This window comes from Bos javanicus, chromosome 28, assembly GCF_032452875.1.
Source record: "Bos javanicus breed banteng chromosome 28, ARS-OSU_banteng_1.0, whole genome shotgun sequence".
Taxonomy (NCBI): Eukaryota; Metazoa; Chordata; class Mammalia; order Artiodactyla; family Bovidae; genus Bos; species Bos javanicus.
The window spans coordinates 18,952,062-19,240,419 of NC_083895.1; the positions used below are offsets into that span (position 1 = coordinate 18,952,062).

General features: G+C 38.8%; 1 protein-coding gene and 2 long non-coding RNA genes across 6 annotated transcripts; 2 read left to right on the plus strand and 1 right to left on the minus strand.

Annotated features, from left to right (window-relative positions):
- Positions 1–40,282: 40,282 nt before the first annotated feature.
- Positions 40,283–45,527, minus strand: LOC133240379 (uncharacterized). The gene is made up of 2 exons (XR_009734211.1): positions 44,609–45,527; positions 40,283–43,670 (listed from the first exon to the last, which is right to left on the minus strand). It is a non-coding gene; the product is annotated as an uncharacterized LOC133240379 (long non-coding RNA).
- Positions 45,528–45,997: 470 nt separating this feature from the next.
- Positions 45,998–213,742, plus strand: CABCOCO1 (ciliary associated calcium binding coiled-coil 1). Of its 4 annotated transcripts, XR_009734210.1 has the most exons (9): positions 45,998–46,081; positions 59,311–59,414; positions 80,918–81,087; positions 102,369–102,507; positions 107,619–107,691; positions 205,282–205,404; positions 205,817–205,957; positions 211,951–212,462; positions 213,366–213,742. XR_009734210.1 is itself a non-coding variant. In XM_061405080.1 (8 exons), the coding sequence occupies exons 1-8, from the start codon at positions 46,001–46,003 to the stop codon at positions 212,023–212,025; spliced, it is 906 nt and encodes a 301-aa protein (XP_061261064.1). In that variant the 5' UTR covers positions 45,998–46,000; the 3' UTR covers positions 212,026–213,742. The 4 variants fall into 4 exon arrangements, 3 of the variants coding, with proteins under 3 accessions (XP_061261064.1, XP_061261065.1, XP_061261066.1); XM_061405080.1 differs by having other exon boundaries at positions 211,951–213,742; XM_061405082.1 differs by lacking the exon at positions 45,998–46,081 and adding an exon at positions 78,909–78,986 and having other exon boundaries at positions 59,326–59,414; positions 211,951–213,742.
- An 11,993-nt stretch (positions 213,743–225,735) lies between these two features.
- LOC133240380 (uncharacterized) lies at positions 225,736–230,622 on the plus strand. The gene is made up of 3 exons (XR_009734212.1): positions 225,736–226,235; positions 227,080–227,237; positions 227,718–230,622. It is a non-coding gene; the product is annotated as an uncharacterized LOC133240380 (long non-coding RNA).
- The last annotated feature ends 57,736 nt before the right edge of the window (positions 230,623–288,358 follow it).

Consider the following 288,358-nt stretch of genomic DNA (forward strand, 5'->3'; position numbering starts at 1 on the left):
TGATTAGACTCTACACAGAAAGGAACACAGTTCAGTTAATCAAGTATGTTACATACCAATCCTTGTTTCCTTAGGCTTCCTCATGGCTTCCTTTCTGTGATGGGATATGGAATTCACACCACCAATGTAAAAACCCTGACCATTCTCACTGATGACTTTCAAGCTTACAGAGCTTCTGTTTCTAGAATTAAAATACTTCTTGTATCTGGCATAGCAAAAGAGCTGCTGCTATTTTGATAACTGAAAGGTTTAACAGTTGTACACACCAGAACTGATTTTGGTTTTACTCTTGTCATTTAAATGTACATAATTTGTACATACAACCTTATCCTTATAGAGTTGGGCCCTTCAGACTGACTGGAATCAAGGAAATATAGTCCTGCAGAAGGAAGGGGCTTCTCACATTGTCTAACATTTCTCTGCAGGCAGCCAACCCTTAACTAGCATCCCTGACCAATAGCTATTCAGCATCCCCATGGTCACCTTCAATGATAAGGGGTTCAGTATTGGAGACATAGCTGATCCCACTGTTGAGTATTACTAGTTGATGATTCCTTCTTTGTTTTCAATAGGCACCAAAGCTTCATGTGCAGTAATCTCTACCCTGTAGCCTAGTTTTTTCTTTTTTTCTAGAGCACTTACTATGGACTGGATGTTTGTATCCCTCAAAAGTCACATGTTGAAACTCTAATCCCAAATGTGATGCTATTTTGAGGTGGGGTCTTTGCGGGGGTAATTGGGTCCTGAGGATGGAGCCTTCATGATGAGATTAGCGCCCTTATAAAGAGAGACAGAAGCAATTTTGCTTCCTCTCTCACTACCAAATGAAGATACAAAGAGATGGTCTTTTGTGAACCAGGAAGAGGGTCTTCACCAAGAACCCCACCATCCTTGCACTCTAGTCTCTGAATTCCAAATTCCAAAATTATGAGAAATATGTTTATTGTTTAAGCCACACCATCTCTGGTATTTTTGTTACAGCAACCCAAACCAAGGCAGAACTGATGAAGAACTTGATATGGAAACCATTCAAATAAAAACACATATAAAATTCCCTTCTCTAGCAAAACATGCCCAATTTCTCTTGCTGTCCTTCACATCCATAGTTTTCAAGTATTTCACCTTTCCTTCAAATTTTTAGCAATCACTTCTCCCTGTCAGTTTCTCTTTCTGCCTCTAACCAGCCCATGTAATCCTGGAAATAATCATTTCCTAACTTGTGTTATAGATGAGATGGCTGGATGGCACCACCAATGCAAGGGACATGAACTTGAGCAAACTTTGGGAGATGATGAGGGACAGGGAACCTGGCGTGCTGCAGTTCATGGGGTTGCAAAGAGTTAGACACGACTAGGTGAGTGAACAACAACAACTTGTGTTATAACAAACACACATACCTTCCTACTCAAAAATTCTAGATTCTAATAAATCCACAGGAGAAACCCACTGCAGAATACTTATCAAATTATTCTAAACAAATTACTCTATATAACTCAGTGGGAGAAGAAAAAAATATATATATGTACTTGCTAAAAGAATGAACATACTATTATTTTTTTTAAGTTTGAAAAGATAGAATCCAAATGATAATAATTATTCTGGAAATAGTATAGATACATTTTTCTGTTTTTGCGTATTTGAAACTTTTTTCTACAATGAGCCAGCATTTTTTATGTAACTCTTTTTACAACCATTGTAAGAAAGACCCTGTATTTTTTAAACGATTTGTCAGTTAATTATTATGGCATAGGCAACTTCCAAGTGTTTAAACTCTGGGCATTTAAAACTTGGAAATTATATTTCAAAACCATTTAGTGTAAGACAATTATAGTTTTATAATTGATGCAGAATCATGAGAAATTATCCATGATCTGAAAGTAAAGGCAAGGATCTTGAACAAAGAATTCATTGGAAACATTTGAGCAAAAGCACTGCCTCTGGGTACATTGTTTTAAATCCATTTCTTTGAGAACCTTAATGTGGAAGATACACATACAATGATGTTAGCCTACGGTAATACGCAACAGAAAAATTTTATTATACTTGGAATACTTATAAGCCTCCTTAGATAAAAATGTCCAAAGTAGCTGCATGAATTGAGACATCTGGAAAATGAAGACATTATGTGTTGACCTAGGATAATTTGCCATGATGCTGGTGATTTTCTATTCATTTTCTTCAGTACTTTTCAAAAGACTATTGTATTTAAAAGCCAAATTGCTGGCACCATGCAATTTGAAAAAAAAAAATACATCAAGTACACAAATTACTGAAGAAAAATACTGCCTGTAGTTTCCAACCAAGTGAGATCCACAGAAAATGTCATGTCAAAATCCTGCAGGGTCATCCTTTATACATTTGTGGATGAATTTACTACCTTACTACCCAGACCATCCCCACATTATAAAGCAAAGCTGCCTATGTAATGGAAGCTTATGCAAACATTGATTTCTTGTGGTTAACTTCCAAATGTCTTCAGATCATTTCTGTGCACTCTGAAAGTTTATCTCTTCCCCCGCAGCAGCAGATCAGAATGTTAATATAGAATTCTTGTGTGTCCATTTCTGTTGACACAATGCCCAGACTATCAGTCGCTATTAATTCCAGGAGAATAAGGGCAGGGCAGAGGCCAGGCAAAGTGGAATCCCAGCAAAACAGGAAAAAGAATAAGTGCTGTCGGATCTCTTTTTGTCGAATAGTTCAGTTGGGTACCACTGATCCTTTAAAGTCTGTGTTTCCACTACCTTCAATTACTTGTTGAAAGGAGCACAGATTGGCTGGTACATGTCATTGTTTGTATAGCACAGAAACATGAATTAAATCTGTCAGTCTTTTGATCTGCATGCCAAGTCAACAGTGTAGTCATTGTAAGTACTTATCAAAAAAAAAAAAAAAAAACTCCTGTATTCTGCCATGAAGAGAGGAAACAATTTTTGCCCTTTTGCCTAATTTTGTCACTCTTCCTGTTAGATTCTTTTTAAAAGTGACATTTATTTGTCAGTGAAAACAAAAACAACAACAACAAAACCCTCTTGTCAGATACAATCTTAATTATATATTTTGAGGTCTGTGAAGACTTGAGTTACCTCTTTCCATTCCCTACGTAACCACACAAGAGAGAAAGGTAAATAGTAACACAAGGAAAATACTATTTTGCATTGGTCTTTGTAGGATGGTGTGCCATTTCTTCCCTTAGAACGTTTTATAAAATCAAATACTGTGGAAGCAGACAGAACATAAAACAATATTTTAGGAAGAAAATGGAGAAGACAGTGAGTTCCATACAGGCTGAAGTTCAACATTAAAAAAAAAAATCATCTACTGGAAAAAATTAAGCTGGTACTCTTCATTTTATTTAATCACCAAAAATAAACATTCTTGTCATGGAAAATGCTTCAAACAAGAGGAGATTTCTCTCCAAATCATGTCTTAGAAATCTCAGAATTAGAAGCTCCCTACTTTTTTATTTAGCTTGTATTATGGTCAATATTAATAGAAAGTGTGCCAAAATGTTACATTTTAATAGCCACAAATAATTAGAAGGAGATGGATACAATTAACAGTTGAACAATCTCTAAATCTCAATTTATTAACTGTTCCTTAGATAACTAATAAGTAGAGAATTCATGTCATCCAGTCATTTGTTGTGAAAAGGGATGAAGAAAGCTACAAGGAAGGTAAGAAAAGTAGACCAAATGATCTCAACAATAAATTATATAATCGAACTCTGAATATAGAGTAGGTAGGTACTTTATGACTGAAAATCATTTTTGAATTCCTTATCTCCACAAGACAAGTTGAAGGTAAACCAATCAGTGTTCAGTGTGGAACACTTAGTCATTTATCTCTGGAGCTTTGGGGTAAACATCTTTTATGACAGCTACATTTATTTTATTTGATGAACTTGAGGGAACCCCGCCATCTGACCAACAATTAATATTCAAACGAATGATGTGCTAAAAAACCAGGATGATCATAATTGGAAGTTACTGAAAGTTACCTCTTTTAGACTGAGCTGAGAACAAAGATGCTACTGAATGTGTTGTCTTGGGTCTTTTTGTCTGGCTGACCTTACTGTAGATGAAAAATCGGTGACAGCTGTAGCTGTGCATGACACAAAGATCGCTCTCAGTATTCTGTATAACACACACACTTCAGCTCACTTTGCTTTGTTTCCAGAGGTGTTTTATTCTCGAGTTTCAAAGCTGAGAGGCAAAAAAAAGTGCCAACTGGAAGTCAAAAACGAAACAGCGAGGAGATACACTTTAATAGATTCATCTGCATTGCTTTGTTAACAATCTGTGATTCAGATTTTTTTCTCCATTGCTTGAATGAAGTACATCTGAGTCACATAAAGACAGTCTATGAATAGAAAATTGTCAAAGAAAGGTGAATAATTTGAGGGCCCCCATTTCCAGCAAATAAAGTTTCCAAGTAGCCATGGAAGAATTACACATTTTGTTTGGACTAGTTCTACTGCCAGCTTCCAGGGTTTAATTACTTATATAAACCAAATATTTTATCCTTCAAAAGTAGGGTAAAAATTGTGTGTGTGTGTACGTGTGTGTGCACGCATGTGTGTGATATGGTATGTGTGTGTGTGTGTGTGTGTGTGTGGCTGTTTCCTTTCATGAGTAGTCTGTCCAGAACTTAAACCAATGTGAATCTGAAAAACAGTCTCTTATGTCTCTAATGCTTTTGTCAATCAGCAATGCCTCTGTTTGAACTTACTTGCTGAATATCATATGTCTGAATTCTCTCATATAAAAACAGTAAGTATTAAAAATATTCAATCTGACAAAGATTTGGGGAATGTAAAACTTCAGGATTCATAATGTATGGATGGTTTTTTAGTGAATTAATATCAATGGGTTAAAGGAGTACTTTTAAAAAATGCACTAGTCAGCAGAAAATCATGGATATTTGAGTCTGAAAATAAAGGCAATCCTATTTTCTATACCTTGGTGGAAGGCCAAAAATATAACAGATCCTCCTACATAGTAACACAGAAAATCTGTCCATTAATTAAAACAACAGTTGCCATGATTGTGAGACTGTTTTCTAAGTTCCTCAGACAGCATCACAGTGGTTGATTTCCTCAGAAGAAAAGCTATGACAAACCTAGACAGCGTATTAAAAAGCAAAGACATCACTTTGAAAACAAAGCTCGACACAGTCAAAGCTATGGTTTTCCCAGTAGTCATGTACAGATATGAGAGTTGGACCATAAAGAAGGCTGAGCACCAAAGGATTGATGCTTTCAAACTGTGGTGCTGGAAAAGACTCTTGCAAGGAGATCATACCAGTCAATCCTAAAGAAAATCAACTCTGAATATTCATTGGAAGGACTGATGCTGAAGTTCCAATACTTTGGCCACCTGATGCAAATAGCCAACTCACTGGAAAAGACCCAGACGCTGGGAAAGACTGAGGGCAAGAGGAGAAGGAGGTGACAGAGGATGAGATGGTTGGATGGCATCACCACTCAATGGACATGAATTTCAGCACACTCCAAGAGATAGTGAAGGACAGGGAGGCCTGGCACGCTGCAGTCCATGGGGTCACAAAGAGTCAGACACAACTTAGCAACTTAACACACACACACACACACAAGATTCTGGAGAATCTTGATGCAACATCTTAAAGTTTAGATAAATTGAGGCCCTATAGCTTAGTAGTTATAAATTTGGAATCTGGAACCGGATCGACCTGAGTTAAAGTCCCAATTCTGTCACTTACTGGCTGTGTGACCCTAGGCAAATGACTTTATTCTCTGAACTTGTGTACTCAACCATTAGAAGTGGAAAATAAAAGAGCTTTGCAAGTTTGTACAAAAGAGCTTTTGCGTTTGCTGGAAGGATTAAGATAGAAAACTCCTCTAAAGCGCTGGCAGGTAGTATGTACTTAGCAGAAGTCAAGGACTTAATTATTACATTAAAGGTTCCATCAGTTGTCAGATGACTCCCTGAGGGAATGTGGCTCATTGATTGGTCACAGATTAGTCCTTCACACACACTCAGTGAAACTTTTAGGAGTTTCCGGAATAAGAAACACAAGTAAGAGGAGGGAGGCAGAGAAAAGAGCCAGCAAGGAAGGAAGTGAAGGTGGAAGAGAAAAACTCCGCTAACCAACTAATGTGATGTTGACATTGAGCCTTTCCACCAAAAGGATGTTAAGCTTTGAAATCTAAACTGTGAAAAGAAACTCTAAATGTCTCCCAGACATTTTCTCACTTGCCATTCCAGAGATCCTGAGGAAGACTACAGGATTTCTAGTTCTTTTAGAAGCAGAACACAGTAATGAGAGAACCACACCTGAGCAAAGTCACAAAGATTATGCGAAGTGTAAGACAGTCCAAGTGATGTGAGCAACAGGCTGCTTTGGGACTGGCTCTGAATTCCCTTCTGCTACCAGAAGTCGGCAGCCTCAAGAACATATTACACACACACACACACACACATGTTCACATGTGTGCATTCACACACAGGCAGGCAGGCACAAATGCCATGTTGATTTCAGAAATGATTCCAGCACAACCATTTCATTACCAGATAAAACAGCTTAAGACTTAAGAGACAAGAATTTGATCCCAAGCTAGCACTTAGGACACAAACACTTTAATATCCATAGTCAACCCAGAAACCCTTTATGATATAATACCTAACAGCTCACCAAATGGCTTCTCAGAAAAAAATAATTATAATTAAATATCAGTAAATGTCAAGACAGTAAATAGCACCTTTTGTTCAAGCCAAAAAAACGATTTCTCTATTCCTTGCTACATCCAAACTGTTGGCAATTCTGTGTTCTCTGCTCCAAAATCGATCCCAAAGCTGACTGGGTTTCACCATTTCTAATTCCAGCATCAGAGTCCAAGCCCCACTCTTTCTCACCTTGTGACCCTATAGCTTCTCTTACCTCTTGAGAATCCAGACTTTAAATAGAAGTCAAAGACATTGTTTTAACTGTGAATCAGAACACCTCATCTCATACTCAATTTCCTCCAGGGTCTTCCCAAAGGACAGAGGAGTTACCCTGCTGTTCAGTTTTCCAAAGTCACATCTTAGCTGTCTCCCCAGCCCTCGGTTCCTTCAAGGGAACTGTGCTGTCCTCTGTGCCTGGAATACTCGAGTCCAAAACGTCCCAAGGCTGTTTCCTTGACATTAGCAAGGTGTCATCTGAAATGATATTCCTCACAGGGACCACTCAGGGAAAGGGTGATCCTTCTCACAGTCATTACCACCTAGAAGGACACTGTCTGGCATGTATTTTTGTGGAATAATCATGTGTTGAGTGGTTACTCTGGACAAGTAGATGGTAAGCTTTTTGTACAGATTCTCTTATTTAATGCTCTCCAACATGCTGGAAGAGTCGACTCACTGGAAAGACCCAGATGCTGGGAACGATTGAGGGCAGGAGGAGAAGGGGTGACAGGGGATGAGATGGTTGGATGGCATCATCAACTCAATGGACATGAGTTTGAGCAAACTTTGTGAGATAGTAAAGGAGAGGGAATCCTGGCATGCTGCAGTTTGTGGGGTTGCAAAGAGTCAGATACAGCAGTGACTGAACAACAAAAACATGTTGCAGGCAGTACAACAGGTAGTCCTACTTTTACAGAAAGAGCATGAGACTGAGATCAATTAAATAATTTGTCCAATCAGATAGCACGGAAATGATGGTACCTGTATTTTAAAAAGTTAAATCTATTGAGACTTTAGTAGTTTATGTATAGTAGTTTATGTGTAGAAAAATGTTCCCATTTTAAATATAGAGTTTTGATAAACGAATGCACCTTGTAACCACCCCCACAATTAAAACCTAGAGCACTGCCATCACCCCCAAGATTCCCTTGTGCCCTTCCCAAGCTAACCCCCAACTAAGCCTGGCCCCCAGCAGCTAATGATCTGCTTTCTGTCAATGATAGATTAGATATAGCCTGCATTCCCTTGTGGCATCCATATTTAAATCTTCATTAGAAGCCATATTCAGCTCCCTAAAGCCATTTCTTTTAAAAAATATTTATTAACTTTTCATTTGGCTCCATCAGGTGTTAGTTGCAACACACAAGATCTTCACTGCAGTGCACAGGCTCAGTAATTATGGCCTGAGAGCTTAGTTGCACCACAGCATGCGGGGTCTTGGTTCCCTAACCATTCCTACATTGGAAGATGAATTCTTAACCACTGGACAATGAGGGAAGTCCCCCTAAAACAGTATCTGAAGTTTACATCTTCTTTAATGCATGACCAGGTAACATTCAGTAGTTTAGATTCAATTGCTATGTATTCCAAAAATTTTAAAACAAAAGCTAACTGTGCAAGCATGAATGTAGATAAATAATAATGAATATAAATAAATGAATAACCATCACTTTTAAGGTACAAAAACTACACAGAGACTCACAAATTAGGTTCAGATTCTGGTTTTGCCTCTTACTAATTTGTTGACCATAAATTAGTCACACACCAAATCTTAGTTTCCTGATGTACATGTAAAAATAAGTATACCCACAATGGGCTTCCCTGGTGGCTCAGCAGTAAAGAATCCACCTGCAATGCAGGAGACCCAAGTTCAATCCCTGGGTCGAGAAAATCCCCTAGAGGAGGGCATGGCAATCCACTCCAGTATTCTTGCCTGGAGAATCCTATGGACAGAGCCGAGCTGGCTAAAGTCCATAGCGTCACAAAGAGTTGAGCATGACTGAAGCGGCTGAGCACACAGCACAGCATACCCACGTTGCATTGACAGTTAAAAGATTATGAGATCATGTAATTAATGCAAGGCACAGGTAGGTCATTGATAACTGTTATTACTCACTACTATTGTTATTTCTATTCCAGAAGCTAGGCCATACTGCCCTAAATTCTTAGTACTGTTTGTCTTTTCAAAGTATCGCAGTTGCCTTCTGAGATACAGACATCTCTGTGAAATAGGTAGAGGAAGAAAGTATGACTCATATTGTTCAGATGCAGAAACCAAAGCAAAGAATAATCAAAGTGACTTGCACAGGCATCAAATAGACTATTGGCAGAGTAGGGTCAAGAACTCAGATTTTTCCAAAGACTCTCAAAGTAATTCATGTACATTATTCATTGCCACTATATTTTAGCTAAGTTGATAGAAGGAAACGGCCCTCATTGCATTTGCTAAATGGGGAATAGAAAGCAGGAGTGCGCTAAATGACTTATACAAATTGTAAACGTTAAATAATGACAGAGCAAGAATGAAAACTTCTGCCTGTGGATTTCTGAGCTTGCCTATCCCACCAACTTTAAAACTGGAGCTTTACAAAAACAAATTACTAGTCAGCACATTCAAGAAAAATGAAGAGATAAAGAGACAGAAGGGAAATAGAAAAAAAAACTCTGAAGAAATTTGATGGAATAAAGATAAACACTGAAAATGGTTAGAAGTTGTGAATATGGCCCATATGTTCTTCTGGAGCCAGAAATTACCCAGACAAATAGGTGGGAATATATGCCTGCTAGACAGACAATGTACCAGAAATACCCATTTAGGGATATAGTAATCAATGTGTTATCAAGAAATGTGTCTTTAGGATCATGGAGAATATGCTATTTCCAGTGATGCCTTCGAAATTTCAAAATTCTTGGTCTGTGACTGCATAAAATGAGTTATTGGCTTGAACTAGAACAGAGGAGACAGACTTGCAATGCAAAAAAAAAAACAAAAAAACTTGACTCTCTTTTAGCCAGCTCCTTGCAAAAGAATGTTGTGATAGTTAGTGAAAAAGCACTTTCTAAAATAAGATGATCTGTTTTGGGTACAGAACAATTCTTAATATTTCAATGTTTAAAAGCAGTAGTTTGCAGCAGTCTTTAAAAAATTATTAGGGTATGATGTTCCAGAATTCGTGTGCCCCTTTTCTGAAAGCACAGAGTGGAGAGGAGGGTTTTGCTGATGTAAGTCATGAGCTATATAAGGTTTACTTCTTGAACACTTGCTGGCATGGACTTAATTCCACTCCCTACATGCTAACCTACTTTTCTTACCTTTCAGGTAGAGCAGAGTAAAAGCTGTACCTTCATGTTTTTGATGGAGATACAGAACTTTGTTCTTTAAGAGAGATACTTTCTGAGTATTTTAAAGGAGATCTTATTTCCAGGAGGGCTTAATGAATACCACAGGTGTTCATATGTCAAGAACACTTTAAGACCAGTCCTGCCTAGAGGGAGAATGACAAATCTTCGTGGGAGGTGTTTGAATTATGCTGGAATTCAGAACATGCAATGACGCATGGCAATATTCAGTTCATTCCCATGCCCGAACTCTCAAGAAATAAAAAGAGCAAAACAATACTCCATGTTTCTACATGTTTGGAATGTGTGGGATTTGTGTGTGTATATGGTTAAGGTGGGAGAAGGAATGTCTTCATTCCTTACTGAGGTTACCCTGTCACTCTCTGAGCTCCGTAGTTCAATTTGAACAACTGATCTAAGAGAATAAATAGCAGGGGAAGATAGACACTCAAAAAAATGTAGAAATCAGTAAAAGTTATCATTGAGGGCTTTTTTTTTTTTTTTTCATTGAGGGCTTTTGATGGGACCACAGCCACCCTTCCTCTCCAACGTGCGACTTTTTGATTCTCTGGATGTGCTATTCCCCCATCCTAAGCCACACCCACACAGTGTTGTATTCCACCCAAGAGCCATAGGCCTGAACTTTCCTGAGCTCCTGTCCAAATACTGAACTAGACCCAAAATATTGTACTAGCCTTTCTCCACAAGACACAATGACATGTGATTGTAAATGCATCTATTATGACTTGAATAGCCTCTTTTCAAATGTGATATCATGCCAATCATTCAAAATAGAGTGTTCATATACAAATCTGATTTTGTGCTTTTCTAGTAGAACTGAAAGATCTAAAAATACTGGGCTCACCATCCTCCAACATAGCAAACTCCAAAACAGCTGCCCCCCACCTCTTTCAACAGAATGGGCACACTACTCTTCCCCAAGCTTTCAGGGGGCACCTGCAGGTTTTTTACTGTTTCCTGGGGGCTCAGGGCAACAGAATGGGTTGTTTCCCATCTGGAAGCACAGAGGGAGTTGAGCGGTCTGGGGCTGCGACCTCTGACTAGAAGGTAGGTGAATGTTGACTGTAAACCTACAGGCACAACTAAGTCCAGCAGATTCGGGAAATCTTTGTTTCATTGTTTTACCTTAGAGCAAAAACTAAAACAACAATAGGAAGGAATCTTAGACCAAACTACCCACAGCCCCATCACCTAAACAAATCAGCATTGTCTTTGAATGTATTATCTGGTGACCTTACCTGACACATTCACCAATTCTGTATTGTTGGTAATGGTGTAGAATGGACTGTGTTACTACTATGTATGTTCCCTTCACATTATATTAATACTAGGAATAACTTAAGTGTTCTGCCTCCTTTAAAAAAAAAAAAAATCCTTTCAGTACTCAAGCTGCAGCTGCTGTTTAATCTCTAAGTTTTATCTGACTCTCTGTGACCCTATGGACTGTAGCCTGCCAGGCTCCTCCGTCCATGGGATTTCCCAGGCAAGAATGGAGTGGGTTGCCATTTCCTTCTCTAGGGAATCTTCCCAACTCATGGATTGAACCTGTGTCTCTCACATTAGCAGGCAGATAGGTACCCAAGGTACCTATGCAAACATATACCAATGTCTATAAACATACGTATAAAAGCATTTTGTTAGGGAAAAATGGGATTATGCTATGAACATTTCTCTGCAGTGTTCTTTTCTTGTATAACAATGTACCATAAATATAGGGAAGATTTATGCCACTTAAAAACCTGTGACAAAATTTCAGAGCATTCTATGAAGCCTTCTGCCTCTTTATGGAGGTTCTGTCTCCACCTATAGGGCCCCACACACCCAGGACTGGGACGCATCTCAGGCATGGCTCACTGGGAAAGCCAAATTATCAAAAAGCCTGGGCTTTGGCATCAGACACACCTAAATTTGAATGCTTTCTCTGCCATTTACTGGGTCTGTCACCTTGGCACCAGGCCTCCATATAATTAAGGAGGAAAGTGGAAAAAAAAAAAAAAAACTGTCTTAAAACTCAACGTTCAAAAAACTAAGATCATGGCACCCGGTCCTATCATTTCATGGCAAAGAATTGAGGAAAAAATGGAAACAGTGGCAGATTTTATTTTCGTGGGCTCCAAAATCACTGCAGAAGGTGATGCTTGCTCCTTGGAAGAAAAGCTATGACAAGCCTAGACAGTGTATTAAAAAGCAAAGATACCACCTTGCCAACAAAGGTCTGTATAGTCAAAGCTATGGTTGTTCCCAGCAGTCATGTATGGATGTGAGAATTGGATCATAAAGAAGGCTGAGCACCAAAGAATTGATGCTTTTCAACTGTGGTGCTGGAGAAGATTCTTGAGAGTTCCTTGGACCGCAACGAGATCAAACCAGTCAATCCTAAAGGAAATTAACCCTGAGTATTCATTGGAAGGACTGATGATGACGCTCCAATACTTTGGCCACCTGATGCGAAGAGCTGACCCATTTCCCTGATGCTGGGAAACAGTGAGAGCAGGAGAAGAAGAGGGTGACAGAGGATGAGATGGTTGGATGGCATCACCGACTCAACGGACATGAGTTCGAGCAAACTCAGGGAGACAGGGAAGCCCAGCATCCTGCAGTCACCATGAGTTTTTGAGCCATGGCTCACAAAGAGTAGAACATGACTTAGTGACTGAACAAGAGCAACAAACAGTAGCCCCTCAAATTTGATACAAGTCCACCTTCAAGTAATTTACCTGGGATTTAGCCATAAAACAATCTGAAAATAAGCTATTTAACAAAGCATATATGTGAATGTATTGTGTGATGTGTTATTTTATTTTGAATTATATTGAGGAAGGGATGCCATAATCTCATGGAACATAATCCAGCTGTTCCATGAATCTTAACCATGTCTCATGTGTGTGTGTGTGTGTGTGTGTGTGTGTGTTATTTTGTTTTAAATTTTATTTAGGAAGGGATGCCATAATCTCATGGAACATAATCTAGCTGTTCCATGAATCTTAACCATGTCTCATATGTGTGTGTGTGTATTGAGATAAAATCTATTGTTTCTAAATGAAGCTGACCACATTTGGGTTCATGAAGACTGCAGGAGACAAACTGATGGGAAGGTTTCATTCAGGCAGAGGCTAGGTGTTCCTCAATTGTTTCCCCTCATGCAGCCACCATTCCTCTCTATTCGGCCCATTTTCCCTACCACAGACCTCAAGGTTTGACCCCTGACAGCCTCCCTCCATAAACTTTCCTCATCTCCCTCTTTCTGTCCTCCTCATCTCCTTTACCATGTTCTTGTTTTCTGCATTTTTTGGTACCTTTATCTCCACCTCCAGATGGAAAGCTCCTTGAAGGCAGGCACTGAATCACCGCATTCCCAACTTCTACTCACTAACTGATACACACTGTAAGGCAGGCAGTGAAAACAGAGAGCTGCTTCCAGTATCAGTGCTGAAGGCGGCTACCATCTTCAGCTGTTGTCGCTCTAGCTTGCATTCCCTTTTCTTAATTTTTTTTAAAAAATTTATTTACTTTTAATTGAAGGATAATTGCTTTATAATATTGGTTTCATTTCTACCATACATCAACATGAATTAGCCATAGGTGTACATATGTCTCCTCCTTCGTGAACCTCTCTCCCACCTTCCACCCTCTAGGTGGTTACAGAGCCCTGGTTTGAGTTCCCTGAGTCATACAGCAAATTTCTATTGGCTATCTATTTTATATATACAGCCACTATGGAAGACAGTATGGAGATTCCTTTAAAAACCAGGAATAAAACTACCATACAACCCAACAATACCACTTCTAAGCATATACTTGGAAACCAAACTCAAAAAAGACACGTGTAACCCAGCGTTCATTGCAGCACTATTTACAGTAGCTTGGACATGAAGCAACCTAGATGTCCATCAACAGATGAATGAATAAAGAATCAACCTATCTTTTTTAGCTCAGGCGCTGGAGTCCAAGTGTTAAATGCCTCATTAGCACCTTTCTTTTAGTGACTTGGAAGAACTAAGGTTCTCAAGTGACTCTGAAGTTGACCAAGGTGCAAGGCTGTGGCAGTGGGGCAAGAACCCACCTCCCTGGGGTCTGAAGTGAGGGCGAAAGCAAAAGCGGTTGCAACTTTGTTTCTGTCCTAGTTCTTAAAACAGCTCTCATTTGGGGCTTTTCAGTTTCAAGTTGTACACTCTGGTTTTTTTGTTTTTGTTTTTGTTTTTTTAAGGGGCCAAAGTGAATTCTTTCTGCACTGGACTACAGCCCACCAGGCCCTCCGTCCATGGGATTTTCCAGGCAAGAGTACTGGAGTGGGGTGCCATTGCCTTCTCCGGTTTAAAAGAATACACAGCCTTAAACACTAAATAGGGCAGTGCTATAACTCGGGTTGCTGAAAAAATTAGGGGGCTTCCTGGGTGGCGTTAGTGGTAAAGAATGTGCTTGCCAATGCGGGAGACTTAAGAGGTGAGGGTTTGATCCCTGGGTTGGGAAGATCCCCTGGAGGAGGAAATGGCAACCCACTCCAGTATTCTTGCCTGGAGAATCCTATGGACAGAGGAGCCTGGCGGGTTACCGTCCATTGGGTTGCAAAGAGTCGGACACAAATGAAGCGACTGAGCATGCAAGCAAAATGAAATTAAGATAGGCAATCATAAAAGGGATTTTAATATATAAAAAGACTCATTGCCATAATTTGCCTCCTAAATAATAACACCCAATGAGCTGTAGCATATTTTATCTGAAGTTTTGGCTGCCTTTATTTACTCCATGAAACGGGGCCCAGAACCTACATTATTGTATTAAGTTTGCAAAGCTATCAAGATGCCCTTGAGTAAGATTCATCATCTTGTCCTAAATTCTCCACACGCTCCACTAAAAGCCTAGTGGCAGACTGAAGGGATTGTCAGAAAGCATAAAAGGCAAAATAAAAATTTTATGCTCTTTTAGGCAAGTGAAGATCTGCCCTCTAGCAATTTATGATATTAACTCATTAATCCTCACAACCTATCTAGAGGATGGATTTCAGGAATGAACAACCCTTGTCACCTCAATCGCTTTTAAAACCTGCACCAAACACAGCACTGTCTATTTTCCTGGGTTGGTCTGAGCATCGCCTCAGAGCCCAGGAAGAGCTGAGACTGAGACAGACAGGATTCAGAAGCATCTCTACAACTCCCTTCTTTCCCTATCACCAGGGCCAGCAGCTGCACAGGACCCGGTGCTTGGTTGATACACTGTGCTGCCATCTTGAATTTTTTTTTTTCCAAATGAATATTGATCAAGAAGTACTGCATTTTCATTCTACACTGGGTCCCACCAATTATATAGCCAGTCCTGCCTGTCACACATCCTGGGTGAAAAGACATCAGTAGTATAAAACCTAGGCCTGGACGTGTTTCCTTGCTCTCCATACTGATGCCCATAACAAACATGTCCACCTGCTCTGCTGTGGCATCAATCCTCTAGTTTGCAATGCTTGTTCAAAATGAAATTGGACTATATGCTTAGAATTGTATATAAAACTTAAGACCATATTCCTTCTCAACTGTATTCATGCCACATTTATGTTTTCTCGGTTTGAAATTTACTTTAGTGTGTTTAATTATTGCCACATAATACTGTACCTTCTTTGGCTGTGGCATCTCAACAATGTGCAATTTCTAATAGTCAGCATGAAATCATAACTTAGAAAAACATTGCTGAGCTAATTACAAAGACTATCAAAATACATCTACATCTTTTCTGGGCCACCGTCCATATCTGAATCATAATAAGTGTGAAAATGTTTACAAATCATTACAAGTTTTCCACCGAGTTTCGCTCTGTGTTGGGACCAATCGTGTTCTTTCAGTCATTTGAGTCGACAAGCTGGATCATCTCCAGTGAGAATGCCAGTTTTAGAAAACAGCTTATTAGAGATTATAAAAATCAAAAGACAGAATTAAATAGACCTGAAAATGCAAAATGTAAGGAACATTCTTCGTGTAACTATTAGAATACAACCCTCAGCACAATATTTATTTTGCAAAACATTCCACTGAAGTTAAAAAGGGAAAGAATTGAAGGAAAGTAGCCAGGTACTTAATTTGGTATATTTTGATGAATTTATATGTTTTTTAAAAACCCTATTTAGAAGCCTGGAAATTAGGTGGTAAGGAAGTTAATAGTTCATGACAAAATAAAGGAAAATTATTTTAGTAAGTATTCACCTAGTATTTATGACATTGGAACTGAGCTGCTACATCAGAATTCTGATTTTTCATTACTTCACGTAAGATTCATTGTACCTATTATGTACAAGGTATTGGAAGAATCCAGTAATGCTCCAAATTTCTTACTCCTTCACATGTTAAGCCTTAACAACTGAACTAGACATATATTTTGAGGAATAATGAACCCATTTTTTTCCTCTAAATAGTTGGATATTATATATTTTAATTCAAGGAAGGAGGATTTAGTTTTTGCATTCTGATAAAAATGCTGTGTATATGGTTGGATGGTGTCACCAACTCAATGGACATGAGTTTGAGCAAGCTCCAGGAAATAGTGAAGCACAGGAAAACCTGGTGTGCTACAGTCCATGGGGTCACAAACAGTCGGACACAACTCAGCGACTGAACAAAATATATATGTGTGTGTGTGTGTGTGTACATATACATATATATGTGCATGTATATATATATGTATATATGCTTGAGTCTAAAAATGAGCTTTAAATATGTGTATGTATAACTGATTCACTTTGCTATACAACTGAAACTAACACAAGTCAACCATATTCCAATAAAAATTTTAAAACATAAAAATGAACTTTTGGGAGTCCATGAAACCCCAAAATTGTTCATGAAATTTTGGATGAGGAACGTTTTTCTGGTGTCAGCACTTGTAGTTTCCATGATTCTCAAAGAATTCATGATTCCTGGTCCTAACAGACTTCCCATAGTACTGCCAACTTCTGGGCTTCTCAATCACTATCCTGAGAACCTGGTGCACTCAAAAACCATGAAGTTCAGAGTCAGGCAGATTCCTTATTCTGAAAGCTCTCGGAGATTGTCTGGTTGTAGCATTTTGTGCTCTTGGCATCACTTGGTTCTGTGCTTATTTTCCCTGTGAGTGAGGTGTGTACTCTCCATGGGGATGCAAACTACTTTGGAGCCATAAATATTTTTAGTCTACTGCAGCTTAGATACATGTTGTATCCTCAGACATTTATGCAGTGTGATCCATAGTGTTTAGAGGATGTCAGAATTGAGAGCATTAAATTCCTTGATAGAAACAGAAAACAATTTCCAACTTGACTAATATTGTTAAGTAATGTGTGAAACAAGAAGGGTTACAATGTTGATAATGTTATGATTTGCTAAAAGTGGAAATTACTTTTGTGGTTGAAATGATTCAAATGAATTCATTCCAGTCTCACTTCTATCTTGCTTAGTATTTTTTTCTGATAGAAAATTCAGCTACTTTTCAATAGAAAATAAAGCAAATTATTTGTCTTTGACTTCAAAGTTTCACATAACATTCTTCAGAGATTCTGCAATGTGCTATATTTAATATAATTCACCTAGACCTCCTGTCCAGTCAACAATAGTAAACTCTTCCAAAGGTCACTGCTTGGGGAGAAGATTGAGAAATTTTGAATAAGTGAAATTCTTTAACTATATCCTTGCTTACATGCTTATATCCATAGCTATTATTTATCTGTATAAAAGCAAAGAATTTGATGATATACAATGAAGGCCCATGATTACCTCTGAGAGTGTATCTCAAACTTGGAACATACTACTAGGTCAGAGAGATGTAGTAGACATTTTGGCCTTCCCATTATCCATTGTCTTTTTTTCTTAGTCACTATACTCTAATTTCCTTTTGAGTATTCTCTCAACACAGCAACATTTATATATATATATATATATATTATATATATGTATATATGTATATATATATATATATGAGTACAATTGCATTGCCTTGTTGTATTAGTTTCTGCTGTACAATAAAGTAAATCCACTATATGTATACATATATCCCCTTCCTCTTGAGCCTCTCTCTTGCCTCCCCCCATCCCACCCAGTCATCACAGGGCACCCAGCTGAGTTCTCTGTGTTATAGAGAAGCTTCCTCCTAGCCATCTATTTTACACATGGTAGTGTATCTATGTCAACGCTACTCTCTCAATTTATCCCGCCCTCCCCTCCTCCAGCATGTCCACATGTTAATTCTCAATGTCTGCATCTCTATTCCTAGTCTGCAATAGATTCATCTGCACCATTTTTCTAGATTTCATATATAGCAGCAATATTTTCTGATGAGAAATTGACTCATCCCCAATACCAGACATGTTGATGACTGGCCAAAACCAGTCAGCAAGTCCAATCTCTGACATAATAACCAGAGTCCAGCAGGAGTCAATTAAACAATATTTTGCTGAGAATTTCTCAAGAACTAAGTTTCCACCCTCTTCTTTGAGAACTTCCAGGGAGATGTTCTCTCTTTTATTACTTAATATGAATTAAGATGCTTTCAGTTCCCCAAAGCTGAGGCTTTCTTGGTTGAAGCAAACATTTTGGCAGGCAGAGAGGATAGTCAGAAAGAAAATGGAAACATTGATAACACTGTTTAACCCTCTGAATCAAAACCTCACTTGAACTCTAACCTACCTTCGACTCACTAGCAAGTCAGTAAAATACCTTTTCAGTTCTTTTTTTCTGCAAAATACAGATGAAGTTATGAAGTCTGTAAACCTAGAAAACTACAGGCAAGCAACATAGAACACGTTGACAAATTTTGTCTCTAAACTATCACTTTTTCAATAATACAGAGTAAGAAATATATTTAGAGATAGTAATATAGCCTCAGACATCTTTCCTAGATTCAGCTGCCCAATAAGCATTTACGGAATGATAATGAGAACAATATTTATCGACAACTTGGCATGTTCACATACACAAACAAAAGCTATTTTTCTTGTGACAAAACAGGCTTAGGTTAAGGTATTTGTCAAATGTCACCAAGTCAGTGGCAGAGGCAAAGCTTGAATCCATGTCTGTCAGACAAAAAAGCTCATGCTCTGAACCCATCACTTACCCTAACTTCAGTGGCCTAAACAGTTTAAGTTTAAAAGTGCTTGTAAGACTCCCACGGAGGTCCAGTGGGTTAAGAATCCACTGCCAATGCACGGGACACAGGTTCCATCCCTGGTCCAGGAAGACCACCACAAGTACTGAACACGTGCTCTAGAGCCCTTCAGGTGCAACAAAAGAAGCCCTGGAAATGCGAAGCCCACGCACCAAACTAGAGAAAGTCTGCATACAGTGAAGCCTCGGTACAACCATAAATAAATATATAAATAATTTTTAAAAGGTAGTTTGCATCCTTATTAGACATCTATGCCTCACTCACAAGAAAAATAATCCAAGAATCAAATGATACAAAAACACAGCAAAATAATAATAATAATACAAAGAAATAATGAAGTTGTAGAAACTCAGAGAAATTTCAGCGTCTTATGCCATGAAGCAAGTGGCAGCATGGTGCCAGGAAGAGATGTGGCCTTGTCGCAGGAAGCTGAGTTGATTACTCTGGACCTCAGTTCCCTCTTCTTGCAAATGACCTGGTAAACTGAATAATCCTTAGATTCCCTTCCAGTGTGTAGAATCTGGTAAGCCTCATCAGAGGAAAATGTCGGAGCAACTGCATGTTTTGTCTTTAAATATGGAACTCATCTATTTTGAGAGATAATTAAGTAGATATTCCTTTTATAACTTTATTAAAAGGATTCTATACCATGGTTAAACAATTTCAATCCTCAGAAAAATTAGTCCATGGAATAATACAATCAAGAAAAATAAGATGGTCTTCCATGTATATGACACTGAGCTAGTTCTGATTTTTATAACCAACTGCTGGCTGATTCTGTTATACAGTGTTACTTTGTACAGGTCTTTAAAATATGTTACTTATAACACTGGGAATTTTCCTGCCAATAACTTCATGATTTTGAATTTCCAATAGGAAAATTAGGAAGAAGATGAGTATTCTATGTTGTCTTATTATTTTAATCTTAATACACTGTTTTTCAAATTGGCTCAAGAGCTGTAGATCAAATTCAGATGTTAAATGGAAACTCTACACTGATTGACTGCTTTCAAAGGGACAGAGTTGGCTAAATATGTCACAGTTGCTTCTTGATGATGACCTTTCGGGGGGAAAACTAAAATCAAGTCACAGAATTAGGATCTGATCTAAGGTTTTCAATAATAATACTCCATCTTCCTAAGACATCTACCAGTGTGCATATAAACCAGCAAACCTGTCTATACCTTCCATCCCCAGAGCTCTAGCCCCTACTTTCATTAACTGTCAAAATTACTAATGGATGGGTAGGTATTACACAGAAGCTCTTTAGAGGAACACAGACTTTCAGAAGGGGAAAAAAAAATCAGGAATATTTTGCAACATTACACAGAATGACCCAAACTGACAAATTGACATATAGTATATCAATAAAATATGGCCATAGAGCAATAAATAAGCACAGGAAATCTGTAGATGACTGGAAGCCACATGAACAATCTCAAGTCTCTTGGGTCCTAACTAGCATATAGAAGTCATTTGTTAAATGAACCTCCAACCACTTAAAATCTGATATGCAGCTCTGAAGAGTAAGTTACATCCTGGGAAAGTTAAGTTAATTGAACCCCCTTATGGCTCTATTTTTATCAATTTAATGAACTTTGAAGAATTTGAAAATGATGCAGGAACCTGTGAAATCTCTAGTGATTTATAACTTTGGTGTAATTCTCCACTAAATTTGCCCCACAGAGTACCACATGACAGATATTTATTGAAATGGTCAATAGGAAAAATTATGTTGACATGAAAATCATTCAAATATTTGTTAAAACAGCTTTAAAGAGGCCCACAATTCTGCACTGAATGTAGCATTGGATATCCACAATTAATATATTAAATGGCAGGTGCCAGTTAATTATTTACACAGTTACTGACAGATCACCTAAAGGCCTAAAAGAATTAATGCAATTACCTCATTTACACTAAGGTCATACTTAAACTATGAGAACTGATCCTCCAGCATTCATTCATTGATGATAGATCCAGCTGTCATTACTTCTAAAGAACTAGATACATTGGTCCCTATTTCTTCCCACTTTCCAGGAACATATTTATTGAATAAAGTGCATATTGGGTAATATTTTTGTATTGACTTCACCACTCTCCCATAAGAATTTTCTTTCCTAAACAGATTGTTTATGTCTGTCTACCAAACATATTTTACCTTTTCCTATCACTAACCATAGTTACATAGCATTGGATTGGCCAAAAAGTTTGTTAGATGCTATGGAAAAACCCAAATAAACTTTTTGGCCAACCCAGTATTTCCTTGAGCATGCTAAGTCACTTTAGTCATGTCTGACTCTCTGCGATCCTATGGACCGTAGCCTGCCAGGCTCCTTTGTCCATGGGATTTTCCAGGCAAGAATACAGGAATGGGTTCCATGTCCTCCTCCAGGGGATCTTTCCAGGACAGGGATCAAACCCTTGCTTTCATCTCCTGCACTGGCATGCAGGTTCTTTATCACTAGAGCCACCTGGGATGCCCAGTATTTCCTCACCTGGAGCTATAACTCCTCAACCTTGCCACATTGGATCCACCCTTTAGACCCAACTCTAGTCTTGCCATTACCTCTATTCCCACTCAAGGACCTTCCCTTTCTTTCTGTTATTTATGTATGTGGTCCTCTCCACAGCTAGTTCATAAGCAGCTTGGAGAAAGAAACTAGGCATTGCCTCTTTTGGCATCCCCCGAAGTATATAAGACTATTTCTTATAACCTGTGCTCACAATTTAGATCCTGGGGGTCTGACTTTGAAAGACAGCATACTCTTTCTGTTTAACACTCGATGTGCAGTTGATCCCAGATTTTGCTGGACATGCCACTCTGTATTTGTTCAGCCATTTCAATCATTGCTTTTCAAATTATATACGGAGGTGAGAGATGACATCAAGTAGATGACTTTTTAAAGAAGTTTGGTTCTAGGGACTTCCCTGGTGGCTCAGTGGTTGAGATTTCACCTTGCACTGCAGGGGATAAGGATTTATCCTTGATCAGGAAGCTATGATACCACATGCCTTGCAGCAAAAAGACCCATAAAAAAGAAACAATGTTGAAACAAATTCAATAAAGACTTTAAAAATGGCCCACATAAAAAAATTAATAAATAGATAACAAACTTGTTGCCTGGGGGAAAGATAGGAGGAGGGGAAAGATAGGAGGAAGGGTTAGTGAGGAAGTTTGGGATGAACATGTACACACTGCTGTATTTAAAATGGACAACCAACAAGGACCTACTGTATAGCACATGGAATTCTGCTTAATTTTATATGGCAGCCTGGATGGGAGGGGAGTTTGGAGGAGAATGGGTATGTGCATATGTATGTCTGAGTCCCTGTGCTATTCACCTGAGACTATCATGGCATTGTTAATCAGCTATACCCCAATATAAAATGAAAAGTTCAAAAAAAATTAAAGATAAATTTTAAAACTTTTTTAAAAGATTGACTATGAAGGAAAGAATCAAGCTAAGTCAACTGCCTAAAGAGAAGCTTAGATCAAGGACAAGTATCATGTTTTATGGACTGGATTTGGGGGGAAACTTGAGAGTGCAAATTGCAGGAAAGAGGATGGTGGAGCAAGAGAGACTGAGGTGATGCCTAATGGACCAAAGTCTAGGAAACAGTGAGAGAGGATGAGATCAAGGGAAAGAGTTTTATATCCTTTTTAAAGATACACATTTGTGGGCTAGAAAAAAAAAAGGAGGAGCACAGCCATGTTTTCAAAACAAAGCAATTTAGGTGGATGCCCAATTGAGGCTTCATGTATGATGTGAACAAGGTCAATAACCAGCATCATTGATGGATATTAACCATGTTCAGAGTGCTCATCATCTACCAGGCACTGTACCAAAGGACTCACATACATCGCCCCATTCAATTACCACCCTGGCACCTTAGCATGATAATACCATGAAGATATTAAACTCAGCATTAACAACTTCCACTAGGAAAACTTATCCAAAGGGTCATATTTTTTTAACTGAGTTGTAGCAGGAATGTCTTGATGCCACTTATAAGGCAACTGAAGGGAAGTGTTTACAAAGTGACTGCCTCAGAATAACTCCTTCTGACAAAGTTCCCATGAGGCAGTTCCTGGAGTAACTAGCAGTGCTGTTCTGGAGTCATAATAAAGCAAATGATTCAGTCAGTTGAATCCTTCCATTGTGTGATTAACAGAGGCACAGAACATTACACAGATCATCAAACTGCAGTGTGATCATAGCAAAGTCCCAAAGCCTTAGCCTGAGAGCCTAGAGGACTGGATATATACCACTGTCCAGAGGAAAACCAGCCTGACCAGTAAAAATGCTTCATTAGAGGAGAATCCAGGAACAGGGTTTTCTTATTTTTGCTGTTTTGTTTTACTATTTTTTCTTAACTGCACAGGTAAACCAAGCATCATTAGCCATTTAAAAAAAAAAAAAACAATGTATACATTACCTTGGGGCTTCCCTGGTGGCTCAGCAATAAAGAATCTTCCTGCAATGCAGGAGATGTGGGTTCAATCCCCAGGTTGGGAAGATCCTTTTAGAGAAAAAAAATGGCAAACCACTCCAGTATTCTTGTCTGGAGAATTCCATGGACAGAGGAGCCTGGTGGGCTACAGTCCATGGGGTCACAAAAAGTCGGACAAAATTTATCAACTAAACAACAACACCATACATTACTCAGTTAACCCTTTATATTTTTAAACAGTTATTATTAAGAAATACTTGCCACAAAGATATGAAGTATCTGGATATGTGTCACTGATAAGTCTCAATTAACTTAGGTATTTATGTTCTGAAATCATAAATTAAAAAATTCATAATCACTGATTAATATATGGAAATGCAGCAAAAACAGGAAGGGTTAATAATAATACCACCAACAGTCATACTTATGGAATCAATGGAATGTTTTATAATACACAGAAAGAAGTATAAATAAGTAACATTTTTAAAGAGAGCCCCAAACCAGGAAGTGGGCCTAAGAAGCATAGCTTCTCATCAAGATCACTTCCTCATAACATCAATGTCCATTCAGACTGCCCTGTACTATCCCAGAACACTGGGAGTTTTAAAAACAAACCCTAAACTCAGGAGGTTAGTCTTACCTCATACCTCAGACACTACTTCACTAACCAGTGCAAAGGGAATCCTAAAATCTAAACAGAAAGACTGAGACACTAAAACACAGAGAACAAAATACAAGTCCTGACAACACCTATACTATTCCAAACTTCAAAAGAAAACAAAGCTAAATCGTGGTGAAACTGCCAATGTATATGTGCATATGTTCAGTCACTAAGTCATGTCCAACTCTGTGAAACCCCATGGACTGTAGCCTACCAAGCTCCTCATGTGATTCTCCAGGCAAGAATACTGGAGTGGGTTGCCATGCCCTCCTTCAGGAGATCTGACCCACGATTGAATCCACATCTACTGCCTTGGCAGGTGGACTCTTTACCACTGAGCCACCTTGGAAGCCCATAAATACACACACACATATATATATATTCATATTTGTTGCTTTATCTCATACAGTAGAAAGCTTAGATTACAGCCAGATTTTATGATTCCATTCAACACGTATAGATTGAGGTAACACTTATCATCATAAATTACATTAAATGAAGTAGGATTGATTCATGGTTGGCATCAATTTTTTCCATATTACTACTTTCCATGAACATTGCTGATACCAACATACACACAAACACACCGCAATCATAACCATAAACTAAATAACTCCATACTCAGAATAGATGGCTGTTAGAAAATACTCACACTAATTGATAATGACATCATGCTGCTATGCACATTACAATGTAAATGAGGCTTCCAGACTCATTTATGGCTCTTTTATTCAAAGTTTAGTACTTATTAGTTTTTTTTTCATGGTTTAGAAGGTTCTTCTTAAGGCTGTGGGATTACTTATTCCTGCTAATTTTGCCCCTTGGAATTGGACCAGGAGTACCAATTTTTGACTGTATTTTAAAACAGATGCTTAGCAGCAATGAAACAGAATTGAAATGTCTAATGGAAACCACATTAGTGAAAAAAAACAAGCAAAGAGAAAAACTGATTAACAGATTTACTCAGGCAGCCATTTGGCTTTATGAAAAACGTGAATTACTCTTTGCATCAAAATATAACAGCTTCCGTGCTTTTGTCTAGGTATGTGTGAAGAGAGCATCCAAATGAACACTTTTCTTTGGTGATATATTTTGAAAAGTGGTTTAAGATCCATCTTAAACACATCTGTAAACTAAGTGACTTCTCAGGCTCATATGAAAGATCTAGGAATACGATACAGAACTCTGAACTTCCCCTAGTGTTTATAAAACTTAGCCAGATTTAGCAAAACCTGGAAAGAAAACAATGCTTGATATAATGCCCAACTTTTCTTTGGCTTCTATTAGTGATGATTCACAGCAAGACCACATGGTTTCCTGATGTCTCAACTCCTTTTTCTAAGAGCTCATGTTTCTAGAGCCTCTGTTAGTCTCCTCAATGCTAGAAAGTAAAGAGAAAAATTAGAGAAATGCAAAGTTGGGGCCCTGATGGAGATGTAGAATATACTTGTTTTCTTTAAGTTACAGAAAGCTGATCGATAACACTGCTGCTGCTGCTGCTGCTGCTAAGTCGCTTCAGTTGTGTCCGACTCTGTGCAACCCCATAGACGGCAGCCCACCAGGCTCCCCCGCCCCTGGGATTCTCCAGGCAAGAACACTGGAGTGGGTTGCCATTTCCTTCTCCAATGCATGAAAGTGAAAAGTGAAAGTGAAGTCGCTCAGTCGTGTCTGACTCTTAGTGACCCCATGGACTGCAGCCTACCAGGCTGCTCCATCCATGGGATTTTCCAGGCAAGAGTACTGGAGTGGGGTGCCATTGCCTTCTCCAGATCAATCACACTACATGGTGGTAAAATTTTAAGTACAAGAAGGCTTACTTTGCTGAGTTTAGCTCATAAGAACATTCCTTTATAACAATTGCAAATTCCATCTATAAATCACAGCATGTAACTCACTGCCTAGATTCTGCACCTATTGCACTGTTCATGATGAAGATGGGAGAAGACTTTATGTGTTAAAGAAACAGGCTGAATAGGCTTAAAAAATATAGATGAGGGGATATATGTGTACATATACCTGATTTACATTGGTGTACAGCAGAAAAGAACACTGTAAAACAATTGTACTCCAATTAAAAACTAAAATGAAAAAACAGACTACCAAAAATTAATATAATGAAGGAAGAGAAAATACTTTATTACCAAAAATAATTTATGGAGCTGTAAAATTGGGATCAGGAATGATGGAAACTTTGTGAGAACTCGGCCGTGATGACCTCACCAAGTGATATCACTAGTCATTTTTCAGTGCAGTAGTAATTTGGCAGAGGGATGGTCTGACAGTGGCTCTACATTTTGCTTAGCTGAGAGCTTCCCTTGTAGCTAAAGACATCGCAAAATTGAAAGAATTAAGCTTTGTTTTGCAATTCACAATTCAGCCCAGGTGGGCCACTATTACACAATAACTGTGCAGCTGTTAGCATCATTGCCTAAATTGCCCTTCCTTTTTAAAATTTACAGTATAATCTGCTCAACCAATAGATACTAATGTCCAAAAACTCAGCTCTTATTTACCATTTACTCCCTATAAAGGTCCAAAATAACTAACAAATCATTCTCAAAGGAATTCCAATTATGCTGCTTGTTCCCTTAAAGAGTATAAAGGAGTAAAATGTCAGTATTGTGTGTAAGACATAAAGTACTCACACCTGCTAACAATACATACTGTATAAAGCGCTTAGCCTGTTATGCATTTCTGGAAATCATTTCAGAAATTTACAAACATAATTTTTGGCCTATCTTCCCACCATTGTAAAGACTCGCCATATGCTACAATTTTTATCTGAATTGCCTGATTCTTTAGTCCTGATGTTAACAGGGTGGCAGTGCTCTACAGGCACATAGATTATGTCAAATACCTAGATTTTTGTCAGTTAATGCTTATAAAAATTAATAGTTTCTGCTAAAGCTTTCTGATCCCAGTGAAATTGTTCATTTATTTAACTGATCATATTTGTATCCACAGTGGTCATGTATGGATGTGAGAGTTGGACTGTAAAGAAAGCTGAGCACCAAAGAATTGATGCTTTTGAACTGTGGTGTTGGAGAAGACTCTTCGAGTCCCTTGGACTGCAAGGAGATCCAACCAGTCCATCCTAAAGGATATCAGTCCTAGGTGTGCATTGGAAGGACTGATGCTGAGGCTGAAACTCCAGTACTTTGGCCCCCTCATGCGAAGAGTTGACTCATTGGAAAAGACCCTGATGCTGGGAGGGAATGGGGGCAGGAGGAAACAGGGACAACAGAGGATGAGATGGCTGGATGGCATCACTGACTCAATGGACATGAGTTTGAGTGAACTCCGGGAGTTGGTGATGGACAGGGAGGCCTGGGGTGCTGTGATTCATGGGATCGAAAAGAGTTGGACAGGACTGAGCGACTGAACTGAACTGAAGAAGTGTTGAACACATCCAAAGAGCTTTGGTCAGACAAAAATTGTTAAGCAGATCATGTGTATATTCATTTGTTTTCAAGGCTTTTAAAACATTATTTTGGAGTTCTAAGTGCCTTCAGAGAGGACAATAAATTAAACAAATTAGTGAGAACTGAAAGGTCAAACTCCAGTGTAGTCTATGATTTGTTAATAGATAGTAGCTAAAATAACACAGTAATAAGACTAATAGTTTTTATAATACACAGGTGAGACTGACTACAAACTAGAAAAGCTGTTATAGAACCAGTACATGGGTCTGCTTGCCTGTGTACAGTAAAGTCAATCTACTGACCCTGGTTTGTGGTGAAGGAAAGTGCAGCACTTACTGCCGTGCCCCAAACCAGGAGTCCAGAACAGCTAATGCTTAAAGAGCCCAAACTCTTCCTGATGGGTTTCAGCAAAGGTGAGGGCAAGGTGAGGGAGGGGAATCCTAGGGTGTGTGATCAGCTCATGCACAGTTCTGATTGGTTGATGGTGAGGTAACAGGTCAGCATAACTGGAGGTAACAATATCTAACAACCCTTAGATTCTGGTAGGTTTGGGATGGTAGTGCTTATGGTCATCAACTACTTCATTCCTTCCATTTGGTGGGGGTTTTAGCATCTGTAAAACATCTCAGGAAATGTACACCAGGTACTGTTATCTAAGTACTTCAGAGTGGAGCTAAAGCAGAGGATATGGGAGAGGGGCCTGTCCCAGGAAGGCCCCAGAGGGACCTGCTGTTAAACTCCCTCCTATTCTTTGCTACTTCTCCATCCTGACTAAAGAAGGGAAATGATCTCTCTGGGTCCATCCTGCTGAACAGGGGCAAAAGTCAATTTTTCAGGATTAGAGGAAAGAAAATCATTGACTTTCATTTCAAAGAATTCTTGAGTCCCAAGAAGCTTAGCATCAGTATTTTGTATTATGAAAACATTACCTCTCTTTTTGATGGTTTTTGTCAGAGTACCCAGAGAAACATTTGAAAATTAGTAGACACATTACAATTAGGAAAATGGTCAAAATGCACCCTTGTATTAATAGTATTTCCCAAAGGAATCTGCCTATTCCAGATGGCAACCAGGACAATAAGTTAAGATCTACAAATACCTTATAAAATTATTATATTTATTTGGGTTTCAATTTCTCCAGGGGTATTACATATCTAAAGAATCTAGTGACTTCTGCTGGGAGACTATAGCTTAAGATTGTCTTATTTATTATAAGAGAAAGGTTTCATGATACAAGAGGAGACCTTCAGACAATAAGGCTGCAGTCAGCAGCTGCTAGCAGATATTGTTTTGAGAACACCTGGCAATGTCCCTTAATCTTAAACAGTTTGGAAAATTCAAGCTCTCAGCCATCCGTGAACATATCTGAAATTGTGTCCACAATGGCTGTCTAGTTTTACCTAGGGTGTCTGAACCATAGCTGCTCCATTTTGACTTTTAAATCCTCGCCCTTCTCAATTGCCACAGCAGATAGCAAGGTGTATTTAATAAGCAACAAGTTTGTCAGAAGTGTCAAAAAATTTTCAAAACATTTGGTCAAATTGCATCATAAGGTACTGAATATATATCCATTTAATCAAAGTGACAAAAGACTTGAAAAGCAAATACAGATCTCTTCAATTACATAAATTGCAGCAATATTTTTTGAACCCATCTCCTAAAGGAAATAAAAGCGAAATAAATAAATGGGACCTAATTAAACTTAAAAGCTTTTGCACAGCAAAAGAGATCTGTAACAAAATGAAAAGACAACCTTCTTGGGGTAAAATGTTTGCTAATGATATGCCCAATAAGGGATTAATATCCAACATATACAAAAAGCTCATACAACTCAACATAAAAAAAAAAAACTAACCACATGACTAAAAAATGAGCTGAAGAATGGAATAGACATTTTTCCAAAGAGAAAATGCAGGTGACCAAAAGGCACATGAAAAGATGCTTAGCGTCACTAATCCGAGAAATGCAAATTAAAACCACAATGAGCTATCACCTCACACCTGTCAGAATGGCTATCCTCAAAAGGAACACAACAAATGTTGGCAAGGATTCGGAGAAAAGGGAACCCTTCTACACTGTTGGTGAAAATGTAAATTGGTACAACCACTGTGGAAAACAGTGTGAAGGTTTCTCAAAAAACTGAAAAGAAAGCTAACATATGATCCAGAAATTTCACTCCTGGGTATATACCCAAAATACCCAAAACATTAATTCCAAAGATACATGCACCTCGGTGTTCACAGCAGCATTATTTACAACAGCCAAGATACGGAGGCAACTTAAGTGTCCATCAACAGATGAATGGATATAGATGTGGATATGAATGTGTGTATATATATACACATACATCCAATGGAGCTATAAAAAATGAAAATTTGCTATTTGCAGCTACATAGATGGATTTGGCGGAGAAGGCAATGGCACCCCACTCCAGTACTCTTGCCTGGAAAATCCCATGGATGGAGGAGCCTGGTGGGCTGCAGTCCATGGGGTCACTAAGAGTCCGACACGACTGAGTGACTTCACTCTCACTTTTCATTTTCATGCATTGGAGAAGGAAATGGCAACCCACTCCAGTGTTCTTGCCTTGAGAATCCTAGGGACGGGGGAGCCTGGTGGGCTGCCATCTATGGGGTCGCACAGAGTGGGACACGACTGAAGCGACTTAGCAGCAGCAGCAGATGGATTGGAGGGCATTATCCATGGGGTCGCAAAGAGTCGGACACGGCTGAGCAACTTCATTTCACTTCACTTCAAATCTGAAAACTACAACAAACTAGTGAATATGACAAAAAAGAAGCAGATTCAGATATAGAGAACTAGAGGTTACCAGTGGTGGTGAGTTACAACCAATGCTCCATCAGTCAGAGATGAAGCCACATGGCCATGCTTGATCCAAAAGGGAGAATCCCTAACCAATGACTGGTCAGAGAGGAAACCAAAATGACTGTCCAAAAGAGAAAATTCCAATCAATACTCTGCCACAGTGTCGTTACACGCGATCTCCGTTACTCACCAAAGATGTCTGAAGCAGCCAAAGCGATTGCCTTGTTTCCTTCACCACAAAAGCACTGTGGGCCAAGGACGCCCGAGTTGTGGCAAGCACTGGGGGCTGTCCCTGAGGAAAAGACGCTCTGTTAGCTGCTGCACAGGCCCCGGGAGCCACCATAAGCCAAGGTGAATGTGCCACGGGGGACGTCCCTTCAGGACCATGCCCACCTCAGGTGCCAAAATTACCAAACCAAAGTTGGGGTCTCTCAAGAAAAGCCAATTTTTGACTTGGGTTGTCCTGAAGGAAAATGCAGAGTTTCTTGTAAGAGGAAGAGTCTGGGACTGCTAAAGCTCAAAAAACCTGAACACTTACAGCTAGACAGTTTTAAAGACAAATTGCAGGGGGAGGAGGGGAAAAGGGCCTTCCTCCCCTGGTAGGGGAGGTACGCGATCAGCTCGTGCGCAACTCTCTGATTGGTTGATGGCCAGGTAACAGGGCGGGGTCACAGGTTTTAACATTATCAATCCTCAGGATCTAGGGCTAAGTGCTCCCGCTGTCAAGTAGTTAATTCCTCCCGTTTGGTGGGGGTTTTGGTAACTGTAAAGCTTCCCTGGTGGCTCAGCTGGAAAGAATCTGTCTGCAATGCGGGAGACCTGGGTTGATCCCTGGGTTGGGAAGATTCCCTGGAGAAGGGAAAGGCTACCTACTCCAGTATTCTGCTCTGTAAAATTCCATGGACTGAATAGTCCGTGGGGTTGCAAAGAGTCGGACAGGACTGAGCAACTTTCACTCACTCAGAGCAACTCAAATGTTCTTCAGATGCTATTATTCAGGTACTTCAGGGAGGACCAGAAGCAAAGGATATGCGGGAGGGGTCTACCCTGGGAAAGCCCCATAGGGTCCTGCTCACTTACAAAGTCTTCTACCAGTAGTCTCTCTTAAGTGATCTTTTGGCAACTTTTGTGAGATTTATCAGAAGGCGGAACATGTTTGGGAACAAATTTCTGCAATATCATGTTTAAAATTAGTTACAAAGCAAATTTACTCAGCCTCACACTTCTTTGCATTTTCTTTTTGTAACTGAAACTGGGGTCCAGCTGGTGCCACTCGGAAGCTATTAAAGAAGACAGTTTAGTGGAAAGAAATCTTTGTTTGATTTTGGATGCCAGCAACTGGGGGTTGGGGGGTGGTGGATGCCTGTCCAAAGGCAAACTCCCCTCCCCATACCACCCCTGCAGACACTCAGGGGGTAAGAGCTTTTTAGACAGAGGGAGGAGGCTACATGCAGAAATAGCACAATCAGCTCTGACAGTCATCATCGGTGGTCTGACCAGAGTATATCTTGATTGTTTTAAGTATAGTTAAACTTCAGTTCCAGGGTGGGTTTTTTTTTTTTTTTTCTTTTCTTTTCTTTTTTCTCATTTCTTGAGGCTAGTTCTTGGATTGTGGTCAGACCGTAGAGAATCTGCCTGCAATGCAGGAGACCTGGGTTCCATCCATGGGTTGGAAGATCCCCTAGAGGAGGGCATGGCAACCCACTCCAGTATTCTTACCTCAAGAATCCCCTTGGACAGAGGAGCCTGGCAGGCCTACAGTCCATGGGGTCGCAAAGAGTTGGACACGACTTAGGGATTAAGCATAGCATATGCCATGGCTACAGTTTGGTCATCATGTAGTTAACTTCTCCACGTGGGGTCTCAGTATCTATAAGACAGCTCATAATATATGGCTGAGAATATTATCTATAGCCCTTGAGAAGGAACTAAAGCTCCTCCACTATGCTTAATGACTAAACTATTATTATTTGGTCTCTTTTGACTGTTTTCCTTTGTTTCTGCATTTTCTCACTTTTCTGACTAAACTACTATTTGGCTAAAGTTTTTTCACAGACAAAAGGCAAGCATGGTGGGAAGGGATGTGGCAAGGACAATGTGGTCCTGCTCCGTTTCACTTTATTGCTCACACTGGAAAGGTGGGTTTAATACCTATTTTCTAACTGAAGTAATGTTTCCCTCTGATATAGGTATTTCTACTTCAAAGTATTTCACTAAAAAGCCTAGGAACGTAGCTGACATAGTTTGTGATTATAATCTCCATGAGCAATATCTCAGTGTGTGTTATTAAAAAGTTATCTGATCCTGATACTGTTGTTTTCTGCTTCTCCCAAACAGCTTTTCTTCATTAATTATTTATTTTATATATATGAAATGTTCACTGCCGAAGGACTTCTGGGCTTGTGCATAAAATTTAATTCTGCAGCTAAAATCCTCTTAAACTAAAATGAAATTACCAAGTTAATGGAGTGGTATAATCAAACCAGAGTTAATAAATATGGTGTGGCCTTAATAGATGCCATAAGAACAAATGTCAATAGATATTGACAATTTGCCATGTGAAAGCATGACATTTATTATATTTATACTCATGTTGTCACACATTTATTATTTTTACGGTCCAGCTCTACTGAATGCATCGAAAGCACAGTATTGGACCTCATGGAAATAAAAGAAACAATTTTCCACTTTCTAAAAGTAAGTTATCTAGGATTGTAAAAAATAACACACATTCAAAGTTCACCAGAAGGGTTAGCCCATCAAAATGCATACACACCCACCAACACACAGTATGAAAATGTGCCTTTAAATCTGGCACAAAAACAGGAGTCTTAAGAGAGGTTTTTAGTTATAAATATACTAGACAGTGTCTGTTGCATCTCTTTGTCTTTCATTCTTCAGAAGGGAAAATATTTAAACTCGTGGGAGTCTTTTTTTTTTTTTTTGCATGGAAGCACATAATCCTTTGGAGAAGACATGGTTGGCTGTTAACTTCTCAAATCTCCCTGCATTTCAAATCTGCTTACATTTCGTACATTTCGTATTTCAGATTCTGAATTCAAGAATGAAAGTGCATCCCAAACTGATTACAAAGTCTATGGACCCTTTAACTTAAATGTGTTTTACCAAATTCTGCCTCATTCCTAAACTATATGAAGAGATGCAAGGACTTCACACAAGTGGCCACACGGCCTTTTAGATCTCATTGCTCATAAGCTTCTTGTTTATATATTCAGAGAAAAAGTGATAAACTGCTAAATAACAGAATTGTGGCTTTTACTTGGATAAAAATTTAAAAATCACATTATTGATTTATTATATTCATTAAAAACACTGCTTTGCACTTTCTCTTACAAAAATTTTTGGTGACTAAGGCAATGTTTTGTAAACAGGATTTGGGCAGTGGAAACAAAATATTTTTAAAAAGAAAAATATGAGAAATCCCTTATTAAGAATCACATTAATAACTCCAGGAGGTTTGGGCACAATGGTTTGTGGATAACTGAACTTTGAGTGCCGAAGAATTTATGCTTTTGAACTGTGGTGTTGGAGAAGACTCTTGAGAGTCCCTTGGACTGCAAGATCCAACCAGTCCATCCTAAAGGAGATCAGTCCTGGGTGTGCATTGGAAGGACTGAGGCTGAAACTCCAATACTTTGGCCACCTCATGCAAGCAGTTGACTCATTGGAAAAGACCCTGATGCTAGGAGGGATTGGCGGCAGGAGGAGAAGGGGACAACAGAGGATGAGATGGCTGGATGGCATCACAGACTCGATGGACATGAGTTTGGGTGAACTCCTGGAGTTGGTGATGGACAGGGAGGCCTGGGGTGCTGCGATTCATGGGGTCACAAAGAGTCGGACCCGACTGAGCGACTTCATTTTCACTTTTCACTTTCATGCATTGGAGAAGGAAATGGCAATCCACTCCAGTATTCTTGCCTGGAGAATCCCAGGGATGGGGGAGCCTAGTGGGCTGCCGTCTATGGGGTTGCACAGAGTCGGACACGACTGAAGCAACTTAGCAGCAGCAGCAGCAGCATTATAACTATAAACATATTTACTTATTATAACATGCATTTGTCTATAACTATAAAAACTAACATAATGAGACTGTTTCAGTCTCAGTAATGAAATTATTCCAAAATTCTGACTTGGTTTCATAATATTAAAAAAAAAAAACTTGATCTACATAAGTAACTACAAATGGTAGGTTAAAAAAACCCATAACTTCCTATAATCTCAGGATATTCTTCATTTAAGTAATTCAGAGCTTAAAATAAAATCAAGGGTTAGTCACTAATTATATCTCAATTCAGGCAAAAAAACATCTAAACCGAACCAACAACACTAGAATTACATTTTATATGACATTACATGACCATGTTATAGGTTCTTTTTTCAATATGTTGTCGAGATTCCATCATGATGATAACATGCAATCGGCAGACATTCCCAATCCTACCTCATGCTACACATGAGCTATTTTAGAATTTTCTGTTGAACAGAACCAATGCCTGAATTTTCTTAATCATGCAAATTTTAAACATTGAAATGGCAACCCACTCCAGTGTTCTTCCCTGGAGAATCCCAGGGACAGGGGAGCCTGGTGGGCTGCCATCTATGGGGTCACACAGAGTCGGACACAACTGAAGTGACTTAGCAGCAGCAGCAGCCAATGAAACATTTGTACAATGTTCAAATATATGCACAAAAGTGGAAAAAAATTTGCACATGTGCAAAAAGTACCTAATCCTCAGTTTAACAGGTTGAGAACCTCCAATATGTTAACATGTGAATTATTATATATTTAAGTACATGGTTTTAAACAGTTTTAAATATAAGGCTAATAATAGATGCTTTGAAAAACTAATGTCAAATCAAATGTCACTGCAACCTTCAAACCCAGTTAGAAAACTGTTGCTTGAAACATAGTACAGGATGCATGATTTGGGCCCTTGATCAGAGAGTCTTGAATTTAAATTCTATAGCCTCCACTAAATAGCTGTGTTACATGAAGTAAATAATTAACTTCTTTAAGCTTCGGTGCCTACATCTGTTATGAAATTTAAATAAGAAATGCACAGAAAACAGTTAGCTAGAATGCTAGTTATGATAATGGTGATGATAAGCTTGCACAATTGTCATTTTTTTTCCAAGGTGAATCCTGACCATCCTACTTGAAATTTCAACATGCATAGATTCTCCCAACCCCACACTGCTGATCTCCCTTCAAGCTGGTCTGTTTTTTCCCATAGCACTTGGGTGTGCTAAGTTGCTTCAGTCATGTCCGACTCTTTGTGACCCTATGGACTGTAGCCCAACAGGCTCCTCTGTCCATGGGATTCTCCAGGCAAGAATGCTGGAGTGGGATGCCATGTACTCCTCCAGGGGATCCTCTCAACTCAGGCATCAAACCCAGGTCTCCTGAATCTCCTGCAACTCCTGCAGGTTCTTTACCACTAGTCCCACCTGGGAAGCCCATAGCACTTATCACTCTAATAAACTATTAACCATCAACCAGCAGGATATTATTTCCATTTAAAGAAACATCACATAAAATATTGAGCTCATGTCTTAAACTCTCAGATATTCATAGACAAAAAGCCTTCCAAAACACTAATTAGTGGGTTCTTATATCTTGAAATAGAATCTAGGTGTACTACCTCATTAGAATGGAATTTTTGGGCAGAGAGTTTTTTGTCTTTTTTTTTTTTTTCCATTTAGTCTTCTTGATATATCCTGTAACTGAAATACTATGATGTAAAATTAATAATACATAAATGCTGTGATATAAACTCAGTACATCTTATGTTACATAAGGGAATAAGAGAAAAGAAAACACACACAAAGGTGTTCATAACAAGGAGAAAATACTCATGACGATTATAATCTTTGTTTCTGTAAATGGTTGGTAGTGAAGGTTTGTGGCTACGTTTTCACTATCTTTTATGTATTCTTTTTGCCTTCAGCAAGCACTTCAGCTGGTCACGGTTTTTCAGCTGATGGGGTGAACATTCCTGAAGGGTCTGGGCCATCAGTTGTCTGGCCTGGATTGGGTTTTGGTGGTTTTCTGTTGATCTTAATCCCAGGTAATATTAACTTCCTCAGTGGCTCAGATGGTAGAGTCTGCTGCAGGTAGACTTGGAAGATTCCCTGGAGAAGGAAACGGCAACCCACCTCAGTATTCTTGCCTGAAGAATTCCATGCACAGAGGAGCCTGGCGGCTACATTCCATGGGATTGCTAAGAGTGAGACACAACTGAGCAACTAACACTCACTTTCATAGTAATATTGATATTAACAGAGGCCCTAAGGAATCTCCTATATACCTGACATACTCTCTTTACCCCCACCGTAGAGTAGTATCCCAGTTTCCTCTTGGTAGTCAAGTCAATCACCTCAGCCAATACCATAACTCCCTTCTTTGTCTGTTGATTCAGGCGTATGGGGTTCAAAGTGGCTGGGTAGCAGCCTTAACATCCAATTCAGTGGGGTCATTGTTGTGTCTCCTGGTAGAAGTATTTGTCCCCCTGGAACTAAATGCATGCACATTCAGTTACTCAGTCATGTCCATCTCTTTGCAACCCTAGGGACTACAGCCTGCCAGGCTCCTCTGTCCATGGGATTCTCCAGGCAAGAATACTGGAGTGGGTTGCCATGCTCTCCTCCAAGGGATCTTCCTCACCCAGGGATCAAACCCATGTCTTCTGCATCTCCGGCATTAGCAGGCAGGCAAATTGTTTGCCACAGGACCACTTGGGAAGCCGCTCTGGAACTAAGACCACTAGGCTGACAGAGCGTAAGGACACGGAAACAAGAAAAAATATTTGGCTAGTGGATCATTCAGAGAACGCAATGGCACCCAACTCCAGTACTCTTGCCTGGAAAATCCCATGGACGAACGAACCTGGTAGGCTGCAGTCCATGGGGTAGCTAACAGTCGGACACGACTGAGCGACTTCACTTTCACTTTTCACGTTCATGCATTGGAGAAGGAAATGGCAACCCACTTCAGTGTTCTTGCCTGGAGAATCCCAGAGACAGGGGAGCCTGGTGGGCTGCCATCTATGGGGTCGCACAGAGTCAGACACGACTGAAGCGACTTAGCAGCAGCAGCAGCAGTGGGTCATTAGGATATAATAATTGTGCCACTCCCATTTCCACTCCTTGATTCCTGGACACATGTATCCTGACTGTGGGAGAAAGAGTACCATATATTGGATGCTGATTCAGAGCATGTACAACCATCTGGAGAAACTTGATCCAGGCCTGCAATGTAACTGAGTCTTCAAAAGGTCATTCCACTGTTTCATCAAGCCAGCTACTTCAGGGGATGGGGGGTGGGGAGCAGATATAATAAGACCAGTGAGTTCCATCAGCTTGGGCCCAGACCTGCACTTATTTTCCTGGGTAGTAAGTTCCTTGATCAAGGGTGGTGCTATGTAGAATACCATGACAGTGGATTCTGATGAATAAATGAGATAATGTATGTAATTTTCCTTCCCTCGAATCATAAACATGTATATACATCAGAAATGTTTAATAACAGTAATACTGTGTACTTGCCAAAGTGAACATTTCAGACAATGAATGCTTTGGGAAATTATATTGTAATAGAATTTTCAGAGATGAAGTTTCCTTAGAGATTACCTAGTGGATTTGAAACTTTTTAAAGCTCAAAGTCTTTCCTTCTAACAAAATTCACAAGAAAGCTATTATGTAAAACAGGTAAAATTAGACTTGCTATGTTTAAAAGTGGAGTGGGGTGGGAGGCAGCACAGAGAAGGGGGCAAAGCTTGCTCAGCCAAGGCACTTTTCAGAAGCCCCCAGGATAAATTTTCTCAAAAATATATCTGAAGAGCAATGGAGTCCCCTACCATTAATTAAATGGCACCCAATCACTTTTAGACAGTTTTAGAAGGAAAAAAAAATCAGTGAAACTGTTTTGATCATACATATTTCACAAATTAAAATGTAGGATAAATTTTGATTTTTACAAAAATTATTTATGTCTAACTCAAATCATGTGTTTAAAGAGCTTGCTTTGCACTTCAAAAATTTGCATGCATTTGCCTGGGTGAAGGAAATAGGGTATGGTTTTTTGTCAGCTGAAGTATTTTCATTTTAGGTGTATATTGTTGCTTAAATTTGTTAACTTGGTTTTTTGCATTAAGTTGTCTGTGTGTGTGCACGAGCACGTGTGTGTGTGTGTATTCGGTCGCTTGCCCAGTCGAGTCTGGCTCTTTGTGATCCCTTGGGACTGTAGCCCTCCAGGCTCCTCTGTCCATGGGATTCTCCTGGCAAGAATACTGGAGTGAGTTGCCACACACTCCCTTCAGGGGATCTTCCTGACCCAGGGATCAAACCTGCATCTTTTCATCTCCTGCACTGGCAGGCGGGTTCTTTACCACTATTACTACCTGGAAAGCCCCAGTCCACAAGAATGGATTAAAGACTCTAAAGTAGTTCCCTGAGGAGAAATATCAATAACCTCAAATACACACATGACACCACCCTTATGGCAGAAAGCAAAGAAGAAATAAAGAGCCTCTTGATGAAAGTGAAAGAGGAGAGTGAAAAACTTGGCTTAAAGCTCAACATTCAGAAAACTAAGATCATGACATCTGATCCCATCACTTCATGGCAAATAGATGGGGAAACAGTGGAAATAGTGGCAGACTTTATTTTGGGGGGCTCCAAAATCACTGCAGATGACGACTGCAGCCATGAAATTAAAAGACACTTACTCCTTGGGAGAAAAGTTATGACCAACCTAGATAGCATATTAAAAAGCAGAGATATTACTTTGCCAACAAAGGTTTGTCTAATCAAGGCTATGGTTTTTCCAGTGGTCATGTATGGATACAAGAGTTGGACTATAATGAAAGCTGAGTGCTGAAGAATTGATCCTTTTGAATTGTGGTGTTGGAAAAGACTCTTGAGAGTCCCTTGGACTGCAAGGAGATCCAACCAGTCCATCCTAAGGGAGATCAGTCCTGGGTGTTCACTGGAAGGACTGATGTTGACGCTGAAACTCCAATACTCTGGCCACCTCATGCGAAGAACTGACTCATTTGAAAAGACCCTGATGCTGGGAAAGATTGAAGGCAGGAGGAGAAGGGGACAACAGAGGATGAGATGGTTGGATGGCATCACCAACTCAATGAACATGAGTTTAGGTAAACTCTGGGAGTTGGTGATGGACAAGGAGGCCTGGCGTGCTGCAGTTCATAGGGTCGCAGAGAGTCAGACATGACTGATCGGCTGAACTGAACTGAACTGAGGCCCAAAGGGTAGCTTCAGGGGCTAAGGGACCCACCTTAGCCATCAAGGCTTTTGGTGTAGGAAGCCAGCTACTGTACACCCTACTTGTAATCCTGAAGAAAGGAAACAGGGAGAATAAATGACCCTGGACCTCACTCTCCTATCATTAATCTGCTGGTGTTCCCACTGGCCAAAGGTAACCACAAGTCTCAGGCTGACGAACTTGGTGAATCCAGCTGATGGGTCAGCCTTCCAGGGCACAAGGCCAAGTAGAGAAGGCAAGGAATGGATATTTGGGACAAATAGGATAGGATGTCCACACACCAAGGAAGACAGGACCTGGGACAGCCCTTGAGAGGACGGCTTTAGGAGAGCACAGGCAATTAGAGACCAACTGTAGGACATGGTGTGGTTAAGGAGAGGTGACCCCATTTTTCTTTTAAAAGATCATCTGGAAGAAAAGGAACAAGTTACAAAATTATCTTTTTTATTTAAATGTAGTTGATTTATAGTGTGCCAATCTCTGCTGTACAGCAAAGTGACTCAGGTACACAGGCACATGTGTGTGTGTGTGTTTAGTTTCTCCACTCCATACACTATAGCCTGCCAGGTTCCTTTGTCCATGGGATTTTCCAGGCAAGAATACTTGAGTGGCTTGCCCCTTCCTACTCCAGGGGATCTTCCCCACCCAGGGATAGAACCCACATCTCTTACATCTCCTGCATTGGCAGGTGGGTTCTTTACCAAGAGTGCCACCTGGGAAGCCCAAACACATATATAATTTCTTTTTAGTATTTATTTCCTTTATGATTTATCCCAGGATATTGAATATAGTTCCCTGAGCTATACAGTAGGACCTTGTTGTTTATCCATTCTAAATGTAGTTTGCGTCTACCCCAAACTCCCAGTTCATCCCTCTCACTCCACCCCTCTCCCTTGGCAACCACAAATCTGTTCTCATGTCTGTGAGTCTGTTTCTGTACAAAACTATCTTGAAGAGGTCTCTGGGTTAGGAAAAGAGAGCATTTTCTGATTGGAGAAAAAGAAATTTCATCTTAAGTGCATAAGGATTCACTGTAAAGTGAATAACTGGATAATAAAGAATAACAGATATGCTCACAATGAGTTTTGAAGACAGGATGCAGTATTACATGAACAAGTTCAAAATCATACCAACTGACTGAAAATCATTACACTTCCCCCACTGCAACCAATAATTAGTTAGTCTCAGAATACATTCTACTACAGTCGGTTTACTATCCCATTTCCTATAAGCACTTTGTTAAGGTGAGACTAAAATGTTCTCACATATGACTTGAACAGATTAAGGCACTTAATTGAAATGAGAAGACCTGATTTGAGAAGTAGGTAAAGGTTAAGAAAATGAAATATATTTCAGAATTGATTAGCTACTGGAATACTTTCTTTGCTAAAAATTAAATGTGTAACAAAGAGTAAAGGGAATTATTTACAAAATAAAATGCTTGTAATAGCTTTTCTTTCTACATCTAACAATTCAATGTATCTCAAGGCTAAAATACAGTGTGTTATGTAAATTCCATCTCCACAACTTTGTGGTCTCTCAGTACTATTTCAAGAACAAACTGGAGTTTTTCCAGCCTGATCCGCTTAAGACTATCATGGGTGTCACTTAAAAGATTCAAGACCTCAGGAATGACAGTGTTGGAACTACTAATATGTCATTAATCTCATTACTGACATCATTTCATTTATTGTTGAAGAACTTCTCTTATACTTAAAATGAACCAGTAACACGTAAATCATGAGGAGTGGAGTGAAAATAGTTGCTGACCCTAAGAAGACAGTGGAAATCTCACCATCAGTTTTCATTGTCTTATATTGCTACACTAGACCATCAATACCCAATAAAAAATTATCTAGCCCTTTCCTAAATGTTTATTTTTTTTTAATGTATTTATTTATCTTATTTTACTCCATTGGGTCTTACAGCCTGAGTGATCTTTCAGTTGTGGTACTCAAACTCTTAGTTTCAGCATCTGGGATCTAGTTCCTTGACCAGGGATCAAAGCCAGGTCCCCTGCTTTAAGAGCATAGAATCTTAGCCTCTGGATCACCAGGGAAGTCCTGGTATTATTTTAAACATTCAAGGCTCAATTAGGGCTTCCCTGGTGGCTCAAACAGTAAAGAATCTCCCTGCAATGCAGTAGACTTGGGTTCAATCCCTGGGTCGAGAAGGTCCCCTGGAGAAGGGAATGGCTACCCACTCCAGTATTCTTGCCTGGAAAATCCCATGGACAGAGGAGCCTGGCGGGCTACAGTCCATGGGTTCGCACAGAGTCAGACACAGCTGGGCGAGTAACACAAACAAGGCCTCAACTGATAAAATTATAAAAATATCCCTCTTCAAGAAAATTTGATTTCACTTGTAAAATCTGCTCCTCATAGGTTTATCAGCATGTAGACTGGAGTACTTTCATTAGAATGAGGGCCAATCCAATTGGGCAAAAAATACTATCAAGCTACCCCATATTTCACTTTGATGTGCTTAAAGTCAGAGGTCATTTAAAAAACTAATTGTAAACTACAAGACCCATATGTTTCCTTTTCCCTACTGGCCCTAGAACAATAAACTAAGATAACAAATGGAATTTTGCAGGCTTTAGTTAGAAGCCTTTATCTTCCAAAGAGACTTGAGAAGGAAGATATAACTGACCTTTCCATGTAAGAACGCATATCAACTACTGAGATTTGTCTTTCCTGTTGGCACCTCCCTACAAAAGAAGTGAGACGTTAAAATCAGCTCCAACTTGTCCAAATTAAAAGTAACCTTCAGGCTAATGGGTTTTCAACACCACTCCTTACCAGGCCAAAAAAAAAAAATGTGCCCCATAAAATTAAATTACCTCCTCGAAACTGACTTCTCTAATAAATTACAAGATTAAATACAGTAAAATTGAAATTACTACAAAACAATCCCCGCCCTGCCCCCACCAGAGGTAACCCTCCTGTCATTGGTAGAATTTCAGTTCAGTTCAGTTCACTTTAGTCGCTTGGTCATGTCCGACTCTTTGTGACACCATGAATTGCAGCACGCCAGGCCTCCCTGTCCATCACCAACTCCCGGAGTTCACTCAAACTCATGTCCATCAAGTTGGTGATGCCATCCAGCCATCTCAGTCTGTCACCCCCTTTTCCTCCTGCCCCCAATCCCTCCCAGCATCAGGGTCTTTTCCAATGAGTCAACTCTTCGCATGAGGTGGCCAAAGTACTGGAGTTTCAGCTTCAACATCAGTCCTTCCAATGAACACCCAGGACTGGTCTCCTTTAGGATGGACTGGTTGGATCTCCTTGCCGTCCAAGGGACTCTCAAGAGTCTTTTCCAACACCACAGTTCAAAAGCATCAATTCTTCAGCACTCAGTTTTCATTATAGTCCAACTCTCGCATCCACACATGACCACTGGAAAAACCATAGCCTTGACTAGATGGACCTTTGTTGGCAAAATAATATCTCTGCTTTTCAATATACTATCTAGGTTGGTCATAACTTTCCTTCCAAGGAGTAAGTGTCTTTTAATTTCATGGCTGCAGTCACCACCTGCACTGCTTTTGGAGCCCCCAAAAATAAAGTCTGACACTGTTTCCCCATCTATTTCCCATGAAGTGATGGGACCAGATGCCATGATCTTCGTTTTCTGAATGTTGAGCTTTAAGCCAACTTTTTCGCTCTCCTCTTTCACTGTCATCAAGAGGCTTTTTAGTTCCTCTTCCCTTTCTGCCATAAGGGTGGTGTCATCTGCACATCTGTCCGTCTTCAATGGAGTCCTCCACTTGTTCTGGGGTCCAAAACCAAAGAGAGGTGAAGAAAATGTAAAAACTGTAAAAGACATGACAGAACAATTAATGGCCAGGAAAATAAATCCGAACTTTGAGAAAATTAGAACTACAGTTTAAAGAAATAAATGTTTTAGACATTAACTAAAGGCTAAATTTAAAGAATGCAAATGGTTTTTACTTTGCAGAAGGTTAGCCATTGTTTTCAGTTTCTCCGAAGTATGGATCAGAAGGAAATAATTAATTAGCATTGTAATGAGTTTGTAAGGTGGTAGCTCTTAAGTATTAACTCTGACAATCACTAAAATTGTCTGTATTTTCACTAACTGATGGACTCTAAATAGGGTTTTAAAATAGAGTTGGAAATCATAAACACATTGTTGACTAAATATTCTGTACTAAGAACTAGTTTCTTTAGGTGTAAAATACTAAGAAGAGGAGGACTCTGCAATCCACTTAAAAGACTGACCAAACATATACAAACGTAGAGACAATTCATGAACCACAAGTTGACATTACAAATTGTGAGGCTAATCTTAACAAGTAAGACAAGGAAAGGCACAATTATCATGAAGTTATATAAAGGTAAATTGTTCAGTTTGGTCTGAAAGGCAGGGGTCAAATATAAGAAGAGGTCCATGATGGAAGTATTATTTTGGCAATGGTTGTACAGGATGGACTAAAGAGAAAAGTACAAACTAATACTAATCTTAATAATACAGAACTACAGTTGCTAGATACTGTCCTTAATATTTCCATATATTAACATGCTAAATCCTCACAATAATGCAATAAGGCCGACACTGTCATTATCTCGTTTGACAGAGGAGGAAAGTGAAGCATTTAAATGTCTGATATTTGCAGTAAGTTTCCTGCATAGCAACCCCATGGAAGTTAATAAAAGTAAAACACGTTTCATTATCGAAGCAGATACTATCGTTCAGAGAAGAACACTCACAAGAAAGTGAAAGTTGCTCATACCTGTCAGACTCTTTGCGACGGCACGGACTGTATGCTGCTGCTGCTGCTAAGTCGCTTCAGTCGTGTCCGACTCTGTGCGACCCCATAGACGGCAGCCCACCAGGCTCCCCCGCCCCTGGGATTCTCCGGGCAAGAACGCTGGAGTGGGTTGCCATTTCCTTTTCCAGTGCAAGAAAGTGAAAAGTGAAAGTGAAGTCACTCAGTCGTGTCTGACTCTTCACGACCCCATGGACTGGAGCCTACCAGGCTCCTCCATCCATGGGATTTTCCAGTCCATGAAATTCTCCATGCCATAATACTGGAGTGGGTAGCCGTTCTTTCTCGATGGGATCTTCCCAATCCAGGAATTGAATCCAGGTCTCCCACATTGCAGGAGGATTCTTTACCAGCTGAGCCACCAGGTAACCCCAAGAATACTGGAGTGGGTAGCCTATCTCTTCTCCAGCGATCTTCTGGACCCAGGAAGCGAACAGGGGCCTCCTGCATTGCAGGTGGATTCTTTACCAGCTGAGCTATCAGGGAAGCCATACAAATACTAAAAATATTGTTTTTAAACGTTTTTATTTGGAAAAAAATCAAACTATAAAGTAGAAATAATAGTATAATGACCATGCCCCTCCCCCCCCAATCTTGATTCCTCTACTGTACCTCCAATCATTATCCATCTACCCTTCCTTATTTTGGAGTAAATCGTGGACATTTTATCACTTCACCATCACTAAATCTTTTAGCATGTTATCTCCAAAAAATAAAGGCTGTTTTTCCTTCTAAACATAACAATAATATCCTAATATTTTAAAATTACAATTTTTTCATGTAAAATATTAATTTCAATAATATACCTCACTTTAATACTTACTGGGGGCTTCCCTGGTGATTCAGTCGATAAAAATCCGTCTGCAATGCAGGAGATGTGGGTTCGATCCCTGAGTCAGGAGGATCCCCTGGAGAAAGGAATAGCAACCTGCTCTACTTGCCATGTATTAGTATTACACACCCACATTTGGTGGTGGTAGTTTAGCCGCTAAGTCGTGTCTGACTCTTGCGACCCCATGGACTCTATCCCGACTGAGCCACCAGGGAAGCCCCACTTCCCCGTTTACTAGTTCAACTGCTTTTTTTCTTTCCCTTTTTTCACTCTTACTAAAAGGAAAGTCTATCTCGATTCAGTTACTCAAAGCCCTGCCATAGGCTTTCCCGGCACAGCGCCCCGCAGCGGTAGGGCCTGCTCTCCGGCTCTTACAAGCCTGGTCCTGACCATTTCCCAGGTGGGCATGGGGCTCGGGACCGGAAGCAGCTAAGCGTGGGCTCAGTTCCCCAGCCCAGCGACCCCGGCCCCGCCCCCTCCCCGGTTGCCTAGGCGACGAGGGGCCGCAGGGCTGAGGCGGGATCATGGCGACGTTTGTGGGGACGACACCCGGGGGAACGACTCCCGCGGGAATGACTTCGGCGGGAACCACACCCGAGTCGGAGGTACGCCGTCTCTGCCCGGTACCCGCGACCCCCGAGCGCCGGACCTCTCCCGCGGGCCTAGGCTGTTCCCTCGGAGGCGCCCCATGCCCGAGTTGGGTGCTCGGCCCCGAGTGGGTGCGACGCCCAGGCGGCGCGAGCTCTCAGGGAGTGAAGGGGGATCCCCAAGCCACCGTCCCGCGCTCCCCTTGCCCTGTCGTCCGACGCCCCTCCGTGCCCCCGAGTGTGAACTAAAAATCCCTCCATTGGACGGTTCTTTGCCCAAAAGGCCTCACAAATAAGCGCTTTCCCTAGGATTCTCTACTTAAAAGGGAATTTTGAAAAATTTAAGTGAGAGCGTCTCCTTTGTAAATGACTACTAATTCTCTTCAGATATCACAGTTCTGTTGCTCAAAAGATGTCATGGAATAATTACTCTTCATTGATAGTGGATTGATGAATATTTGAAGGCCAATGTTTCCCGTATTATTTTACTGTTTCTCTAAATAAGTAAATAGTTGATAAATCGGACAAAGGAGGAACGCCTAGAAAATCAACCTTCCGGTTATGGCTGAGTTGCTCATTAGCACCTTGTCTTTAGGAAAAGACTTTAACATTCTTAGGCCTCCAGTGGTTTCCTGTGCAAAATAAAGATTTCTTCTCCGGCCCCTCCCAGCACTAATTCTCAATAATAAATGGGTTCTAAGTAACTGGGATTACTCAGACGCTTTGTATCCTGAGATTTTAATTAAAAATATTTGCCAGATACTACTAAGAAATGTTTAAATCTTCACATACTGAGTCAATCATGTTATTCTAAGAACTTTTTTCTTCAGCTTTTTTTAAGACTCTGAAGGTGAATAATAATGTTATAATTAACATTGCTGGGTTAAACTCACTTATTAGTCTAAATAGCATTTATTTATTTTTTGTACAGAAGATGTGTATGAGCTGCAGTTTTATAAATGAGGATACACAGAGCCAGTAATACAGTGCCTTGCCCAGAGATATGCAAGTCATTCCCTACGGGTTCTTCCCAGTACTGTATGCAGACCACTAAAGCTGCTGACTCTCCTATGAACCTTTTGAAATTAGCATACATTAAAAATACATTTTAATGTGATAAACTGGTTACTAAGCCAGTTACTCTCTTGTGATCTATAATGTAAGTAATACAGTTTCAAAAGTGGCATAGGAAATTTCCCAATTAAATCATGGTATATAAATATATACAAAAACTTTCTTGTGAGAATATACCCAGTACTTATCCATGTATCAATAATAGAAATATCCTTTATAAGTAACTGATAATTTGAAATTAATGCTCTTCAAAAAAAAAAGAAAGAAATACCCCTTAATTTTTTTTTAAGATGCAAAAAAACAAAAAACAAAACCGTGTTCCAGGGTGAAGGGTAATCACTTTTTATAAAGGATAAGTGAAACTAATGAACCAGTTACAGACCTTAGGTGATTATCTGCCATCTTAGCATAGTCACTGAGCTCTTTTGTTTAACTTCTTGGAGGAGCAGCAGGTATTCCTCATGGCAGTCAATTTGGGATATGCTTAGTCTTTTAATTAGTAACATACTGAAAAAGTAAAGTTGGAATTTGGACTCACTTAACTGTTCGTTTGCTAAGATTAACAGTCTGCATCTTGGAGGGTTCATTCTAACACCAGAGTTCCTGTAGTTCATGGATAAGACAGTTGATCTTTAGTGTTGTGTCATTCATTAGAATAAATCCTGCCTGCCACCCATTTACCCCACTCCAGTACTCTTGCCTGGAAAATCCCATGAACGGAGGAGCCTGGTGGGCTGCAGTCCATGGGGCCACTAAGAGTCGGACACAACTGAGCGACTTCACTTTCACTTTTCACTTTCATGCATTGGAGAAGGAAATGGCAACCCACTCCAGTGTTCTTGCCTGGAGAATCCCAGGGATGGGGGAGCCTGGTAGGCTGCAGTCCATAGGGCCACTAAAAGTCGGACATGACTGAGCAACTTCACTTTCACTTTTCACTTTCATGCATTGGAGAAGGAAATGGCAACCCACTCCAGTGTTCTTGCCTGGAGAATCCCAGGGATGGGGTAGCCTGGTGGGCTGCCATCTATGGGGTCGCACAGAGTTGGACATGACTTAGCAGCAGCAGCCACCCATTTGTGCCCACTGTGGGTTTCAGGGGTTAGATGGAAAAGATAGCAAAAATCTCTCTTGGTATCTCTATTCACAAGGCTACTTCTTTTCAGTTAGGTATTGAAAGGTTCTTGTAAGGTGAGATTCTTTCCAGAGTTGATCCCTGGAAACCTAGTAGTATAGCATTATTTCTCAATAATTTGTACCCAAATTGACTTAGCCAGTGGACCATTCAGTCATCTGAGCCAAACAGTAGTGAAATATTTCTTTTTTTGCCAAGTTTGTTGGAAATAAAGCATACGCTTTCAATAGTCTGAGGTTTCCCACTTGTTTGTTGTCATTACCTAAAATTAAAACAACTATATGATTGTCTCAATCATATAGTAGGCACGCAATAAAATTTGATAACTAATTGGAATTATAGAGGGTTTGAGGTATGCCAGGTATAATAGTTATCATAGATCGAACTCTATAAGATAACCTTGAACAAGCAGACATGAGATATGGCTCCAGAAAAATATTTTTATTATACATAATTATACATATTATACATACATATTATTACATAAACTTTCTTGCCAACTTTCTGCATTTAATAGTACAGTTTCTTTAGTAACATGGGAATAAATGCCTCTTGCATAAGGCTAAAGTTTTGGGAGAGAAACATTTAAATGCAGAAAACCAGAGAAATGATGACAATCTGAAAATAAATATTTGCTACTTAAAGATCTGTAAGTGAAAGGAGTTTATAAATGCATATAAGTTAATTTGTACATGAGTATATAAATTCAGTTCATAAACTGACTTTCTTAATATCTTCAAAAACACTGTTTGGGATATGTAATCATTTAAGTATTAATAGTATAATTAAAAGGGACTATACTCCAACTCTGGAGAAGGCAATGGCAACCCACTCCAGTACTCTTGCCTGGAAAATCCCACAGACGGAGGAGCCTGGTAGGCTGCAGTCCATGGGGTCTCAAAGAGTCTGACACGAATGAGTGGCTTCACTTTCACTTTTCACTGTCCTGAGTTGGAGAAGGACGTGGCAACCCACTCCAGTGTTCTTGGGCTGCTGTCTATGGGGTCGCACTGAGTCGGACATGACTGAAGCGACTTAGCAGCAGCAGCAGCAGCATACTTCAACTCACATCAGAGACGTAAAAGAAAAAGTAAGTGATTGTTTCCCAGTTGGCCTTCCCAGGTGGCTCAGTGGTAAAGAATCCGCCTGTAATGTGGGAGACACGGTTCAATCCTTGGGTCAGGAACATCTCCTTGAGGAGGACATGGCCACCCACTCCAGTATTCTTGTGTGGAAAATCCCATGGACAGAGGAGCCTGGCAGGCTACAGTCAGTGGGGTCTCACAGAGTTGAATGTGACAGAAATAACTTGGCACACATGCACGGGCTTTGAAAACATCCCACCCCATTACTGGCAGGTCGGAGAGAAACACTTGGGGCTCAACTTGAGCACCAAGATGATCAGGTTCCTACAACTGGAATATCATTCTAGAGGGATTTATTGAAGCCATTCACACCACGTGATATAGATAGTATAGGACAATGGACAGGATGCCAAAAGGTTCCTCAAAAATATTGTTGAGAAAATAGTACTCAGTCAGTTCAGTTCAGTTCAGTCGCTGAGTCATGTCCGACTCTTTGCGACCCCATGGACCTCCCTGTCCATCGCCAACTCCTGGAGTTTACTCAAACTCATGTCCATTGAGTCAGTGATGCTGTCCAACCATCTCATCCTCTGTCATCCCCTTCTCCTCCTGCCTTCAATCTTTCCCAGCATCAGGGTCTTTTCAAATGAGTCAGTTCTTCACATCAGGTGGCCGAAGTATTGGGGTTTCAGATTTAGCATCAGTCTTTCCAATGAATGGAGAAGGCAATGGCACCCCACTCCAGTACTCTTGCCTGGAAAATCCCACGGATGGAGCAGCCTGGTAGGCTGCGGTCCATGGGGTTGCTAAGAGTCAGACACGACTGAGCGACTTCCTTTCACTTTTCACTTCCATGCATTGGAGAAGGAAATGGCAACCCACTCCATCGTTCTTTGCCCGGAGAATCCCAGGGGCGGGGGAGCCTGGTGGGCTGCCGTCTATGGGGTTGCACAGAGTTGGACACGACTGAAGTGACTTGGCAGCAGCAGCAGCTTCCAGTGAAGTGAATATTTAGTATCATTATTTGTCAAACACTTAGAACCTCTGGAAATACTGATAGTGGATGTGGAGGTATTCACAGATGTTTGGTCTTTTAGTAAGTCTTTCATCTTACTATTAAGTTTAGTAAGTCCTTCATCTTACTATTAAGTCTTCCAATTTGCTATCTTATTCCTATCTATTTCCTGCTTCTCCCTACTCCGTCCTCGCTTTCAGGTTGGACAAATCATCTTCAATCTTTTTCTGATATTTAAAGTTTTATTTTACTAAAGTTAGGTATCTAACACAGCTAAAATTAATTTTTGATAGATGTATATTTGAAATGGGGATCTAATTTTGTTCTAGTGTGAACCATCATGCTAGTTTCATTCACTATAAATTAGCTTTTTTTTAATTCATATTTTACTGAGAGTTCTGCTGCTAAATTCTTACAAATGCATATTTATTATTTACTTATATAATCATGGTTTTAACTTTTAATTTGACTAAAAAGTACATGAGACTTGTTAACTATAATTTATCCTTGCATTTATGAAATTAACCTTATCTTGTCATAATGATAGCTTCTTATTATTTTTGTACAATGCTGGATTCAACATTCAAAGATGTCACTTTTAAAAAATATTTTTAAAATTTTATGTATTTATTTGTTTTGGTTATGCTGGGTCTTCATTGCTGTGCTCAGTCTTTCTCTAGTTGTGAGTGGAGACTACTTTTCTGTAATAGTTGCCGTACATGGGCTTCTCACTGTGGTGCCTTTTCTTGCTGTGGACCACAGGTTATGGGCTTGCCAGCTTCAGAAGTTGTGATGCACGGGTTTACTTGCCTCACAGCATATATCAGTGATGGAACCCATTTCCGCTGCATTGGCAGGCAGATTCTTAGCCACTGGACTACCAGGGAGACCATAAGATATTTTTAAGTAGAATTTTTGCATCTGAGCTCATTAATGATTTTGACTTTAGTCACATTTCTGTGCTAGTTCAGGTTTTTGTATATAGACAATGCTGGTTTCTAAAAACGAATATCTACAATCTATAATCATTAGACTAACAGAATTTATGTGTTCTTGGTTGTTTAGTAGAACCTCAAGTGTAAAACTATCTGGACATGTGACCTTTTAAAAAGTAGACTTCCAGTTTAGTTCATGTTTGTCTGGTCCATTTTCTCCTTTACCCTTGGTCAAATTTATAACATATATTCCTAGAAAATCACCCATTACCTGTAATTCTCAAATGTGTTCATTTAATGTGGCATATATTTATTTCTTCTTTAATCACCTTTGCCCAAAATTTGCCTATTTTGTTCATTATTTTAAGGAACTAGCTCTTGCTTTTACTTATCCTTCTTTCATTTACTTTTTTTTTTCTTTTTTAAATTGTCTCTTTATGATGTCCAGCACTATAGTGATGAGAGTGAGGCACCCTCCTTGGGTACAGAATTTAACGGATGCTAAAAAATTCCGTAGTCAAGAGAAAAAATTTAATGTAATATTTAAAAAATCATAATAAATGCAAAAACCCATAATGGATTTAAATTCTAAATAAAGACAGAATTGTTAATACTAATTTTTCCTTTTTGCCTCAGCTCTAACATGGCTCAACACAGAGCTGATCTTAGTTCATTTATTTTCAATCTTGAAGAAAGCCTTTCAGAGTGTGGAAATGGTAGACTACTCTATGTTCTCTAAGGCTATGAAACCCCTCTTAGGCATCTTTGGTGAACTGTGCTATACATTTCTTTAGTGAACATTTTTTAAGAATCTTTTAAGACATATCAGTGATGGATACAAAGATGCCCCCCAAAGATAAAATTCTAAAAGAAAGACGTTATGTTCAAATGTGAAAAGTTTAGCTGACATTAGAGAAAAAATTCACAGAAAAGATTATCTGACAAAAAATAGCAGCTTACAATTTTAATGCTTCTGGAATAACAGCTAAAATCCACCAGGTGGTGAAATAAAATGAGTTACAGTGCAGTTTAGCTCACATATTCTCCTAGTCAGAGATGTAATTTTACAGAGAAAGTGATAATTACATATTTACATTTTTATTAGCCTATTCATGAATTTTCCATTGTATCTTTAATTTTTACAAATGAGAATGTATGTATTGAAAGATTAAAGATATTTAACCACCTTACATCCTTTCTAGTGCACGGCAGTGTGTAAACAAACAGAAGAAAAGCTCTCATTTAAAATAGGTCCAGGAATTCAATTTAAAACAAAAGAAAACAAAAAACCAGAGGCAAACCCTCCTACAAAATGATTATCTTAATCTATCAAGTTTTAGTAGAAGAACGAGGCACTGGTATTAGACTCCTTAGCTAGAATTATTATTGTATGAAAGATTAAGATTATACTCTTTTTTACAGTTCTTATGTGACCTATTTTCTCCTATTAAGAAAATTTTCAAGTCTGAGACAATTGATCTGAATGTCTGTATATCTTTCATGTATATCTTTATTCATTTTTAATAATGATAACAATTGTGTTTGCATTAAAACATATCAAAATGATGTTTTAACATGAATCTAATTTTAGGTTTAAATGTCTTGCTGTTAAGTCACAGAATTCATCAGTATATTAAAGGCATCATGATATCTCCAAATCTACGTCTGGCTTTTCATCATGGTCCATCATCTAACAATGTCATCACAGGATGAAGATGAATTCAGACACAGGTTGATTAACAACCTATGTTGACCTAACTAGGAACTACAGAATTCTCAAAAGAAATAAAAGATTGAATGACTGTCCCTGAGGAATTTACAACCTAATGGAATTAATAGTACAGTAATAATTATAGTTTACTGCTAATAATAAAAAATGCATGTAACTAACAAATATTTAAACAAATATATACAATATATTATGAACTAAAATACTATCCTGTCTAAAAACTGCATGCATTTAATTCAATTTATAAGCATCTGAGTGCCTAGTAGGTGCAAAGTATTGTATTAGGTCCTAAAATATTTTTTCTTCTTGAATTTATAATCAAATGGATGACCTAGTTTAGGTTAATTTGCTGACTCTATACTGAATAACGGAGAAGGCAATGGCAACCCACTCCAGTACTCTTACCTGGAAAATCCCATGGACGGAGGAACCTGGTGGGCTGCAGTCCATGGGGTCGCTACAAGTCGGGCACAACTGAACGACTTCACTTTAACTTTTCACTTTCATGCACTGGAGAAGGAAATGGCAATCCACTCCAGTGTTCTTGCCTAGAGAATCTCAGGGATGAAGGAGCCTGGTAGGCTGCAGTCCATGGGGTTGCACAAAGTCGGACACGACTGAAGTGACTTAGCAGCAGCAGCAGCAGATACTAAATAAAGATAGTTAATAAAATAGCATATTTTACTTTTCAATTGAATTTTTAAAAATAAAAATATAATAACCTAATAGTAAATTACAAACATTAAACTGATTATTATTTCCAGTGAGTGTTAGCTTTGCGGTTTTCTATTCTTGAAAAAGAATAAAGAAAATTTGGGATGTAATCTTATTAATTATAGCAGAAAGTTTCCTGTTGTTCTTATTTATTGGAGTTCATTGACATGGAAGGATAAATAACTGTTTGTTGAATTAAAAACATTTGCCCCACTCTTGCCCAAATCTCACAATACTTTTTAAAAATTTATTTATTTTAAAAATTTTAAAGTTTATTCGGGCTTCCCCTGGCTCAGATGGTAGAGAACCAACCTGTGATACAGGAGACCTGGGTTCTATCCCTGAGTTGGGAAAATGCCCTGTAGGAGGGCATGGCAACTCATTCCAGTATTCTTGCCTGGAGAATCCCCATGGACAGAGAAGCCTGACGGGCTACAGTCTATGGGGTTGCAAAAAGGCAGACACAACTGAGTGACTAAGTACAGCACAGCACATAGTTGGTTTATAATATGTTGATTTCTTTTGTGCAGAGAAGTGACTCGTTATACACATATATATTATTTTTAACATTCTTTTCTACTACATTTTGTCACAGGATATTGAATATAGCTCCCTGTGCTACACAGTAGGATATTGTTTTTTATCCATTCTATATATAATAGTTTGCCTCTGCTAATCCCAAACTCCCAATTCTTCCCTCCCAACCCCTCCTCCTGTTTGGTAACCACAAGTCTGTTACCTGTATCTGTGAGACTTTTTGTTTCATAGATATATTGATTGTGTCTTATTTTAGATTCCACATGTAAGTAATGTCATATGATATTTGTCTTTCTCTTTCCGACTTTCTTCACTTAGTATGATAATCTCTAGGTCTATCCATGTTGCTGCAAATGGAATAATTTCATTTTTTTTTATGGCTGAGTAATGGATGACTCTACATATGGACATCACCAGATGGTCAGTACCAAAATCAGATTGATTATAATCTTTGCAGCCAAAGATGGAGAACCTCTATATAGTCAGCAAACACAAGACTGGGAGCTGACTCTGGCTCATATCATGAACTCCTTATTACAAAATTCAGACTTAAATTGAAGAAAGTAGGGAAAACCACTAGACCATTCAGGTATGACCTAGATCAACTCCCTTATGATTATACATGGAAAGTGACAAATAGATTCAAAGGATTAGATCTGATAGACAGTGCCTGAAGAACTATGGACAGAGGTTCATAACATTGTACAGGAGGCTGTGATCAAGACAATCCCAAAGAAAAAGAAATGCAAAAAGGCAAAATGGCTGTCTGAGAAGGCCTTACAAATAGCTGAGAAGTGAAAGGCAAAGGAGAAAAGAAAAGATATATCCATCTGAATGCAGAGTTCCAAAGAATAGCAAGGAGAGATAAGAAAGCCTTCCTCAGTGATCAGTGCAAAGAAAGAGAAGAAAACAATAGAATGGGAAAGACTAGAGATCTCGTCAAGAAAATTAGAGATACCAAGGGAACATTTCATGCAAAGTTGGGCACAGTAAAGGACAAACAGTATGGACTTAACAGAAGCAGATGTTAAGAAGAGGTGGCAAGAATACACAGAAGAACTATACAAAAAAGATCTTCATGATCCAGATACCACGATGATGTGATCACTCACCTAGAGCCAGACATCCTGGAATGCAGAGTCAAGTGGGCCTTAGGAAGCATCACTACGAACAAAGCTAGTGGAGGTGATGGAATTCCAGTTGAGGTATTTCAAATCCTGAAAGATGATGCTGTGAAAGTGCTGCACTCAATATGCCAGCAAATTTGGAAAGCTCAGCAGTGGCCACAGGACTGGAAAAGGTCAGTTTTCATTCCAGTCCCAAAGAAAGGCAATGCCAAAGAATGCTCAAACTACTGCACAGTGCATTGATCTCACATACTAGCAAGGTAATGCTCAAAATTCTCCATGCTAGGCTTCAACAGTGTGTGAACCGAGAACTGCCAGATGTACAAGCTGGATTTAGAAAAGTCAGAGGAACCAGAGATCAAATTTCCAACATCCATTGGATCATAGAAAAAGCAAAAGAATTCCAGAAAAACATCTACTTCTGCTTCACTGACTATGCCAAAGCCTTTGACTGTGTGAATCATGACAAACTGGAAAATTCTTCAAGAGATGGGAATACCAGACCACCAAGCATGCCTCCTGAGAAATATCTATACAGGTCAAGAAGCAACAGTTAAAATCAAACATATAACAATGGACTGTTTCCAGATTGCGAAAGGAGTAAGTCAAGGCTGTATATTGTCACCCTGTTTATTTAACTTCTATGCAGAGTACATCATGCAAAATGCCAGGCTGGATGAAGCACAAGCTGGCATCAAGATTGCCAGGAGAAATATCAATAACCTCAAATATGCAGATTACACCACCCTTATGGCAGAAAGCAGAGAAGAACTAAAGAGCCTCTTGATGAAAGTGAAAGAGGAGAGTGAAAAAGCTGGCTTAAAACTCAACATTCAGAAAACTAAGATCATGGCATCCAGTCCCATCACTTCATGCCAAATAGATGGGGAAACAATGGAAACAGTGAGAGACTATTTTTTTTTGGTTCCAAACTCACCGCAGATGTTGACTGCGGCCATGAAGTTAAGACACTTGTTCCTTGAAAGAAAAGCTATGACCAACCTAGACAGCATATTAAAAAGCAGAGAAATTACTTTGCCAACAAAGGTCCACCTAGTCAAAGCTGTGGTTTTTCCAGTAGTCGTGTATGGATGTGAGAGATGGACCATAAAGAAAGCTGAGTGCTGAAGAGTGGATGCTTTTGAACTGTGGTGTTGGAGAAGACTCTTGAGAGTCCCTTGGACTGCAAGGAGATGAAACCAGTCAATCCTCAAGGAAATTATTCCTGAATATTCACTGGAAGGACTGATGCTGAAGCTGAAGCTCCAATACTTTGGCTAAGTGATGCAAAGAGTTGACTCACTGGAAAAGACCCTGATGCTGGGCAAGATTGAGGGCAGGAGGAGAAGGGGACGACAGAGGGTGAGATGGTTGGATGGCATCACCGATTCAATTGACAGGAATTTGAGCAAGCCTCAGGAGTTGGTGATGGACAGGGAAGCCTTGCTGGCGTGCTGTAGTCCATGGGGTTGCAAAGAGTTGGACACAACTGAACTGAACTGAATGCAGTGTATTAGTTTGCTCTTTTGGTCAGGAAGTCTTCCCGGAGAAGGGAATGGCTACCCACTTCAGTATTCTTGCCTGAAAAATTCCGTGGACAGAGGAGCCCAATGGGCTACAGTTCATAGGGTTATAAAGAGTTGGATACAACTGAGCATACACTCATGGCAACTCTATTTTTAATTTTTTGAGTAACCTCCCTACTATTTACATAATGGTTACACCAATTTACATTCCCATCAGCCATGTTTGAGTTACCTTTTCTCCACATCCTCTCCGGCATTTGTTATTTGTAGACTGTTTAATCATGGCCATTCTGACTGGTGTAAATCTCATAGTCTTCGATTTTCATGAAGCTCCTGGTGTCTTACCACTTTCTCAGTCTCCTTTTTCATCCCCCATTCACACTTCTCTTTATACTCTTGACTTTGGGCAGTTTCATTCATTCTCATACTTGCAGTGACTCCTAAACCAATATCTGTAAAGTTGACCTTGTGACTCTAGCATTTCTAGTTAATCTCGAAACATTTCTTGCTATTCATATTCCACCTAAAATTCAACCACTGAAACCAAACTCATCATCTTGCCTTCTTAAAACTAGCGTCATCTTCTAAATCTCTTATTTCTTTTGGTGTAATAAGAGTGTTTGTGTGTTAGTTGCTCGGTCATGTCCAACTCTCTGTGACTTCATGGACTGTGTCTGTGGAATTCTCTTGGCAAGAATATTGGAGTGGGTTGCCATTCTCTTCTTCAGGGGATCTTCCCGCCCAGGAGTCAAACCCGCATCTCCCACATTGCAGGCAGATTCTTTACCATCTGAGCCATCAGGGAAGCCCAATAAGGGTGTCATGTATATTTTTATGGATTGTACTCTGTACAAAAGGACTCAGCTGAGGATTGAGCAGAAGGTGGAACTATTCTGTTCACAAGTGGTACACTTGGGTGCAGGGCTGTGTCAGACATATCTTTTAATACTCTACCCAGAGAGGATTCTTTTGTCTGGTTCGTGCATGGGGGCATATTTGCTTTTGGAGGCCCTGAGTCTCATCACCTTTTTCTTCTAGTCACCTATTTCAGAAACTCAGACTCTGCATTCATTCTTTCCTCTTTTTAGTCCCCCATATATATGTTGCATTTATCTTTATACATTTTCATGCACACTGCTAGGAGCCCAGTGCAGCCAATGCTTCATTCCTGAACTGTTCTAATCATTTTTTCATTTAACTCTTCCTTTTTATCCTTGCTCTGCTCCTGTCTTTCCTTCACCCTGCTACAGATTACCCTTCATTGAAGCATAGTTTTATTTTGTCATTTCACTGCTCAAAAACTTCACAGTCCATTTCTGCCTGTATTATTAAGAACAGACTCTTCAACCTGACATTCTTCCAACAGCCACGGTCCAAAATATGTATGGTGACTTGTGCAATATCTTGTGTCTTGTAATCGCTTAGTAAATGTTTATTAAATTATTTAAGATCGCCTGTGATATTTTCCCAACACCCACCTTCCACTTAGGTTCAACTTGTACCCTGTGTGTATGCTTGGCACCACTGTGAATTACTGATATTCACAGAACTGGTACCCAACTGTCCTGGATTTATCACCTTGGTGTTGCTGATTCATTCACCTGGGGCACTATCCACATTCATGCTCCGAAAATCTATTCCTCTCTTTGGACTTTCTTTGTTCTGTTCCTGTCCTTGTCCCTTCCTTCCTTTAGACTGAATGACAGCTATTTTTAAATTTTAATCTATTTACTTATTTTTGGCAGTGCTGGATCTTTGTTGCTTTCTGCGGGCTTTCTCTAGTTGCTGCAAGCTCAGCCACTCTCTAGGTGTGTGCACCGGCTTCTCATTGTGGTGGTTTCTCTTGTTGTGGAGCACAGGCTCTAGAGCGTGCAGGCTTCAGCAGCCGTGGCATATGGGCTTAGTTGCTCTGCAGCATATGGAACCTTCTTGGACCAGGGATTGAACTTGTGTCCCCTACATTGGCAGGCAGATTCCTATCCACTAAGCCATCAGGGAGGTTCTGAATGACACCTTTATTATGGCTCACTTATAATTTTATTTTCTTGTTTTAAAATCACCTTTCGTTTGTTCCTTCCACAAGATGTTGAGCTTCTTTTGGGTAACAAGTCTTTGTCTTTGCCTCCTCTTGTACCCCAGGTTCAAAGAGGAATATATAGATATTCAAAAATGTTTGTTATTTGAAAACCATCACCCAGTTTTAAATATGCACAGAAGACAGATTGACTAACCATTCAGCTTTGTAGAAGAGATACCATTACTTTAAAATTTTTTCCTGATAGCAGTAGACAAAAGTAAGAACAGATTTTGGTATTATTAGGATTAATATGTGAAATGTGATTGAAATAATTATTCCACTTTTTTTTGTAGAAAGATGCTGAATTCCAGGAACATGAAAAGATTCTGTCTCCAGATTTTCTTTCAGTTGCCCAGATCACTGAAATGCTAGCAGAGGATGTAGATGGAGTTCAACAGTAAGTACTTTGATATCACAACCAAATGTGGAACAGTTCTAGTTCTGCATCTATAAATGGCATAATATGTTATTACACATTTTAAACCTTTTTTCAAAATATGTGTTATTATGTTGTGCACGGATACATATATATATAAATATATCCAGCCTCTGGAACACAAAAATTCTCAAACTGACTTTTTGCACTGCTCAGCAGTCTTCTTTATGGGAGAAGTGGATTTCAAACCAACTTGTTATCTTAACACAGAATAGGGATTTATTGTTAAAAGCAACCATTAGCATATGACATCTTCTTTTCTCTTTCATTTGTAAAACTGACAGTATACATAAGAACCTCTAGGTCTTCCATCTCATCATGACAAGAGTAAGATGTATTTTCTGTAATATTAATAGTCAATACATGTATAATTTTGGTAATCCTGAATATTAGCCATCCACCTGTGATTTTTATTGGATACGAAGCTATACTAAGTATTGTAATCTCATACATTTTGTTTAAATATGGTAATATAACTGAATCTGTAGGCATCAGTTCTAATACAGGTACATCTTATTTTTAAAGCCATTGATTTCTACAGTAGATCATTTACTTAGAACTCTTAGATATACTCAGATATATTCACCACACAAATGCCTAAATGGTGTTTTTAGTAACATTCATTTTAATTATCTCATTCTAATAATGGAAGCCTGATTAGTTGTAATATATGGGGAGTAGTAATGATGTGATGGTGTTCTGGACTGTAATGTTCCAGGGTAAGATTTCTGTAGGCCAGTCATCTGGATGCGAGCAGAGTGTTGTAAACCATAATGGCAAATAGAAAATGACTCTGTCAGTGGTTATCATTTGCAGATCATAATATCAAATACTACAGAATAGAGGTGATTTATGGCTGAGAAGGAAATATGACAAATTTACTGGGTGGAGGAGAAGTTTGAGAAGGGAAAGCATATTAAGAGCAGGCAAATGACACTGACAGGCCTTTTCCTGAGATGCTCTTCACCTCCACTGCCTTCAAATCCTGCTAGAAATCTTGGTGGTCTGTGATTTGGCCATACAGCTTACTATCTGCATCTTTAGAAATAAGAGTCAATTAAAAATTTCATAGATATCAAGTAAGAATTTCAAGGTCATTTTACCATTTTTATAGAAACAGATAGTCTTTGGGAATTCTTATTTTTTAGTACCAGAATTAATTAGAAAAATTCATTTATTGTATTAATTTCACTGATTACTTAAGTCAACCATATTATTTTGGACTTCTGGGTAACCCCAAATGTTGTTATTGAAATGTAAAAAATAGATATTTAATACTAGGCAGATAGAGTAATATGATGTAAATGACACATTTAATATAGTTTATAATTTAATTGTATTTAATAGTAAATAAAATATATTGTTTAAAAGTAGTTAATAAAACTTATTACACAAATGCTTTTTAGACTTATGTATTTCTCATCACATCTTAACCGTACTGTTTATATAACAATCTTTTTGACAATTTTTTTCAACTATTGTCTCTTTTTTGTTAAATATCTAATTTCTAAAAGTATTTTTCATCTCTAAGAGGTGAGATCTAGGAGAAAGTAAATGATTCAAGGAGTGATACAGAAGTTAGCAACATAGAAACAACCCAAGCTAAACAGCAGGTTGACCTAAAAGGTCATTCTTTCAGGATATGTCATTGACCATCTGATTAACAGAATTCACCTGAAGTAATCTCAGATTATAGGACATCAGTTTTGGATAAATGACATCAGTATTATGCTAGGAACCATTTCTTAGCAGAGTAATTTTCTTGAGATTTTTTTTACATGATTTTTTTAACAGTAATCCTGAAATATTTGCAATCAGTCATTTACTTTCCATTTAAAATAGCATTATTATAAGTCAGGATTATATACCTTTCAAAATGACAAAAATATAATTGAAGTATCCTGTCACCAACTGGCAAAAGTATGCCAAAAATCATACAATCTAGGAACCTAAGAAAATGAAAGTGTTAGTCACTCACTCCTGTCTGACTCTTTGCAACCCCATGGACTGTAGCCTGCCAGGCTCCTCTGTCCATGGAATTCTCCAGGCAAGAATATTGGAGGGGGTAGCCATTTCTTTCTCCAGGGGATCTTCTTGACCCAAGAATCAAGCCAGGTCTCCCACATTGTAGGCAGATTCTTTACCATCAGAGCCACTAGGGAAGCCCCTGCAAAGCTATAGTGAAGTGAAGTCATTCAGTTGTGTCCGACTTTTTGCGACCCCATGGACTGTAGCCTACTACTGGGTTCCTCCATCCATGGGATTTTCCAGGCAAGAATACTGGAGTGGGATGCCATTTCCTTCTCCAGAATATCTTCCAACCTAGGGATTGAACCCAGGTCTCTCGCATTGTAGGCAGATGCTTTACTGTCCGAGCTACCAGGGAAGTCCTGCAAAGCTATAAACCTACTTAAATAAATTATAGGACATCAGCACATTCCCTTACCTTTTAACATTAAAAATTTTGCTCCATAAAAGCAACCAATCAAATGAAACTTTAAAGTAATATTAAAATATATTTCTGGAATATAATTCAAGCAAGGATAAATATCTAGGTACATTTCTCATCTCCTAACTGCTGTCATTCATGTTTTCATGTAACCCTGATTTTATTTACAGATCCATGCAAATCCCTTAAAAGAGAGAGACTAAATTGAAAATAACTATTTAAACATAGAAATAATGTGGAGTGATCTTTTAATAACCTTTCTATAACTGGTTTCCATGAGCTGTTCAGCTCTTGCCTTAAGGCTTATTTCTGCATGTCATCATATTCAAAAAATGAAAGATTCCAATTTCAAGAGCATACAAGAATAATGTAATATTTTTACTGAAATTCTTGGTGAGATAAGTAGGTAGTTACATCACCTATCACTATAGCAAAACTTCCTAAATCACTATTAAGCATCTTTTTCTTTCCCTACTTTCTCCTGTGGTACATCAGTGGCCATCTCACTATTCTCTCTGTCCCCTCTCCTTATCCCTAGAGGAGAAGCTTACAAATTTGCCAGTAAAATGCATGGAAACTTTACATTCAAACCACAGCTGTATCTTGTTCCCAGCGTCTCCCTGCACAGTTTCCTTTGGAGTGAAATAACTAAGAGAATAGAAATGTTAAATATTTAGCCTGCAGCTCAAGTTGAAGGTTAAGATTCGAATGGTACTTAGGGAAAGCAATGGAGGACACATTAGGGAAAGAGAGCAAAAGTGGAGGGACCTCAAGGAGATTTCACCAAAATATTCTCAGGCAGTTGTCTATTAATATACAGTTAAAACATTCAAACAATAAAAATGTAAAGCAAAGGACACATGCAGCTATTTAGGTCAGATATTTAATTGAAAAAATAACATGCAGATTGCAGATGAAGAATACATTTGGAAGGAAACCAACTTCCGGAAACAAAAAAAATCGTTAGACAAAGCTGATGTTTAAAGAGGACACTGATTCCATAAAACAAGAGATAAAAAAGAGATTATAAAATATGTTTAAAAAGAGCTGTTAGGACTAAGACTGGAGAAGGCAATGGCACCCCACTCCAGTACTCCTGCCTGGAAAATCCCATGGACGGAGGAGCCTGGTGGGCTGCAGTCCATGGGGTCGCTGAGGGTCGGACACGACTGAGTGACTTCACTTTCACTTTTTACTTTCATGCGTTGGAGAAGGAAATGGCAACCCACTCCAGTGTTCTTGTCTAAAGAATCCCAAGGACGGGGGAGCCTGGTGGGCTGCTGTCTATGGGGTCACACAGAATCGGACACGACTGAAATGACTTAGCAGCAGCAGCAGGACTAAGACAAGAAACTACAGTAAAAAATAAATCCTGGGGAACAAGATGGCGGAGGAGTAGGTGGATGTGGAGTTCATCTCTCTCCACGGCTACATCAGGAATACACCTTTAGACACAGAAGTGCATGCAGAACACCAGCTGAGAGCAGACAGGAGTACCTGACAAGAGGAAAAGAATGTATAGAACAATGCAAAAGTCGGTAGGACGAAGGAACTCGTGGGGGAAACAGGAGTGTTAGTAGGACTGGACCTGCCCTTGGCGTGTGGGGGAACTGAAGCAGGCATCCAGTCCCCACAGGGGCAATTGTCTGAGTCAGAGGAGAAACATTTAAGGCTGAGAGTGAAACAGCTGATCTATGGAAGCCTAAATGGAATGAGAATCAAACAGTCCTTGCCACAGCTGTACATACCCCAGAAAGGGACAAGGGTTCCCTGGAAGGCGCAGAGGCTGGTAGTGTGGAGCAATCCCAGGGCAGGGGCTGCTGTTGACTGCAGAGAGACCGATTGAGGGGAGGTAAGGGAGGAGATTGTGATGGGAAATGCCTGTGGAGGAAAGCCTGGCAGCCATGGAAGCAAGGTGATACTGCTGAGTCACACATAGGGGGTGGAGCCATCACCATAGCCTTTCTATCTCCACACACTAGGATTGGCAGCTGAACAATACAGAGGCTGGCCCATCAAATGCCTGATGCACTGAACTACAGAGCAGGACCCCACCCAGGTTGCTGCTCTAAGTGACTGACACGCTGATCTACAGAGTAGGAACCCAGCTAGGGCGGCCCCTCTATGTGCATGATGCACCAAACAACAGAGAAGGACCCCAGGCAAGGGAGCCCTCTAAGTGCCTGAATGGGCGGAGCTACAGAGAAAGACTAGCCAAAGAGGCCTTCTGATTGCCAGCCAAAAAAAAAAAAAACTCGAAAAAAAGACTCTGATGGGGCCATACTCCTGTGGCGGAAGCAGTCCACATCCCTGCACACTTGGCACCGCCAGAGTCCCCACAAGCCAAGCAGCTGCACTACCTTCACGCTCAACTCTCACTGGGGCAGAGCTGCCACAGGCATAAAAAGCTTTGCATCTGTGCAGGCAAGGTCACCTGGGTAGTATCCAACTCTATGTGACCCTGTAGACTGTGGCCTGCCAGGGAAGGGGGTTCTCCAGGCAAGAATACTGGAGTGTATTGGCCAATACTGGTTGCCATACCCTCTAGAGCACTATATTTCCTGCTGCCCTAGCCACCAACTCCCCTGAGTACCTGGTGCTGGCAGAACCCCTGCGACCCAAGCAGCTGCATCACCTCCACACCTCACAGGGGCAAACCCGAGTCCTCCAGGGCAGCCTCAGGAGCAAACCCCAGTGGACGACCCTCATACAGAGGTGGAAATAAAACCACAGTTGAAACCCAGGGGAAGGGTGGCTAAGGAAGAAGACCCAAAACCTTCCCGCCAGCTGTACAAGCTGCAGACTGAATCCATACGATCAACTAGGCAGACTCTGTGCCTATGGACACATATAAAAGATCATTGAGAGCTCCCACAAAAGAAAACACGCTAGTACTGATAGCCGTGGACATTGGAGGCAAGAACACACAGGAGTAGCACCAGATTAGAATCTGAGCTGCCCCCACAGCAGGTCTAGAGATCAGCACAGTGTTGGAGGGCATCCTAGGGAGGTGAGGTGGACTGTGACTCCCAGTGAGGGAAAGGACTCTGATAGCAGTGACTCAAGAAAAACATTTATTATTCTTATGTTTTGACTTGCTCTGTAGATTCTTTTGGATTCCCCTCTCCCCCTTTTTCCCCCTATGTTCTAGTTGTCGATTTTATTGGCACTATTGAGAGAGTCATTTCCTAGGCAGGTTGATAAGGAGTCTAGGGGTCCCCAAGGAGAGAGGGGTCTGGAATTCTCAAGGAGGAAGAAAGGACAAACTTTTTTTCCTTCTCTACATTCCTTAGGATTATATAACAATAATGTATCCTGCCTGAGGACAGCCTCTGGATTAAGGACAGTCTCTGGATTAAAGCTTCTGGCTAATTCTGTTATCCTAAAATGTAAATTATGGGAGTAGGTCTGGTGAGGTCTTTACAACCTCCAGACGTTCTTTGGATTCATTGGAGAGTATATAACTTCATTGTTAACACTAGCAAGCGGGTACTCTTTCTGCTCCCTTCTTATGCCTATGTCAGAAGCTTTCTCTATCTCCTTTATACTTTAATAAAACTTTATTATACAAAAGCTCAGCGATCAAGCCTCGTCTCTGGCCCCGGATTGAATTCTTCTCCTCCGGGGGCCAAGAATCCCGGTGTATTTGCATGATTCAACAACAACCTTTCACTATGAAATCTAATTCAGCTCTTGAGCTTTTTTTTTTCATTCATTTTTTATTGCTTTTATAAACCACTGCCACTATATTGGGCTTTTGCAGTTCTGTGGGGTTTTCTTTTTTTTCTTTTTCTTTAGTTTTAATTTTTAAACCTATTATTATTTTTGTACATTTATTCATTTGTTGGCTTTTCCTCCTGTTCTTTTCCCCTTGCAGTTGATCTTTACTGTATATAAATCTTCTTCATCTACCTCTATTTAACTTTGCATATCTATTCTTTCTTTCCTTTCTATCTTTCCTTTCCTCTCAACATATTTGGTAGTTTTATTTGCATTGCTTTATTCCCCAGTTGGCACCTTGCTTTAGTTTTGTTTTCCAGTTTGTGCTTTAGTTAGTTTTGTTCTGGTAGATATAATTTTTGGTTTCCTTTGTTTGCTGGGTCAATAGGTTGTACTTTATTTTTGTTGGACTGTTTTGATTCTGCTTATGAGTGTATCCGTATATGTGTATATTCAGTCACGCTTTTTATTGTTGCTGTAAACCACTGCCTGGACATGGGGCTTTTGCAGTTCTGTGGACTTTTCTTTTTCTCTTTCTTCTTCTGTTCTTTTTTTTTCTCTTTTTATAATTTTAATTTTCATTTCTTCAAACCTATTATTTTTTTTCTTCTTTTGTTCCTTTGTTTGCCTTTCCTACTGTTCTTTTCCCCTTGCAGTTAATCCTTAATGTATGTAAATCTTCTTCATCTGTTTAACTTTTCATATCTATTCTTTGTTTCTTTTCTTTATTTCCATTCCTCTCAACGTTTTGTTAGTTTCATTTTCATTGCTTTATTCCCCAGTCGATACCTTACTTTAGTTTTGATTTACAATTTGTGCTTTAGTTCGTTTTGTTCTGGCAGATGTAATCTTTTAGTTTCCTTTGTTAACTGGGTTGATTTACTGTACTTTATTTTTGTTGGACTGTTTAGATTTTGCTTATGGGTGTATATGTATATGTATACATTCAGTCACACTTTTTATTGTTGCTATAAACCTCTGCCTGTACGTGGGGCTTTTGCAGTTCTGTGGAGTTTTCTTTTTTTCTTTCTTTCTCCGTTTTTTTCCTTCTCTTTTTTATAATTTTAATTTAAAAAAAATTATTATATTTTTACTACATTTATTCCTTTGTTTCCTACTGTTATTTTCCCCTTGCAGTTAATCTTTAATGTATATAAATCTTCTTTATCTACCTCTATTTAACATTGCGTATGTATTCTTTCTTTCCTTTCCTCTCAACATAGTTGTTAGTTTTGTTTTCATTGTTTTATAACACACTTGGCACCTTGCTTTAGTTTTGTTTTCCAGTTTGTGCTTTAGTTAGTTTTGTTCGTAACTGGTAAATATAATTTTTTATTTACTTGGTTGGCCAGGTCAATCTACTGTTCTTGATTTTTGTTGGACTGTTTTCAGTTTACTCATGGCTTTATATGTGTATGTGTATATTCCATTATTTTAATTATTATTTGCCTGATTTAATAACTGCCATTTGTCTGGGGTTCATCTTTGGTTTCTCGTTTTTGGATATTTGTTTTAATCTCACTTAATGCCATAACAAACCAGTTGTGGAATCTTAATTCCTGACCAAAGATCAAGCCCTGAGCCTTTGGAGTACGAGCACTGACTCCAAGACCCTAGACTACCAGAGAACTAACCCTAGGGAGTATGAAATACTGAGAACTCACAGAAAGGAAACCACGTAAATACAAGACCTGGCATCACCCAACCACCAGTAACACCCTATGCAGAACCCCTCATCTAAACAACAAACAAAACAAAAATACAAACCCAGTTATCAGCAAATAGGATTGCCACCCCATTCAGCCTTGCCCATCAGGGGAAAAACAAACAAACAAAGAAAAACTCAGCACAAATCTCATAAGAAGCTTACACAAGCCACTGGACCAACTTTCAGTTCAGTTCAGTTCAGTCACTCAGTCGTGTTTGACTCTTTGCGACCCATGAGTCACAACATGCCAGGCTTCCCTGTCCATCACCAAGAGCCCATCTTTGCATGAAGTGTTCCCTTGGTATCTCTAATTTTCTTGAAGAGATTTCTAGTCTTTCCCATTCTGTTGTTTTCCTCTATTTTTTTGCATTGATTGCTGAGGAAGGCTTTCTTATCTCTCCTTGCTATTCTTTGGAACTCTGCATTCAGATGCTTATATCTTTCCTTTTCTCCTTTGCTTTTCACTTCTCTTCTTTTCAGAGCTATTTGTAAGGCCTCCTCAGACAGCCATTTTGCTTTTTTACATTTCTTTTCCATGGGGATGGTCTTGATCCCTGTCTCCTGTACAATGTCATGAACCTCCGTCCATAGTCATCAGGTACTCTGTCTATCAGATCTCATCCCTTGAATCTATTTCTCACTTCCACTGTATAATCATAAGGGATTTGATTTAGATCATTCCTGAATTGTCTAGTGGTTTTCCCACTTTCTTCAATTTAAGTCTGAATTTGGCAATAAGGAGTCCATGATCTGAGTCACAGTCTGCTCCCGGTCTTGTTTTTGCTGACTGTATAGAGCTTCTACATCTTTGGCTGCAAAGAATATAATCATTCTGATTTCAGTGTTGACCATCTGGTGATGTCCATGTGTAGAGTCTTCTCTTTTGTTGTTGGAAGAGAGTGTTTGTTATGACCTGTGCGTTCTCTTGGCAAAACTCTATTAGCCTTTGCCCTGCTTCATTCCATACTCCAAGGCCAAATTTGCCTGTTACTCCAGGTGTTTCTTGATGTCCTACTTTTACATTCCAGTTCCCTATAATGAAAAGGATATCTTTTTTTGGGTGTTAGTTCTAAAAGGTCTTGTAGATCTTCATAGAACCATTCAACTTCAGCTTCTTCAGTGTTACTGGTTGGGGTATAGGCTTGGATTACTGTGATATTGAATGGTTTGCCTTGGAAACGAACAGAGATTATTCTGTTGTTTTTGAGATTGTATCCAAGTACTGCATTTTGGACTCTTTTGTTGACCATGATGGCTACTCCATTTCTTCTAAGGGATTCCTGCCCACAGTAGTATATATAACTGTCATCTGAATTAAATTCACCCATTCCAGTCCATTTTAGTTCGCTAATTCCTAGAATGTCGATGTTTACTCTTGCCATCTCCTGTTTGACCACTTCCAATTTGCCTTGATTCATGGACCTGGCATTCCAAGTTCCTATGCAGTATTGCTCTTTACAGCATTGGACCTTGCTTCTATCACCAGTCACATCCACAACTGAGTATTGTTTTTTCTTTGGCTCTATCCCTTCATTCTTTTTGGAGTTATTTCTCCACTGATCTCCAGTAGCATATTGGGCACCTACCGACCCAGGGAGTTACCCTTTCAGTTATCTATCATTTTGCCTTTTCATACTGTTCATGGGGTTCTCAATGCAACAAAGTGAAGTGGTTTGCCATTCCCTTCTGCAGAGGACCACATTCTGTCAGACCTCTCCACCATGACCCTCCCGTCTTGGGTGGCCTCACATGGCATGGCTTAGTTTCATTGAGTTAGACAAGGCTGTAGTCCATGTGATCATAGTGGCTAGTTTTCTGTAATTATGGTTTCAGTGTGTCTGCCCTCTGATGCCCTCTCACAACACCTACCATCTTACTTGGCTTTCTCTTAGATTGGACATGGGGTATCTCTTCATGGCTGCTCTAGCAAAGCGCAGCCGCTGCTCCTTACCTTGGTCAAGGGGTATCTCCTCATGGTCGCCCCGCCTGACCTTGGACGTGGAGTAGCTCCTCTTGGCCCTCCTGCACCCACGCAGCCACAGCTCTTTTGACATGGGTTGTTCCTCTAGGCCACCTCCCCTGACCTCGGGCTTGTGGTAGTTCCTCTCGGCTGCCGCCCTCACCTTGGGCTTGTGGTAGCTCCTCTCGCCGCCGCCACTGACCTCCATCATGGGGTAGCTCCTCCTGGCCGCCGCCCCTGACCTCGGACATGGGGTAGTTCCTCTTGGCCACCGCCCCGACCTCAGATGTGGTGTAGCTCCTATTGGCCGGTACTATGTTGACACAGCCTGGCACTCTTGGTTGCTGCCCCAGACCTTGGGTGAGGGGTAGCTCCTCGGACCAACTTTAGGAGGTCAGAAACCAAAAATAAAGAATTCAACCTTGAAGCTTGGGGATAGGAGACCTCAAAGATAGTCAGGTTTTGAAAAAATGAAAAAAGCAGAGAAATACCACACAAATGAAGGTACAAACTAGAAACACAGAAGTCCAAATGAATGAAGATGAATTAGGCAAACTACCTGAAAATTAATTCAGAATAATGATAGTAAAGATGGCCAAAAACTTTAAAAAAGAATGGATAAAATGCGAGAATCAACTAACACAGACCTAGAAAAATTAAAGAATAAACATACAGAAACAATCAACACAATTACTGAAATTAAAAATACTGTAGAAGGAATCAATAGGAAAATATCTGAAGCAGAACGAATCAGTGAGCTGGAAGATAAAACAGTGGAAATAACTTCTGAATAGCAAAATAAATAAAAAGAATGAAAAGAACTGAAGATAGTCTCAGAGACCTCAAGCAATATCAAATGCACCAACATTTGAACTGTAGGGGTCCCAGAAGAAGAAGAGAAAAAGAAAGGTTATGAGAAAAATTTTGAAGCGATTATATTTGAAAATTTCCCCAACATGGAAAAGGAAATAGTCATTTAAATACAAGAGCCACAAAGAGTCCCATATAGGATAAACCCAGGGGAAAATATGCATGACACATACTAATCAAACTAACAAAGACTAAACACAAAGAATATTAAAAGCAGCAAGGGAGAAGCAACAAGTAACATAGAAGGAAAACCCCATACAAGTAACAGCTGATCTTTCAGCAGAAACTCTGCAGGCCAGAAGGGAATGGAAGGTTATTAAAATATTGAAAGGGAACAATCTACAACCAAGATTACTATACCCAGCAAGGATCTCATTCAAAAGTGATAAAGAAATAAAAAGCTTTTCAGACAAGCAAAAGTTAAGAGAATTCAGTATCACCAAACCATCTTTACAACATATGTTAAAGGGACTTAGATAGTCAAGAAATAGATGAAAAAAGATCTACAAAATCAACCCCAAACAATTAAGAAAATGGCAATAGGAACATATATATCAATATTTACTTTAAATGTAAATGGATTTAATGCTCCAACCAAAAGATACAGACTGGCTGAATGGATACAAAAGCAAGACCCATATATATAATGTCTACAAGAAACCCACTTCAGAATTCAAGAGGTCAAAACCTCAAGTGAGGTCACTTCAGACCTCACTTCAAACCACATATAGACTGAAAGTGAGAGGATGGAAAAATATATTCCATGCAAATGGGAAGCAAAAGAAAGCTGGAGTAGCAATCATCATATCAGACAAAATAGACCTTAAAGATTACAAAAGATAAGGAAGAAAACTCCATAATGAACAAGATATCAATCCAAGAGGAAGATGTAAATATCTATGGACCCAGCATAGGAGCACTTCAGTACATAAGGCAAAAACTTACAGACATAAAAGGAGAAATTCACAGTAACATAATAATAGTAGGAGACTTTAACACCCCAATCACACCAATGGACAGATCATCAAAACAGAAAATTAATAAGGAAACACAAGTCTTAAATGATACATTTGATGAGATGGATTTCATTGATATCTTCAGGCTATTCCATCCAAATCCAGAAGAACACACCTTTTCAAATGTACATGGAACATTCTCCAGGATAGACCACATCTTGGGTCACAAATCAAACTTCAGTAAATTTAAGAAAATAGAAATCATATCAAGCATCTTATCTGACTACAATGCTATGAGACTAGATATCAATTACAAGAAAAAGATGTAGAAAACAAACACATGGAGATTATACTGTAAGTTTCTAAATAACCAACCAGTTACAGAAGAAATCAAAAGGGAAATCAAAAAATTTCTATAAATAAATGGCAATAAAAACATGACAACTCAAAACCTATGGGTTGCAGCAAAAGCAGTTTTAAGAGGGAAGTTTATAGAAATACAATCCTACCTCAAGAAACAAGAAAAACATCGAATAGACAACCTAACTTTACAACTAAAGCAAGTGGAAAAAGAACAAAAAAACCCAAAATTAGTAGGAAAGAAATCATAAAGATCCGAGCATAAATAAATGAAAAATAAATGAAAGAAACAATAGTAAAGATTAATAAAACTTAAAGCTGGTTCTTTGAGAAGATAAACAAAATTGACAAACCTTTAGTCAGACTCATCATGAATAAAAGAGAGGAGAATCAAATCAACAAATTAGAAATGAAAAAGGAGTGGTTACAACGACCATGCAGAAATACAAAGGACTATAAGAGACTATTTTGACAACGATATGGCAATAAAATGGATAACCTGTAAGAAATGGACAAGTTCTTAAAACAAGTTCAATCTTACAAGACTGAACCGTGAAGAAATAAAACAACCTAATTACAAGCACTGAAATTGAGGCTGTGATCAAAAATCTCCAAAAGAAAAAAGCCCAGGACCAGATGGCTTCACGGGAGAATTCTATCAAACATTTAGAGAAGAGCTAATGTCTGTTTTTCTAAAACTCTTTCAAAAATTGCAGAAGAAGGAGCACTTCCAAACTCATTCTACAAGGCCAGCATCACCCTGACACCAAAGACAAACCCAAAAAAAGACACACAAAGACAACACAAAAAAAGAAAACTGCAGGCCAATATCACTGATGAACATACCTGCAAAAATCCTCAACAAAATTATAGCAAACAGAATTCAGCAACACATCAAAAATCTCATACACCATTATCAAGTTGGGTTTATTCCAGGGATACAAGGATTCTTCAGTGTTTGCAAATCAATGTGATACACCATATTAACAAATTAAAAGACAAAAACCATATAATCTCAATGGATGCAGAAAAAGCTTTGGACAAAATTCAGCACCCATTTATGATTAAAAAATCTTCAAAACTAGGCATAGAAAGAACCTACCTCAACATAGTAAAGACCATATATGATAAGCCTACAGCAGACATTATTCTCAATGGTGAAAAACTGAAAGCATCCCCACTAAGATCAGGAACAAGACAGGGGTGTCCACTTTCTTGACTGTTATTTCAAAATAGTTCTGAAAGTCCTAGCTACAGAAGTCAGAGAAGAAAAAGAAATAAAAGGAATCCAGATCAGTAAAGAAGAAGTAAAGCTCTCACTGTTAGCAGATGACATGATACTGTACATAGAAAATCATAACAATAGTATCAGAAAATTACTGGAGCTAATCATTTAATTTACCAAAGTTGCAGGATACAAAATCAATACACAGAAATCACTTGTATTTCTATATACTAGCAATGAAAAATCAGAAAGAGAAATTAAGGAATCAATCCCACTCACCATTGCAACAAAAATAATTAAATATCTAAGAATAAACTTACCTAAGGAGACAAAAGAACTATACACAGAAGATTGTAAGACACTTATGAAAAAAATCAAAGATGACATAAACAAATGGAGAGATACTCCACACTCCTGGGTAGGAAGAATCAATAATGTGAAAATGACTATACTACCAAAGGCAATCTACGGATTCAATGCAATCCCTATCAAATTGTCAATGGAATTTTTCATAGAACTAGAACAAAAAATTTCACAATTCATATGGAAACACAAAAGACCCTGAGTAGCTGAAGCAGTCCTGAGAAAGAAGAATGGAGTTGGAGGAATCAACCTTCCTGACTTCCAGTTATACTACAAAGCTACAGTCATCAAGACAATATGGCCCTGGCACAAAAACAGAAATATAGACCAATGGAACAAGATAGAAAGCCCAGAAATAAACCCAAGCACCCATGGGTACCTTATTTTTGACAAAGGAGGCAAAAATATACAATGGGGCGAAGACAGCCTCTTCAATAAATGGTGCTGGTAAAACTGGACAGCTACATGTAAAAGAAGGAAATTAGAGCATGTCCTAACACCATACCCAAAGATAAATTAAGAATGGATTGAATACCTAAATTTAAGACCAGAAACTATAAAACTCTTAGAGGAAAACATAGGCAGAACACACAATGACATAAATCAAAGCAAGATCCTCTCTATGGTCCACCTTCTAGATTCAGTTCATTACAGTTGCTCAGTCATGTCCGACTCTTGGCAACCCCATGGACTGCAGCATTCTAGGCTTTCCTGTCCATTACCAACACCCAGAGCTTAGTTAAACTCATGCCCATCAAGTCGGTGATGCCGTCTAAGCATCACATCCTCTGTCATCCCCTTCTCCTCCTGCCTTCAATCTTTCCCAGCATCAGGGTCTTTTCCAGTGAGTCAGTTCTTCTCATCAGATGGCCAGAGTACTGGAGTTTCAGCTTCAGCATCAGTCCTTCCAATGAATATTCAGGACTGATTTCTTTTAGGGTGGACTGGTTGGATAGGGACTCTCAAGAGTTTTCTCAAACACTACAGTTCAAAAGCATCAATTCTTCAGTGCTCAGCTTTATTTATCCTCCAAATATCACATCCATACATGACTACTGGAAAAAGCATAGCATTGACTAGACAGACCTTTGTTGGCAAAGTCATGTCTCTCCTTTTTAATATGCTGTCTAGGTTGGGAATAACTTTTCTTCCAAGGAGCAAGTGTCATTTAATTTCATGGCTAAAGTCACCATCTGCAGTGATTTTGGAGCCCCCCAAATTAAACTCTGTCACTGTTTCCGTTGTTTCCCCATCTATTTGGCATGAAATGATGGGACCAGATGCCATGATCTTCGTTTTCTGAATGTTGAGTTTTAAGCCAACTTTTTCATTCTCCTCTTTCACTTTCATCAAGAGGCTCTTTAGTTCTTTGCTTTCTGCCATAAGGGTGGTATTGCCTGCATATCTGACGTTATTGATATTTATCCTGGCAGTCGTGATCCCAGCTTGTGCTTCATCCAGTCTGGCATTTTGCATGATGTACTCTGCATATAAGTTAAATAAGCAGGGTGACAATATACAGCCTTGATGTACTCCTTTCCCTATTGGAACCTGTCTGTTGTTCCATGTCCAGTTCTAACTGTTTCTTCTTGACCTCCAGCCAGATTTATCAGGAGGCAGGTCCAGTGGTCTGGTGTTCCCATCTCTTTTAAGAATTTTCCACAGTTCATTGTGATCCACACACTCCAAGGTTTCGGTGTAGTCAATAAAGCAGAAGTAGATATTTTTTCTGGAATTCTCTTGCTTTTTCTGTGATCCAGTGGATGTTGGCAAATTGATCTCTGGTTCCACTGCCGTTTCTAAATCCAGCTTGTACATCTGGAAGTTCATGGTTCACATACTGTTGAAGCCTGGTTTGGAGAATTTTGAACATTACATTACTAGCTTGTGAGATGAGTGCAATTGTATGGTAGTTTGAACCTTCTTTGGCATTGCCTTGCTTGGGTTGGAATGAAAATTGACCCATTCCAGTCCTGTGACCACTGCTGAGTTTTCAGATTTGATGGCATATTGAGTGAACACTTTCACAGCATCATCTTTCAGGATTTGAAATAGCTCAACTGGAATTCCATCACCTCCACTAGCTTTGTTCGTAGTGATATTTCCTAAGGTCCACTTGACTTCTCATTCCATGATGTCTGGCTCTAGGTGAGTGATTACACCATCGCTGTTATCTGGGTCATGAAGATCTTTTCTGTATAGTTCTTCTGTGTATTCTTGCCACCTCTTCTTAATATAATATCTTTGCTTCTGTTAGGTCCATAACATTTCTTTCCTTTATTATGCCCATCTTTGCATGAAATGTTCCCTTGGTATCTCTAATTTTTTTGAAGACATCTCTAGTCTTTCACATTCTATTGTTTTCCTCTACTTCTTTGCATTAATCAGCGAGGCAGGCTTTCTTATCTTTCCTTGCTATTCTTTGGAACTCTGCATTCAAATGGGTATATCTTTTCTTTTCTCCTTTGCCTTTCGCATCTTTTCTTTTCTCAGCTATTTGTCAGGCCTCCTTGGACTACCATTTTGCCTTTTTACATTTCTTTTTCTTCAGGATGGTCTTGATCACAGCCTCCTGTACAATGTCATGAACCTTTGTCCATAGTTCTTCAGGTACTCTGTCTACCAGATCTAATCTTTGAATCTGTTTGTCACTTTCAGTGTATAATTGTAGGGGATTTGATTTATGTCATTCCTGAATGGTTAGTGGTTTTCCCTACTTTCTTCATTTTAAGTCTGAATTTGTTGATATGGAGTTCATGATCCGAGCCATAGTCAGCTCCCAGTCTTGTTTTCACTGACTGTATAGAGCTTCTGCATCTTTTGCTGCAAAGAATATAGTCAATCTGTTTTGGTATTGACCATCTGGTGATGTCCATATGTAGAGTCTTCTCTTGTGTTGTTGGAAGAGGGTGTTTGCTATGACCAGTGCGTTCTCTTGGTATAACTGTTAGCCTTTGCCCTGCTTTGTTTTGTACTCCAAGGCCAAATTTGCCTGTTACTCCCGGTATCTCTTGATTTCCTACTTTTGCATTCCAGTCCCCTATAATGAAAAGAATCTTTTTTTGGTGTTAGTTCTAGAAGGTCTTGTAGGTCTTCGTAGAACCATTCAACTTTAGTTTCTTCAACATTACCTCCTAGAGTAACTGAAATAAAAACAAAAGTAAACAAGTAGGACCTGATGAAACTTAAAAGCTTTTGCATAGCAAAGGAAACTCTAAGCAAGGTGAAAAGACAACCCTCAGAATAGGAGAAAATGATAGCAAATGAAACAATTAACAATGGATTAATTTCCAAAATATACAAGCAGCTCATACAACTCAGTGCCAGAAAAACAAACAACCCAATCAAAAAGTGGGAAAAGGACTTAAACATACAAAGAAGACATAGAGATGGCTAATAAACACATGAAAAGATGCTAAACATCACTCATTATTAGAGAAATGCAAATCAAAATTACAATGAGATATCACCTCACACTGGTCAGAATGGCCATCATCAAAAAGTCTACAAACAATAAATCCTGGAGAGGGTGTGGAGAAAAGGGAATGCTCTTGCACTGTTGGTGGGAATGTAAACTGATACAGCCACTATGGACAACGGTGTTCAGATTCCTTAGAAAACTAGGAATAAAACCACGATATGACCTAGCAATCTCACTTCTGGGCGTATACCTTGATGAAATCAAAATTTTAAAAGATACATATATTGCATTGTTCATTGCAGCACTATTTACAATAGGTAGAATATGGAAGCAACCTCAATGTCCTTCGACAGATGAATGGATAAAGAAGTTGTGGCATATATACACAATGGAATATTACTCAGCCATAAAAAGGAACACATTTGAGTCAGTTCTGACAAGAAGGATTAACCTAGAACCTATTATGCCGAGTGAAGTGAGTCAGAAAGAGAATGATAAATATCCTATTCTAATGCATATATACGGAATCTAGAAAAATGATACTGAATAATTTATTTGCAGAGCAGCAGTGGAGAAACAGACATAGAGAATAGACTTAAGGACATGGGGAGGGGGAGGAGAGGGTGAGATATATGGAGAGAGTAACATGGAAACTTACATTACCATATGTAAAATAGATAGCCAAGGGGAATTTGTTATATGCTTCAGGAAACTCAAACAGGGGCTCTGTATCCATCTAGAGGGGTGGGATGGGGAGGGAGATGGGAATGAGGTTCAAAAGAGAGGGGACATATGTATACCTACGGCTGATTCATGTTGAGACTTGACAGAAAACTACAAAATTCTGTAAAGCAATTATCCTTCAATAAAAAATAAAGGAAAAAAAGAATAAATCCCGTATCTTGCTGAAAATAAAGTCAGTAATGAAAAAAAATTTATGAAAACATTCAAAATGCAGATTATAGCAATTAGATGTTAGAGTATATATCCAGCATAGTGAATCAGAGAAGTAATTAAACTTCATAAAATAAAAGCTTTGATAGCAAGGAAAATAAGAAAAGTTGCTGTTCAAAAACTGTTTCTTAAACAAATACACTCTTATTGTAAATTTCCCCTCTTCCCCCAAAAAACCAAAGCTTTAAGGATATAATTCAGAATAAAATGCTACTGGGTTTGTTTTAGTTAATCCATGTATTGGTTAAAGTATTGTTTTATTTTCTATGTGGCTAGCTAGTGCTGCCAGCATTTTTTTTTAACTTTTTAATTTCTATTGGAATAAACTAGCATCATTCTTGAACAATTCGTACTTCCCTTACTGATTTTGAAATATTACCTCTCATATTCCTGTTTCCATATATATTTGGTCTGTTACTTTGTTTTCTAACTGTTTCTTGGCCTGTTTATTGATTCTAGTAAAATACCACAAGTTTTTACTACTATAGAAGTTTTCTTACTGCTTTTCACCTAAGACTAAGTGGTACTATAAACATTGAAAAATGAATCTTTCTGACTGAGATCCAATGCAAATGCAAGATGGCTGGCTAGTAAGATAACCTCCCTCCCCAGAGTGCCTGCCCGTTCTTTTCTGCATCTATCATTTAATTTCTCTGCTTGACAAAATGTATCAGTTGTGCATGCTTTTATTTTCTTGTAACATACTGATTGTATTGTCTTAAAAATAAAGTTTATGCACATGTACACATATGAGAAGGCTGGATGGCATCACTGACTCGATGGACATGAGTCTGAGTGAACTCCGGGAGTTGGTGATGGACAGGGAGGCCTGGCGTGCTGCAGTTCATGGGGTTGCAAAGAGTCAGACACGACTGAGTGACTGAACTGAACTGACACATATTTGTGTATGTAAACTATCACATAATGGGACATTGAGAGAGAGAGTGACTACAGTGTTGGTTGACTCAAGTCCTCAAAATTATCAGGAAGTAAGGCTTAATCTTGGGACTGATTTTTCTAAAATAGCTGCCAGTAGCAGTCAAAGCTATTTATTTATGCTTTTGATTTTTGTTCCACAGAAGAAAATTAACCTTACCTTTAGTTATGCATTAACTAGAACAATTTAGGACAGTACCCACTGTAGGTCAATAATTATAAAGAATGCCATATACAGAAAGGCATTATATAGCATTATGAGAAGGGAGCTATGATTACTGTGAAAAGACTCAGATCTCACTTTGGGGATTGGGGTCTACTCAGATACCACTGTAAATGTTTCTGAGTTGGATGAGAGTGTGTTAAACATGACATCAGCTTTATTTTTTCCCAAACTTGTTTAATCTTGCTGTATTCATTATTCTGATCATATAATTTATTTCAATATTATAAATAATAAGGGCTATCTTTTTTTTCAATAGCTGTATAAAGTTGTCACACAGACACATACACACACTCTCTTTCTCCCTCAGAAATCACATATAAGCATCAAGGAAATACCAATTCCATCTCTGTACTAACAAGGAGAATGAAAGTCCAGACTGCAAAATGTGAGTATTACTGCCAGAAACATGGTAGATCTAGCCAGAAACATGGTAGATCTAGCAGAAGTGTGGGGAAAAGTACAAGGAAGATCACATAGTTGAAGATCTGAGAATGAGTTTAAAAATACACTTATTCTCCCAGGTGAAGTGAAAACCCTGAAGTGCCATTCCAAGAACACTTGTTTGCAACAGCAGGACTATATTATAAGGTGTGGAGCAGATCCTATATCTATAAGAAATAGATTATTTATGTGGTATAAGGACAACTTATTGTACATCTTTCATTTTTCCCACTAATTGAATAAAGCCTAAAAAGTAAAATAATTGACATAAACTTATTTCATATAGAAAATAGCTTGTAATATGACCAGGTTTGAGCATTAAACTAGGAGTATACATACAAAGACATTGCGAGGATAAAAATGAAGAATAGGAAAAAGAAATGTCAGGCAAAGGAAGTACACGAGAAAAATATGTCCATGAACAGACAAAAAAAAAGCTCAAATATTTATCATGAATTAAGAATAAGAACTCTTGTGAAGTAATCACAAGAACATAAGACAGAGATACAAAAAAATCAAGGTAGAGATAAAAAGAAATAAAAGGTGATGAAACTTTTTTTTAAAAAAAGTAGAGAAGGAGCGATCTCACAGAAGTGAAATTTATAAGTAGCCCAAGGGAGAATTAACAATGCTGAAAATACAAGGGACATAGAAGACAGTAATGAGAAAAGCATATAAAATGAAAAGGAAATTGATTTAAAAATTTTTGAAGATAAAATTACAGTATTAGAAAAAATGAGTAAAACATACGTAATTGGAATTCTTAAAAAAGAAAACAATAAATATTTAACAATCCAGTTCCAGAACACTGCTAGAAGTAAAAGAAACTTGATTGTATAAATGGAAAAAGACATTGAATTTGAAAGAAAATAAAAAGTTACGACATTTTACTTCAGAGATAAATAAGAGAAAAAGGAACCTCCCGACAACTGTTGGTGGGAATGTAAACTGATATAGCCATTATGAAAAAAAGTACAGAGATTCCTTAAAAAAACTAGGACTAAATATACCATATGACCCAGCAGCCCCACTACTGGGCATATTCCCTGATAAAACAGTCCTAAAAGGCATATGTACTGCAGTGTTCATTGCAGCACTATTTACAATAGCCAGGACCTGGAAGCAACCTAGATGTCCATCGACTGATGAATGGATAAAGAAGATGTGGTATGTATATACAATGGGATAGTACCCAGCTATAAAAAATGAATTTGAGTCAGTTCTAGTGAGGTGGGTGAACCTACAGCCTACAGAGTGAAGTAAATCAGAAAGAGAAAAACAAATTAATATATTAACCCATATATAAGCAATCTAAAAAACAGTATCAATGAACCTATTTGCAGGGAAGGAATGGAGACGCAGATGTAGAGAATGGACTTGTAAACATGGTGGGAAAGGGAGAGAAAGAGTGGGATGAATGGAGAAAGTAGCATCAACATATGAGCAGCTGGTGAGAAGTTGCTGTATAACACAGGGAGCCCAGCCTGATGCTCTGTGATGACCTACAGGGGTGGTATGAGAGAAGGGAAGGGAGGCTCAAGAGAGAAGATATATGTATAATTATGGCTGATTCACATATTCTATGGCAGAAACCAACACAACATTGGAAAGCAGTTTTCCTCCAATTAAAAAAAAAGAGGAGAGGAGAGAAATTTAGAAGAAGAAAGAGGAAGTGGAAAAAAAAGAATAATAAGAATTTTCATGTGCTCTCTCTTTTGAATGCTGTTTTGAATTTAGGATGTTGATATAATCATAGATTTTTTAGATTATGAGCATTATAGAATCTTCATTCAAGAATAGTATCTGTTTTCAAAACTTAGAAAAGGAACTGTCAGTGTTTAATCAATTTTAATATCTGGATTTTTCTTGTTACAGGAAACTAGAAAAGTTTTTGAATTTCAAAAATCTTCAAACCTGTTTAAAGGAAGCCAGTCTACTAGATTATTATGTATCTGGATTTTTGTGGGCAAAAGGAATGGACTTCTCTGTTATTCAATATTCAAAATTTATGACTTTACTAGATATGCTACTTCATAATCTTAGAAGTAAGTACATTACTTTTTCTTTTTTTAAGAAAAGAAAATTTAGTCCACTGTCTAAATGAATTTTCTCAAGCAAAAGCTCCTAATTTTATTGTAAATCCTACAATGAAAATTATGTTTTTTCCTTGGATATATATAGAAAGAATATACTTCATAACTTCATTAAGTTGTAAAGTGTTAATACTTAATAAGGTTAATGTTCTCTTAATAATGAATTTGCCAGATATATTACTTTAATTTTGAAATCTCATCAGTGTCATCATCCCAAAAATGTCAAGTAGTTCAGATTTATCTAGATATTTTTTATTGTTTGAGCTGTTTTCATCTTATCTTACATTTAAATATTACTGTAATATCAGGTTTGCTGTTAAGAGGAGGTACTTTGGTCAGTATCAAAGCCCCATGAAATAGACATTAGTCCCATACACTTAGATTTTGTGAGTTTTTTAATTTACTGAAATGAGTTACTATGGAAATTTGGAAATTCTTCCTTGGAGCAGTTTTAAATGTGATGACTTTTGTTTGAGAATAAACAGAGTTACTTTCTTGGAAGGAGGAAAAGAAGGAAATCTATCATTACTTATTGCCAACTTTGTCCTAGGCAGTATATTTGGTTCCAATCTTCAACATAGATTGTAAAATGCAGAACAACTGCAGGGGAGGTATCATAACCCCTATATCACAGTTGAGCAAGCGGTCCAAGGTGCATAGTTGGTAAGTGGCAGAACAGGAACATGAATCTTACTGTGTAATCAAAAGACCATGAACACAATAAATGTCAAGATATTTCTAACTCCACTGAAAGACCTGCTTGTGTCTACGGGAGGCAGCTTTGCTTCCTTCCTTCCTTCATTTCCTCCTCCTTCCATTTTGTCTCTTCTTTTGATTATTTGCTTGTTTTTAGTTTCTTTTTTTTAAAAATTTGGGGAGGTAGAAGACCTTTCTACCCCTAAAGTATTGTCACCATTGTCCTACTAAAATTAATGGAGGACTTTTGGTCACACAAAGCTTATTTTGTTCCTTGTATCATTTTCTAACTGTTCAGAAGCAGGGGAAATACTGTGTTAGCAAAATTAACTGAGGAATCACTCACATCATATGTATTCTTCCTGCTCCTCATCACTCTTAACAAGGGAAGAATTGGTAGTTTTTTGTATGTGAGGAAGAAAAATCCATATTTTTTCTTCTCTGCAAATAGGAGAATTTCATTTTTTCTTTACTTAGGTATGTGGTGCCATGTTAAACACTAATAATGTACCAATAGAAGAAAAAAATAATTATATTTGACAATGAGAAATATTGTATGATATTAATTGACTGATTTCAGATTATTCTGTACCTAATATAAAACTAAAACAAAAACTGAAGTCTTAGGTAGTTAGTTTTGAGAATTCAGTCTTTTCAGTACTATTTTATTAAGAGTCCTGATAAATAATATAACATTGTTTCAGTGTCAGTTGTTGAACTATAATCTTCCAAAAAAGAATTCTTAGTAAATCATCACAAAAACAGACTTTGGCTGTTTTTTCCCTCATGACACAAATATTTGTGGAATCTTTGAGTACTACAGGTCTCGAAATAGAAATAATATTATTTGAATACTATTGTCAAAATTACTAGGCAGACAAAGAACTATGTGGATCTCATCCTGTATGGAAAATATTAGTAACTAGATACTAACAATAAGATGAAATGGATATTGAGATTAGATGACAAAGACTTCAAAACAGCTACAAGAGCTTAAAAGAACTGTTGTGAACATTGTTGAAATAAACGTTAAAATATAAAGCATCATGAAAGAAACAGAAGGTATAATCAAGAAACAAAATTTTAGAACCAAATTGTACAATGACCAAAATTAAAATCTCACTGAATGGAATCAATAACAGAATGGAGACAAAGGAAAAATCAGTTAACTTAAAGATGGAAGAGCAATAGAAATTATCCAATCTGTGCAATACAGAGAAAAATTTAAAAAAGATTGATAAACAAATGAACAAAACCTCAAGGACCTATGGACAACGGAAGTTCTAATATACATATCATTCAGAGTCCCAAAAAGATAGGAGAAAGAGTACAGCAGTAAACAAGCATTTGAAAAAGCAGTAGTTGAAAACATCCCAAATTTATCAGAAGACATAGACCTGTAAATTCAAGAGGCTGACTAGGTCACAAATAAGGTAAACCAAAAGAAAAACATCAACTGTCTGGATCTAATTGCCATTTACAGAATAGTATACCCCAAAACAACAGAATAGTCATGCTTTCAAGTGTGTATGGCACATTCATCAAGGTGGACCATATCCTGGGTCATGTAACAACCTTAAGTTTAATTGCAACCATACAAATATATTTTCTGACCATCATGGAATTAAACAGTTAACAACAGAAATATGTAAGGGAAATCTCTGAACACTTGGATATTGAACAGCACAATTCTTAATAGTCCATGAGTCAAAGAGAAAGCCTCAACAGATATTAGAAAAGATTTTTAAGTAAATGAATAGAGCATGGATCAAGGAGAAAAGAAATAAATAATAAACAGAAGTCAATGAAATTAAAAATGGAAAACCAATAGAGAAAATCAGTGAAACAAAAATCTGGATCTTTGATAAGAACAAAATTGATAAACATGAAGCAAAACTGACTAAGAAAAAAGATGGCAGGTACAGGTTATTATTATCAAGTATAAAAAAGGATATCACTAAAGACTGTGCAGACATTAACAGAATAATAAGAGAATATTAATTATATGTACATTAGAAAACAAAAGTAACTGACCAGTTTTCAAAAACCTCAAACTAATAAAATTCACCAGATGAAGTAGATATCTTGATAGTCCCATAACTATTGAAAAAATTGAATTTGTTGCTAAGAACTATTGGAAAAAATTCTTCAGGCCCAGATGTTTCTACTGGAAAATTCTGTTAAACATTTAATGAAGAAATACCACCAACTATATATGACATCTTCCAGAAATAACAGAGGAAAGAACTCTTTGTAACTCATTTTTTGAGGCTAAAATTATCTTCATACCAAACCTGACAAAGAGAAGAAGGAGGGGTGAGGAGAAAGGGAAAAGAAGAAAAAGTTGAGGAAAGGTGGGGGGAAGTAGGAGTAAAAGGAGGAGAAGAAATTACAGAGCAATGTCCCTAATGAACATAAAAGCATCTCAACAAAATATTGTCAGAATTAATCAGGCAATTCATAAAAAAATAATATAGATTATCAGTTGGGCTTTATATCAGAAATTCAATGCTGAATGGTTTGGTGTTGAAAATGTGATTCATGTAAAAAATTGAAAGAATAAAAGAGCACATGATCATGTAAATGGATGCAAAGATAGCATTTGACTAAGTACAACACCCATTCATTATTTTTAAAGTCAGAAAGTTAAGAAAAGATGTGATTTTTGTCAACCTTATAAAAGACATCTACCGAAAAGCCACATCATACTTAGTGGTGAAAAGCAAAATTCTTCCCTTGTAAGATCAGGATCAAGGTAAGAATGTCTGGTCTTACCTCCTATTCAACATAAGAATTGGAGACTTAGCAATAAGTGCAGTATACTGAGAAAAAGAAATAAAATACAGGCAGACTGGAAAGGAGGGAATTATACAGTGCCTGTTGTCAGATGAAATGATTCTCTATATAGCAAATCCCACAGAATCAAAAAAATTCCTAGAACTAATGAATTTAGCAATGTTGCAGGAAGAAGGTCAAAATACAAAAGTCAGTTGTATTTCAATATACTAGCAATATGTATTAGATACCAAATTTTTAACAAACAATTTCATTTATAATAACTCAAAAAATGATAGAAGTATTGATACAGAAGTATAAATCTAACAAAATGTGCACAATCTATATGCTAAAAACTACAAAATGATGATAAAATTAAAACCTAAACAATTGAAAAAATATACTGTGTTCTTGGATTAGAAATCTCCACATGATAAAGATGTCTTCCCAAATTGATACATAGATTTAATGCAGTATCAATCCAAATGCCAGCAGGATTTTTTCTAGACATACTCACTGATTTTAAAATTTATATGGAATCTACCTAAAGAAACTAAAAACCTATATATAGAAAACTATAAAACACTGGTGAAAGAAATCAAAGAGGACACTAATAGATGGAGAAATATACCATGCTCATGGATTGGAAGAATCAATATAGTGAAAATGAGTATACTACCCAAAGCAATTTATAGATTCAACGCAATCCCTATCAAGCTACCAACAGTATTCTTCACAGAGCTAGAACAAATAATTTCACAATTTGTATGGAAATACAAAAAACCTCGAATAGCCAAAGCGATCTTGAGAAAGAAGAATGGAACTGGAGGAATCAACCTACCTGACTTCAGGCTCTACTACAAAGCCACAGTTATCAAGACAGTATGGTACTGGCACAAAGACAGAAATATTGATCAATGGAATAAAATAGAAAGCCCAGAGATAAATCCACGCACATATGGACACCTTATCTTCGACAAAGGAGGCAAGAATATACAATGGATTAAAGACAATCTCTTTAACAAGTGGTGCTGGGAAATCTGGTCAACCACTTGTAAAAGAATGAAACTGGACCACTTTCTAACACCATACACAAAAATAAACTCAAAATGGATTAAAGATCTAAACGTAAGACCAGAAACTATAAAACTCCTAGAGGAGAACATAGGCAAAACACTCTCCGACATACATCACAGCAGGATCCTCTATGACCCACCTCCCAGAATATTGGAAATAAAAGCAAAAATAAACAAATGGGACCTAATTAACCTTAAAAGCTTCTGCACATCAAAGGAAACTATTAGCAAGGTGAAAAGACAGCCTTCAGAATGGGAGAAAATAATAGCAAATGAAGCAACCGACAAACAACTAATCTCAAAAATATACAAGCAACTCCTACAGCTCAACTCCAGAAAAATAAACGACCCAATCAAAAAATGGGCCAAAGAACTAAATAGACATTTCTCCAAAAAAGACATACAGATGGCTAACAAACACATGAAAAGATGCTCAACATCACTCATTATCAGAGAAATGCAAATCAAAACCACTATGAGGTACCATTTCACACCAGTCAGAATGGCTGCGATCCAAAAGTCTACAAGCAATAAATGCTGGAGAGGGTGTGGAGAAAAGGGAACCCTCTTACACTGTTGGTGGGAATGCAAACTAGTACAGCCACTATGGAGAACAGTGTGGAGATTCCTTAAAAAACTGGAAATAGAACTGCCTTATGATCCAGCAACCCCACTGCTGGGCATACACACTGAGGAAACCAGAAGGGAAAGAGACACGTGTACCCCAATGTTCATCGCAGCACTGTTTATAATAGCCAAGACATGGAAGCAACCTAGATGTCCATCAGCAGATGAATGGATAAGAAAGCTGTGGTACATATACACAATGGAGTATTACTCAGCCATTAAAAAGAATACATTTGAATCAGTTCTAATGAGGTGGATGAAACTGGAGCCTATTATACAGAGTGAAGTAAGCCAGAAGGAAAAACATAAATACAGTATACTAACGCATATATATGGAATTTAGAAAAATGGTAACAATAACCCTGTGTACGAGACAGCAAAAGAGACACTGATGTATAGAACAGTCTTATGGACTCTGTGGGAGAGGGAGAGGGTGGGAAGATTTGGGAGAATGACATTGTAACATGTAAAATATCATGTAAGAAACGAGTTGCCAGTCCAGGTTCGATGCACGATACTGGATGCTTGGGGCTAGTGCACTGGGACGACCCAGAGGGATGGTATGGGGAAGGAGGAGGGAGGAGGGTTCAGGATGGGGAACACATGTATACCTGTGGTGGATTCATTTTGATATTTGGCAAAACTAATACAATTATGTAAAGTTTAAAAATAAAATAAAATTTAAAAAAAAAAATAAAAAATAAAAAATAAAATTTATATGGAAAGGCCAAGGAGCTAAAACAACTAAAAATTTTTTGAAAAATAAGAGTAAAGTTGCATAAGGCTTAACACTCAGTTTAAGAATTACTATATAGTTATAGTAATGAAGTCAGTGTGAAATTAGTGAAGGGATAAACACAAGTATCAATGAAACAGAAGACAGAATTCAGAAATAGAAAAATGATCATCTGACTTTTTGATAACTATGCAAAAGTAATTCAGTGGAACCAAGTCTCCTTTTCAATAAATATATTGAAACAACTGCTCATCTATATTGAAAAGAGTGCACTTCAGCCTAAACTTTTCACTTGATGCGAGTTAACTCTAATTGTTATAAACTTGAAATATAAAACTATAAATCTTTTAGAATAAAACAAGAGAAAATCTTTATGACCTTGGGTTATTGAGACGTTCTTAGATGTGAACCCCAAAACAGTACCTGTGAAAGGAAAATTTATAAATTGAACTTAATCAGATTTTAAAATTTTTGTTTTATGAGAGTCATTGTTAAAAGAATGAAAAGTTGCAGACAGGGAAAAATATATTTGCAAATCACATATCTAAAAAAGGGCTTGTATCTGTAATGCATGAAGAACTGTCAGAACACAGCAATAAGTTAAAAAATCCTATTAGAAATGGACAAAGCCATCAAAAACCCATAACTTCTGTTTAACCATCAGGCAAACTAAATTGAGGAACATTGTACAAAAATATTTGACTGGTCCTTTCCAAGCTGACAAGGTTATTACAAATAAGAAAAGTCAGAGAAACAATCTAGGGGGACCTAAAGGGCATGACAACCAAATGTAGTTGGTGTCCTGGATGATGTCCTGGAATATTAAGTAAAAATTATGGAAATTAATAAAATAAGGGCTTTAGTTCATTGTAATGTTTGTGTGTGAAGTCGCTCAGTCGCGTCCAACTCTTTGCTACCCCATGGACTCTAGCCTACCAGGTTCCTCCATCCATGGGGTTTTCCAGGCAAGAATACTAGAGTGGGTTGCCATTTCCTTCTCCAGGAGATCTTCCCGACCCAGAAATTGAACCCAGGTCTCCCGCATTGTAGACAGATGCTTTACCGTCTGAGCCACCAGGGAAGCTCATTGTAATGTTTAAATTTGGTTTATTAGTAGTAATAAATGTACCATGATAATGTTTGATATTAAAAATAAAATATACTGTGTGGAGGGTTAGCAAGAACTCTCAATATTATTTTTGTAATTTTTCTATAAATGCAAATCTTTTACAGAATAAAGTTTACCTTTTTCTAAAAAAAATGGGAAAGAATCTGAACAGATGCTTCACCAAAGAAGATATATAAAGATAGCAAATAAACTCCTGAAAAGAAGCTCAACGTCCTTAGGGAAATGTAATAAAACCATTGTGATACCATTACATATCTGTTAGAATGGATAAAATCAAAAATACTGACAATATCAAGTGCTGACAAGGATTCAGAGCATCTGGAACTCTTGTTCTTTGTTTGTGGAGATACAAAATGGCACAGCCACTCTGTACAATAGTTGGCAGTTTCTTAGAAAATTATATCCCATTCATCCCTCTCTAAAGAAACATTCATTACTTTCATTACTCTAAAGAATGAAAATCATATATTCACACAAAAACCTGCACATGAATGTTGTCTAGCAGCTCTGTTCATAAGTGCTGAAAAGTAAAAACAAATTCAAATGTCTATCAGTGGATAAACAGGTAAATAAACTATGGTATATCCATACAGTGGAACACTACTCAGCAGTTAAAGTAGTTGAGCCATGATACAATTTGAATGAGTCTCAATAGCATCATACTGAATTAAAGAAGTCAGTCTTAAAAGATTGTATTCTGTATGATTATGTCTATGGGAAATTCTCAACAAATCACGATAGCAGTGGAGAACAAATCAGTGTTTGCCAGAGGTTGAAGTGATGAGAGGGCATAAAAAGATAGTATGAGGGAGCTTTTGGAAGTGATGTACCTTTTCTGTATCCTGATGGTTACATGGGCTATCCAAGCATTTAACTTTCTAGAACTGTGCACCAAAAGGGAAAGTGAATTTTACTGTATGATGGTGTTAAAAAATATTTATGTATAAAAAATATTTGTACATAAATATTTATGTATAAAAACATAATATGTATAAAATATTTAGTGGAAGAAAAATATGTGCTCTAACAACAACAATAAAAGACTAAGCAGGAATAAGCTTTAAAAAGGCAATGTGCAGGCCCTATATGAAGAAAACTTCAGAGCATTTTTAAAGTCACACAGGAGGCTTTTAACATTTGGAAAAACTTACAACATTCTTTTAAAAGACTCAACATCATAAAAATGTGAAGTCTTATCAAGTTAATTTATAGCATTAATATTCCAATAAAAATGCCAACAGTATTTTGTTAATATTTTTGTCTAGGAGTGAGTTTCTAGGCAAGATGATTCTAACAAAATATGGAAAATAAACAGGACGAATTGCCAGAAAAACTGTCTTCAGAAAATGTAATAAGCTATAGCATATCTTAGTAGTAGTAGTACTAGTAGTAGTACTTCTGTAATTTAGTAATAGGAAACCTCAAGTATTTGAACACAGTGGTGAATCACTAGATAGACAGACCAAAGGAACAGCAATTTAACCAATAGAAGTCAGTATTCAGTAAAATGACATTTCACATCTGTGATGGAAAGATAAATTATTCAATAAATAATACTAGGACAACAGTATCCATCAAGAAAAAAATAAAATGAAATTGGATTCAAACCTGTGTCTGTCTGTTAATATAAACCAGAATACATTCCCAATGAATCAAATGCTTAATTTTAAATTAAGTGAAGCCTTAAAAATATTAGAGAAAAACATGGTTTAATTTATTTACAACCTTGGATGGGGAAGATCTTTATACTTCAAAATTCGGAAGCCATAAAGATAAAATTTGATATATATTTGATATAAATTTCATTTATAAAAGTCAAAAGTCTGCAATGGAAAAATACCAAAATAAAAATTAGAACCTGGGGTAAACATTGCATCTCAGACATCAACAAACAAATTCTATAATATAAAAAAGAGCATACAAAAGCAAGAAGAAAAAGACCAATAGCGCAATAGAAGAGTATACCAAGGCTATGACTAAATAAATACGAATGATTCTTAAATAAATGAAAAGCTCAGTCTTAAAGATAAGAAAAATGTTAATTAAAACTACACAAAAATGTTATTTGTCATATATCAAATTGACAAAACTGTAAAACTTTGGTAGCATTTTCAGCTGTCAAAGCTGTAAGAAAACAAGTACTCTCTTGTGTTGCTGATGGAAGTAAGAGCCCCATTATGAAATGTAGGTTAGCAGCTGTCTATCAAATTTACAGATGTATTATCTCTTTGACAAATGTATTGACTCTTCCCAGCAATTCAACTTTTGGGAACTTATCGTGCATATTCACTGGCACACACATAGCCTGACATATATGTAGTGTCATTAGTTGCAGTAATGTTTGAAACAGCAAAAAATTAGAAACATCAATTGAAAATATTGGTGTGAACTCTTGTTTAACATAAGAAATATACAGATGAATAGTTGTAGAGTTCAGTGTAAACATATATTCATAAACTTCTCAGCTCTATTCACAAATAGGGCCGAAAAGCAATGATATCCAATAGCATTGAGCGTACCACCCAGGACTCAGGCCTTGGTTTATAATTTCATTTTCAAATGAAAGGAACTAGGGCTCCTTAGAAAAATGGCTGATTGTAGACCTAGAGCAGGGAACATAAAAGGTGAGCGTGGGGCATCTTGTAGTGGCCAGAAAAAAGTGCTTAGAAATAAGAATGATGGGAGTATGTCCAAAGAATGGAGAAGCCAACTGAAAAAGCTCCCAATATCCACAGAACAAATTGAACAAGATAGCATAGTATTGAATTATAATCCAAAGTATGAAATTAACTTCCATGAATCCATGCTGATGAAAATTAATGATTGAATAAATAATTGGAATAAATGAATTAATGCTTGAATAAATAATTAACTACCTACAAATGGCCATGGGATAACATGGCTTTGGCAACCTGAAGTGGTGTTGGTGGCCTGGGAAGTGGCTTCACAAAGATCACCCCAGAGACGGAGATGGGAGCAGGGTAGTGACAGATTGGCCCCAGGACAACCACCTGGAGAAGGGAATGACAGACCACTTGAGTATTCTTGCCTTGAGAACCCCATGAACAGTATGAAAAGGCAAAAATATATAACTGAAAGATGAACCTCCCAGGTTGGTAGGTGTCTAGTATACTACTGGGGAAGAGCAGAGAAATAGCTACAGAAAGAATGAAGAGGCTGGGCCATAGCCAAAAGGATGCCCAGTAGTGTTTATATCTGGGGGTAAAAGTGAAATCCAGTGCTGTAAAGAAAAATATTGCATAGGAACCTGGAATGTTAAATGCATGAAAAAACGTAAATTGGATGTGGTCAAACAGGAGATGGCAAGAGTGAACATGGACCTTTTAGGAATCAGTGAATGAAAATGGATGGGATAGGCAAATTTAATTCAGATGACCATATCTACTACTGTGGGCAAGAATTCCTTAGAAAGGATGGAATAGGCCTCATAGTCAACAAAAGAGTTTAAAATACAGTACTTGGGTGCAATCTCAAAAATGACAGGATGATCTCAGTTCGTTTCCAAGGCAAACCATTCAACATCACAGTAATCCAAATCTGTGGTGCAACCAGTAATGCTGAAGTTGAACTGTTATTTATTTATTTTTTTTTTGAACTGTTATTTATGAAGACCTACAAGACCTCCTAGATCTAACACACACAAAAGATGTCCTTTTCATCACAGGGGACTGGAATACAAAAGTAGGAAATCAGGAGTTACCTGGAATAACAGGCAAGTTTGGCCTTGTAGTACAAAATGAATCAGGGCAGAGGCTGACAGTTTTGCCAAGAGAACGTACTGTGCACAGCACAGCACAGCACAGCACAGTACTCTTCCAACAACACAAGAGACAACTCTACACATGGACATCACCAGATGGTAAGTACTGAAATCAGATTGACTACATTCTATGCATCCTAAGACAGAAAACCTCTATACAGTCAGCAAAAACAAGATCTGGAGCTGACTGTTTCTAGATAATCAGCTCCTTATTGCAAAATTCAGGCTTAAATTGAAGAAAATAGGGAAAACCACTAGGCCATTTGGGTAGGACCTAAATGAATCCCTTATGATTATACAGTGGAAGTGACAAATAGAAACAAAGGACTACATCGGAGAGAGAGTCACTGAAGAACTATGAACGGAGGTTCATAACACTGTACCAGAGGTGGTGACCAAAAACAATGCAATGCAAAACCAAAAGAAATGCAATAAAGCAAAGTGGTTGTCTGAGGATTCCTTATTTGTAGCTGAGAAAAGAAGAGAAGCAAAAGGCAAAGGAGAAAGGGAAAGATATTCCAAATTGAATGCAGAGTTCCAGAGAACAGCAAGGAGAGATAAGAAAGCCTTCTTAAGTCAACAATGCAAAGAAATAGAGGAAAAAAGCAGAATGGGAAAGACGAGAGATCTCTTTAAGAAAATTGGAGATACCAAGGGAATCTTTCATGCAAAGATAGGCACAATAAAGGACAAAAATGGCAAGGACCTAGCAGAAGCAGAAAGGATTAAGAAAAGGTGGCAAGAATACACAGCGGAACTCTACAAAAAAGCTCTTAGTGACCCAGACAACCATGATGGTGTAATCACTCACTAGAGCCAGACATCCTGTAGTGTGAAGTCAAGTGGGTCTTAGGAAGCATTACTACAAACAAAGTTAGTGGAGGTGATGGAGTTCCAGCTGAAGTATTTGAAATCCTAAAAGATGATGCTGTTAATTTGCTGTACTCAATATGCCAGTAAATTTCGAAAAAGCAGTGGCCACAGGACTGGAAAAGGTCAGTTTTCATTCCAATCCCAAAGAAAGGCAATGCCAAAGAATGTTCAAATTACCATACAATTGTACTCATGTCATTTGCCAGCAAGATTATGCTCAAAATCCTTCTCACTAGGTTCTACAGTACCTGAACTAAGAGCTTCCAGATGTACAAGCTGGATTTAGAAAACGCAGAGGAACCAGAGATCAAGTTGCCAACATCCGTTGGATCATCGAAAAAGCAAGAGAGTTCCAGAAAACATCTATTTCTGCTTTATTGACTATGCCAAAGCCTTTGACTGTGTGGATCACAATAAACTGTGGAAAATTCTGAAAGAGATGGGATTACCAGACCACCTAACCTGCCTCTTGAGAAACCTGTATGCAGGTCAGGAAGCAACAGTTAGAACTGGACATGGAACAACAGACTGGTTCCAAATAGGAAAAGGAGTATGGCAAGGCTGTATATTGTCACCCTGCTTATTTAACTTATATGAAGAGTACATCATGAGAAATGCTGGGCTGGAAGAAGCACAAGCTGGAATCAAGATTGCCAGGAGAAATATCAGTAACCTCAGATATGTAGATGACACCACCCTTATCAGTTCAGTTCAGTTCAGTCGCTCAGTCATGTCCGACTCTTTGCGGTCCCATGAGTTGCAGCACGCCAGGCCTCCCTGTCCATCACCAACTCCCAGAGTTACTCAAACTCATGTCCATCAAATCGGTGATGGCATCAGCCATCTCATCCTCTGCTGTTGCCTTCTCCTGCCCCCAATCCCTCCCAGCATCAGAGTCTTTTCCAGTGAGTCAACTCTTTGCATGAGGTGGCCAAAGTACTGGAGTTTCAGCTTTAGCATCAGTCCTTCCAATGAACATCCAGGACTGACCTCCTTTAGGATGGACTGCTTGGATCTCCTTGCAGTCCAAGGGACTCTCAAGAGTCTTCTCCAACACCACAGTTCAAAAGCATCAATTCTTCGGTGCTCAGCTTTCTTCACTGTCCAACTCTCACATCCATACATGACTACTGGAAAAACCATAGCCTTGACTAGATGGACCTTTGTTGGCAAAGCAATGTCTCTGCTTTTGAATATGCTATCTAGGTTGGTCATAACTTTCCTTCCAAGGAGTAAGTGTCTTTTAATTTCATGGCTGCAGTCACCATCTGCAGTGATTTTGGAGCCCCCAAAAATGAAGTCTGACACTGTTTCCACTGTTTCCCCATCTATTTCCCATGAAGTGATGGGACCAGATGCCATGATCTTCATTTTCTGAATGTTGAGCTTTAAGCCAACTTTTTCACTCTCCTCTTTCACTTTCATCAAGAGGCTTTTTAGTTCCTCTTCACTTTCTGCCATAAGGGTGGTGTCATCTGCATACCTGAGGTTATTGATATTTCTCCCGGCAATCTTGATTCCAGCTTGTGCTTCCTCCAGCCCAGCATTTCTCATGAAGTACTCTGCATATAAGTTAAACAAGCAGGGTGACAATATACAGCCTTGCCGTACTCCTTTTCCTATTTGGAACCAGTCTGTTCCATGTCCAGTTCTAACTGTTGCTTCCTGACCTGCATATAGGTTTCTCAAGAGGCAGGTCAGATGGTCTGGTATTCCCATCTCTTATGGCAGAAACCAAAGAAGAACTAAAGAGCCTCTTGATTAAAGTGAAAGAGGAGAGTGAAAAAGTTGGCTTAAAGCTCAGCATTCAGAAAACTAAGAAGATGGCATCTAGTACCATCACTTCATGGGAAATAGATGGGGAAACAGTGAGAGACTTTATTTTGGGGGGCTCTAAAATCACTGCAGATGGTGCCTGCAGCCATGAAATTAAAAGACGCTACTCCTTGGGAGAAAAGTTATGACCAACCTAGACAGCATATTAAAAAACAGAGACATTACTTTGCCAACAAAAGTCCATCTAGTCAAAGCTCTGGTTTTTCCAGTAGTCATGTATGGATGTGAGAGTTGGACTGTAAAGAAAGCTGAGTGCCAAAAAATTGATGCTTTTGAACTGTGGTGGTGGAAAAGGCTCTTGAGAGTCCCTTGGACTGCAAGGAGATCCAACCAGTCAATCCTAAAGGGAATCAGTCCAGAATATTCATTGCAAAGGCTCATACTAAAGCTGAAACTACAATACTTTGGTCACCTGATGCGAAGAACTGACTCATTGGAAAAGACCCTGATACTGGGAAAGATTGAAGGTGGGAGGAGAGGAGGATGACAGGATGAGATGGTTGGATTGCATCACTGACTCGATGGACATTAGTTTGAGTAAACTCTGGGAGTTGGTGATGGACAGGGAAGCCTGGCATGCTACAGTCCATTTGGTCACATAGAGTCGGACATGACTGAGTGACTGAACTGAACTGAGATGCAGAGTACATCACGTGGAATGCCAAGATGGATGAATCCCAAGGTGGAATCAAGATTTCAGGGAGAGATATCAACAAACTCAGATATGCAGATCATACCACTTTTAATGGCAGAAAGTAAAGAGCAGCTAAAGAACCTCTTGATGAAGGCGAAAGAGGAGAGTGAAAACCTGGCTTAGAACTCAGCATTCAGAAAGTGAAGATCATGACATCCTGTCTATCACTTCATGGCAAATAGATGGGGAAAATGTAGAAACTGTCAGATTTCATTTTCTTGGCCTTCAAAATCACTGCGGATGGTGACTGCAGCCATGAAATTAAAAGATGCTTGCTCCTTGGAAGAATAGCTATGACAAACCTGTACAGTATATTAAAAAGCAAAGGTCCAAATAGTTAAAGCTATGGTTTTTCCATTTGTTGTGTATGGATATGAAAGAGTATAAAGAAGGCTGAATACCGAAAAATTGGTGCTGGAGGAGACTCTTGAGAGTCCTTGGAGAACAAGGAGATCAAAGCAGTCAATCCTAAAGGAAATAAGTCATGAATATTCATTGGAAGGACTGATGCTGAAGCTCCAATAGTTTGTCCACCTGATGGGAAGAGCTGACTCATTGGTAAAACCCTGATGCTGGGAAGGGTTGAGGGCAAGAAAAGAAGGGGATGACAGAGGATGAGATGGTTGGATGCCATCACTTTCTCCATGGACATGAGTTGGAACAAACTCCAGAAGATAATGAAGGACAGAGAAGCCTGTCGTACTGCAGTTCATGGGGTTGCAAAGAGTTGGCCATGACTTCGTGACTGAACAACATCAAATAATTAACTGGGGCAAAATAGACAAATCTCCCATGTGGAAGTCCCAGTAATTTTTATAGATACATCCCCTGGAGGAAGGCTTGGCCACCCACTCCAGTATTCTTGCCTGGAAAATCCCCATGGACAGAGGAGTCTGGCGGGTTACAGTCCATGAGGTTGCAAAGTCACAGAAAGGACAGAGCAGCTAAGCACATCACTGCATCCTCAAGAAGTTGAACACCTTTTCCCATTTCTTAAGAATGTGCTGCACACCTCATTTCAAAGAGGACAGTATGAAAAGGAGGGAAAATGGTAACTTTATATAGGGAAGCCTGATAGATACAACCTCAGCAGGTCCAAATACTAGCACTATTAGTGATGAGCCATGTTAAATAGCAATGTGATGTGGGTGGCAAAGCACGCATAGTAAGGTGTGTGCATGCTCAGTCACTCATGTCCAATTCCTTGCAACCCTGTGGATGGTAGCTCACCTCGCTCCCCTCTCCATGGGATTCTCCAGCCAAGAATACTGGAGTGGTTTGCCATTTCCTCTTCCTAGGAATCTACCTGACCCAGGGATCAAACCCACGTTTCCTACATCTGCATTTGTAGACAGATTCTTTACCACTTGATATAGTGTGAAGAAAATGGCTCTGTAGTCTTCCTCCCCAAAACCTTTATTCCTTATCTAATCATGACAGAAGTATCAAATTTATACCAAATTTAAGTATACACTGCAAAATACCTGATCAGTATTTCTTGAAACTGTAAAAGCCTTTAAAAACAAGGAACGTCTGAAAAATTATGCAATCTCAGAAGATGAGATGAGTAAATGTAATGTGTCTGGAGGGAATCCTGGGACAGAACAAAAAAGACTTTAATAAAAACTAAAGAAATCCAAAGAGTGAACTTGAATAATAATATAATATTTGCTCATTAGTTGTGCCAAATGCACCATAGCAATGTTAACAATGGGGGAAACTGTGTATAAGCTATATGGGAACTCTTTGTGATATTCTTGCAACTTTTCTGTAAATCTAAAACTACTCTGAAAAAACAAATTTATATGTAGGGATTACCCTATCCCTAAATCATGATACCATGCAGCTGTAAAAAAGGAAAGAATGAGGAAGCTTTCTAGATATCATATGTTGTTACTGAGTCAAGCAAAGTGCAGAGTTGTATTCTTTTGTTTAAAAAAGAGACAAGAATAAGTCTTCATATGTTTTTATTTGTTATATATACAAAGAAGTGCTGAAATGATGTAGAAAAAACTAATAAAATTTTATGTGCAAAGGGTATAGGAACTAGACATATGGACAACAGGATTGGAGTAAGTCTTCTTACAGTACACCTTGACATATATTTTTTGAACCATGTGAATGTACCACTTATGAATTTAATTGTAAAAAGAAGTATATGACATGAATAGTCTTAAGCTTTGCAGCCTGTGAGCTAAGAATTTATAAACTAGAAACAGTAAAGGAAAGTAGAAAAATTTCATGAATCTCACATTCCAAATTTGACAAGAGATTTCCATTTTAAACTTTTTCCATAACTTCCAACTGCATCACAAATATTTCTTTGATGTGAAACTTTATATTGCTAATGTCAGTCCAAAAATGAATTTTTAAAACTTGAACAGGATCCATTCAAGTACTCATAAACTATGAGAGAGTGAAAGTACATGTGTAAAGGCTAACCAGAAAAAAAGCAAGGGATCTAGTTTTTACCTTCTGATAAAAAAAGAAAATCCCCTCAAACCTTTCAACCTGAAAAGGTTCTAACTACCATCAGGACAGAATGTAATCTTAGCCAGGTATGCCAGGGAAATAGGTAAAGTATGTTTATACTTAAACTAAAAGGTGGTAGAGTCCTGAGTGCATAGTGAGCACTCCCATCCCATTCTGCAACATCTTCATAGAAAAAGCACTGAAGAGCAATCTGCTCTGAACTGTAGCATGGTTGATGGTTACTAATAAAATTCTAGTGTGGAAACTGCATTTTATACTGACTCACTTCTAATCTGTCCCTTGTCTCAGATTTTGCTGCATTATCTATGAGACATTCTGCAGACAACCCACCTGGAGTCAAATTAGATCAAAATAAAGGACTATGGAACATAAGATTTGTACAATTATCTTTCGTGAAGTCGCTCAGTCGTGTCCAACTCTTTGTGACCCTATGGACTGTAGCCCACCAGGCTCCTCCATCCATGGAATTTTCTAGGCAAGAGTATTGGAGTGGGTTGCCATTTCCTTCTCCAATAATATACATATTGAGGTCTAATTTTTCCAGGACCTGACCAAGCATTGGATATAGACAGACAGTCTGGATATTTGGCCTCTGTCAAGGTCAATGGGCCAAGATTAATTCTCCTCTATATAACATGAATTTATTAAATAATCATAGAACACTTCTTAGTTCTATTAAGTTGAATTGTTTTTCTTCCAAATAGGAATAATATTAGTAAATATTTCATAGAATTAACTTGTGTCACTCATGGTGCCATTTGCTTTCCAAATACTGTCACTTAATTCATCCACAATCTTATGATATAGTTCTATTAATATTATTCTCCTTATTTTAAAAATTATAAAAATAAATGAGATTAAGAGATGCCACATCTGAACTCCAGCAAGTGAAAGCCCATCTTCCTGACTACCTCAAATGTGCCTGGTTTGGGGTTGAATTCTAGAAAGCGCTATCAGTTCAGTTCAGTCGCTCAGTCATATCTGACTCTGCGACCCCATGAATCGCAGCATGCCAGGCCTCCCTGTCATCACCAACTCCCAGAGTCTACCCAAACCCATATCCATCAAGTCGGTGATGCCATCCAGCCATCTCATCCTCTGTCGTCCCCTTCTCCTCCTGACGCCATTCCCTCCCAGCATCAGGGTCTTTTCCAATGAGTCAACTCTTCGCATGAGGTGGCCAAAGTATTGGAGTTTCAGCTTCAACATCAGTCCTTCCAATGAACACCCAGGATTGATCTCCTTTAGGATGGACTGGTTGGATCTCCTTGCAGTCCAAGGGACTCTGAGGAGTCTTCTCCAACACCACAGTTCAAAAGCATCAATGCTTTGGCACTCAGCTTTCTTCACAGTCCAACTCTCACATCCATATACATGACCACTGGACTAGACTTGTGGTCAGACCCTTGACTAGACGGACCCTTGTTGGCAAAGTAATGTCTCTGTTTTTGAATATGCTATCTAGGTTGGTCATAACTTTCCTTCCAAGGAGTAAGCGTCTTTTAATTTCATGGCTACAAGCACCATCTGCAGTGATTTTGGAGCCCAAAAAAACAAAGTCAGCCACTGTTTCCCCATCTATTTCCCATGAAGTGATGGGACCAGATGCCGTGATCTTCGTTTTCTGAATGTGGAGCTTTAAGCCAACTTTTTCACTCTCCCCCTTCACTTTCATCAAGAGGCTTTTTAGTTCCTCTTTACTTTCTGCCATAAGGGTGGTGTCATCTGCATATCTGAGGTTATTGATATTTCTCCTGGCAATCTTGATTCCAGCTTGTGCTTCTTCCAGCCCAGCATTTCTCATGACATACTCTGCATATAAGTTAAATAAGCAGAATGACAATATACAGCCTTACCATACTCCTTTTCCTATTTGGAACCAGTCTGTTGTTCCATGTCCAATTCTAACTGTTGCTTCTTGACCTGCATACAGGTTTCTCAAAAGACAGGTCAGATGCTCTGGTATTCCCATCTCTTTCAGAATTTCCCACAGTTTATTGTGATCCACACAGTCAAAGGCTTTGGCATAGTCAATAAAGCAGAAATAGATGTTTTTCTGGGACTCTCTTGCTTTTTCGATGATCCAATGAATGTTGGCAATTTGATCTCTTGTTCCTCTGCCTTTTCTAAAACCAGCTTGAACATCTGGAATTTCACAGTTCACATATTGCTGAAGCCTGGCTTGGAGAATTTTGAGCATTACTTTACTAGTGTGTGAGATGAGTGCAATTGTGCAGTAGTTTGAGCATTCTTTGGCATTGCCTTTCTTTGGTATTGGAATAGACATATAATATGTATGTTTTCAGTTTACCAAGAGTTTCCCATGCATTCCTTATTCGATCTTCACAGCAGCACTATTAGTTTGAAAATTGATATTATTCTCATTTACAGATAAGCAAATGAAACTCAGATCACCTCCCTAGTAAATGGCAGTTATGAGGTACCAATCTAAATCTTCCAACTAATTATATTTTGGTTTTTGACTCCCCTAAATTTTCAAGGATAAATTTTATTTCTAACAGCTTTTACTATTTAATTGGTTTAGTCTTTTATATTTTAATCACATCACTAAAAGTGATTTTTTAAGGAGCAAACATTTCAGTTAGATAAGTAACTTTCATATTTTAAAAGGCATTTCCTATTGAAAGACATTAGACATAAAAACAGTTTTAAAGAGTCAGTTATATTTTAACATAAGGAAATAGCCGTATAAATTTATTTTTGTGCCTGAAAGTATAATTACATCTAGAATTATAATCATCTAAATTTTTTCTCTGCATCTCTAATTAATATCATTTTATTAATAAAATGATTCAGATTTTAGTCCATTCATTTCTTAGGTAATCTTATCCAACAGATTTTTCATTTCTGAAATTGCTCTCACTATTTTCAAAAGAAGTTTGTCATGAAAAAAGAAATAATTCGATAATAATTGAGCTCCACTTAAAATGATATAGGAAAACCTAGTTATCTAGCAATAATTCTATATCTCTGACAGATATAAAATAGTATCTGTAAGGAGGCTATGAGAATTAGACTAATTGTCATTCATTAAACTAGATTTTAATTGTTATGTAGTTGTATGCTTTTCTAATTCCTACACATAGAATCTAGACTAAACAAATTACAAGCTGGTGTTTATAGTGTCTCCCAAATTTTTAAATTACTGTCATTTTATTAGTAATTTGGGGACCTAGCACTTACATCCCAGGAAAAGTTGCTGTGTAACTCAGAAATAAATGGGTCCAACAATCAGCCTATATTCTCATAACTTCCAGCACTCTCCCCTTCTACCTCCCTGAAAAATCCACACACCCCATTAACAAGACGTGGAAACTTTATTAATGGTTTGGTTGGGCTTGGGAGGATGAGGTTCACATTGTTCAGCACAGTTCTCTCCTAGTCCCTCATCTAGGCCCCCAGCTGACAAGTGCCTTCCCCAAGCAAGCAATCCAGCCTCCATTGTGCTGCTGCTGCTGTCACTTCAGTCGTGTCCGACTCTGTGCGACCCCATAGACGGCCTTTCAAATCTCCAGCTTCATGCTCTTTGGTGTCATGTCCATACACCCTTCACTTATCAGCAAAGGACAACTGAGACACTCCAGTTACCTGGATTCATCCTCAGCACGCAGGGAGCCATGACGGTCTGTGTATGTGTATTTTGTATTTGCCTGCCACAAGTAAAAATATGAAAAGATGAAAGTTAATATTTGTAATATAGACATTGTAAAAGTTTAAGTCTCATGCTTTTGACACTTACCTACTTCTTTTTCAACTGAATGCCTTAGGAAATAGTTTTACTTTGTTGGTTGTTTGCTTTTAATAGTGAAATAATTGACTTGTTTGGTGTAATGGTGACAAAGTGGTGCCAGTGTCACTCTTTTTGCACTGTCATCTTGCTCTCACCACCACCATCAGGCATACGTTTGAGAAACAGCATATATATGTCTGTAGCTTGGAAAAGAAAAATGAAAAGTCTTGATGTTTTACATAAAAATCCATATTCCTGGTGTCTTTGAAACTCTTCAGGCCCAAATTCCCACATGGTAACAATCAGCTAAAACTGAGTTATTAGTCAACTCTAACTCTGTTCATTTACATTTTCAGCTCTGGGTTTGGTTTTGCTGTCTACCATGGCCAAGTCTACCATGTAGGCCTTCCTTACCAGCTAATCTAACCAACCTTTGGGTCATTTCCATCTATACTCTTGATCTAAGATCATAAAAAGATTTTCCTTTCCCTTCTAAAGTAATTTTTTGAGGGTTTTTTCCCATCTTAAAATGGAAACAAACTCTTTAGACATTTGAATCGTGTTTATGGTAATTTACTATTGTTCGGTTTGTCACCTGCTGTTCTTTTACATAAAATGTAATTATTAGCATAAACAAACAACAGTAGTATTACCGTTTGTCCTCACAAGTACTGAAATTTTTACACATTAAGGACATCTTTGGTTATTTTGTTGCCAAAACATCCATAAAAATAATGCTTAAGACTTCTATGGATTTTTTTTTCAGCACTGCATATGTCCTTAGAAGATAGCATAAAATGGCTTGGAGAAGTTATGGCTGAAATAGGACCATCACACAAAAATGAAAAATGGAATATCTTTGATGTGAAACAAGCCAGTGCTATTGTTGATTACTTGAAAATCAGGTAGGGACTTTATTCAGTAGCATTTAGTTTTTTATTTCAGGTTTTCTAGAAAAGGTCTATTAAATAGAAACTGAATTTTTAACTAAGTTATACATTTACAAAATTTATACAGTAATTAAGTGAAGTGAAGTGAAAGTCACTCTTCATGTCTGACTCTCTGCGACCCCATGGACTACACAGTCCATGGAATTCTCCAGGCCAGAATACTGGAGTGGGTAGCCTTTCCCTTCTCCAGGGAATCTTTGCAACCCAGGGATCAAACCCAGGTCTCCTGCATTGCAGGCAAATTCTTTACCAACTGAACTATCAGGGAAGCGATACAGTAATTAACCCAACCAATAATTAGATAATAGTCAAATCATTCATCCAGTAGATCCAGGACATTGAACATTTTGGTTAACTTTGCGAATTTAAAAAATCTTTGTGTTTGATAAGTATAATATCATTGGGATATACTTCTTGTCTAAGAATTTTTTCTCTGAATCACTAAGTACTACTGTTCTTATTAATAAAGTGATTTTTTCAGATTATTCAGATTTGATCACAATGGATTCTTTAGGTAGTTGATCTTGACATTAAAATTTTACATTTTATAGAGTAAAATTTATTTCCACTTAAACATTTATTTAAATAGTTTGTATTAGAAATTGAAGAGATTTATGTATGTATTTCCTCAGATTTATTATATGCCCTGAAATATTTTGTAGTATTGACCAATTAAACTCATTAAGTCTTTCTCTTTGCTTTGAAAATGATGAGGGTTGGAGGAAAAGTATTTTTATTACAGTGATTCTTCATTGTTGAACTAAGAAATCTGTCTTTTTATATGCTCTGTCACAAGATCTACATGAGAGTCATGCATCTCTCTCAAGGGATGTTTTTAAAGTTAGCAAATATTTAAACAATAGTTGGAAAAAAAAAATCTTTCTTTTGCCTAACTAAAAGTTTCTGCAGAATATCTTTGTTCCTCCATTACTATACACTGCAGTACTTTTCAACTTTAAAAATTCTAAAATAAATGGTGCTACATGATGGTCTAGACGTGCTCGTAATTTGCTTGGCAAGGATCCTGGTTGTAGTCTGAAAGTTTTTTTAAAAATTAATGTGTTTAATATGATAAGGTTTATATACTGGTTTCTGGCATGCATTAATAATGGTGTATGATGTATTTTTATGTAATAACATTTGATATATAATAATAATATGATTTCTTAATGTAATAACATAACCTCCTAATGTGTGTTGCACTGAGAACCACAGTAGTCTTCCTATCAACCAGATTAAAGGGAGATCCTATGTGGGGAGAGAGAAGGGAATGGAAACCCAGAATTGGAAAGGAAACAGGAATAGGAGAAGGAAAGGAAAGGAAAAGGAAAACCTGTTGCCCAACATCCTTCTTCTCATCAGACTTTGGAGATCACTAGGGAGGGGAGTTTAGACCATTCTTCTTTCCTTTCTCTCTCTATTTGAGCCTTCTAGGTCTCTCTTGCACATTTTTCAGCTGAACTCTCAGCCTAAGAGTTTTACTTTGGGCACAAGGATGGATAATTAATCACAACAGCAAAACCCAAGCACCTTCTAGATAGTGAAAGATGGCAGCTCTTTTCTTCTTCATCTCTCCGGACAAACATTCATCAACATGTTTCTTTTCATTTTATTTACATTCAGAAAATGGTTAAGTGAGGAGAGGTATCAGTATTAGTCACCTTTAGATCCTAACCAAGGTAACTTCACAAACCAAAATTACCTAGTAATTTTGTAAAAAGTAAAAAAGTAAAATTTTGTAAAAGGTAAAAAATCTTACCTCTCCCCACCCCACCCCCCACAATTGGAAGTTTAGTCAAATAAAGTAAATCAGAACTAGTTTTTCTTTTTTAAAAAAAAAATTTACTTACTTTTTGACTGCACTGGGTCTTCTTTGCTTTGCACAGGGTTTCTCCAGTTGCAGTGAGTGGGGGCTATGCAGCAAGCAGGGCCTACTCATTGGTGCAGTGCACAGGCTTCTCACTGCAGTGGCTTCTCTTGTGGAGCACAGAATCTAGGGTGCGCAGGCTTCAGTAATTGTAGCACACAGGCCCAGTGGTTGCGTCTCACAGGCCCTAGAGCATGCAGGATACAGTAGTAGCAATGTGCAACCTGGTAGGTGCAGCTCATGGGCTCTAGAGCACAGGCTCAGTAGTTGTAGTTCATGGATTTAGTTGCTCTGTGGCATGTGGAATCTTCCCAAACAAGGGATTGAACCTGTATCCCCTGCATAAGCAGGTAGATTCTTATCCACCACTCCACTAAGGAAGTTCCAGAACTAGTTTTGATGCTATTAAATCTTTATGTCGTGATTTCAAAGAAATTATATGTTTTAAGTGTCTATGTCACATAGAATAAAATATCAGTTGGTAAGTAGGATATCTGGAATTGATACTGACATTGTGTAAAGAGAAATGTGCTTTACTACAACACTTGTTCACAGTGTCACATAGATCCACAAATATTAGTTTAATGGCAGTTAAATCATATAAGAGTTACCATTTTAATGACTACAGAGAAATTTTCTAAATATGAAGCTAACTCATGTATCAAAAATATAACCATGTTTCATTTTAGCCTGATAATTAAGTTTAATCAACCAGCGATAGCCCTAGTCAATTTTGGGAGAGTGCTTTTTATAACATGACTTATTGCACATGAAACTTAACTGACAACAAAATTGAAATTTCATTTGATGCTCTTAATAAGTCTACACCATATACTCTATCAGTATAAAGTGTTTACGAACTAAAAAATAAATACCAAAATTCCTTCCCAACATGGCTATGAGTACTGAGTAATCTGAGTAATATATACGTAGCTTTTTAACATAAGACATCATTTAGATATCCATCGGCTTCAAGGACACTTCTGTCATTGTATATTCTATGTCTTCTGTAGAAATCAGGTGAAGGTAATGTGCACAAACTTATACCCAATATAAGAAAAGCAGCACTGTCCCTGTTTGCACACGTGCACTTCCTGGTGTGGAGCCAGGTATCTTGACCCATTTTCATTCTGAGTCCTCTCCTTTTGATTTAAGACCAAGACAGATGTTTGGCAAAATAATCTAGGGATTTGAGTCAACTGGAAGTTCAACGGTAGAGGTAAAAAACACATTCCCATTTCAGAAGTGATACTTTGTTCCCATATAAGTCTCCCTGGTAAAGTGAGAGAACCCCAGCTGTGGTGGGGACCAGATCAAGGCACTGGGGGTGACTTGACCAGAAACTGAGTAAGTGCCTCCCTTAGGTGGCCCCTCTCCTTGCCTGTCTCACTATAATCCTGACCTTGCCCAACTTTGCCTCTTTGACCACTGCATCCAAGTCATGCGTTTTATATTCATTGTAAGAAGTGAATTTCTTTTTTAGTATGGGATAATCTAATAATGACTTCCCTGGTGGTTCAGGTAGTAAAGAATCTGCTTGTAATGAGGGAGACCCAAGTTTGATCCCTGGGAGATCCCCTAGAGAAGGGAATGGCAACCCACTCCAGTATTCTTGCCTGGAGAATTCCATGGACAGGGGAGTCCAGTGGGCTGCAGTCCATGGGGTCACAAACAGTTGGACACAGCTGAGCAACTAATACTAATCTAAGAACTATATGCAATAAGGAGAATAAAGTGGAAAGATTATGAAATTGCAGGAAGGAAGATTTATGAATTGACTTAATTGAGTGACACAAGATAGGGAAAGTAAAGTTTTATATCAGTTAACTGAAAAGAAGCCAAGCTCTTTCCAAAATACTCTACAGTCTTATTTTTCTACTCAGAGTCAGTTATTGACAATGTAATAGTTTTAATCTTAAAGCTTTCTCTAGGTAACCAACATAAGGGAAGGTGGATTTGAATGTATTTTGCTTCATTGAATCATCAAATGTCACTAATCTTAATGTATTTTCTAGCCAACAAATCAAAGTAATGTCAAAATCTAAGTTAGTTTCTGAATGTTGATGACTAATTTGAATGTAGTTAAAAAAAAAAAAAAAAACATGACTGATCTGCACACACATCACTTTTTAATGGATTGTGTTAGTAGTAAGATCAACTGCTAATATAACTCAGAGAGACCCAGCTGCCTGAGGATTTCTTCATTGATTTCAAATGAATTGAAACTTTGATCCATTACAGCATTCAGAAGCCATTATTATACATGCTCTGTAGCTACATTTTGCAAATGTTAATTTCTCAGTTATATTAAAATCAATTTTCTTAAATAGCAAAAGGCACCAGAGTGAAAGAGAAACCGCTAAGACAATTTTTTGTTCTTCGGCATTTCACTGTATTATGAGTCTATTAATTTTCCCAACCAGCAGGAAGAGAATTAGAAAAATTCAAATATTATCACAAACAGGATATTAGAAGTCAACCTTTCAGTAAATTTTTAACTCTCAGTAGCACATTGCTGAGATCTTTAACCTTACTAGAAATACATATATTTTAAGAAACTCCTATTTTTTATTTCTTTATAGGTTTTATACACTGACCACCTAGTCTTTAGGGTAGGATCTAAAGAGATTATCTTTCTTAAGTTAATTCCTGCCTTTGATGTGTAATCAAATATTCTTTAAGAAAATCAGACATCTTCTAAACAGTAGTTCAGTTAACATTACATCATTTTTCAGGTGTTATTAGAGATTAATCTTGAAACAGTTTGAGAACATGAGAGGTATAATTGATATGGAAGTAGCCTAGAATTCAGTGCTATTCATATGAGAGGAAATTGATTCCAGTTTGGAACAAAACATGAAAAAGAATATGAAGGTTGGTGTTTAGGTATATTGCATTATTTGGTCATGAGCCAAGAAAAGTCAAGATGAAATCTACCCCAAACCTATCCATTCATCACAGATTAGTTTACTGATACTAACTGTGTTATATTGTCATTGTATCAGAAAATAAGCCTTTAAATTTCTTAGCATTTCTGGGCAACATATTTTGAAGTAGTGGAGGTGACTGATACCATATTAGTGTTTAATGTCTTTAGCTTGGTCAATGCAGACAACTTTCCTATATTAAATATTCTTATATATTTGCTTTTTTCCCTGAAATAAATTTATCAATTTTCCACATTTATTTTGTGTTTCAGCTTATTTCAACACTACAAGCTGTATGAGTTTCTGTTCTTCTCTGCCAGGGAAGAAATTGTGATAGGAACTGAGGTAAGGAATTTATCTAGATGGAACCAATTAAGCTGAATCACTTAATGCATGCTGATCAGCATCTGGATCTTTAACTGCTTAAAGCAACTTCTTGTCAAGATTACTCAAGTGTTAATATAACCAACTAGTAGTTTGCAAAAAGAATAATTACACAAAGTGAGCTTTGGATTAAGAAAATAAGCTGTCTTTTGGCATTAAAAGCATTGTTAATCACATATACTTTATGTATTTATGGATTATTTGACAAAGCTCAGTTGGATAGAGTATGTGTGTCTTCATACAAATAAAATCAGGAAAAGTGAGATAAATTAATTCAGTTAAAGCTCTTCTAATTTCACATTTATTTTCAGTGTACTCATTGTTTAAGGCCTAATTCAAATCCCACTTTCTCAATGAAGCAAACCTTCCTTAATTACATCGCATCTCAAAGGAAGGGTTTAGAGAAACTCTTTAATCACATTCTATTATTTTATTCCAGTTTATCTCTTTCTGCTGAATATTGGCTACTCTTAGCACACCAACAAGCATGTATGTTTACATCACATTATATGGTTTTCTGATTGTTTCCCAGGGATTGATATAGTTGACATAATCCAACTGTAATTTCCTTGAAGCCACGAATAATGAGCTGTTTTATTATGCAACATATAGTATAATGCAGGGCACATAGTAGTGCCTCTTAATACTACATAATTCATGATTCAGTGACAGTGCATATAATAGCAGTTCTACAAGAAATGGTTTACCTCAAGATATTTTTGAACACTCTTACATATAATCACATATTCATAATTACTAGAAATGAATCCACGATAAGAGAACATCTTATGAAGGCTGTGCTGTACTTAGTCGCTCAGTCAAATCCAACTCTAAAGATGCCATAAAAAGTGCTCTTTAGATTCTCAACTAGAAAAATAGGAGACGGGAATGGTCATAAAGTGAATAAGGGGATATTTACATTATCTGTATAATTTTCCTAATATTAAGAAGCAGATGCAATGTGCCAGCCATTTGGTCTTCCCTAGTATTGTTATTCTGCAGTTTATAAATTGCTGCCTTCATTAAACACCTGAGTCATGGTGTCTCACTCTCCATTTGGGTACTTGTTCTACCGTTGGCCTTTTAAATGAGCTGAAGGAAAACAAAGAACCCTTTTTGCTTTTGACTTGCCTTAAAATTTCTTCTTTGCAGTCTCCTCATTCTGTATCTTAAATTGTCACTTGACAAAAGTTTCACTGAAAACGTTTCCATTTCAGAATTAAATCATATAGTATGACAGCATTATAATAATCATCTGTTTGGCGTACAACCCTATCTTATCTACTCAGCAGAACTTTGGGAAAATGGTAGTGGCTTCCAACGGCAGCATACACAGATGTTTAGAATCATGAAGGAAAAAAAATTTCGTGAAGAACTCCCTTTCCCTTTGTTAATTACACAATCATAACTTTCTTTTCTGTTGTAAGGTTATATTTAGGTGACATTTATGCTTATGGAAAGAAAAAATGGAGAAAGTAGACAAGGATTGATCCATTTATTTTCTATTGTCTTTTGCATTTTCCCCAAGTTGACCAGAGCTATAAATAGATTCCTTAAGGAAAGGATGTTGGGTCTTCAAGAATTAGATCATTCATGTAATTTTAAAGGATTAACCAAAGCAAATGTTATACTACAGTTATTTTATAGCATTTTAGAAGTTTCTGATAGTGTTTGGTGCAAATACCTTTTTTTAATTAAAACCTTTCATAGAGGCCTGGTCCACTAACGTAATTATTCATGCTGACCTCAGGGCTCTGGAACCAAACAAGGGCCATACAACAGCCATGTAAGTGTTCCAAATTTAAATCTCAGGCAAGCATTCAGGTTAAGTAACACTGACAAAATTTAGTTTGTTTCTTAGTTATGGATAGATGATTATAACAAAACATATAAATCACCTCTAAGAATAATTGCTAAATAGTAATTTTAATTATTAATAGAGAACATAAATAAATCATACTCAATCTTTTCTTGGGTTTTAGTTTAAAGAAAATTGAATTTGTATTTTTGATTTTAACAGTTGTTTCTAGCTATTTCTACTCACCTTTTTTAAGAAATTTCATATTAGGTCATAGAGGCACCTTTTTGTTAACTCATTATTCTTGACCTGAGATTTTTAATAATCTAGAAATCTAATGTATATAGTTCTATAAGCAGCATGTTTTGTAGTTCCTTCAATAGTTCGCATATAAATATATGTTGAAAAAGGTAGTAAACAACTAGAATGAGCTAGAATAATGACAGGATGGAGCAGATAACTATCTATCTACAACTACAGGTATCTATCTGCTGTCTTCCAGCAGATAGATACCTGTAGTTGTAGCCATCTTAGAGGATGACAATTTATTTATAGAGATGAGAATTTCCTTTTAATCACCCAAGCCAAGAACTCTCCAAGTCTGTTGTTTTGGCAATACGATTGGATCACAGATCCACAGATATAACAATTATAAGGGAACCAAAATCTCCTCAAGGCAGCAGTCCCCAACTTTTCTGGCACTAGGAACTGGTTTTGTGGAAGACAGTTTTTCCATGGACCAGGTTGAGGGGGATGGTTTCAGGATGATTCGTGTATATTGCATTTATTGTACACTTTGTTTCTATTATTAAATGGGCTCCACCTCAAATCATCAGGCATTAGATCCCAGAGGTTTGGGACTCCTGCCTTAAGGGATGAGGACCCACCCAGAAACCTGGAAACTGTCCTTTGCTTTTGTTACCTGAAAACTAGGAGAGACAGTGAATACTTGTACACAAAGAACCCTATTGGATAGTAGCAATGATGATGATCAAAAACTTATAGCAGATACCCAAAGACATGGTTCTAACCAGCTATCTACTGCCGGGCATCTACTAAAATGAGATGATACAGTTACAACATTTATTCATTATTCCACATGTTTATGTGATCCAGTTCCTATTATGCTCTAGGCCTTGTACAAAAGTTCTAGGGGTACACAGTGACAAGCAATGATCCTTGTCCTCATGGAGTTTATTGTCAAATGAGAAGAGAGAGATGATTAAGTAATTACAATATAGGGGGGCTTCCATTAACAAGTGAAGTCTAAGAGGAAATCTAAAGGCTGTGACTGAGTTAGCCAGAAAGTATATTTTTTTGGTGCAGGCGAAAGAAATTCCACTCAAAATAGTTCAATTAATTAAAAAAGGGGAAGATATCTTATTATGTCATGTGCTTGTGTGCTTGTCACTCAGTCATGTCCGACATTTGGGACCCCATGGACTGCAGCACAGCAGACTTCTCTGTCCATGGAATTCTCCAGGCAAGGATACTGAAGTAGGTTGACATTCACTTCACCAGGGGATCTTCCCAACCCAAGGATTGAACCCTGGTCTCCTGCATTGCAGGCAGATTCTTTACCAACTGAACTACCAGGGGAGTCACTAACAGGTAAAGGCAGGGGTGAAAGCTGGACTAAAACTAACTGGATCTCATAGTCAACCATGTTACTGAGTGCATATGTACATGTGGATCTGTATATGCATGCATGTGGTTCAGTCTCTCATCTCTCCTAGACTTTTTTCATTTCTTTTTTCTGAAGGGCCTTGTTCCCTTCTATTGCAGTCAGGCTTCCTCCAGCCAGTGGTGGACATGAAAGAGACAGCTCCAGTTTAGCACCTCCAAAAGAAAGAGACATTCCTCCTCCCAATATTATTTTCTGTGTTTGTGTTATATGTCTGCTCTCAATTAGTCACTGTGACCAGAGGAGTGATACTATTAGAAGACCCAAGATGACCATATTGAATGAGTGAAAGAACATGAATAGATCCCCAAAGAAGCAGGAAGAACTTTTCCAAAGGGAACAGTGGTTTTATCAAAAGAATAAACTAAGCACACATGTACAATTCCTCTTGCATCCCAAATCCTATAAAAGACCAAAATTTTCAAAATTCAGAATAATATAGATAAGAGGTTTGATGACATCTAAAATGATAAATTATTGATTAGATGAAACTGTAGCCCCATATGTATTGAAAAGACACTACAGAGTAATGCTACATTTCTTTAGGCACCCTAAGTTGATACAGAAATGAGAGAAACTTTGAGAGGGAAAATGATGAAAGCATTACTTTCAGGTCAGTTTTCATTCCAATCCCAAAGAAAGGCATTGCCAAAGAATGTTCAAACTACCACACAGTTATACTCATCTCACATGCTAGAAAAGTAATGCTCAAAATTCTCCAAGCCAGGCTTCAATAGTACGTGAACCGTGAACTTCCAGATGTTAAAGCTGGGTTTAGAAAAGGCAGAGGAACCAGAGATCAAATTGCCAACATCTGTTGGATCATCAAAAAAGCAAGAGAGTTCCAGAAAAATATCTACTTCTGCTTTATTGACTATGCCAAAGCCTTTGTGTGGATCACAACAAGCTATGGAAAATTCTTAAAGAGATGGGAATACCAGACTACCTGACCTGACTCCTGAGAAATCTGGATGCAGGTCAAGAAGCAACAGTTAGAGCTGGACATGGACCAGACTGGTTTCAGATTGGGAAAGGAGTACATCAAGGCTGTATATTGTCACCCTGCTTATTTATCTTCTATGCGGAATACATCATGAGAAATGCTGGGCTGGATGAAACACAAGCTGGAATCAAGATTGCCCGGAGAAATATCAAAAACGTGAGATATGCAGTTGATACTACCCTTGTGGCAGAAAATGAAGAGGAACTAAAGACCCTCTTGATGAAAGTGAAAGAGAAGAGTGAAAAAGTTGGCTTAAAACTCAACATTCAGAAAACTAAGATCATGGCATCTGGTCCCACCACTTCATGGCAAATAAATGGGGAAAGAGTGGAAACAATGACAGACTTTATTTTGCTACTGCTGCTAAGTCGCTTCAGTCGTGTCTGACTCTGTGCGGCCCCATAGATGGCAGCCCACCAGGCTCCTCCGTCCCTGGGATTCTCCAGGCAAGAACACTGGAGTGGGTTGCCATTTCCTTCTCCAGTGCCTGAAGGTGAAAAGTGAAAGTGAAGTCACTGAGTCGTGTCCAACTCTCAGCGACCCCATGGACTGCAGCCTACCAGTCTCCTCCGTCCATGGGATTTTCCAGGCAAGAGTACTGGAGTGGGGTGCCATTGCCTTCTCCGACTTTATTTTGGGGGGGCTCCAAAATCGCTGCAGATGGTGACTGCAGCCATGAAATTAAATGATGCTTGCTCCTTGGTAGAAAAGTTATAACTAACCTAGAGAGCATTTTAAAAAGGAGACACATTACTTTGCCAGCAAAGGTCCGTCTAGTCAAAGTTATGGTTTTTCCAGTAATCATGTATGGATGTGAGAGTTGGACTATAAAGAAAGCTGAGTGCCAAAGAATTGATGCTTTTGAACTGTGGTGTTGGAGAAGGCTCTTGAGAGTCCCTTGGACTGCAAGGAGATCAAACCAGTCCATCCTAAAGGAAATCAGTCATGAATATTAATTGGAAGGACTGATGCTGAAGTTGAAACTCCAATACTTTGTCCACCTGGTGCAAAGAACTGACTCATTGGTAAAGACCCTGATGCTTGGGAAGATTGAAGGCACAAGGAAAAGGGGACACCATAGGATGAGATGGTTGGATTGCATCACCGACTCAATAGACATGAGTTTCAGTAAGCTCCAGGAGTTGGTGATGGACAGGGAAGTCTGGTGTGCTGCAGTCCATGGGGTTGCAAAGAGATGGACACGACTGAGTGACTGAACTGAACTGAACTGAACTGATGAAAGCAAGTAGAGCAGCTGCACCATTTAGCCCATTTACCTTCTGCTGCTTGTATAGGACACTGGGATTCTGTGGCGTTCATTCCCATGCTAAAGAAACTATTGTGGGTGTTGACACTAAAGAGGAGGGCAGTTCTAAAGTGGCCATTGATGTTCAGAAGTGACAGTGAGTACACCCTGAATGCCTCACCTACCTAACATCATTCTTTATGCCTCCCCTACAGTATCTAAAGGCAAGCTTGGCAAACAGACATCCACAGACAAATGAACAAGGATCATCTAATTTGAAGGTCAGCTGGCAGCACAAAATCAACAAGTAGTTGAGGAAAATAAAATTATAAGAGAGGCATGAAACTCTGTGAACAGGTCAAATGATAGCTAAGGAACAGAGTTAATAGAGCAAACAGTAGAAGATCTAAACTCTGATTAATAGTCTCACAAAAGTTTGAAAGTTTATTGTTTTCTTGATAAATGAACTGATAGAGATCTTGTTTGTTTAAAATGAGATTTGAAAATGTTTATAAAATATCAATTTTCTGTTGATAGGCTTGAAAATCCAGAAAAAGCAATATTCAGGGAACTGTAAATTTTACTTGAGAAATATAAATTTACTTCAGAGTGTAGAAAATCCTAATAGAATGTTAAACATATAAAATATTGAACACTCAACACATAAAAATGCCATCAGATGTAGATTTTATAGGCTACTTCTACCAAAATTTTTTTTAACTTTTATTTTGTCTTGGGATATAGCCAATTAGCAAATAATGTTGTGATAGTTTCAGGGGAACAGCAAAGGGATTCAGGCATATATATATATACATACATATACATATATCCATTCTCCCCAAACTCCCTTCCCATCTAGGCTGCCACATAACATGGAGTAGGTGCTATATTGTAGGTGCTCTTTGGGTGTCCAGAAAATTAGGAAGTTTGGGATGGACATGTACCAAAATTTCTAAGAGGAAATATTTCCCTTTTATATGTTATTATAGAGCATAGAAGGAGATGGAAAGCTTTCAACTCATTCTCTGAAGTTAATATAATCCTGAGAAGGTTTTAAATTTATCCTTTGAATTGGTAACGAATTATAATTAGAAATAGAAAAGAATAACACAATATTGTAGGCAATCACAGTTATGAAAATATTATAGATGCATTAATCTTAAATAAAATATTATGAAGTGAAATATGGCAAAGGATTAAATGTTCAGATAGTGTTTATTCCAGATATGAAAGGATGGTTTAACACTGGGATATCTATTAATATAATTCAGTACATTATCAGATTAAAGGAAGAAAAAACCAAATGATGATCTCAATAGATACAGTAAAACATTTGATAAATATCCATTTCTCATTTTAAAAAGACTCTAGTTAGTCCGTAATGTAGGTTTACACTCTTAACTGATAGAATATACCAAAAACTGAAATCTCTCTAAAATGTCTTAATGAAACCATTAAAATACCCACAAGGAACAAGACAAGGCTGATTATTTTTACCCAACATTGGATTTTTAGTTCCTCACCAATTTGATAAAACAAAAAAAGAAGTCAAAATTAGAAGAAAAACGGAGGTATTGAAAAACAAGATACAAAGCTGTCATTGTTTGCAGATGGTATGGTAAGAAACCATCATTAAGAAAAAAATATTTTCCTGTATTTTGGTAATAGCCTTGAAGAAAAGGATCACATTGGTAATAATGAAAACCATAGAATATGTAGGAATGAACCTAACAAAATGTGCAAGAATAATACAAAGAAAATCGAGCATTTTATTTGTTGAAGACTTTAGATCTTCTATCCTATAGAATTTACTGACATTTGACTAAATTCTACCTAAATTTGACTGCATTTCTATGGTATCTCTTCCTTATTTCCAGAACACAGTTAATGTTGGAAGGCTAACTAGATTTCACTTCAGATATTTAACAAGAATGATTTGAACGTGGTTTTGCACAATCTTATTAAGAGGCAAATAGTGTCTGGTTTTCTTTCTTTTTATTTTCTTTTTCTTTTAATATTTTGTCATTCTTTCTTCATTTATGAGATCAATATTTCTAGAAACAGAAACTTTCACTCTTCAATTATTTGATTAAAATGAGATACAGTTCATATGGAAAAGAAAGAACAGGTTTCTTATTCTCTCCCTTTCTCTGAAAGTTTTCAAAATAAAAAGTTGGATTTTTAGTATACTTCAAAAGTGATGGTGGTGGACTGAATAATTAATTTCCCGCCCATCATTTCAAGATGCCTACATACCAATTCCTGGAACCTGTGGATATGTAATCTTACATGTGAAAGAGATTTTGCAGATATGATTAAGCTGAAGGCTTTGAGATGGGAGGATTATCCAAGTAGGCTCAATGTGATCATGTTCCTCCTCAGAGGAAAAGAGCGGAGAGAGAGAGTCAGGTGACAAGGGGAGAGATTTGAATATGCTAAATTGTTGGCTCTGAAGATGGAGAAAGAGGCAAGGAACCAAGGAATTCAGGTGCCTTCTAGGAGCTGACAGAGAAGGCAGTGGCAACCCACTCTGGTACTCTCGCCTGGAAAATCCCATGGACAGGGGAGCCTGGTAGGCTACAGTCCGTGGGGTCATGAAGAGTTGGACACGACTGAGCGACTTCACTTTCACTTTTCACGTCCATGCATTGGAGAAGGAAATGGCAACCCACTCCAGTGTTCTTGCCTAGATAATCCCAGGGACGGGGAGCCTGGTGGGCTGCCATCTATGGGGTCACACAAAGTCAGACACAACTGATGCGACTCAGCAGCAGCAGCAGCTAGGAGCTGAATAAGGCAAGGAAATAGATTCTCCTGTAGTGTCTGAACTGAATGGAGCCTCTTCAACACATTAAGTTGAGGACTTCTGACTTCAAGAACTGTAAAATAAATTTATGTTAATTTAAGCCACTGTTTGTGGTAATTTGTTGTAGCAAGAATAGGAAACTGAAATAGATTTTATTTTGTTTTTGTTTTGTTTGATCCATTAATTACTATTCTTAATGCTCAGTTTGACTCATTTTGACCAGTAATCCCATTGGTTTATTTGTGAATCCCTGTCAGAATATCATCCTGCTTTAATTACCATACCATAGTAGAATTTCTTGCTATCTACTATGGCAGTGCCTTCTTATTGTTACCCTTCTTCATTATTTGGTTGATTATATACTTGATACTAAAATACTGTAAAAGAAAAGAGGAATACTTTGATGAGCTTATTGGTAATCTGGAAACAACTGAGGAAAGAATCTCTGAGCTAGAGGATATTATCAAAAGAATCCTCAAACCAAAAACCAAAGAAAACAAACACTGAAAGAGAAAATAAAATGGAACAGATTATCTAAGGTCTACAGGACAACTACAAAAGGTATAACATACATATAGTGGGAAAAGCAGGAGTAGAAGGAGAGAAAGGAAAAGAAGAAATATTTGAAGCAATAATGAATGAAATTTTCCCCAGATGAATTTCCCTACATCCTGGGAGGTCAGAGAACCCCAAAGATGATAAATGCCAAAAAATTATACCTAGGCATGTAATTTTAAAACTATATAAAATCAAAGATAAAGAAAAATTCTGAAAGGAGTGGGGGGGGGGGGGGACTCAACCTACAGGAACTAATATAAGAAGTACTTTCAATTTCTCTGAAACTGTATAAGTAAGAACTGAGTGAAGTGTTTAGTGTTGAAAGGAAAAAACTACCAACCTAGAATTCTATACATTGTGAAATTACCCTTAAGAAGTGAAAAAGGAGGGCTTTCTCAAACAAATAGTCCTGAGGGAATTTGTTGCCAGTAGACCTTGCTTGCAAGAAATGTTAGAAGAAAGTTATTTAAAGAGGCGAAATAATATAGGTCATAATCTTAGATCTGCATGAAGTGAAGAAGTGCATTCAAAGAGGGAATAAATGAAGGTAAAATAAGAACTTTTGATTTTCTTTTTTCTTAATTTATCTGAGTAAAATTTATTTAATAATAATGCATTTGATTTTACATATATATATATGCTTATGTATAAGTGACATGAATTTCATGATGGATATAAGGGACAACAGAGAAGAAGTAGGTTTATTTTGTTTTTATAAGGTCTTTACCCACGAAGCAGTATACTATTATTAATATTTAAAATTGGACTTGGATTGTCTGTAAGTGGATATTGAAAACTAGAGAACACCACTAAAAAAGTAATATGCTAAGAAATGGAAACAAAATGTAATTATATAGAATTTTCAATTAAAAACCAAAAGGGGCAACAAATAAAAAGCAGAAACAAATATGGCATGTATTAATCCAGCTATATCAAATTTAATGTCAGTGGTTTAAATGCATGAAAAAAAAAAGATTTTCATAAAAACAATACGATCATCTCAGTTGATCCAGAAAAACCTTTTGACAAAATTCAACACTAGTTTATGATAAAAAAAAAACTCTCTAGAATGTGGGCATATAGGGAGTACACTTCAACATAATAAAGGCCATATATGACAAACCTGTGGACTTAGCTGGTGACTCAGATGGTAAAGAATCTACCTGCAATGCAGGAAGCCCAGGTTAGATCTCTGGGTTGGGAAGATCCCCTGAAAAAGGAAATACCACTCTAGTATTCTTGCCTGGAGAATTCCATGGATAGGGGAGCCTGGTGGGCTATAGTTCATGGGGACACAAAGAGTTGGACACAACTGAGCGACTAACACACACATACACACATGACAAACCTATAGCTAATACTGTACTCAGTGGTGGAAAGCTGAAAGCACTTCCTATAAGAGCAGAAACAAGGATGTCCACTTTCACCACTTTTATTCAACATAGTTTTGGAAGCCCTGGCCACAGCAATCAGAGAAGAAAAAGAAACAGAAGGAATCCAGATTGGAAAATAAGAAATAAAACTGTCACTATTTTCTGATGACATGATACTATACATAGAAAACCCTAAAAATGTTACTGGAAAACTACTCCAAATGAATTCAGTAAAGTTGTAGGATGCAAAATTAACACATAGAAATCTGTTGCATTTCTTTTCACTAACAATTATCTGTCCCTGCATTCCTATACAGTAAGAATGAAAAATCAGAAAAGAGAAATCAGAGAAACAGTCCCATTTACCATAGCACTAGAAAGAATAAAATTCCTAAGAATAAACCTACCTATGGATACAAAAGACTTGTACTCTGAATATTATAAGATGCTGATGAAAGAAACAGATAATACAAGTAGATGGAAAAATATACCATGTTCTTGAATTGGAAGACTCAATTGTCAAAATGACTGCACTGTCCAAGGCAGTCTACAGATTCAATGCAATCTCTATAAAATTATCAATGGCATTTTTCTCAAAATTAGAACAAAAATTTTTACAACTTCTATGGAAACACAAAAGACCCCAAATAGCCAAAAAGCAATCCTGAGAAAGAAAAATGGAGCTGGAGGAATCAGACTCTTTTACTTCAGACTATACTACAAAGCTACATTTATCAAAATAGTATTCACACACACACACACACACACGCACACAGAAATATAAGTCAATGGAACAGGATAGAAAGCTCAGAAATAAAACTGAACACCTCTGGTCAATTAGTCTATGACAAAGGAGGCAAGACTATACAATAGAGGAAAGACAGTCTTCAGTAGATGATGCTGGAAAAACTGGACAGCTATGTGTAAAAAAAAATGAAATTAGAACATTCTTTGACACCATACACAAAAGTAAACTCAAGATGGAAAAGCAGTTTGGCATGCAGCCAGTTTTAAGGTCATTGTCCAGTCAGAGGGAGAGAGACTTAGTGCCACCTCTGAAGCCTGAACAAGACTACTTCACTAGCTTCCCCAACACAGGTATGAAGAGGACATCACAGAGTGATAAAAGGGTTAATTCTCCAAGAAAACATGACAGTTCTTAACATATGTGACTTAACAACAGGATATCAAATTGTGTGAGGCAAAAACTAATAGAATTACAAATAAAAAATGGATAAATCCTTTATCATAGTTGGAAAGTTCAGCACCCCTCTATTCATAAGTACATAGATCTAGCTGGCAGAAAATCTGTTAAAGACATAGTAAGACTCAACAACACTATAAGTCAACTGAATATAATTGACATCTATGGACTACTTATCCAACAATAGCAGAGTACACATTCTTTTCAAACTCACAAGGAGCATTCACCAAAATAGACCATATTCTATACCATAAAACACACCTTAACAAATTTAAAAGAACAGAAATCATAAATGTCTGCTCGCAGATCACAATGGAATTAAACTAGAAATCAATAACAGAAAGGTAACTGAAAAATCCAACAATTTGTAGTAATTAAACACACTTCTAATAACACTGGCTCAGATAAGGCATCTCATGAGAAACTTGAAAGTATTTTGAGCTAAATAAAAACAGCTAGTCAAAATTTATGGGATACAGCAAAAGCAGTGCTTAGAGGGAAATTTATAGCATTGAATGTATATATTGGAAAACAAGAAAGATCTAAAATCAGTAATCTAAATTTCCATGTTAGGAAACTAGAAAAATAAGAACAAATGGAATACAGAGTAACTGAAAGAGAAATAATCTGCTCCTAAAGAACTGGAGCAGAAATTAATGAAATTGAAAACAGGAAATCAATAGAGAAAATAAGTGAAACCAAAAACTGATTCTTTGAAAAGATCAATGGAATTGATAAGCCTCAGCTAAGCCAATTAAGGAAAAAGAGGGAGGACACAAATTACTGCTATCAGTAATGAAGGAGGGAACATTACTACTTCCCTATGGACATTAAAAGGATAATAAAGGAATTCTGAGAACAATTCTCTGCCCACAAATTTGATAACATTGATGAAATGGACCAGTTACTTGAAAGACAAAGTGTGCCAAACCTGACAAAAGAAGAAACAGATGATGTGAATAAATGAATAAGCCTATATCTATTAACAATGGCAACCCACTCCAGTACTCTTGCCTGGAAAATCCCATGGACGGAGGGGCCTGGTAGGCTGCAGTCCATGGGGTCACTAGGAGTTGGACACGACTGAGGGACTTCACTTTCCCTTTCCACTTTCATGCATTGGAGAAGGAAATGGCAACCCACTCCAGTGTTCTTGCCTGGAGAATCCCAGGGACGGGGAGCCTGGTGGGCTGCTGTCTATGGGGTTGCACAGAGTCAGATACGACTGAAGTGACTTAGCAGCAGCAGCATATCTATTAACAGACTGGTTCCAAATAGGAAAAGGAGTACGCCAAGGCTGTATATTGTCACCCTGCTTGTTTAACTTATATGCAGAGTACATGTGAGAAATGCTGGGCTGGAAGAAGCACAAGCTGGAATCAAGATTGCCGGGAGAAATACCAATAACCTCAGATATGCAGATGATACCACCCTTATGGCAGAGAGTGAAGAGGAACTCAAAAGCCTCTTGATGAAAGTGAAAGTGGAGAGAGAAAAAGTTGGCTTAAAGCTCAACATTCAGAAAACGAAGATCATGGCATCCGGTCCCATCACTTCATGGGAAATAGATGGGGAAACAGTGGAAACAGTGTCAGAATTTATTTTGGGGGGCTCCAAAATCACTACAGATGGTGATTGCAGCCATGAAATTAAAAGATGCTTACTCCTTGGAAGGAAAGTTATGACCAACCTAGATAGCATATTGAAAAGCAGAGACATTACTTTGCCAACAAAGGTCCGTCTAGTCAAGGCTGTGGTTTTTCCAGTGGTCATGTATGGATGTGAGAGTTGGACTGTGAAGAAAGCTGAGTGCCAAAGAATTGATGCTTTTGAACTGTGGTGTTGGAGAAGACTCTTGAGAGTCCCTTGGACTGCAAGGAGATCCAACCAGTCCATTCTGAAGGAGATCAGCCCTGGGATTTCTTCGGAAGGACTGATGCTAAAGCTGAAACTCCAATACTTTGGCCACCTCATGCGAAGAGTTGACTCATTGGAAAAGACCCTGATGCTGGGAGGGATTGGGGGCAGGAGGAGAAGGGGATGCCAGAGGATGAGATGGCTGGATGGCATCACTGACTCGATGGATGTGAGTCTGAGTGAACTCCGGGAGTTGTTGATGGACAGGGAGGCCTGGTGTGCTGCGATTCATGGGGTTGCAAAGAGTCAGACACGAGTGAGCAACTGAACTGACCTGACATCTATTAAAGAAAGTAAATAATTAGTAATCTTCCAAAAGACAAGACACATGGCTTAGATGGGCTCACTTGTGAATTGTAACAAACAAATAAGGAAGAAATCATACCAGTTCTCTACAAACTCTTGCAGAAGACAGAAATAGAGGAAATACTTCCTAACTATGAGGCCAGCATTACCAAAGTACTAAAATTAGACAAAGACATTACAACAAAAGAAAACTGTAGACTAATCTCTCATGAACATAGATGCAGAGGTACTTAAAGAAAATTTAGCACATCTCATCAATCCATGTATTCACCATGACCAAGTGTGATTTATCCCAGGTATACAAGGCTTATTCAACATTCAAAAATCAATTACTATAATACTTCAAGGCAAGATAAAAAATGAAAAATCACATGGTCATAATAAATAGATTCAGAAAAAGCATTACATAAAATTTGATACCCACTTGATATAAAAACTCAGCATACTAGAAATAGAAGGGAACTCCCTCATTTGATAACAAATATCAAAAACCTACAGCTAACACCATTAAACCATTCAATCCTAAAGGAAATCAACCCTAAATATTCATTGGAAGGACTGATGCTGAAGCTGAAGCTCCAATGCTTTGGCCACCTGATGCAAAGACTAACTCATTGAAAGAGACCCTGATGCCAGGAAAGATTGAGGACAGAAAGAGAAGGGGGCAACAGAAGATGAGATGGCTGGATGGCATCACTGACTCAATGGTCATGAGTTTGAGCAAATTCCAGGAGATAGTGAAAGACAGGGAAGCCTGGTGTGCTGTAGTCCATGGGGTCGCAAAGAGTCAACCACGATTTAACAACTGAACAACAAATATCATTAAATTAGAAACTCAAAACTTTCCACTAAGGTAAAGTGTACTACAAGGCAGGGATATCTCTTCTGTGCTATAAGTTCTAACTAATAAGAAAATGATATAAACATTATAGAGATTGAGAAAGAAGATATAAAAATGTCTGTTTGCAGATGACCTGACTGTCTTTGTAGGAAATCTGATAGAATTTACAAAAAAAAAAAAAATCCTATGAAAAACACAAGGAATTCTCGAAAGAGTACAGGATACAAAGTTAATATATAAAAGTCAATTTCTTTCCTATGTATCAGAAAGAACAAGTGGAATTTGAAATTTAAATCACTTTATTCTTTGTATTAGCACTCAAAAAATGAAATACTTAGACATAAAACTGACAAAATATATACAAGATTTACATGAGGAAAATAAGAACCTCTGAAGAATGAAATGGAAAAAAAAAAACACTTGATAAATGGAGCGATATTCCATGTGTGGGTAGAAAGACTCAATATTGTGAAGATATCAGTTCTTCCCAACTTTATGTATAGATTCAATTCAATCATCATCTAAACCCCCAAAATTTATTTTCAGTTCAGTTCAGTTGCTCAGTCGTGTCCAACTCTTTGCAACCCCATGAATCACAGCATGCCAGGCCTCCCTGTCCATCACCAACTCCCAGAGTCTATTCAAACTCATGTCCATCGAGTCGGTGATGCCATCCAGCTATCTCATCCTCTGTTGTCCCCTTCTCCTCCTGCCCCCAATCCCTCCCAGCATCAGGGTCTTTTCCAATGAGTCAACTCTTCGCATGAGGTGGCCAAAGTATTGAGTTTCAGCTTCAGCATCAGTCCTTCCAATGAACACCCAGGACTGATCTCCTTTAGGATGGACTGGTTGGACCTCTTTGCAGTCCAAGGGACTGTCAAAGGTCTTCTCCAACACCACAATTCAAAAGCATCAATTCTTCAGTGCTCAGCTTCTTCACCGTCCAACTCTCCCATCCATCCATACATGACCACTGGAAAAACCATGGCCTTGACTAGATGGACCTTTGTGGCAAAGTAATATCTCTGCTTTTCAATATGCTATCTAGGTTGGTCATAACTTTCCTTCCAAGTAGTAAGTGTCTTTTAATTTCATGGCTGCAGTCACCATCTGCAGTGATTTTGGAGCTCCCAAAAATAAAGTCAGCCAATGTTTCCCCATCTATTTCCCATGAAGTGATGGGACCAGATGCCATGATCTTAGTCTTTTGAATGTTGGGCTTTAAGCCAACTTTTTGAATTTCCTCTTTCACTTTCATCAAGAGGCTTTTTAGTTCCTCTTCGCTTTCTGCCATAAGGGTGGTGTCATCTGCATATCTGAGGTTATTGATATTTCTCCTGGCAATCTTGATTCCAGCTTGTGCATCATCCAGCCCAGCATTTCTCATGATGTACTCTGCATATAAGTTAAACAAGCAGGGTGACATTATACAGCCTTGACGTACTCCTTTTCCTATTTGGAACCAGTCTGTTGTTCCATGTCCAGTTCTAACTGTTGCTTCCTGACCTGCATATAGGTTTCTCAAGAGGCAGGTCAGGTGGTCTGGTATTCCCATCTCTTTCAGAATTTTCCAGTTTATTGTGATCCACACAGTCAAAGGCTTTGGCATAGTCAATAAAGCAGAAATAGATGTTTTTCTGGAACTCTCTTGCTTTTCCGATGATCCAGCGGATGTTGGCAATTTGATGTCTGGTTCCTCTGGCTTTTCTAGAACCATCTTGAACATCTGGAATTTCACGGATCACATACTGCTGAAGCTTGGCTTGGAGAGTATTGAGCATTCAGTTCAGTTCAGTCACTCAGTCATGTCCAACTCTTTGTGACCCCATGAATCGCAGCACGCCAGGCTTCCCTGTCCATAACCAACTCCCAGAATTCACTCAGACTCATGTCCATCGAGTCAGTGATGCCATCCAGCCATCTCATCCTCTGTCGTCCCGTTCTCCTCCTTCCCCCAATCCCTCCCAGCATCAGAGTCTTTTCCAGTGAGTCAACTCTTCGCATGAGGTGGCCAAAGTACTGGAGTTTCAGCTTTAGCATCAGTCCTTCCAAAGAAATCCCAGGGCTGAGCATTAAGAGTTAGCAATATGTTTTTGGATCTGTCTCATCAGGCAAAGGAAACAAAAGCTAAAAAACATAAATGAGGCCTAGTTGAACTTAAAATCTTTTCCACATCAAAGGAAATCACCAAAATTAAAACACAACCTACTGAGTGGAGAAGATGTTTGCATTTTTATGCAGGTTTTTTTTTTTTTCCTTCTGTTACTGGCTTGTATGAAGTCTTTTTATTTTTGGTGTATTAACAGAATGGGAAAAACTAGAGATATCTTCAAGAAAATTAGAGATACCAAGGGAACATTTCATGAAAAGATGGGCTCGATAAAGGACAGAAATGTATGGACCTAACAGAAGCAGAAGATATTAAGAAGAGGTGGCAAGAATACACAGAAGAACTGTACAAAAAGATCTTCACAACCCAGATAATCACGATGGTGTGATCACTGACCTAGAGCCAGACATCCTGGAATGTGAAGTCAAGTGGGCCTTAGAAAGCATCACTACAGGCAAAGCTAGTGGAGGTGATGGAATTCCAGTTGAGCTATTTCAAATCCTGAAAGATGATGCTGTGAAAGTGCTGCACTCAATATGCCAACAAATTGGAAAACTCAGCAGTGACCACAGGACTGGAAAAGGTCAGTTTTCATTCCAGTCCCAAAGAAAGGCAATGCCAAAGAATGCTCAAACTACCGCACAATTGCACTCATCTCACACGCTAGTAAAGTAATGCTCAAAATTCTCCAAGCCAGGCTTCAGCAATATTTGAACTGTGAACTTCCTGATGTTCAAGCTGGTTTTAGAAAAGGAAGAAGAACCAGAGATCTAATTGCCAACATCCACTGGATCATCAAAAAAGTAAGACAGTTCCAGAAAAACATCTATTTCTGCTTTATTGACTATGCCAAAGCCTTTGACTGTGTAGATCACAGTAAACTGTGGAAAATTCTGAAAGAGATGGGAATACCAGACCACCTGACCTGCCTCTTGAAAAATCTGTATGCAGATCAGGAAGCAACAGTTAGAACTAGACATGGAACAACAGACTGGATCCAAATAGGAAAAGGAGTACGTCAAGGCTGTATAATGTCACCCTGCTTGTTTAACTTATATGCAGAGTACATCATGAGAAACACTAGACTGGAAGTAGCACAAGCTGGAATCAAGATTGCTGGGAGAAATATCAATAACCTCAGATATGCAGATGACACCACCCTTATGGCAGAAAGTGAAGAGGAACTCAAAAGCCTCTTGATGAAAATGAAAGTGGAGAGTGAAAAAGTTGGCTTAAAGCTCAACATTCAGGAAACGAAGATCATGGCATCTGGTCCGATCACTTCATGGGAAATAGATGGGGAAACAGTGGAAACAGTGTTAGACTTTATTTTTGTGGGGGCTCCAAAATCACTGCAGATGGTGACTGCAGCCATGAAATTAAAAGACGCTTACTCCTTGGAAGGAAAGCTATGACCAACCTAGATAGCATATTCAAAAGCAGAGACGTTACTATGCCAACAAAGGTCCGTCTAGTCAAGGCTATGGTTTTTCCTGTGGTCATGTATGGATGTGAGAGTTGTACTTGAAGAAGGCTGAGCACCAAGGAATTGATGCTTTTGAACTGTGGTGTTGGAGAAGACTCTTAGAGTCCCTTGGACTACAAGAAGATCCAACCAGTCCATCCTAAAGGAGATCAGTCCTGGGTGTTCATTGGAAGGACTAAGGCTGAAACTCCAATACTTTGGCCACCTGATGCAAAGAGTTGACTCATTGGAAAAGACCCTGATGCTGGGAGGGATTGGGGGCAGGAGGAGAAGGGGACGCCAGAGGATGAGATGGCCGGATGGCATACTGACTCGATGGACGTGAGTCTGAGTGAACTCCGGGAGTTGGTGATGGACAGGGAAGCTTGGCCTGCTGAGATTCATGGGGTAGCAAAGAGTCGGACACGAGTGAGTGACTGAACTGAACTGAACCCTTTATGAGTCACATTATTTCCAAAATATACAAACAACTCCTACAACTCAATAACAAAAAAAAAAAGAGGAAAAAGGCCCAACTGAAAATGAACAGAAGACCTAAATAGGCATTTCTTCAAAGAAGACATACACATGGCCAATAGGCACATGAAAAAATATTCAAAATCACCAATTATTAGGAAAATGCAAATCGAAACTACAATAAGGTACCACCTCACACTGGTCAGAATGAGCATCGTTAAAAAGTCTACAAATAAATGCTGAAGAGGGTGTGGGAAAAAAAAGCAACCCTCTTACACCCTTGATGGGAATGTAAATTGGTGTATTCACTATGGAAAATAATGTGGAGATTCCTCAAAAAACTAAAAATAGAGCTGCTGTCTGAGCTTACAGTCTCACTCTTGGACATATATCCAGACAAAACTATAATTTGAAAAGATAAGATTCACCCCACCATTCATTGTATCACTATTCACAGTAGCCAGGACATTCAAACAACATCAGTGTCCAACAGATGAATGGATAAAGATGTGGTACAGTGTTCTTGGATTGAAAGACTCAATATTGTAAAAATGATTATTACTACCCAAAGTAATTTATAGATTCAAAGAAATCCCTATCAAACAACCAATGGTATTTTTCACAGAACTTGAACAAAAAATTTCACAATTCATATGGAAACACAAAAGACCTTGAATAGCCAAAGCAGTCTTGAAAAACAGACCTGAAGGAATCAACTTTTCCAAATTCAGACTATACTACAAAGCTACAGCAATCAACACAGTATGATACTGGCAGAAAAACAGAAATATAGACCTGTGGAACAAGATAGAAAGCCCAGAAATTAACCCACGCACCTATGAGCACCTTATCTTTGACAAAGGAGGCAAGAATATGTAATGGAGAAAAGACAGCCTCTCCAATAGGTGTTGCTGGGAAAACTGGAGAGCTACATGTAAAAGAATCAAAGTAGAACACTTCCTAACACCACACACAAAAATAAACTCAAGATGGATTAAAGACTTAAATGTTAGGCCAAAAACTATAAAACTCTTAAAGAGTGTATATATAAAGCAGTATACTCTTTGACATAATTACCAAGATCTTCTTTGACCCACCTCATAGAGTAATGGAAATAAAAACAAAAATAAGTGGAATTTAGTTAAACTTTAAAACTTTTGCACAGCAAAAGAAACAATAAACAGGATTAAAAGACAACCCTCAGGTTGGGAGAAAATAATGACCAATGAAATAACTGACAAAGGGTTAATCACCAGAATACATAAGCAGCTCATACAGCTCAATACTAGGGAAAAAAACAGCCCAGTCAAAAAATGGGCAGAAGACATAAACAGACATTTCCCTAAAGAGGACATACAGATGGCAAAAAACAAATGAAAAGATGCTCAACATCACCAATTATTAGAGAAATGGAAATCAAAACTACAGTGAGGTATCACCTCACACCAGTCAGAATGGCCATCATCAAAAAAAAGCTACCAACAGTTAATGCTGGGGAGAATGTGGAGAAAAGGAAAACCTCCTATACTGTTGGAGGTAATGTAAACTGATACAGCCATTATGGAGAACAATATGGAGATTCCTTTTAAAAACTAGCAATAAATCTACCTTATGATCCAGCAACCCCCCTGCTGGGCATATACCCTGAGAAAACCACAATTCTAAATGACCCATGTACCCCAGTGTTCAGTGCATCACTATTTACAATAGCCAGGATATGGAAGCAACCTAGATGTCCAGTGACAGATGAATGGGTAAAGAAGATGTGGTACATATATACAATGGAATATTAGATGGATGAACCTAGAGCCTGTTATATAGAGTGAAGTAAATCAGAAAGAAATACAGTGTATTAGCATGTATCTATACGGATCTAGAAAAATGGCATTGATGAACCTATTTGCAGGGAAGGTGTGGAGACACCAATATAGAGGATGGACTTGTGGACACAGTAGGGGAAGGAGAGAGTGAATGGAGAAAGTAGCATCAACATGTATACAGTATCGAAGTGTAAGATAGATAGCTGGTGAGAAGTGGCTGTGTAGCACAGGCAGCCTGGGCTGGCATTCTATTATGTCCTGGAAGGATGGGGCGGGGGAGGGGGGAGGGTTTAGCGAAGAGGGGATATATGTATAATGATGGTTGATTTACAGTGTTGTATGACAGAAACCAACACAACATTGTAAATGCTAAGAAACAAAAAATAAAAGAAGATATTGTACATATATACAATGGAATACCACTCAGCCATAAAAAGAAAGAAAGAATGCCATTTGCAGCAATATGGATGGACCTAGAGATTATTATACTAAGTAAGTCAGAAAGAAAAAAACAAATACCATATGATATCACTTATATGTGGAATCTAAAATATGATACAAATGAACCTATCAAAGAAGCAGAAACACACTCACAGACCTAGAGAAAAGACTTGTGGTTGCCAAAGGGAAGGTAAAGATTGGGAGTGTGGAAATAGCAGATCCAAACTGCTGTATAGAGAATGGATAAACAGTAAGATCCTATTATATAGCAAGGGAACTATATTCAATACCCTGTGATAAATCATAATGCAAAAGAATATAAAAAAAGAACATGTATATGTATAACTGAATCACTTTGCTGTACAGTAGAAATTATCAAAACATAAATCTATACTTGAGTAAAACTAGTTTTTTATTACATTTTTAATGAAATGATTCTAGATAGAAAGTGAAAGAAATAGAAAAGAATGAAAACAAGTAAAATGTGACAGTAGATCTGAATAACACTGAATTATAATACACCTGTGTTTTGTGTGGCTTAAAATATTACATAGAGAATTAAAATAAACTGATGAAAGTGAAAGTGAATTCTCTCTGTTGTGTCCAACTCTTTGCAACCCCATGGGCTATAGCCTGCCAGGCTCCTCTGTCCATGGGATTCTCCATGCAAGAATACTGGAGTGTGTTGCCATTTCCTTCTCCAGGGGATCTTCCTGACTCAGATCTCCTGGGTTCACTGCCTGAGTCTCCTGCAGGAAGACTCTTTAAAAGTCTGAGCCACCAGGGAAGCCCAGATAAACTGATAATACTTAATAAATTGAAAGGATGGTAAATGAGTCTGGAGAAGGAAATGGCAACCTACTCCAGTATTCTTGCCTGGAGAATCCCATGGACAGAGAAGCCTGGTGGGCTACTGTTCATGGGGTCGCAATGAGTCAGATATGCCTGAGTGACTACACACCTTATAAATTGAAAAGAAGCTAAATGAGTTAACGTATTGCTTCTGACAGTTTTTGAGGAGTCAAAGTATTGATTTATAAACATTTAATAATTTGAGGATGCATAATATTGAAAAGCAGAGATATTAATTTGCCAACAAAGGTCCGTCTAGTCAAGGCTATGGTTTTTCCAGTGGTCATGTATGGATGTGAGAGTTGGACGGTGAAGAAGGCTGAGCGCCGAAGAATTGATGCTTTTGAACTGTGGTGTTGGAGAAGACTCTTGAGAGTCCCTTGGACTGCAAGGAGATCCAACCAGTCCATCCTAAAGGAGATCAGATCAGTCCTGGGTGTTCATTGGAAGGACTGATGCTGAAGCTGAAACTCCAATATTTTGGCCACCTCATGCGAAGAGTTGACTCATTGGAAAAGACCCTGATGCTGGGAGGGATTGGGGGCAGGAGGAGAAGGGGACGATGGAGGATGAGACGGCTGGACGGTATCACCGACTCGATGGGCATGAGTCCGAGTGAACTCCAGGAGTTGGTGATGGACAGGGAGGCCTGGCGTGCTGTGATTCATAGGGTTGCGCAAAGAGTTGAACACGACCTAGCAACTGAACTGAACTGAATCTCTAGGATAAGCTTTGGATAAATAATGTTAAGCTAGTAGAAGAGAAAATGGAATAATAAAAATCCATTGAATTAAAAAGTGCTAAATTTAAAATCTCTCATATGAAAACATGAGAAAAGTATGGAGGAAAGTAGTTTTTAATTTTGAGATTAAATTTAGTTGTAGGATTAACCGCCTAAATTTTTTTTAAGGTTTAAGTAAGATACTACAAAGAAAAATGTTTTTAAAAAGGCACTTGAAAATTTTTGCAAACAACATATAAAGGTCAAAATTATTTTATGCATAAATAGTAAGCACAGAGAAAACAAGTAAAATACAAACAAGACAACAGCAACATTGTAAAGAATTGAACAGACTGTAAATTTTACTGATAAGAAGATATAAATATATTTAACCTCACTATTTATCAAGGAAGTACAAATAAGAAAAACTATTTTCAACTGTAATATTGGCTAATATCAACAAGATTGATTAACAGCCAGTATTAATGAAGATGCAAGAAAACACAGCTCTATGGCAGGGGATTGTTGAGAAGTTAAATTTTTAAAGCCACTTTGGAGAGTAGATTGGAAAAATCAAATGTAAATATCCTGTGTCCACCAAATTCTAATTTATAAGTATCTTTCATTTGGACATACTCATGTTATATAAAGATGTTTATTCATGAATATACATCAAAGTATGGTTTATAACAGCTAATAATTTCAGAAGGGAAATGACTAAATAAAATGAAGTATAATCACACTATGAAAAACTAACTAGTCTTTAGAAGGAATCCAGCAGATCCACCTGTATGGTTATGTTAGGATCTCAAACATGCTTAAAGAAAAAAGAGCAGTAGAACAATGTGAGTAGTGTTTCCACTTATTCTTATAGGCAGATAAACATGAAAATATATAGACCTGTATATACATTTAAATGATGGTAAAGACTTGAAAGGCTAGAAGATTTATACTAATCTTTAACATGGAAGACCTTTGGGCAAGTGAGTGAAAGTAGGAGTTGGATAGGATTTGAAGAGGGATATTTTATTCTGTGTATTTCAGATTTATGGTAACCTGCAAGTGTGAATGTCTTCATGTATTACTTGTACAATAATTAAATTGTTCCCTAGTTCATTCCCAAGTAGTGAGGTGCATTTTGTAAATTAAATGCAGGCATATAAGCATGCTTCCGAACTAATATATTGACAGAGAATTATCATCTGGTTGTTTACAAAATGAAAAACTGAGTAGAAAAAACATAGGTGAACTCTTGATCGATAAAATTTTTAGATACTTTACAAGTATGTTGCTGACATATTTTAAATTTAAGTATAAACTTGGTTTAACTGAAAAGTCATTTATAGATTAAAAATCTGGTGCTGTGCTATAATATCCCAAATTTTCCCTAAGAAATTAAAATTGATATCATGAATTATGTATACATAGCACATTTTAAAAATATTTATCCAGTTTAATTTCACCAGAGTGACAACACATCAAATCTTGGATCATTTGTACTTTCAAAGGTTTTATTATATATATATATGTGTGTGTGTGTGTGTGTGTGTGTGTGTGTGTATGTGTTTAAACAGATGCACACACACATATACATATTTGTATTTAAATATAAAAAAGATTAAGTCTGCTTTAATAGTTTCCCTAATTTACACATGTAATAGGTATAATTTTATCTCTTAACTGTTTAAGCCAAAATGCTTAATTTCAGACTTTATAATATGGACGTTTTCACACGCTCTCCCTTTGCACAACTCCAGAGGGCACTGTTCACATAATGGTCTCTGTGATTAGTGGAGTTGTGCATTACGCAGCCTGCACAGCTGAAGGTGGAGGCCCTGTTTTCACAAGTGGTACTGTGGCAGAATCTGATTATTATAAATATGACATACTTAGAAAGATATTTAAAGAGAATGATAAATATACCTAAGTGGTTACCTTGCCTAGAGTCATATTTTGGCAGCCTTTCAAAACCTAAAATAATACCACTTATAGTCAGCAAATATAGAAAATTCAGACCTCTCTAAAGTCAGTGATGTCAATTGTATATAATTTTATGTTCTGAGCACTTATTCCTAATCAAAAACAAAATAAATAAAACACTTTTTTCTTCCTTATTTCAAAACCCACACAGATTATGGGTGTTAATGACACTGTACTTAAAATGTTAGCTTTTGGCGGGGAAAAATAACCAGATAGATATATGAATTTTATTTTCTTTTTTTAAACTATAAAGTTATGGTGTCCTTAATAAACAAAATATGACACTTATGTAAACGCTCAGCCTTTTAAGGAAAAACAAAAAGCAGAAACAGCATTGCGTGTCTGATCGTATTTTGGAACAGAGTGTGGCAACTGAAGCGTAGCTATGAAGATATCTTTTTTCTCTTTAGTTTACCCTTGAGATGTACCTATCAAAATAATCTAAACTTATCCAGATGATGTTTTTAATCTTGAAAAAGGCTTTTTTTTTTTTCCCTTGTTGGATGATCCTATTAGCAAACTGCTGGAAGGGAAAATCATACAGGACATAATTTGTAGCTTGACCTACTCACATTGGGTGTTGCTAAAGAAAATCAATCAGAAATTGTTGTGTTAAAATAACTCTATCTGCTCTACCTGGCATGTGTGACTGACTTTAGAATCTATCATTTAAAGAAAATGGTTGATGCTTGAGAATACAATTTATCAAACAACTTCTTTTTCTGCAAAGCACAGGAAGATAATCATCCCGCCCTAAATATCAGTCTTTTAAGAGAAATTCAGGGGATCTGTCTCCAGTATAAAATAATTGATAGATGGCAGGAGCATAATTTAAAAATGGTTTCTGTCACCAATCATATGGCACCTAAACTCTTGAACCTGTTATTCAAGTCTTTCCATCTGTTGGCCCACTAACATTAATCTCAGTTCCTCTGTGACCAGTTCTCTGATGAACTAGGTTGGTCTTTTCATAATTACAAGGTTCCTCCTTACTTTTGCCTTGACGTAAGCTTTTCCTGCTGACTGAAATGCTCTTCAACCTTTTTTCTGCCAATTCAAATCTAATTATTCCCTCATAGCTGTTTGAGGGATGCTTCTTTTAAACACTGAAGAAAAAGGAAGGGGTGGGGGGAGACTGACTTTCTCTGGCATTTTTACTTTTAATTTCCTTAGAATTAAATATTTTCTAAGTATAGAGTTGTATCACTTCAAACTATGTAGCTCTGGGGGATTAGGATAACTGATATTTTTTTCTCTTATTTTCCTCAATAGAGAACCTATATATATTCACATACTTCCCTGGTGGCTCAGAGGGTAAAGAATCCCCGTTGCAGTGCAGGAGAACTGGGTTCCATCCCTGGGTTGGGAACATTCCCTGGAGGAGGGCATGTCAACCCATTCCAGTATTCTTGCCTGGAGAATCCTCATGGACGTCCCTGGGGTGGCAAAGAGTCAGACACAACTGAACGACTGAGCACAGCACAGCATTCAGTAGTTGTTTACTTAATCAATTAATGTAAAGGAAGGAAAATTTTATTTCATTGACTAATTCCAAAACATTTTATTTGGAGAATATTATTTTTGTGCACAGACTGAAAAATCTAAATCAGCTTATTAAGATATCAATGATTAAACCCATTACCAGGAAATTAAAAGTCAGTATTAGAAGAAAATATGCTTATATGAGTTGTTTTAATCATGAAGAACCTCTTTGTATGGACCACCATGGGAATGTTTAATTTATAATGGGAATTCCCATTATAAGTTGAGACTCTTAAGACATCAGAGACCACTAATATTTTAGACGACATCAAAATTTTAAAATTCTGTTTGGGGAGGGGAACACCATAGACAAAAATTAAACACTCTAAAAATAAAACTTACAGTATGGGCAGAAGAAAGGCATAATAGTATTAATGTGGGATGTAATGATTTCTTACAAATCAATGAGCAAAAGGTAACAATACTAGTGAAAAAAATAGTGAAGCATATTTAGAAGAGAAGATATATAAATATCCAATAAACTTATGCAGATTTCACCCTTTGTAGAACTCAAAGAAATGCAAATTAAAATGATCAGATTCTCAAGAATTAAAGTGATGGCACCTTATCTTGAGAGTATCTTGAACTGGCACTACATACACTGATGGTAGGAGTGTAAACTGGTAAACTTTCCAGAGAGAACTTTGGCAAGATTTATCAAATTTTAAAATGTGTTTACCTATTGAGCTAACAGTTATTCTTCTTTGAGTTTATTCCAAAATGATAATCAGACACTAGACAGATCTATCAGTGCATATATTTGTTTATGATAGGAAAAAAACCCCTCAAACTACGAAACACCTGAACATCTATTAGAAGAAAATGTTCAAAATCTGTGGTGTCTCTATATTTGTCATCATTAAAAGTACTCATGTTGTGTTGTACTTACGATGAAAAATTATTCACATTATGTTAAGGAAGTAAAAAAAAAAACAGACTACCAAATGTATCTATTGTGATTGTGATTTATAATTTTATATCCTATTTATATAACTATATAAAGAACAGGTCCTGAAGGACATATTTCAAATTGTTAGCAGTAGTTATTTGATGTTGATAGTATACCAGATAATTTTTGCTTGCTCTTTACACTTGTCTATATGTCCTGAATTTATTTTTTATAATCAGCATGTACTTCAACACACAGCTGTTTTCTGAGTAAAGACTTAAATTAGCAAAGATTTATTCAATTTCCCTTTATTTTCCTTATCCAGCAGTATTTTTTTCTTGCTTATTTAACTTTAAAAGATTGCACAACATTATGAAAATGTCTTTTATTTTGAAGAGATGCATTTCATGTTTATGTGATTAGGCAGTGTTCTTTTTCCCTAAAGCAAAAGGGTCTATTGCTAATGAAGATTTAAGTGTTACTTCTATGAGCATCTTATTATTCATGAGTTCTATAAATCACCAAAATGTCCACGATGATCACAGTAAGACCTAGAAAACAAGGACACCAGCTATAGAGATGTACTCTATAGTTTCAGATACTTATCTGGCCAATAGATGGCAAGAAGTGAGGGAATGAATGGAGTCTTAAGAAAAATCAACATGTCTCAATTCTGTGATTACATACCCAGCAGAATCCATTAATAATCTAGCTTCTGGTTTAAAGAAAAGTCATCTTTTCATTCTTCATTAAGATGTCCAGACATGTCTAAAATAGACCATACAGGGTTCAGTAATGTACATTTGAAAAGGGATATATTCAAATCAAAATGTGTTCAGAAGAAAATAACCTGGATTTTTCAGGACCAGAGGTTTCTGAAGGAGAAAAAACTGAAGAAAAATATAACAGCTGTCTTCAAATCTGAAGGTCTGACAGGATTAAAAAGAAGGGAGACAAAAGACTATTGGCTGGCTCTTCTGGATCTTGTCTAGGAATATGCAGTCACTCTCTGAATAATGAATGACATACCCAGTAATGGAAGCTCCTGCAAGTAAAAGACACTTAAATTTTATTGAATGAATTGAGAAATAGTAAATTATATCTTCATTGAATATATTTTAAATTTAGCTGTATGATTTTTGAAACAGATTTTGTAAAGTTGTTTAAAATGTAAAATTGAGCCAGGACATCTATAAGGATGTGACCATCTATCCTAGATTTTTATAGAATTTTCTAGGACAATTCCAATTTAAAATATTTTATCCTGTTCTTCCTTTAAATATACTTCTAAATATTCTCATTGGTAGTGAAGTCCCAAATTTATGATAAGCCTGTCTTGTTCTAGGTAGCATAACTAATAGAATGACAAAACAGATTCTGTTCTACAGACTGAAAATCATGTTGGACTGCTACAGTTGGTGTGGATAGAAACTATGGTTGTTTATAACTAGGAACTCATTTACTATAAATATAGAGCTAGCTGTATCTTGGTGAATGCAGGCTTAACTGTTAATAAATTTATGTAATCAAATGTAAGTCAACCAATACTGTAGGATGATATATTTTTATTGATTACTTTCTTAAAAAGATGATTCTGGTCACAGTTCTATAATATTGGGCCACATACTAACCTTTCCTCAGTGTTCAAGTTTGATTATGAGGCCAGCCTTTAAGGCTTGGTGAGTGTTTGACAGATGGCTGAGAATATGCAAGTGAGTATGCATTGTGCAGAAAAGCATGCAAGTGAAGAGTCAATCAAGAGAGAATAAACATGCTTAGAAAGAGGCCACCTTATTGGTATTCTGACTACAGAATGGAGCAACTTTCTATGCAAATTATGCAGCTGCATCAGCACCATTGACTATAGGAGTGAAGAGGGAAAAAACCCGAAGTTTTCTGTAGCAAACTAGCTCTGTGCTTGATCAAGGAAATAATATAAGGATAGATGAAGTAGAGTGAGTTTTTTTGTTTTTTGTGTTTTTTTAGTTGCTTATTTCTTCTCTTGGCTTGAAGTACTAATGACCATAGCAAACGTGGCAGGTTTAAGTGATGAATATGGAGTTTCATACCTCCCAGAGCTTGGCTTTTAGACTAATCAGAATTTAGATGGGGAAGCAACTTTACTTTACTTCAGGATTTGCATGCTCGGTATATACAGAATCATATAAATGTGCCAGTGCTTGTGGGAAGATACACACACACACACACACACACACACACACACACACTTTAAGAAGAGGAAGAACTGATAGAGAAGTCTCCATTATTCAAAAAATGTTTTTCTACCCTAATTCAACACACAGTAACTTAAGGAATTACAGGCTTTCAGCTAAAGAGATCAAGTATTTTAAATGGGAAAGAAATGATGCATGCTGCTAACAAATGAATACAGATAATTTTGCTCTACTTAAACAATGAAAATCTTTACTCAATTTATTTAAGAAACTATTTTTTTAATAACTCAAACTAGCAATCTAGAGAGACATTAGTATGTGAAGCTAAGCCTTTTTTATAAGCAAGGCTTATTACTGATAACTATACAACTTCACTGGGAGATGTTGGCTCAGTGCTCTCTTTGGCTCAGGAACAGGACTAGATGTGCATTTCAGCTCCACATGGGCAAAGCTGCCTTGCAGTTTAAGCTCATCTCCTAAGGAACAAATTATAGGTTCCAGATCACTGTCTTCTAAATGCATTTCCAGTTGTAGATGTTGCCTATAATCTTCAGGTTGCTCTCTCTATTTTCTCCTTTAATAATCAAGATATTTATTAAGCAAGTGCAGTGTGCCTACCACACTAAGTACTCTGGGAACTTACTGTTCATATGTTTATAAAATATTACTTTTAGTATCAGTATGTGACATTGTGCTAATGCAAAATAAGCACAGTTGTTCATAATGCTAAAGAGAGAAATGGACATTAATTTCTCTAAAGAGAGAAATGGACATTAATAAACTCACTGGAATATAGGACTTCCCAGATAGCTCAGTGGTAAAGAATCCACCTGCCAATGCAGGAGACACAGGTTTGATCCCTGGGTTGAGACACCTTGGAAGAGGAAATGACTACCCACTACAGTATTCTTGCCTGGAGAATCCCATGGACAGAGAACCCTGGTAGGCTATAGTCCATCCAGTCGCAAAGAGTCATACATAACAGAACGCATGCACACACAGGCATATAATTACAAGCCAAGTACTGTAAAGGAAAACTACAGATTATTGTAAAGGAGATTACAGAGTGCTTTCTAATCTGAAGATTAGTGGGTCAGAGAAGGCTTCTCTGAGCCTAGTTATCTTTTTGGGGTGGATACCTGGAATAATAGATGTTAACTGGGCAAACGTTTAGGGAGAAGGGGAGTTAAGCTAGTTGAACATTTAGTATACACCAGGAACTGTGTACAAACTTTAAATCAACAATTTTCACAACCAAAGGAGGGAGGCAAGTTTTTAACCATGAAACCTGAGGACTAATGTCCGCATGCTTAAAGACTGTCCCAAACTTCCTCTGCAGAGGCTTTGATTTAATTCCTAGGATCACCAAAGAAAGCCTTAAATGAGACAGTTTAGGCCACTTTTAAGTTAAGCAGGATGTCATAACATTGGTTACCTACAGATGTTCAAGCAATTAAACAGAAACAAAGTAGGACACAGTTTAACTATAGTACCTTCCAAACACACACTAAAAAAAAGATAATAGAAATAATATTATAACAGTTATTTTAAATTAGTTATCACTTTTACAGTCCTTTTAAATTCTTTATGCTTTCTACCCAGAAGCACCATGATGTTCTTTTTTTATTTCATAAATATCGTTAACCAAATATGTGCCTTTGGCTTATGTAGTTTATGAAAATGGACATTAAGTACAGTACTGTATATTAAGTTACAGTCAAAATTGAGAAAAGAAAAGTGAAAGTACTTCATTATTTTTGTTAAATATTGAATGTTTTGAAGTAATGTGATTAAATGTAAATGAGCATAACTCTGATATAAATGTAAATTTTTCAAAACTTGAGATGTTACTTAAGACAAACTCTGGCTGAAGTTCTGAATATTTAATTATGCCATTTTCATAAAATGAGTGCAGTCACCTATTCAACATAATCAGTTATCTAGATAAAAATAATTATAATTGAACATAGCTATTTCCTAAATATATTTTAAATACCATAAACAATCCTACATTAAATATTTGGCCTGTTGCTTGATGTTTTCTGTTGGCTTCTCCAGATCCACTTTCTACCCTTTTCTATCCTTCTCTGTGTCTCAGAAAACCAATGTTTTTGGAAATCATCAATAGCTTCTTACCTTCTGACTTCTAGGTAGGCCACTGTGTGGACGTGGGTGGTTGAAGGGAGAGGCTGTGTGTTTTTACTCTCAGCTCCCCTCCCTGTGGGGTCACTGGATATTGAGTGTGGCCTTTACAGAAGGCCAGAGTTCCTGTCTTGTCTACATAACTCTTCTCTCTGTATTCTGGAAACTGCTCCCTCTCCTCCCAGGTTGATGCTGGGATGAGAACAGTGTGCCAAACCATCCTTCTTGCTTTCCCCTAAATCAGCCTCCTTTTTGGTAAATAACCACCTTTTTAAGCCCTCCTCAATTACCAAGCTTCAGTGTGCCTTTTTGTCACAGAACCTGGACTGTATAGTAATCGGTAACAGGAGTGGCCTCAGGAAACAGACCCTCAAAATGGGATTCTGAACTGACCTGTCCACATATGTGTGTGATAACTTATTGTCCAGATAACTGATTGGGCAGGGGTTGGGGGAAATAGGGATGCAACAATGAAGAAAATGGTTGAGTTGACTTTAAAGGTATAAGACAAAAGAGGATGAAACAAAAGATGAGACAGTAGAGGCTGAGTAGGCTGAATATATTGATGGAGGTATGTTCATTCCATATTCAGGACTTGAAAGTATGACTTGAGTACTGATCTCATTTTATATCCCCAGTGCTCATATAGACAAAAACACATGAGACACCAGCTTTGTAAGTGAATGAATGAATGAGTGTGTTCTTTTAATAATGAAACAGAAGTGGTCGGTTTATTATTTGCCTTTCTTTCCATTTCTCTACCTGTGTTAAAATTTAGTCTCCATCTGCTGCCTTTAGAACCATGGACAAATTACATAACTCTACTGAGCTGTGGGTCCCTCATCTTTATTTACTTATTTATTTAATTTAAATTTATTTTAATTGGAGGCTAATTACAATATAGAACAGTCTTTTGGGTCCTTAATCTTTGAAACTGAGAGAACACCTCTTATTCTTATAGGAGTGCTATAAGAAACAAAGGAGAAAATGCTTAAATATTGGGAAAATAAGGAGTAGGGAGTACTACATAAATTTTATTTTGCTTTCTGTTTCCATTTTTATATCTCAAGTACCTGGCACATGATAAGCACTGAAACAATGTTTTCTATGGTGGATCACACATAAAGTTCTAATTTTAAAAGCTTATTTATACTCCATTTATTCCCTTAAAAAAGAATCCCTGAATATCAGATTACTGCCCATGGGATTGCAAAATATTTTTAAGCCTTTTATGGTTAAAATGCTCTAAGAATTTGGAAGAGGGAGGCCTCACTTTCGAAACTTACTTTAATAAATCCAAAGTAGATAGATGTGGAAAATATTTAACGTTCAGCAGTTAATTTTGAATAGAAGAAATATTTAATTTTATCCCTTTTTTCTACAGATCATAAGGAGAGACAGTTTAGATAGGTTATTCAAAAGAGATTTCCCAAATCATTTCTAATGGAATACATCATCTCAAGTGTTGCCCAAGATTATTCTTAACAAATACACATATTGTTTGACTTTACTTAGAATAAACAAAAAGTTTAAAATTAGATTATTGCTTAGACATAGAGCCATTAAGTTAAAATAAGCCCAGACACTTGGAATTCAGTCAGTTTAAGATAGTCACCTTTAATTAAAGCATGGCTAAAATACGTGGATTGCGTTATTAGCTTTATGCTATAACCATAGAAGCTCACTTAAATTTTCACAGTAAATGCATAGCGCCTTTACACAGATCACAAATACACTAAATCAGTGCCTTTGCACAAATTCATTTACACACTAGAAGGGGCTCCAACAGCCAATAAACCACTAAAAACAAAAGACAGAAAGAGGAAAGATTGGTTTTAAAGTCATTTAAATCACTGTTGGCCTGACTTCCTTTCTTCTCTTCAGAAAGAGAAGAATATATACATATATATATATATATATATATATATATATATATATATATATAAAACTGACGAAACTCAGTGCTGTATCTCTCATTTTTTTCAAGGCTCCAAAAAATATAGCTAATTTAAACCAATTTAGAAAAAGAAGCTTTACTTAGAGCTTTATTTGCGCTGAGTGGCTTTTCAAAAAACACATTTTTCAGATTAAAGGAAATGTTTGTGGTAACATAAGCTCCACTTGCCATTTCAAAATTATAAAATGAATTAAAGGGTGAGGGACGTAAATTAAAGCAGGAGTGACTTCATAGAATAAGCATTTTATATAATTTGTACATTTCAATTTTTGTTACCTCAAAATGAAGACAATGATTTAAGAATGTAATGCTTTTATTCACCAGAAACAAGAAGAAAATTACTATTTTAAATAAAGTTTCCAGTGAGTTTTTTGTGTATATACATAATGGAAACCTTTTGTTCTGTGCCATAGGTTTCCAGTTCCTAATATAGCAGTGACTGGAGGCTTGAGATGCTGATTTTGTGTGTGTGTGCAGAGACATAGATATAGAGAAAGAGATAATGATAGAGACTTTATTATAATAGTTTCTTTAAGGAGCTCTTACAGTTAACTAGAGAAACCCTATTGAACACAATTTGGATCCTAAAAGCAGTTGTGATGCTTTTGAAATCCCCTGGATATAAAGTAAACTCAAAAATATTCTCTTTTCAAAACAGTGGAAATTTGTACTTTGGGGACATTAAACAATAAAGCATAAATTTGACAAATAATTATGTATCTTGTGTAAAAAATACTTCATCAAAAAATAATCATTCTGTCACATCTGTTTCTAGCTCTCATGGAGTATCTTATAACAGAAGATGCTCTAATCAAGAACAAATAAAAAAGTGGATAAATTTTAAAAACTCATTTGGAGATCTTCCAAGGCAGTCAAGACTTAAGAGGCTGTGATCCTAGAGAGATGTGAGCCCAGTATTTTTGAAGTAAGCCAAGTATATGTGCTGCCTCTCTCCTGGGGTATTTGTTTTAGGAAGTACAAGTCAAGGAGCTGAGAAGCAAGCAAGAGGCAGTCCCTAAGAAACAGACAAGCCAATAGAATTTTTGGCAAATTCATAAGACTTTTGTTGTTATTCAGTCACTAAGTTGTGTACAACTCTTTGTAAACCCATGGTCTAAAGCAGTCCAGGCTTCCCTGCCGTTCACTATCTCCCAGAGCTTGCTCAAACTCATGTCCATTGAGTTAGTGATGCCATCCAACCATCTCATCCTCTGTCATCTCTGTCTCCTCTTGCCCTCAATCTTTTCCAGAGTCAGGGTCTTTTCCGCTGAGTTGGCTATTCATAGCAGGTGGCCAAAGTATTGGAGTTTCAGCCTCAGCATCAGTCCTTCCAATGAATATTCAGGATTGATTTCCTTTAGGACTGACTGGTTTGATCTCCTTACAGTCCAAGGGACTCTCAAGACTTTTCTCCAGCACCACAATTCGAAAGCATCAATTCTTTGGTATTCAGCCTTCTTTATGGTCCAACTCTCACATTTGTACATGACTACTGGAACAACCATAGCTTTGACTATATGAGGAAAACAAAAATTAGAGTATGGGCATGCCACTGGTGCTAGGATTAGGAGATGGAACTTGAAGAGAGAAGGTAGGTGTATAGAAGTGAGCCTAACATTCTATGACAGTCATCTACTCCAGGTATATGCAGTTTTTCACAAACAGTGCTAAGAAAACAATTCAAATGCTGTGCAAAGAGCATCCAGCGAGCATAGCAGAACTTTCAGTGTCTTATACTGCTGAGAGCATAACAAATTAAAGTACAGAAGTCCAGAGAGGTAAGGGCCCTAGTCTTTGGGATTCTGGAGTGGAGTGTAAATGAATGGTACACTTAGCCTGATAGCCTAATAGTGAGGATGAATTAAAGGTGCACTTAGCTTTACAACGTTTGAAAACCAGCCTCATGATTTTCTAGACCATGCTTGGATTGAGGCATTTTCTCCTACTCCATGCTTATCTGGAGGAAGTTAAAATAAGTCAGTGAGCTGTGGGATATTTTCAAGTGGCCAAATACACATGTAATTGGATTTCTTGAAAGAGAAAAGGAGGAGGTGGGAAAGTATTTGAAGAGATAGTGGCAAATTTTTATCCAGATTTCCTGAAAACTATAAACTCATAGATCCAAGAAACTCAGCAAACCCCAAACATAAGACCATAAAGAAAACTAATCTGTAATACAGTATAATCAAACTGCTGCTGGTGCTGCTGCTGCTGCTAAGTCGCTTCAGTCGTGTCCGACTCTGTGCGACCCCATAGATGGCAGCCCACCAGGCTCCCCTGTCTCTGGGATTCTCCAGGCAAGAACACTGGAGTGGGTTGCCATTGTGTTCTTCAAATCAAATTGCTAGACTAGTGATAAAGAGAAATCTTAAAAGCATCTGTAGAATTAAAAACATTATCTTTGTTTCTCACAGAGGAACAAAGGTAGAATGAAAATAGAGTCCTCCTTAGAAACATTGCAAACCAGAAGAGAATGGAGCACCAAAAGAAAAATGATCAACCTAGAGTTCTACATCCAGTGACAATATTGTTCAAAACTGCTGGTGAAATAAATACTTTTCTAGATACACAAAAGCTTAAAAATCCATTGTGAGCAGACCTCCAATACAGGAAATGTTAAGGAGATGTTCAAGCAGAGGAAAATGATATAAAGTGGAAATCTGAAACTATTCAAAGGAATGAAAGCACTGGAAAGGTAAATGTATGAGTCAATATAAAATAATTTTTTAACATTCTACTATTTAGAGAAAGAACGTATTTTTGGTTTATAGCATTTAAAACAATTAGAATGTATGATAATAATGGGCTTCCCAGGTGGCGCTAGTGGTAAAGAACCTGCATGCCAGTGCAGGAGACATAAGAGAACATGGGTTTGATCCCTGAGTCAGGAAGATCCCCTGGAGGAGGACATGGCAACTCACTCCAGTATTCTTGCCTGGAGAATCACATGATCAGAGGAGCCTTGTGGGCTATAGTCCATAGGGTCACAAACAGAGTTGGACACAATTTGACACACATATACATACGATAATAGCACAGAGACTAAAAAGGGAGATTTGGAAGTCTATTGCTAAAAGCTTCTGTACATGAAATGTACAGTATCACTCAGGGTAGACTGGATTAAGGATGTGTACTGTTAACACTAAATCAACTGCCAAAAACATTTCAAAAAGTCCTTAACGAAGAAATGAAATCAAAATAACGAATCCAAAAGAAGACAGAAAAAAATGAACAAAGGTTTTATGGAACAAATAGCAAGGTGGTAACCCTAACCTCAGCTATATCAGTTATCACATTAAATGGAAATGTAAACCTAATCATGTGAATTATCATACTGAATGTAAGAACCCAAATAAAAGGCAAAGATCATAAACTTGCCAACTATATGATGCCTACAAGAAACACACCTTGAATATAAAGATAGATATAGGTTAAAAGCAAAAAGATGGAAAAAATATATACAATGCTAATAAAAATGAAAAAGCAAGGAGGAATGGCTTTGTCAATATCAGATAAAATAGAGATCAGAGCAATGAATTGACCAGTAAGAAAGAAGATCATTTCAAAATGATACAGGAGTCAATTAAAGAAGAAAAAAATATCCTAAATATTTATGTGCCTAGTAACTTAAATACTAAATATATGAAACAAAAACCAACAGATCTATAAGGAGAAACAGATAAATCCACAGTTACAGTGGAAGATTTCAGTACCTCTCCCTTAATAATTGATAGAACAAGAAAACTAAGTTAGTAAAATACAGAAAACTTGAACAATATTATCAAATAGCTTGACATAATTGAACAACAGAAAGCTTTTCTTTTAAGTACACAAAGGATATTTACAAAGTAGTTCATTTCTGGACTATAAAGAAGTCTAATTAATTTCAAAGAATTCAAATTATATAAAAGGTCTTCTGATTATAATTGAATTAATTAGAAATCAGTAAGAGAAATCCCCAAATAGGTATAAACTCAATAACACAGTTCTCAACATAACCCATGGATCAAAGAAAAATCAAAAAGGAATTTTAAAAGTATTTTGACTGAAATGAAAATAAAAACACACACACAAAAATCAAAATTTGTAGGATAAAGCTAAAGCAGTATTTACAGAGAGATTTACAACATTAAACAAAATGTCCCACATCTCTGACCTCAGATTCCACCTTAAGAAACTAGCAAAAAGTATAAAATTAAGCATAAAATAAACAGAAACAAAAAACAGTAATCAGGAACAGAAACCAATAAAACCAAACAAAAAAGGTTGAGCTATTATTTAGAAGGTCAATAAAAGTTGATAAATATCTATCAAAACTAGGCAGTGAAAAAAGAAGACAAAATTACTAATATCAGCAGTAAATGAGGTTATATCACTGAAATTTCTACAAATATTGAAAGCATAATAAGGTAATAGTATTGTCAAGATCTGTGAAAGGACCGAGATTTTACGTACTCTACAAGTTAGCTGTCACAGTTTAATGGATGCTTGAAGAAGACGTCCAGACTGCTGGGCCAGAGACCAAATTAGAGAAGTAAAAATTTTAAATACCAAATTACACTCAAAGGAAGGATAAGCAAGAAAATAAAAATCTAAGAGCAGAAATTAATGAAATAGAAAATATACAACCAGCAGAGAAAATTAAGAAATATATGAGGTAATTCTTTATAAAGACTAATAAAATTGATAGTCTCCTAGAAAGACTGTTTAAGAAAAAGAGAGATGGCACACAAAACAAGGTCAGTAATAAACTGTTACTGTTCGGTCGCTCAGTCATGTCTTACTCTTTGTGACCCCTGTCTGCAACATGCCAGGCTTCCTTGTCCTTCACCATCTCCCACAGTTGGCTCAAACTCATTGAGTCAGTGATACCATCCAACCATCTCAACTTCTGTCATTCCCTTCTTCTCCCGCCTTTAGTCTTTCCCAGCATCACGGTCTTTTCCCATGAGTTGACTCTTCACATAAGGTAGCCAAAGTACTGGAGCTTCAGCATCAGTCCTTCCAGTGAATATTCAGGGTTGATCTCTTTTAGGATTGACTGGTTTGATCTCCTTCCACTCCAAGGGACTCTCATTGCTAAAGATTATACAAGCATTTAAAGATAAGAAGATAATATAAGCCACATTATACCTAAATTTTCATGCTAGTTAAAATGACAAAATTTGGAAAGTTCTAATAGCTCTATATAAAAGAAATTGAAATACTTAATTAAAATATTTTTAAAAATTAACAAAATATTTTCCACAAGGAGATTTCCAGCATATCTTCATGCTTATAAGAAAGTAATAAAACTAATGATATATGAACTTCCTGAGTTCACAAAAAGATCAACATTCTTAAACCTAGTAAGGATATTATAAGAAAGGAAAATTCTTGACATTTCTCCCTTATGAACACACATGCAAAAATTCCAAATGAATTGTTAACAAATCAAATCCAATGGTATATGAAAAGATAGTACCAATAAACAAGCTGATTCTTTCAAGAATGCAAGATTTGTTTAACATTTGGGAATCAGTCAGTGGAATTTGCCACATTAAAATAGAGGAGGGCAATCATATGATCTTCTCATTAGAAGAAGAACTATCATTTCATAAATCTGACACCCAGTCATTATAAAAGTCTGTGGCAAATCTGGAATAGAAGAATTAATGGTCATAATTATCATAATTATGACCGATATGACATAATTATGGCAGATATTGAAACCTTTCCTCTTAAGAATGAGAATAAGGATATCTCCTCTCGTTACTTCTATTCAGGATATGCTGGAAATCTTAGCCAGTGCAATAAGGTAGGAAAAAGTTGAGGATATAGAAATAGGAAAGTAAGATTTAAAACTATTATTTCTCACACTTGATGATCCAATTGTATATATAGGACCTACAAAAGAATTATTGCAATTTATAAAATAATTTCATAAATCAGTGGACATGTGACCAATAAACAAAAAAGTTTTTTCATATTTTATCAAGAAATAATTAGAAAATAAAACTTAATAAAATGACAACATTTACAATAACATCAAAAAACATGAGCTATCAGGAATTCTTTGGTGGTCCTGAGACTAAGACTCTATGCCCCCAATGCAGGGAGGGCCTGGGTTCTATCCCTGGTCAGGGAACTAGATCCCACATACCACAACCAAAAGATTCCACATGCCACAATGAAAGTAGATTGTATGCCACCATTAAGACCTGTCACAGCCAAATAAGTAAAAGAACTAAAAATATTAAACAAACAAAAAAAACACCATGAGGTATCAAACTGGAAGTCTATAAAGAAGATGTACATAGACAATGGCAAAACATTATTGAATGAAATTAAAACTATATAAACAAATAGAGGAATATACAGTGGCCATGGACTAGAGGACTCAGTATAATAAAGATGTCAGTTCTATCCAAATTTATCTACGTATTCAAGGTAACCTCAATAAAAATTCCAGCAGGTTTTGTACATATAATTGCTAATCTAATTCTAAAACGTATAAAGAATCTCAAAAAGAAAAAAAAAATCTTGAAAACAAAATGAAGGGTTTGTACTACTGTTTTCAAGATTTACAAATCTGTAGTAATGAAAGCAACTTGTGTTTGATTTAAGGGCTTCCCTCATAGCTCAGTCGGTAAAGAATCTGCCTGCAATGCAGGAGACCCAGGTTTGATTCCTGGAGAAGTAAATGACAACCCACTCCAGTATTCTTGCCTAGAGAATTCCATGGACAGAGGAATCTGGCAGGATACAGTCCATAGGATCGCAAGAGTTGGGCACGACTTAGCGACTAAACTACTACCATGTTTGACTTAATGATGGACAAATAGACCATCAGAAGAGAATTAAAAAGTACAAGAAGAGAACCATACATGGTCATTTAGTTTATGACAAAGCTGACAATACAATGCAGAGGGGGAAATGGCCTTTTCAATAAGTGATGCTAGGTGGTATATATTCCATAAGAAAAAATAATGTATCTGGACCCTTAGCTCACAATATAAACAAAGATCAATTCCTAATGAATTTAGATCTGAACATACAGGTAAAACATATAAGGTTATAAAAGAAAACAAAAATACCATGGCCTTAAACAGGGTCACAGAAAATACTAACCATAAATGAAAATGTTGATAAACTGTACTACGTTAATATTAAGAACTTTTTTCAACAAAAAACACAATTTAAAAGATAAACTTTTTAGTAGATTGGAGAGAATATTTGCCATAAAATGTATGTGACCAAAAAAAAAAAAAAAGATGTATTCACAATAGATAAAGAACTACAAATCAGTAAGATAGAGGCAAACCAATAGGGGAAAAAAAATGGGCAAAAACTTGAACAAAGTCTTCACAAAAGAAGATATCCAAATGAAAAGGTATGTCCGGCTTTATTAGTCATCAAGAAAATACATATGCTTAGAAGCTGACCTCTCTCTCATGATCTCTACACATTTCATCTAGCTGGCTGGACTCACTGCAGAGTCCTTGGATCTCAAAAGTGAAGGTTGCAAGAGGGAAGAAGCAGAAGCTGCCCAGTCCCCTTGGAGGTGAGGCTCAGAACTGCCAGTGTCGCTTTGACCATGTTGCACTAGGGAAAGCAGTCACAGAACCAGCTAGGGTTCCAAAGGGAGGGGGAATAAACTTCATCTCTCAATGCAGAGAGTGACAGAGGACTAGCAGTCATCCATACCTATCACATCTTCCCACCTCCCTTAAATGGATGCTTGTCCAAAACTAGCTCTATCATCAATGTTCACTTCAAATCCTCTCTCTCTTATAAATTATTAACCCCCTAAACTGAAAATAGCTCTTCTATTTCCCCTGTGAACTCTCGTTTTATCTTTACCTTTCTTGGGGCATTTTTAAATTTCAACCTTGAATTATTTATATGTCTTAACTCCTCTACATTTTAAATAACATTATTTCTAGTTGCTTAAATAAGAAATTCATATTATATAAAATAATCAGCATCTATTTTGAATAATATGTGCCTCCCCCCATTGCTTTATATATATGAGGTAGTAATGTATCTTTATTGAGGAAGATTAGAATAAAATTTAAGCTCTCTAATAGGCCAATATTGGGTACTTCTGAGGGCCTTTCTTTGGCTTGCCATTTCCTTCCTTGTCCTTAATTGTGTTTTTTAAATACAAATATGCAAAATGACACTAAGTGATGTTTGTGTATATTTTACCAGGCTCATGTTGGTGGTGTGCTGGGAAGCAGGGAATATCATAATAAAAGAAACACAATACTCAAGAAATGACTTTAGGGGAAAAAAAGGGGTATCTTTCCTCCCAGATTAGGATCTGAAGTGAAAAAGTGAAAGTGTTAGTCTCTCAGTGGTGTCTGATTCTTTGCAGCCCCATGGGTTGTAGCCTACCAAGTCCCTCTGTCCATGGAATTCTCCAGGCAAGAATACTGGCATGGGTAGCCATTCCTTTCTCCAGGGGATCTTCCCCACCCAGGGATCGAACCCAGGTCTCTCTCATTGCAGGGAGATTATTTATCATCTGAGCCACCAGGGAAGTCCATATACACTTCCAGTTTTATATGGAGTATAGTCTATCTCATGAATTATAATCTTTGAAAACAAAATCATCCACTTTCTGCCTTATTGGAACTTCCAGGGCTTCAGATTATCTTGGGATACTTTTTACTCTTACTGGTGGCTCAGATGTTAAAGAGTCTGCAATGCAGAAGACACGGGTTCAGTCCCTGGGTGGGGAAGATCACCTGGAGAAGGGAATCCACTGCAGTGCTCTTGCCTGGGAAATCCCATGGACAGAAAAGCCTGGAGGACTACCATCCATGGGATCACAAGGAGTTAGACACAACTGAGCCACTAAAACTTTTCACTTTTTCAGGTTTTAATATAATGGTAAACCCTTGAACCACCTACCTACACAGGAGAAGCAAAATCTGACAATAACTGCATTTTAAAAAATTGTGATCTACCTAGAGGAAATAGTCTACAGTTATAAACAGAAAAAGGTAAACACATTACTCATACCTTTGACAGCCAAAAAGTATTATGTGTTCAGTGCTATGCTCTTTATGACTGTTGAAAAATAAAAAAGTATAATATGATACCTGATATCAGAGAATATACAGGCTACTTGAAAAGATAAATATTAAAGGAATTAACACGCAGGCTTTAGTTTAGAAAGAAAAGGAAAAAGAGGAATCACTGTGGACTATAACAGCAAAATAAAATTTTGTTTGAGGAGTTTGGAAATGAGGTAGGCCTACAAAGAAGGGCAGCATTTAGAAAAGTTAGTAAAGAACATTCCATATTTGAGAAAGTGGAAATTAGTTACAGTATGAGCAAGGTCATAGAGCCAAGAATAATTGTTACATTTTAACCAGATAACAGGGAAGAGATTACTCATCTTGAGCAAGGCTACATATTGGAGAGTGTTGGGAAATAAAATTTAGTGAGTAAAGTAGAGTAGATTATAACAGACTGTAAATGGATGCTAGACACTGTGATTCAGGCTTGGTGCAATAAACAACTTGAACCCATTTTCAAACTTGACTGTGAGGGTGAACTAAAGGGAACCTTACTGAGTTTTAACATAGGAAAATTCTTCCTGAAGCACAGTTGGGTAGAAATCTTGTTTGCCATAAATTCAGCATGATTTTCCATAAAAAGAGTATTATTTTTGACATAAAGCAAAGGTCAGAGTTTGGGTGTGTGTTTATGCCCATGAACACGATGATGTGTGTAGGTGTTTTAGTTTCCAAAGTCAGGGTCATGAGGCAGGTTAGGGCTACACAATGTCATGGCAACTAAGCAAGCTGTTCATTTCAGTCCAAAAAGTAGTTCAATTCACTAGAAAACACTCAGTCAACAAAGTTTAAATTAAAACACTTACAAATTATTTGTGAAAAGTAGCCTGTTTGTTTAAAGAAAGGTATAAAAATAGCATAGTTTTCCAAAAGGAGATTATTATTTAAACATGAAACAAAGGTCAGAGTTTGGATGTGTATGAGTGTGCATATGTGTGTGCATGTGTTTTAGTTTCCAAAGTGGCAGTCAGAAGTCAGATTAGTACTACATCAAGTCAAACCATCCAATCCAGTTAGTCACTGCAGTTCAGAAAGTAGACAGTTTACTGGGAAAAGTTAAAAAAAAGTAAGTTTTAAACAAAATACTTACCAATTCATTGTGAAAAGCTCCTGGAAGTTTATCTAATGAAAATTATTAATACAGGTGTTATTTCATGAGCTTTAACAGCTTGTCTCTATGTCATGGAAATAAATTTGATTAATCTGATGAGATACATTTCTCACAGAAAACGTTAATTTCTACCCAATGCCTGTATCTTCTGGGTGCTTAGAAGTTGATTTCCAGTTCATAATAAAACGTCCAGCAAAACTGCTAAATGAAAAACTTTCATCAGTTACTTTTCATTTCATAAATATGCTTTGAAAACACGTTGTTAATTTTACAGAAAATCATTAGGCTAAATAAATTACCTTTTGGATACACTTACTAATGGAGTAAAATAATTCCAATATATAATTTACTTCTAAATGCCTCAGAGTTTCAGGAAGTGTTAATAAAGCCCTGACTTCCTGTATCTTAAACCAAAGATTAAGTCTGATCTTTGCTTTCCTGGGTCTTAGTAAAACAAATTTTGAAAGTTATAATGGACTTCTTGGAAAGGGAATGACATATAGGCATATTTACAAAATTCCTTTCTTTGATTTCCAACTTAAATTAAGAAAGGTTAGGCCTAAACAGAAAACTATAATGCCACTGAACAACTGTTATACAGTACTATTTAGACTGTACTCAAAGGATAGTTGAGAAAGGATACCGAGAGCCAGACTTAAACTCTCTAGTTTATGAAGACAGAACAGAGTTGCAGGTGACATATGATAGAAAATCTAAAGATTCACACTTTCTTACTGTTAGCTTTGAAAAGCCAGAAAATACTCAGCATAGGTTCTGGTCTTCTTCTGGTAAGCAAAATTGGCAGTAGATGGGAAACAGCTTCTCCAAGCTACAGGCAGTTATCTCTGATGTGTGCTTTTAACCAAAGGTGGCGCTGCTGCTGCTGCAAAGTCACTTCAGTCGTGTCCGACTCTGTGCGACCCCATAGATGGCAGCCCACCAGGCTCCCCCGTCCCTGGGATTCTCCAGGCAAGAACACTGGAGTGGGTTGCCATTTCCTTCTCCAGCGCATAAAAGTGAAAAGTGAAAGTAAAGTTGCTCAGTTGTGTCCGACTTTTAGGGACCCCATGGACTGCAGCCCACCAGGCTTCTCCGTCCATGGGATTTTCCAGGCAGGAGTACTGGAGTGGGGTGCCATATCTTGAGGTAAACTTTAAGCTGTAGGGTATGAGATCCTTCCTTTCATGTTTTTCTCTACATTTTTTTTTAACTCCTGAACTGGAGGATGCTTCTCTGTGTTGGGAGTTTATCCTGTTTTGTGATTTGGTCCCTAGCCTGTCAGGCTCCTCTGTCCATGGGATTTTCCAGGCAAGAATACTGGAGTGGGTTGCCATTTCCTTCTCCATTTTAAAAGGTGGATCTATAATTAACAATAACATTTAAAAAATCAGAAAGAAGGAACAGGAGGAGGAGGGAGGGAGGGAGGGAGGAGAGCTAGATAAGAAAAAGGAAAGGGACGAGCAAGGGGAAAAGGAGTGAAAAAAAAAAACAACCAAATAGACCTACTAAAGATAGATGAAGATTTACCCTAAAGAGTTTAAACTATGATGCTTTCTATTTCTTTCCCCCGCCCAGTCCCCCCAATTTAGGACACATGTCATTTAAAGATATAAAACGGAATAAAATAAAAAGGAAAATGATATTCTAAAGAGAGAAAAATAACACTGAAAAACTGCAAAATATTTAGAAATGGTGAAGAGTAGAAATTACACTAGAAAAACCAAACCATGACAAAACAACAAGCTGTAGAAAATCACACAAGAAATGTGAGGGAAAGGACATAGAGAGGAGAATTACAAGAGATCCAGTAGAGGTCCAATGTACAATAGGACTGCTGTATCTGAATAAAACAGCAGAATGAAAGGAATTTTTTTAAGTATTTAAAGATAGACTGAAGTAACATTTCTGCAGTGAAGGAAGACAGGAAGTTAGTCCAGAACCATTTGGCATAGACCAAACATGCTCATGGATGTTTTAGATAGGGTCACATTTCAAAGGCGTTTAGAAATGGACCAAATTTCTTATGGCTATTTTGGACAGAACTAAAATGTCCTGCAAGGTGAAGAGCAAAAGGTGTCAGTGTCCTAGATGGAAAATATAAAGAATGACAAACCTCAAGACATCTCCATGTGAAGTTACTGAACTTCATGGTTAAAGCATTCCAGCAATAAAAATAAGCCACTGATAAAGGAAGAGGTAGAAACAAACATCAACTTAATTCTCCTTAGCAGTTTTAGATGTGAAGGAATAAGAAATAACGTCAATGAAGTTTAGGAGAAGAGATTTGACTCGGAATATCAGGCAAAGGAAGCCAATAATAACTGAAGATTTGTCATTTAGTATATCTTATATAGCCATATGTCATTTGTATTAGAATTGCATTTAATAAAAGGTATTTACTGTGGGGGGGTGGAGAGATTTGACTGTAGAATTACATACTCAAATTAGTATTCAGATGTCAAGACAATATGAAATAAGCACAAACAGACAACATTTGAAGAAGCATATGTCCCAGGTTTACAAGTACCATTTTTGAAAAATATATTTCTCAGTACCAGCTAATACAGATAATCATCCAAATAAAAACTATAGAAATGGCAGAGTCACTGGATGAGAGATGACTGATGAGTACTTCACTTAGTTGAGCATAAAATTAAGGTCAAATTACTAATGAAGTATAAAACAATGTAATTATAATTCTTAAAAGAAAAACTACTTTTCATTGAGTTTCAGAAATATTGATAAAAGATTCAGTGAACACCACAGTATCAGAATTCTGGGCATGAAACAGACAACATTTCAAAAAACTTGAAGATCATTTCTATATATCATCTGTATGTTTATATTGGGATGAGAATCCCTGCAGCCTGGTGAGCACCACATACAGTCAACAGGTGCTGCTGCTGCTGCAAAGTCGCTTCAGTCGTGTCCGACTCTGTGTGATCCCATAGAAGGCAGCCCACCAGGCTCCTCTGTCCCTGGGATTCTCCAGGCAAGAATACTGGAGTGGGTTGCCATTTCCTTCTCCAACACATGCATGCATGCCAAGTCACTTCAGTCGTGTCTGACTCTGTGCAACCCCAATGGACAGTAGCCCACCAGACTCCTCTGTCCACAGAACTCTCTTGGCAAGAGTACTGGAGTGAGTTGCCATATCCTTCTGCAACAGTCAACAGCAGGGAAGGCATTATTGATACCTTTGACAGATTCTGTTACTACTGTTCACCCATTTCTGCCTCTACCTAAGAAGGCTTATACTTGCCCATTTCATTGAAGTTATACTTGGTCATGACTTACATGAGCCAATAAGACGTGAGCTGAAATGTCATGAAAGAGATGGGAAGAAGCTTTTAAAGCTAGTTTGTGCTTCTCTATCACCTGAATCCCAGAATGGACATCAGGAAGCAGCATCACAACCAATAACTAATATTAATTAATCCTTATAGTTGTAAGTCACTCAGGTTTAACGAGTAAGTTTTATATAGCAGCAAACTCAACCTTTTGTCACTAGCCCTAAGGCTGAAGAGGAAAGATCCAAGGGCTCAAGGTGTAACTAGAAGTAACAAATGAAATCTTGAAAGGCGAGCCACAAAGTTGGAACTGAAGTCATAAAGAAGCACAGTGTAGTCCAGAACCATAACCAAGTAATAGGGAATGGGGCAATAAATACCCTGATTTCTCTTTCCTCCTTGCCCTGTCTCTTATGTCCTACTTGTGGCTCTCTTTGGCCAAATCCAGCTGGAAGCTGAGGATTAAGGAATGATGCATTCTATAGGATTCATTGTCACAATTTGAGTATCCCATAGTCATTCTAAGATGAAGTTTGGGTGCAAAATCTTTACTAGGGAATCTTCCGAACCTGAGGATCAAACCTATGTCTCCTGCATGACCAGTGGTTCTTTACCACTGAGCCACCAGGGAATCAGATCAGATCAGATCAGATCAGTCGCTCAGTGGTGTCCGACTCTTTGCGACCCCATGAATCGCAGCACACCAGGCTTCCCTGTCCATCACCAACTCCCGGAGTTCACTCAGACTCATGTCTATCAAGTCAGTGATGCCATCCAGCCATCTCATCCTCTGTCATCCCCTTCTCCTCCTGCCCGCAATCCCTCCCAGCATCAGAGTCTTTTCCAATGAGTCAACTCTTCGCATGAGGTGGCCAAAGTACTGGAGTTTCAGCTTTAGCATCATTCCTTCCAAAGAAATCCCAGGGCTGATCTCCTTCAGAATGGACTGGTTGGATCTCCTTGCAGTCCAACGGAATAATTCTAGCCAAAGATTAATTCTATGCCAAAATTGTTAGGAAAATAACAATCTAAATACTCATTGCCAAATAAATGGATACAAACAAAGTTATACACAGGATCTTAAAGTTGTTTTAATATGAAACAGTTAAAAAATTAAAAAAGAGTAACAAAACATTCTACTCAAGGGTTTAAGAAATAAAAGTAATCACAGAACAAACAGAAGAAAATTATTAAGATAAAGGCAAAAAATAATGAATTTGCAAAAGCAAAGCAATAGAATTAATAACTACTCTTTAAAAAGAATTTTCTTTTTTACTAGGTAAAATACTAGGTAGCCTAAATTTTAAAAACATAAAAGAAAAGCACCAATAGAAAAGTAAACAGGAAATAAAAAGCAGGAATAACCAGAGATCACTATAGAGTAATGTGGTTGAAAGGGAAGGAAAAATTATTAAAATAGACAAAAGATGATACTGAAAGCCTAAACCAACTAATAACTATAAGATAAAAACTGAAAACATAAAAGTCTTCAGAAATGAAATATTTTTAACCTTCAGGTGACAGAGGTTGACATATTTAAGCTCTTTCAGGGAAACAGAAGAAACGTTGCTCGTACTTTTTATGAGGGCAAATAGTGATTCCAAATCTTGTCAAAAGTAATTTAAAAGAGAAAGCTACAACTCAGTTCACTTGTGAATATTGGTACAGGTGACCTAAGTAAAATTTGGTCAAGTAGAATTCAGTGATACTTGAGAACAACAACACACTGTGATCAAATTGAGTTATTACAGGAGTACAAGGCAGATCCGTTGACATGTCATCCCTGAATAGACAAGAAGAAAAACTTTGTTATCTTCTTGATAAATATTAAAAAAGCATTTGATACAACTTAATATTCACACATTATATTTTTTAACTTTTTATTTTGTATTGGGATATAGCCAATTAACAAACACTGTTATGGTAGTTTCAGGTGAACTATGTAGTGCTGAAGAAGCTGAAGTTGAATGGTTCTATGAAGACCTATAAGACTTTTTAGAACTAACACCCCAAAAAGATGTCCTTTCATTATAGGGGATTGGAATGCAAAAGTGGAAAGTCAAGAAACACATGGAGTAACAGGCAAATTTGGCCTTGGAGTACAGAATGAAGCAGGGCAAAGGCTAATAGAGTTTTGCAAGAGAACGCACTAGTCATAGCAAACACCCTCTTCCAACAACACAAGAGAAGACTCTACATATGGACATCACCATATGGCCAAATCTGAAGTTAGATTGTTTATATTCTTTGCAGGCAAAGATTGAAAAGCTCTATACAGTCAGCAAAAAAAAAAAAAGACTGGGAGCTGACTGGCTCAGATCATGAACTCCCGATTGCTAAATTCAGACTTAAATTGAAGAAAGTAGGGAAAACCACTAGACCATTCAGGTATGACCTAAATAAAATCCTTATAATTATACAGTGGATGTGAGAAATAGATTTAAGACACTAGATCTGATAGAGTACCTGATGATCTATGGATGGAGGTTTGTGACATTATACAGGAGACAGGGAGCAAAACCATCAGCATGAAAAAGAAATGTCAGAAAGCAAAATGGCTATCTGAGGAGGCCTTACAAATAGCTGTGAAAAGAAGAGAAGCGAAAAGCAAAGGAGAAAAGGAAAGATACACCCATCTGTATGCAGAGTTCCAAAGAATAGCAAAGAGAGATAAAAAAGCCTTCTTCAGTGAGCAATGCAAAGAAATAGAGGAAAACAATAGAATGGGAAAGGCTAGATATCTCTTCAAGAAAATTAGAGATACCAAGGGAACATTTCATGCAAAGATGGGCTCAATAAAGGACAGAAATGGTATGGACCTAAGAGAAGCAGGAGATATTAAGAAGAGGTGGCAAGAAAACACAGAAGAACTGTACAAAAAAGATCTTCATGACCCAGATAATCACGATGGTGTGATCACTCACCTAGAGCCAGACATCCTGGAATGTGAAGTCAAGTGGGCCTTAGCAAGCATCGCTATGAACAAAGCTAGTGGAGGTGATGGAATTCCAGTAGAGCTATTTCAAATCCTAAAAGATGATGCTGTGAAAGTGCTCACTCAATATGCCAACAAATTTGGAAAACTCAGCAGTGGCCACAGGACTGGAAAAGGTCAGTTTTCATTCCAATCCCAAAGAAAGGTAATGCCAAAGAATGCTCAAACTACCACACAATTGCACTCATCTCACGCGCTAGCAAAGTAATGCTCAAAATTCTCCAAGCCAGGCTTCAGCAATACATGAACCGTGAACTTCCAGATGTTCAAGCTGGTTTTAGAAAAGGCAGAGGAACCACATCAAATTGCCAACATCTGCTGGATCATCTGGAGAAGGCAATGGCACCCCACTCCAGTACTCTTGCCTGGAAAATCCCATGGATGGAGGAGCCTGGTAGGCTGCAGTCCATGGGGTCAGTAAGAGTTGGAGGCAACTGAGCGACTTCACTTTCACTTTTCACTTTCATGCATTGGAGAAGGAAATGGCAACCCACTCCAGTGTTCTTGCCTGGAGAATCCCAGGGACAGAGGAGCCTGGTGGCCGTCTATGGGGTTGCACAGAGTCGGACACGACTGAAGCGACTTAGCAGCAGCAGCAGCAGCAGCAGCTGGATCATCGAAAAAGTAAGAGAGTTCCAGAAAAACATCTATCTCTGCTTTATTGACTGTGCCAAATCCTTTGTGTGGATCACATTAAACTATGGAAAATTCTGAAAGAGGAATACCAGACCACCTTACCTACCTCTTAAGAAATCTGTATTCAGGTCAGAAAGCAACAGTTAGAACTGGACATGGAACAACAGACTGGTTCCAAATAGGAAAAGGAGTACGTCAAGGCTGTATATTGTCACCCTGCTTATTTAACTTCTATGCAGAGTACATCATGAGAAAGGCTGGGCTGGATGAAGCACAAGCTGGAATCAAGATTGTCAGGAGAAATATCAATAACGTCAGATATGCAGATGACACTACCCTTATGGCAGAAAGTGAAGAAGAACTAAAGAACCTCTTGATGCAAGGGAAAGAGGAGAGTGAAAAGTTGGCTTAAAGCTCAACATTCAGAAAACGAAGATCATGGTATCCAGTCCCCTCACTTTATGGCAAATAGATGGGGAAACAGTGGAAACATTGGCTGACTTTACTTCTTTGGGCTCCAAAATCACTTCAGATGGTGACTGCAGCCATGAAATTAAAAGACGCTTACTCCTTGGAAGGAAAGTTATGACCAGTCTAGACAGCATATTAAAAAGCAGAGACATTACTTTGCCAACAAAGGTCCGTCTCATCAAGGCTATGGTTTTTCCAGCAGTCATGTATGGATGTGAGAGTTGAACTATAATGAAAGCTGAGCACCGAAGAATTGATGCTTTTGAACTGTGGTTTTGGACCAGACTCTTGAGAGTCCCTTGGACTACAAGGAGATCCAGCCAGTCCATCCTAAAGATCAGCCCTGAATATTCATTGGAAAGACTGATGTTGAAGCTGAAACTCCAGTATTTTGGCCACTTGATGCACAGAGCTGACTCATCTGAAAAGACTCTGATGCTGGGAAAGATGGAGGGCAGGAGGAGGAGGGGACTATAGAGGATGAGATGGTTTGATCGCATCACTGACTCAATGGACGTGAGTTTGAGTAACTCCGGGAGTTGGTGATGGACAGGGAGGCTTGGTGTGCTGTGGTCCATGGGGTCTCGAAGAGTTGGACACGACTGAGCAACTGAACTGAACTGAACTGATGTGGGAACTCATCCATACATACAACTGTATCCATTCTTCCTCAAATTCCCCTGCCCTCCAGGCTGCCTCATAATATTGAGCAGAATTCCCTGTGCTACACAATAGCTCCATTTTAAATATAGCAGCCTCATATTATTGATAGGACCTCTTATTAGAATAGGAGTAGAATAATACTTAGTGTTTTCAAATCCGACATTTCCCAAACTAATTACAAGAATTCCCATTAAAAATAGTGATAAGATGAGGGTTCCTAGGGAGGATAAATTAGGAGTTTAATATTAAAATATACACACTAATATATATAAAATAAATATAATAAGTAACAAGAATTTTGCTGTATAGCACAGGGAATTATAATCACTATCCTATAATAAAACATACAGTGGGAAAGAATCTAAAAATAATATATATATGAATCACTTTGCTATATACCCAAAACTAATACAACACTGTAAGTCAACTATTTTCAATTTTTTTAAATTTAGTGATTTATTTTTCATTTTGTGACTTAGTTCAGTTCAATCGTGCCAGGCTTCCCTGTACATTACCAACTCCTGGAGCTTGCTTAAACTAACGTCCATTGAGTCAGTCACACCATCCAACCATCTTTATGACTTAAAGCCACTCCAGTAAGAGAATGAAATAAGTATATTATTCTGCTCAGGCCTCCATGACAAAATTCCATAGACTGGATGGCTTAAACAATAGAAATTTATTTTCTCTTTGTTCTTGGAGAAGACCAAGATCACAGTGCCAGAATGGTCAATTTCTGTTAAGAATTCTCTTCCTGGCCTGCAGACAGCCACCTTTGCCGTGTTTCCTGACATGGCAGAGAAAGAGAGGTTGTGCTCTGGTGTCCCTTTTTATACGGACACTAATGCTATAGGAAAAGGGAAACCTTTATGACCTCATTTAACCTTAATTTCTTACTTCAAACTTGGTCACATTGGGGTTTAGACCTTCAACATATGAATTAGTGGGGAGGAGGAGGGCATCATTTAATTCAAGAAGAATCAATATTAGAAAGCAGAAGGAAAAGCATGATTGGCTTTAAATTGTATAACTATTTACCTGAAAAATCCAAGAGAATCAACTGAAAACAAGAAAAATAACATTCTGTAGGCAACAAGTAAAAATTAAAGTATGAAAGTCAAGAGCATTTTTATGTTTAAACAATATAGTTGGAAAATATATTGGAATAAAAACTCCAATCACAAAAATAAGACCAAGTTTTCAATAGCCATGAAAAAATCAAAACAATATGATGAAACCAAATGAATAAACTGTAATTTACTGAAGAATATAAAAGAAGGCTTGAACAAAAAAATGAAGCATATTTTCTTCTTTCATAGAAGTACTTAATACTTCTGTATGAAAATTCACTCTTAATGTTTAAATCCAATGCAATGCCACTCAAAACCCTATTAAAATTTGTGGCTGGGATACTCTTACTCTTATGATGAGGTATATAGACTAACAAGGGAGAATATAACAAAATTATTCTTCCAGCTGGAAGAATGAAAATGCCATGTTAATGAAGAGAAACTTATCCTACCAGATACAATGATGCAGGGTCTGAAAAAAACCAGCAGGTCAAGTAGCACAACCAAGAGTTTAGAAAGAGCTGTGAGCATATCTAAGATTTTAATATATGATAAAGATGGCATTCAAATGAATTACTGAAATATGGAAAATTACTCATCACCATCTTAGGTCTTTCATCCAAGAAAATGCCAGATAAAGGAAATATATTAAGTTAAAAAATAAAACCATACTAGATCTGGATGAAAATATGAGCAAACTCATTTCTAATTTATTTATAATTTCCGATGAGAGAGTTTCTGAGCATGTCTCATAAGATATAAAGGAAAATATTGATGATTATAAAACCCCAAATTACGTTTTAACAGAAAGGTAACACACAGAATCAAGTTTGAAAATTTCTTAAACAGAAATGTTATTTTTAACAAATGTTAAACAAAGGATTAACATTCGTAGCATCACATAAACCATCCCAATAGTAAATTAAATGACACAAACAGCATTTTATAAAAGAGGGGACAAATGGCCACTAAATATAGGAAAAAGATATTCAGGCCCACTAAGAATGAAAGAAATACTGACAAGTTAATATGATACCATCCTGTCTTTATTGGATTGGCAACACTGAGAGTTAGCCTATCTGGGTATGAGAAACTACACTCCTTATGGAAATTCAAATTTCTTCTCTGCTAGTCTGCAATTTGTTAAAATGTATCAAAAATTTTAGAATGCATACCCTTTGACCTGGAAAGTCTGATTCTATGGCTTTATCTCAAGAAGGTAATTCAGTGTGCACAGATATATCTATGAGGATTCTCCTCCTAGTGTTGCTTTTATAATCATGAAAACTGGAAAACAATGTCCCTGAATAAGAAATTGATTAAGCACATACTAGTACATCCATCCAAATTAAGATCACATACCCGTTAAATATGAGCTCTTGAATTTTCACATAAGATTGACAAAGACTATAAAATATCTATATCATATCATCCTAGTTCTTACAGTAAATATATTATACGTATATAATATTAAATGTAGTAATATAAAAGATGGGCTTAGTGGCTGGTGGCTCAGTGGTAAAGAATCTGCCTGCCAATGCAGGAGACACGGGTTTGACCCGTGGGTTAGGAAGATCCCCTGAAGAAGGAAATAGCTACCCACTCCAGTATTCTTGCCTGGGATAGCCCATGGGTAGAGGAGGCTGGCGGACCATAGTCCATGGGGTCTCAAAAGAGTCAGATGTGATTTAGGGACTAAACAATAATATAAAAGGTACAGCTTTATTTTTATGTGCATATTTGATTACATAGAAAAAATACCTGGAAAAATATTTAAATATTAATAATATATGGAATTCTGGTGACAGTTTTTTCATATATTTTTACTATTTCATATTGCTTGATCCATTTTAAGATGTGCTGTTTATTCTTATGGTCAAAAAATAGTAAAATCATTTTCACTGGTGGGAAATTGATATAACAGGGGACAGCATGGAATTCTTTAGGCAAAAATACTAGAGTGGGTAGAATTCCCTTCTCTAGGGCATCTGCCCAACCCAGGGACTGAACTCAAGTCTTCTGCACTGCAGGCAGATTCTTTACTATCTGAGCCACCAGGGAAGCTCCGCAACAGGGAACATGTTATTTATAACATTTAGAAAATACTATTTTTCATGAAATCGTATAGGATTGCCCAGAATTGGATAACTTCCTTTGAAATCCCATATAACATTATGATACTTGTATAAATTAAAATTATAAAAGACAAAATAAGATTTATAAGTTATTACTTTCTGTTATAAACTCAATGAAATGAGGACATTTACTTAACTGACTTTCCTACAGATCTTAACATAGAGAAATATGCAAGAAACATTTATTCAGTTGAACGAGTTGGACTTCAACTATTTTTAAATATCATAATATTTTTACCTATACTAATAAAACTGGAATTTCCAAAGACCCTAAATTTACAAATCACCCTAGTGTCAAAAACCAAATTCTGCATGCTGAGTGAAACAAAGCAGGCGGATGAGTTTATTGCAAGGTTTTCAGCTTACCAGCCAGGGAACTCAAGGCCACAGGAACAATGAGTTCTCAGTTGCTCACAGACTAAGGAATTTTTATGGGAAGAATGCAGAAGTTGTTTGGCTTTTTCAGCTGGTTTGTTGCCTGGTGGTCTTCTTTCTTATTTGGATCAGGGTAGCTGAGTTAGGACGGAGAAGGCAATGGCACCCCACTCCAGTACTTTTGCCTGGAAAATCCCATGGATGGAGGAGCCTGGTGGGCTGCAGTCCATGGGGTCTCGAAGAGTCGGACATGACTGAGCGACTTCACTTTCACTTTTCACTTTCGTGCATTGGAGATGGAAATGGCAACCCACTCCAGTGTTCTTGCCTGGAGAATCCCAGGGACGGGGGAGCCTGATGGGCTACCATCTATGGGGTCGCACAGAGTCGGACATGACTAAAGCGACTTAGCAGCAGCAGCAGCAGCAGCTGAGTTAGGAAACAAGAAAATCCTGAGATGGCATGAAAAGACTTGGTATTTGGGGTCTGGCTAGTGTCCTCTGCTGATTTCTAAGAAGAAAGAGCTGTGAGGTTAGGTTAAGATTCATTTTTTCTCTTGTGTCTTAACTGATGCCACTTTGTCCTTGACATAAGTGACTCCATTTGGTTTGGTTCCACACTAATTACAAAAGGAAAGACTTATAAATTGACCATTGTATAAATCTCAAGAATAATTTTTATAATAGTTAAAATTTTCTTTGGCGTTCTCAGAATATTAAAGAAAGTGATTTAAAGCTGTTTTAAGTTAGTTAAAATGCATCTAAAAGACCTCTAGAGTTCAAAGAGTGTACCATCAAACCCCTTATACACAGCATTTCTCTCCAGAAAAAAAAAAAAAAACAACTAGAAATGTCTGTTTTTATCCATAACTCTTTTCAAACAGCACAAGCTCAGTTTGTTGGTTTTTTTTTTTTTTTTAAGAATTTTTAATATATCTTGGATGGAAAAAAAAGCAGAAATGTTTTCCCGATAATTGTCTGTAATTCTGTTCCTTTTCTGTATTTTCTCTAATGTATATCTATCATGATCAAGAACATTTTCTAATTTTGTAAATGATCAGCATGACTCAATAAAAAATCAACCAAAATAATTTTGAACACCTAACTGGTAATATTTTTAAATTTTCCTTGAGCTGGAACAATTAGATGTTTGAATTACTTACTCTGAATGCTAATGTATGAATACTTTTCTCCTGTTCCACATTCATCTCTCTATATATAAACTATTTAAATCACAGTATAATTATGGAATATGTTAGTAGAAGGAAGGCAGTGTTTTATCAATGCCTGTAAGCATCATTTACATTAGCATCTGTTACAGAATTGGCTTGAAACTTTATTTCTAGAGCCTTAAAATCTGTGGGTCACACACATTTTGTTTCTAGACTCTAATGTCATACGACTAAAACCATTTTTCAACCTTCCTTTATTTCAACATGCTTTTGAATGCATCTGAAGATATGGGTATTATGTTTTCCTGGTTTCTTTAGATCCTTTCATCTCTGTAAGTCTTCTAACATGTTGGTGGCTTTTCTTTCTATTTTTGTTTTCTTTTAAACATACAAAGTTAGCTCTTACTCATGTTTATATACAAGGCCTTTAACACTTTTGGCATATCAATTCTCAGATGTTTGGTAATAAAAATGTCTTTCTTGAAATATGGAAGTACAAGATAGATCTGCAAGTGTTGCAATTGGCCTGTCAGTATTTACAAACCAACACCTAATGTCACCAGGGGATTGCAGATTTCTGGACAAAGACATACCAGTAGGGAGCTAGTCTCATAAGTAAATTTATTAGATATCACCTTTTAGATATCAATTACAAAGAAAGAATAATCTATAATATTTCTATGGATTTTATAGAATATTAAGGGACTATAACTATTAGTTTCTTCTATATGCTTATATTGGAGAAGGCAATGGCAACCCACTCCAGTGTTCTTGCCTGGAGAATTCCAGGGACGGGGGAGCCTGGTGGGCTGCCATCTATGGGGTCGCACAGAGTCGGACACGACTGAAGCGACTTAGCAGCAGCAGCAGCAGCAGCATATGCTTATATAGCTAACCTGTTTGTTTCAATTAGTATACAATAGATTCCAAAAGATTACTTTATAATTTGGATTTTCATAAGTTTTTGACAAAGCTAAGTTTCTACCAGCACAACCCAGCAGGGCACTGGAGAGCTACTGTGTTTCTCTCCAAGTTCATGTTTTAGTTATGTGGAGGACTGTGATGCCAGAGCCAAGATTCTTTATTTCCTCCTTCCTTCTTCATCTACTTCCCATCCTCCTTCTTAGGTCCGAGCTGGGGGCAGTAGGAGAAAGAGAGGGCAGCATATATCTAGGGTTGAACTTTTGAATAACACAGCTTTGAAAATTGGTTATGTATGAGAAGAGACATAGAGAAAATAAGTAAGTGTATCAAGAACAATGGAGAGGAAGTTATACAAGTTATATAAGTAGTAAGGGGGAAGACTACATGGTTTTGGAGTTATCAGTTTGAACTAATGGGTTTTAAGATAGGTGGGTGGACAGATAGGTGGATAGACAGGTAGGTAGATAAACACACAGAGAATAATATAGTGTGATGTAATGTAACTTTTTTCTAATTTTGTCTGCTAAGAGGACCCTTGGCAACAATGAGCACACTAAGCACCAGGCTCTTGGTTTCTAAATACTGTGGTACAATAAAAGAAACTAAGGCTCCATAAACATCTGACTTGGCTATAGGGAAGGAAAAAATTAGGTGGTTCTGGAATGTGTTATTGTTCTAGAAAGGAAAGAAGTATACAGAGAGCGATGGGGCCTTGTCCATTGAACACAGGCTCTAGTTTGAAGGATCACCTGCTGGCCAAACGGAACATCAGAATAAATCATGATAGTAATGAATGCTCTACTAGCTAATTTGAACACCAAAATAAACTATGATAGTATTGGACTCTATTTGTAAAATACATATCCGTGAAGCTTTACTGTTGTAAATTCATGAATTTTAAAAATAGATTTATGAGGGGAAATAGTACACATCAGTGGAATGACAACTTGTAAATCAAAAAGAATAATGAAATTAAACTATTACTATTTAATAATAACTTTAGATATAAATGATCAAAGAATGCTAAAACTGAAGGTGTACGTTTGATGAACTGAATATTTACATTGTCTCAATGTATCTTTCAAAAAAATTGTTACTAATTGCTTATTAAGTACAACATGCTGAATAATTAACTTCAAAGAGTATTTAACCAATACCATCTCATCCAAGTAACAAACATTAATATTATAAGAAATTATGCAAATTAGCACTATTGTCTCCTGATAACTGTAATTAAAAGGATATAACATTACTTCTGGGGCATCTTGTCAAAAATGTATTAAATCATGAGGAACATCAGAAAAATATTCTAAAAAGTTACTGTTAGGCTTTTCAAAAAATCAAGTTTAAGAAAAGTAGAGATAGACTGAGGGACTCATCAGTCTATCTTGACAAGACTAAAGAAACAAATACAAAACATACTGCTGGATTGGATCCTGGACTTACAAATGACATTATTAGGATAATTGGCAAAACTCTACTAGAGTCTGGGGATTATATGGCAATATTAGATCAAAGTTAATTTAAATAGCTGTCCTGTGGTTGTATAGGAAAGTGCCATTTTTCTTTAAAGCATATTGAACTCTGATGAGAAATACAGCATCGGTCTGCAGCTTAATCCAGTAGTTCTATCAGTGGTACTACAGGAACTCTATTGATGATTTTTATAACTTATATGTAAATTAGAAGATATTTCAAAAAAAAAGTAAAACACAGATACAATTTTAATCAAACTTCTATGCATTATTTTTAAAATCCTAATGTCTAAATCATGGGAACACTGAAAATGTTGATATGGGTCATAGAGGAATCTGCTTTCACTTGTTGTGACTCCCTCTTCTATTGGCTTTTGTTACATAATTCTGCCCACAGAGGCACAGTATGTCGTTTCATTCACTAAAGGATGAAACCATGTAAAATCAATAGTTATACATTGATCATTATCTCTCTCTTTTCCCTCTTGTATTATGGAGGTTTCTAGTACTCACCTAATGTCATATTTCACCTTCTGATTGTTTTTGTTTCAAAATAAAAACATCAATCACCCTCAAAAAACTGTTTTTTTCTTTGGGGGGGATCAAAGTTGGAAATTAAATAGATTTTGGCAGCAAAATTTTGATTAAGAAATGAAGCATCCTGATTAACCAAAATTTTGCTTTTTCTTTTGGACATATTAATGTTGTGAAAAAATGTTTTGATACCACTTCCTGACTTTGGTAAAAATGAAAAAGAAAGCAAGGAAGGATGAAAAGGAAGGAAAGAAGGGAGAGAGGAGAAAGTGAGAGAGAGAAGGGGGAAAGTCAGTAGAAATGTGGCCCGTCTCTAATACAGATCCTAGAGGTTAAATTTTTTTTAATTACTGGCATAAAGTCATTTGACTAAAACTGAAATAATCCCACACATATATGAACAACTGATCTTCAACAACAATGCTAAGAATACACAACTGGAAATGGATAGTCTCAACAAAAGGTGTTGGGAAACCTGGATATTCACATGCAAACAAGTGAAATTGGACTCCTATCTCACACCATACACAAAATCAACTCAAAATGTATTAAAAACTAAATGTAATACCTGAAACTGTAAACCTCTTAGAAGAAAACCTAGGGGAAATGACATGGGTCCTGGCAGTGACTTTTGACTATGATGCCAAAAGCACAAAGAAAGTGAAAGTCACGTCTGACTCTTCGCAACCCCATGCACTATACAGTCCATGGAATTCTAGGCCAGAATACTGCAGTGGATAACCATTCCCTTCTCCAGGGCATCTTCCCAACCCAGGAATCAAACCAGGGTCCTCCTGCATTGCAGGCAGATTCTTTATCAGTTGAGCTACTAGGGAAGCCCACAAGCACAAACAAAAAAGCAAAAACAGATAAGTGGCACTAAATCAAATTAAAAAGCTTCTGCACGGCAAAGGAAACAAAACAGTGAGAAGAAAACTGTAGAATGGGAGGAAATATTTTCGTATCATATATCTGATAAAGGGTCGATTTACAATATAAGAAACTTCTATAAAGAGGAAAAACCAAATAACCTGTTTTAAAAAGTGGGCAATGAACTTGAACAGATACTTCTCCAAAGCAGATATACAAATGGACAACAGATATGTGAAAGATGCTCAGTATCACTAATTATCAGAGAAATGCAAACCAAAACCACACTGAGCTATTACCACACACCTGTTCAGTAGAGTTCAGTCGCTCAGTTGTGTCTGACTCTTTGCGACCCCATGAATCGCAGCACGCGAGGCCTCCCTGTCTATCACCAACTCCTGGAGTTTACCCAAACTCACATCCATTTAGTCCCTTATGCCATCCAACCATCTTATCCTCTGTCGACCCCTTCTCCTCCTGCCCCCAATTCCTCCCAGCATCAGGGTCTTTTCCAATGAGTCAACTCTTCGCATGAGGTGGCCAAAGTATTGGAGTTTCAGCTTTAGCATCAGTCCTTCCAATGAACACCCAGGACTGATCTCCTTTAGGATGGACTGGTTGGATCTCCTTGCAGTCCAAGGGACTCTTAAGAGTCTTCTCCAATACCACAGTTCAAAAGCATCAATTCTTCGGTGCTCAGCCTTCTTCACCATCCAACTCTCACATCCATACATGACCACAGGAAAAACCATAGCCTTGACTAGACGGACCTTTGTTGGCAAAGTAATGTCTCTGCTTTTGAATATTCTGTCTAGATTGGTCATAACTTTCCTTCCAAGGAGAAAGCGTCTTTTAATGTCATGGCTGCAGTCACCATCTGCAGTGATTTTAGAGCCCAAAAGAATAAAGTCTGACACTGTTTTCACTGTTTCCCCATCTAATTCCCAGGAAGTGATGGGGCCAGATGCCGTGATCTTCATTTTCTGAATGTTGAGCTTTAAGCCAACTTTTTCACTCTCCCCCTTCACTTTCATCAAGAGGCTTTTTAGTTCCTCTTCGCTTTCTGCCATAAGGGTGGTGTCATCTGCATATCTGAGGTTATTGATATTTCTCCAGGCAATCTTGATTCCAGCTTGTGCTTCTTCCAGCCCAGCGTTTCTCATGATGTACTCTGCATAGAAGTTAAATAAGCAGGGTGACAATATACAGCCTTGACATACTCCTTTTCCTATTTGGAACCAGTCTGTTATTCCATGTCCAGTTCTAACTGTTGCTTCCTGACCTGCATATAGGTTTCTCAAGAGGCAGGTCAGGTGGTCTGGTGTTCCCATCTCTTTCAGAATTTTCCACAGTTTATTGTGATCCACACAGTCAAAGGCTTTGGCATAGTCAATAAAGCAGAAATAGATGTTTTTCTGGAACTCTCTTGGTTTTTCGATGATCCAGCAAATGTTGGCAATTTGATCTCTGGTTCCTCAGCCTTTTCTAAAACCAGCTTGAACGTCTGGAATTTCATGGTTCACATATAGTTGAAGCCTGGCTTGGAGAATTTTGAGCATTACTTTGCTAGTACATGAGATGAGTGCAATTGTGCGGTCGTTTGAGCATTCTTTGGCATTGCCTTTTTTGGGATTGGAATGAAAACTGACCTTTTCCAGTTCTGTGGCCACTGCTGAGTTTTCCAAATTTGCTGGCATATTGAGAGCAGCACTTTCACAGCATCATCTTTCAGGATTTGAAATAGCTCAACTGGAATTCCATCACCTCCACTGGCTTTGTCCGTAGTGATGCTTCCTAAGGCCCACTTGACTTCACATTCCAGGATGTCTGGCTCTAGGTGAGTGATCACACCATCATGATTATCTGGGTTGTTAAGCCCTCTTCTGTACAGTTCTCCTGTGTATTTTTGCCACCTCTTCTTAATATCTCCTGCTTCTGTTAGGTCCATGCCATTTCTGTCCTTTATCGAGCCCATCTTTGCATGAAATGTTCCCTTGGTATCTCTAATTTTCTTGAAGAGATCTCTAGTCTTTCCCATTCTGTTGTTTTCCTCTATTTCTTTGCATTGATCTCTGAGGAAGGCTTTTTTATCTCTCCTTGCTATTCTTTGAAACTCTGCATTCAGAATCTTATATCTTTCCTTTCCTCCTTTGCTTTTCACTTCTCTTCTTTTCAGAGCTATTTGTAAGGCCTCCTCAACCATTTTGCTTTTTTGCATTTCTTTTCCATGGGGATGGGCTTAATCCCTGTCTCCTGTACAATGTCATGAACCTCCGTCCATGGTTCATCAGGCACTCTGTCTAACAGATCTAGTCCCTTAAATCTATTTCTCACTTCTACTGTATAATCATAAGGGATTTGACGTAGGTCATACCTGAATGGTCTAGTGGTTTTCCCTACTTTCTTCAATTTAAGTCTGAATTTGGCAATAAGGAGTTCATGATCTGAGTCACAGTAAGCTCCCAGTCTTGTTTTTGCTGACTGTATAGAACTTCTCCATCTTTGGCTGCAAAGAACATAATCAATCTGAGTTCAGTGTTGACCATCTCGTGATGTCCATGTGTAGACTCTTCTTGTGTTGTTGGAAGAGGGTGTTTGCTATGACCAGTGCAAAAGTTCTGGTGCGTTCTCTTGGCAAACGTCTATTAGCCTTTGCCCTGCTTCATTCCGTATTCCAAGGCCAAATTTGCCTGTTACTCCAGGTGTTTCTTGACTTCCTACTTTTGCATTCCAGTCCCCTATAATGAAAAGGATATCTTTTTTGGGTGTTAGTTCTAAAAGGTCTTGTAGGTCTTCATAGAACCATTCAACTTCAGCTTCTTCAGCTTTACTGGTTGAGGCATAGGCTTGGATTACCATGATATTGAATGGTTTGGCTTGGAAATGAACAGAGATCATTCTGTCGTTTTTGAGATTGCATCCAGGTACTGCATTTTGGACTCTTTTGTTGACCATGATGGCTACTCCATTTCTTCTAAAGGATTCCTGCCCGCAGTAGTAGATATAATGGTCATCTGAGTTAAATTCACCCATTTCAGTCCATTTTAGTTCGCTGATTCCTAGAATATTGACATTGACTCTTGCCAACTCCTGTTTAACCACTTCCAATTTGCCTTGATTCATGGACCTGACATTCCAGGTTCCTATGCAATATTGCTCTTTACAGCATCGGACCATGCTTCTATCACCAGTCACATCCACAGCTGGGTATTGTTTTTTCTTTGGCTCCATCCCTTCATTCTTTCTGGAGTTATTTCTCCATTGATCTCCAGTAGCATATTGGGCACCTACCAACCCAGGGAGTTCCTCTTTCAGTATCCTGTCATTTTGCCTTTTCATACTGTTAATGAGGTTCTCAGGGCAAGAATACTGAAGTGGTTTTCTATTCCTTTCTCCAGTGGGCCACATTCTGTCAGGCCTCCCCAACATGACCCACCCGTCCTGGGTGGCCCCACACAGCATGGCTTAGTTTTATTGAGTTAGACAAGGCTATGGTCCGTGTGATCAGATTGGCTAGTGTTCTGTGATTATGGTTTCAGTGTGTCTGCCCTCTGATGCCCTCTTGCAACATCTACCTTCTTACTTGGTTTTCTCTTACCTTGTACATGGGGTATCTCTTCATGGCTGCTCCAGCAAAGCGCAGCTGCTGCTCCTTACCTTGGACAAGGGGTATCTCCTCACAGCCACCCCTCCTGACCTTTTTGACCCCATGGACTGTAGCATACTGGGCTCCTCTGTCCATTGGATTTTCCAGGCAAGAATACTGGAGTGGGTTGCCATTTCCTTCTCCAGGAGATCTTCCCCACCCAGGGATCGAACCCAGGTCTTCCGCATTGTAGACAGATGCTTTACCATCCTAGCCACCAGGGAATGTGATTCACACCTGTTAGGAAGGTTATTAATAAAAAACAAGGTTTATTTATGTAAAGAAATTGAAACTTTTGTACAGTGTTGGTGGGAATGTTAAATGGCACAGTCACCTTGGCAAATAATAAGGACATTCTTCAAAAAAATTAAAAATAGTACTATCATATGATCTAGCAATCCCGTGTCTGATTATATAGCCAAAAGAGTTGAAATCAGGATTTCAGAGAGATACCTGCATTCCCATATTTCAGTTCAGTTCAGTCGCTCAGTCATGTCCGACTCTTTGCGACCCCATGAATCGTAGCAGGCCAGGCTTCCCTGTCCATCACCAACTCCCGGAGATCACTCAGACTCATGTCTATCAAGTCAGTGATGCCATCCAGCCATCTTATCCTCTGGCGTCCCCTTCTCCTCCTGCCCCCAATCCCTCCCAGCATCAGAGTCTTTTCCAATGAGTCAACTCTTCGCATGAGGTGGCCAAAGTACTGGAGTTTCAGCTTCAGCATCATTCCTTCCAAAGAAATCCCAGGGCTGATTCCCATATTTACTGCAGCATTATTCGTAATAGGCAATGTATGGAAACCACCCAAATGTGCATCAACAAATGAATGGAGAAAGGAAATGTGGTACAGAAATATAATGGAATATTATTCAGCCTTTAAAAATGAAATCTTAACCATTTACAACAACACATGAATGGATCTGGAGGACATTGCATACTTGCATGCTAAATTACTTCAGTTGTGTCCAACTCTTTCTGACACTATGGACTGTAGCCAGCCAGGTTCCTCTGTTCATGGGATTCTCCAGGCAAGAATACTGAAGTGGGTTGCCATACCCTCCTCCAGGGGAATCTTCCTGACCCAGGGACTGAACCTGCATCTCTTATGTCTCCTGCATTGGCAGGTGGGTTCTTTACCACTAGTGCCACCTTATGCTACATGAATTAAGCCAGTCACAGGACAGGTATGGAGTGACTCCACTTACATGGGGTATATAAAATAGTCAGATTCATGGAAAGAGAGGACAGAATGGTATTGCCAGGGGGTGAAGAGAAGAGTAGATAGGGAATTGTTCAATGGGTATAAAGTTTCAGGTATGCAGGATAAATAAGTTCTGGATACCTGCTATGCAGCATAGTGCCTATAGTTAGAAATACGGTATCGTGCACTTAAAACTTAAGAAGATCAAGCTCATGTTAAATGTTGCTATACCACACCAATAAATAAATAAAAGTAGCAAAGGAAACACAAGAAATCTTTTGGAGGTGATGGGTATGCTTATTACCTTGACTGTAGTGATGGTGTAACAAGTGTATGCGTATGTCCAAATTCATCAAAATGTATACCTTCAGTTCAGTTCAGTTGCTCTGTCTTATCCTACTCTTTGTGACCCATGGACTGCAGCACATCAGGCCTCCCTGTCTATCACCAACTCCTGGAGTTTACCCAAACTCACATCCATTTAGTCCCTTATGCCATCCAACCATCTTATCCTCTGTCGACCCCTTCTCCTCCTGCCTTCAATCTTCCCCAGCATCAGGGTCTTTTCAAATGAGTCATCTCTTTGCATGAGGTGGCCAAAGTATCGGAGTTTTAGCTTCAACATCAGTCCTTCCAATGAACACTCAGGACTGAATCTCCTTTAGGATGGACTGGTTGGATTTCCTTGCTGTCCAAGGGACTCTCAAGAGTCTTCTCCAACACCACAGTTCAAAAGCATCAATTCTTTGGTGCTCAGCTTTCATTATACTGAACTCTCACATCCATACATGACTACTGGAAAAACCATAGCCTTGATGAGATGGAACTTTGTTGGCAAAGTAATGTCTCTGCTTTTTACTATGCTGTCTTGATTGGTCATAGCTTTCCTTCCAAGGAGTCTTTTAATTTCATGGCTACAATCACCATCTGCAGTGGTTTGGGAGCCCAGAAAAATAAAGACAGCCCTGTTTACATTATTTCCCCATCTATTTGCCGTGGAGTGATGGGACCAGATACCATGATCTTAGTTTTCTGAATGTTGAGCTTTAAGCCAACTTTTTCTCTCTCCTCTTTCACTTTCATCAAGAGGCTCTTTAGTTCTTCTTCACTTTCTGCCGTAAGTGTGGTGTCATCTGCATATCTGAGGTTATTGATATTTCTTCCAGCAATCTTCATTCCAGCTTGTGCTTCATTCAGCCCAGCATTTCTCATGATGTACTCTGCATATAAGCTAAATAAGCAGGATGACAATATACAGCCTTGACTTAGATACGTGCTATTTATATTGTAAGTAATTAGCCTCTAATTAAAATAAATAAATTTAAATTTTAAAAAATAATAAATAAATAAATAAAAGTATACCTAGTAAAGCTGGAAAAAAATTTTAAATGGAAGTTTCAAAAAAGCCAGTGTGTTCTGGTTAGCTAGATTCCAGATTCAAAAAGCAAAGGAAAACCTTGATCTTGTATGATTCTATTATTTAAGTATCTGACTATATAATTTGCCAATTTTACATAAGAGTAGTATATAAAAGTAATTTTTATTATGTGCAAGTAGAGTATCCAAGTCTTACTTTCTGATATTTTATTGCTTTTAAATCTACTGCTGAATTGTTTATTGGCTAGAGAATCTGTAAGTATGAGCTAAAAGAAAAGATATTTAAATTAAAACAGTCTGCCTTGAGTCCCCAGGGGAGTGATGAACTAGCATTTTAATTACCAACAAATTTAATTATTCAACCAGGTGTGAGCCATCAAAAGTTTAGCAAACCCTGTTTTAAGTAAGCGCTTTGCATTTGTATAAAATCATCATCATAAAATGATGATGCCATACATTTCTAATACAGAATGCAGATTCAGAAAGCTGTCAGGCTTGCAGTGTGGTTACATCATTTTGTCTCAACTTATATTTCCAGAATATTGCAGCTATCAATATTAGACCATAAAGTGGAACATGTTGCACCCAAAAGTTAAGGCCATTGTTATGGGGATTTTCACTGCAACATTCTACCAGCCTTTCCCTTCATTATTAGGATTTATCTAAATGCCATTTTTTGGAAGAACTATAATGAAATGAGTAATTTGCTTAATGGAAACAGATCTGTTATGTAAAGTTATAGAGCTATATCTGTAACCCCTGCTCTTACTGCTCTGTAAATTTAATGAAACTTTCTATTCAGTGGAGCTTTTGTGGACTTGTACAGCATTCTCTTAGTCCTCAGAATAAGGCAAGGGCCACAAAGACATTTCATAATTGCCAAGATTACAATTACTCTTACATAGATTTAACTCTAGTAAAATATCTAAATTTTTATCTGCTAGAGAAAAACTTGGAAATACACTAGTGAAATTGAAAGTTAGGGCCAGGGGCATTTTGAAAATCTTAATTTGAATCAAATCTCCATCATTATCATTGCAGTAAATGTTTTCAGATCCTTACTGGGATGAGGTGAACTAGTTTGGAGACACTTTGGTATTTATATTTTGAATCTGTTTCTACATTCACTAGGTAAGGTTGATTTACCTGTCCACTGTCTAGTTAGGTAGACATACCATTATAAGTAACATGTACCATTTGTTATACCAATTTTATATACAATTTACATATACTGTTTATAAATACATGCCACCAATAAGTAGTAAATGCATTTATCTTGTTTTATTTATTTATCTAGTTTTGATTGCATAGTCTGATAGTTCTAAAATATTCCTGTTGTTTCAATATTATATAACCCTAACCTATGTAGATTTTGCCTCATCCAGACCATGCACCTTACCACTTTTGCTGTATTTTGAGATAAAATTTTATGTTGAATGTATGGCACAAAAGAAAGATTAAATTACCCATACTTTTTTTTTTTTTTTAACTAAGAAAATAAATTTGCCACATATAAAACCTACCTATCTTGAGTTTTGAAAACTAGAATTTTCTAATTCAGGAGAAGGACTCAGTATTTTAGATGTTTAATCAAGGGTCAGATAATGACTGAATGGGTTGCAATAGTTGCAGTTTATACCAGAGTCACACTATAGTGCCCTCCTGTGGAGGTTTGGTTAAAACTTTATTTTTATACCCATGAGGATGATTTTCAAAGTGACAAAATCATTACATTCAAACTACCAAAGTTTAACTTAACTTGGTCCTTTTTTTTTGTTTATAACTAGATGTTAAATTACTTTTAAATATAAAAGCATTCACAGTTCAAATTTGCAGTTCAAAGTACAAACTGAGGAATGTCAGCTTTTTATCTATATTTCTTTATTTTCTTAAGATATGTTTTTCCTTGATTTTTCCTTAAATGATCAAATAATAAAGAGGAAAGAGAATAATCAAGCCCTTAACTAGAAAGATACATTTTTCAGCTAAGACATTCTTAGATTTATGTCATGAAAAAGAGTTTTATTGTTAGAAGCATGAAGACTATAATATTTTTAAATTACAACAGAAAAACTGATAATAAAAGTTTAGTCTAGAATGTACACTCATTTATATATACCAAACATTGTGCAAGAGCTGACTTTTTTTTAACTCTAGCTTTTTTTTTTTTCCAGTTTAAGATTTAAACTTTTTTCTGAAGATAAATCAATTATCATATATTAGGTATTTATTAATATTTCAAAAATGATTTGGCCTGTTTTTTCTTCCAGCTCTAAAATTTCTTTTAATTTCAGTAGTATAGTAATGTAATGTTTATTACCATATGTGGCATCATATGCGTGTGTGTGTGTGTGTGTATCCATTCCAAGACCTTTACTCTTGGTCCACGTTTGTAATCAAGTTCAATGTGTACAACATTCTCAGATCAGTGGATTTAGGTGTCCAGTAGTTGCTATTGTATTAGGATGGTGCAGAAGTAATTGCGGTTTTGCATTGTTGAAATTTGCTGTTTGATATTGGAATACATTCTTAAATAAGTGTGGTTATGTTATACATCATTTTAATGAACATATTTCACTTTATTTCAATGCTAATAACTTATTGCTGTTTATTTTATATTTATTTTAGACTAGGGAAATGATGTTAGACAAAAAGCAAATTCAAGGTATTTTCTTGTTCAAATTCAAAATGGGTCATAAAGCAGCAGAGACAATTTGCAACATCAACAACGTATTTGGCCCAGGAACTGCTAACGAACATAAAGTAAATGAAGTTTTGCAAAGAAGATGAGAGCCTTGAAGATGAGGAGTGCAGTGGGCGGCCATCAGAAGTTGACAGCAACCTATTGAGAGCAATCATCAAAGCTGATCCTCTTACACAAGAGGTTGCCAAAGAACTCCACGCCGACCTTTCTACCGTCGTTTGGCATTTGAAGCAAATTGGAAAGGTGAAAAAGCTTGATAAGAGGGAGCCTCAGGAGCTGACCTCAAAAAAAATCTTTGTTTTGAAGTGTCTTCTCTATTCTATGCAACAACAGTGAATCATTTCTTGATCGGATTGTGACGTGTGATAATAAGTGGATTTTATACGACAACCAGCAATGATCAACTCAGTGGATCGACCAAGAAGAAGCTCCAAAGCACTTCCCAAAGCCAAACTTGCACCAAAAAAAGGTCATGGTCACTGTTTGGTGGTCTGTTGCCCATCTGATCCATGACAGTGTTCAGAATCCTGGCAAGACCATTACATCTGAGAAATATGTTCAGCAAACCGATGAGATGCACCAAAAACTGCAGTGCCTGCAGCCGGCATTGGTCAACAAAATGGGCCCAGTTCTCCACAACAGTGCCCGACTGCCCATCACACAACCAGCACTTCAAAGGTTGAACGAATTGGGCTATGAAGTTTTGCCTCATCCGCCATATTCACCTGACCTCTTGCCAACAGACTACTACTTCTTCAAGCATTACAGCTTTCTGTAGGGAAAATACTTCCACAACCAGCAGGAGGTAGAAAATGCTTCACAAGAGTCATCACATCCCAAAGCATGAATTTGTATGCTACAGAAATAAACTTATTTCTCACTGGCAAAAATGTGTTGATTGTAATGGTTCCTATTTTGATTAATAAAGATGTGTTTAAACCTAGTTATAATGATTTAAAATTCACGATCCAAAACCACAATTACTCTTTCACCAATAATATTTAGTCTTTTGCTCCAGTGGCCCACTGCTTTATTACTCAACCTTTTCCATTTGCTGATACTAAGGATGTCTGCTAACTACTCAAAACACACCTTACTTTTTTAATGGAAAGTTAAACAGATGTTAAGAAACACTGGAACCTAATTAAGAGTTTCCTGAAGAAGTAGGAGGGAAAAAATAAAACACTAAAGAGAGTTGAGACAAAAGCCAGAAAGCTATCTGCAACATTTTATGTCAACAACAAATACAATGGATTTTTGCCTCCTTACTTAAGTCTCTTTAAATCTGTCTCCTGCAAATGGAAAGGGAAACACACTGGTTTTTCAAAGTTTAAATGTCTGAAATTACAGACTGTTAGACAACTGGCAGCATTCATAACTAGAGAAATAAGTGGAGCTCTTTCTAAAGCAATAGCTGTGCTCAAAGAGATTATGAGTAAGCTCATCCAAATTAGAAGTGTTGAACAAGGTCTTAAAATAAAAACAAAAATAAGATGAAATAATGTGGACCAGAGTGGAGGATGGCATTAGCTCCTTTTAGTAAAACTAGTTTCATTAGTGAGACCAGGTGAGATTTGTGAGAATTTCTCACAAATTAGTGAAAACCAATAGCCAATGAAAGTTTGCTGCTTGTTTGTGGCTTGCTGAAAGTTAAGGAAAATACAAATAGGTGACCAAGTCAGATAAATGAAGGATAAAAGGAATATTTATAACAACTCTGAATCCATCTTCCCTTCTCTTAGTCTGAAATAATGTGGTTCAGATATCCCACCAAGGAAACCCTATCCATACATTGCTTAGGGTTCTCACTAATTGGTTCTCTAATTTCTCATTAGTGAGAACCATAGTTGAGAAATTCAACCTAACCTAAAAGTAATCTTAAATTTTTAGATGAAGCATGTTAGTACTGAGCATTCTTCTGTGTTCTAAAGAAAATCCAAGAAAAGAATGAGATTTTCCAAGTCTGGAAATATAGAGTTCCACTGATGAGCAACGGTGAAATCGAAGGTATCGTTATACAACCGTGAAGTCAATGGAATAAAATTGGGTCCTAGCCAGAAAATTTCTCTCAGAGGGCTCCAGGATAAACCTCAAAAGGTGTTCACAAAATGAGGTTCACATGGTCCACAGTCAAAAGGGAACACATGGGGATTAGACTACAGCCTCCTACGAAAGCTAATTCAGCAGGAACTTGATCTTTCTTTCTAGACTCCAGGCAGACACGAGAGCCGCTTTCTGTCAATAAAATCAAATAAAGTCTGCTACGTGAAATTATCTAAGACTAGGTAATGGCAATCCTTAAATCTTGAGTTTCAGTTTCCCACCAAAAGTCTCTGGAAGAGCAAGACTTAGCTAAATCAGTCTGGGACCAGTGCATCTTAGTTATTACCTCACACTAACATTTCTCCAGCTTCCACCATGGTGTAGACCCTGGAGGTCCTTCTGAAAAAGATGAAGACATTGCCTTCAAGTAGTACATTTATAGCTCTGAATGTTGTCATTGCCACCTAAGTTCCTCGCAGGAAATTTTTTAAAGAAAAGTCGTAAATTCCTATTCCTCCTTCTATACCCTCTGCCGTATGAGCTGTGGCAAAACCACTCTGAAGGCTTGCTGAAAGTTAAGGAAAATACAAATAGGTGACCAAGTCAGATAAATGAAGGATAAAAGGAATATTTATAAAAACTCTGAATCCATCTTCCCTTCTCTTAGTCTGAAATAATGTGGTCGGATATCCCACCAAGGAAACCCTATCCAGACATGACCAGGTATCTTAATCACCTATACTGCTTGTACAAATAAACTTTTTTTTTTTTATTTTATTTTATTTTTAAACTTTACATAATTGTATTAGTTTTGCCAAATATCAAAATGAATCTGCCACAGGTATACATGTGTTCCCTATCCTGAACCCTCCTCCCTCCCCATACCATCCCTCTGGGTCATCCCAGTGCACTAGCCCCAAGCATCCAGTATCGTGCATCTAACCTGGATTGGCAACTCGTTTCTTACATGATATTTTACATGTTTCAATGCCATTCTCCCAAATCTTCCCACCCTCTCCCTCTCCCACAGAGTCCATAAGACTGTTCTATACATCAGTGTCTCTTTTGCTGTCTCGTACACCGGGCTATTGTTACCATCTTTCTAAATTCCATATATATGCATTAGTATACTGTATTGGTGTTTTTCCTTCTGGTTTACTTCACTCTGTATAATAGGCTCCAGTTTCATCCACCTCATTAGAAGTGATTCAAATGTATTCTTTTTAATGGCTGAGTAATACTCCATTGTGTATATGTACCATAGCTTTCTTATCCATTCATCTGCTGATGGACATCTAGGTTGCTTCCATGTCCTGGCTATTACAAATAAACTTTTGATCCCTTCCACCATAATTCTAATTCAAGTAAGTCTAGATAGAGTTTGGCATCTCTAGTTCTTAAAAGTTCCATGGTGATTTTGATGTACAAGCATGGCTGAAAAATGGCTGACTAAAGTTTGCCTGCCCAACTGGGTGTAATTTTCTGGCATAGGATCTACCCTCTCCATAAGAATGCAGTATGAGTGGTTTATTATTAGATAAAATTAGGATTATAGGATTTGTGGTAGAGTCTCTTGAGTCCTCTCCCAGCATCCATTCTCCCCCTTCTTCCCCTTTTCCCCTAGTAGAAAAATTTTATTGGGAAGATGATTGGCTAGGATAGACTTCATTTCCCAGCATCCTTTTCAGCAAGTAAGTAAACTTAGGCAAAACAGTTTTGGCCGATGGAATGTAAGCAGAAGTCAAGTGTGAATCTTAATGGAATTTTCATTAAAAGGAAGGAGCACACCCGTCTTTTTCAGTTCAGTTCACCCTCTCAGTTGTGTCCGACTCTTTGTGACCCCATGAACTGTAGCACACCAGGCTTCCCTGTCCATCACCAGCTCCCAGAGCCTGCTCAAACTCATGTCCATCGCGTCGGTGATGCCATCCAGCTATCTCATCCTCTATTGTCCCTTTCTCCTCCCACCTTAAATCTTTCCCAGCATGAGGGTCTTTTCCAGTGAGTTGGTTCTACGCATTAGGTGGCCAAAGTATTGGAGTTTCACCTTCAGCATCAGTCCTTCCAATGAATATTCAGGACTGATTTCCTTTAGGATTGAGGTTGGATCCCCTTGCAGTCCAAGGGACTCTCAAGAGTCTTCTCCAACACCACAGTTCAAAAGCATCAATTCTTCGGTGCTCAGCTTTCTTCACAGTCAAACTCTCACATCCATACATGACCACAGGAAAAACCATAGCCTTGACTAGACGAACCTTTGTTGGCAAAGTAATGTCTCTGCTTTTTAATATGCTGTCTAGATTGGTCATAACTTTTCTTCCAAGAAGCAAGTGTCATTTAATTTCATGGCTGCAGTCACCATCTGCAGTGATTTTGGAGCCCCCAAAAATAAAGTCTGTCACTGTTTCAATTGTTTCCCCATCTATTTGCCATGAAGTAATGGGACCAGATGCCATGATCTTAATTTTCTGAATGTTGAGCTCTAAGCCAACTTTTTCACTCTGCTCTTTCACTTTGATCAAGAGGCTTTTTAGTTAGTTCCTCTTCACTTTCTGCCATAAGGGTGGTGTCATCTGCTTATCTGAGGTTATTGATATTTCTCCCAGCAATCTTGATTCCAGCTTGTGCTTCATCCAGCCCAGCATTTTGCATGATGTACTCTGCATATATGAAAAATAAGCAGGCTGACAATATACAGCCTTGACATATTCCTTTCCCGATTTGGAACCAATCTGTTCTTCCATGTCCAGTTCTAACTGTTGCTTCTTGACCTGCATACAGATTTCTCAGGAGGCAAGTCAGGTGGTCTTGTATTCCCATCTCTTCCCTTCTTTTTGCCTTTCTCCTATTTTTCTGGGTAGACTGTGAAAAGGATGGCTTCAGATGGAGCAATCATTTTGGACCAGGAGCATATCTTGGGACTGGAGGCCAGCATAGAGGAGCAACAAGCTAAAAGGAGCCCAGACCCCAAAAGACTTCATACAGAGCAGAGTCAAAGCTGCTGTGTGTGTGCTGTGTAGCAGCTTTCTTTTGCTGACTTCTGAAATTTTATGTGAAGACACGATAAAATACTGTCTTGTTAAAGCTGCTGATTTTGGGTTTTCTGTCACTTTAACAGCTAAATGCTATCCCACTACACCAGTGTCACTGCCATATAGTGTTAACAAACAACTATTATCCACTTTTCATTTTAAAAATTAAATTTAAAACATTTTTAATGATAGCATCCTGAAAGATGATGCTGTGAAAGTGCTGCACTCAATATGCCAACAAATTTGGAAAACTCAGCAGTGGCCACAGGACTGGAAAAGGCCAGTTTTCATTCCAATCCCAAAGAAAGGCAATGCCAAAGAATGTTCAAACTACCGCACAGTTGCACTCATCTCACACGCTAGTAAAGTAATGCTCAAAATTCTCCAAGCCAGGCTTCAGCAATACGTGAACCGTGAACTTCCTAATGTTCAAGCTGGTTTTAGAAAAGGCAGAGGAACCAGAGATCAAATTGCCAACATTCTCTGGATCATCGAAAAACCAAGAGAGTTCCAGAAAAACATCTATTTCTGCTTTATTGACTATGCCAAAGCCTTTGACTGTGTGGATCACAATAAACTGTGGAAAATTTGAAAGAGATGGGAATACCAGACCACCTGACCTGCCTCTTGAAAAATTTGTATGCAGGTCAGGAAGCAACAGTTAGAACTGGACATGGAATAACAGACTGGTTCCAAATAGGAAAAGGAGTACATCAAGGCTGTGTATTGTCACCCTGCTTATTTAACTTATATGCAGAGTACATCATGAGAAACGCTGGGCTGGAAGAAGCACACTGGAATCAAGATTGCCAGGAGAAATATCAATAACCACAGATATGCAGATGACACCACCCTTATGGCAGAGAGTGAAGAGGAACTAAAGAGCCTCTTGATGAAAGTGAAAGTGGAGAGTGAAAATGTTGGCTTAAAGCTCAGCATTCAGAAAACGAAGATCATGGCATCTGGTCCCATAACTTCCTGGGAAATAGATGGGGAAACAGTGGAAACAGTGTCAGACTTTATTTTTGGGGGCTCCAAAATCACTGCAGATGGTGACTGCAGCCATGAAATTAAAAGATGCTTACTCCTTGGAAGGAAAGTTATGACCAACCTAGATAGCATATTCAAAAGCAGAGACATTACTTTGCCAACAAAGGTCCGTCTAGTCAAGGCCATGGTTTTTCCTGTGGTCATGTATGGATGTGAGAGTTGGACTATGAAGAAGGCTGTGCGCCAAAGAATTGATGCTTTTGAAGTGTGGTGTTGGAGAAGACTCTTGAGAGTCCCTTGGACTGCAAGGAGATCCAACCAGTCCTTTCTGAAGGAGATCAGCCCTGGGATTTCTTCAGAAGGAATGATACTAAAGCTGAAACTCCAGTACTTTGGCCACCTGATACAAAGAGTTGACTCATTGGAAAAGACCCTGATGCTGGGAGGGATTGGGGACAGGAGGAGAAGGGGACGACAGAGGATGAGATGGCTGAATGGCATCACTGACTTGATGCACATGAGTCTGAGTGAACTCCGGGAGTTGGTGATGGACAGGGAGGCCTGGCGTGCTGCAATTCATGGGGTCGCAAAGAGTCGAACACGACTGAGCGACTGAACTGAACTGAACTGAACTGAGTGATAGTTCAAGAATCAAAATGTTTTATTATAGTTGACCTCTCTAAATATGTTTAGATTTCACATAATTCTAACGTGAAAATTACTGTAGTATACATAATATTATATAACAGTTATATTTGACAATATATGTTGCAGCAGTTTGGATCTTCTGGCAAATTATAAACAGTTAAAAACCTCATTAATTCACCTATCAGCCTGGTCTGCACTAATAGTAAAACTTTAGTCTGTAAAAGTACAAAGACAAATGATATAGACAATATTACGTGGAAGCTGTTAATAAACAGCCTCTGTTCTCTTAAGTAGGACAGGGTTTGAATTTGGCAGCATGGTTTGTATGCAAATGGACATTGCTAATTATGAATGAAGTGGGTTTTTTGTTTCCTAAGTCATTAAGGTAGATGCAGAATCTCTACTTGGTAACATTTTATTAGCAGTTTATATCAGTTATGGTTTATTTCAGTTACTGTATCAGCCTTTTTAACAGGAGTTCTACAAGACAACTAAGTCCTACAGAAAATTGTTTAAATTATTATTTTCTCAAGGATGGCACATAGCTAGTAAGATTCAAGATGCACAGGAAAGAAGTTAATTCATTATAAACAGTAGATAATTTGGGCATGAAGGCTGAATTCTCTGGAAATCCTGGTAGAAAGGCTGAGAATTACAACTTGGAAATAAAGTTCTATGTAGAAAATAATGCTATAAATCAGACGCTGTCAAATTCAGCATGGCTTTCCACTCAGTTCATCCTAATTAATATTTGAGAGATACGAAAGTAATTTTAATTCTTCAGAAATTTGAGTTCTTTTTATTCCATCTTTGGTAAGAACTGTGATCTAAATGTAATGAAAAGAATTTGGTAAAAGCTGTATTTTGAGCAAAGTTAACTTGGCAATGTTATACACAACATTGTGAAATGAAAAGTGATTGGGGAACAGAAAGCTAAATTAGGAAATTGAGAAATGATTAAAAAATAGAACTAGGATATAGCAATCGAAATGGAAAGGAATAGACATATGTAAGAACTACTATAAAGAAAATTTAAAATAGAAGTTGATGACAATTTGGATATGAAAGACTAAATTAAGACAAGTCAAAACTTGTACAGATTTGAATAAAAGGATCTAAAAGTAATTGCGCTGTTGACATAATTAGAAAAGACAATTTTCATAATGATACTAAGGGTTGTGGTGTTGAGTTTAGTGTTAAATACATTAAATTTAATGTGATACTGAAATGACAAAACATACATTTCCTACAGACAGTTGGAGATTTATGGCTAGATAAGTACATTAGAAAGGTCACTGATTGAACTGGGAGAGGGAACTCATGTGTAATAGTCTTTATCTAGCCGTCTTTGTGCAAGTGTGGCTCCTGCCATGCACTGGGACATCATGATGCGGAGGTTGCATCGTGATACAAGGTCACATTGTAATGTGAGTGTGTTCTTTAGGGCCAGGGCCTGGGCATGTGTGAGTGGTGGTGTCTCAAGAAACCAGGTTTGAAGCGTATGGAGGGAGAAGCTAGTCTGTGGAAAATTCTAACAGTCATCAGCTGTGTAAAAAGTTATTTAAGTCTTGTAATATGAGTTAAATGACATTTTAAGAACTCAAATATATTTTTGAAGACTTGGAATAAAAACCCAAGTGCAAATGAAATGCAAACATTTTATTCAACAAATTTTGAATATATCATCTTAACTGGAATTTGGGCAGACTTTTGGAGTGTTTTAATTCAACAAGTGAGAAATTAACAACTTCTGATTTGGACTTATATTCAGAGCACCTTCTTTTGTCATCTTTAAATTGCTTTATAAAGAACTGAGAAAAAGTCAAAATATAGTAGAATATAAAATAAGAGCAATGCAGATGAGAAATTAAATCAATATAAATTATTCTGACATCAGTGAATAAATTGTAATGCCTCAAAAAAATTGAGATCATAACAAAAGTAGTAACTCAATAAGAGGAAAAAATGCATTTTAAATAGAAGCAATGACTAGGCCAGATTGCTTGATAGTCCAGTTAGTGAAAAGGAGTGAATCACATGAACACATTGTAAAAAGATTTTAATTTCTTGCCTTTTACCAAAAAATACTAACATTGATGATAACATCAAATATATAATATACATCTACAGTGAAGATATTGACAGAAATTGCTTAATGAGTGCCATCTTTATAAGGATTAAGATTATTTTAAATTGTTCACTGTATAAGAGAATCTGAGAAGACCCTATAGTGTTACATTTCATATATGGAGGAATCTTGCTACAGGTGTTTTTTTTAATTTGACATCAGTCCTAAAATTCACATGATATTATCTATAATGAGTTGTGATGCTGAAATTTTTCTGAGCTATATCAGTAACAATTTTCATTAATCAAGCTAGAGGAAAGACTAGATAATCTTTCTAGTCTTTTTGTGGAAAATAGTATTACAACATTTTGTCATATGAAGAGCTGATTAGAATATGAAGCCCCAAAAGTAAAGTGAGATGAATTACAGATATAGGTCAAGCAGTTGACAGTTATTCATTTTTTTATTTTGCAATATTTGTGGAATTTGTCAGCTTTTTAATATCTAATTTGTTGTTAATTCCTTGCATATTTATACATATATATATATATATTCACTTGTGTGATTTCTATAGATCACTTGTGTATGTAATTTTTTTTCATAATTTAACTTCAGGCTCCACAAAGCTTGCCCTGGCTGTATCTTATACCTGGTTCTGACTGGATAGGGGAGCAGGAAGACCAATGAGAAGGTGATTGCTCTGGTCTGGGATGCTGGAAAGGGTGATAGTAGAAAAGTTAGAGAGAAGTAGATTCCAAATATATTTCACAGCAGATCTGGCAGGAGTGGCTGAAGAACTGGATGTAAAGCATGAGGGAAAAGGAGAAATCAAGAATGACCCACGCCTCCACCACGATTCTGATTTGAACAGTTGGGTGAATATTATCACCATTACCTGGAAGCCTGGAGAAGGAGGAGGCCTAAGGAAAGAGATAAAGAAGTCTATCGGGCATGCTGAGTTTGTCATGACTTCGTCGCTATACTACACTGCCTTTCAGGCTGCTTGTCACGTTGTACCTTATACTCATGCCCCCATTAGACTGTAAATTCAAAGAGAGCAACAACTGACTTCTCTTTGTGCTCGTGAGCATAACATTTTCATTTAGTTGAATTTAACATGTATTGCATCAACTATATATGCAAGATGCTCTACCAGAATTTTATTTAAATCTTGTAAATCAAATTCTACCTACAAAAAAAAATGCACATAGATAAGAGCCAAGGTTTAGAATGAAAGAGACCAGGCTTAGCACCTTAGTTCTGTTACCTGCTAATCATGGGGTCTTTGAACAATAACATAACCTCTCAGAGCCTCTTGTTCCTTATCTTAAAATGAGAATGATTATTCCTATTTCATAGGATTACTGCGAGTGAAAATAGACCAGTGTGTGCAAAATGCCTGGCATACATGAGCACTCAATAAATGGTAGGATGTGCTTGCATTTGGTTTTCTTGCCAATACAAATAATATCTATAGCACAGGCATCGCAAAATCAGTATACTAGAAAATGTTAAGAGAGAAGTTACATTTTCAGCCTAAGAACATATCTTAAATAGTTTCGGAAGGAGATAATAGGTTTTTGCACTTTCCCAGTCCTAAAAGGGGGAGGGGATAAAAGGCACTGTGAGCAAAAATAGAATGAATTTACCCAATTCTTTACTGCACTATTTAACCTCTGCTTTCTTAATCATATGCACAGCAGGGGAAAGGATGTGCTAAAACAATTTATGTGTCATGAACAAAGCAGCCGCAGATTTTAGCTCAAAAATCACGCTAGGAAAACCACCGGTTGGAAGTAAAGTAATAAGGCCAAATTTATTTTTTTAATTGAGTCTTGAGTTACAAGCAACCCTTTAATTACATTAATCAAGCAGCCTTCTTCTCAGCAAATGATGAGGGAAATGCATTGTTCTAACTTTTGCTAAACTTGTTTTTAAAATTGCTGGATATTATTCGGACATATGGAAATAAATCCCTTAATTTCTTTTTCTCTCCATCGTTTCAGTGTAGCTATAGCAAAAGACAAATATACACTTACTTCTAGACATGACTGACTCTAAAAGATTATACATCAAATTTTAAATTTGAAACCTTTACAACATTTAAATATTTAAAACATTAGCATGCCTCAAACAAAATTTTACATGATAACTTTTATTTCAGTTGTTCTTATCTTTGAGATCAGACTTGATTTGACTTTTTGAGATTTGAGTTGATCTGACTTTTTGAGATATTCCCACAAAATCCTCAAGGAAGTGGGCTCTACCAATGGATGATGTCAGTCAGAAGGTTACTTGCCCCATATGATAGACTGAAAACCTAAAGGTTACAGGAAATTAAGTGACTTGTCCAAAAGTTGTGTAGTTACTAATGTGCAAGCTGAAACTCAGCCTAGACCTGATTGGCCCCAACTTTCACCAACACTGTGTGCATGTCCGGTCCTGGAATGCTCTCCTTACTCTCGATACTATTGAACGTGCACTTCCCCTGTCTGTCTTTGTGTATGGGATTGTCTCTTTGTTCAACCCCATCTGCATGCTAATCCCTATTTATCCTTCAGAATTTAATACAGGTACCATCTCCCCTTTACGCTTGTCCTGAATCCCTTCCTCTGTTCTTTTCTATCAGAATGGAGTAGCTGTCTTTCCTCTCTATTTCTAGAACACCCTACATATTCTTCTAACAGTTATTTCACTCTGCAAATTGTCTTGTATGTCATCCCTACCAAGAACCCCATGTACACTCTGAATTATGACCTGCTTGAAAGTAGAGGAATATTTGATCATCCCTGAAAACCTAGGGCCTAGACAATGCTGGTTTATAGTGCATACTCAGTAAAGTCACACTGCAAATGACTGCATAAATGAGAATTTTAAAAACAGAGTACCTTGTTTTCTGAATAAATTATGAAAGCTTTAAGGAGGAGCTGGGAGTTTAGCTGAACTTTTGAGGATGCATAGGATTTATAGAGAAGGAAGGAATGTTAAAATTTAAAGCAAGTGATTTGTAGTAATCCCAGAATTGAAAATTTCCAGAATATAATATCATTACAAGAAATGTCAAGAAAATTTAATTATATTTCTGTCATTGCCAGAATGCAATGAAATTGAGAATGCAATAACATAATTAATATTTTACAGTAAGAGCCCTAAGAGTATACATTAAACATTTTGTTTTCTGGTCTTTAAAAATTATTATTGCAAGGTAATTTACGCTTTATTTAAGTTAGTAACAACAAACATGGCATCTTTTCAATCAGTGTCAACAAGCAACAGTTCTAATTTGATCTAATATTTCATAAAAGAAACTTATTTGAGCCAGATGGTTTTTCTCATATAACTAATAACAATTTTGGTTGGTGATGAAACTGAACTAGTCTTTCAGCAGGAGGCAGTCCTGTGTTTCACTGGCATATCAGCCCTCCTTATGCTAGGAGGCACTAAAGAGTCAGAGCTGATGTCCTCAGAAAGGAGGTGCCATCAACCCTGATATTCACTGCTGTACAACAATCATAAACCAACATCTAAGAAAAAATACAAACACCTTAAGTGTCTTAATAAGAGAATGGAGTTTAAAAAGCCCAGTAATTCAATAATGTTGAAATAAAATATGGTAAACATTTTGAAATGTGGCCTTATGTTTCTAAATGCACACCTTTAGTCTACAGACCTATATTTAAGTAAATCAACCATTTGCTACTTTTGTCTTGGATTTAGTATCTAGTCATTTGCAAGAGCAACAGCATTTCAGTGCTATTCTTGTGTATATATAGTCATTAATGTTTGTCAAGGGCTTTGGGAGGAAAGGACTATATAAATGTCAGTGGTTATTAATATTTGGATTTTTTATATTTAGCTATCAAATGTGTTTTTCATAATCTGTGCCCAGAGGTCTATCTGTGCCCCTCCAACTGTAAACATTTAAAGCAAAAATAATCATCAGCCAATAATAGTATTTGTTCTGTTCTTCTTTATAATTAGAGTAATATTTATCAGTAATTAACAATTATATTCAACTTCTTCAAGAACCAAATTTATTTTAACATGTTTTCATATGCAAGTTATTTAATGCCACTTACTCCTCTGACTTTGGGTGATTATGATGAGAGTAGCCAGCTGACACGGTATCCACCCACATACTCCTCCTTGCCCTGCCCTTCCGTTCTCTGTTCTTGTCTTTAACTGGCACATCACTCAGTCATTCAGTCGTCAGCTAAATAAAGCAGGACTAGCCCAGTAGTCCTCTCTTCTAACCTAACGTAGTCATTTTCACTTATTGTTATAATTGATTATACAGGTACTTGTATCCCCTGCCTTCTAATTCTACCTCCAGACTAACTCCTATAAGAGCAGAAATCCTGCCTGTGATGGGGCTACCTGGATGGAATGCATTCAGATCAATTGAATTGAACTGAAATCTAAATCTTATACAAGAGGAAAAACTCTTCTTTTAAATGCAATCTGGTACAGCATAAAGCTTACTAGAAGAAAATCAGAGCAAAGCCAGAAAAATGGCTTTTTATTTTTCTCTTAAGTGGTATTTCCACTCTATTTTCTTTGAATGATAACAATGTATTTTTTTAAGGTGTTGGGAGTATGAAATAATTGGGTTGACTTGCAAGTGGTTCTCCAGTCTAGAGTTCAAATTCCAGTTTAGGTTAAAAAAATAGACTTGGGGTCCTCTTACCACATGCTTATCCACTAATGCATTTTTAAAAGAATCATACAAATTTCCATGTTTGGCATTGACTCATAAGAACAAGACTAGGTCAAAATTTATTGGCAGAGCTACATAAAGCAGTCTACGAATATAAGCCTATACTCTTTCTGGCTCAAGCTAGCAGCATTAGCCCTTCACTTTTATGAGCACTAAACTCCACTCTAGTTTTAATATTATAATAATAATAAATATAATAATAAAATCTTGTTTATATAAGAAGTTCATCTTGTTAAAAATGCATTGAGACTCATGGTTCTTTATAGGACCCAGTTTATACTGTCTGATGATTTAAAGGTGATAACTTAATGTGATTCATTGCCACCTAGTTCTGAATTTTAATAATAGAACCACTCATCATGATTTTTTCATTTCTTAAAGAACCAGCTTGTCTAAAACCATTGCAGTGTTTTTTACTAGGGTCATCTGAACTACGGTTCCCAGAATACTCTTAAAAAGGGCATGCTTATGTATTCTGAACAGCCATAATCTATCGTGACTGGTGCCAGGTCGACACATTATGAGTTTACAGTGTCAGGCCGGTGAATTAAAGCTTTGTTGTAGACCAGCTTGCTATGCAATTATTTCCAGTTCATATCCTATCATCACTCTTCACATGACAATTGGCAATTTCCATTTAGCATTCTAAGCATCCATATTTTGTCTTAATTGTGCTGTCTGATTCTGCACCTAGAATGGAGTGACATGACTGGTACCAATAACTTAGAAAATAAATTTCACTGTCACTGGAACCTATTTAAGGAATATTCTATGTTCTGTTGTTGTTGTTGAGCTATTTGTTACTTATGTTAAAATAATAGGAAATTAATTTAAATAGAAACACTTCTCATGTCTTATCTCTGCAAACAAAAAAAAACATAATTTACAATAAATTAGCACAGCAGTTGTTAGTGTAGCTCAGCTTTATTTTGCAATTCTCACACCTAAGCTCACAAGATTACACTTTTTCTGATAAGGTAATCTTTATAAGGTAGTTTTTGTAGGTGATTAAAGCTGACATGCTAGTGAGATGGTGAAGTTCAGAGATATAACAGCAAACACTTTTTAAAAATTCTCATTAAAGTAATAAAATATCTTTTGATCTACCAATAGAAAAATTGATCTGACAAAGGATAAGTTAGTTACAATGCTATATTTCTGTATCCAAACCAAATTAAAATTATAAATAAGAAAGTAAACAAATGATTATAACAAAATAAACTGTAAATAAATGGTATTTTTTAGGAATAAAGAATTACTGTAAAATCTTATCTTCCCAGTCATTTCTTAGTATTTACCATCACTACTGAGCTGAAAGAGAATAAAATGTTTCAAATATAAACAGAAGCTACAGAAATAGAATATGTCTTTTAATAACATTTTGATACTCTATCTGTTCTTCACAACATGACCTGAACTCCAAATCCTTCAGAAGTAAAACCTTCATCTTTCCTAGAGTAATGATGATAATCAGTGGACTTATGTTTTCAATGATACTCCAATCCAAATCTGTTAAGATCCAGTTGTAGATTGAATAATTAGATTAACTCGATTAATACTATGACTTAGTTTTGCAGTGTGCCTTACTTATTATTATGGGTTTAGTTCTGCTTTCTCATATCTAACAGAAGAATTTTGAAACAGTAACTCATTGTCCCTGCTTGTTTTTGATTACTTAAATGACATTAGCTTTGCTAGAACCAATTTGTATTACAATCCACTGAAGCACTATATTACAGCATGTGCTGTTTTCCAATTTTCTTATCTAAATATCAGTTGTCTGATGTACAGAGTTCATTTATAAATACCAGGAAGTTCCCTGAATCAAGTAAATTAACATGCTGGGCCAGATTCTCCAGCTTCATTAGCAACCCCTCATACCAAGGCTGTGTTCATACAAGTGTGAAAACCAGAACGATCCTTCAAGGGTTTTCCTGGCCTGAATAATTTCCTCATCAGGGAACAGGCTACACTTATTCTAATATTCTGGTCTCATCGCCACAATCTATTCATTTTGCAAAACTCCATGGACACCCCCTGGAAGAATCTAACCATTAGATTTGAGGCAAATGTAAAGTCATGGAACTGGACTGGACAACCACGATGAGGAGCAGCCTGAGTTACAGGTCATAGTGGGAGGGCAGGGGAGAGATACAGAAAAAAAATTCATAAAATTTGGCAGCCCCTATACCAACAGACTATATAACAGGGGGAAACTAGTAATAGAATGATTTACTGACCAAATGAGACCACAGTGATTTCCTGCATTCAGTTATTCAATAAATATTTGTTACTGTCCCACTATTTATCAGCCACCTGCCAGGCAGTAAAGTAGGGAACAAAACAACAAAACAGACCAAATCCCTACCTTCACAGAGCTTTGTGTAGACTTTGTTTATTGTAGACATAAATACATGACATGAAAATCTAAAAATAAGAACAAGCTTCACACTTTTAAGCTCTTCCTACATGCCAGGCACTCTGTCCGTGCCTTAAACACATTGATTTAATCCTCACAGAAAACCCCATGTGGTGGGTACCTAACATCCCTATGTTCTAAATGAGGACAGTGGCCCTTGCCAGAGGACCACGGGTGAGTGAGCATCCTCAGAGAGCTGCACTTACGCCTTTTGCTTGTGACAGTGACCGTGTTTGAATGAAGCAGCAGATGACACAGGTTTTTTGGTGCAAAGAATTTTAAAATGTGTGTGCATTCTCTGTTTCCCACTCAAAGAAATGAGTGATTCAGACTATGAAAATAGGTGCCTAAAATCCACAGGACAGAAGCAACACCACAGTCCCAATAGGACAGCTGTTGAGATAAAGCCAAAGCACCACTGGGTTTGTGCTAGAAGAGTAACTCGGCACAGCTGTCTAATTCTTTTCACGAAATGGTTGGAACGGATCAGAAACCAGAGCCACAAGACAGACAATGAAACTCGTCCACAGCAGACCTAATATCTTATTCACCCAGGTTGACTTTAAAATTATATCAGTCATGAAAATTTTTTCACTGTCTTCTGTTGTGAGTCATTGGGCTATATTTAATTTTAATCATTAAAATGTAAAAATAATAAAAGCCACCAAATAGTCTATAGTCAATTTTCTGATAAAGCAAATTTGTTTTTTCTCCCATTTGTGATTTAAATGGCCTCCAGAAAGTTTTTTGGAACTAAGTGTTAATTAAAAATATGGAAATGGATTTAAAGTACATTACAGCGCACAGTGGAAGAATAATCACAAGAGATTTGTTCACAATACCATACCCATTTCTCAATGTGTTTTTTAACTATCTAGGTTATTGGTTGTTTTTCTGCATGCCTGTTCCTAGAAAAAAAAAACCTGTGATTCCAGTGAAAACAGTAATTACAATTACAACAAATAGGATAAATTGCTATTTGAACAGGAACACGTTTTAGCCACCAAAAGCAAACTGATGCTCCTAGACTTTCCTGTTTACACAGATGAATTTAAGCATGTTCTCAGATTACTTTATAAACTGAATGCTTTTTATATCTTGCCATCTTTAAAAACAAATTTAGTCCTCCATGCCTTACTTTCGTTAGCTTATTCTGAAACAATGCCCTACGGTGCTCTGAGGAACCAATGAACAAATTCTCTTTCTGAAATTCCCTGAGAAGTTATATTTTCAGATATTTAAATAGTGTGCATATATCATTTACTTTTCTGAATCTCTAGTTTCTCATTATAAATTCGAGAGAAAGATCACGAACTAGAGAGAAAGATTTTAGGGGATCCATAAAGAAGCAGAGGGGTTTCACTTGCCCGTAAGGATTGGGTATATGGACTTTGGAGTCAAATAGATCTGGGTTCAAGTTCTGAGGGAATTCCACATACTCTAGCTGTGTGACCTTGATCAAGTTACTTAACCTCTTTGAACTTTAGGTTCTTCCCCCAAAATTGGGATCAATAAAACCTCTCCTCACATCGTGGTATGAATTGAAGGGCCTAATATTTGTAATATGCTTTCTATAATGTCATTTCTAATGCCTAGCTTAGAGCAAGTTTCCCTATAAATGAGAGTGGCCTTTTTTCATCATCAGTGTTCAGCTTCCTGGTCATGGCGAGCACTGGCAAAACTCCAGTGGGTACCATTCAAATTGTTTTGGGGGTTGGGGGCTGCCAGTGGACAACCCATGGAAAGCAATGTGAATCATGCCCCCCCAGAGTTAGGCAACAGAAAATCTAGTAATTTTTTGATGTCACTCCCATCCGAAACTGTAGGGAGAACAGTATCTCTGAGGAATCCTTTAGAATTTTAAACTACACTGACTGATAACTATTAGTCAGTTTAAGCAATACAGTCAAGTCTTTGAAAAGCTGTTTTCATTGTGCTAATCAAATGAATACTCTAAAACTCCATTCATAACTGAGAAATACAGGCATTGCACTGATGCAACAGTGAACCATTAGATCTGCTTGTCCAAACGGTATCATTTTTCAGGACAAACTTTTTAAACTGAATCAGAACTGATCAAACAGACTGGCAGCCCTGAAAATGTTTTCATGGATGGTTACTGTAATGGAAGACTCAACACCTAATGTATGCCTCCTGTGTACAGAAACCTGCGCTGAGGTCCCAGAGACATGGTTCCTGCCCTCACGAAGTTTCCACAAAGTAGTGGGAGATCACTCATCCATGGTTGTAACTCAAGGCACAATGTAGCAAGTACTATCAAGAGGAGTAGGCAATATTCTGAAGCACAAGAAAAAAGGTCACTGAGGTGATTTGAGCTGGCCTGGAAGGAAGGCCAGATGGAATTATCAGCTGGCAGGGATGAAGGAGAAATACCCTCCCAGGCAAGACACTGGTTGGGAAAGCACCTCCATCTATGGTTTTATTTTTCATATGAAAAAATATGTATTGAGCACCCCTCAAACTGTAGTGCTGGAGAAGACTAGGAGAGTCCCTTGGACTGCAAGAAGATCAAACCAGTCAATCCTAAAGGAAATCAGTCCTGAATATTCATTGAAAGGACTGATGCTGAAGCTACAGCTCCAATACTTTGGCCACCTGTTGCAGGAGCCAACTCATTGGAAAAGACTCTGATACTGGGAAAGATTGAGGGCAGCAGGAAAAGGGGGAGACAGAGGATGAGATGATTGAAAGGCGTCACCGCCTCAGTGGACGTGAGTTTGAGCAAACTCCAGGAGACAGGAAAGCCTGGTGTGCTGCAGTCTGTGGTGTCGGAAAGAGTCGGACTCGACTGAGTGACTGAATGACAGCAACGCTGTGTGCTAGGCACTGGACGTACTTTGTGCAAGCCGAGTACTCCAGTATGGCGGAGGTACTCAAGATCTGTAAGGCAGGAATTTGGATTTGAAGCCTTCCCAATGGGCACTGTCGTGTAAAAGAAGGGAGTGGGTCTGGCAGACATCACTGAGGTGCCCCCAACATTCTTTGTGACTGATTTAATATCAGGGACAAGGGAGAGTTAAGTACTGAGGACAACCTCCAGGTTTTGAGTCCGGCAACCAAAAAGTTGGTGATACCATCAAGAGAGAAATGGAGGAGGAGCCGGTTTGGAGAAGATAAATAAGTAGAAATAAATGAACAAGCCGCAGCCTGTCTGATTCCAGTAAGCACTAAGTGTGTAATCCAAATATTCCTCTACATCATGACATAAAAATACTGAATCTGAGGCTCTCTATAGGCTGGCGACTGTGAGTCTTGTATAAATAGAGAAAAAAACCACTTGAAATTTAGTAACATAGGATAGAACATCTGTAACTGGACTAGAGATGACCTAGTTCAACCCCCTAATTTTACAAATAAAGAAACCACATCTCAGACATACTCTCTACTGAATGGCAGAGCGAACCTAGGACTCCCACTACACATTTAATGGGGGGATAGGGGGGTGGAATCCAAATTTCTAAAACATTCAAATCTGGAATAAAGGTACCACCTAAATTTTTCAGATGGTGAAGGACAGGGAAGCCTGATGTGCTACAGGCCATGGGGTTGCGAAGAGTTGGACACAACTGAGCCACTGAACAACAAATTTTTTCAGAGTTGCTGTTACTTCAGTTTTTTAACTAAACTAGCGTGATTTATGGAGAAGGCAATGGCACCCCACTCCAGTACTCTTGCCTGGAAAATCCCATGGACAGAGGAGCCTGGTAGGCTGCAGTCCATGGGGTCGGTAAGAGTTGGAGGCGACTGAGCGACTTCACTTTCACTTTTCACTTTCATGCATTGGAGGAGGAAATGGCAACCCACTCCAGTGTTCTTGCCTGGAGAATCCCAGGGACGGCAGGGCCCGCTGGGCTGCCGTCTGTGGGGTCGCACAGAGTCGGACACGACTGAGCGACTTAGCAGCAGCAGCGTGATTTATTACTTATAGGCAAAAGGTCTTTTTGATAAAATCTCTTGCTGTATATGCCATTGTACACAGAATCAGTTTTGTAGTTAATTTCAAAGAATTCAGATTCCATGAAAAGTCTTGAAACTACGGTACCTAGAGCTGTTCCTTGCAAGGGAAGACATGCCTCTTCTTAGGTCCTTGAAACAATAATTGTCCCATGTAAATAATAAGGGGCTGCCCTGCATGGAAGGAAGGGCTTGGGTGCTTCCTGAAAGAGCCATGTTTCTAGAATGCCAGGCACATAAGAATAATCAACAGCAGTTTCCTCTGAAGCAAGAAAATCCTGTCCCGCTGACCAAAGAGTGCCTAATACAGTTAAAGAATTAGTTGAGATTTTTAAAAAGGAGGGGGAGGGAGGGGGTGGGAGCTAAGCACAGAGAGAAGTATTTATAACTATGACAACATGTTTCCTTGTAATAATTCGTGAGCCCACTGGAGAAAAAAGAAACATATAAACTATGAATAAAATATCCAAAATATAAACTTTATGCCTTCTGCAAATTTTCTTAAGTTAAAAATTAAGATTGTGGTTGACTAAATGAGTATATTTTCATGGTCTCTTATTTCCTTGATGCTAAGGGTTACCAACTGATTTACAACTTCCTGTGTTGTTTTTTAATCTATATTTGTCAGCACATTTTTAATGTCAGATTACTTAAAATAGACACTTGGGCTTAAGAGGTCAGGAATAATAATATTCTGTTGACTTTTGTAAAGATTTCATAGCACTTACAAACATTCTAGTTTAGCCCAAAAAAGCTTTATATTTCTAAATGAAATAAATTTCAATATAGTTTTAAAGATTTTCTTTCAGCTGATGACTTTGGGACTGAAGTGTAGCTCAATTCATATACTTTGAAGTTAAGTAAATTGCATGTGTAGCTTTCTCCAAATAGTTTTAGCCGCCTTTTATTCAGATAACTTAAACTGGGAAAATAACAGAAAGTCCATGAAGAGACAAAGTCTAGAACCAAGGACTTAGGATTCTTCCATCGTCGTTTCTTTTCTAACCATTATGATTTATATCTCTCATAATGTCTGCAAATTATAGATACTTGTTCAAAAGGAATATTTTCAAGTATAAAAGCCATGAAATAGCTTTATCTTCATATAAGCTATCATAAGATATAATTAAATGCAACATTTATAAAATCAAAATTTTTAATTTATATTTCATAATTCAGAATAGGCTGTCCACAAAGATCATTGCATAACTCATCTTATTATTCTGACTAACTGATACTTAATTTCCTAATTCTTAAAACAAGAGGTAATTTATAGTATTTCCTCATTTTTAAGTACTAGAAACCTCAAATTTAAATAGAATACACTGGATGAAACCAAACAAAAATTCACCCACCATCAGAGCTGTTTGAAATAGTTTACAGTGAGTTCAGTGATATGCCTTTTAGAGTATAACTTAATAAGCTAAACAGATACACTCTGAATGGCTTCTATTTTCAAAAGATATTTTTGAAAAGAAATAGTTTTTTTTCTAATTATTTGTAATGGTACTAACCATATTTTCAGTCTCTCACCCTGAGGAAATTGCACAATAAGGACAATTCAAGAGTCAAAAGTACAGTGTTGAACTTCGTAGTTGTAAGAGCTCTGGTATTTTGATTTTCACAAGAAAGACGCATTGAAAGTTTGCCCTAACTGTGCTTTTGACAAAAATTTTTTAAAGGAAATCTTTTTAATTGAACTCTATCTGGGAAACCACAAGCCACATTGGATACTGGAAAATGAAAAATAAACAGAGTGATAAATTGGGGGTGGGGGAAAGAAGCAGATATTCTAATTTTGAAAGTTGAACATAAACACTCTCCTTTTCTAAATAAGGTGATTTGCCATAGTCCTGACCAAGCCACATACCTACCTAATTATGTCATGCTATCTAAGTCCCAAAAGAGAAGTTGTTTGGGTCCAAGGAATTCATCAAATAAAAAGGCATTAGATATATGTTTGGTATTTTAAAAATTGAGACTATATGGAAACAGGGTGATGGGATGTCATCATTAACAAATTCTTCTGAGTTAATTGGATTGCTTGGGCGATGTTCCAATTAAATATAGAAATAGCATAGACTAGTATCCCCAACATGGCTACTCTAATCTGTCTTCCAGTGCTGGCATTAGAAAGATGATCCTTTCCATAATAACAGTAATTATAAGTGATAGTAATATAATACACCTTCAGGTTCAATAACAGTTTCCCTTTGAAGAACCCCCAACATTTTCACCCACATTATCTAATTTGTGCCTTGAAACAATTAGCCAGGTAGCAATTATCGTTATCTTCCTTTTACAGATAAATAAACTGAGGCCTAGGGATTTCTTAGCATCACACAATTAGGAATAGAACCAAGTCTAAAACCTATAATTCATTTCTGTATCTTCCAGATTATTGCCATCTTTAGAAAATATCTGAGTTTCTGAAGGACTGTTCTGTCCCTCAGGAATTGTACCAGAGCCAGATCAAAACATCTTTTCCTCTTAAATTGCCTTTACAGTATAAGAAGGTACTCTTTTTCAGATTCATTAGAGAGGATTTTGTTGTCTGAGGTCTTTAAGATAGGGGTCCTCAGATTTCTTTTCAAATTAGAGGGTTGGCCTTAAACAGAAGTACACTTAGAAATACTAAAGATGTCTAAAATACCCTGGAATCAATTTCTTTAACTATCTCACTTAAAAAAAATTTTAAGCCCAAGTTAAACAAGATCAAATCAAGAGATATAAATAAAGTGGGCACAAGGTGTTAACTGGAGTGTCCTAGCCAGATTGCGAATTGGTTTACTGGCGCCTGCCAACCTAAATTCCTCCTTGACGCTTTAGCTGGACGAGTAGTCTTCATTTCCTGTCCTAACTTGTTGTACTGTGTTACCCTTCACTGTTTAGGTGATTAGCATGTGAATCCGATGGTCTCAGAGCTCTATTAAGTTATAAATGTTCAAACTACCAGTATGCTGTGGATAGAAATAGAAGTTGCTATTAGATGTCTATTCATACCCTGCAGAAGCCTGGCAACATTTTGAACCTTTTCAAAATGTAAATACTGCATATTAAGCATAGGAAAGAAAATTAATGTGCTGCATTTGCGAATTTATTTCCAAGTCAAAAATGCAACTGGGGAGGAGGACTCCTAGCAGAATTGATATTCTACATTTATAGGGTATGTTAAGAAATTTATAATGGCCTGAACACACAAAAAAAGCCACTTTAGAAATGGATTAATTAAAGTTTCTCCGATAATCTCAGCTTTTGAATTTCCTCTCTTTTCATTTTAAATTTATGGCCTCAGTATGACATTACCAGAGTTGATTGCATTCTGCAGGTGGCATTCATGTGTTGGCATTTTATGTGTTGCATATTGTGAGCAATGGGTTACAATTTGTGTTAAAATTTTCCAAAATGACACAATACGTCTTAATTAGACTTGCAAATGAGTAATGCTTTTTTTCAAGGAGAGAAAATAGTTAAAACATTACAGGAATTTTTGTGCCTTTTTTCCTTAGTATTGGGGAAGTTTATCATAAAGTTTTCTTTTTGAAACTTTAACATTGTGTAGTAAATTCTGATTTACCTATGATGTCATCATCTGACAGTTCCAAAAAATGTCTCTTTGAAGCATACCAGTTTTTTTGTGTCTCTAGCTCAAAAAAAGTTTAATGAATTTTTCATGTTTTTTGCCATTCAGAACAATAGAAAATTGTCATTTCAATGACATTTTAAATATTTTCAATAACTTAATAATTGCCATCTTAATCATGGATTTCAGTGATACAAACACTACTGACAAATCATGTATGGTTTTTCCAAAGAAAAACTATACTAAATAACAATAAGCAAAAACAAACAACAAAAATAAGAAAACAAGTAACAAACACAATAAACTAGAGTTAATGCTACCAATAATGTTAACACATAAAGTAGAAAAAGAAAACATGAAGTAACAATTTTCAGATAAGATCTTTATACTTCTGAGACACAGAAAGATCTAGAAGCAGGTTTTAATTCCTGTAAGTATTTTTTAGACCTAAACTGACCCTGTCCTGAGTTCCAGGAGGTTGAAAATCCATATTATTTATTCCTGTAGTAAATGTCTATTTCATACTGAATATGTAAATTCTTAAACGACTTCTAGTGATTTCATTTGGCTTGTAAGTAAAGATCTTGGATGTTTTTAAAGCTGCATAATGTTTGGTGATGAAATTTTGTACTTACGAGTATAAATTATGCCAAAAGCCATTTACTTGATATTCTTTAAATACCATGGCACAATTCAACTAAACTCAGATTATAAACCATCTTAAATAACACTAATGCAGTGTGCACTTAATGAACACTATAGCCAACTTAAGTTCATTTTCATGTAACAGATAACATCTGGGGGAAATGTATACTGGTAAGTTATGCAAAACAAATTTTCTAACGACCACATCTGTAGATGTTATTTATTGTACGTTCACTTAACAGTTCATTATTCTGTTTAGAAATCTATTCTCTTCTTTATTAGAGCTTTTAGTGTACTCACCTTAGTTCAAATGGTCTGCTCATTATCAGAAAAAATATAAATGGCATTCACATGGAACAACATAATTGTTTTTATTATATCCATTTGTGTGCAAGCATTCAAAAATGGCAAGAGAAACACATTTATTGCTTTACATTCAAAGTAATATTTAGGGGGTATTTGAAAGTCAGGCAAAACCAATCATTTGGTCAAATGATGTACGTGTATAATCAGAAACTCCTGAGTTTTAATCCCAGCATTAGGCCTCAGGCAAATCACTTAAAGTCTTTCTCTTTGTTTTCTGATCTGAAGATTATGGGTGCCATTCTCTTATAGACTCAAAGAGGGGGTTGCTAAACCAGAGTACCAAATAGGAGTATTTTTTTATAAACATACTTTATACTTTTTCTATTTTTATTTTCCAGATTTAAGAGGTAACATACTTTTGAGGGGAAAAATATGAGACAATTAAGTTCTACAGGAATATATAAAATAGTTATAAAACTAGTTTAATTTGCTTCAGCTATTCATAGACTTGAGGAAATTATAACGTTCTTTCAGAAAATCTAACTTAATAAAGCTGACCATGTCTTTCTGTTTTAAATAGATTTTATTACAGAACCAGTGATGTTGTAAAACATGAGGTTTTGTTAAAAAAAAAAATACAAAGGCCTAATTGTATTTTTTAAAGAAAGTATTGCATCAGACGGTTTCATTTAAACATATTTGATGGCTCTGTGCTCTCACCACAATTATTGATTCTAATTTTCCTTAAACTTGTTTTCTAAAAAGCCTGCTTAATGGGGAAAAAATCACTATGATGCTTCTGGGCACTATGTTTATTTCAAGCTATATATTTGACAGTGTGCCTTCGTATTACTAATGAAATGACTTTACATTTACCCTCATCTGAAATTGGGACATTTCTCTCCCTTACGGTATCTTACTAACGTAACCAAATATAGACTCTTTGTGAAAGAAAAACATAGCTGTGTTTTGGTTCATTGATGGTATGCAAAACACCCTGAGGTAAAGAAATCCTCACTGCCAGTTACTGTACATGAATCAAATCAATGAATAGCTATATGAGCTATACTCATAAAAATCAAGGAAAAGAAAGCCTAGTTCTCAGTCAGAGGTTCAGGTTCTTGGGATAAATAGGAGCTTCACCCCACCAAAGAAACGATGATGTGGAGCTGAGGAGCTCCAAGTTTCAAAGTGTGTGCCCAGTACACACACACACACACACACACACACACACACACACACGCGCGCGCGCACGCCAAAGACTAGGGAAACAGAGGCATTGGAGTCGGCACGCAGTTCAGATAAACTTTATAAAGAAATCCAGACCACAGGGGATTCAAGGAATAAAATGAGATCCGTGAGCACAAATATCTGTTTGCCCTTAAGTATTTAAATATATAATTTGTTGGAAGAAAGGATACAGGTGGGCAGATGGTAGAATTCTCTACTACCAGGTTGGAGATGTGATCTATTGATGACTTCCACCAAAGGGAAAGAAAATTAGCAAAGTCTTAGCCTATGAATGGAAGACTATACCAGCAAGACAGATATGGCAAAAGCAACAAGATAAAATTCTCCTTCATTAAAAGAAAGTACTTTTACCTTGCAGGTTATCTCCTGCTTACCTTCTCAGTGCCTGTGGTAAATAAAATAAATTCAATTCAATTCCTTTCTTCTTTTTTCAATGTCTAACTCACTACCACTCCCCTCAAATTTCTAGTTTCACCCTATATTAAAGTCAGCTTTAGTGAATTTAGTGTCCTTTAGTCAACCAAGTAAATACCTCATTATCTTCCCTTGTCTCTGGATTCCTATATACAGCTTATTTATTTTATCTATAATGTTTCAGAAGACACTAAAATATATTTAACTATTTTACTTTTCTAGCTTAGTAAAATAAAGTGCAATATAAAGTGTAGGAGGATAAAAAAGCAAGCATGCTGAAAAAATGTACAAATAATTTTGTGAGGAGATGAAAATGCTTGGATGTCCCATTTAGGAAAAAAGAATGTTTTACTAATGTGAAAAGACAGAAAGATTATTCTGATACAGTTTTTTCGATCTTTATTTTTATTAACATTTAGTCATCTTGGTCAATTTAGGATGAATAATCAGGAATGATGTCATCTAACAGATTAAAGATTAAGTGCTTAATAATATCAGCAACTTCCAAATGTGGCAACATGAGGACATATTACAGTTTACTGAAAATGGCATAGGCCACAAAGTCAGCACACCAGGGCTTAACTCCTAGCCCTGTCACCAAGTAATTATTTGACCTTAAGCCAATCATTTAATTTCTTCATTTCCAAATTGCCTTGACTGTAAAGTTACAACACTTCAGTCCTTATATATATTTATACTAAGCAGCAGCTTCCTATAAGATCAAATTAAAATTAGTAATACAAAGTCAAGGCAAAATATATTGGTATGACCAGGCAATAACCTAGCCTTCAGTTCATTCCAAAACCTATCTAAATCAAAAGTATTAATATGTAAAAAATGAAGTATTATAATACATGGAAACGTTAGAAAAGAACATCATGATTTCAGGGTTTTTCCAGGTGCCATGGGATAGTAATTATTGGTGTTTATGCATTTCTAGATTACTGTCTTAATGTAGGCATTTTTTTTTTTTTTTTGTCTGCATCTGGTCTTGGTTGCAACACTCAGTCTTCTCTCTAGTTGTCATGAGCAGGTGCCAGAGCCCATGGATTCAGTAGTTGTGGCACACAGGCTTAGTTGCCCTTAAGCACATAGGATCTTGGGCTTCCCAGGTGGCACAGCGGTAAAAAATCCACCTGCAAATGCAGGAGACTCAAGACATAAGGGTTTGATACTTGGGTTGGGAAGATCCCCTGGCGTAGGAAATGCAACCTGCTCCAGTATTCTTGTTTGAAAAATTTCATGGACAGAGAAGTCTGGTGGGCTACAGTCAATGGACTCACAAAGAGTCAGACACAACTAGTGTGCGTGCACACACACACACACACACACCACACTACACACTACACACACATGGGATCTCAGTTCCCTGACCTGGGATCAAATCAGCATCCGCTGCCTTACAAGTCATATTCTCAACCACTGGGCCTTGAGGGAAGTCCCAAAACTTGTAGTCTTAAAGACTTTGTTAGCATACAGTGGGTAGCTTCATCTCAGAGCCATAAGAACAAGCTCCTAGGACCTTACTGAATAAATCAGAACATGGGTTTATTGATTTACAATGAGGAATGTAATAGGTATAAAGATCAGAGTACTCAGCTGTAGAACAACTGAGTCATGTCTGTAGAACAACTGAGATGAGAAGTCAGATTACGATCAGAATGTTGCCTTTTAAACATGAAATCAAAGCAAGAGGAACCATTGAGATGCATCAGATGTTTAGTGTCATCAGTACCCTCATCTCTGCTCTCTCCCTCAAGGCATGGTGAGATGGACATTTCTTTGACTCGTTTCTTCATTTCCGCTGTTGACCACCCATCACCCTTCTCTGATTGGCACAATCTTGCCACAGAATTGTTAAATGCTTTCAGTGACATCTCGCCTTGCCCTCAGTATTTTTGCTTGACTTTGCACATCTCCTCTCTGAGTTACTCTGTGCTAACTTTGCACATTAACCTTTAGAACCTTTATTATCCTCATCACCAAGTTCTCATGGCCATTTCACCATTGCCTGCAAGAACAGCTAGACTCTACTGGGTAATATCAGTCACCATCAGACTGTCATTGAGTGTTTTAAGATCAAACTCTCTGCCAGAACTGGAGAAGATGTACAGAGAACCTAAAACATGGTCTCTGCCTCCAGAGAGCTTGTAGGCAGGAGGATGGGAACACTGACTCATGGAACAATTCAAGATCAAGGCAGTATAAAATGAAGTCCCAAACTACATAGTATAGAAAAATAAGACAGAGGAGGAAGTAAAATGCTAATTATCAGAGCACAAAAAGCGCTATAAAGCTAAGAGATCTGTGGCATCAAGAATTCAGAGTCAATGGCATTTAAAAAATAATAGACTTGGAACTTTAGGTATATTGGCTGAAATTGTGGTTACTCACCAGAGCTTTTGTCATAATACAGCTCTTCTCTTCCCCTCTAGCAATTGATAGAAGTTGTGAATCCTGCAGATCACCCTTTCCCTGATCCTCTAGAAGAAGGAATCTCATTTGATATTTACTCAACATTCATAGAGCCACCTCCACCATTGGATATGGAAATAAAGGTATGTTTCCTTTTGTCTCTTACTTCACTGTGTCTCAGTATGATATTCTCTAGTAGGAGAAAAAGAACCAAATGCACTTCTCTTTTCCTTCCGATCTTTCCTAGTTAAATATAAATGTTTCTTTTGGCATTGATTCAGAGGTGGGCCAGCTGAGGCTGATTAAGCAATTTTAATCTTTTCTGCTCCACCTTCCCCAGTCTCTACCTTCATTTTCTCTGAGTAGGTAAAAGCGCCACTTACTGACCTGTCATGATGCTCATGAATAATGAAAATGCAGGAAAACGTCAAATCAAAATCCACCTAGATTGACATCATTTTTGATAGGAAAGCAGCCGAAAGAATTCTGAAGTTATGTATAAATCAGTAAAGGCTCCAGGAATTACTTGAGTGTTGTTTACATTTAATATTCTAGGGGTTGAATCAAGAACAAGGCCCTGGAGAGTCCCAGCCAGAAGCCGATACTTCAGAAACTGATCTGTTAGTTGGTTTCACCATTGAAGAGATAAAATCGGTGCTGGACCAAGTCACAGATGACATTTTAATCAGCATTCAGGTACTCAGCCTTGATCATGTGCTTACTTGATAGTGTGCTTACTTACCTTATTACTTGTTAATTAACCAACCTCAACCTTAATGTCTGTAAACACTACCCACGCTCTGCCAGCAAGAGTGATGCTGATAATGGAGCAGCTCAGTGTAACATCTCCACATAACTCTCAGTTGAGTCATCTGAGACTCAGTAAGAACACAAAATAAATTCACTAATAGCACATTTTGTGGTATGTTACCAGTTTACGGAATCATGCAGCATCAGGACCCAGTCACACTGACTGACTGCTCATGCAGGAGGAATGGTAGTACATTTGTAAACAGTAAACACTAAAGCTCAGCCCATCATTCTTAGCTTAGTCTTTTCACGAAATTTCTAAAGAGAGGCTTTCTTATCTCTGAACTCCTTCTCAGATAGTTTGCTCCTTTCACATATCAGTCAGAGCTAATGGATGTGTGAAAGTGAAAGTTGCTTAGTCGTGTCCAACTCTTTAGTGAGTAGCCCATCTCTTCTCCAGGGGATCTTCCCAACCCAGGGATCAAACCCAGGTCTCCCACATTGCAGGCAGATTCTGTACTGTCTGAGCCACCAGAGAAGCCCAGCTAATTATATATATATATATATATTAATGGTGTTACCACTGACACCAGTGGCTGCATGAAAATGGTGATGACGACAGCCATCTCAGTAGCAACTGCTAACGATGAATCAGTAGGCTTAGCTTTATACTTAATTTTTTTCCTGTCCAAAACAAAAAGAACGCCACCATTTCTACCTCAACACAACGGCTTGCATCATTTCCTAGACAAAATGATTAAGAGTCATTTGCATATTTTGAGAGGATTTATAATTTCCTGTGGAAATAAACATGAACCAATAGGACATTCTACTGCATGTTTAAAATATGAATGCATCTCAGGGAAAGATTCAGTTGTTGTTTTGGACATGAGACTATATATAAAAAGCACTCTGCATTAATGACAATTTAGAGGGAACAAAAGATTAGCTTGGCAATAGCATACCTTGTTACTTGTTTAATCATCAAATGTTAATGTACTGTTTACACGAACATTTAATAATTCGATGCCAACAGAATCAGCCAAAGTCCTCGGCTTAATAAGGGGTGTTTATTGTTTACCAGAAATAGTGAAAGGACACGTTTTACACAAAGCTTTATTGTTAACAACCCCATGAATGTAATAACTGGTTACTCATGTTGAAGGGCAGAGAGCAGCTGAATTAAGCTGAGTTCAAAACATATCTTCTCTTTAAATTTGATAACATTTCATCTAAATATAGTTTATGGATAATCATGGCCCTGGGCTCCTTTGTGATCCTGTGGCTCTGAAATTATCACCAAGGCCCTAGACAGTAGCAGGCCCTCAAAATTGAAAACATCTTTACTGAGGCCATGTTCCATGTAGTGAGCAGTATGTTTTTTAAATATTCATTGAAATTTTTTTAATATTAGAGTCTGTAGCGTTTATATCAATACCCTTATATCAGAAGGAATATGATGTTTCTATGTGTAAGTGTTGTCCCAGTGGCCTGTAGCCATCCTTACTGGGCCTGGAAGCCCATTAGCTGGCTCATCTAAATGTAATTAGACATAGAAAGAACTCGGGACACTGGACGACAAGATCCCCCGTCTCGTCGAGAATTAGGCATAGAAAGGACCAGAGGTGAGGAATGCAGATCTGTCAGGTGCCTTGATCATTTCCATACTAAGTAGATTCATGGACATTCAGTTCAGTTCAGTTCAGTCGCTCAGTCGCGTCCGACTCTTTGCGACCCCATGAATTGCAGCACGCCAGGCCTCCCTGTCCATCACCAACTCCTGAAGTTCATTCAAACTCATGTCATCGAGTCCGTGATGCCATCCAGCCATCTCATCCTCTGTCCTCCCCTTCTCCTCCTGCCCCAAATCCCTCCCAGCATCAGAGTCTTTTCCAATGAGTCACCTCTTCGCATGAGGTGGCCAAAGTACTGGAGTTTCAGCTTTAGCATCATTCCTTCCAAAGAAATCCCAGGGCTGATCTCCTTTAGAATGGACTGGTTGGATCTCCTTGCAGTCCAAGGGACTCTCAAGAGTCTTCTCCAACATCACAGTTCAAAAGCATCAATTCTTCAGCACTCAGCCTTCTTCACAGTCCAATTCTCACATCCATACATGACCACAGGAAAAACCATAGCCTTGACTAGACGAACCTTTGTTGGCAATGTAATGTCTCTGCTTTTGAATATGCTATCTATGTTGGTCATAACTTTCCTTCCAAGGAGTAAGCGTCTTTTAATTTTATGGCTGCAGTCACCATCTGCAGTGATTTTGGAGCCCAAAAAATAAAGTCTGACACTGTTTCCACTGTTTCCCATCTATTTCCCATGAAGTGATGGGACCAGATGCCATGATCTTCATTTTCTGAATGTTGAGCTTTAAGCCAACTTTTTCAGTCTCCTCTTTCACCTTCTTCAAGAGGCTTTTTAGTTCCTCTTCACTTTCTGCAATAAGGGTGGTGTCAATCTGCATATCTGAGGTTATTGATATTTCTCCCGGCAGCCTGAGCCAAATTATTGCCAGTTTTTCAATAAAATGGCTTGATGATGTTTATTTATACAGTATCTCAAGATAGCAAACCCCTTTATATATTTTCTCTCAATAATCTTAGTAAACTCCATTTGAATTAGGCAGGCACTTATCTGATAAATAAAATGAACACTGAGAGGAACAGAAATATTAAGTCATTTGTCCAGGGTTTCCAGGGTCAGAAGTTGACAAAAGACCCTGATTGGGAGCTGTGAACTGGGTTCTAGTTCTAATTCCAGTGTAATCCACAAAAACCACATAACCTCTAATATCACAACCAGACTACTTTGGTTTTTAATACTCCAGTGGTGTGGCACTTTTTCAGTGTTTACTGTTTTGTCTTGGTCAAATTCCAAGTTGGGTAATTACTCTCTGCCTACCTAAATGTCTCCCTGCTTTAAATGGGTAAGTTATTTTCCACTTCTAAAACCTGCCTTCCGGTGTTCTTGGCTCTTAAAACTGTCTCATCCCTGTTCAAAGGTAGCCGCTTATCAGTGGTCAGTACATATAAACCAATGACTTGCTGTAGGAACATGTAATGAATTCTTATTTGTAAGATATTTTAAATTTTCCAATAGTTTTTTCTCCTTCTTTATGTAAAAATCATACTCAAAAAATATACAAAGGTAAAAATCATAGTCTTATTATAATTTTTGTAGGAAAAGGCAGTAGTGAATTCATGTTTTGAGTACAATTTTTTTCAGACCTCATTCTCCATTGTGGTTACAAGCATATTTCACTTCTGTAACTCAGAAATTTCTGAAAATAGTGTGAATCCTTAAATTTTTTATGTTAATCTACTTACTTTCCCATTGACTCACTTTATAGCTTCAGAAATTTATTAAGAATGAAGTTATCTTGGCCCTGAGATGTTAATTAAAATTATACTGAATAGAGCAAACATTTTAAGCTTATATAGCCTAGGTATTTTAATTTTAAAGATACATTTAAAATGAAATTAGTTTGGCCCTGAGTTGTATAATAAAAATTATACCCAATGGAGCAAACTTTAATATATTTAAAGAATTATATTTCAGAGAAATATGAATGCTAGCACTAAATTCTTGCATTCGTATTTCAGAGAAATATGAATGCTAGCACTAAATTCTTTCATTAAATGTTGGCTGGTGGCCCTATCTTAAGCAGTAGAGTAAAATAATGTGAAAACCTTAAGAGAAGTTTGCCATCCTGGGACCATAGGTATTTTTAGGTCAACTTCCCAGGTTAGAAAAGCTGAGTGGGAAATCACCTCAAGATGTGATCACTGAGAGGCTGTTGGACCCAGGTCATGGATTTTCCATTCTTTCCTAAAAGGCAATGGAACTATACCCTATCCTGGGACGTGTAGATAGCACATCTGGTCATCGGTGTTCTGAGGATTAACATGGAGACACTGTAGACCAAGGACAACCTGTTCTTGACCAGACAGGGGATCTTGTCGTCCAGTGTCCAAAGTACTGATCACCAATCTGAGATGTGTCCTTCGGTCAGCACAGCTCTAGCAGGCATGCCGCTGACTTTCGGGAGCCTTTTCCCCAGAGCCCTCACTTGCAGGCAGTCAATTCTGTCTCAGTGAAATACCAAAAAGACCTCCAGGTTAATGTGAAAACCCTAATGAGATAGGGAAACAGAAGCTGGAAGATAATAATATGTCTGTCCTTAGTTAAAAAGAAATGAAATTATTGGTGGACCTAAAGTACATTTAATTGAAAGTGGGAAGAGTCAATTGTCTAGTTAGACCAGTACTTCCCGATCCTTTGGAACTGTAACAGAATCATTTCTTCAAACTATTTCATGCCCTGTATGATATAATATATAGCCTGCCATAAAGAAACAGAAGTAATATTTTTAATATAGCACAATATCATGATAATGAAATAGTATAACATCAGTGATATATCACAGAATTGAGAGTTAGAATTATGAATTTAAAAGTTAACATACTTGGACTTATGAATTTAAAAGCCAACATACGTGAAATTTAACATACTTAATTTTAAACTACTTAATTTTTTGATAAGAACTAAAGGTGGTTAAGTGACCTGCTCAAGGCTGCAGAGCTAAACTAATCCCTAGGTCTCCGCACTCCTAGACCCTTCCTCCTTTCAGCTCTCCCAAAATTTTGCCCAAGGGGATTATAGGTTCCTAAAAATAAGACATTTCTTTTGTAACCTGGACAACCATGCTCATCCCTCATTGCCTCCTTCACTTAGCACCAAGAAAGGAAAAGAGGAAAAGCCAGAGGCCAGACTTGACCCCAGGACTTGATAATACTTGAGCCAAAAAAGATATACTTGTGCGAGAACCCAGAATTTTTGGCACCAATGTGATCTTTTCAGAAATAGTTTCTCTTAACTGTGAAAGTGAAACAATATCTCATCAGATAAGGCAAGCAGGTAGACCTTTCAAAACTAGCTGTTATAATTACAGTTATAAATAAATAAATAACAATGAAGGTATATTTGGACCAAAATCAGTATTTGATTTTTTATGTTTCTTAAAATATAGTTACCCTGATGACCTTAAATTAGGTCATAGGCATTACAATTCTACATTTCTAATTACTTACTAACATTTATGTGTATGAACTATTCCTCATATGCTTGTTGACTATTTTAAATCACCTAAACAAAGACCCCAGTTTTACCATGCCCCTGCCACTGGTTTCTCTATACATAATGTTATAATCCATCATGAAAAAAGGAGGACATTTCCAGGGCTACAAATGTTCAGCTAATATGAAAATATTTTTGGAATTGTGCAGGTAGCAATGTTAGTCCACAGAATATCACTGCCAGAGGCTAAATGCTATCATAGCCACAGCAAACACGAAAACCTGTCAGCAACTGCTTACTTTTTTATACCAAAACTATATATCACAAAGGGCATCATAATTTTAAGAGCTGTATATGTGGCGAATACTCTTTAATTATGAGAATCATTCTAATTGTGAGATTATTTGTGTTGTGATTTCACAACAGAAGCTTTCTGGGATCCCAATTAGAATGTATTACACGGGAGACAAAAACCTCCATTGCAGAGGGGTGGCAGTACCAACAACGCTGCAATAACTGAGCCTAGAGCAGTTATTCTGATTCGGTGCTTATTGGTAAAGTCTGTCTGAAAATGCAGATAAATTAGCCTATCTTCCAACACAAGCCTATGTGAAAAATGGCTGTCCAAATACCACTTCCTGTTCATAGCAGACATGCTATACATTGGGAATGTGCAGAGAAATATGATAAAGTGTTATCACATCACTACAGGCTGAAACACGGCTACGTCTGCAAAACAGGAAGGTGTGTGAGGGATAATGTCTGTCTTCAGGCACTATAGTATGTCAAAACCACAAAGACAATGTGCAGCCAAAGATAGCTCCATCATAACCACTTTTTTATGATTGTCTTCACAGACCGAGATAAACGAAAAGCTGCAAATACAGGAAGAAGCCTTTAATGCACGGATAGAAAAATTGAAAAAGGCCTGAGGACTCCGTACCAGGAGATTGATACTAAAACTTCACGAAACAAACAAAACCGGCTGGAATCATAGACTCTCTCGAGCACCAGATCGCCTTCATTTAGTTGAGAGAGGAAAACCAAGCCCCACTTTTCATTATCCTAACTAATTAGAGAAGTATTGGCCCCAATTTCTCTATCTCCTGTCCTATAACAGCCTCTGAATTTATTGCACTGTGTGTAATAAGAACATTTTTATATAAGAGTTTGGAGAACCATATATAAAAATACAATTACTTTTATAATACTCCTTTGACATTTTGACTAGTAAATGTTATTCATCTTCAAGGAGAATGAAGTCAACATTTTAAAATAAAGAAGAACAATGATTTTATCCATATTGACCCAAATGAACTGCCACATTGCTGAAGCCTTGTGAACACAGACCACCACCATACTGCTGAGGGTAAAATTTGCTAAACAATAGCAATTCAAGTGCATGTACTAGGGTTTTTTTTTTTTTTCCCCTTAAATCAGTTGGTTTTCTTATTTAAATGTTTCAGTGTGAAACCAATTTTCTGAAATTATATAATGCAGTTTGAAGCACTTTAATTTATTCTGTACTGTATTTGTTATTTCTAATCTTGTTACTCTCCCGGGAGAATACATGACCTATATAAAAAGAAGCAATGTATAAATGGTTATTAAAGACCAACCTATATATAGATTGTAAAAATCTTAAATACAAATCAAACTCACAGAGCTCTTAAAATTAACCATTATATTGCAGTAGAATGATTGAAAACATCTCAAGCCTTTAAATACCATTATTAAAAATATAATTTCAAAAGAAAATATCCATTTGCCAACTGATTATCCCTAGTTTGGCAAATTAAATTGACTACTACCTCGGCTCTTTCCCAATTTCTGAGGCTTCAGAGTGTTCTAGAATGTAGAGCATTGCAAGGAGGGGACCATTTCTCCAAGAATTTTCCAGTTTATATTGGAACCAAATGTACTTACATCTGGGTGGCACTTGGTCGAATATGTTTGGTCCGTGCTGTGACCTTGGGCTATAACCTTGCTTACTGCATCAGTACCAAGGGGACTGCCCAAAATATATTCATTTAGGGCAGAGACAGATCTGGAAGGATTTGGTTTTTTTAACTACACTGATCAGCAATGTAAGAGAAGTCCTTACTTTGAAACTGTCTTTATTTATTGTTCATGCACTTCCAAGTCTGGAAGGCCTGAATGAGCTAAGGTGTTTCTTCCTTGAGCTGTCCTTCCTAACTGAAAATGCTGATGGCCTTCAGTGATCACTAGAAGGGCTCACAGTCTTAATTTCATCAATCTGTCTTTTTTCCAGGGAAAACAGAGGTGAAACTAGAGAAACCACAAATAGGAAATAAAGGAGCTTCTTAAAACACCCAGTACAGCTTCAAATGCAACCATTGGCACAACAGTGGACCTCCATTTCTAATAAAGAGTGCTGATTTTGAGCAAAGGTACAAAGAGTTCAAAACTGAATAAAAAATACGCAGTTGGCCCTAAAAACTACACAAAAACAATACCCTATATGAACACCAAAAGCCTGTCTCTGGAGTAAGACTCCCAGGGTCTGATGTGTGACTTTGGACAGGCTGCTCACCCTATAATTGGTCATCTGTTAAGTGAAGATAATACTTATTTTTTGTGGTTGTTCTGATAACTCAATGAATTCACATTAAAGGATTTTTTCCCTAAGGTTTGATTTCTGTTTACCTCTTACGATAACCCAAAACCCACTGCCCGTCCCTGATCCCCACTGTCCAGTTGTTTGGGGCAGCCACCTTGCCAGAATTCCCAGCTTTCTCTGTCTTTCCACTGGAACTTGTGGATCGGTACGTCCCCTCGTGGTAACTAACTTGTCATCCTGTTTTCTTATGTCTTTATAGTGTTGGAGCAGCCCAGGGATCCCTGCAATAGCCTGACTGTAACATCTAATAATAGGAGAAAGAGCAATTGTAGTAGCAGTAACTACAAATTTTAATTCAGTCTCTGCTCTTTTAAATTAATTTTGAATCAATAAAGCAATATATGCACTCTGTTACCAAAAAAAGGAAAAAAACAGTGTAGACAATGAAAAATAAATTTCACCCTGGCTAGGTACCTTCATTTCTTTTCCCATGAGGCAACCACAGCTTTCAGTAAGTCCATAGGAAAGTATTTTTTGCCCATTTACACAACTGGATACTTGTATAGAGTGGTCTTTAAAAAAACACACACAGTTTGCATTGTTCTTTACAGTGCTTTTTTTGTGAAATAATATATCTTAAGATAATTCTCTATCAGTATTTTTAGTGACAGCCCATGGAGTTCGAAGAGTTGGATGTGACTGAGCACACACTTTTTAATGACTATGTATAGAGTATTTCATTTTAGAAATTCCATAACTTTTAAACTATTTCTATTAATGGACTTTGTATTGTTTTCAGTACTTTTGCTTGGAGAAGGAAATGGTAACCCACTCCAGTATTCTTGCCTGGGAAATCCCATGGACAGAGGAGCCTGGTGGGCTACAGTTCATGGGGCTGCAAAGAGTTGGATACAACTAAGCGCCTAACACACATCTGCTATCACAATGTTGTGTTGCCATCTGTGTGAACATGTATGATTATACCTCAAGAATGAATTCCTAAGGAGAGAAATTTCTAGGTCAAATTTTATTTGCATTTCCAGTTTTTATAGATATTGCCAAAGTGCCTTCCAAGGATATTTTACCAACAGTGTATGATAACTCTTTCTCTACATCATTACTAACAGATGCATTAGACAGTTTTTTAGCTTTAGTATTCTGATAGAAAATGCTGTCAAACTCTTGCTTTAATTTGCTTTTACTGCTTTAGCCCACAAAGATTGAGCACCTTCCATATGTTTATAAGCAAATTTAAATATATATATATATATATATGTACTTTAAAGGCTTCCCTGTTCAGACGATATGTTCAGACGATAAAGAATCTGCCTGCAATGCAGGAGACCCGGGATTGACCCCTGCATCAAGAAGATCCCCTGGATAAGGAAATGGCAACCCACTCCAGTATTCTTTCCTGGAGAATTCCATGCACAGAGGAGCCTGGCAGGCTACAATCCATGGGGTGGCAAAGAGTCTGACATGACTGAGCAACTAACACTTTCACTTTCATATATACTTTTAATCCTCCTAATAACCCTGAGAGATAGACAGACATATATTACTGGCTTAATTGTATAGTTAAGGAGCCTGAAGCTTAGAGAGATGACTAACTTGAACCGACAACTGACAGATCAGGGCTTGAAATCCAGGTATGACCTGTTTTACAGATGAGGAAACTGGAGCAGAGAAATTTAAGTAACTTTCCCATGATTACACAGCCAGTAATGGTTGAACCAGGTTTTGAGCTTAGGCTTGTGTGATTACAAAGCCCATATACTTAACCTAGCTATCTCATAGTCGTATGAAATAAAGGGAAAACTGACCATTTGGGGTTTTAGTTATAATAAGGGAACAAACTTATTTGTATTGTAAGCATATTAAGTATTTAGAAAATTTATGCAGGGATGGAATGCCTAACCCAGCTCCATTTGTTCATTTATGTACATGGTGTATATTCATTGAGTACCTACTACGTGCCCAAGCATTTACTAGTGAGCCAAACAGACAGGGCATCTTTCCTAATAATCTAGGAGAGTTCAGTCACTCAGTCGTTGTGTGACTCTTCGCGACCCCATGGACTACCGCATGCCAGGGAGACAGGGAGCTGTCTATCACCATCTAGGAGAGGGAGACAGCTAATGCTGACTATGATAAAGACAGGTTTCAGGAAATTATGAGCATATTGAAAAAAGAACTTGATCTAGTCTGGGAGATCAGGGAAACTTCTCACATGTTTTGCCCCTTGAGACACAAGAGGTAGGATTGGGAGAGGTAGGATTTAACTTCACAGAAGGTGGAGGAAGATGGATTTCAGGCAGAGAAAGAGAAGCATGTGCAAAGTCCCTGGGGTGCAGAGGAGGCTGTACGACTGGTCACAGCCAGAGCTCTCTAAGGGACCTAAAGCCCCACAGTACAGATTTTTAGTTTTACCCTAAAAGCAATGGGTTACTTGTTGATAAGTTTTAAGTAGTCAGGGACATCAGATTCATATTTTTAAAAAGGTTATCTCCCAGGTGCCAGGATTTCTATACATGGAGGCGTGGAAAAGAGCGAATTCTCATAAAAGCTATAGCTCCACTTCTTAGCAGTTTCTAAGAGTGGGAGAAATAAATAACATTTTTTGCTTTTTTAGTCACAGGGTCCACCTACTCTATGCAGTCTTTGGCACAAAGGCAGCCCTCTAAGGATTCACCTGAATAATAGTTACAACCTCTCACATAGACACATAGCAGCCTTGTTCTTCCCATCCACAGTGAGATAGCATCTCTCCATTTGCAGGAATAATTTGTGGTGATTGTTTCCTCACCCCCATAGACAGTTTCAAATAGAAAATACACTCATGATGATACAAGCAAGCCACAGATGCCACTGTTTCAGGTATTTGTAGGCACTGTTGCACCTAAATATAGCCGTGGAATCATTTTTCCAAAATCCGAATATAAAGCCCTTATTTCTCTCTTCCATTTGATTGGAACCATTCAACCATCCTGGTAGATAATAAGTTTGCATGTTCTTAGATTGCATTTCATTATGCTTCAGTTCCCCTAGAGAAGAAACGTGCTACTTTTCTCAACAATTGCAGAGGAGAAATACTTATGATATCTCAAGTTTCAGAGTCTCAGGAAGATGTCCCTCTTCTGGACATCAAAATCTTTTTCTTTTTTTGTCCTGAACATTGGTTTGTTAAATGAGAGGAGTCAGGACCTCTTTGTAGCAGCCAAAATAACTGTTAGTTTAGGTTTCCTAAACAAAAAGGAATCTAAATCAAAATAATACCATCTTGTTGGAATTCAAATTTCAAAATTAAGAGAGAATACGAAAAATGTCTTTGGTTCTTGCAGTCCTTCCCTTGTTCATGAAACTACCAACAACAGCGATCAAGTCATCACATTTTTGTCTGAGCTGCCAGAGTTTTGTGTTATTTAACTTTTAGCTTCAGGGAATGTTGAGTGCAGATGTCTCCAACGGTCATTTGGTGTTTCTTGTTTTTAATCTAATTTATTTACTCAGGGCACTTTCTAGGTATTAGGATGAAATAAGACAGATAAGGAGAAGGCAATGGCAACCCACTCCAGTACTCTTGCCTGGAAAATCCCATGGACGGAGGAGCCTGGTAGGCTGCAGTCCATGGGGATGCTAAGAGTCAGACACCACTGACGCGACTTAGCAGCAGCAGCAGTAGCAGCAAGACAGATAAGGTCCTTGACTTCATGGAGTTCATGGAATTGATGCTATCCAGCAACTTGAAATCAAGCTTGGTAATGGTCACCAGTCATCCTATCATCTAAAAAGAATTAATACAGACTCAATATTTTTATTGAATATCAATCTCAAAATCAAAAGGAGGATAAAAGCCCTTGTTCTTATACCAATGAACATTTATATTAAGGCATTGTCAAAACATGACCTTCATAAAGCCAAGGCACAAATTCAAATAGAATAAAAGTAACATGATACTCATTTTCCAGTCCCAAACCAGAATTAATCCCTTACAGTGACTAACAACATATTTATAGATTTTATTTCCTTATCTTTTTCTGTATAATCATTGGTGCTATTATTTTTTATTAACGTCATCCAATCCCCTTTTCAGCTATGACTGAACTTCATAGATTAGGATAAAGTTAAAGTTTGTACTGAATTTGTAATCATCAAAAATTCAAGACAAAAGAATAAAATATGTTTTTACTCTACTTGCCAGATCCAGAACTTGTAGCATCTGCTTAGACAACATAGCTGAGTGATTGGAACAAACATAATGACCCACAGGATTCAGTTTTAAAATAGTAGGACCATAGGACCATGGTGCTGAAAGTTTTAAACATCATGTTAGTTCAATTCTTTGCAGACAAAGAAACTGAAGCCCCAAATAGTAAAAACTTTGTGATCACATGGCTAATTTGTGGCAGGGCCCAAGCTAGAATCCAGATCTTCATCCATGCAATTGTTCATTCATTTATTCAAATATCCTGATATTCAACAAATATTTACTGAGTATCTTCTGTAGAAAAACCGACATAATCACTGACCTCATGGAGTTTATAGTCTAGTGTAAGAGGTGGATTTTAATCAATCACAGAAACAATTATAAAAGAATAACTATAATGGGTACTGTGGGGAAAAACAGTATAGTCTACAATGAGAGCTGATTTAGAGGAATTTGAACAATCCAGGCAAGTTCCCGTGGGAGAATCACGTTGAAAGGATGAGTAAGCACAAATTAGGCAAAGAAGGGAGAAAAGAGTTTTTAGGCAAAGGGAACATCAAGTGCAAAATCCCTGGGAAAAGAGAATAGAGGAAATAGAGGATGTGAAAGGGGAACTGTGTGACTGGAGCCTTGAAAGGGAGAAAGGGCATTTTCCAAAATTGAAAATTAATAGATTAAAGTAGCAGTCCCCACCCTTTTTGGTACCAGAAACCAGTTTCGTGGAAGACAGTTTTTCCATGGTCGAGGGGTCAGGAGGAGGGAGGGTGGTTTTGAGATGATTCTCATGAGGAGCGCACAACCTAGATCCTTCACATGCACAGTTCACAGTGCACGCTCCTATGAGAATCTAATGCCACCGCTGATATGCCAGGAGGCTGGAGCCCAGGTGGCAATGCCAGTGTACAGAGCGGCTGTAAATACAGATGAAGCTTTGCTCACAAGCCTGCTGCTCACCTCTGGCTGTGTGGCCTGGTTCCTAACAAGTCACGCACCACCGGGTATTGGAGACCCCTGGCTTAAAGGACATTAGATTATGTTGGGATAAAGAGTTTTGTCTTTGTCCTGAATATATTAATAGTAGGTTATTGAAGGGTTTTCAGCAGAGACTTGAAGGTGGCTGGTGAGGGACAAGCACATTTGAACTATGCAGCTAGGATAGTTCTAGCTATCTAACTTCAGTGGGGAGAAGGGCCTAGGGAGGACGAGGTTGCTGGTCCTCTTTCTGTGACTCCACATATGTGTCAGAAGCTGTCCAGCAAACCCCTTCTCCTATTTTTCCTAAGCACATGGCTGGTCTCCATTTTCCTGATCCCTTTGCAGTGAGGTATGACGATGGGACCAGGTTCCAGCCAGCAAATGTGAACACAAGTGCATTGTGCTCCTTGAAGAGTACCACTCAAGACCAGACCACACCTCGTCCATGTTCTTTCCCTCCCCTCTCTGCTGGCTGGATGGCAGTGAGATAGTGATGACTGGAAGGTGACCAAGCAACTGTCTGCCTGGGTTCCTACACATAACAGGTGACACTTACCAACCCAGATCACACATCCAGACTGTCACATGAGGGAGAAAGAAACTCCCATTTCTGAGAGTGACTTCACTCTTGAGTCTGTCTGTTAACGGGATTTGACCTGCCCTAATTAACTAATGAATATGTCTCTCTGTGCTTATGCATATGCAGTATACCTCATATGGGTCAATGTCTATAAATTGGGAGAACAACCAGCAAATTCATTAACTAGGGACCTGCTTATAGTTTTATTGCATAAAGTAATTACTTCTTAGCTTATATAAGCCCACAGTCCCTCCTGAACAGACTTTCTATGAAATAATTGACTGAGCCTCTCAAGCATGATGAACTGCACACTCAGGAAACTCTCATGAGAGGCCACACCTTCAATACTTCCTACTTTAAGTGAGGCTAGTAATTTTTTAAATGTCTATGGATGGCTTGGGATTTCTCTAATATAATAAGTATAAACAAGACTCTAGATTATTAATTTGCTAATAGTTTTTCCCTTAAGCCAAGGTTATTTCCTCAACTCCTTGATTCACTGAAAAGTATTTACTAGATTCCTACTCCTGAACCTAGCTAAAGCCCTTTCTACAGCAAATAGGGAGAAGGCAATGGCACCCCACTCCAGTACTGTTGCCTGGCAAATCCCATGGATGGAGGAGCCTGGTGGGCTGCAGTCCATGGGGTTGCTAGGAGTCGGACACAACTGAGCGACTTCACTTTCACTTTCCGCTTTCATGCACTGGAGAAGGAAATGGCAATCCACTCCAGTGTTCTTGCCTGGAGAATCCCAGGGATGGGGGAGCCTGGTAGGCTGCAGTCCATGGGGTCGCACAGAGTCGGACACAACTGAAGCGACTTAGCAGCAGCAGAGCAAATATTGGTATGTTGCCCCTTGATATTAACTATATCCAATTCTAAAGATTAATATGTATTTCAGAAGCATTATTTTCTGATTTGTGTAGTGGACAGTCCATAGGCAAAAATAAACAGCACAGTCAGATCATAGACAGAGTTGGAAACAGAATTTAGTTATTCCCTCCCTCACACACGTTCTGTCCCCACTTGTTTACTTGCTGTTGGTGACCACCTGTGCCACTTAGAATGCTTTTGGCTACAAAGCAATAAAATCTGAAATTCAAAATGGCTCAAACAATTATCAAAATGTACTACATAATCTTACAAGAAAGAAGCTCAGAGGTGGGGAGCCTCAGTGACATCATGGAGGACCCAGATCATTTCTGCCCGTGGCGTCCCCTTCAGCACCTTGGCTACTGTCCTACGTTGTCCCCTTCTAATCCCAAGATGACAACTACATGCTCACAAATTTTTTCTTCACTTACGTTTCATTTTAAGAAGAAGAAAAACTTTTCCCAAAGCCTCCTGGGAGAGTTTCTCCTGTGTCCCTTCAGCCAGCGTTGTATCACATGATCAATTCTAAACCGGATACTGGTAAGGGAAGTAGAATGATAAGAATTAACTTCGATGAGTCAGGATTCGCCAGCAGGGGTGAGAGGGTGGCCCTGAAACACATGGTCAGCCAATAATTGAACAAAATTGGAATTTCTTTTCAAGAGGGAAAAAACATACAATGGCTGGCTATTGGACAGGTCCCTGCCATTTCCACTCCAGCAAATGGTCTTTCCTCCATAATGTTTTTTGTGGTGGTGTTTTTTTTTTCCATATTTTATACTTTGGAATGTCCTAGCGTTCTCAGCATTCTTCAATTCCAAATTTAGATGGATAGGTAGGTAGGTAGACAGATAGATAAAAGACTTATTTTTTTCCTCTTTTTCAAAGATTATGCTGCTGGTGCTGATTATTATCTGTCTGTGTGGGTGTGGTATTTTAAATGTTTGCCACAGAAGAAGCTATTGCATTCCAACATGTCTATGAAAAATAGCTAGAAATTTTTGAAACCAAACCTATTCAGCTCTTAAGGTGCTAGACTCTTGTTTGAATTATTGGTACCATTTCCTTTCTGCTGAAATTTTGATGACAAGGTCATCATTCATTCAACCAAGTGTGGCCATTTTAGATTCAGTTAAGTGTCTTTATTCAAGGTGTCCTCACAGGCTTCTTTATTTGTTAGAACTCTTTCAAAATGAATAGACAGATGAATCACCAGAGCACTGCAAAGGGAAACTCAAGGGCCAGGCCTCAACTGATGAGACAAAACAAACAAAAAGATGACACAATTATAGACTTGGGAAATTGTTCAAGATATTAGAGGAAAAATCTATCACTCAATATGATAAGTGTTTTGTAGGGAAAAAATGATATGCAAAGATAAAGCATTCAAATAAAATGGAAGTTATCTGTTGATGGTAAGGTTGCAGGTGATTTTTAATTTTTTTCTATTTTTTCCATAAATACCCATGTTAATTTTTTTAACTAATAAGAAGTAAATATCACTTCTGATAGGTTCATGCTACGCTCTAGCCATCAGTGTCCTTGACCTTTGCCAGCTTCTGGACCAACTCCAGAAGCTTGGGTGCCCTTTCCCTGCCCTCTCTGGGGCAAGTAGGGAGTCTTTACAGACGTGACCATTAGAAAGCGGCAGGTACTATTCTGACTCATGGAAGCACAGAATGCTTCCAAGAAATGGCTCCTGTTCTGAAAAAGTTCTCAATCTAAGTTGGATATATTGACAGGTGCTTGTGTGCTCAGAAGCTCAGGAATGTCCGACTCTTTGCCACCCCATAAACTGTAGCCCTCCAGGCTCCTCTGTTCATGGAATTCTCTAGGCAAGAATATTGGAGCCGGTTGCTGGTTCCTTGTCCAGGGGATCTTCCTAACATGGGGATCAAAGCTGTGGGTGAATAGGCGCATTGCCCTGATGGTACCAGGATGAGTTCTAGAAGCTGGATTCCATGGAGGATTCGGTCACACACACACACACAAAAAAACTGCAGGATGTTGGACATGCTCCATTAGCCCAACATGAGTTTATTGTTTATAAAATGGATGGATTGACAATAGGTTTTTTTTTTTTTTTTTAAGGCAATGTTGAGAAGAAGCCTTTTCTTAAAACCCCAGGGACATTCCTGACTAAAAAACTAGAACCTTGCCTTAGAAGGACATAGTATGTTAAAGATCTCACGTTGACTTGGACTGAAACACTAGGTGTATTCCCATTAAAGTCAAAAATGAGATAAGGGTTGGAATTAATGACTTACTAATATTTACCTGCTAAATGTGTGTCTCCCAACCCAGGACACAGCTGTAGGAGGGCAGGTGCCATTTCTATCTTGTTCTGTGCTCTACCTGCAAGGTCTAGGACAGTGCCTGGCACAGAGAAGTCCTTCATGAGTGTTTTACAGAAGGAAGAGGAAAAGGATACAGGTACACAGGCTGGCTGTTTTCACCAATGATATCTCACTTTCCCTAGCCCTGGAATAAGACAACAGAAGGAAATTAAAAGTATAATTATCACAAAGCTAAAATCGTTATTTGTAGATTATAGTATGATCTATTAAAAACTCAGAAGGAATTCTTTTCTAAAAAGAAAGATAAAATATAAAGACTAGATTTTCTACAAATTAATAATGGTTAGAAGATATAATGGGGAAAAAATCTCTTACAACAGTTAAAAAGCATTCAAAATATTTAAAGTGAAAATAGGAAATGTAAAGGACCTACAGAAGAAAAATAAACTGTTCTGAAGGATATTTTGCTTGATGCAAAATTTAAATACTATAAAGATGTCATTTTTACATGTAATTCCACTGAAAATCTCAGGATTTGTATTTACTGATGTTAGTCTGAGGCCAACATGAATACACCTTAAGTAACAATAGAAAATGGCTTTCTTTTTTAAAAAAATTATTTATTATTTATTTATTGATGGCAGCACTGGTCTTCATTGCTGCACGTGGGTTTCTCTAGTTGTGGCCAGCAGGGGCTACTCTTCATTTGGGTGTTCGGGCTTACTGTGGGGGCTTCTCTTGTTTCGCACAGTCCCTAGGCACACATCTTGAGTAGCTGCAGTGAATGCAGTTGTGCCTTACAAACCCTAGAGCACCGGCTCAGTAGTTGTGGTACATGGGCTTGGTTGCCCCACAGCATGAGAAATCTTCCCAGATCAGGGATCGAACCCATGTCCACTGCATTGTCAGGCAGATTCTTAAACACTGGACCACCAGGGAAGTCCAGAAGATGGCTTTCTGAAATACTTTTAAGTATTCCTGAAAGCTGAAATGCTTAAAAGTGTGATATTAGTTGGGCTTCCCTGGTGGTGCAAAACTAGCCGCCAAATTGGGCTTCCCTGGTGGCTCAGACGGTAATGAATCTGCCTGCAATGTGGGAGACCTGGTTTGATCCCTGGGTCAGGAAGATAGATCCCTGGAGGAGGGCATGGCAACCCACTCCAGAATTATTACCTGGAGAATCCCCATGGACAGAGGAGCCTGGCAGACTACAGTCCATGGGGTCTCAAAGAGTCAGACATGACTGACCAACTAAGCACAGCACACAGCTGCCAAGTTAGTGAAACAATAAAGAATCCAAAAATAGCTATAATGCTAGGAATCTGTTTTATGGTGAATTTTACATGGGTGACTGAATCTAAGAATTTGGAGGCACTTAATCCTGAGATCCCCTCTTAGATCTGCCTTTTGTAGATAAGTATTATAAGGTATCTAGGCCTCAGTTCACTCACCTGTAAAATGGGGATAAAAATAATTATCCTAGAACTATGAGGATCAAATGAAATCTGTAGTCATTAAAATTTTAAATTCATTAAGAATATTTAGCACAGTATCTCAGTATGCAATAAAGAATTCTTATGACATGCTTGAAAAACCAATTAGAAAGTAAAGGAATTTACAAGAAATGATGCTGAGATAATTAAGGAAAAATATTTATATGTTATCTGTGTTTTATATGTTACATGTTACAGAGTACAGGAATGAGTTAAAGCATTAAATGCAAATATTAAAACTACAAAACCACTAGAAGAAAGTGTGAGTGACTCTTCTGATCTCATGATAGAGAGGGCTTAACAAATAAAAGAAATGAAGTAACATTACAAAGACAAGAACAGGTAAGAAGAAAAATTTTAACTACAGGAGAATTCTGAACTGCTTCATGTGAAAGAAAATTTATCATTAATAAAAATAGGAAAAAAAACTGAAAAAAATACCTTCAGCAATATGTACGACATTTGGAGTTAATAACTTTAATTTGGAGTTAATAACTTTAATACATAAACAGCTCTTTAAAAGCAATACAAAAAATGCTGACCACTCAATAGGAAGTTACAAAGAATCTGAAAATATAATTCCTAAGTTAAAAAAAAATTAGTAAGTACAAACAGTAATGATGAAGTTTTTAATTTAATCTGTTCTAGAATTTCCAGATGCTATATATTTGTAGGGTATGTGAAGCCAAAGAAATCCATAAAGAGAAAGGCAGAAATGAAAGTATTTTATACATGACTGTCAGGAACTGCCTGAAACTAACTCAAATACGTGAAGAAGCATTGTGCAGCTCCCATTTAACACCTCAGGAGTTCTTTAAATTTTTAGATATCAAAGTTCCCTTTCTCTGCCATTCCATGTTTTTCTCTGATGTTTCTAACATGGTGCATGTGGCTTTCAAATCTGACAATTTCCATGTCATAAATACATATCTGAATAAGTATGAACTAAGTAGTTAATAAAACATCCCTGAAGAAAAATGGAAAGAGATGTAGTTTGGGGTCTTGCTTTCTTACCACTAGCTGTGATTCAGGCCATAGGTGAGACACATCACTTCTCCAAATGTAGGAGGATTAAATCACTTTCTCCCAAGGAAGTCTGTAATTCCTGCACCCCACTCCAGCCCTGCAGAGTTAGAAGGCCAGACTTGGAAATTGGCATTTTTAACAAGTACCGCAATTAATGACCAGGTACTTTAAGTTGAAAAACACCCTAATGGCAGACCACCAAATCCCTTCTAATGTCAAAAATAAAGTATCCTGAAGGAAAAATTATGCATGTAGAATAGTACTCCACTCTGCACATCTGATAGTGAGCATCCACCTCAACTCTCAAGTTTGGGTTCTCAGATCCAAGTTATATTTCAGCTGATATCTTTTTAGGTTTTGTTCTCCTAATCCCATGCATCAAATTACACTCACTGAAGCTGCCAGTCTTCTAAAGTGCTTTCAGAAGGCACATAAATCCAACCCTGAGTCCTCATGATTCAGACATTTAATCACACCATAAAGTTAATGGAATCCAATTTGAATGTAGACACCTCAACAGCTACATTGCATTGAATTCACAGCATTCATAAAATGTGGGTCTCAAAATGAATCACCGGCCTGACGGAAAGTTCAGAGAAGAACGCCACCCTCTCATTGGTCACTGTCCTAATCTTCAGCTGCCAGGAGAGGGACCAGAGCTGTCAACACAACACTGTAGCCCAGGCAACCAGCCATGCCACTAGGAACTTTTCAACACTTAAAAAAATAAAAGTTACTATGGAAACTCTCAGAGACTCTAGATTGCTTGGACAGCCCATGGTTTATAACAGTAATGATGCCTCATGGCCAGCCATCACCTATCAACCCTAGGACCTCCCATCATTCACAGCCCAGCAAAGGCTTGCTTTGGGGATCCTCCAGACTTTTGCCTTAGGGCGGTGAAGTGTGTTCCTCTGGTGGCACGTGTACTCTGGGCTAAGAGTAAATAGATACTGAGTTTCAAAGAGCCCCCAAATCCATTAGTTAATGAAGTAATAATGGCGGTGGCCCTCCAGACATCCAGATGTGGTGTCAATGATGTTTGACTTCCAGGAGGTGAAGACATCTGCATGATTGATTCTGAGCTTTGATGTTCAACCTTAGCGGCAGGTCTGTTTTGAAATGAAGCTGGGGGGAGGGGGTGTTGCAGTCATTGCAGAGGTACCTGTATGAGCTCGTTATATTGGGAATGTCTCTTCACACTAGTTTTCCCACCTTGGACAGGGTGGCTTTGCCTGAAAGAACCTCAGGCACCGCAGAACTGCTTAGATCAACCTTCCCAATTATGCTTTCTGTTCTTCAAGATTCTGCAGCCATTGCTAAGCTAAGTGGAAGGAAGACCCAGTCCTTTCCTATTTTTTTTTTTAAGTCAGCTGCCAGAATCCACCCATTCTTTAAAATGTATTTATCTGAAGTATGAACTTTGCATATACGGGAAGGAGGCAGGGTTCTCAAAATGTCCTGTCTACTTTTTTAGTCTAATATGCTGAACAACAAATTTAATCCACTGAAGTGGTTTCATGCAAACACTTCTCTCAATCTCCTTTTATACAAAATCTTGATGCATAATGTATAGAGTCTGAAAATGGATTAAGCTACATTTGGAAATGGTTTGAGTTTTGTTTTTTTTTTAAGCAAGCAAAAACCAGCAGGTTTTTTGTTGTTGCCTTTTTTAACCCTTCTTGCTCAAAGCAGTCACATGGATTGTGTCTTCTCAAAGCTGCCTTCTACACAATGTTTCTTATCTGTTTTTTTTTCTGTCAAAAAGCTTGAAATGTAAAACATTTTAATTAGAAACGTAAAGAGTGAATTGGATTCATTTCCCTCAGATTTCCCAACTAAAACAAGCAAATAGAATGGTAAAACCTTCTGATTTACTCCTGGAAGATAATTCAGCAGCTGAATAAGCAAGTGAGTGAAATCTTACTGAATAAAGTGTTCCCTGGTACTCTAGGATCGTCATTATCCAGAGGACCGTGGCCACAGATAGAATGCCAGTCTCTGTGTTATGTAGTAAATGCTCAGACACACATTTCCTCCAGTGCCAATCAAAGCCAAAAAGATGAAAAAGAAGATGGCCAGGGGTCTGCCAAGGTCTCCAAAGGAATCACAGTGACTTGGCTACAATCCCAGGTTTCAGTGGATCAGAACGTTTATAATGCTGTATTTCGTGATTGCTAATTTTTACATAACATTTGAATACTATGTAAATTGTACTGGAAAGAGAATTGCAGCTAAAATCAGAAGATCTGGACTTAAGCCTTAGGTCTGACCCTACACGGTCATGTGACTTTTTAAAATTTTATTTATTTATTTTTGGCTGCACCAAATCTTTGCTGCTGCATGTGGGTTTTCTCCAGTTGCAGCACACGGGCTTCTCATTGCAGCGGCTTCCCTCATTAAGAAGCATGAGTGTGCAGGTCAGTAGCTGCAACATACAGGCTTAGTTGCCTCGCGGCATGTGGAATCTTCCAGACCAGGTATCGAACCCATGTTGCCTGCATTGGCAGGCAGGTCCAGACTCACTGGACCACCAGGGAACTCCCACAGTCCCCCTGTGACTTCAAACTCGCTTGTTCTCGCTGGTTCCAGGTTCATCATCTGCCAAGTGAGGACAGCCACCCTCCCTGCAGCTACTCATGCATATCCAGGGCCTCTGAAGAACAGGTGAGATGGGTGGGAAAGTACTTGGCAAAGTCTCAGCTTTAGGGATGCTGCTGAACTCCCTGTTTTTTGAGTTAACCACCGTGTTCTCCTGAGAAGGTAGCGGTATCCTCGGCTCTTCTCCCACATCCTTCATCATCCAGGTTTCCCCCAAGCCATGGGCGAAGCGACCAGGCTTCTCTGAGGCCAGCTTTCCTGCCGTTGCACAGTGGACCACCTCTGGGGGGAGCTCCATCTTTGCAGCCCCAAGGGCTTTTAAGCTGACAAGGCCTTACCTGTGACACTTGAAAACATGGCTTCAGACAAACGGAAAAACATCCTGCAACCCAGTATGTCTCACGGCCTCCATTCCAAGCCCTCACCTTGATCTAATTGTTCCTGGCCTGGTGACTAGCATTTTTTGCTGTGTTTGTTTCACCTCTCCTGATAATCCCAGTTACCTGGCTTGGTTGGGCCTTTTGAGTTTTCTTCTCCATCATGATTGAAATGAATTACTTAATCGTACTCTCTTTACCCACTCCACCTTGCTCCTAGCACCTTACACTCCAGCCCTGAGAATGGGACACAAAGAAAGGATATCGTACGCAGTGTAGGAGCTGAGGTGTGCCTCCCCAGACAGGTAGTATAAAGATTTCTGCCAGCACGGGGCATGTTTTCTCTTTTGGAGCTACAGACTTAGAACAACTGGACAATTTCAAATTCTATGGGACAGGTACCTTGGGAGAAGGTGATGAGAGGAAAAGTAGTGATTTTTCACCCCACTCACCTCATCTTCCTACTTTAAATGTTACCGCACACCAAGAAGCCACAAAGGAACCATAACCTATTTGCATCTCTCCATTTGACCTTGATTTTTATTGAATGGGAAAGGAAGACTAATTCAAATTCATTCCTCTTGATTTCACAATAATATAGATTTTACCAAATTTTTATTTAAATTTCTACACTGTAGTGAGAGGAAGACCTTGAATGTCTTATTCTTTGGAGTACTTCTAGAACTTAGCAAACAGAAGGTGTTTAAAAAATATTCATTGCCTAAATGAATACATAAGAAAAGACATGGTGATATTTGAAAGATTTCTTATTATCTGATGCTGATAGAGAGTAAAGTTAATGATTTAGAGAACAAGTATCCAGCAGCAGAGCCCACTAATACCTTTTAAAATGTGTTGATGCTCATAAATCCAAAATAAATGACCTGTAAAATCACTTAAGAAGAAATAATATGCATTTAATCAGGCTTCCAGAGGAACATCTGAGGGTAAAGCCGAGAATTTCAAGAATTATTAAATCTCTTCAAGTTCAATCACTGGCCGATCTCAAACACACCACATGTCCCTCTGCCCACAGGGCTGTCACTTTAGGAAGTCTCGCTCAGCCTTCGTTATGAAACTCCTGAATTACAGCCACCTCCTGGAGCCAGAGGGAAAGGCTTCGGATCATCTGAAAAGGGTAAGTCCTCTTGCAGGTCAACCCAGCACATTCTGCTACATTCCCCAGAAGGATCTTAAATAAAGAGGGAGAAACTGAACACATCACCCACATCCTAAAACTAGCATCTTCAAAGCCTTACACAAGGTTTTAGCTTCAAGTCAAAGGGCCCTTCCTCTGGCCAATAAAATTCAAAACACTGTGAAATGCCAGACTGTGCCTCTGCTTTACAATCCTGTTGAAATTTTTGGGCTCTAACCATGTTCTGGAATCTTGCATTCCATCCTAGATTTTTACTTCTTAGTCTGCTAATAAGAGTTACTTTACCTTTCCCAGAGTGTGACTAAGGTCCTGAGGGTGGTGGAAAAGTGGATCCATCTTTTTGTTACAAACTCAATTAGCAGAAGTTGGAATTGCTCTCTTCAACAAAGTTACATAAATTGTTAATGAGAAATTTACCGTCACTTGATTTGCTGGTTGCCTTATTAGCTTGGAGTCAATGCTATTAAAAGAAGGTGTTTATAAAAGCTTAAGGTGTTTGCTGGATTGAATGTTAAAAAGAAGATGGCAGGATAGCACCACCAGCTGCCCGTCCAAAACCCAGAGGGATTTCCACGCTTCATCCAAAATGAACAATTCTGAGCCCGCGTTTGGGGTCTAGCGATTTACTGGGAAGACAGAAGTGCCACCCATTCCTGGGGTGCACCTAAAGCCTTTGGGGTGCACCCGGCAGCTTTTCAGCAACTGTCATGAGAGTGTTTTCTCAGCCCGTGGACACCAGCCTGAAGAAAGGCCACCCAGTGGCAGGTGAGTCTGAACACCTTTTCTCCATTGGTAAGGAAGGCACTAGAACGCCCTCCATAAATGTCAGGGGCACAGGAGAAGGAAGCTATTTATTTACTCAAGATAATTCACATGAAGACCTCAAAACCACCGCCCAAAGAAAATCTGGATGTCTCCCTCATGAGGCATTCCTAAAATGCCTCCTCTGAATAACGATGTCCAGCTCTAAGCACAGTGCCAAGGTCAGTCAAGGTTATTTTCAGCCCCTTCTTCCTTTCTCTCACAAAACTGCTCTTCTGCCTTGACCCCCACCCCTGGCCCCCACCATGCAGCCTACAGATTGGTTCACACTCACCCATGCCAACCCCTTCAGAGCCACTGTTTGGCTCTGCTGAGGGTGACAAGCCAAATGGCCTCATTTCCCAGGGTGCTCTGCAGCTTAGGTTCGACATGTGACCTGACTTCAGCCATGCAGACACTGCCTGCAGGACATTACGAAGCTGAAAGTAGACGTCTAGGTGGAGGCTGCACCTGGCACTTCTGCTCGCCAGCACAGGGCAGAGTTGTGTGGATCCACACCCTAGCATTGTGACACCTGAGAGGCAAGTCACGGGTCTCTTGGTTGGTGCATGTTGGGGTAGGTGTAGTGAGGGATGAGAGCCAGAGGTTGTAGAGGTGACTTCCTTCTTCACCAACTTGATCATATGGCAGAGGCGGCCGCTGTCTTAGTGGGTCAGTTCTGAACTGTGTGACTTCTGGAAATTCTGCTGAAAGCTTTTTCCTCCAACCCTTCTAGGGATTTCTGTAAGCTCCTCATTTCTGGCATGGGATCCATGTTTGATTTTTTTTTTATTAAATAGACTGAATCCTGTTATCTACAATTAACTCTGACAGAGACACTTCCTGCCTGCATAAACCCAAACCTTTAATGCTTGCTCCCCACCACCATCTTCATAGATGAAATGAGTTGATAAACTAATTTTACAATCAGTAGTTAATAACCAATAAAGTAACTGTTTATGGGTATTTGCTTAACCCAAGAAAAAAATATTCTAATGGTGAATTTCCAACCATATATGGCTGATAGTATTGATGGGATTTTTTTTTTTTTTTTGGCTAGATGGGGACACAACAGTTTTTTTAACTGTAAAAAAGCTTTTAGCTGTTAATGATGATGGAGATGTTAATGGTGGTAGTGCTGTTTAAAAGTGTCAACTGATCTAACTAATAAGGCTCACCCGGCTGATGTCTCCAACTCCCCCCATCCCCCACTCAACTCTCTAACCCGCGCTGGAAGCACCAGGATCATCACCCAGTTGCTTGCCTCTCACTGCAGACCCGCCCTCGAGAGCTCTTTGTGAAATCAGAAGCCTCATCCCAGGAAGGAGAAAACCTGCATCATAAGGGGATGAACGAGGGTGCTAACGCTCTCAGAGAGGAGACAAACAAGCAGATAAAGAAGGCGTTTGGCAGGAGACATGATCGATGATGTCTGTCTGCACAACCACAGACGTTCTTGGATGAGCTACTCCACTGAGGCGCCACCTCAACACCTGTGGAGAGGTGAGGCTGCCCCCGGCCCCTAGAAGGCCACAGTACAGGGGAATAACAGGAATTGCTGTTTTTTGATCTCTCTATCTCCATTCATTTCATTCACTCAACAAACGTTTTGTTTGTACTTCTGTTTCAGTTGTAGACATGAGTGAATAGGGGGGTTCCCTGGTGGCTCAGATGATAAAGAATCTGCCTGCGATGCAGGAGACCCATGTTTGATCCCCAAATCAGGAAGATCCCCTGGAGAAGGGAATGGCAACCCACTCTAGCATTCTTGCCTGGGAAATCATATGGACAGAGGAGCCTGGTGGGTTACAGTCCATGGGGTCACAAAGAGTTGGACACGACTAAGTGGCTAACACTTTCACAGGTGAATAAATTAGGTTCTCTAACCCCTTATAGAGGGAGCCAGATATGACACCAGTATTCACAATGTTCTCCATTACAACTGAGGTAACTGTTACAAAGGAAAACCATAGCACACTGTCTGATGGGAGTATGGGTGGCATTTCTTGGCCTGCAAGTTCATGAAACACTTCCCAAAAGAAAAGCCATTCCTGCTGAATCCTAGAGGCTGAGCACAAGTTAGCTTGAAGGAACAGCATGAGCAAAGGCCCTGAGGTAGGACGGAGCTTAAGCCTCTGGGATATTATTATCCCCACTTTACACATGAAGCAATAGAGACTTAGGGAGATTAGACAGCTTCCCAAAGTTTTGCAGAACGGAGGGCAGTGTGAACCCAAAGATAACTTCCTGCCATGTAATCCAATATAATCCAGCCTCTCTGGAAGACAGAGACAAAGATACTCACAGGCTTTGAAAATAATTGTCAAAAGACCCTCTCATGTCCTTTAAGACTACCCCCACCCCCTCCTGCAGGAGCTGAGGACAGATTTTCATTTTGTCACTCTACTGGGCTCAAGACTAAATTAAATGACAAACCTGCTATTTCAGACGCAAAAGTCCTGGATGCTTTGGGGGTAATGAAACCATCTTCCCTCCTCCCCAGGGCCTCTAGTACCATTATGGTGCAGTCCCAAGCTATCAATGATAGTGAAAAAATGGGGCTTTGCAGTGGAGGAAAGAGGCTATTCAAACCGCTCCTGATTTCTATAAAAGAGAGATCTTTTGATCTTTGAAACAGCCAAAAGGGCAGTTTGATCTTCGTTAAGCTCATTTATTTTAGATTCTTGCAAATTTCTTTTCTGTAGGTTTACTTCCTTAGAAAACTCAATATTCAATTGAACAGTGACTTTTATATATTGAAATGCAATATTGAATAGCTGAAGCCTAATAAATGCCATCCTGGCTGTATAGGATATTTTAAAAATCATAAAAGGGCCGATTGAGCCCGATCCAGGCAAAGATGACAAAGCGAATTCAATGCTTCTTTTGAAAATGAGTCATGGTCAGAAATACTCACTTTGACCAAAAGCATTTCTTTGAATGCCAGAGGTAAATTTGCTCACTTTCATTTTCTGCCTGGGTTTCAAGTCAGCACTGCAGAACTGAACAAAATCGACTCCAAGAGGCCCTGGCAGCTGTTCCAGATGTAAATGTGAGCAGGATAGTAGGGCTGGGCCTGTTCCCTTCAGTGTGTTATTTTCAAATTATGCAGATGATATTCAGATAGGGATTGATCAGAGTTTGTCTGTTTTTTCAGGGAGGAGTCAATCATTGCTCTTCTCCACTGCCTTCACATTCCCCAGGACCACCCTTTCCCTTACTTAGAAAAAGGATGTTTTATTATCACAAGCCTCCAAATTGCTGGCAAAAGGGAGACTCTGACATATGTTGCCAGTCGTGGGGGGCTCAGGGGAGGACAGGCACAGCAGACTCAATCGATTAGCCAAAAGGAACAGCCTTTGATGTCAGGGAACCTTTCCAAACTTCATTTAAGACTCAAACAATCTGTGGGAAATCAAAGTTCTCAACCAGGACCTCTGCCCTACTCCTGCAGCCGAGGCTGGAGGAACTTATGTTTTAACTATTTGTAGATGATTGCTCAGTTTGGGAATGTGTTCCTCTTGTGGCTCTTTCTACATGAGGCTCTTTAAGAAGTTGAATAGTTTTATTCTGTACTTCCTGTCACGTGTACCTTAGCCCTCTTGCATATATGTCTTAAGAAAATGCAGATTAGCACTGCCTAAGAGTTGTTTTTTTTTTTGTCTCAGCCCTCTCCTCCGTGTGACCTCTGAAGAAGATCTGATTGTGTAAACTAGTACAGGAATGCCATCTGTTTTGCACACTCTCAGTATCAGCTGAAAAGTAGGTTGCACTTGGGAAAGGAACTAGGGCCAAGAGATCTAGGGCCAAGGAACTAGGGCCCATGGAGGAGAAATGGTACCCATTTGTAAGAAGATGGTGGAGAAAAGGAAGTCAGAAAGACATGGAAGAATTTGGGTCCTACTCTCAGAAATAGCAAAGTCAAGAGGAGGAACCAAAGGTAGTGTCAGTTTAGAAATCACAGTTTGGATTTTGAATAAATTTGAATTTACATGGTTCTCTGTATATCCCAGCAGAAATGTCAAATTTTAGGTACTGCCTATGAGCCTGGATTACTTTGGTATTTAGAGGCAGATGTTTCTTCTCTGAACAAGAACATGAAAAGCTTCCAGAAAGGGATTCCTTAGCCCCAGCCCGGTCTGCACTGGTTAGACCACACGGAGGATACCATAGCCCTGTCAGTGTGGATACGCAATTCTATCACTTGAGCACCCTGAGTTCTTCACATTGGTTTCTAATATAGACTGACTAGTTGGAGTTTCTATAGACAAGAGTGGTCAAGAGTGGTCCATGCCTGGGCAGCAGTTAACCCCCTAGATGCTTAGCCCCCAAAAGAATGACTTAAAGAAGATGTGACAGCACTGAAGATCTGTCATGTGAATAGACATTTGATGAGTCCCTTTTGCTTTGGAAGAGAGGCTCCATGAGAGTTGCAGGGAGTGGGCAGATAATCTTCACAATTACGGAAATGCCAAAGAATGCTTTACTCAAGGAGTGAGTTCCTTGTCGTGGAAGACACTCAGCCAAAAGCTGGGAGGGAGGTTGTGTCAGTAGAAAAAGTAACTGCCACATTCTTGGATAATATCAGAACTGGAAGTGACCCTCAGTGTCACACAGTTCAAGAGTCTTTAAGGTGTAAGGAAACCCTGACAATCTCCCTTAAGGCTTGTTTCCCTACCAGCAAGTACAGTCTTTCCTTGTGGGGTTAGGATTTCAAGAACATTCTCTGAGGACAGACTTAGGGACACAGTGGGGGAAGGAGAGAGTGGGATGAATTGAGGCAGTAGCCTTGAAATACATATATTACCATATGTAAAATAGCTAGCTAGTGGGAAGTTGCCATATAGTGCCACCGGGAGCTTGGCCTGGTGCTCTGTGACAACCTAGAGGGGTGGGATGGGGTGGGAGGTAGGAGGGAAGTTCAAGAGGGAGGGGCATGTGAATATCTATGACTGATTAATGTTGATGTATGGCAGAAACCAACACAACACGGTAAAGCAATTATCCTCCAATTAAAAATAAATTAATTTTTTTTTAACTGGAAATAGAACTGCCTTATGATCCAGCAATCCCACTGCTGGGCATACACACTGAGGAAACCAGAAGGGAAAGAGACATGTGTACCCCAATGTTCATCGCAACACTGTTTATAATAGCCAGGACATGGAAGCAACCTAGATGTCCATCAGCAGATGAATGGATAAGAAAGCTGTGGTACATATACACAATGGAGTATTACTCAGCCATTAAAAAGAATACATTTGAATCAATTCTAATGAGGTGGATGAAACTGGAGCTGATTATACAGAATGAAGTAAGCCAGAAAGAACAACACCAATACAGTATACTAACACATATATATGGAATTTAGAAAGATGGTAACAATAACCCTGTGTACGAGACAGCAAAAGAGACACTGATGTATAGAACAGTCTTCTGGACTCTGTGGGAGAGGGATAGGGTGGGAAGATTTGGGAGAATGGCGTTGAAACATGTAAAATATCATGTATGAAATGAGTTGCCAGTCCAGGTTCGATGCACGATACTGGATGCTTGGGGCTAGTGCACTGGGACGACCCAGAGGGATGGTATGGGGAGGGAGGAGGGAGGAGGGTTCAGGATGGGGAACACATGTATACCTGTGGTGGATTCATTTCTATATTTGGCAAAACTAATACAATTTTGTAAAGTTTAAAAATAAAATAAAATTTGAAAAAAAATATGGAAAAAAAAAATAAAATAAAAATAAATTAATTTTTTTAAAGACACCAAAAAGTAAAAAGAACAATCTCTGGGAGCCAGTTGCAAAAGTGGCTGAAGTATCTCAGAGCCTTTTGATATGAGTAGTTTTCCATCTTGAGACCATCAGAAATAATTCCTACAGAATAAAGTCTCTCTTAACCAGGCAATCCCATTCTGGGTATATATCCAAAAGAAATAACATCAGTAACTCAGGGCTATCTTCTCTTCCATGTTCACTGTGACAGTATTCACAATAGCCAAGATATGGGAACCACCTGAGTGTCCATCAGAGAAAATGTGACATAGATAGATAGATAGGCAATGAATATTATTCAACCATGAAAAGGAAGGAAATCCTGCCATTTGTGACAACATGGATGAAACTGGAGAATACTATGTTATGTGAAATAAACCAGACACAGAAAAACAAATATGATCTCATTTATATGTGGAATCTAAAAAAGTCAGGCTCATGAAACCAGAGAGTAGAATGGTGATTGCCAAGACTTGAAGACTGGGGAAATGTTGGTCAAAGGGTACAAACTTTCACTTATAAGAGGGGTAAGTTCTGGGGATCTAAGACATGTGTGGTGACTGTAGTTAACAACACTGTATCAGATACTTGAAATTTGCTAAGAGTGGATTTTAAGTGTTCTTACCACACACACACACACACATGTGCATGTGTGCACAAAAGGTAACATGTGCAAAGATGGTTATGTTAATTAATTGACTTTGGTAATCATTTTACAATGGATACACATTCAAACCATCATGTTGTGTATCTTAGATATTTACAGTTTTATCTGTCAGTTATATCTCAATAAAGCTGAGGGAAAAAAGAAAGCATCTCTTAGGAGCAGGTGAACAATCTACAAATTAAAAAAGAATCTTTGATAATCAGTGTCCAAGAAAGAGCTTGAAATAGAGAATATCAAACTCAAGGGCAAAATTCTGAGCTAAAATAACCAAATATCCATAGAGATACCCACACCAGTTTCTAGGGCTATTAGCTGTCCAACAAGAATTTGGGAAAAGGGACTGTTGTTGTTTCTTAGCAGCAAGTGGAGGGTTCTTTTCCTTTCTTTAATGGACATTTTAAAGCAAAAAACAGTATCTGGATTTCTAGACACTCACAGGTAGGTTTCTTACACTCCGAGGCCTAGAACGCAGGTTAATATGTTCAAAGAAAAACACAAATATCCAACAGGTAATTGCATTCAAGGCATGGTAATAAAGACAAAACAGCACCAGGCACATCTCACACAGGCACGTGCCCTGCATCCAGGAGCACAGTGGTTGGGATAACACCCCTGTGACAAGATTGCCTTTGTCACTCAGCGCCTCTTGTCTCCTTTTATTCACTTTGCTGTTTTTCCGGTTGTAATTTTATCCAGAGATTGAATCAAGCTGTAGGCTTCTTATGGAATAACACCCCCAGACACTCACCCAAGAGTTGTTTGAACAAAGTTTTCAGTGGCAATGAATGAAAATGTTGGAATTGGAAGAGAAGTTGAACCAAGTGGAAAAACATACAGCAAAGGAAGGCCACCCATCCAATTAAGAGTGAAGAAAAATATTAGGAGACAAGACACTAAATACCAGGAGAAAAATGGAAGAAACTGGCTTCAAATAAGTAGGACCCATTCTCCTACCAGCATTCTTCTCATTCCTCTGCAATCCTCTGCAAGATAGACCATCTGCCAATTGCCAGAGTGTGTCACGAAGCAGAATGGGTTTATTGGCACAGCTGTTTGTTGTCCTCATTAATTCTAGGATAAAGTTAAAGAAAAACCAATGCAGAAGTCAGTACTCATCTCAGTAGCTACAACCCTTAAATATTCCAAGAGCTTACAGGTAAGCAAGAGAGAAAGCAGCAATGATGTTCCAAAGCAAAAATATATTACCCTTTGTAAATAAAGCAACGGGGTAAGAAATGAGGGAAATTTTCACTGATAGTAAACCAAAAACTAGCTATTTTCTCTGTAAACCCTTCTCTCCAAACTTCCTATCAGTAAAATCCTATCAAAACAATCAAGCACAAATGCATTCGTTTTTCAATTTCTATTTCAATGCAAAATGCAGCTCTCATAATGTCAGTTTCATGTAGTCTGGCCTTTCCAAGAACAAGTTAGACTTCAATGAACTGTACTGTTTGGAGGAGGCCCTTTAATTGAATTTTCAGGTTAACTGGGTATATGCTCAGGCCACCCAAGATGGCTGTTCTCTTGTTCTCTGTACACCTGCTGCTCAACCAGTGCCTGCTTCACTTACACCTGCTCCCAGGACTGACCTTCCCCCATACTTGCCCCAGACCCAGCTAGTAATTGTTCTAATCTTTACCTCAGAACATATCCACCTCTAACTTACCAAAGGGATGATGAGGGGCATGCGTGTCCCTGCTGCCAGTTTCCCTGGTAACCAATGAGCCAATCTGAGGTCAATATTCACCCTCCAACCGGAAACAGAGATGGCCACCATGTCCCACTTGTCAAGTCCTACCCAGTGTCTGCCACACACTGTGGGGTGAAACTCTAGGACCTTGCTTCAGACAGGTAAGCTTCCCCCACCCATTAAGCCACTGATGTCTGTGTCACTGACTGGGTTCTTTCTTCAGTCTTGAGGCTGGGCAAGTCCAGGACTTGCAGACCTGCAAGGAGCAGCCGGGAGACTGAGAAACTCCCGTGAACGCCCAGACTCTGGAAAGTAAGGAGGAGAGTGGGAAGTTGTGGGGTCCACGAGTTCCAGGGGAACATCCCAAAAGTTGTGGGGCAAATCCCAGGGTGGCCACCACTAGTATGTGGGGCCCCATGGTGGCTGTCTTGGAAGAGTGGGGGCCACCGAGAGTACAGAGAACTCATACGTGGCCCTGAGGCTGTGGTGGAGATTCCGGCTGCTATTACAGTGGAAAAAAGAGGGTAGACCATAAGGCCGTGGCCACAGCTCTGGGCTGGCCCTGCTTTTTGTTTTGTTTTGTTTTAATTTTTAAAATATTTACTTATTTATTTGGCTGCGCAGGATCTTGGTTGCATGGTATCCAGGATCTTTAGTTGCGGTATGTGAACTTTTTCACTTCTGGCATGCAGAATCTAGTTCCCCAACCAGGGATCAAACCTGGGTCACCTGCATTGGCAATGCATAGTCTTAGCCACGGGACCACTAAGGAAAGTCCTGTGGCCATTCCTTTTAAATTAAGAAAAACCAGACACACAGTGAAGGTGAAGGTTAACTTAAATGCTGATTCTTATTTCTCTCAAAGTGAGGCATGTAAATATGAGTGAATGATTTGTATTATTGTATATTACTGTTGTTTAAACTGAAGGGAAAAAAAAAATCCTTGAAAATGGCGACAATAGGAATCTTTCAGCATTCTAAAACTGGCTATTGCACATGTAGTTAGAGGAAGCTAGCTTCCTAGAAGGAACTGGTATTTCTCTTCTTGTGCCTTTGAGATGTAAATGATCTACCTGGGCTTTCAGGAACTTTAATCATCTGATCCCTGAGAATGACGGGAGAAAAAGAAGAGGCATTTAAACACTCTATAGGAATAATAATGTTTTGGGAATGTCTATCTATAATAGTCTCTCCAGATTTTGATAACTTGAAACTAAGCTAAGTTAAATGAAGAGAATTCATTGCCAATTTGAGTTATTTCAAATAAGATAAAATAGTGGAAAATTAACTACTGGGTGGGGCTGTTTACCAACCTTTGCCTTAGAAGAGGAAGAAGAATAAAGGGTAAGTTTTCTAATCAGGAAATGCTGATGTGACACATAGTTCACAATTACTATCTTATTGGTTTTTGCCAGAGATTTAAGATCTTTAAGGGTCAAGATTTAATTGGCCATAATTCTAGTTATTATAACCAAGTTAGTTTCTTGATCACACGTAAGTAGGTGTTTACACGTGCCTTTTAAACTCCTTTGTCATTCATTTACACAGTTGTACTCTGATGCTTTTGCAAAAGTGTTTCATCTTCATGAAGTTTCATAGGAAGGACGTTTTGTCAGTACAGATCTCTGATAAATTTCCGATCATATCACTGAACTGGGTACAGAATTAAAGCATCTTAGGGGAAAACCTGATGGGTTCATAAAAAGTTAGCAAAAGGACGGATTACTGAGTAGACTGTTGAATATGGTTGTAGTTTTTATGGGTTTTGTGTAGAATATTGCTGATTTTAAAAAATATTTATTTGGCTGCACAGGCTCTTAGTTGCGGCACACGGGATCAAGCACGGGCCCCTGCACTGAGAGTATGAGTCTTAGCCACTGGCCCACCAGGGAAGTCCCGAGAATATTGCTGCTTTTGATTTGTGTTTTCCACTTTAGAAAAACCCTTCCCCTTAAGTTGACGTCCCACAACTTGGTAAACTACACCTGTGGTAGGATGGAAATATTTTTCTTTTCTTTCTGCCAAGTGCCTCCAGAAATTGGAAACTCTTGGGCTCTGAGCAGCTTTGTCAGGTGATTGGGAAAGATCCCTTCTGGTGGGTGCAGGAATCTTGATATTTGGGGGATCTCTAGAGGAGAGAAATCCACTGAGGCAGAGTCTGATGGCAGGCTGTTGGCATGGCTTTCCTGGCCTTGAGAGGCTTTTGGGGAATTCAGTCTGAGACTCTTTTTGAGGAGTTCCACTATAAGACAGTTTGAAGGAGAACATGTGGTCAATCAGCCAGGCTTATTTTGCAAATAAGTTAGTCTTGCTTTGGCCATGCTTGATGGAGATGAGAATAATTTAGACAGGAAAATATCATGTTTCAATTGATATTAAAGTCTAGTCCTATTCATTGAAGTCTAAATTTATAAAAGTTATTGTGTTAGCCACACTTTTGCCCTGAATGTTCAGAAGAAGGGAAAATTATCTAGTGAAGTTGTCTCAGAGTGAAAGTACTCATGATGTGTGTAACACTGCTTGCTTGAACTTTGCTGCAAAAAGCACATGTACAATTCTTGTGTAACAATTCAGCCTAACTGATAAAATACATGCCCTTCAAAGTCTTTTCCCATCAGTACGTCTTTGAGCTTGTTCATAAGATCTGATCAGTTTTCCCTAAACATGGATAATTGGGCAAATATAAAGGAGGCCAAGCACAGACATGGCCTGGACCCAGGGCAGGCAGGCAGAATCCACCCTGGCTTTGAGGGACATATACTTTGGTCTGTTGAAAGATTTGCAATCAAAAGGGAAAATGATGGGGAAAGTATCTTCACATGTGGAGGTGTGGGGAAGTCATTCTGGCGCGTACATTTGTTGCTTGTACATTTGTTGTTGTATAGTCACTAAGTCATGTCCAGCTCTTTGTGAGCCCATGGACCATAGCTCGCCAGGCTTCCCTGTCCTTCACCGTCTCCTGGAGTTTACTCAAACTCATGTTCATTGAGTCAGTGATGCCAACCAACCATCTCATCCTCTGTCGTCCCCTTCTCCTCCTGCCTTCAATCTTTTCCAGCATCAGGGTTTTTTCCAATGAGTCAGCTCTTTGTATCAGGTAGCCAAAGCTTTGGAGCTTCAGCTTCAGCATCAGTCCTTCCAATGAATATTCAGGATTAGTTTCCTTTAGGATTGACTGATTTGATCTCCTTGTAGTCCAAGGGACTCTCAAGAGTCTTCTCCAACACCACAGTTCAAAAGCATCAATTCCTCGGCACTCAGCCTTCTCTAGGATCCAACTCTCACAACATACATGACTACTGGAAAAACCATAGCCTTGACTAGACGGACCTTTGTTGGTAAAGTGATGTCTCTGCTTTTTAATATGCTGTCTAGGTTTGTCATAACTTTTCTTCCAAGGAGTAGGCATCTTTGAATTTCATGGCTACAGTCACTGTCCACAGTGATTTTGGAGCCCAAGAAAATAAAGTCTGTCACTGTTTCCATTTTTTCCCCATCTATGTGCCATGAAGTGATGGGACTGGATGCCACGATCTTAGTTTTTTGAATGTTGACTTGTACATAGTTTAACTTAAACGTTAAGCCAAACTTAACTTTAAGTTAAGGCCACACCAGAGAGGCCTTTTATGTGGCCTATTGAACTTGCATTGAATTGCATCTGCTTTGGGCATCATGGAAGAGAATGCATTTGAAAGTCACAATGGAGTATCTGTGGTTCAGACATCCAAGGTAAAACTAGGTGGCCATTGTCGTGATTTTGGACATGTTCCTGTATTACTAAAAACTTGAGTTTTCAGAACTGCATTGCAGACCAGGACAAAAACCACAGGCAAGTGCAGTACCATCTGAGAATGCAGGCTCTGCTCATAGTTTACTTCATGGTCATGAGCTCTCTCATGTTGTTCCTGTTAGATGTCTTACATTTCACCCCTAACCTGAGTGAAGGAAGTCTACTCGAGGACTGGGAAGCAACCAGGCCTCACTCTGAAATGAGTCTAGTTGCTGATCTACAGTGAAATGCCATAGCTATCTTTCTCTGGACTTCAATGAAAAATTGACGCAGCTACCGTGACTAGGTGGAGATGACTGACAACGGGGGAAAAGACCCTCGCCATCTTCCAGTCCTATATGCCAATACATCAGAAGGACCCCTGTCATTAAACATTACCATACAACTGACTGCCCATGAGCTCCCCGGTTATGCTGTGTGGAGCGGAATAGGCTGGCTTTTAGACACACAAGCCCAACTAGTGGGGTTAACTGGGTTTTGTTTGTTTGGAAAGACCTAATGGGTCCACCCCTGATGGCGCTCAACATATGTTGGGGTGGCAGACCTGTACTGTGCCTGCTGACTCCTGCCCAGATCATCAGAATCTTAGAGCCAGGGCTTTCCCCTCCCCATGGGGGTGGACCTGGGTTTGGGAAAACTAGGTGTAGCTTTACTTTCCTTACAACTGGATGGGATGCAGCAGCCATTGACTTCCTCTCCATTGACCCAGTAAGTGCTTGGCTTCAAAATTTACCCACATCCTGGCAAGTGACTGTTCTTACTAGGTGTCTCACTCTTGATGCTCTTTATCTGCTGGTGTTGGTATTGTATTTGTGGTATATGGTTGCAGTGTCCCTCTACATATGACCCAGGGATATCACAGAAGTTGGGGGAACGAGCAAGGTTCTAAGTGTTGTGCAGGGTATGTAGGGGTGGAATGTATGATCAGGCTACCTGAGATGGTTGTATATCCCCTGCCAAACCTGTGCCTGCTTCACCTACATCTACTCACATCACTGACCTTCCTACATACTTACCTCTGCCATAGCTAGTGATAGTTCTAACCTTTAGATCAGAACATCTCCACCTCGTAACTTATCAGAGGGGTGGTCAGGGGTGTGCCCCTGTCCCTGATAACTGATGAGCCAACCTGACATCAGTTCCTCCTATAACGGATATCGTCCCCCTCCCTCTGGGGAGAGAAGGCTGGCCACCATGTTCTGCCCACTGTCTGTCACACACCATGGAGTGTTGCTCGGAATCTTGCTTTACATGGGTAAGATCCCCCATCCAGGAAACCACTGATGTCTCTGCTGCTGACTCTGGGTTCACTCTTCAGTCTTGAAGCTGGATAAGTATAGGGCTTGCAGGCCTGTGGGGAGCAGCCCAACACTGGGGGATAGGCAAAAAAAAAAGCACTGTTTTCTCTTTTAAAGAGTGAAGTGAAAGCAAAAGGCAAGGCCACAAGGGAACAAAAAGCACTAATGCCAATAATTAGAATACCACAGTGTTTTGGTCTCGATTGAATTAGTCAGAACGGTGTCCATTGTTCGTGACTGATCAGAATACAACTCAAACTACTTGCAATCAAAAAGAGAGTCTAGAGTTCATAAACTTGGAAATCCAGAGTCGGATCCTGCTGAATCGAGGTATTCAATGCTGTCTTCATCAGCCTTCACTATCAACACCTCTTTGGCTCTGGTTATTCTGCAGTGGCTTCATTGATCCCTCCACAGGTTCCCAAAGAATCAGACGTGCTATGCTTGTTTCTGTCACTTTCAACCTTCAAAGGAAAACAAGACCCTCACTGAACTAAGAGTTTCAGCGAAAGTCACAGTTACCAGCCAGGGTTGAGTCACAGCACAGACTCTGTTTATAAGGCCTACTCCTGATCCCAAGATGTGGGCAACCCCACCTGAGAAACACTAATCAGAACTGGGAAGAGGGGCAATTCCCCAAAGGAAAAGGTGAAGACACAGTATGGGGAAAAGGACACTTTGCAGGACAAGCAACAGATAACCACATTCGTTATCAACATACAGATAGTGTTATGAAGAACGAATTTGGAAATACACCAAATTCCCTGGACCCTCTTGGAACCCTCTCTGTTCTTTAATTCAAGGATCCGGTGAGAACCCTTGGGCATCATTCATTTCTTTAACAGCCGTTTTTTGAGCAGCAACTCAGGGCTGGGTCCTAGGGACAAAATGACAAACAGAAAGTGCACAGGTAAGAGATAGGATAGGGAATGACATAACAGCAGATGCTTGTCAAGTGTTCATTAGGTGACAGACACGACGGTAAGCTTATTTATCTATTTTTAAGGGTGCTGTGAGCACACAAAGGAAGAAACTCTTGCCCAGACTTGGAGGACAAGGGAATGCTTCTAGAGGAAATGAAAATTGAAGCTGACATTTGAAAAATGGGTAGGAGTTGAGCTGGTCAAAGGGAGAAGTTGAGCTGTTCAAGCAGAAAAAAGCACATGCAGCGTCCCCAAACCAAGAAAAAGTGTTTCACAGGAACAGAAAGACTTACATAAAATCAAATCGCTTATTAATATAAATATCCCCGAGGGCAAAAACTGTGGTTTACTCAAATCACTTTGTGATCTCAAGCAGGTCACTTCTAGGTCTTTCTCACCAAGTTGTTATGAGGATCAAATGTAATAATGAATGTGAAATACTATGTAAATTTTAAATCCTCTATGACTGTAAGGCATGTGCAGAAAACTGAAGGAAGCACACCGAATCATAAAATGCTGAGCAATTAAGGAAAAAAGACTGACTCCATATAAGCGGGCTTCTCAAGAAAAAACGTGCTGTAGCTTTATTGTTTCTGGTTGACCACTGAGGCCTCCTTTTAGTCACTGAGGGGTTTAAATGGAAGTCTTTAGACAACAAAGGCAGGGATCACACATTCTCTGTTTTGGTAACCAGAAATTCAGCAAGTTGAAGAGTGAGGTCTCTGGGGAAACAATGGGCACATTCAAGGAAGGTGGGTACAATTGCCACATACTAAAAGCATCCTTGGCAAGATAGAGGGATCCGGGAACCTTGAAAGGAAGAAAAACTTCACCGGCCCATGTTCTAAGAGCATACTCAACAAGACGGACATGCTTGGAAGATCCCTGAAAGGCAAAGAAAATCCAGGGTGTGAAGTGAGTATGGAAGGTTACAAGTTCTGAATCTATGAGAAGAAGTAGAGGAAGTAGTTTGGGAGACTCGAACTCTGAAAACGTCAACATAAGGTATGTTTAAAGTGTAATCCAGGCCAGGGAGTCATGAATAATCAGTTTGTCTTGGAGAATTCTGGAATTATAAACAAAAGGATACAAAGCATTGTCCAAGGTAAATATTGACATGACTGAAGAGGAACTAGAAAAACTTTTAATGAAGCCAAAAATACTGCATCTGGGGAAGATGTTTCACATTCTTATAACAAACGCTCGGTACAAGAAGCCAAAGGACGACGGGTAAGAATGATTGTCCAGTAGGTTGAAAAATTGAGTTAGAACAAAGGCTTTCTCCAATTTAGAACAGTAATACTATGAAAACACAAATATTAATTTTTAAGACCATGTTATTTCTTAAAATAAAGACAACTCTCTCTGCCAAACAACGATTTGCCCACAAATATGAGAAGATGAGAGGATTAGTGCTCTTAGCCCAAAGCAGCCGTCCCATTTACATTGTGGCAGATGTACAGAGGTTCCTTCCCCGACTGACTCCCAGCTGCCCAGAGGACAGGGGTCTGGGAAGTCCCTCCCCACCAGCCCTCCCCTCCCCTGCAGTGACAAATCTGTACGTCTGCTGAGATGCACCCCGGTCCAGGAGAACAAGGGACGGACTCCACTAATTCCTTCAGTTTTGTACCTTGCTTCCTTGGAGAAGACATTCAGGTGGGGTGACCTAAAACTTAGAATAAACAGAAGCCCATTACTGCTGCTCAGTGGGAGCCAGTGAAGGATCTTGTCAGCAGAACAGCACCATGGCAACCAGTTCTTCAAAGCATTTTTTAAAAAATACAAGTCGAATTTCATCTGGAAACATCCCAATTACCCAATTAGCCTAAGCTGCGAAGTCTTTTTAGAATAATCTCAGATCAGAAGCGAGTGAATAGCTCAAACCCCAACCAGTGCTTGCAATGCTCAGAAAATGTGAGTTTGATGGTACTGTCTTCTGGTAGGAAGACAGATCTTTATTAGCACGGGGAGTGAAGTGAGTCTGTGTTTTCACAGGATTCTTGATGCTAACGTAACATATGACAATATCCCATTGGGAGCCATGAGATTCTGGCTTTGTTTTTCCCCCTTAGCAGATGGGAAAACTAAGGAACTATAAGTAGACTCATCCCTTGAGGACACAGAAAGAGGCTGAGGTGGAGCGAGTCTGAATTTCTCTTGCTCTGTGTGTGTGTGCGTGTGTGTGTGTGTGTAGCTCCAAGGAGTAGGTGAATCAGGCCCTGTAGATTGCACCTCCGTGATGTCTCTGTCCCTCACCTCCCCTCTCCACCCTTCCCTCGTCTGGGTCAGACCTTCAGTCTTTATCACAGAACCATTACACTCCTCGTGCAGCTGCTGGGCACATCTGTGAAAGCACAGGTCAGATCACAGGCTCCCAGTGCTCAAAGGATCAAAGCTTCCCTGGGCCTTTAAAAAAAAAAGTTCACTGTGCTTAGGATGGCTGTCAAGGTCTCCTCATGGTCACAGATTAACAGAATTAAAAGAATTGTCCACTACACTCTCATCCGCCATCCAGCCACACCATGCACTTTCAACACTTAAATTTCCTGAGAGGTTCTTTGTCAATCTAAAATTAACATATCCACCTTTGCTTTCTGTTACTCAGCCCTCAAGGCCCTGGCCCAGGGCAGCCAGTTCATGAAGCATTTTCATAATGCCTGGGGTGTATTGCTAAGACTTGAGAGACACTTGTCACATGCCAGGCTCTGTTCCAAAGAATTTCCCATACATGGTTCTCAGGACTATCCTATGGGAGGGATAACCCTCCTGACCCCATTTCAGGGATGAAGAAACAGAAGCAGCAGGAGGAGAGACATCCCGGCCGCCATCACAGATAGTAGATGGCAGCCTCCCTCCAGGGCCAGTCCTATGGCTGCATTTTCCTTCTTTGGGGTAATGTTTGCTCTGCACACCCACTGCACTTTGAACCTCAAAGGGAACATATTTATTTCACTCTCCTTTTTTTTGAAAGGTGAGAAGTAATAAGCTGTGCCCCCAGCTTCCTCATCTGCAAAATGGGTATAATAACTGATTGTATACCTTTGTGAGGACTACATGAGTTACTGCATTAAGGAAAAAAAAAAAAAACTTGTAAATATGTCTGGCACATAGCAAGTATACAATGAACATTAGGTATTCTTTGATTAAACGACTCTTTCTCCAACAAGAATTTGAGCCCCTCTATGTTATGACCAACCTAGATAGCATATTGACAAGCAGGGGCATTACTTTACCAACAAAGGTCCATCTAGTCAAGGCTATGGTTTTTCCAGTGGTCATGTATGGATGTGAGAGTTGGACTTTGAAGAAAGCTGAGTGCTGAAGAATTGATGCTTTTGAACCGTGGTGTTGGAGAAGAGTCTTGAGAGTCCCTTGGACTACAAGGAGATCCAACCAGTCCATTCTGAAGGAGATCAGCCCTGGGTGTTCTTTGGAAGGACTGATGCTAAAGCTGAAACTCCAGTACTTTGGCTACCACATGTGAAGAGTTGACTCATTGGAAAAGACTCTGATGCTGGGAGGGATTGAGGGCAGGAGGAAGAGGGGATGACAGAGGATGAGATGGCTGGATGGCATCACCGACTCGATGGACGTGAGTTTGAGTGAACTCCAGGAGATGGTGATGGACAGGGAGGCCTGGTGTGCTGCAATTCACGGGGTCGCAAAGAGTCGGACATGACTGAACGACTGAAATGAACTAAACTGAACTGATACTGCTTATCTGGCTGCGCTGGCACTGTGGCTGCATGGCATTGGAGCAGCTGCTTGATAAAAGTGAAAGAGGAGAGTAAAAAGTTGGCTTTAAACTCAACATTCAGAAAACGAAGATCATGGCATCTGGTCCCATCACTTCATGGCAAATCGATGGGGAAACAGGGGAAACAGTGACAGACTATTTGGGGGGGGGGGTCCAAAATCACTGCAGATGTTGACTGAAGCCATGAAATTAAAAGACGCTTACTCCTTGGAAGAAAAGTTATGACCAACCTAGACAGCATATTAAAAAGCAGAGACGTTACTTTACCAACAAAGGTCCATCTAGTCAAAGCTATGGTTTTTCATGTATGGATGTGAGAGTTGGACTATAAAGAAAGCTGAGCACCGAAGAAGAATTGATGCTTTTGAACTGTGGTGTTGGAGAAGACTCTTGAGAGTTCCTTGGACAGCAAGGAGATCCAACCAGTCCATCCTAAACGATATCAGTCCTGAATATTCATTGCAAGGACTGATGCTGAAGCTAAAACTCCAATACTTTGGTCACCTGATGTGAAGAACTGACTCATTTGAAAACACCCTGATGCTGGGAAAGACTGAAGACAGAAGGAGAAGGGGACGACTGAAGATGAGATGGTTGGATGGCATCACTGACTCAATGGACATGAGTTTGAGTAAACTCCGGGAGTTGGTGATGGACAGGGAGGCCTGGCGTGCTGCAGTCCATGGAGTTGCAAAGAGTTGAACATGACTGAGTGACTGAACTAAACTGAACTGATACAGCTTATCTTGGTATTGCCAAAACCTGGGAGGCTAATGTAGTGCTCAATACATGTTGCTGCTGCTGCTGCTGCTGAGTCGCTTCAGTCGTGTCTGACTCTGTGCGACCCCATAGATGGCAGCCCACCAGGCTCCCCCATCCCTGGGATTCTCCAAGCAAGAACACTGGAGTGGGTTGCCATTTCCTTCTCCAACGCATGAAAGTGAAAAGTGAAAGTGAAGTCATTCAGTCATGTCTGACTCTTCGCGACCCCATGGACTGCAGCCTACCCGGCTCCTCTGCTCATGGGATTTTCCAAGCAAGAGTACTGGAGTGGGGTGCCATCACCTTCTCCGTACATGTTACTAGGTAACATGTACTAGTAACTATGTAACTAGATTCACTAGGTCCATTACTATTCAAATATTAATTGAATTGATCATATTGAATATATACAATGTACTGATCACTTTCCAGGGCTTCCCAGGTGGCACTAGTGGTAAAGAACCCGCCTGCTAATGCAGGAGACGTGAGCAACGCAGGTTCGATCTCTGGGTCAGGAAGATCCCCTGAAGAAGAGCGTGGAAACCTACTGCAGTATTCTTGCCTGGAGAATCCCATGGACAGGGGTGCCTGGAAGGCTAGAGTCCACAGGGTTGCAAAGAGTTGGACATGACTGAAGTGAGTGAGCATGCCTGCATACATTGATCAGTGTTCATCCCACCACAGTTAAAACCCAAGGGCTTTACTGTACCTGCACAGCACCCTGTACCCCAGCAGAGGGTAGAGGGTGTGAGTGCCTCTCTGTGAGGAACTGTTCTGTGAACAGGAACTCTGTGAGTTCCTCTCCTGTTCCAATCATTTCCTCCTTTTTCCCTCTCCCTCTATCCACTTCCACCACACAGTGACCACCTTGCTTTTCTTCAGACATACCTGGCAACATTCTAGAAGCTTTGCTACAACCCCTCCCTTACGTGGTTGTGTTTTTCTTAGAACGTGGGTTTCTTCCAAATCTATCTATACATTTGGTGCCTGTGTCCAGCCCCCAGTAGGACGGGAGCTCCATGAAGATAGGGACTTTGGTTCACTGCTGTGGTCCCTGTGCCCAGACAGTGAGTGGCACTTAGCCAATGTTCAATAGACATTTAATGACTGAATAAATACAGGAATGAACAAATGAATCTCTAAATGTACAACAATGCTTAAAGGTGGTTTTACAGATGAAAAACAGAGGTGCGGAGATACTAAGTAATTTTCCCATGGGCACACATTTAGAAAGAGTCAGAGTTTGAATTTTATCCATGCCTCTCTGATTCCAAAATTCATCTCAACATCTCCTAATCATAAGACATCCAAGTGCCACCTTCAAGAGATGTGCCACCTTCCATATAACAGCTGAACCAATATATACCTAATATTTTTATTTTGGGCTTCCCTGGTGGCTCAGCAGTAAAGAATCCACCTGTGATGCAGGAGCAGCAGGAGATGCAGTTTTGACCCCTGGGTTGGGAAGATCCCCTGGAGGAGGGCAGGGTAACCCACTCCAGTATTCTTGCCTGGAGAATTCCATGGACAGAGAAGCTTGGCAGAATCAGTCCATAGGGTAGCAAAGAGTCAGACACAACTGAAGTGATTTAGCACACACATAGTACATTTTTAAGTCACATATATTATGCAAATAATTTTATTTTAAAAGGAAAGCAATCATTTCCATGAAATAAATGACAGTGAAATAGATATGTGTCCATGAAAATTCAAAATATTCATCAATGTCTTTTGGAGCAGAAATTCACCTCCTGCTTTTGAAAACACTGATGCTGCCTCATTCTAAAACCCCTGGGGGCTGGTCCTGAATCCAGGAGTCAGAAACTCCTACACCCACCAGTACGTCTTCTCAGTTCTCCCTGTTCACTCAGCTTTCCTGGGACGTTCATTGAAAGAAGGCCAGAAAGAGGCTTCAAATGCCTTTAAAACACACTTACACAAACACACACACACATCTCACGGGAAGTTCATGTGAGCCTATGAACACCACAGCTCCACAACTGAAAGCATAAACAAAATGCAGAAAGTGGAGAAAGAAATTAATTGAAAACTTGAGGCTGTCAAGCCATACTGAGGAAAATCTCTCCCTGAGTTAAAGATCGCGGACATAATCAAGGAAAGTGGCTTCTATAAAAGCTTGATTGGTTGATCGAAATCTCCAGTCATCCCGAAAATAATTGCCTGGAAGAAAGCGCTGAGTGACCTGTCTGCTTGGAAGGGAGCAGCCAATGCTGACAATGGAAGGGGCTCCCCAGCCAGCCCCCCTTCTGCTGGGGCCCCAGCGGTGATGGGCTGAATCTGTTTAAGGATGAACGCTGCCTCATTATTTTCTCCTCTGACATACGTGAATATTTCTCGTGGATGCTTACTCTCAACAACACGGAAGAGGTGTTTGTGCTCTTTGTTTCCGCAGCTTTTTCATTTCCATGTCAGTGATTATAAATATTCACTCTGTCCTCCTCTTGGCAAGGCATGAAGAATGCTGGATAGGGCCACAAGCCCCCGCTGTGGACAAAGCTACTGGAATCAGAACTGTGCCAGGGGTCCCCAAACATCCTCCCAAGCAGGTCTTCCCCTACCTTCACTCCCTTCTGCCCCACCAGCTTCCTGGCACCACAGTGCTATCAAAAACGTCTTTCTTTAAGCTCAAACTCTTCAACAACTCTGTTGCCTAAGCAAGAAAGGCAATCTTCCTTAATGTGATGTATGAGCCCCTTTCACAATCTAGCCCCTGCCTACCTCTTCTCAGCTTATCCCCCACATCTTTCCTGTATCTGCTAAAAGCCTTGCATGTTTTCTCACATCTCTTTGTTGTTGTTATTGGTTAGTCACTAAGTCATGTCCAACTGTTTGTGACCCCATGGACTGCAGCACGCCAGGCTTCCCTGTCCTTCACCATCTCCTGGAGTTTGCTCAAACTCATGTCCATAGAGTCAGTGATGCCATCCAGTCATCTCGTCCTCTGTTGCCCCCTTCTTCTCCTGCCCTCAGTCTTTCTCAGCATCAGGGGCTTTTCCAAAGAGTCAGCTCTTCACATCAGGTGGTCACAGCGTTGGAGCTTCAGCTTCAGCATCAGTCCTTCCAATGAATATTTAGGACTGATTTCCTTTAGGATGGACTGGTTTGATCTCCTTGCAGTCTCTGGGCCTACCTATAGCCTTCCCACTGCCCCAGGCCCACTTACCTCCTCTCCTCAGAATCCATGTCTTGCTTGGAAATTCCTTTTATCCTTTCAGACTCTGCTCTGTGAAGCCTCCTCTCACCCTGACCCTGCCCAAAACTTACAGAAGATTGATGCCCAGGACCTTAAAGAAATTCTTCTCTCATCAGGCTCTGACGTCTCACTGTCCAAAGGCTGCCTCATACTCCACCCACCTCCTTAATGAAGTCTTCCCTGACGGCTTTTTTTTTTTTTTTTGGCTCAGCCACAGAGATCTCTAACTTCCTGGAGTTTTTGTTATTCAAATATGTGCCACACATCTGAACACCTTTTTTAATAATCACCTTAGATTTGAAGAAATGCCGAAAATTCCAACCAAGTAATCCTCTTCCAGGAAATAAGCAAAAAGCAGATCAAAGTTTTATGTCCAGAGATATTCCTTGAATTGTTTTTTATAAGTTACAAAAAAAATGGAAACAACCAGAGTGTGTAACAGTGAGAGGTGGTTATATGAAATACATTCATATAGCCATCAAAAATATTTTGAAGAACATGTAAGGATATGGAAAAATGGCCATGAAATAATGTTCACTATAAAAGCAGAGTCTAAAATTGTATGTAAAGTATCCCAGGTTTATAAAAGAATACATCCTCTTTTTATAGAGAAGAGAGGGAGCAGGGTGGTGAGCGGTATGGACTCCAGAACCAGGCTGCCCGAGCAGGTTTGATTCTGTGGTCTTGAGAATGTTACTTAACTTTTTTTTTTTTTTTTTACCTCACTTTGCTTGTCTGTGCTGCTGCTGCTAAGTCGCTTCAGTCGTGTCCGACTCTGTGCGACCCCATAGACGGCAGCCCACCAGGCTCCCCATCCCTGGGATTTTCCAGGCAAGAACACTGGAGTGGGTTGCCATTGCCTTCTCCAATGCATGAAAGTGAAAAGTGAAAGTGAAGTCGTTCAGTCGTGTCCGACTCTTCGCGACCCCATGGACTGCAGCCTACCAGGCTCCTCCATCCCTGGGATTTTCCAGGCAAGAGTACTGGAGTGGGGTGCCATCGCCTTCTCCATAGTATAGGGATAATAATAGCACCTTCCTTATAGAGTTGCTGTGATGATTAAGTTAGTTAATACAGTATAAATTACGTGACAGTGCACCTGGCACATTGTCAGTCCTATTTAAGTGTCAGTCATCCTTGTTATTCGGAGAAGGCAATGGCATATCCTTGTTATTATATATCAAAAAAAATACTGCCCTTTCTGGTTGATAGAACTATGAGTGATTTTTTTTTTCTTGTCTTTATACTTCTCTATCCTTTTTTTTCCCCAAATTGCCTATAATGACCACACATCACTTTTTTAATCTGAAAGACATGTGATATATTTAAAGAAGTAAAGCACCATTCAAAATCTATGTTATTCTTGACTCCCAGTCATGGATCTTTTATCCTCTCTTTCCCCTTCTTTTTTTGGGATAAAAACAGAATGTCACCTTGGGCAAGTCTCAAAGTTCTCTTGTGTCTCAGGGTTCTTATCTGCAAAATGAGGGAAAAATAATTCCTACTTCATAAAGAAACTACTGAGAAACACATAAAATTGAATAGGCCTGGTACGTAGTGGGGACTCAGGAAATGTTAGCCATCAGGGTCATGATGAAAACGCAGAATGGAGTGGCCTGAATATAGATGTAGGGGAAGAAACAGCTCTGGGGCCAGACTAACTTGAGTTTGAGTCAAGGCTCTGGTCCCTACTTGCATTGCACCATCCAAGGTCAAGGAAATTCCACCCACCCTGTAGCACCAATTATTTTCTCTCTTAACCCCCTACTTATTGCCTGTGGAGTACTTGCCACCATTTATTTTTCATTGATTTATTTCTTTGGTTTTATTTTTTCTGTCCTCCTAATTAGATGGCAAGCCCCACGAAAGCAGGGATCAAGTGTTTCACATTCAGCATGCTAGCCTTAGTGCTTGGCTCAATCCTTGGGCGGGGGGCTGCTTATTACATAATTTTTTGGTGAAAGAATACATGGTCAAATGAATAGATGAACTTGGGCAAATTACATTATTCCCCTTGTCTACTAAGAAAACTGAATGATACAAGGCAAACATGGTGCCTGACGCATAGTAGGTGCTCTTTGATTAATTTCTCCTTCCTGGGTATTCGTCAGATCAACTTTAACAGGATGACACAGTTTCTAAAATTACTTTGACCGTCTGGACAAATGCTGTTCGGGAAGCATCTTAAACAGTTATCCCTTGTGCCTGAGCAATTTCTTGATAAAGGGAATTTTTTCCCACAGAATAGAGCAAAAGAAGCTTTGAGGCTAGAATTTTTATAGTTCACACTCCGTGCACGCCAGACGCAAAACTCACTTTGAGGCGCTAATTGGTGACGTAAAAAAAAAAAAAAAAAAGGAAAGAAAAATGTAAAAATGCAACAGTGGGTTTTGGCAGTAAGGAGAAGAGGTTCTTTTCGATCTAAAAATGGTTGTCATCTCAATTTTTCCTGCCTTAATTCATTTCTTAAGCAGAGGGCAAAAAAAATTGATGATTAAGATGTGTAATGGGAAATTTTCAGAGCAGAGTGAAGAGGTGACTAGAGGCCATATGTTGCCCAAGAACGGAGCCTTCAGCAAATGCTGAGGGAGAACAAATGTGCTGATTTGCATACTATTGGAGATTACGTCCCATTGAAAGAATACACTTCATGACTAACAATGGCCATTATGTACACATACAATTTAAACAACGTATAACCTTTCCTGAGACCAAGAGCAAAGGAGAAGCTGGTAATACGATGTCAGGAGGACAACAAAGAGTGAATGGAACTGCTGGATTCGAATATTTCACACAAGTCCACGTTCAGTTCAGTTCAGTCGCTCAGTCGTGTCCGACTCTTTGTGACCCCATGAATTGCAGCACGCCAGGCCTCCCTGTCCATCACCAACTCCCGGAGTTCACCCAAACTCACGTCCATAAGTTCACATTAAGAAAAGGCCAAATACTAGCCAAGCCGCGACACCACTAGCATCTGATATGGGATCAACCCCCTCCGTCAGAAATGCAGGAGGCATGTGGCTGTGGCAATGAACAAACCTACGAAAGAAGGCCTAATGGACCTTGTTATTTACCTTGATTCTTAGAGTTCAACTCAAACAGTAAAACTTGGTTAAATCATGTGCTAAATAGAAACGCAGCACTCGCCAGAGTAGTCAGCAAACAACACTGGCACCGACAACCCGACTAAGTGCAATACAATTCACCCCAGAGTAGTTTGGGCCAAGTTTTCAGTGTCAGGAATAAAAATGTGACCATGTGCTTCCATGAGCCATAGTGTAAACCGGAGTGGTGCTGGCTTGCAAGCTCCACCTGGGCCAGTGCTCAAGGTCTGGGGCATCAGAAGGCCAGAGGTCAAGCCCAAAGAGGGCCACATACAGGTCACAAGGAGGCCTGCTTTGGTCACTTGCCGGGGGTGGAGGAGGTGCAGGGCAGGGGACAAATTCAGAGATATAAGTCAAGATGAAGTTGCAGTTAACATCTGAGGAAGGTTTCCCAGATTTCTGTAGGTGTTTCCATGCATCTGGATTGGGGGGGATAAGTAAATGGTGTGAAATGTAGCAGGTGTCACAGGACAACAGCTATCCTCAGCCTTGAAGAAGGACACTTCCTGCCTCAGCACTGTCCCCAGTGATCTGGGCCTGTGTCTTGCAGGGCAAGACCTCACTGAGGACAGAGACCATACTCTAGTTCTGCATCTCCCATGTGGCCAACAACTGTGCTTCGTATACATTAGATGCTCGATACACAAGGACTGGTGAGATGATGAAGTTAACTACATCAAGTATCTACTCTTTCCTTTTGTCAGACATGATTCTTCTCCTAAGTCCCCAGTGTCCTCAAAAATGCCACTTAAAAGTCTCCACCAAAGTTTAAGACCCAGTCACACCCAAGTTTAAATCCCATTCTGCTACTTAATAATGAACACTTCTGCCATGACAAAAATGTGTCAAGCACTACCCTGAACACTTGTATACACTAACTCCTTTCATCCTCACAATAACCCAAAGGTAGATACTATTATTGTCCCAAAGGTAGATACAGATGAAGAAACTAAGACACAAAGAAAGATGTTCAGCATCTTGGCCAAAGTCACAAATCAGCACTTTGAAGCCTGGATTCAAACCCCTGCGGTAACATTCATTAGCTTTGTGGCCTTGGGCAAGTTACTTAGCCTTGCTGAGCTCTTGTCCTTCATTCAACAAGTCTCTATTGAGTACATACTCTGTGTCAAGAATTGTTTTCAGCATAGGGGATAAAGTGGTAAATAAGAAAAGATTTGGAGACTAATCAAAGGCACAGACAACTTACACCAAATAGGATTACTTACCGTAAGAAAAATGAAGAAGATAAAAATGAAGAAGCACAGTGGTGGGCCACCTGGGAGATGCAAAACTAGAGTATGGTCTCTGTCCTCAAGGAGGTCTCGCCCTGCAAGACACAGGCCCAGAGCACCGGGGACAGCGCCGAGGAATCTGGGGAAGCCTTTCTCAGATGTTAACTGCAACTTCATTTTGCCTTACATCTCTGAATTTGTCCCCTGTCCCACACCCCCCTGACTGATGTATTAATACTCGAGTAGAGGGGGAAAGCCCTTAGTTACGATAGTCGAGGAAGTTCTCACTGAAGAAAGTAAGTTGAAGTTGAAATGATGAGTTGGTCAACCACTGGCCAAAGCCCCAAATTCTGCAGTAGGAAGATACTTGGATGCTAATGCTGGTTTAGGGGGTGGTGTTCTCAGGTGGAGGTTAACATGCTAGACAAAGATCTTCACACTCCATGCTGTCCATCCACATGCTTCTTGCCCAGATCTCATCCTCTGTTTTGTAATTATGCTTACTCCAGGCTGCTGTCCAGTTAGCCCCACCATTTGCCTGCCACTGACTCTGAGTCTGTGTATAGGCTTCTAGGTGGCTCATAGTAAAGAATCTGCCTGCCAGTACAGGAGACACAACAGACATAGGTTCAATCTCTGGGTTGGGAAGATCCCCTGGAGTAGGAAATGGCAACCCACTCCAATATTCTTGCCTGGAGAATTCCATACACAGAGGAGCCCAGCGGGCTATAGTCCATGGGGTCACAGAGTTGGACAGAACTGAGCGACTGCGCACCATCACTGCTGAGCCTGTGTATATTATTTCCAGTCTGTGTATATTATTACTCCCTTGAACCACTTGTCTTTTCACACAAAGTGGTGGCCCCAGTGTACGCCCTGATGTCTGTCACTGAGCAGAACTATAGTGCAGCAGATGTCCATTCTTGGCTTCCATCTGCATTTTGAGTAGACCCACTTGTGAACCAAGCTCTGCTCTTTCCTCCTCTCACAGCTGGTCATAAGGAACCCTCTCCATCACCATAGGTGTGTGCTGAGGGAGAAGGCATAAGTGAGAATGGCACAGGATCCTAGCCACTCACTCCCACAGCTTACGTGTGCCCTCTGACCCTGCTTATGCCTGGTCCAGCTGATGATGATGATGAATTGCTGATGGATCCTCTCAGTCTCGACAGATTTAACCCAGATTTAATGACGGGCAACTCTGACCTAATGGTAGAAGGTCAGATGTTTTATCATACCATCAAGGGAGGACATGCTCCAAGCAGCATGCCAGGTGTCACTTTTTGAATGCTGTATCGTTCTCTACTATGGATGGAAGGGCCTCGCTGCAGAACCCTCGGGGCCTGCATTGTGACCCTCTTGCTGGGGCTCACCATCAATTACACACGGAGTCTTTAAGCACCACACAGACTTCTAACATCACAGAGTCTGCAGGGCTTATGGTCCAAGCGGCAGCGGCACTTCCACTGCAGCCTGGATCTGTACCGAGCCCTTTCCTGCTCTTGGCCCACTCGGAGCTGTCTGCATCCACGCATGGTAAATGGATTGAAGCAGTGTTCCCAAGTGTGGACTGTATTGTCCCAGAATCCCATAACACCTACCGGTTTTCTTCTTTCTTGGTGATAGGAGAAGACAGATTAAATAATTTGACTTTTAATTGGAGGTGATGTCTTGGCATGACCCAAACCACCTGACCTCTAAAAATTTCAGCAATGTAGTGACTTATCTTTGTAAACTGTGTCTCCTGTCCTCTGGAGCACATATATCTTACCCAAACCTTCACTTACTTGCTGCTGTTTGCTCATCTTATCCAATAAATATGGTATTATCAGTGTAAAGGATCAATGTGATATTCTATATCATGGCCAGATGATCCAAATCTTCTCAGATGATATGAGAGAAGAAGAAATCGCAAAGCCCTGGGGTGAGAATTTCACTCCCATAAATGTCAATTGTTTCTGATTCTTCTTATAGATGAGGATGGAAAAAAAAAAAAAAGACATTCACCAGATTGATGACCACACACTGGTCTACACATCTGAACCCACATAAAGCCCTGCTCTAGCAATGATATCATAGCCAGCATCACAACTGTGATTAGGACTACTGCTTCCTTGGGACTGTGTCAGTCCACTGTTGACCTCTGGAATCCATTCAGTTTTTGTAGGGGTCAGACTGGTAGACAAGATGGACATATGTTGAGGATCATTAGCCTTGCATCCTTTAGATACTTAAAGGTAGCACTGATCTCTACTTTTCCTCCAACATGTAATATTAGCTTTGATTTAACATTGGGGGTGGGGGTAGAAGACAGTTCCAGAGGCTTCCACTTGAACTTTTGCTCTAAGCTAACTTTTACTTCACAGACCTAGAAACCAACATGGTGGTCCTGGCTACCACCAAACATATCCATTCCAGTTACACAGTCCAGGGTCAGGGAAAGGACCACTGGGTGGAACATGTGGACCCACTATGAACCAGGAAGAGGTAGGATTCCATTTACTACCTGACTCCCAAAATCTATTACTCTAATAAGGAGACCAGGATGACTTTTTTCTGCTTTTGGCATCAATGTCAGTTCCAACCCCGTGCTTGTGAAGTGAAAGTCGCTCAGTCATATCCAACTCTTTGGGACCCTATGGACTATACAGTCCATGGAATTCTCCAGGCTAGAATACTGAAGTGGATAGCCTTTCCCTTCTCCAGGGGATCTTCCCAACCCAGGGATCAAACGCAGGTCTCCTGCTTTGCAGGCAGATTCTTTACCAGCTGAGCCATAAGGAAAGTCTAACATTCCTCAAAATGCTTGGGCAATCCCCTTGCCTCAGTGTGCCCACAAAGAACAGAAAGAATTAATACTACACATTTTTGCTATGATGGCATAGCCTTCTTCCTCAAGGAGTGAGGACCTCTCCTTTAACCAATAGATTTCAGGTCCAAGAACTGGCTCAAGTCCAGAAAATAGGTAAAGAATAATGACCTTTCTTCCCCTCTATCCTTTATTTATTTTTTTATTGTATACATTAAGTAATACCTGTTGGTTCCCTGTCTATCTTGTGTGTGTGCTCAGTCACTCAGTCATGTCTGACTCTTTGTGACCCCATGCTCTGTAGCCGGCCAGATTCCTCTGTCTATGGAACTTCCCAGGCAAGAATACTGGAGTGTGTTGCCATTTCCTCCTCCTCCAGGGGATCTTCCCTGCCTAGGGATCAAACTCGCATCTCTTGTGTCTCCTGCATTGGCAGGTGGATTCTTTACCACTGAGCCACCAGGGAAACATCTTGTACCTAAAGAACACCATATTCTTTTTTTAATTGAAGTATAGTTGATTTACAGAAACACCATATTCTATTTAATGTCTCCAAAAGTCTCTGCAAGCTAGATCCCCCACTGGCTACTTTGACCTTGCTACTCTTTCCAGTAACTGTACCTGCCTCGCTCCTGGTGTTAAGTGTCACCACATGGCCTCCATTATTTGAGGATCCTACCATGTTTGTTATAACAAGAGAGCCCAGTTCTGTAACAGCGTCTCTTGCTGCCAGTCCTAGTTCCAGAGGACTAACACCCCTGAACTTCTCAGGGGTATCCATGCTCACCTCATGAACACATTCCTTACTGCTTGGATAAAAGAGTGTTCACTTGAGCCTTCCACGGAAATTAGTCAGCTAATGGATATTCTTGCCTGGAAAATCAAATGGACAGAAGAACCTGGCAGGCTACAGTTCATGGGATCACAAAGAGTCAGACACAACTGAGCGACTAACACTTTTAATGAACATTCTGGCATTATGTAGTATATTCATTCTAGCAGACTCATTTCTCTGAGCCGTCCCATGACTTCCTCTACCATCTGCCTGGGCAGTCCTGACATTTCTACTTTGTTTGGTGTGGACCATTGCATTCTGCAAGGTTGCAAAAGCCATCCTAGTACAACTACCTCAAGTCATTGAAAGTGTGTTAAATCTGTGTCCAGGGAAAGTGTTCTCATTTCAGTAAGCTCTCCCTTAAAAGTTTGTTAGTCAGTCATTTGTATCTGACTCTTTGTGACCCTATGGACTTAGTGATTCCTCTGTCCATGGAATTCTCCAGGTAAGAATGCTGGAATGGGTTGCCATTTCCTTCTCCAGGGATCTTCCGGGCCCAGGGATTGAACCCGCGTCTCCTACATCACAGGCTGATTTTTTTTACCATCTGAGCCACCAGGGTTGTTTAACACCCTCAAAATCCAGTCTGTCTTGGGTGGTATTCTCTGTAACATAGTCTCTGAGACAAACATTTGCACACAGGATGTTTATTGGGATTTGCTCCCAGGAACAATGCCTCTACGAAGGTGGGGAAAGCAGAACTGAGCTTAGGGGGAAAAGATGCTCAACAGATGCATTTGCAACTGAGGCCTCTGCTGATCGACTGGCATAGCCCTCCAAGGTTGCTCTTGAACCCCTGTACATATAGCCCCTGACACAGACCACCTTCCAAGAAGGGGCCATACCATTGTGAGATAGCTCCCTTCTACCACAGGCAATTCCTGAAGAACAATCTATACTGCCAGCATCAGGGGGCAGGACCAGGGACTCACAGCCACTAGAGAGTCCATTAGACACAAACCCTCATAATAAGATGAAAATCTTCAGCAAGGTCTAGGTTAGCAACTTCACGTTTAGGAAGAAAGCAGGTACTAAGAATTCCAAAGACTAAAAGCTCGCAAATCATAACTTATGAGGGGAAATATTTGAAAGAAATATGGATACCTGATGTGTCTCTGTAGAACAATGAACCTTCCTTTAAAAAGTTTCATAGCTCCAAGAATAGTGTTTCCACGACCTCTGTCGCAGGGCCACTTTCACGGAATGAAAGCAGTTAGGTGTTACTCCGATCCCTGCTAAAACAAGAGCAAAAGAAACTTTATGATGTGGCTCAAAGCAGGGTGTCATCACATGCCAGTCAGTCCCAGCTTCATGTTTCCCTACACATTTTGTGAATAGCCTTTGGAACAGAGGCTTTTTTTTTTTTTTTCCAGGCAAGGCTTTATTGAGCCCGCACTGCAACAGGAGGCAGCAAGAACAAACAGCAGTTTCCCTTGCTTGCCCAGTTCCCTGCATGTGGGCAAGCTGGTTCCTTGTATGGGGTAAGGGTAGGGGTGTCAACAGGTCAGGCGGGTGGAATGGCTTAGGTGGTTTGCCCACCCCTTAGATGGTGCTGTGTGCAGGGGGCATGTGCAGTTCCCTGCTTTTGCTGAGGACTCTTCAGAAGTGGCAGTTTAGCTCTTTGGTCTCTTTGTATCTTTCATCCAAAATTTTCCCTAATTGCTGCATGCATGCAGTTATTTTTAGTCCCATATAGTTTCTTTGTATTTTGTTGCTCAAAGAGAGGTATGTCCAGGTGCAGACATTACAGCACTGCAGCAAAGGGTCCCAGGTCCTAGACCTGTCTTATTCCCGCCCCCACCCAAGAGACTGTTTCCTTTTTAAATTTTGTAATTTTTATTATTTTTGATTTTTGTTAAATTTATTTTATGTTTGGTTGCATTGGATCTTTGTTGCCGCTCATGGACTTTCTCTAGTTGTGGCTAGCAGGGGCTACTCTCTGTTGCAGCACACAGGCTTCTCATTTCTGTGGCTTTTCTTTTTGCAGACCACAGGCTCTAGAGCACAGGCTCAGTTGCTCCACAGCATGTGGAATCTTCCCAGACCAGGGACCGAACCTGTGTCCCCTGCACTGGCAGGTGGACTCCTATCCACTGGACCACCAGGGAAGTCCTACACCTTTATTCTTAAGGGGTAAGGGGCTGGAGGTCTCTTATCCTGAAACTTATTCCTGCTGGACAAGGGCTGCAGACCCTAGCCTACCCTAGAAGTACAGAAGTCCCTTGTGGACTTCCAGGAACTTGTAGGAACCTGGACCACTTTCCACTGGAATGGACTGAATTCTTTAAGCCATCATGCACCTTACTTCAAACAGTTGGCGCCTAAACACATAAACTTAACCAGAGGGTTAAACAAATAAGGACTTAGAAAGACGACCATAGTCATTAAAGGGCTTAGAAAGGGAAAGAACCAGGTTAACTTTGGGCTTCTTTAGCTGTTGGCCCACATGACATGATGTGATTACTTTAGGCATCAGAGAACAGAAACCTGGGTTTCCTCCCAACTGTCTAGTGAGCTTTGTGACCTCCGGCAGGTCACTTCCCCTCTTGTGGCCTCAACTTTCTCTCTAAAATTAAGCAAATACATAGGTTGCACATCCTTGTGACCCTTTTCACTCATTGGAGGCATTGCTAATCCATGTCTCCTGAGCCTAGATAAGAAACTTAGAGTCCTTCTCAACAACGTGTTCCAGAAAATCACTGCTAATGAATCAATGTTGATAGTCAACATGAAACCTGCAAGCGCCTTCTGTACTAAAAGCTCCCTTCTTCCATCCAGACAGCTATAATTCATGCTCAGAGCCGTGTATCACAAGCCAATGTAGCCAACGTGACTCTTGTATATAGATGTCCTAGAAGCACATGGCATCACCAGGACCCTGGGGACACCCAACTACTGACACAGGAATTCCAGACCGTGTCCCTACTTTCTGCAACGTCTTCAGCCTTTCTGTCTCTTACTGGGAGAGGGCCAGGGGTCTCGTGCATGCATTTAGGCTCCAGCCCCATGCATCCCCAACCTGGCCCATTAAGAAAGTCCTTTGTAGAGGTGGCCTTAGGGCATGTCGAACAATCACACAGGGTGAGGCTATCACAGAGAAAGCCAATTTTAGAATGTGTCATCACATTAGTGCAAATTAGCTCTGATATTTACTTGTCCTTAAGAGGCCTTTTGTTTACAGGAATGAAATCTTTTATTTCTACAAGCAACATAGAGACCAACCACCCTCAACCTTTCCTACCCTCACAATTTCATAAATGTCACTTCTCTCTCCTGCCAACAGACACATACTAATAAGAAATCAACTAATCTATTAAGAGCAAGAGTAACAGGCTTCTTCTCTAGCCCACCTGAGTCCTGGCCCTCCTAAAGCTTCCCACCTAACCCTTCTCCCCTCATACCACCTCCCTCCCATCTTGAAGTAGCTCGTGCTGCATAATGAGAGTTTTGGAAGGCAAACCCTGTGGTTCTTAAATCTACTGTCCTCATTAGGGTCAATCTTTTAAGGTCCTTCAACTATTCTGAAATTCTTAACTCTGTCCTTGTTCCCTGTTTCATCAGTAATGCTGCCAGATGCAATGTATCATTCAATAAATCCAATGGCTTGTCAAAAATAGTAACTGAATTCCCCATATTGCCAACTCAAAGCTTGATCTCCTGAAGCCCAGATACAAAAATACATTAAGCTCCACTGAGTTCAAATTGCATTTGGAGATCTTTTGCTGATAGCTGCCAGTTCCCAGGACCCCAGGGCCTAAAACTAAGCCAGAGTTAATATCTCATTAGGTGAAAAGTTTGACAGAATATAGTGTCAGGGCTAGCAGGGACACCAAAGATCTTATAGTCCAACCACTTTGTTTACAAATAGGGGAAATATACACAGGAAGGTGAAGTGATTTACCCAGAGTCACACAGCAGTTTAGTAACAAGGCAGGGAATAAACAGAACTAAATTTCTGACATTAACGCTCCTCTGGCAGTGTTATAGGTTATATGTTAATGGCCTATCCAGTAGCTGTTTGCACTTCACCTCATGTTCTCTCATCCTGAAAGAACTAAAAAAATTCATAACAAAAAAACACACCCACACACACACACAAAAATTTAAAGGGAATGCATGGTAGCCCAGTGTTTAGAACTCTGTTCTCACTGCTGAGGGCCCAGGTTCAATCCCTGGTCAGGGAACTAAGATCCCACAAGCCATTACATCACAGCCAAAAAGGAAAATAATTAATAATGTTTAAAGAGGGGGTGGGGAGAGAGAGATCTGAGACTTCAACTCAAAAAAATTTGTTTTTCTTTTTCAAGTATCAAGTCTTTCAAGGCCATAGGCAGTGTAGACCTTATCGGTAGGAAGTATAGACTGCCGAATTCACATGGCTTGGGATACCTACTGAAAGGTCTCCCTGCCCAAGTACTTCCATTTGCTGGCTGTGGTGGGTGAAAGAAAGGTATGAAGGAGGGCTCAGAGTTGCTGGGTGCTCAGGGAGGACCTCCCTGATAAGGCAGCAACTGAACAGAGACCCAAAGCAGAAAAGGGGGCAAGCCAGGTGGGGATGTGAAGGAAACATGTTCTAGGCAGAGAAACAGTAACTACAAAGGCTCTGTGGCCAAACTGGGCAAAAAGAGAAAGAGGCAAAGTAGCAGGTGAGAGAGTTGGGTTGGGAAAGGTGGGGGGCAAGTCAGGGCCTTAACACAGGGCCTTAAAAGCCATTGTTAAAACTCAGAGTTCACAATGAGTGATGTGCCATCAGGGCACTGAGGAAAAGGGAGCGACATTATGTGACTTACCTTTTGAAAGGAATGGTTTATATAATGAGAAATCACTTCACATTCACTAGGGTGGCTATAAACAAAATGTCAGATAATGTCAAGTGTTGGTAAAGATGTAGAAACTTGGAACCTCATCCATTGTTGGTAGGAATGTAAAATGATGTAGTGGCTTTGGAAAACAATCTGACAGTTCCTCAAAAAGGTTAAGCATAGAGTTGCCATATGACTCAGCAATTCCACTCTTCCTTATATACCCAAGAGAAATGAAAGTGTATGTCCAATATGCACATTGTACACAAATGTTCATAGCTGCATTATTCACAGTAATCAAAAGTGGAAACAATGCAAATGTCCATTAACTGATGAATAAATGAACAAGGTGTGATATAGCTACGTAATAGAATATTGTGTGCGTGCATACTTGGTCACTTCAGTCATGTCTGACTCTTTGCGACCCCATGGATTGTATCCACCAAGCTCCTCTGTCCATGGGATTCTACAGGCAAAAATACTAGAGTGAGTTGCCATGCCCTCCTCCAGAGGATCTTCCTGACCCAGGGAATGAAACCACATCTTTTGCATCTCCTGCATTGCAGGCAGATTCTTTACCCACTGAGCCACCTGGGAAGCCCTAATAGAATATTATTTGGTACTAAAAAAGGCAATGAAATACAAAATCAGGCTATAATATGGATGAACCTTGAACACATTAAGTGAAAGAAGCTGGACACGAAGGATCACATACTATATGATTCTATTTATCTGAAATGTCCAAAATAGGCAAATCTATAGAATCAGAAACTAGATTAGCAGCTGGCCTAAGAATGAGGAGGTTGGCAGGGAAGGTTAGGATGAAATCTGAAGTGATTATTATGGGCATGGGGTTTCTTTTGGGGGGCTGTTAAAATACCCTGAAATTTATTGAGCTGACAGTTGTGCTATTCTGTAAATATACTTAAAACCATTAGATTATACAATTTAAATAGGTAAATATATAGTATGTGAATAATATCTCAATTAAGCTGTTATAAAAATAAATTCAGACTATCATCAGGGCTGCTTAGGTAAAACTGAATAGTGACAGGGAAGAAGCATGGACATTATTAGAAGGCTACTGCAAAAACCAGGTATGAGATGATGGTGGCTTGGACCACAGTGAGTTATAAAGCTGGGAGACGCATTGAGTATTATATACCTTCTAAAGGGTGAGACAATATCCTTTATTTCTGATAAATTAAGTATGAAATACAAGTTTTAGGTGAATGTAAGTTTTGAGGAATGAACAACTGTTGAGGGGTTACTATGAACTTTAAAGGGGATCCCCAAGAAAAAGAAATGCAAAAGGCAAAATGGTTGTCTGAGGAGGCTGTAAAAATAGCTGAGAACAGAAGAGAAGCTAAAGGCAAGGAGAAAAGGAAAGATATATCCATTTGAATGCAGAGTTCCAAAGAATAGCAAGGAGAGATAAGAAATCCTTCCTCAGAGATCAGTGCAAAGAAATAGAGGAAAACAATAGAATGGGAAAGACTAGAGATCTCTTCAAGAAAATTAGAGATACCAAGGGAACATTTCATGCAAAGATGAGCACAATAAAGGACAGAAATAGTATGGACCTAATGGAAGCAGAAGATATTAAGAAGAGATGGCAAGACACATAAAAACTATACAAAAAAGATCTTCATGAACTAGATAGATGACCATGATGATGTGATCACTCACCTAGAGCCATTCTGGAATGCGAAGTCAAGTGGGCCTTAGGAAGCATCACTACAAACAAAGCTAGTGGAGGTGATGGAATTCCAGTTGAGCTATTTCAAATCCTAAAAGATGATGCTGTGAACATGCTGTACTCAATATTACAGCAAATCTGGAAAACTCAGCAGTGGCCACAGGACTGGAAGAGGTCAGTTTTCATTCCAATCCCAAAGAAAGGCAATGCCAAAGAATGCTCAAACTACCGCACAATTGCACTCATCTCACATGCTAGCAAAGTAATGCTCAAAATTCTCCAAGCCAGGCTTCAACAGTATGTGAACCGTGAACTTCCACATGTTCAAGTTGAATTTAGAAAAGACAGAGGAACCAGAGATCAAATAGCCAACATCTGTTGGATCATCGAAAAAGCAGAGTTCCAGAGTTCCAGAGAGTTCCAGAAAATCATCTACTTTTGCTTTACTGACTATGCCAAATGTTTTGACTCTGTGGATCACAACAAACTGTGGAAAATTCTTAAAGAGATGAGAATACCAGACCACCGGACCTGCCTCTTGAGAAATCTGTATGCAGGTCAAGAAACAACAGTTAGAACTGAACATGGAAGAACAGACTGGTTCCAAATTTGGAAAGGAGTATGTCAAGGCTGTATATTGTCTCCCTTCTTATTTAACTTATATGCAGAGTATATAATGTGAAATATTGGGCTGAATGAAGTACAAGCTGGAATCAAGATTGTCAGGAGAAATACCAGTAATCTCAGATATGCAGATGATACCACTTTTATGGCAGAAGAAGAATTAAAAAGCCTCTTGATGAGAATGAAAAAGTTGGATTAAAGCTCAACATTCAGAAAACTAAGATCATGGCATCAGGTCCCATCACTTCATGGCAAATAGATGGGGAAACAGTGACAGACTTTATTTTCTTGGGCTCCAAAAATCACTGCAGATGGTGACTGCTGCCATGAAATTAAAAGATGCTTGCTACTTGGAAGAAAAGTTATGACCAACCTAGGCAGCATATTAAAAAGCAGAGACGTTACTTTACCAACAAAGCTCCATCTAGTCAAAGCTATTGTTTTTCCAGTAGTCATGTATGGATGTGAGAGTTGGACTATAAAGAAAGCTGAGCACCAAAGAATTGCTTTTGAACTGTGGTCTCCCTTGGACTGCAAGGAGATCCAACCAGTCCATCCTAAAGGAAATCAGTCCTGAATATTCATTGCAAGGACTGATGCTAAAGCTGAAACTCCAATACTTTGGCCACCTGATGCGAAGAACTGACTCATTTGGAAAAGACCCTGATGCTGGGAAAGAGTGAAGGTGGGAGGAGAAGGGGATGACAGAGGATGAGATGGCTGGATGGCATCACTGATGCTATGGACATGAGATTGAGTAAGCTCTGGGAGTTGGTGATGGACAGCAAAGCCTGGGATGCTGCAGTCCATGATGTTGCAAAGAGTTGGACACAACTGAGTGATTGAACTGAACTGATTGCTGGAAGAAAAACTTTACTAAGGCTATTGCTGGAAGAAAAAATTACAAATTAATTTTGGTTATGTTAAAAAAACTTGAGATCTAGGAACTTCCCTGATGGTTCAGGGGTTAAGACTCCACACTAAATTTCTGATCAGGGAGCTACGATCCTATATGGCATACTGCATGGCCAAAATATATATTTGTGTGTGTTCAGTCACTCAGTCATGTCCAACTCTTTGCATCCGCATAGACTGTAACCCATCAGGCTCCTCTGTCCATGGGATTTCTCAGGCAAGAATACTGGAGTGGATAGGCATATCCTCCAGGGGATCATCCCAACCCAGGGATATATACTAAACTTGAGATCTATTAGACATCTAAGTGGAAGTGTCAAATGGGGATCTCAGTTTGGAGTTCAGGGAGAGAGAAAAATTTAAAAATAAAGTTGAGATGATGATCATTTAGATATCTGAAGCATGAGATGGAATGGTATCATCTAGGGAATGGAAGCAAATACAGAAGATAAGAAATTAAAAATGGACTGAGTCCTGGGATATGCCAACATGTAGATTTTGGGAAATGAGGAGAAAGCATTAAAGGACATTGGGGGAGGGGACAATAGATGATTTCCAAAGAAAGAAAGATTGAGGGCAGGAGGAGAAGGGGACAACAGAGGATGAGATGGCTGGATAGCATCACCAACTCAATGGACATGGGTTCGGGTGGACTCCAGGAGTTGGTAATGGACAGGGAGACCTGGTGTGCTGTGGTTCATGGGGTCGCAAAGAGTCGGACACAACTGAGCGACTGAACTGAACTGAAAGAAAGAAAATATTTCAATGAGAAGGAAGTAATCATTGTGACATGTACACTACTTCCAGTAAGTCAAGCAATGGACTTACTGACTTGGAAGTCTTTATACCATCACAGGATTAGTCTTGTGACAATCCTGTGCAACAAAAGACTGATTGGAGTGACTTCAAGAGACAATAAAAGGAGAGAAATTAGAGGAGAAGCTGAAGACAATTTGCTCAATGGTTTTTCCATAAATAAGATCTGAGAAATGGGGAGGCAGCTGGAAGAGGATTATGTCAGGAGAGGTTCTTTTTTTTTTTTAATGTGAAAACTCACAGTGTGTGTGTATGCTGATGGGAAATATCTGGTAGATGCGTAAACAAGGAACATTGATGGTGCAGGAGAGAAGGAGGCCACCACAGGGAGAAGAGCTAAAGTCTGGTGCCCAGGAGGAGGGCTGGCTTTAGATATGTGCTTGGATGGTCCACTCACAGTAAAGGGAGGCCAATCAGGGCGATAGCATAGGTTTGGGGAGATGTGGAAATTGAAATGTTTAGACGTCTTCTTTTCATTGCTTCTCTGTCAAACAAGAAGCAAGGTCACTTGTTGAGAGTGAAGAGTGGAAGGGGAAAGGAGAAGATACCAGAATTTTGAGGAGGGGAAGTAGTTAAATAGTCCTTTGTAGAGAGAGGGAAGGGCTAGACAGGTAATCCAGATTAGTGGCTGTTCATTAAAGTGTTATTGGTCAACGGTGTGTTTTCCCAGCCACATTTAATTGTTTGTGTCAAGGCAGAATGGGATTTAATCAAGGTCAAGGCTTTCCAGAAAAGAAAATTACGGAAGGAGAAGGTGAGATAGCTGATAAAATGCAAGAAAATGCTTCTAATGATGGCCAGGGAGTCTAAGCTGGCAGAGGGGGAGCTGAGGATATGGAGGGGATTTAGGGACAGAGAGAGGATGGGAGGATAAACAGGGCATAGATCCCAGTGGGGAAGAGGAGATTCAGAGAGCTGGAGGAGGGAGAAGCACATTAAGCCATTATCGGATATCACCACTTCTTCCTGAATTTATTTACAGGCACTTGTTAAATTGAATTAAATTTTAATGAATTAATACCACTGGCAAAGTTACATGGTGTATTAGTTTCCTGGGGCTGCTGTAACTGGGTGGCTTAACCAACAGAAGTGTGTTGTCTCACAGTTCTGGAGGCTAAAAGTTCCAACTCAAGGTATTGTCAGGGTCAACTCCTTCCTACGGGTGTGAGGGAGAGTCTGTTCCTTGCTCCTCTCCTAGTGTCTAGTGGCCCTGAGCATTCCTAGATTTGTAGATAATGCCCTCCCTGTGTCTTCGATGGCCTTCCCTCTGTACATGTCTGTCTCTGGGTATAAATTTCCCCTTGTAAAATTACATCAATCATAGTGGACTGGATCCTATCCTAGTGACCTCATTTAATCTGATCGCCTGTGTGAAGTCCCTATCTCCAAATAAGATCACAACCTGAGGTCCCAGGGAGTTAGGACTTCAATATTTTTGTTCTGGGGGACATGACTCCACACGTAACACAGAGTATCCTAAGTAGTAATATATATGCTGAGAAAAAACACAGGCAGCTGTACCAGGAGGATTCAGACTGAGAATGATCAAACTGGAATCTTAGAAAATGACGTCTTCAGTTTTTCAGTGTATATTGGAACAGAAACCAAGTCAGCCATTACCCTTCACCTCTGCTTGGGATCAAGAAGGGGTGCGGGGGTGTAAGAGTAGGGGAGAGGGAATGGGGAAGCCTGCAAAATTACCTGAATAGTGGTCCAGAAAGAGCCCTGAGGAAAAGTCACACAAAGGCTTTTAGCCTGGCTGTTGCATCTAGGAATCCAAAAAGCATTTCTCCACCAAGGTCTGAAGCACCCTTTCCTTCCTTCGCCCTGTACCTATGGAGCAAGTTGGTCATTCTGTTCTATGGTCCATGAAGGGGCTGGCATTCTTTCAGCCTTAGGAAATGTGATGCTAACCACTGGGTCAGGACGAACCATGCGAGCCCTCACACAAGGCACTTCTCTCTCAGCACTAAAGCACCTGGCAAACAGGTGTGTTCTCAGAGGTGAGCAGTAGATCCCTAAAGACTTTTTTGAAAATGCATAGGAAGCAGATGCCTAATGCCTGGGCTCTCAAGTATGGAAGTATCTGCCAGAAGATCTATCAAAATAGAAGGTCAAAATAGAAAAAAGTTGGGCAACTGGTTGACCAGACATCTTGGAACAGTGATTATTAAACTGTGACCAATGAAATTCATTGATCAGTTGCCATTTCAATGGATGAAAACTGATCGTGATTTAATGTGTGGGCATCAGGGGTCACTAAATTTTAGTCTTCATAAATTCAATTTAGTACATTATAAGTTTATTGAGGCTGCTAATTCATTACTCTGCTAACAATTCTGGCTCCCACACAATGCTTGGCAACACTGCAAGCTCCAGCACAAGCTCACATTCACTTGGATGGAATTCCCACAAGTGTCGAGAAGGATCCTTTGTTGTCAGTGTATTATCCATGTTGTCTTGAGTTGGTTGATTGTGCTTTTTAAATTGCTGCTAGTCTTGTTTTTTAATTGCAAATGGCTGTGGTTTTGTTATATCTTATTAATTTAGTGGGTCGTCAGTAGTTTGTTAACCTTACTGTGTGTAATGGTGCATACGTACCGAGTATTTTAGGCCTATAATTATCTAATAACTAGGCTTTAAGGCACAATATATTGTGGTTCAAATGTGAGTCAACCAGATCATTATTGCTAAAGCATATTATATATAGATACAAAGATATGTACACATATATGTGTATTTATAAATATATGTGTACATATAATGGAAAAGGCAATGGCACCCCACTCCAGTACTCTTGCCTGGAAAATCCCATGGACAGTGCCTGGTAGGCTGCAGTCCATGGGGTTGCTAAGAATCAGACACGACTGAGCGACTTCACTTTGACTTTTCACTTTCATGCATTGGAGAAGGAAATGGCAACCCACTCCAGTGTTCTTGCCTGGAGAATCCCAGGGATGGCAGAGCCTGGTGGGCTGCCATCTATGGGGTCGTACAGAGTTGGACACGACTGAAGCGACTTAGCAGCAGCAGCATATACATATAAATGATGTAATTTAAAATGTTTATAAACATACATATGTAGTTGTTGTTGTTTAGTCACTCATTTGTGTCCAACTCTGTGCAATCCCATGGACTAAAGCCCACCAGGCTCCTCAGCCCATTATATTCTCCCAGCAAGAATACTGGAGTGGGTTGCCATTCCCTCCTCCAGGGGATCTTCCTGACCCAGTGATCAAATCTGCATCTCTTGCAGTGGCAGACGAAAATTTTACCACTGAGCCACCAGGGAAGCACACATATGTAGTATATTTATATATTAAAGTCTCTCCAAATATTCCCCCCAAATTTCCTGTACAGTGGAATTTTGGTGGTAAATATTTGTGCTCTTTATATAACTTTATATAGATTTCAACATATTATCAAGGTAGTATAATTATTTGGTTATTTCTATGGGTGTAGGGCATGTTTTATAATGGGAAGTCATTATGTATGACTCTTCTCTTATATGATAAATAATAGGTTTTTATAAATTATAAGCAATTGATTAGCTACATTTTCATATTTTGTCCCCCAGATTATGGGAGACCATGCCTTGCTTTTGTAAGTTTGCTCCCTATTGTTGTTGTTCAGCTGCTCAGTTGTGTCTGACTCTTCGTGACCCATGGACTGCAGCACGCCAGCCTTCCCCATCCTTCACCATTTCCCAGAGCTTGCTCAAACTCATGTCCATCGAGTCCGTGATGCCATCCAACCATCTCATCCTCTGTCGTCCCCTTCTCCTACTGCCTTCAACCTTTCCCAGCACCAGGGTCTTTCCCAACAAGTCAGTTCTTCACATCAGGTGGCCAAAGTAATGGTGCTTCAGCTTCAGAATACATCCTTCCAATGAATATTCAGGATTGATTTCCTTTAGGATTGACCGGTTGGATTTCCTTGCAGTTCAAGGGACTCTCAAGAGTCTTCTCCAACACCACAGCTCAAAAACATTAATTCTTTGGTGCTCAGCCTTCTTTATAGTCCAGTTCTCACATTTATACATGACTACTGGAAAAATCATAGCTTTGACTTTATAGACCTATGTAGGCGAAGTAACATCTCTGCTTTTTAATATTCTGTCTAGGATTGTCATAGCTTTGCTTTCAAGGAGCAAGTGCCTTTTAATTTCATGGCAGCAGTCACCATCTGCAGTGATTTTGGAGCCCAAGAAAATAAAAGTCTGTCACTGTTTCCATTGTTTCCATGTCTATTTGCCATGAAGTGATGGGACCAGATGCCATGATCTTAGTTTTTTGAATGTGGAGTTTTAAGCCAGATTTTTCACTCTCCTCTTTCACTTTCATCAAGAGGCTCTTTAGCTCCTCTTCACTTTCTGCCATAAGGGTGATGTCATCTGCATATCTGAGAGTATTGATATTTCTCCCGGCAATCTTGATTCCAGTTTGTGCTTCATCCAGCCCAGCATTTATAAGTTACATATAAATTACTGCTTACATATAAATTACTGTTACATATAAATATACTGCATATAAATTACATAAGACAGTGACAATATACAGCCTTGGTGTACTCCTTTTCCAATTTGGAAACAGTCCATTGTTCTATGTCTGGTTCTAACTGTTGCTTCTTGGCCTGCATATAGGGAGGCAGGTAAGGTGGTCTGGTATGCCCATCTCTTTGAGAATTTTTCTCAGTTTGTTGTTATCCACACAGTCAAAGTTCCCTATAGGGACCCATATGCAATGGATCTGAGTATCTTAATCTTTGGCTCATACATGGGACAACAGCTTAACAACAGTTACTGGAGTCTGGATGTGTAATAAAGTAAAGCAGCTAATAGCAAGAGCTAGTTCAAATTCTGACCATACACTCCTGGCACAACCACAAGAAACCTTTTTATCCCTCTTGAGTTTCAACTTCCTCATCTATAAATTGAGGAAATATTTCTACCTTACAAGGTTGTTACCAACTTAAATGAGATGGAGTACATACAATGCTTAGCACAGGGTTTGGCATCAGAAATGGAATAGGAAATGGCAACCCACTCCAGTAGTCTTGCCTGGAAAATTCCATAGACAGAGGAAACTGGTGGGCTACAGTCCATAGAGTCGCAAAGAATTGGACACAACTGAGTGACTGAGCATGCATACACACACGTGCTCAAAAAGGGCAATTTTTTTTATTGTTGGGATTATTATCATTACTAACTCATAAGCCAGGATGGGCTAGATTGTCCTGCCATTAACGCACAACACCAAACAATCTTAGTGGTTTACAGGAACAAAGACTGACTTCTTGAATTCATTGCATATCCACTGAAGGTCTGCTGTGCCTTTGCTCCAAGTCCCTTTTTCTCTGAACAACCTGGAACATTGCTAGCCTTTGGGACAGAGGAAAAAGAGAAAAAAAACCACTGCTGGCTCTTAAAGCCTTTGCCTAGGAATTATCCATCATTCTGACCCACATTTCATTAGCTAAAGCATCCCGGCCACCTGCATATTTAACAAGGTAGAAATGTATAACTGCCCTGCAGAAAAAGTTTGTTGTTATTTAAGTCACTAAGTTGTGTCCTATTCTTTTGAGACCCCATGGACTGTAGACCGCCAGAAATCCTCTGTCCTTGGGATTTCCCAGGCAAGAATACTAGAGCGGGTTGCCATTTCCTTCTCCAGGGGATCTTTCTGATGCAGGGATTGAACCCCTGTCTCCCACATTACAGGCAGATTCTTTCCTGCTGAGCCATCAGGGAAGCCCCACAGAAAATGTACCACAAAGAAACTAGAACATTTGGTGAGCGGTAATACCATCAACCATACAATTAATTACTAACTTACTAAGGGTATAATCTTTAGCCCCACTATCTTTGAGAGTCCACCCAGCTTAACCCAGCGTAATCCAAATGTAAGATCTAAATAGATCCTTCATTTAAGGCAACTGTATGTTTCTCTCTTATGTACATATCCAAGTATGAAACAATTTCAGCTCCTGCCTCACAACAGCGCAGTGACTCTAGGCCGTCCTCACTGCTGCAGCCATGCTGTGCTACGCTTAGTCGCTCAGTCGTGTCCGACTCTTTTAGACCCCATGGACCCTGCCAGGCTCCTCTGTCCTTGAGGTTTCTCCAGGCAAGAATAGTGGAGTGGGTAGCCGTTTTCTTCTCCAGGGGATCTTCCCAACCCAGGGATCCAACCCAGGTCTCCTGAATTGCTGGCAGATTCTTTACCATCTGAGCCACCAGGGAAGCCCATCCTCACTGCTACAACTTTTGTTTTCAGCCAGAGTCTCCCCGTGCTGAAGCTGCTCCCCTATTGTAACCAATGTCAGGTGCTCTACAGTATTCATCCACATTTTTCTTCCAATCTGGATTTACTTCTTTGCTCTCTTGCTTCCTGAAGTAGCAGATCTTATTGAAACGTAAAAGTCCCAAAGGAATTAAATGATAGGTAGGGGAAGACATTAAAAAAGGTAATGCAGCTTCCTTAGAGCTGAACTTCTATAAGCAGATTAATGTCATTTTCAGGAACTTTGTTTCTGCCTCCACCATGGACCTCTGGTGAGCTAGACTGCCAGCTGAACTCTGGTCCTGCACACAAGCAAGTCAATGCACAATCTGAGGATGAGTGGCCAGTAACTCAAGGGAAGGATTTACAGATGAGAAAGCTGGAGGATGCTAATGAGCCAGAGAGCAGGTCCATATTTAGAGCAAATCAAAATTTGCGGGGTTTTTTGTTTTTAATTTTGGCTGCGTCAGGTCTTGGTTGCAGGACCTTTGTTGCGTCATGCGGGATCTTCTGTTGCAGTGCATGAACTCGCTTAGTTGTGGTATGTGGGATCAGTAGTTGCTCTGCATGGGCTTAGTTGCCCTGTGGCATGTGGGATCCTAGTTCCTTGACTGGGGATCAAACCTGCATCCCCTGCATTGCAAGGCGGATTCTTAACCACTGGACCACCAGGGAAGTTCTAAAATGTGGGTGTAAATCATTTATCAAATCCAAAAACACACCTGACCATGAAGATGCCTCTCCTAAAGGCCACTCAGATACAGATCCACATTTAAAGATGGATAACTTGGGGATCTGACATTTCCCAGACGTGGCTGACTGAGGAAGATGAACAGATTCAATTCTCTAAAATTCACAAGCAGTCTCAGCAAGCATGGCAAACCAATTGAAGACCCCACAAGAGGTCTCATGTTGGCCCTGGTTTTGAGGTTTCTCATACTCCTTTAATGTATGAGGTTGAGACCCATTGAGATAAAAACATGTAGGCAGTGAGTGAAGCCCTGTCCCCACCTCCATGGGGGAGCTCTCCCAGACTATAGCTGTTCCTCTGCTACCTTCAGAAACCATGCCACAGCTCCATGCCCCCTGCTGTATTATTTACTTAATGCTTCTAATATTGAATTGGTCCTTTTAAACTGAACCTAACTTAACCTTTTTCCTAAATAATACCAGCTGTGAACTCACAGTTTTGATGTGCTAATTATTTTTGTCCAATATACATCACATTTAAAAAACTATTTAAAACTTTTAAAATTCATGAACCCTTAAAATCACTGGTATCCCACCAGTGATGTGCACACTGAACTCAGGTGGTCAACTCTGCAACCCGCTGCCCCTACCCATATGGCCGGCTTACCTGGGTCTTTGTGAGGATGGTCATTCCTTTGACCTTTCTCCCATTCTTTCTTTATCTATAACCCATAGTCAAACCAGGATTGATTTTTTTTTTTTCAATTCAAAGTACATCAGGGAATGATTTAACAACTTTGCCTTCTCTGGTAGACTTCTGTATTTTTATTTTTTTGAATGTTTAGCTCATCCGAACACCACATGTATATTGGGAGATTCTCTACCATCTTAGTCCATTTCACCACAAAATTGATGATAGAAACTCACTTTACCAGCTTCCCTTGCAGCTAGCACACAGCTATTTATTTTAGACTCTGCTCATCTGATGGTGAATTCAAAATTTGATTACACAAAGAAGTGCCACTTGAAGCACATCTATAGAAGGTGGCAGATACATCCAGTCCCTCACCTTATCAAGTTCACCATCTAATGTGTTTTCAATAGATATAATCAGACAATTGCAATACAGTGAGACAGCTACTGTAATTAGGGTATCTACAGAACACTCAGTGCAGAAGCTTGCAGGTAAAATTATCAGGGAAGTGATGTTTGGCCTGACTCATGAAAGATGGGGTTTCCCAAGAGGATAAGGAAGATGACACATTAAATGTTACATATTATTATCATCATTTACCAGGTTTAAGTCAGATAGACATTGACTCAAGTCACAGCTCTACTGGGAACATCAGTTTCCTCAGTTATAATCTTACCCTATTTGGTACGGCAAAGAATAGATAAGATTTAAGTATCAGTTCAGTTCAGTTCAGTCGCTCAGTAGTGTCCGACTCTTTGCGACCCCATGAATCGCAGCACGCCAGGCCTCCCTGTCCATCACCAACTCCCGGAGTTCACTCAAACTTACATCCATTGAGTTGGTGATGCCATCCAGCCATCTCATCCTCTGTCAGCCCCTTTTCCTTCTGCCCCCAATCCCTCCCAGCATCAGAGTCTTTTCCAATGAGTCAACTCTTCACATGAGGTGGTCAAAGTACTGGAGTTTCAGCTTTAACATCATTCCTTCCAAAGAACACCCAGGGCTGATCTCCTTTGTACTTAAGTATAATACTTAATACTGGACCCACAGTTTGGTTCTTCATAAATGCTTTTTCTCTTCTCATCTCTAATATTCGTTTTTTTTGGAATGTCCTTCTTTTCTCCATTTCCATTCTAGATGAAAATCCTATCTGTTATTCAAGTTCTACTTGAAACATTACCTGTACTATGAAGCTATTATTTACCTAAAAGACATAATCTTCCTTCTTTGAAACACTGTTGAAGTTCATCTTGACCTCCATAATGCTTGGCTCATCGTTGACCCATATTTGATGAAATTAATTAAAATGTCCCCCATTCTGGTCCCTGTTTCTAGTCTTAATGTCTGATTGTTTTCCTCTTTAATTATTATTCTCTGCCTAGCCAGCATTATGACCACACCAAGGTAAGGCTCTGACTTTTTAAAAAAAAAAATCTTGTCTGGTGCTCTGGACAACTGAGTTATCACATGTCTTTGATCTAAGGGCTCTGTGTGTGCCTCCACTCTGGGTCAGTCCTGTTACACATTTGCCTTCCTCTCTATTTGGTATACATATCTACTGATCCCCTTCTAATGATCTGACAGGGTCATAGGCCCTGGAGATGTGTCAGTGAATAAAACAGATTTGTTCCTTGTCCCTGCTTTCAAGGAGCTTACCATCTAGTTGAGGGAGGCAATCAACAAATAATACCACAATGACGACTATGTAATGATGCTGTAATAGAAAAATACAGACAGGCTTGTTATAGGTCCAGTCTGTTCTTTATCTTCCCTCACCTAACCTCTCTTCCCACATTTTTGTCCTCTCCACTCTCATCCCAATGTCTGTATGTTTAAATTCTTATTCTTTAAGGCCTAGATCCAATGCCATCTTCTCATGAACATAAGATAGAGAAACAAGTATGTACCCAGTAAGCATACAAATAGATTTTTATGCACATCTATTCACTTCATTTCACTTCACTTCTCACCCATGCTACAAGCTCCTGAGGGCAAGGCTTCACACACTTTATCTTAATAGTCCAAGAGCTAAGCCAGCAAGGGAAGTACACATCAGCCCCTGTGAAACAAACACAAGGTCCTCTCCCCAGTCCTAATAGACTATACTTAGAGAACCGTCATCCATACTCCTTGTAGGAAATCCTGTTCTGCTCCTGCCTCCATTCAGGAATACAACCTTAGACAAAAGGTAAACAAATACTCCAAGTGCAGACATGACAAGAACTTGGAACATTCTACATCTCGATTCCCATGGTAACTAAGGTTGTGTGCCACGAACACTGCCATGAGAGTTTCTTAATCTGGAAGGACTGAGCATTTTTTTCATATGGTTAATTCTGTTATTCTGGACCTAATAAATGGTTACCTGGATCACAAGCTGCTGAACAATATGCTGCGTTTTGAAACCCGCTGCTTTACTGCATGCTGTGCTGTGCTCAGTTGCTCAGTCATGTCTGACTCTTTGTGACCCCACAGACTGTAGCCCGCCAGGTTCCTCTGTCCATGGGATTTCCCAGACAGGAATAGTTGAAGTGAGTGCCAGTCCTCCTCCATGGACTCTTCCTCGACCCAGGGATCGAACCCGCGGCTCTTGCATCTCCTGCATAGGCAGGTGAATTCTTTACCACTAGTGCCATCTGGTTATCATCAATATTAGAATCATGAATATTACGCTTTGCCAACTGAACATCTGAAGTTGTTTATGGGAGCCTTGGCCAGGTCAGCACTTGGTGCTGTCAGTAAATAAGCAGAAACTTCCAGTACATTGGGCTGGGGTACACAGATATTTACTCCTCTGTTTGCACAGCTTGCTACTTTCCAGCTACTCTTGGTTCTCATGTTAGATGCCATGTGTGGTGCTGTGACGGATGCTGGATGTGCACGCCTGTGTTTATTTGGGGAATGTAAGAGCTGTGGGGTTTTAATTACTCTGAGCTGGTAGAGATCAATTTGATAAACAAACATATTAGTAAAGAAAAAAGAAAAAACAAGCATTCTTTTGCTGTCAGAGAATGGCAACTTGAAATCGTAGCATCCTAGAGCTGTCGAGCTGGAAGAAACAGCAGAGATTAGGGAGGTCAAGCCCCTCATTTTGCAAATTAGGAAACTGAGCCCCAAAAGATAAAATAGCTTAAAAAGTGTCTAAGAACTTGGGTTCTGCTATGAGACAGACCTTGTTCAAATCCCGAGTCCATGACTTCTCAAATGATATTGGCAAGCCACTCGACCTTTCTGGGACTCAGTGTCCTCATCTGGAAAATGGTCTTGATGGCAGACTTAAGAGGATTAAATGGGATGATGAATTAAAGTGCTCAGCACAGTACCTGACATAGTGAATAATTAATCAGGCTAACTTTTATCATTATCAGCCTCATCATCACCACCATTGTTAGTTACCACCACAGATTGTTAGTTATAGGGCTCTTGCCTAAATTAATACTCTCTTACACATACCTGGGTTTGTTTTTATACATATACATTTCTTTATACATAGGAAATAATTATTGGGACTTCCCTGGTGGCCCCATGGTTAAGAATCTGCCTGCCAATGCAGGGAAAACAGGTTTGATCCCTGGCTCAGGCAGGAGGATCCCACATGCCACAGAGCAGCTGAGCCTGTGTGCTACAACTCCTGAGCCCTCACTCTAGAGCCCGTGCTCCACTACAAGAGAAGCCCTACAGGAGAAGCCTGTGCACCGCACCTAGAGAGCAGCTCCCACTCACTGCAACGAGAGAAAGCCTGAGGGCAGCAACAAAGACCCAGCACAGCTAAAAATACACACATTTTTAAAAATTAAAAAAAGAAGTCGTTTTATAAGTCTTGTCCCATAATCATATGGTCCAAATTAATTTCCAAATCAAGTTTTACCTTATTTCAGTGTTCTCTCGTGCTTACTGACTCTTTTAATAATTGTATATTCTACATTGTTGTGGTTCTGGAAATGTAGTTCACTTAGCATAAATATATGCTTGTCCTAAATGTGTAGTCACTCAAGAACGATTAATGATTTACCAAGATGTTTTACTTTGAAGAGTACAGAATCTCTTAGGATATTTGACTAGAATTCTTTTACCCTTCCCTAAGGCCCCAAATTAACAAAACACGATGCTTTTTGTGGCTTGATCTAAAAAGATAATCCGTGACTCAGAAAAAGATGATTTCAGAGCATGACATGCAAATGCAGAATTAATGGATGTTTGTTTAAAATCTGGGCCCTTTTCCTTGACTACATTTACTATAATTAGAAGACTGGCCGTTCTCACAAGGGGTTACAAACACACCATTGGCAATGTTGTATGTGAGACGCCAGAAAAAAGATTAATACTCTTTATTGAGTGGCTGGAAACTGTCAGCACCCAACACAACTTGCTGTCTCAAAAAATGAGATTCCAGAGGAGGAAAACACTGGGAATTTGGATGATGAATAATACCCAAGAGAAGAGAATGCCGTACTAGATTTTCTGTGGGCTGGTGGGAGATGAGAAGGGAAGGATGATGTGATAGTCTAGTCTAGAATGATAGGGTGCTTCCATGCAGATTCAAGTTTTGTGCGGCCCATAGCTTATATAATTGAAGGCAGCCTCTGTACGTAAATGAATATAAAATTATAAATAACAAAACTACTGGGGTGTGTCCCAGGGTCTTAGAAAGGACCCCTGAAGCTTACACTTCATTAACTTCATAGTATCTTTGGGGTTTGGTGCTTGAGAGTTTATACCATTTTCACATAGATGTACTAAATTGATTAAGAGCTTTAGGGGTTAAAGAACCATGGTTTGACTCCTGGATTGACCATTTATAGCTGTGTCATCTTGAGCAAGTGTCTTAAATTCTCTGATCCTCACTTTCCCCAACTATAAAGAAGAAAAAAATAAAGTCAACTTTATAGGTTATGCAAATATTTTAACCCATGAAAAACACTTAAAGAAGTAGGATGGACTTCCCTCATGGCCCTATGGTTGAGAATCTGCCTGCCATTGCGGGGAACATGGGAAGATTCCACATGCTGCCGGGCGAAGAAATCTGTGTACCACAACTGCTGAGCCCACACACTCTAGAGCCCGTGCTCTGCAACCAGAGAAGCCACTGCAAGGACAAGCTGTTGCGCAGCATCCGAGAGTAGCCCCCACTCACCACAACTAGAGAAAGGCCACCGCAGCAATGAAGACTCAGTGCAGCCATGCACAAATAAACTGTATGTTTTTAAAGAAGTATCTACCATATAGAAAGAGCTTCATTTCGTATACTTCTTATTCAATCTGCATCTTAGTTCTGTGAATATTTATTCAGAAAATGAGGTTTTCTCCTTAAAACTCAACTCTTGATTTGGCAGGAATTATGATTCTCTAAGCCCATGTCTCTTGTTTCTCTTTTCTGATGCCTACCTTGTCCTCTTAATCTGTTTTATCCAAAAAAAATGAGTATGGGGCAGAATGAGAAATGGAATTCAAATCAGCTAATTAAAATCCCCAGAAAAAAGATAAAGACATTAGTGTTCCAAGCACTCAATCCCTTTCCTCCAGGCCAGCTCTCCTGTATCAGCTGTCGCTTCCATGTAGTGGTCACTGACACTGAGGGCTGGGGGGAGGCGGTGGGGAAGTGTGGCTGCAGGCACAGATACCTGGGCCTCTCATCTTATTTCCTCCTTTGTCTGGTTAAGAAACAGGAACATGAGAAGTCTGACTGGATGAAGCACAAGCTGGAATCAAGATTGCTGGGAGAAACATCAATAACCCCAGATATGCAGATGATACCACCCTTTTGGTAGAAACCAAAGAACTAAAGAGCCTCTTGATGAAAGTGAAAGGGGAAAGTGAAAAAGTTGGCTTAAAACTCAACATTCAGAAAACTAGGATTATGGCATCAGGTCCCACCACTTCATGGGAAATAGATGGGGAAACAATGGAAACAGTGAGAGACTTTATTTTGGGGGGCTCCAAAATCACTGCAGATGGTGACTGCAACCATGAAATTAAAAGATGCTTGCTCCTTGGAAGAAAAGCTATGACCAACCTAGACAGCATATTAAAAAGCAGAGACATTACTTTACCAACAAAGGTCCATCTAGTCAAGGCTATGGTTTTTCCAGTATTCATGTATGGGTGTGAGAGTTGGACTATAAAGAAAGCTGAGTGCTGAAGAATTGATGCTTTTGAACTGTGGTGTTGGAGAAGACTCTTGAGAGTTCCTTGGATAGGAAGGAGATCCAACCAGTCCATCCTAAAGGAAATCAGTCCTGAATATTCATTGGAGGGACTGATGCTGAAGCTGAAACTCCAATACTTTGGCCACCTAATGCGAAGAACGGACACATTGGAAAAGACCCTGATGCTGGGAAAGGTTGAAGGTGGGAGGAGGTGGGGACAACAGAGGATGAGATGGTTGGATGGTGTTTTGTTGTTGTTGTTGTTGTTTTGGAAAGGTGTTTTATTTTTGTCTTATACATATATGTTTGCATTTACATATGTATTTTGGATATTATGTTTTTATTCACAGATTTCAGATGGAAGAATTTTGTTTGTTTGTTTGTTTGTTTGTTTTATGATAACAGTGTATTTCATTTATGTGGGGGGGAAAATCACAGTTATTCTAAATCATTCCTAAGAAGTTTACCACATCCTGGAGAGAAAGTGTGGTGGTTAAAAGCATCTTGGACTTGATGGAAATGAATTTGAGCAAGCTCCAGGAGTTGGTGAAGAATAGGAAAACCTGGAGCTGCAGTCCATGGGGTCACAAAGGGTCAGACACGACTGAGACTGAACTGAACTGGAGATCGACGGGTCATCCAACTCTGTCTTTTCTCCTGGAAATACAGATGATGCCTTCAGGTTTAGAAAACAAGGAGTGAATTTTCCATTGACAAGAACAGCCCTACTTCCTGGGAGAGACGGCCTCCCATTTCTGATTCTGCAGGCAGGGACAAGCTTCAGCTCCGGGATTAGGCTCATGGTATGGATTTGAAGTCACTTTTCACTACTTACTACTGGTGAGACCTCAGGCAAGTTCGTTTCAGGAGATAGTAATAGCACCTACCTGACTGGATTACTGTGAGTATTACCTAAATATGTATGTAAGCACATAGCATAATGTGTGGGCAAGACAGAGAGAGAGAAAGCAATAAAGACAGAGAGAGAGAGCGAGAGACCAGAAGAAACTCAAGTATTCAGTCGTTTCTCACAGTATTAAGTGTCCAGGAAAATCCCAAGGGCTAAAGGGCATTCAGAGGGCAAAAAACTTCATCTTTATGTGCCAAGACCACCCCTGATCACCTGGCATAGCAGGAAAAACTGTTGTGATCTATTAGTAATGCCTGCCTCAGCCATGGGACAGAAGGTATTGCAGCATACATGGAATACCTGCTACCTCTGGATTCTCTCCTCCTGGAGACTCAGATCATTCATTCAGACTCTGCCACCTGATAAGGTATGAGGTTCCTATTTTAGGGAGCCAACAATCTCAGTCTTCAGAACTAAGAAAATCTTATGTTTATACAAAATTAAGTAGTTACTCATGAGAAGTACACCAAGAAATAGCTCAAGAAAGAAACAGCTCTAAGTTCTGACCTGTTTCCCTTCCTGTTGCTTTGTTGCATGTCTACACGGACCCTGTCTAATTCCGTTTAATCTCTTCAATTCTCGGTGGTCTTTGTGTTAATTCTCTGTTGAGACCAAAAAAGAAAAAAGAAAAAGAAAAAAACCCTTCTGATAACAGTTTTCTAATATAGCATTTCAATACAGAGTGTGTTCATTATGATTTGTTGCAGTATCTGGCACTAGCCTCAGTACATAATAGGTGCTCAATAAATACCTTTAATGCATTAATAAGAATTCTCTTATGGCAGCTCCCCCATTAGGATGCATGCTTCTAAAGACAGATATGATGTATTACTCATCATTATCTCCCTTGCCCCCATTCCCTCAAGTGATTGGCACAGTGTCTAGTACATGGTAATGACTCTATAAATATTTGTTAAATGAATGAAGTATTAATGGCAGGACTGCCAACCTTCATAGCTTCAAATTTCTTCTGCTATCTGTTCTGACTTCTTGCTACATAAATCTTTCATATCAGTGCATTACAGTATTTGAGAATTTTCCATTTGAAGAGTTCACCAGAGAATATTCCCCATAAAGAGGAATGGGCCTTATATTATCTTATTACTCACTAATTTCATAAGAAGGCTGTTTGCTGAATTCCCTCAACCTGCTTCCTTCTTGTTTTCACTTTCCCTGCTACTCACTATTTGCTTTGCTCTCCAAGAAGCTCCTCATTCTGTGGGAGCCACAGGCAGCCGTTAGGAGCTAAAATTTTCCTCAGTGAAACATAATCCTTCAGAAAGGAAATATCCCTTCTTCTTGTTCTACTGTAGCAAATCTATGGAGCTTCCATACTGCCCTTTTGGACTGAAGGAATTTCCATTTACGGCATCCTGTAAGCACCTTTATAGATCAGTGACTCAGCAACTGACTTTTAACACCCAATCAATACATGCTGTTTCCATTTTCTGTTGGTTAAATTTAAGACAAAGAAATTTCTTCACACTTTTATTCCATTTGCTTCAGTTTCCAAGGCAATTTGTGTTTGAGCAGAAACCAAATGTGCTCTCTGCAGGCAGATGGGTGCTAGGGTTTTATTCACCAGGTGCCTTCCTACTACCTATCCACCTACCTACCTATCTACATACCTTCTCGTGTTTCTAGTCTTAATTATTTTTTTGCTCTGCATAAAACTACTTCTTATTTATTTCATCTTATACGTTTTGCATTCATCTTATATCTTAAGTCCATTTGAAATGTAGTTTATATGACTCAGTGAATATATATATATATTTGTGTGTGTGTGTGTGTGTGTATGTTGATATGTTTAGCACAGACATAGAACCAAGCCTGGCTATAGCTCCTGACGCCCAGATGCTTATTAGAGTGTTGCTAGAAGAGTAAGATTTACTTGAGGAACAGTGCAAGGGAGTGAACGGCAAACAGCAGCAGGTGTGCAATTGTTTCCTAGAAGGTGATGTTTGAAGGGACATTCAAAACAATCCAGCTGAGGTTGCGAGACTTGTCTGAAGTCACTTGAGTATTTAGAGTTCTTAGATCTTCTAACTCCAAACTTCATGCTTGTTCTGGGTCCTCGCCCAGCCCTTAGTGTTATGGGAAAAGTATTGGGTTAGACAAAAAGTTCATTTGTGTTTTTCCATAATATCTTAAGGAAAATTCCGAATGAACTTTTTGGCCAGCCCAACATATAGGAGTCCCTTTAGGCAAGTCACTTAGAAGATATGCAATCATTTGTCATCATAGAACGAAAACCATGTATCCTCTAAGAGTTACCAAAGCAAATATTTATCCTTAATCATAAAGTCCTTTACAACATTTTTTCCTGAGTCTAATGGATATCAGGTTATTATTTTGATTGGCTGAAAGACTTGACTTTGATTCTGAATCAATTTAACATAAAAAATTTAATATTCATCTCTCCAAGAACTATTTGAAGCAGCTTATGGGAGGAAAAATAAAATTAATAAAATAGTAATCAAAAAGGGGCTATGGCCTTGAAAACATTTGGTAGTACATGACAACAGTTGCCATCTTTGTAGTTTAATCATGGCTCTGGGCTTCTTAGAAACCCAGTCAAAAAGGGAAACACAATTAGTTGCATAATTCACTTTAACTGAGGAGCAGAATCATATTTTCTCAGAAGGCAAGGATTTTTCTTATGTCAAATTCTGAGATCATTTTCTCATAGGAAGCAATATATGGAGGAATGTTTCAATAACAACTCTCAGCTAAGTCAGGAGCAAAATTTATAGAACATTTTTGTAGCAAATCTAGCAGAGAGATCATGATGTTGTTTGAAATTATACAAGATAGATTCTGTGAATGACTTAGCAGTCAACTGGGTCAGAGAAAAAAATGTAGGTAATCTAGAGAAAAGGGCAAGCTACATGAGCCTTAAATTATCTTCCTTCAGTTTTTTTTTCACTTCCAAGATCTTGACAGGTTGTAGGTATCACATAATTTTAAGACCTTTCTCTCTAGCAAGAACACAGAGTCCAATTATCCTGAAGACTATTAATTGAAAGCAAATTGAAAAAAATATTTATTTACTTATTTGACCGGATCTTAGTTGTGGCATGCGAGTCATGGCATGTGGAATCTAGTTCCCTGACCAGGAATTGAACCTGAGAGCTCTGTATTGGGAGCACACAGTCTTAGCCACTGGACCACCAGGGAAGTCCCTGAAAGCAAACTTAAAACTTTGACAACATGTAAGCAAATGTTAAATTTGACACTGTCTCATGCAGACTCTCAAACCTAGCCTTGCCTTGAGTAGTAGGCCTCTACCCAGAGACTAATTAAACTTCCTAGTCAGAAATAAAGTTTAAAAGTTCCAAATTGCCTGATGAGGGCTTCCTCAGTTTCCTCATTTATAAAATGGGAATAAGAGTTGCCCAGCTCACAAAGTTGCTGGTGGGGAGTGATAGAATAATATATGAACATACTTGGCACCTACCTGGTTCTCAATAAAATGTTGTGTGCATGCGTAAATAGGTAGGTTTCAGTTGATAGCATAAATTTCCAATGAATACTAAACATTCAACATCCAAAAGACATGACAAAATCTTTAAAGGACAGGTACGCTCTCTCTCCTTTTAACAAATGGTTGTATCATATATCCAATTATCTAGAGCAGAAGTTGGCAAACTATAGCCTTTAAACCAAATCCAGCTTGCTGCTCATTTTTTGGTAAAGGTTTATTGGTGTGACACCACGCCCATTTATTTACATGTAGTCTATGGCTGCTTTCCAGAAGAGTTGAGTAGTACAACTGAGTCAGTTGGCCCACAAAGCCTAAAATAATTACGTCTGACCTTTTACAGGAAAAGTTTGCTGACCTCTGAATAGATCACACGTCCTCTTAGATGCTAAACATCATTTCAAACACAATACATTCCAAACTAAGATCTTCATCTGGGCGTGTATATTCATGCCTGTCTGTGTGCACACTTTTCCCTTCTCAAGTTGATCATCAACTCAAGTACATACTGTTAATGCTCCCATCTCCTGAAACCAGTTAATTAATCAAGTCCTACCATATTCTTTTCCTTTAAAAATGTCACATCCTTTCCACTCCCCTCCTGCTGTTATTCTTCCCAGATTCCACTTAGACCCCCTGACACTACCAACATACCCTGAGATCCATCCTCAACACCACTGGCAGAGCCATTGCTCTAAAAATGCCATTTTTACACTATTATAATCCAGCTCAAGAGTCTATAGTAGCTCCCCCTTGCCGTCCGCACCAAGTCTGAATTTACTCTGCCTGGCTTTTAAAATAGCCCACAGTCTGGCTCCACAGTCCATGTGAAACTTCATGGCCCACCTCTTCCCCTTGTCCAACCAGCACTCTGGTCTGGCCCATCTCTGCTAGCGTCACCCTACTACTGTATCCCACCTCTGCTCTACACTTCCACCACAACTCTGTTCTGGGTTGAATTGAGTTTTCCCAGATTCATACATTGAAGTCTGAACCCCCATACCTCAGAATGTGACCTTGTTTGGAAACAGGGTCACTGCATGTAATTAGTGAAGAGGAGGACATACTGGAGAAGGGTGGGCCTTATAAATATTTTATACAAGGAGGGAAGTTTGGAACCAGAGACACAGGGAAAACACCAGGTGAAGATAAAGGCATAAATCAGGGGATGCATCTACGAGCCAAGGGATGCCAAAGGTGGCCAGGAAACTACAAAAAGAAAGGAGAGAGGCCTGGAACAAATTCTCCCTCAAAGTTCTCAGCAGGAACCAAATCTGCCAATACCTTGATCTTGGACTTCTGGACTCCAGGACTGCAGGACAATACATTTCTATTGTTTAAGCCACCCAGTCCCTGCCACTTTGCTAAGGCGTATGT

What these genes read in the sequence shown, in the direction of transcription:
- CABCOCO1 (XM_061405080.1), top strand. Translation starts at nt 46,001, where the DNA reads ATGGCGACGTTTGTGGGGACGACACCCGGGGGAACGACTCCCGCGGGA. An exon ending in GTTGATTACTTGAAAATCAG is followed by an intron (nt 102,508 to 107,618) that starts GTAGGGACTTTA and finishes TTTGTGTTTCAG; the next exon opens with CTTATTTCAACACTACAAGC. An exon ending in AAATTGTGATAGGAACTGAG is followed by an intron (nt 107,692 to 205,281) that starts GTAAGGAATTTA and finishes CTTCCCCTCTAG; the next exon opens with CAATTGATAGAAGTTGTGAA.